This window comes from Theropithecus gelada, chromosome 3 (genome assembly GCF_003255815.1).
Source record: "Theropithecus gelada isolate Dixy chromosome 3, Tgel_1.0, whole genome shotgun sequence".
Taxonomy (NCBI): Eukaryota; Metazoa; Chordata; class Mammalia; order Primates; family Cercopithecidae; genus Theropithecus; species Theropithecus gelada.
The window spans coordinates 104985754-105201792 of NC_037670.1; the positions used below are offsets into that span (position 1 = coordinate 104985754).

The 216039-nt window shown below is 37.5% G+C and overlaps 1 protein-coding gene, 1 long non-coding RNA gene and 3 pseudogenes across 3 annotated transcripts; 2 read left to right on the forward strand and 3 right to left on the reverse strand.

Moving 5' to 3' along the window:
• Positions 1-12588: 12588 nt before the first annotated feature.
• On the reverse strand, positions 12589-143682 carry GLCCI1 (glucocorticoid induced 1). Its single transcript, XM_025378612.1, has 9 exons — positions 143573-143682; positions 142704-143192; positions 105082-105233; positions 86594-86680; positions 47809-47925; positions 41101-41253; positions 30133-30343; positions 16652-16772; positions 12589-15461 (listed from the first exon to the last, which is right to left on the reverse strand). Exons 2-9 carry the CDS (start codon positions 143149-143151, stop codon positions 15116-15118), a joined length of 1635 nt encoding a protein of 544 aa, XP_025234397.1. The 5' UTR covers positions 143152-143192; positions 143573-143682; the 3' UTR covers positions 12589-15115.
• On the reverse strand, positions 129992-131851 carry LOC112620271 (annotated as a pseudogene).
• Positions 143683-143742: 60 nt separating the features above from the next.
• LOC112620276 lies at positions 143743-161627 on the forward strand. Its single transcript, XR_003118504.1, has 5 exons — positions 143743-143952; positions 153913-154011; positions 156487-156642; positions 160786-160823; positions 160976-161627. It is a non-coding gene; the product is annotated as an uncharacterized LOC112620276 (long non-coding RNA).
• Positions 161628-201491: 39864 nt separating this feature from the next.
• On the forward strand, positions 201492-202812 carry LOC112621648 (annotated as a pseudogene). Its single transcript, XR_003118757.1, has one exon. The product of XR_003118757.1 is annotated as a G2/mitotic-specific cyclin-B2-like (transcript).
• Positions 202813-205322: 2510 nt separating this feature from the next.
• Positions 205323-205435, reverse strand: LOC112621857 (annotated as a pseudogene).
• Between the last annotated feature and the right edge of the window lie 10604 nt (positions 205436-216039).

Sequence of the window (216039 nt, forward strand, 5' to 3'; positions counted from 1 at the left end):
TTTTTATTGTGTCTATTTGATTCTATTCTATTTGTGTCTTCTCTCTTTTCTTCTTTATTAGTCTGACTAGCAGTCTATCCATTTTGTTGACTTTTTTCAAAAAACCAGCTCCTGGATTCATTGACTTTTTTTTTTGGAAGGGTTTTTCATGTCTCTGTCTCCTCCAATTCTGCTCTGATCTTAGTTATTTCATGCATTCTGCTACCTTTTGGATTTGTTTGCTGTTGCTTCTTTTAATTTTGATGTTAGCGTGTCAGTTTTATATCTTTCCTGCTTTCTCTTGTGGGAATTTAGTGCTATAACTGTCCCTCTAAACACTGCTTTAAAACCTCCCAGAGATTCTGGTATGCTGTGTCTTCATTTTTATTAGTTTCAAAGAACATGTTATTTCTGCCTTCATTTCGTTATTTACCCAGAAGTCATTCAGGAGCAGGTTGTTCAGTTTTCATGGAATTGTGCAGTTTTCAGTGAGCTTCTTAATCCTGAGTTCTAATTTGATTACACTGGTGGTCTGAGAAACTGTTATGATTTCCGTTCTTTTGCATTTGTTAAAGAGTGTTTTACTTCCAATTATGTGGCCAATTTTAGAATAAGTGTGATGAGGTGCTGAGAAGAATGTATTATTTGTTGATTTGGGGAGGAGAGTTCTGTAGATGTCTATTAGGTCCACTCGATCCAGAGCTGAGTTCAAGTCCTGAAAATCCTTGTTAATTTTCTGGTTCATTGATCTGTCTTATATTGACAGTGGGGTGTCAAAATCTCCCAATATTATTGTGTGGGAGTCTAAGTCTCTTTGTAGGTCTCTAAGAACTTGCTTTATGAATCTTGGTGCTCCTGTATTGGGTGCATATATATTTAAAATAGTTAGCTTTTCTTGTTGCATTGATCCCTTTACTATTATGTAATGCTCTTCTTTGTCTCTTTTGATCTTTGTTCTTTTAAAAGCTGTTTTATCAGAGATCAGGATTGCAACTCCTATTTTTTTCTTCTTTCCATTTGCTTGGTGAATATTCCTCCATCCCTTTATTTTGAGTCTATGTGTGTCTTTGCATGTGAGATGCATCTCCTGAGTACAGCACACTGATGGGCCTTGACTCTATCCAGTTTACCAGTCTGTGTGTTTTAACTGGGGCATGTAGTCCATTTACATTTAAGGTTAATATTGCTATGTGTGAATTTGATCCTGTCATTATGACGCTAGCTGGTTGTTTTGTCCATTAGTTAATGCAGTTTCTTCATAGTGTCGATGTTCTTTACAATTTGGCATGTTTTTGCAGTGGCTGGTACTGGTTGTTCCTCTCCATGTTTAGTGCTCCCTTCAGGAGCTCTTGTAAGGCAGGCCTGGTGGTGACAAAATCCCTTCACATTTGTTTGTCTGTAAAGGAGTTTATTTCTTCTCCACTTGTTTAGCTTAGTTTGGCTGGATATAGAATTCTGGGTGAAAAATTCTTTTATTTGAGAATGTTGAATATTGGCCCCCACTCTCTTCTGGCTTGTAGAGTTTCTGCTGAGAGATCCGCTGTTAGTCTGATGGGCTTCCCTTTGTGGGTAACCCAGCCTTTCTCTCTGGCTGCCCTTAACATTTTTTCCTTCATTTCAACCTTGGTAAATCTGATGATTATGTGTCTTGGGGTTGCTCTTCTCGACGAGTATCTTTGTGGTGTTCTCTGTATTTCCTGAATTTGAATGTTGCCCTGTCTTGCAAGGTTAGGGAAGTTCTCCTGGATAGTATCCTGAAGAATGTTTTCCAACTTGGTTTCATTCTCCCTGTCACTTTCAGGTACACCGGTCAAATGTAAATTTGGTCTTTTCACATAGTCCCATATTTCTTGGAGGTTTTGCTCGTTCCTTTTTATTCTTTTTTCTCTAACCTTTTCTTCTCTCTTTATTTCATTAAGTTGATCTTCAATCACTTTTATCCTTTCTTCCACTTGATCAATTTGGCTATTGATACTTGTGTATGCTTCATGAAGTTCTCGTGCTGTGTTTTTCAGCTCCATCAGGTCATTTATGTTCTTCTTTACATCGGTTATTCTAGTTAGCAATTCGACTAACCTTTTTTCAAGGTTCTTAGCTTCCTTGCATTGGATTAGAATATGCTCGTTTAGCTTGGAGGAGTTTGTTATTAACCACCTTCTGAAGTCTACTTCTGTCAGTTCATCACACTCATTCTCTGTCCAGTTTTGTTCCCTTGTTGGCAGGGAGTTTTCAGTCTTTGGAGGAGGAGAGGCCTTCTGGTTTTTAGAATTTTTAGCCTTTTTGGACTGATTTTTCCCCATCTTTGTGGATTTATCTACCTTTGGTCTTTGATGTTGGTGACCTCTGGATGGGGTCTTTGAGTGGACGTGCTAGTCCTGTTTGTTTCTTTTCCTTCTAACAGTCAGGCCCCTCTGCTGCCAGTCTGCTGGAGTTTGCTGGAGGTTCACTCCCCACCCTGTTTGCCTGGGCATCACCAGTAGAGGCTGCAGAGCAGCAATGACTTCTGCCTGTTCTTTCCTCTTGAAGCTTCGACCCAGAGGGGCACCTGCCAGATGCCAGCCAGAGCTCTCCTGTATGAGGTGTCTCCCAGTCAGTATACACGGGGGTCAGGGACCCACTTGAGGAGGCAGTCTGACCCTCAGCAGAGCTCGAACGCTGTGAGGGGAGGTCTGCTGCTGTCTTCAGATACATCAGGCAGTGATGTTTAAGTCTGCTATAAGCCCCTGACTGGGGCTGCTGCCTTTTTCACAGAGATCTCCTGTCCAGAGAGGAGAAATCTGGCAGACTGGCCATAGCAGCCTCGCTGAGCTGCAGTGGGCTCTGCCCAGTTCAAACTTCCCAGCAGCTTTATTTACACTGTAACCTTAAAAACCACCTACTCAAGCCTTCAGCAATGGTGGACGCTCTTAGGTGCACCAAGCTCGAAAGTCCCAGGTGAATCTCAGATTGCCGCTGTGCTGGCAGCGAGAATTTCAAGCCAGTGGATCTTAGTTTCCTGGGTTCTGTGGGGGTGGGACCCACTGAGCCAGACCACTTGGCTCCCTGGCTTCAACACCCCTTTCTAGGGGAGTGAATGGTTCTGTCTCACTGGCATTCCTGGTGCCACTGGGGTATGGAAAGAAAAAAAAAGAGTCCAGGCGCAGTGGCTCATGCCTGTGATCCCAGCACTTTGAAAGGCCAAGGTGGGTGGATCACCTGAGATCAGGAGTTCGAGACCAGCCTGGACAACATGGCAAAACCCCATCTCTACTAAAAATACAAAAATTAGCCAGCTGTGGTAGTGGGCACCTGTAATCCCAGCTGAGGCAGGAGAATCGCTTGAACCCAGGAGGCAGAGGTTGCAGTGAGGTGAGATCGTGCTATTGTACTCCAGCCTTGGCGACAAGAGCAAGACTCCATCTAAAAAAAAAAAAAAAAAAGAGCTCCTGCAGCTAGTTCGGTATCTGCCCAATTGGCTGCCCAGTTTTGTGCTTGAAACCCAGGGCTCTAGTGGTGTGAGCACTGGAGGGGATCTCCTGGTTTGCAGGTTGTGAAGACCTTGGGACAAGCGCAGTATCTGTGCCAGAGTTCCTCAGGCTCAGACCCTCAAGGTTTCCCTTGGCTATGGGAGAAAATTCCCCGACCCCTTCTGCTTCCTAGGTGAGGCGACACCCCACCCTGCTTTGGCTCGCCTTCCGTGGGCTACACCCACTGTCCAACCAGTCCCAATGAGATGGACGGAGTACCTCAGTTGGAAATGCAGAAATCACCCACCTTCTGCATTGATCTTGCTGGGAGCTGCAGACCGGTGCTGTTCCTATTTGGCCATCTTGAATCCGCCCTCAACCAAAAAGACCTTAAGTCTTTTTACTTTCTTGAATATACACCTAGGAATGGAATTGCTTGGTCTATATTTAACCTTTTGCAGAAATGCCAGACTGTTTTCCAAAGCAACTACACCATTTTACACTTCCACCAGAAATGCACGAGGGCTCCAATTCTTCCACATCCTCACCAACACTTGTAATTATCTTTTTGATTATGGCCTTCCTAGGGGGTGTGAAGTGATATCTCATTGTGGTTTTAATTTGCATCTACCTAATGGAAGTAGCCATTTGCTATGGACTAAATTGTTTACCCCACCCACTCCCCACCAAATTCATATGTTGAAGCCATAACCCACCCCCCGCCGCCATGTGATTGTATTTGAAAATAGGGCCTTTGGAAGGTAATTAAGGTACAAGGAAGTCATAAAGTTGGAGTCCTGAAACAAAAGAATTAGTATCTGTGTGGGAGACACCAGAGAGCTTGCTGACTCTTTCCATTTTATTATTCTAATTAAGGAATGGATAATTATCTCCATTTTATAAATGAAGACTCCCATGCTCACAGAGCCACCCCTCACCCTTTTCTGATGCCAACGTCTGGACCATTTCTTCTTATGCCACACTGCCTCTGGGTTCCAGAATGTGGGAGGGACATATGTGTGGCCTGCCAGCTGACCAAAATCACAGATGGCACAGTGCTGAGACCTAGTTCAGTGAATAAGGGGCAGAAACTTGCCAAGAGGGAGAAATAAGTGAATGTCTGAATCCCCAAGTTGCTTTCTGTGCCTATGGCTTATGCCAGCTACAGATGCAAAGATTAATAACAGGGGCCCAAGGTCTTGTACACTGGTAATTCTCAACCAAAGTATCCAGTGCAGCCTGTTCAATGCTGGTATTCCCAATCTTCCTAATACAAATTCTTCCTAAAACAAATTCTAAGGTAACAACCTCTATGACCAAAGGATCAATGTCCATCTCACATGTACCTACTTTAGGCAATCTCTGTAAAACCAGACCAAACAACCTGCAATAAAAAGTGTGCTTAGACATATGAATTACAGTCAAGAACGATCTCTTGGCCATTTTCAGGCTTCTACAGTTTGCTTGGGGCAAGGAGTCCCTTTTAATTTTCTAGATGAGGCAGTTCAAGAAGCATAAATGAGAGGACAGATTTCTGGACTCCCTGGTGCCCACTTCACAAATCCATCTCAACTGAGTGGAAGGCTGTCAGTATGGGCCACACTCCAGAAAATGCTCTGTCCTCTGAACTAAAACTGCAGCCTTTCCCAAAGACTGCATTAGGTAACCCCATTCCAGGCTTACATAATTTAATCCTGCTTACCTTACAGTATGAGGATGTTGGGACCATTTTTTTTTCTGGGAAAGGAGATAAAGCTTGAAATTATGCCATGTTGGGATTCTCCCGCCGAGCCAAAGTTCTCTTTACCATGCCTTCTCTTAAGCCACTTTGATTTTAAGAGATGTCGCTCATTTACATTAAAACGAAATTGTTTTGCCGCCATTTCCTTTTTTTCCCTTCCCTACTTTTTCCCTCCTTTGATATTTAGAGATTAACATGCATTTTCTCTCAAATTACAAGGTTAACAGGTACTACTAGAGAATACTTAGAAAACCAGAAAAGCAAATGTTAAAAAATTATCTACCCAGGATAAGCACTTTTTTAATTTTTTTAATTATACTTTAAGTTCTAGGGTACATGTGCACAACGTGCAGGTTTGTTACATATGTATACATGTGCCATGTTGGTGTGCAGCACCCATTAACTCGTCATTTACATTAGGTATATCTCCTAATGCTATCCCTCCCCCCACCCCCTCCCCACAATAGGACCCAGTGTGTGATGTTCCCCATCCTGTGTCCAAGTGATCTCATTGTTCAGTTCCCACCTATGAGTGAGAACACGTGGTATTTGGTTTTCTGTTCTTGCGATAGTTTGCTGAGAATGATGGTTTCCAGCTGCATCCATGTCCCCACAAAGGACACGCACTCATCCTTTTTTATGGCTGCATAGTATTCTGTGGTGTATATGTGCCACATTTTCTTAATCCAGTCTGTCACTGATGGACATTTGGGTTGATTCCAAGTCTTTGCTATTGTGAATAGTGCCACAATAAACATACGTGTGCATGTGTCTTTATAGCAGCATGACTTATAATCCTTTGGGTATATCCCTGGTAATGGGATGGCTGGGTCAAATGGTATTTCTAGTTCTAGATCCTTGAGGAATCGCCAAACTGTTTTCCACAATGGTTGAACTAGTTTACAATCCCACCAACAGTGTAAAAGTGTTCCTATTTCTCCACATCCTCTGCAGCACCTGTTGTTTCCTAATTTTTTAATGATTGCCATTCTAACTGGTGTGAGATGGTGTCTCATTGTGGTTTTGATTTGCATTTCTCTGATGGTGAGCGATGATGAGCATTTTTTCATGTGTCTGTTGGCCGTATGAATGTCTTCTTTTGAGAAGTGTCTGTTCATATCCTTTGCCCACTTTTTAATGGGGTTGTTTGTTTTTTTTCTTGTAAATTTGATTGAGCTCTTTATAGGTTCTGGATATTGGCCCTTTGTCAGATGAGTAGATTGCAAAAATTTTCTCCCATTCTGTAGGTTGCCTGTTCGCTCTGATGGTAGTTTCTTTTGCTGTGCAGAAGCTCTTTAGTTTAATTAGATCCCATTTGTCAATTTTGACTTTTGTTGCCATTGCTTTTGGTGTTTTAGACATGAAGTCCTTGCCCATGCCTATGTCCTGAATGGTATTGCCTAGGTTTTCTTCTAGGGTTTTTATGGTTTTAGGTCTAACATTTAAGTCTCTAATCCATCTTGAATTCATTTTCGTATAAGGAGTAGGGAAAGGATCCAGTTTCAGCTTTCTACTTATGGCTAGCCAATTTTCCTAGCACCATTTATTAAATAGGGAATCCTTTCCCCATTTCTTTTGTTAGGTTTGTCAAAGATCAGATGGCTGTAGATGTGTAGTATTATTTCTGAGGGCTTGTTCTGTTCCATTGGTCTATATCTCTGTTTTGGTACCAGTACCATGCTGTTTTGGTTACTGTAGCCTTGTAGTATAGTTTGAAGTTAGGTAGCGTGATGCCTCCAGCTTTGTTCTTTTGGCTTAGGATTGCCTTGGCAATGTGGGATCTTTCTTGGTTCCATATGAACTTTAAAGCACTTTTTTCCAATTCTGTGAGGAAACTCATTGGTAGCTTAATGGGGATGGCATTGAATCTATAAATTACCTTGGGCAGTATGGCCATTTTCACAATATTGATTCTTCCTATCCATGCGCATGGTATGTTCTTCCATTTGTTTGTGTCCTCTTTTATTTCACTGAGCAGTGGTTTGTAGTTCTCCTTGAAGAGGTCCTTTACATCTCTTGTAAGTTGGATTCCTAGGTATTTTATTCTCTTTTGTGAATGGGAGTTCAGTCATGATTTGACTGTTTGTCTGTTACTGGTGTATAAGAATGCTTGTGATTTTTGCACATTGATTTTGTATCCTGAGACTTTGCTGAAGTTGCTTATCAGCTTAAGGAGATTTTGTGCTGAGACAGTGGGGTTTTCTAAATATACAATCATGTCATCTGCAAACAGGGACAATTTGACTTCTTCTTTTCCTAACTGAATACCCTTTATTTCTTTCTCTTGCCTGATTGCGCTAGTCAGAACTTCCAACACTATGTTGAATAGGAGTGGGGAGAAATCACCCGTCTTCTGTGTCACTCACGCTGGGAGCTGGAGGCTGGAGCTGTTCCTATTCGGCCATCTTGGGCACGTCCCCCATAATTCTTTTTTTTTTTTTTTTTTTTTTTTGAGACAGGATCTCACTCTGTTACCCAAGCTGGAGTGTAGCCTTAAACTCAGCTCAAGCGGTCCTCCTGCCTCAGCCTCCCAAGTAGCTAGGTCTCCTGGAGTGAGCTACTGCACCTGGCCCATAACCACTACTATTATTTTTGTTTATATTCATCCTTTTTTTTTTTTTTTTTTTTTTTTTTTTACCCACACATATATGTATTTTTACAAAACAAAGGGATCACACTGGTTTGTGACCTGTTGTTTTGCCACTTGGCATAAATGCTGCCCCACTTATTCAGAAAGGATGTGCCAGTGTATCCTTCTAATGGCAGATATGAGTGTATCTCCAGCCTCCTTTAGCACTACTATCCTTCCTTTTTTGTTCTTTGCCAATTTAAAAGCAATAAATTGTTGGTTTTTGTTTGTTTTTTTGAGATGGAGTCTCACTCTGTTGCTCAGGCTGGAGTGCAATGGCATAATCTTGGCTCACTGCAACCTCCGCCTCCCAGGTTCAAGCAGTTCTCCTGCCTAAGCCTCCCGAGTAGCTGGGACTACAGGCGTGAGCCACCACACCCAGCTAATTTTTGTATTTTTAGTAGAGACGGGGTTTCATCACGTTGGCCAGGCTGATCTCGAACTCCTGACCTCAAGTGATTTGCCTGCCTTGGTCTCCCAAAGTGTTGGGATTCCAGGCATGAGCCACTGTGCCCTGCCTAATTGTTTTAATTTGTATTGCTTCAGTTACATTATTTAATGTAATTTAATGTTAAAAATGTTACAGTGCTAAAGGAGGCTGGAGATACACTCTTATATCTGCCATTAGAAGGATACACTGGCACATCCTTTCCAAACATTTGTTCAACATTTTTAACATTAAATTACATTATTTAATGTTAACATTTTTAAACATTTATTTTCATGTTAATCACTTCCTTTGAATTTCACCTTTCTTTTACATTAGTCACATATAAAGCAGTCAGCTAAGTTATATGCACTTTCTGCTGCAAATTGGATGATAAATGGATGGGCAGAGGGTGGAACCAGCAGAGGGAACAGGGGTGTTTACAGTCCTGCAGAATGGTCATGTTGTTTCCTTATCTTTCACCAAACATTACAAAAAGAATACATGCTCATTTTAAGAAAAAAAATCAAATATTTCAAAAGGGTATATGAATATGATGAAAGCTCACCTCAACACTCTCCTTCCCTCACTTACGAGTTCCTATTCCCCAGTGTCACCATCTTCAGCCTTTTCCTCCTACATCCTTATTGTCTTCACAGGACTTGCTTCACTGGCCATGGATTTGGAGGAGCAATCAGGAGAAAGGGTTAGGGATCTGAAAAGGAATAGCTGCTTCATACAAAGCTCCCAGGGCTTGCTGCAGGGTGGTCATTGGGAAGGGAAGCAGAAGAGAGAAACCACACCAGGTGTTTGTCTGAAATCAAATGGGCAGGTGAACAGAGAGTCAGCTAAGATTACCCTGTCTGCCTCAATTACAGTCCACAAGAAAAATGGCAGGCCGTTTGTTGCAGCACATGAGCAGTATCCTTTGTTAAGTCCTGTCCCTTGAGTATAACCTGTTTCCTTTACAAAAAAGTGGAAAAGAAAGCCTAAGAAAAGTTTTGCTTTGCTTTTCCAGCATGAACCCTTCTCCTCACTTGGCAGGTCCTTGTGGAGCCCTATACCCACCTTTATCCATCTTGCTTCCAGACAGTGGTTTGAAATAACATCCATTGCCTGCAGAGTCATGCCCAATTCTGACTAAAGGAATGTCATCAATGTCATGCTTAAAGCAGATGCCAAGACTTGAGTAGAATTTGTGGTGTGTGAAAGGGGATCTACTCCTTGTTATCAGGAAATCTTTTGGAGGAAAAATGATCTAATTGTTCAAATTCTTAGTGTTAAGAAAATGGCTGTTATGAAGGAGAGACCGCATCACCAAACTGATCTAAAGCCTTTGGGAAAAAAAAAATTATTTTTACTCTTCTCTTTGAGAGATACATATGGAATGAGACAGGTCATTTTAGAACCAGTGGGTCACCAGCCTCCTATTAACTAAAAGACATGAGGTGGAGATAGTCCTCATTTTCTTGAGAAATTCTGCCTTTTATTCTTTTCAGCTTTAAAAACTCATCACCTATCCTGCTCCTTCTTGCATCATTTTCCACAAGAAATCCTTTTCTAACATGCAAACTGTTCAAAAAACAAAATTGTATGTGAGAAAACTTTGTCTTAGACCTAGTCCAAAAGGGCTTCATCAAGCAGTGTCCATTCCAAAAGAGCAAGCTTCATTTTCTGGACCCAGAGGAGGACAGACTTATACGGCAAGGCTCTAGGTGATGGTGGAAATAACGGGATATGTATGGGGGAAAGAGAGGGCTGTGGTATTAGTTCTCTAACCCCATGTAACAAATTACCCCAAAACTTATCACCTTAAAATAACAAAAAAATTCTTATTTGACACAGTTTCTGAGGGTCAAGTACCCAGGGGCAGTTTATCTGAGTGGTTTCTGGCTGAAGGTGTCTCATGAGGTTGTAGTCATCTCAAGGCTTGGCTGGAGCTGAAGGATCTGCTTCCTTGTGGTTTTTGGCAGGAGGTCAGGGGCCTCCATAACCTCACCATAGGGTCCCACCATAAACTTTCTCAGTATCCTCCCTACATAGCTTCTCCCAAAGTAAGTGATCCAACAGAACAAGTACCAAGACAAAGCCAGTCTTTTTATAACCTGTTTTTAGAAGTGACTTCCCATTACTTCTGCAGTATTCTGTTCATAAGAAGCAAATCTAGCCCACACTTGAGAGGAAAATTAAGCTCTACCTTTTGAAGGGAGGAGTATAAAATAATCTATGGACAAATTTTTAAAACAACTACATAGGCCAGGTGCGGTGGCTTATGCCTGTAATCCCAGCACTTCGGGAGGCCGAGGCAGGCAGATCAGGAGGTCAGGAGTTCAAGACCAGCCTGGCCAACATGGTGAAACCCTGTCTCTACTAAAAATACAAAAAATTAGCCCGGCATAGTGGCAGGCGTCTGTAATCCCAGCTACTTGGGAGGCTGAGGCAGGAGAATGGCGTGAACCCAGGAGGCGGAGGTTGCAGTGAGCCGAGACTGCACCACTGCACTCTAGCCTGGGCAACAGAGTGAGACTCTGACTAAAACAAAACAAAAAAACAAAGCAAAACAAAAAAACCCCAACTACATATATGATACAAGTTACCTACACCTAGTCTCCAGTCTGCTCTTTGGTGTACAGCAGAGGTCAGCAAAGAACCAGAAAGTAAATATTTGAGGCATCGTGGGCCAGACTCTGTTGCAACTACTGAACAGTGCTATTGTACTGCAAAATAGCTATAGGCAATCCGTAAATAAATGAGTGTGGCTTTGTTCAGCAACACTTTACACAAACAGGCAGCAGGCTGGATTTGGTCCAGGAGCAGTAGTTTGGCCCTGGAAGTCTAGCATACACAGTGACTTTGGTTCCTTGCTATTACAGTCTTGACAGAAATTCATCTAAGATGTCATGGCTCTCTGATCTCCCACCATCATATGTCAGTCACTGCACCTCAAAATTTAGTGGTGAGATAATAGGAAGGCAGAAAAACAAATCTGAGAGATTTAGGTGGAGAAAACCTCAGGACACAGACAGTCCTTATCTCTGGAAATAAGAATGTAAAGGAGAGCTGGCTTGGTCCAACAGGGGGTAAGACTGTGTATTCCACTGAATCACTAAGGTTGAGATAAGGAAAGAAGTCTGAGAGGAGATGTTCTCTAAACAATTGGAACTACAGCAGTGGGATTTTGAATCAACATGTGAATTAGGGGATCCATCTTAATAAGGCTCCTACAGCTCCAAAGAACCATGAGTTCACCAAGAGTGAGTGTACAGGAGGAAATCAAGACTTGTGCCTATCAGAGAACAGGGCAGACGTCAGAAGCTTCCCAGAGAGAGGTAGGGAATATAAAGGGGACGATGAAACTTCAGAGCTAGATGTGACCTTACACTGTGGGATGGGGGATGAGGGATGGGAGTAACCCCTCAGTTTGCAATATTCATAAATAAACTTAGCATAGGGTTACAACATGCAAGTTCTTAGGCCTAATATTCCATTCCTTGTTCCTGAGGTCTGATTTTGCAAATACTGTATTAACTTCTCAGGGCTGTTTATATTACTTATTATATGATTGAGTCAAGAAGACAGGGCTGGGAATTCCACTTTCCTTCACATGAATTCACTTGCAATGGAAATTTAAAATTGTATAAGGTAGATAATTTCCTGCCTAAATAACATATACATAGCTGATACATCCCACCATTTAAAAAGTTATGTTTTATTTTTCTCAGCCAAAACCACAGCTACTGGTCACTTTTAAGTTCAATTTAAAGATCAAATCTTATCTCTTTCAGATGTGCTTTGGAAGTGAATAACACTCTGCTGATAAATTATTTCTCAGAGTGGTTTGTTCTTGTTTTCACGCTACCATATGGCCTACCAGACCATATCCATGTCTGGATAACCGGGTATAATGTCAACACTCTTTTGTTTTGTAAAGCTTTTCTCCATCTTATTATGAATCTAAACAAAAAAGTAAAAAATTAATTTTATTACTGCAGCTTTGCTTGCAAGAAATAGGCAACTTCCTTTGAAATGATTTCATTGAATTTAAACTCATTTATATAAATTCTGAGGTATAAAGTGATGTGAGAACAATGTTTTCTCTATTTAAAGTGATCATACCTGGGAACAGTACAAAGACTTGGAACTTAAGACCTCTAGCTTCTCACCTTGTGATGGAGAGTGTGTAAGTTAAATGCCAAGAGGAAGTCAGGTTGTAGAAATCTGATCCAGTTAGACACCCCACACCTCCAGAGATGCAGGTCAGGAACTCAATGAGTATGGAAAACTGCCATTACCCCGAGCCAAATTTATCTCTGTCGGGTAATGAGCTAACAACCCCATTCTTTCCAAAAACATGTGTGAACTATTCCAGTTTTACTAATAACTTTATTTAAATAAGACACAAGAACTTCTATACTGAAAAAATACAAAACAAAAGCCACACATTTCCTTGTGTAAAGCCATATTGTATGGTAACTCAAATACTGTTCAGCGCAATGGCTAGAATTAAACAGTACAATTATATACAAAATTTAAACAATTCCTGACAAATTTCTACAGCTGGATGTAGGATACATTTGAGCTCAACAACTTCTGGGAAATTTACATGGCAAAGCGTAAGCTTTAACACATTTGGTTCAAAACTTTAATATATGCTAAGAACAAATGTACAACACAATTAATATTTAGTATCTCATGAGAAAATAAAAGCACATCACTATAAATATCGTACATCAGATTTAATCACCAAGAAAGCATATTCAGTCCCTTTTTCTGAAATTGATATTGATACTATTGCATTTTATTTGGACAAAAGCAGAGTGTAAGATCAACATATTATGTAATGCTAAACCAGATATCAGAAGTTAAATGGAGCTCATATTTATCTTACAGAACTAGTAATTTTCTCCCTTTAACCATAATCTACAAAATAGAGTATTTTCATCAAGGCCTGAGATTATTAGGGTTAAAGGTATCTGCTGCTGAAAAGATTGTTTTAAAAGGTTCCCCTGTGAAAATGACAAAAGTAAACTGAGTCCTTTTTTCCATGACAGTCTCCTACAATATAACACTGACTAATTTAAAGGAGCCAGAATGCACCTTCAGGAGAAAATATTACGGCAAACTTTGGTGGAAAGAAGAGAATTGAGATCATGACAAAATAATACACAGAATACACACGCACACACACAAACATATACATATATATATCATTTCTTAAAAAAAAAAATCAATGGTGTTGCTTTCTATAGACTCATCCTTCTTCAACCATCTTAGAAAATAAGCAAAGAAAAACCCAGAAATGAATGAAGGGAACTGAAACGTTCCTTTAACTGTAGGCACATTGTTCCCCTAATTCTTAAGAAAATTGTGCCATACACTTTAGGTGCAGATGAAACAACTCTAGGTTTTATTGAATTGAAAGTAGTGGAATACAAATACAAAAACTTCGCTTTTGGATATTCTTTGTACTGAAGAAAACAATGAAAGTTAGGCTTTCCCACTGACCAATCAGGAATGCCTAGGGCTCTCTTCATACTTTGTGGAGAACTTCCGTCAAAAGTTTGCAAGTTAAAGGCTATTTTCTTGAGTTTCTGCTCTACTTCACATGTCGCAAATTTCAAAACTATTCATGATTATGTATTATGAGAGGCCTAAATGAGATAGCTTCAAACTATTGCTCTTGTAAGTCACCAAAAAACCTGCTTATTTATGTTGCAACAATTCTGAGACCCAAGTATTCTATGTAAATGAAGATCATGCACCTAAACTGCTTGAGGAAAACAATAACCAAAAGTATGTCACTTTTTCACCTGCAAAATAATTTCCAAGGGAGAAACTAAACATAAATATGTCTTTAGATAAAATGGTAACAGTTATGACCCTGATGGCTAACATAAACAAAAAAAAAATCTCAACCATTCAGTCAAACACTTCACTTATTTTGAAATTAACTCTAGACATTCCTGTCTTTAAATTTCATCACAATGCGGAATGTTTATGTACAGTCTAGTACTGAACATTTTATTTGCAACATTGTAACAGTCCTTTACTGAGCAACACCTGAACTTTTAAAAAAGCCACATGTACACACGTTGAAACAGTGAATGCAACAGTTGTTTTACTTGTAACCACATGACATAAGTGATGTCAAACACCACAGATTTTGCTGGTTCTCCTCATGTTCACCCATGTCCAGGATTATCATTCTCCTAGGATTGAATGCACTTCTTATTCTAAGAATGTGGAATGTAATGAGGAAAGGGAAATGCATAAAATAAGGAAAGGCAAAAGAGTGATGTTCCCTCTTTAGCTTTTTAGCTGTGAAATATTTAATATCCCAATATGATATACATTCCAAGTTACCTGAGTTTAGACTTCAACTGAAGTACCTGAAGCTAGGCCATAGGGTGGGCACTGTGCAACTGTTGTGGCCATTTTTTTTTTTTGCATTGTATGTATTACAGAAGTTAGAAACAAACACCTGGATCAATTGTAAACATAATCCTGAAGTACAGTATTTTCCATAGGACAAAACACAGCAAGACATTTTCTATTTAGACAGGCAACTTTTTGATACAGAGCTTATTTATACTGAAGAATCTGGAACAAAACACAGGACACAGTACTAATCTGTCAAACATACTATGAAATGCATAGTCTCCACTTAAAATGCTGAATGACACACACATTTTGCAAGCATTACTGCTTTCCACAAAAACTGCTGAATAGGAGTTCCGTCCCTGCCAAGATCAGTGTTTAAGAGATACTTTATGATGCTGATAAGTATTGGTGGTGGTGGTGGTGTTCAGAAAGTTTGTCACTCCATGCAGATAGATGTCTGAAATCTTGTTCCTAATCCATGGAACATAGGGTGGAGGCCAGCTCCCCCTTTTTTAGATGATCACATAGTTCTGAGCAGAGATGTGGTCCTCACCCTGCAGTTCCTGCAGAAGCTGCTGCTGCTGGGATGGCTGCTGGGCAGAGGCCTCCATGGAGCCCGCTGTGCTGGTGTCATCGGAAAGAGACGTAAATGAAACCCGGGATGAGAGCTGCTCAACGGTCAGAGCTGCCAAAGCTGAGCTCTGGCCAGAGTTAGGAGAGTTCTTGAGCATAAGGTCAGAAGCAGGTAAGAGGGGGCCTAGAAGTTTTACAGGACAGAAAGCTGATCCGGTTGGGATGAAATTAACCTTGTTTTTGTCAGGACATGAAAAGAGAGGGGCCGAGATAGGCTGACGAGACCTAAAACCATAAAACAAAATTAGATTTATAATCACGAACACAGAACAAGTTAAGCATTTTCTGAATTAACTGGAGTTCTCTAAAACAGCTAAAATGTAAATGGCAGGAGATGGGTTAAGTGTATACAGAGGGATAAACATCTTCCATAGCACAAGTCAGTTGGCAGACTATTCATGCACACAGCATGGAAGTGGTATTTGAGACAAAAGGATTTTCAAAAGAACCAGGAAGACAAATAGAGATCATTAGTTTGCTTTTAATCATTTAGGAAGGTAGAAAAAGTCTGCTATATTATAACTGAAGATTATGTAAAGTTAGAATGACCTTTTCTGTTAAGAAAAAGTACACCGGAGGCAGGGGGCATTAGTCCATCATGTATTTAGTTTTAAACACTTCCTCCTTTTTTCTTTCTAGATAGACCTCCACTAGCACAGATGGGGGGTGGAGTGGGGAGGGGAGAGTTTCAGTGGTCTCTCAAAAAGCCAGTCAGTTCAACAGAGGTTGGGTCCACAAGCCCTTCCTCTCCTCCTGTTCCCAGGAGCTAAGCCATCAGCTCCTGCAAGATGGGTCCTTCCAGATTGCAAGAGCACTGCACCCTCCACTAGGCACCTGCACTGGAACAAAGGCATGAGTGCATCCAAGAACCACACAGTCTTCTGAGCTACTCTGCCCAGTGTTTATAGCATGAACCTCTTTTTCTAATTTCATTTCTAACTTACACATATTAAAATTTCATTAAGAAAACCCCTTGTGAACAGAAAGTCTGAATAAGCAAGCTAGATGCGGCTATAGGGCAGCTATAGGGAAGGAGACTAATCTCCTTCCGGCTTGTGGAGTACACTGTCTTTAAGCTAGTCACACATAGATATTAACTTTGCTCCTAAAGTCTCTTTGTTAGCCATCTAAATTAAGAGTTCTCGAAATGACAATTCTTAATGATTAAAAATAGATCTTTCAGGTAGTAAGAATAAGTGTCCAAGTTTCTTTGTATTGGCTTATACATTTCCAACATACAGACTCCAATTCTCCTTCAGTAAGATCTCTCTTGCCTATTCAATTCTCTTTACATAATTTGCTTTTGAAACACATTATCAGCTGGATAGAGTAGTTGATTCATATGTAATCAACTGGTCTCAGTAAAAAGCTTTACAGCTTTGCAGATCCCAGCTGACAGAAAAGACATTACTTACGCCATTTCCTCAAAGACCTTCACTCGCTCACATCCCTCTGGGGGCTCCCGTTTGAACATGTAGCTGTTGTTTGGTTTGGGAGATGAAGCATACTTGGGTAACGGTGAGCTACTCCCACTGTCTGTAAATTTAAAGCAGTTATATTAACTAGTGATTGAAAGCTCTTTTAAATTAAATTTGATTTCCAAACAAACAGCCTTTTGCACAATTTATCCACTACTGCCCCTATGCTTTGACCACAGTCTCCTTTATTGCAAAGCTATTTCTTATACCCTGTGTAGTACATTTCTTCTAAATAAAAACTTCAATGCAACAGTAATCTGCCATACCACAGAACATAAAAAGAAGGACATTTTGGTCCAGAAAACTGCACTTTGAATACAACAGAGCTGTAATCCTGAAAACAAATATGTTATTTATTATGTATTTCAAGAATGCAACTGACGGGGCAATGTGCTTAAGTCATACAGAAGAATAAAACAGATTATAATGATACAGGGTTCTCTACATGCCTTCTCACTGCCCAACCAATTTAACAGAAATGAGTAATATTCATTACAAAAGTTCTTAGCAGAAAAGTTATTTTTGCTAAATATCATGAATAACACGTACGCAGGGGAAAAAACAAGCTTTATAAAATGTCTCTTTTACCTACCCAGCATAAAAAACATAATTTGCTCAGAATTTTACCTTTAAAATGTTTATAATAAAAGGGCTTTTTCAGCAGAATTTATATTTTTGCTACTAGAAGACATGAGAAATCTCCAAACATCTCTACCTAACACGTTTTCCTCATATTTTTGGCCAAAAAGAAAATGGTCTATTCATGAAAAGCCATAAAACCCATAAGCAATTTCTCCCTTTCCTACCTGGCAAGAGATTTTGGAAATTCAAATCCACTAAAATGTGTCATTATTTTTGTAAGATGCCAAGCTGTAAAGTCAGTAACATATTTGTATACAATAGTCCTATTTAAACAAATTCTGACTTAATGCAAACCAATCCCCACTGCTAAAATACTAACCACATGATCTATTGAAATGTATTATTTTCATCTATTTGAAAGACAGCACCAGTATCATAATTATGTTCGTCACAATTTTGGTAAGTTGCTTTAGTGTAGAATACAGGACACAGTCCAATATTCAGAAACTGAGTAATAAGAATGTTTTGTCATCATTAATGAAGTTATAATACACACTTAGGAAGAAGGCCCTTGATGCACACTAATACTTGTTAGTCTTGTGAATGCAGATTTATGCTTATATTTCTGGCTGGGAAACCACTGTCTGCAAAATAATAAGGTTACACTATTGGGAAGCTAGAAAACCACACAGTTTCTCTATCATTATTATGCATGATCCTACAGAGTAGGCACCAAACAGCCTCTTGGAAAAAATTAAGTCTCAAGAATGAAATTTGGTTTCTTCATATACTTCATATATTCAGATTTGAGAATTTTCTTAAGTTTAATATTTATCCTATATCTTGCATGAACAAATGGGAGGGAGGAGGAGGAGGAGGAATAGGATTCTCTCTCTTAGCATGGTACAAAGCATAACTAGCCTGATTGGAGGTCTGAATTTGCTGCTCTATTTAAGCTAGGCTAGACAAGACTGGTCCATGATTAAAAAATAAAAATAAAAAATACCTCAAATTTGGTGTAATATAAAAAAATATGGCTTGACCTTACCTTACTATGCAAACATCAACAAACCAGGCAAAGGAAATATATGAGATCAAAAATACAAGTTAAGTAGGATAGATACCCCATTCTTCACGATGTGTGTATTTCACACTACATACGTGTATCAAAACATCTCATGTACCCCATAAATATATACGCCTACTATGTATCCACAGAAATTTAAAAAATAAAATTAAAAAAATACAAGTAGATATGGCATGAGATGCCTCCATGGAGATTACCGCTGGACATAACTTAGCCTACAGGGCACAAGCAGCATCAGCCTCAAACCATGGGCTTGATGCCATCAGCAGTCATGTCAGCAGTTAAGGATCCACCCGTTATCACGTAAGGAAAGTCATCTTGGCCACAGTTAGTCTTCTGTGTTCTTTTTCTTACTACATCATCAGGCCTATCACTTTCTTTCTCTCACTATTTTACTGATGGTTTCAAAGGACTTTCTCATAACTGAAGGCTAGATGTGAGTTGGATAATCTATCTGCAAAACTGATTATCTTCCTGTTAATCTAGAATGAAGTAATTTTCTTTTTAAAATATTTCTAATTTCAGAGGCTGTAAGTGAATTTTTTAACAGAGTTTTACCCTCTTAAACATATTCTGCTTTTTATATACTGCTATCCTAGACAGACAGTACTCAGTGTTATTATATCTTTCTGCCTTTTCAATAAAAATTGTTTTTTTAAATTATGTATTTAATATTAGGTGGTCTGGAAAGGCAAAGCTTGAAAGAAAAAAATTTTGAGACTATAAACAAATATTTGCTAAATCTGGAGTTTTTCCTTCAGGTTAAGAACGCAATTGGAGAGACTGTAAAGAGGGGTCAGGGAATGCAGACATCTAGTCTGGGGCTTTAGCTCTTGTTGTATAGTTCTATGTTACCTGGAATACAATCACCTCTCCGGATTTCTATATAATTAAAGGAACTGCCATTCATGAACTCTAAAATTCTGTGATTTTTCTTTAATAGTTCTAACATACAAAGATGACATATTTTACATATATATTTTTTCTTGCCTTACAAAGTGGCATGCTTTAAAAATAACCCATATGACCAACCTATGCTACTCATTCCAGACTTGAATGTATAAAATATTACTATTCATTTAAACCTCTGTGTTGAATTTAATAGCCACATTTCAATAACAGAACATTATAAGTATAAATATGCCTGCTCAGGAGATTCAAGATGAGAAGTCTCATGGTAATCTTAATTCGGTCTCTTTTGTTTACCAGTAATGGTAAGTTTTCTCATTCTGGTATCTCAGAGAATAATATAGGATCATAACTAGAAATACAATTGAGATTAGGTTAAATGTTACTTTATTACTTTTAACATCATAGCCAATGTCAATAAAATTAAATGCAGTGAATATATTTACATATTTCTATATTCACGTCTCATTTTTATATATAACAATCACTCAACTCTGAAAATCAAGAATATGGAAAAATGTGATTGCTGTTTTATAACAGATCATACATATGCATTTGCACCACATTTACCATTAAAATACAAGTAGCTTATCAAATACTTTTAAACATTCAATGATAATGAATTAAAGCTTAGAAAAATTAGAGAAGTTATTAAAGTTTGGAATTTCATATAGAAACAATATTCATTAAACTACATGTACTTGTATAGCTTGAGTTTTCTGAATTTCTTCTGACTTATTATATCTGGTATATTGTGGGGCCCACAATTCTTGTACACAAAATTATACATTTGGTCATACCACTGCACTTCAGCCTGGGTGACAGTGAGACCCCATCTCAAAAAAATATATATCACATATATAAAGGTTGATTCATTTATGCAGGTAGTATGTAAAATCTCTGCCATGGTTCTATTCTAGCCCTAAGTCCATAGATGTGCATTATCTCTATCACACTACTTTATCAAATTAAGTAAAATAAATTCTAAAACAAGCAATAATAGAATAGTGGTTCTAACCAGAGTTTCTTTCACATTAGACTTACCAGTTGTTTTAAAAAGATCAATGTCTAGATCTCATTCCTGAAAGATTCTGATTTAATTAGTCTGGGGAGGAGCCAAGCATTGCCTTGGGGTGGGGAGGTGGGGGTAAAGCTCCCAAGTGCACCTGAAGCACAGCCATATCTGAGAACTAATCACGAAATGGTTAAGAACATTAGTTTGGAGTGAGGCCACCTGACTTCTTCCTAGGCCTAGGTGCATGGCATAGGGTAAGTCTGATCCCTCTGTTTTTTGATCTATAAAATAGATAATACCACTGACATGACAGCTGTGAAAATTAGGATAAGGGCTGGGTGAGGTGGCTCACGCCTGTCACCTCAACATTTTAGGGAGGCTGAGGCGGGAGGATCACTTGAGGCCAGGAGTTTGAGACCACCTGGTCAACATGGTGAAACCCTCTCTACAAAAAAAAAAAAAAAAAAAAAAAGAACCCAAAACCAAAAGACAAAAAAGGATTAGGATAGTGCCTGAAACACAGTAAGCTCTGAATATTATTATTATAATAGTAAAAAGTAACACATCATTTCTAATCTGAAAATTTAAAATGAACCATTCGAAAATCAAGTGCCTATTCTGCTCCCTCTTGACAGAGGAGAGTAAAGGAAATGTTTTTAATAGATTTGTGTACTCTACTCAGGTACAAACAGATAAAATTTTGTTTCTGAGAGAGAAGCAGAATAATATCTGGAGTACTAGGTTGTCCAGGTTTATAACTGCCTGGCATGAACTCTGCCAGTTCAAGATGGCATACTTTAGTGTAAAGAGATCTGTCATTCTGAAATTAAAATCAATGCTTAAAGCATGCAGATTCTATAGACTACTATGCAAAGAAAATACTTTTATAGTATATGCAGCAATAATCAGTAGAATGTAATTCTTATTCTATCTTTCCCAGGTAATTAACTGACTAGGAAAGTGAGTACACTTTACTCAATGACATACTAAAGCATAAAATTAGCCAAGAGTTAAATTAGAAATATGATTGACTAAATAGTACTTAAACAAAATTACTACTCTAGTGTTAAAATACACTTATTCTGCTTCAGGAAATGAAATTATCAACTATAATGGGATTTGAAGGCCTAAAGAAATCAGGAGAAACACACAATTGTATATCATTTCTTGGCAATAAACTTTAACAATCAGGTTGTATTACCAATTGTATTAAAAAGCCTGTATTTTCAGTTAACTCCAAGATCAACTTGGAAACTTACAAGTAAGGAGAACAGGCTTTTACAAACAGCCTCTAAGGTTTTTCTAAAATTCCAAGTTAACACCTTGTGAGAATGCTAAAGAATTGTAATGAACAAAGACATCAGTTATACATAAGATCTCCTTTATATCAGCATTCAGCAAAGAGTAAAGGGGAAAAATGACATGAGAACCTTTTGTTTCTTACACTTAGAAACTTCGTTTCAAATCAGATTGATTTTTTAATAACTGGGACTCAACTTACATTCCAAGGCCCATTAATTAAATATTTATTATATGTAGGAGGTATTTTATATTTTGTAATCACTTGTCATTCCATAAGTATTAATTAAATTGATACTAACTTACAAACTAAGCCAAAAAATTACTCTTTAGTTTTTGTGTACTCAAAGTAAGTACAGTGCTTCCTTCCACAACATAATCTTGATATGCAGAACAACAGTGCTAACTATTATTGTTGATAGGCTAACTACTCACTCTAAATCTGATATGACAATTAAAAATGAAAACAAGTCACTTTTAATCTGATATGACAGTTAAAACTAAAAATGGTCCTCAAACCAATTTATAGACTAAAATAATGATTCTTATAAATCTTATTGGTAAAACTAAACAAATTGGATTACACAAAATATTTTGTATCTTGTACAAAGGTAGGTATCTCAAGAAAATCACTATAATACAATCTTAATTTTTATACTGTCAAGTTTATTAAATGGCAAAATTTCCAGGAACATCAATTGTTTAAAAAAAAAAAAAAACTGAAATCACATTGTTCATGTTAATATCCTACAACTGTGGTCTCCCAATAAGAGAGGCATGAAACAATCTGCTGATGTGTAGGGAAAAAAAATCAGTGCAATATACATATTTACCTTTTATCTTTAAAAACAAGTAAACTTTACTAACATTTAGGGAAAAAAGAACATTGGAACTTCTAATAAAATTTTCACTACAATTTTAAATGTTCACTTAAATATTTACTGAGCATTTACTATGTTCAAAAGAGTAGGCAAAGCAAAATGCTATCAATGTTATCAGTGCAATATTAGATAAAATTTAGTATTTCCTCTTTTTAAAAAAAATCTTGCTAAAAGGAAATGATCTTATAATGTCTTTAGGCAGAAACCAACATGGAATCTTAAACATCATTATAGTCACCTTAAAGTCTATTCCATCTCCAATATTTACTACCTTATGGTAATCATTTCCACATCTCCCATGCTGGAACTTCATAAGAACTTTGCTGTTATCCTGATTTCCTCCTCCTCCCTCACCTCATACAGCTAATCAGCCACCAAATGCTGTTGACTTTTCTTCAGCCCCTTTCCTCCAGTTCCTCTGACCTTGCTATGCCTCCTCATCTTTGCCCTATACCTGTGGTCTCCCAATTAAGAAGCATGAAACAATCTGCTGACATGTAGGAAAAAATATCAGCAATTAAATATATTTATTTTTACATTTATACATACTTTTTATCTTTTAAAACAAGTAAACTTTAACAGTTTGTAGAATGAATTATATACATATGTCACCTAGAAATATATAAACTTTATTAGGGGTACAGATTCAAAATTGCTAACAAGGGTATGGAATAAATAAAGTTTGAAAATCACAAGACTAGACTATTAACATGGCTACTTATCTTGTCCTCCTACTGCTTCTACTTCTGTGTCAATGTGAGTTATAGTTCTTAAATGTGAAGCTGGTCATATCCTTTAGCTGACAAAGGATCTTTCCTTGGCTTTTCATTTCTCTTAGCAAAGCTTACAGGGGCCCTTACAAAACAGTGAACTTTCTAACTCTCCAGTCGAACTGTTTTCTACTCTCCACCATTCACCCCATACCCCAACCGTGCAGTATCTTACTGTTCTCTACACACTGGGCCCTTTCACAGCTGAATGCTCATGTAAAGACTATTCCTTCTGCAAAGGCAGCAAGATGTAGTATCAGGTTCCTACAGAATATCTTTGTTGGCAGCTAGATGCCATGGAAGTTAGCTAGGTTACTTAATTTCTCTAACCCTCAGATTCTGGGACCTTTAAATAATGACCGTGTCACCGACCTATAGGACTGTGGTGATACTGTTGGAAATAATACAAATAAAATCATCTGAACACATTTAATCATCATAGCAATTCTATGAGACAGGTATCCCCAATTTATAGGTGAGGAAATTGAGATACAGATAGATTGAGTAGCTTGTCCAAGGGCACATAATTAAGTGGCAGAGCAGGGATTCAACCTGGCTGCCCCAGAGTCAATGTTCATTATTGTTAGGCTACCTGTTTCACTAAGTTTGGATCTATCTCAACTCCAGTGTCTTCATTAGAGATGTGAGGAGATGACCAGATGAATCAAGTTCCTTCCAATCTAACATTCTGTTTCTAATTAAAGGCTTATAGCTCAGCCAAGAGCTTCATTGGGTCTGCCTTCTGTCAGTGTCACAAAGAGATAGTGTAAGGAGTGGTCCCTATGAGTTGATACTTCTCAGAGGAACACAAAAGATAATGGGGGAGGAAAAATCCAACAGATTCCCTTTTCCTTGAACCTAGGTGACACCTATTATTTTCCACCCAGTTACTATCAGAGTTTACTGGTTACCAGCAAGACCAACAGCAAGAAAGGGAAGATGAGACAGTTTTGGCAGTTACTTCCTTTCCCCTTATTTCAACAACAAATTTGAAATTCATGGCCTCTTTCCCACCAAGAGCCTATCACTAAATTTAGCATAATCTTAGTTTAATTACTCTTGGTTTTTATTTTTATGAAGAGTATCACACACTCTTCATGAACATTAAAAGCCTAACATAAAATTTAACAATTCAAAGAAAACACATTTTCAACATAGCTATAAAAATATACCCGTTAAAAAATGGACATATCATGAAGAAAGGTCTTAATACTCAAAAAAAATCTCCATTAAGCACTACACTGTGCTAGGCACTAGTTTATTTACTGACAGTAAAGCAATGACCAAAATATGGTCATTTACTCTTGTTGGAGCTAACATCATGGTAAATAGATAAGCGATTAAATTAAACATATATGCAGGTATGTTAAAATTTTTTGATTTGCTTATATTCTAAACAGCAATAATGGCTAAAACTGAGTTGTATACCTAAGTAGTTTTGAATTATGAATAATAACTCATAGACAGCTATCACAGTATCTGCCATTGGTACAATTGTTAACATTTTCAGAAAGAAGGGACAAGAGCATCTACTGGATACTTATTTTGTGCTGTTAGACACTGGAATGTATGTATCTTAAGATGCTGTCTTGAAAGAAAGATAGGTAAAACGACCTTGGGACATAATTCTAGAATAGATCAATTTTAACCTATAGACTAACTCCTTTGTTGGAATAATATCTTTATACTCTGCAATTTTACCACCAAAAGGTTCCTCTAGGATAATAAGCATCATAGAACCATATCAAGAGAATATTTTGATAAACACATCCAGGTTCAAAAGCAGTGATTTTTCAAGGTGTGGTAGCTCAAAGAAGTGTACCCATCATATCTGGTTTTACAATATAAACCCCCAAAAGAAAACTGCCATAAAATCTTGGCTGATTACCTAAAAAATAGAGGGTTAAAGCATAGTAAGGGCACAGGTCAAAAAAAAGGTCAAGAAATAGAACCCTAGAGATAAATACAAGTATGTTAAAATATATGTATAAAGCAATAGGAAGATGCCAAAAGCAGTCTGTTTCAGAAGTCTGCCTAGGGTCAAGCCTAGACCCTGGAAAGACAAAATAATACTTTTTTTTCTCCTAAGACCAAGGGAGGCTCAGTCCTAACACTAAAAGTTTAGCAATATGAGTATTTACGAGTTAAGTCACAGAATGAGTTAAATAGGCTTATATGCATTGGCTTGGGACACTCTATCCACATAGTGTACACTGTTCCTTCAGGAAAATATAGCTTACATTACAAGTAATCAATTTATGGACTCTTGGAATACAACTCTCAGTAGTTGGCCTGAATAAAATGATTCCATTTATTTCCTGATTATAATAATCAATGTTTCCACAATATCCTGCAAAACTGCAGAATTTTATAACAACTGCATAAGTGAACTGTGCCAAAGATCAATGATAAGTAGCTGACTGAAGTCTACATTTTGTGGCTTGCCCAGCACCAGTTTGGCTACCATCAAGCAATGCTGGCAGAGCTGCTTAAGAAACTAATATTCTGACACTGCCATCTGTATTACATAAATGGCTATTTTTGCTCCTTGCATTTTATTTTGGGTATGATAATGTGGAAGAATGTAAGCTACCTCTGAGGGTACATTCTGATGATGTCAAGATGAGTGCTCTTATTCTGGATCTCTGAATTCTCCGCACAGAGAAGAGCAGTAGTAGTTCCTATGGTTATTAGTTAGCCTGGAAACTTTATACATGTGACCAGTGTGACCAAGTTGCCTTCAATCTTTAGGTTACTGGAAAAATCTAGTAAAAAATCAAAACAAAACACCAAAAACCCATTCACTTGAAACAAGTCTCTCAACAGTTGAAACTTTCTTGACAGAGTGTTTTTGTCCTGGCATTGCAATCCATACAGGCAAAGAAAAAAACCAATGTGCGATGCAACTAAAATTATTTTATAGGTCTCAAATGATACATAATTCATAGCAAATAGATGTTAGGAACACACAAAAATAACGTTAGCAAAGTCAGAAAAAGAATACGTATATAAAACGAATACTAGAAAAATAATCAGCTCACCAGCACATCCCTCATTAGGGCAGCTATTCACTGCAGCTATCCCTCTCCCCTCCATGTCTATCCAGGCTCCTACAGATGTCTGAACTAGTTACTCTACCACAGAACAAATCTCTCTACAGCAACTGCAGAATATGTAGGTACTCCAAATCAAATCAATTCTAGTTAACTTCAAAATTATAGAATTCATTCTGTTTTCATAATGATGAAAAGCTCTAGGAAAGCTATACAGCTTCCTTTTATGTCTCTAATAAACAAAACACCAATTTATGATTTATTGTAGAAAACATACATTATAGGAAAGAATTAGTATCTTTTTTTGAGATGGGAGTCTTGCTCTGTTGCCCAGGCTGGAATGCAGTGATGTGATCTCGGTTTGCTGCAACCTCCACCTCCTAAGTTCAACTGATCCTCTTGTCTCAGCCTCCTGATTAGCTGGGGCTGAAGCTGCATGCCACCACACCTGACTAACTTTTTATATTTTTAGTAGAGATGGGGTTTCACTATGTTGGCCAGGCTGGTCTTTAACTCCTGACCTCAAGTGAGCTGCCTGCCTTGGCCTCCCAAAATGCTGGGATCACAGAAATAGTTAGTATTTTTTAAAAACAGCAAAAGCCAGAGTTTGGGCTTTACATGAAGAAGAAATGAGTCAGAAACTAGCCTACAGTTTGAATGACATAACATATTAGTTCCAGAAATTGTAAAATTTCTGGACAACTCCTTCCTTTATACTTTTAGTATTCTAAACATCATTGTCTAATAGTGTATTATTTGTTTACATTCCTAATTACTTCCTACTAGACTATAAATTCCTTAAAGACAGATACCACATCTTAATCATCTCTATTTCTCCACTCTCTAGTACAATATCTGACATACAATAAATGCTCAACAAGTATTCCTTAAATAAACTACAAGTATAACCTCAGTTGAAATACATAAATCTCAACTCCCAATTCTAAAATACCAATGTGTGCATACTTACATATATAAAAGGGATAGGTGCTATTTTCATTTTCTCTTTATAATATTTGATTTGTTTGAGAACTAGAAACCTTGTATTGCATAACAGAGGGCTACACAGTATTCCAGGGAGTAGTAACATCAACTTGATCTTAATCACAAAATAATGCCTCTCAGCTAAATATGGTAGATATTATGAAACTGATGTCATAGGGCTTTAATTCTCAAACTGAGGTGATCTTGTAGAAAACAGAGAAATGTCTTAAATAATTCTGAAACCCATTCTATATTTACAAGTTCTAAAGAGATTTTTAAAAAATCACTATTAAGCAACATTCATCACCACTAATTGTTTGCCATGTGCCAAAAAGTTGTGCTACGCATTTTGCTATATCTCATGTAACCCCAATAATGATATGAGGTAGGTATTATTACCCTATTTTACTAAGAAATATTTTTTAACTATTAGGAAAAAACCTTAGCTTTAGAGATGATCTGAACCAATGTTCTCATTTTACATATTAAACAAACAAAAGTATAAAGAAGTTAGTGTTATGCAGGCTTATATCTGGTATGTAAGAACAAAAGGACATAGAGGAAAATATACCAACAAAGGCAAACTTAGGAAAAGGTCTAACCTGTCTAAGAAATGGTCAGAATTAATATTATTAGATAATTGACACAAACTAGGCCAGAGAAGGTGATTTTGACTAAGCTGTGGAAGTTAAATAATTGATATTTTTTCCTGAAATGATTAGGGAAACTAACAGGTGATAATAAAGGTGATTATTTTTATAGCAGCAGCTACTATTCATTAAATCCTTGAGAATTAATGCAGGTTTTATGTCCAAACCTTCACAGGATTTTCAAATGCATTCCTATGGTCCCAAAGCCAGTGCTACTCTTAACTTCTATGTTATAACATCTCCTGCAAAAGACCCTGGCAGGAGAATGACATGATTATACCTTCTCATAATAAAATAGATTATATATCTTTAGGAAAAAGAGCTATTATATATTAAAGAACACACACTGTTTGAAACTTATGATGTAAGTGAAGACCTGTGAGCTACAGAAACCACTATTCGCTGGGAGGCCCTGAAGGCAATCTCACAACTAGTTAACCAAAATGGAACTCATCTACCATCTTCTCAATACATTTTCTTTTTGGTTCAGCATCTCTCAATTATCCACAGTATTAAACTGTCTAGCTGTACTACCACCATGATTTCTACTTTTCATTTTTACCCCAGGTACAAGTGTTAAGTAGCAAAAGTGGCCAACCTGAACTGTACTTATCCTTTCTACTGGCATAACAAAGAATATGAGTTTGGAATCAAGACAGACTGGTTTCTCCATTTACCACCTACACAACCTAAATCAAGTTACTATTATCATTTCCATTTACCTTCAAAACAAACATTCCTACTGGAAGCAAGATGTTTTATTGTGAAACATCCACATTAAAAGGTTGTAAGGAAGTGATTAAAGGTGTTTATTCTCACAGGATGCTTCAGTGAAATGAAAGTTTCCTAGTCTGACATTTTAAGACATGGAGGCTTCCCACGTGAAGCCAAGAGATATCTGGTACTATATTCAATATATCCTTAATGAAGGAAGGGGGTCCACAAGGCCTTCAATAATGAAAGAGTCAACAAGAAAGGGGAGAACTGTTAAGATCTACCCACATATAAAAGCAGAGGACAAAATCCAAAGTAGCTTCCATTTAACATCTAAGAAGAGTTATATATAATAAGTAAAAGACGTTAGACACAAAGAATATATACCTCATTATTCAATTTGTATGAAGTCTAGTAACAGGGGAAACTAAATTATAGTGATGGAAGTCAGCAAAGTGGTTACTTTCAAGTGGAGAGAGGAAGGATGCTATTGGGGAAGAGGCGCAAGGAGCCTTGTGGGATAATAAAAATCTTCTATATCTATACGTGACCTAGGTAGTGGTTTCATGAGCACACACATGTAAAAATTCATTTGGCTGAGCACTTATGATCTGGGCATTTTACATACAACAACATATCAATCATAGGGGATGGGGTCAATTCAGAACAAGGACCGTAAAACTCCTAAGATTTTATAACCATGTAACTTTGTATAGTTTTACATTTTTGTTGCCATTGACCTATTTCTCTATGGTGACAAGCAGTAAATTTGTTATAAACATAAGTTCAGTGTTTCTTTGCAAGTAGGTAGGAAGGTAGAAGCTGGGCAGTCTACATGGCCTTCTGTAGCTAGGTCTTAGGGGGCTAGAAACAGAAAGAACCCAGGGAGTGTTGGCAGACAAGTGGTGGTAGACACAATGATAGAAGAACATGGAGAGATAGTTGGGCTTGATAGGAAATAAGAATCCCAGAGGGTCTCAACAGTTAATAATTTATCTACATACTATAATATAATCCCTGATGTCCTGTAGGTACTCACTGAGCTTTATAAACTTGGTTAAAAATACACTCTTTTCCAACAGAATTTTTAGAAATGATTTCCTCGCAAATCAATCTGATTATAAAATCTAACTTTAAGCTTGAGAAACATAAACTTTACCATAACCATCATCCGCTCTGGACAATACCAAGGAAAAGACCTATGTATTATATGAAGTTGTACACACTCCATTTTATGGCTTTCATTAGCTGTTAGAACCATGCGCTGTGCTTCTCTGACACATTTATGGAAGATGTTTGTTAGAGTCACAAAGAAGGGGGTATGTGAAACCAATGAACAAACAAACCTAGATTAACCAATCTTTGACAATGTCACCACTCAACAAAAGAAAAAAAAAGGATGTAATGGTCTAAGACAAGGTATAATGAGCAAGGCCCCATAACAAACCCTCTAAGTGGACGATTCCATTCTTACCTTTATCACGATCATAGAGCAAATCTTCTGTTGAGCAAGGGCTACCATCCTGGGATTCCGGGGGACAAAAAGGGGAGACACAGGGTGAATGACTGCTGCAGCTACTGCTGCGCTCCTGGACAGAAGGAGTCTGAGTGTCAATGCTGCGAGTACTACTGCTCCGGTAATGAGCAGGGAGTGGAGCTCTTCGACCATCTGGTATGTCCAACGGCTGTAAGAGGAACACCATTAAACATCCAAATGCTGGTGCATACATTCATCTACATAGAAAGCGCATAGTATTTCCTTTGATTTCCTATTCCACCACTACTGACCCAATTTATTCTTCAAAGGCTAAAGACCAAGCTTGTATCTTAAGCTAATTTCTATATATGTTAACTTTATTGAACTAAACATTTCTTCTCAAACAAACTGTTGGCCTTAAAAATTCCATAGCTCACTGTATGTACCTGTAGGTCAGCACATTCCACAAAACTCTTCAAGGACAGCAGGAGTCCTGTGCCTGGTACTACTCCTGGCACATGGCAGATATTCAGTAAACATTTGCTGAATGAATTAACAAAGCTAAAAAAAAATCACTTTGACTTGCTTGTAAGAAAAAGTGAAATCTCATATTCACAGGTACAGATTTTTCTGTTTGTTCTTCCTTCCTATTTTAATTTTTTAGAGGCCATGAACAGAACCATAGTTTCTATTTCCTTTGCAAATGATCCAAAATTTCTAATAAAGAGGTTTATTCTATTAGTAATCAATAGAGGTTATTAATGTAACTCAGAAGAATTTTAATATTAGAAGAATTTGGATATCAAATTCTACTAATTTGGTATCCAACTAAGTAGGACTACTCGTAATTTTCCTTAGTTTGAATACCTTGTTCTCAGTAGCAGAAAGAGAAAAAAGGAAACCATCATCATAGAGCCATATATTTTAGGCCTGAGGGTACCTCAGAGCTCACTGGTCCATTGTTTTGTTTTCACAAATGAGGAACCTATAGTTCAGTGACACAGCTAATTAAGTGGCATCAGAGATGCTGCTGCAGTAGACTCTTTCTACTTAACTACTCTGCTTCTGTAAAAATACATCTTACTCCATATTCTTCATTTGTGTGCTAACAAAGTGAGGTTAACAAGTAAAATTCTCTATATTAAGTTACTATATAATTGAAAATATTTGCTGTTATTAAACACACAGGATTGCAATGCTAGGGAAAAGAACCAATATGCTGTTAATTTATTTATAACTTATTTTCACTATTTATTGTGTCTACTGCTCTTACTCTGATCATTGTCATTTCAGAGATTTTAGAAACACTGTTGAGAGGGGAAATGAAGGAAGGTAAAATCAGGTGAGATTCAAAATGTATCAATATTTTCTATACCAAACAAGTGAAGGCTGAAATCCGAAACTTTGCAAATGAGAACTTCATTTAGAGTTCTGCCCCTGCTGCCCCTGGACTGGAGAAGAAACAAAGAGGCTGAGGGCTTTACTTACACTACTAGCATGACATACTCACCATACAGAGAGGAGCCCATCTCCTCCCTGTGAGCCCTCAGCACCCCACCTTTCATCTGGTGGGGCTCCTGGCTCAGGCCAGCAGCACAGCTGCCCCACCCCCTGGCTGAACATCCTGGTAGCAGCGGATCTGTGTTTCTGAAGCGGAGGTCCCAGACGCAACCAAAAGACCCTCTGCCATTACCACTGCAGTGGTACTCCCCTTGCTACCCTTGGACTAGGAAAGGAGCAAAGACCCTGAGTGCTTTAACCACACCTCCAGCAAGCTGCCACTGCCCTAAGAAGAGGTCAATCTGTCTCCCCCAGGATCCCCCCAGCTTGAGCCCACAATGCAGCTGTCCTACTCCAAGCCAATCACACTGACTGGCAGCAGTTTTGCATTTCTCTGGGGTGGACCCCAGAGACGAGTGAAAGGCCCTCTGCCATAGCCACTGCCAAGTTCCCTTCCCGTGCTGCCTCCAAGCTCGGAGAGAACATAAAGCCTTAGCTCACCCCAGGGCTGAAGCCTGGGAGTGCCAAGCCGAGATCTGCAGCCAGCACTTGAGTGGGAGAGGAGCCCACACTTTCAGAGCACTGAGAGGGAGCACAGTTGCAATCATGAGGAAATACAGAAGAGCCACGTGGCTGAGCAAGAGCTTACCTACTGGCCATTACGCTTAAGGGCCATCAAACTTCAATCACAGTGCAAACTTCAATACAAAAAATACTTTGCTAATAAACCCTCCTGTGAAACTAAAGACAATAACTCAGCTACAAATAAAAGCCTTGTACAATGCCTCAGACTCTAAAAACATCCAGAAAAGTCAACCAACTGTACAAATTATGCCACGGTTGAAGGAACACCAGCCCACACAGGTGAGAAAGAACCAGTGCAAGAACTCTGGCAACTCAGAAAGCCACAGTGTCTTCTTTCCTCCCAATGACCACATTAGTTCCCCAACAAAGGTTCTTAAACAGGTTGGAATGGCTGAAATGACAGAAAGATAGAATTCAGAATATAGAAATGAAGGTCATCAAGATTCAGAAGAAAGCCAAAACACAATCCAAGGAATCTAATGATTACCATAAAATAATACAGGAGCTGTTTGATGAAATGGCCATTATAAGAAGGAACCAAACTGATCAGAGAGTTGAAAAGCACACTACAAGACCTTCATAATGCAATCCCAAATATTAATAGCAGAATAGACCAAGCTGAGGAAAGAATCTCAGAGCTTAAAGACTGGTTCTCTGAACTAAGTCAGATGAAATTTTTTTTCCTTTTTTTTTTTTTGAGATGGAGTTTTGCTCTTGTTGCCAGGCTGGAGTGCAATGGCACAATTTTGGCTCACTACAACCTCCACCTCCTGGGTTCAAGAGATTCTCCTCCCTCAGCCTCCTGAGTAGCTGGGATTATAGGTGCCCACCACCATGCCTGGCTAATGTTTTGTAATTTTGGCACAGATGGGGTTTCACCACGTTGGTCAGCCTGGTCTTGAACTTCTGACCTCAGGAGATCCACCTGCCTTGGCATCCCAAAGTGCTGGGATCACAGGCATAAGCTACCATGCCTGGCCAAAAAAATTTTTTTTAATGAATAACAGAGAATGAACAAAGCCTCTGAGAAATATTGTACTATGTAAAGAGACTAAATCCACGATGCACTGGCATCCCTAAAAGCGATGAGGAGAAAGCAAGCAACTTAGAAACCATATTTCAGGATATTGTCCATAAAAACGTCCCCAACCTCACTAAAGAGGCCAACATTCAAATTCAGGAAATGCAGAGAACCCCTGCAAATACTACACAAGAAGACCATTCCCAAGACACATAATCATCAGATTCTCCAAGGTTGGAATGAAAGAAAAAATGTTAAAGGCAGCTAGAGAGAACAGGCAGGTCACCTACAAAGGGAACCCCATGAGGCCAACAGCAGACCTTTCAGCCAAAATCTTGCATGCCAAAAGAGATTGGGAGCCTATATTCAGCATTATTAAAGAAAAAATTTCCAAGCGAGAAGTGCATATGCAGTCAAACTAAGCACATAAGCAAAGGACAAATAAGATCCTTTTCAGACAAGCAAATGGTAAGAGAATTCATTACTACCAGACCTGCTTTAAAAGAGATCCTGAAAGGAGTGCTAAATCTGGAAAGGAAAGAACATTATCAGCCACTACAAAAACACAATTAAGTACACAGAACAGTGACACTATAAAGCAACTACACAATTAAGTCTGCATAATAACCAGCTCACAACACAATGAAGGATCAAATCTCTACATATCAATATTAACCTTGAATGTAAATGGATTGAATGTCCCAATTAAAAGGCACAAACTGGCAAGCTGCATAAAGAAGCAAGACTAAGAGGTAGGCGTCTTCAAGAGACCAGGCTCACATGCAAAGACACCCATGGGGTCAAAATAAAGGGATGGAGAAAAATCTACCAACCAAATGGAAAACTGAAAAAAGCAAGGTTGCTATTCTAACTTCAGACAAAACAGAATTTATACCAACAAATATCAAAAAAGACAAAGAAGGGCAGTATATAATGGTAAAGGGTTCAATTCAACAGGAAGACCTAACTATCCTAAATATACAGGCACCCAACACAGGAGCACCCAGATTCATAAACCAAGTTCTTACAGACCTACAAAGAGACTTAGATGTCCACAAAATAATAGTGGGAAACTTCAACACCCCACTGCCAGTATTAGCCAGATTGCTGAGGTAGAAAATTAACAGAGATATTTAGGACCTGAACTCAACACTTGACCAAATGAATTGAATAGACATCTACAGAACTCTTCAACCCAAAACAATAGAATATACATTCTTCTCATTACCACATGGCACATAGTATAAAAACAACCACACCAATGGACATAAAACAATCCTCTACAAATTAAAAAAAACTGAAATCATGCCAACCACACTTCTGGACCACAGTACAATAAAAACTGAAATCAATACTAAGAAAATTGCTGACAACTATACAATCACATGGAAATTAAACAATCTGCTTCTGAATGGCATTTGGGTAAACCATGAAATTAAGGCAGAAATCAAGAAAGTCTTTGAAACTATGGGAACAAAGATACAACATACTAGATTCTATGGGACACAGCTAAAGCAGTGTTAAGAGGGAAATTTACAGCTCTCAAAGTCCACATAAAAAAAAAAATCAGATCTCAGATAACAACTTAACATCACATCTAGAGGAACTAGACAAACAAAAGCAAACCAACTCCAAAGCTAGCAGAAGACAAGAAATAACAAAAATCAGAGCTGACCTGAAAGAAACTGAGATGCAAAAAATCATAAAAAAGATTAACGAATCCCTGCGTTAATTCTTTGAAAGAATAAGTGAGAGAGACTGCTAGCTAGACTAATAAAGAAAAAAAGATCCAAATAAACAAAATCAGAAATGACAAAGGGGACAGTACCATTGACTCCACAGAAATATAAAAAACCCTCAGAGACTACCATGAACACCTCTATGCATACAAGCTGGAAAACACAGAAAAAACAGGTAAATTCCTGGAAACATACAAACTCCCAAGACTGAACCAGGAAGAGAGAATCCCTGAACAGAACAATAATGAGTTCTGAAATTGAGTCAGTAATAAAAAGCCTACCAACCAGAAAGAGCTCTGAACCACATGGATCCACAGCCAAATTCTACCAGATGTATAAAGAAGAGCTAGTACCATTCCTACTGAAACTATTCAAAAAACTTGAGGGGGAGGGACTTCTCCTTAACTAATTCTATAAGGACAACATCATCCTGATACCAAATTTGGCAGAGACACAACAATGACAACGAAAACTTCAGGTGAATATCCTTGATAAAAACAGATGAAAAAATCCTCAACAAAATACTAGTAAACCAAATCCAGCAGCAGATCAAAAAGTGAATCCACCATGACCAAGCAGACTTTATCCCTGGGATGCAATGTTGGTTCAACATATGCATATCAATAAATGTGATTCATCAAATAGAACTAAAAACGGAAACCACATAATTATCTTAATACATGCAGAAATGGCTTTCAATAAAATCCAACATCCCTTCATGTTAAAAACCTCCAACAATCTAGGCACTGAAGGAACATACTTCAAGATAATAAGAACCATCTAAGAAAAACCCACAGCCAATGTCACACCGAATGGGCAAAAGCTGGAAGCATTCCCTTGAAAACTGTAATGAAACAAGAATGCCCTTTCTCACCACATAGTACTGGAAGTCCTGGCCGGAGCAATCAGGCAAGAGAAAGAAAGAAAAGACAGCCAAACAGGAAGAGTAAAGGCACACGATCCCTGGTTGCAGACAATATGATTCTATACTTAGAAAATCCCATAATCTCTGCCCCAAAGCTCCTTGATCCGATAAACAACTTCAGCAAAGTATTTATTAAGAAACAAAACATACAAAAATCAGTAGCATTTCTACATACTAACAATATCAAAGCTGACAGCCAAATGAAGAACACAATCTCATTCACAATAGCCATAAAAAGAATAAACTACCTAGGAATACAGCTATCTAGGGAAGGGAAAAATCTCTAGAATGAGAATTACAAACCACTGCTCAATGAAATTAGAAATGACAATATCAGATGGAAAAACATTCCATGCTCATGAATAGGAAGTATAAATATTGTTAAAATGGCCATACTAGCGGGGTGGCTCATGCTCGTAATCCTAGCATTTTGGGGGGCTGATGTGGGCAGATCACGCAGTCAGGAGATCAAGGCCATCCTGGTCAACACAATGAAACCCCGTCTCTACTAAAATATAAAATAATAATAATAATTATCTGGGCATGGTGGCACACGCTTGCAGTCCCAGCTGCTCAGGAGGCTGAGGCAGGGGAATTGTTGGAACCTGGGAGGTGGAGGTTGCAGTGAGCCAAGATCATGCCACTGCACTTCAGCCTGGAGACCGAGCAGCAAGACTGTCTCCAAAACAAAAAACAAAAAACAAAACCCCAAAAAGCCATACTGTCCAAAGCAATTTCCAGATTCAATGCTGTTCCTATCAAATTTCCAATGATGTTCCTCACAGAATTAGAAAAATCTATTTTAAAATTCATATAGAACCAAAAAGGAGCTTGAATAGCCAAAGTAGTCCTAGGCAAGAAGAACACAGCTGCAGGCATTACATGACCTGACTTCATACTATACTACAAGGATATAGTAACCAAAACATGGTACTGGTACAAAAGCAGACATATAGACCAATGGAACAGAAGAGAGAGCCCAGAAATAATACTGCACACCTATAACCATCTGTTCTTTGACAAAGTCGAGAAAAATAAGCAAGGGGAAAGGACTCCCTATTCAATAAATGGTACTGGGATAATTGGCTAGCCATATGCAGAAGACTGAAACTGGATACCTTCCTTACACCATATACAAAAATCAACTCAAGATGGATCAAAGATTTAAATATAAAACCTGAAACTATGAAAACACTGGAAGATAACCTAGGAATTACCATTCTGGACACAGGACCTGGCAAAGATTTCTTAAGAAAGATGCCAAAAGCAACTGCAACAAAACCAAAAATTGACAAATGGGACCTAATTAAACTAAAGAGCTTCTGCACAACAAGAGTTTTCAACAACAGAGTACACAGGCAACCTACATAATGGGAGAAAATGTTTCAAACTATGCATCTGACAAAGGGCTAATATCCAGAATCTAAGAAATGAAAACAAATGAACAGCAAAAAACAATCCCATTAAAAAGTGGGCAAATGGTCAGGTGTGATGGCTCATGTCTGTAATTATAATCCCAGCACTTTGGGAGGCCAAGGCAAGAGGATTCTTGAGCTCTGGAGTTTGAGGCAAGCCTGGACAAATTAGCAAGACCTTGCCTGTACTAAAAAAAAAAAAAAAATCAGCTGGTTGTGATGGGACGTGCCTGTAGTCCTAGCTATTCAGGAGGCTGAGGTGGAAGGATCATTTGGGCCTGAGGGATTGAGGCCACAATAAGTCATGATTGTGCCACTATACTCCAGCCTGGGCAATGGAGCAAGACCCTGTCTCAAAAAAAAAAGAAAAAGAAAAAAATGGTGGGCAAATCACATGGACAGACACTTTTCAAAAGGATATACACATGGCCAACAAGCATATGAAAAAATGCTCCACGTGACTAATTATTACAAAATTGCAAGTCAAAACCATAATGAGATACCATCTCACATCAGTTAGAATGGCTATTATTAAAAAGTCAAAAAACAGGCTGGGTGCGGTGGCTCACGCCTGTAATCCCAGCACGTTGGGAGGCCGAGGCAGGCAGATTGCCTGAACTCAGGAGTTCGAGACCATTCTGGGCAACATGGTGAAACCCTGTCTCCACTAAAAAAAAAAAAAAAAAAAAAAAAAATTAGTCGGGCGTGGCAGCATGCACCTGCAGTCCCAGCCATTTGGGAGGCTGAGGCAGGAGAATCGCTTGAACCCAGGAGGCAGAAGTTGCAGTGAGTCAAGACTGCGCCATTGCATGCCAACCTGGGCAACACAGCGAGACTCCGTCACCAAAAAAACCAAAACTAAACAAAAAAGCCAAAAAAACAGATGTTGGCAAGTTTGTGGAGAAAAGGGAATGCTTTCACACCGCTGGTGGGAATGTAAATAAGTTTAGCCACTGTGGAAAGCACTGTGGTGATTTCTCAAAGAACTCAAAGCAGAATTACCATTCAACTTAGCAATCCCATTATTGAGTATATACCCAAAGAAATATAAATTGCTCTACCATAAAGACACAAGAATGCACATGTTCATCACAGCACTGTTTACAATAACAAACATACAGAATCAACCTAAATGCCCATCAGTGGTAGACTGGATAAAGAAAATGTGGTACATATATACTATGAAATGCTATGCAGCCATAAAAAGAATAAGATCATGTCCTTTGCAGCAACATGGATGGTGCTAAAGGCCATTATCCTAAGTAAACTAACACAGGAACAGAAAACCAAATACTATACATATTCTTACTTACAAATGTGAACTACACATTGAGTACATATAGATACAAAGAAGGGAACAACAGATATCAGGGCCTACTTGAGGCTAGAGGATGGGAGTAGGGTGAGGATTGAAAAACTACCTCATCAGGTAGTATGCTTATTACCCGGGTGGTGAAATAATCTGTGCACCAAATTCCCATGACATACAATTTACCTATATTACAAACCTGCACATGTACGTTTGAACCTAAAAAGTTGAAAACTTCATTTGTCTACAGTATGCTGCTAAACAAAAACTATACCAACTTCATACAACAATAACTATTTTACTCTAAAGATAATTTTTAATTATTTACATACCAGTTCATTTTATAAACAAAACAATGTGAACAAGTTGTCTGGTTAACTATGTTGGAATACTGACATAGTTAACCAGACAATTTTCCTTTTTTGGCTACTGGCCAGTTCATGGTGATATTTTGATTAATTAAAACTTTGAGGTACACTTAATCATAAATCTAAAACTTTTAAAAATTATAAGTTTGTAGGTTATCCCAGAATAATTCTGATATGGCTACAATTGAAGTATGGCTTATTTAAAAGCAGAAGTACTTTACCAAGTTTTTTATTTTAGTACAGTTTTGCTTTTTAAGGATGTTTTTAAGGAATCAGCAAATATGTGAATTATCTCATCCTCTAAAAATTAGACCAAAAGTTTACATCCTTACATTACTGTTCTTAAACTTTACTTAATGTGTAAAGAAAACAGTTTAATGGGCTGGGCACAGTGGCTCATGCCTGTAATCCAAGGACTTTGGGAGGCCAAGGTGGGCGGATCATTTGAGGTGAGGAGTTCGAGACCAGCCTGGCTAACATGGTAAAACCCTGTCTCTACTAAAAATACAAAAATTAGCTGAGCATGGTGGTGTGCGCCTGTAATCCCAGCTATTCAGGAGGCTGAGGTGGGAGAATCACTTGAACCTGGGAGGCAGAGGTTGCAGTGAGCCGAGATTGTGCCACTGCACTCCAGTCTGGGCAACAGAATGAGACCCTGTCTCAAAAACAAAAAACAAAAAACAAGAGTTCAATGGTAAACAGGGATGCCATGATGTCCGAAGAATTCCTTGATGTTGTAATATATATAAAATTATAAACTTAACATGAAATTTTGAAGGAGAGTAAAACAGTATAACCTTTTGGGAGGGTAATTCTGACAATATTCAAGATTTTAAATGTACAAATGCTACAACCTAGCAATTTCACTGCCAATTTTAAAATAGGGAAAAAGATTTAAAAAAAACATTTCTCCAATGAGAATATACAAATGACCACTAAAGCCCGGGTGCTGTGGCTCATGCCTGTAATCCTAGCACTTTGGGAGGCCGAGGCGGGTGGATGATGAGGTCAGGAGATCCAGACCATCCTGGCTAACATGGTGAAACCCCGTCTCTACTAAAAATACAAAAAAATTAGCTGGGTGTGGTGGCGGGCACCTGTAGTCCCAGCTACTCGGGAGGCTGAGGCAGAAGAATGGTGGGAACCCGGGAGGCGGAGCTTGCGGTGGGCTGAGATCATGCCACTGCACTCCAGCCTGGGGGAAAGAGAGAGACTCCATCTCAAAACAAAACAAAACAAAACAAAAAAACCACTAGCACATGAAAAGATGCTTAACATCTTCAGCCACTAGGAAATGCAAATTAATACCACAATGATGTATCATTTCACATCCACTAATATTGCTATAATTAAAAAAGGACAGATAATTACAAGTGTTGGTGAGGATGCAGAGAAATTGGAATTCTTATACATTGGTAGGAATGGACAATAATGAAGACACTTTGGAAAAGAGTCTGGTAGTTCCTCAAAAGGTTAAACAGAGTCACCATAACAGCAATTCCAACCCTAGGTATATACCCAAGAGAAATGCAAACAGTATATTCACACAAAAACTTGTATACAAATGTTTATAGAAGCATTATTCACAATAGCCAAAAAGTAAAACAATCCAAATTTCCATTAACTGATAACTGAATAAATAAAATCCATATAACTGATTAATATTTGGCCATAAAAAGAAAGTCACCGATAACAGGCTAAACATGGGTGAACCTTAAAAACACTACACTAAGTTAAAAAAAAAATTCAGTTGCAAAAGGCCACGTTGTATGATTCCATTGATATGAAGTGTCTAGAATCACCACCAAAAAATCCGTAAGCAGATTAGTGGCTGCCTAGGGCCAAGAGTATTACAGGGAAATGAGAGTCCACTGTGAAAGGATAAAATGTTTCTTTTTGGGATGATGAAAATGCTGTAAAATTGATTGTAGTGATGGTTGTATAACTCTGAATCTCTTAAAAACCACTGAATTGTACACTAAATGAGTATAAACTGGATGGCATGTGAATTGTATCTTAATAAAGCCGTTACTAAAAAAGTACTTTTCAGACAGGTCGTTACATCAAAGAAAAAAAGGATTCAAATATCCCATGTAACCTTACCTTGGATACTTCTTCCTTCCCATTATTTTCTTTAATGAATACCTTTTCTAATTCAGGGCTTATTCCTTCTACATTGCAGGGCACACGTGAAACAGATGATTTTGGCACTGATATATTTGACAGTGGCATAGGAACTGACCTTGATCCAGTAGCCTATGAGATAAGATAAAGGTGGTATCAAATTATTTATGGTCAAAGCAATTAAGAACTAAGGAGTACGGTAAATATTAAAATTGAAACTCAATGAACAGAGTTATTTCTGACCTTCCAAATACAATAAAAATTCAGGTGCACATAGAGAAATTTAGGTTCTGTACTAAGAAAGTAAAATGAAAATTACATAGTCAAAATAATCATTTCAAATCCCTTTATGTAAGTATAAAGGCATAGCTGTATAATGTATATACTTGTTCAGTAGAATGGCAGAATCTTCTGCATTATTTACATTGTTTTCCTTTTTCTATTTCACGGGAACAGCATAGTTGAAGTCACGTAACTTAAATATATCACGTAAGTCCACTGCATAGCTCTGTATGAGTATGTTTAAAAGATGTTTGTTTTCTGTATAGTGACAATTACCTTCTAGTATCTTCCATTTCCATCTAAGAAAATCTGTTGGATTATTAAGTCATGTGGCAACAGTATTATGCTAAGCTCAACAACTCACTTGACAATTTAAAGGCTGTTTTCAAAAGTCCTTGGCAGGAGTTCTCAAAAATTAACTACCACTAATAGTTGTTAAGTAAAAAGTGTAAGACAAGACTTTTGATGCTTAAGGATTTATACAACAGGAAAGAATAAGAAAAATAAAGATTAATAAGGTAAAAATTAAAACAACAAATGACCTCTATCTTACACTGAATCAAGTTGACATACACGATCTGTGATAAGGTAGACTGCTAATCATGGGTTAGCACACTAATAATATTTCCCATACAATGGTGTATTCTTGCCAACTGTGAGTTGCTGCTCATCAATGTCTTTTGTCTCTTATTGATGCATGAACTTTTTTCATATTGAAGTTTTCACTCTTTTTCATATATTACTATCAAGTATTTTTTCAAATACTGTTGACTCTTGAACAACATGGGTTTGACCTGTGCAGGTCGACTTACATACAGATTTTCTTCCACCTCTGCCACCCCGAGACAGCAAGACCAACCTCTCCTCTTTTTTCTCCTCCTCAGCTTACTCAACGTGAAGACAATGGGGAGGAAGACCTTTATGATGATTCATTTCCACTTAATGAACACTGAACATATTTTTTCTTTCTTATGATTTTATTAATGATTTCTTTTCCCTAGCTTACTTTATTAAAGAATATAGTATATAATACATGAAACATACAAAATATGTTAAGCGACTATTTTATGTTATCAGTAAGGCTTCTGTGCAGCAGTAGGCTGTTAGTAGGTTAAGTTTTTGGGAACCCAAAAGTTACAAACAAATTTTCAACTGCATGAAGGTCGATGCCCCAATCCCCATTGTTGTTGAAGGGTTAACTGTATTTTATCAAATAGGTAATCAACTTTAATCAAATATTTTTCTTTCTGGATTTTTATGGTTTTTCATATTTAAATACTTAATCTATCATGATTTATTTTTGTGTATGGTGTAAAGTCTTAGTATTCTTTTCCCCACACAGTAATCCAACTGCCCCGACATTTCTTTATGGATTCTGTATTTGATTTCCTGGAGCTACTATCTGATAATCCCTAGACAGAGTGCCACTTAATTGCTATAATTTTATATTATATTTTCATATCTTGTAGGAAAAGTCCTTTCAAATTTTCTTTTCTATTAATGGGCACTGGTTTTTCATTGACCCTTGAAGACAACTTTTCAAGTAATAAAAACAATTCATTTAAAATTTGCACTGGAACTCAAAACAATTTCAGGTAAATTGCTATTTGAAAAATACTGAATCTTCCCATCTATTAATGTGTTAAGACTTATATTTCATGTTCTCAAAGATGTATGGTTTACATATTTCTTGTAAGTTTGATTCCAGGTATTTTATATTTTTATCATATTTTCAAACATGTTATTACTAATACAAGAGAAAACTGAATTTGTGTTATGTTTATATTTTATCTAGTCATCTAGTTTCAGTTTTCCCCTTTTCATTATGGAAAATTCCAATCACAAACATAATTCAATAGAGAAACAAAATAAACCCCCTGGTACACATAATCCAACCTCAAAAATTATCAACATTTACCAATTTGTTTCATGTGAACAACCCTTTTTGGTTTTTAGAATACTTTAAAGTGCATTCCAGACTTCATATTCCACCTACAAATATTTCAGTATGTATAGCAAAGGATAATAATTTTTAAGAATAATCACATGGCAAAAATTCAATGTAAAATTGAACAATTGTGTAAGTCTTCTTTGTTAAGTCAATGAGTCAACTGATCTAGTGTAAGTGCATTGGTATCCTAGAGAAAAACTGCTTGAAACACAAACAATATGTTAATTCTATCAGATTAAGAAGAAAAAGGAAGGCATAAAAGAATTTTCACTTCAAATGTCTCAGGCTTGCCAGTTTGTTTTATAGCTTTAATGAGGTATAATCGGCATACAATAAAATTCTCCCATTTTAAGTATGCAATTTGTTGAGCTTTGTTAGTATAGTCACATTTAGAACCTTCTATCATCCAAAAAGTTTCCCTAGGGCCTCTCTGTGGTCAATCCACATCCCTAAAACTTTGTTTTGATAATGTTGCCTTTTTGAGAATTTAACATAACAAATCATATAGTATGTAGCCTTTTGCTCCTGATTTCTTTCACTTAGCATGATGTTTTTGAGATTCAGTCATGTTATTCCGTATATCAGTAGTTCCTTCCATTCTACTGCCTAACAGTATTGCATGGATGCAGGGTTTATGAAGTGTTTATCCACTCATGACTTGATGTTTGTCTATTTCCACTTTCTTTTTTTTTTTTTTTATTATACTTTAAGTTCTAGGGTACATGTGCACAACATGCAGGTTTGTTACATATGTATACATGTGCCATGTTGGTGTGCTGCACCCATTAACTCGTCATTTACATTAGGTATATCTCCTGATGCTATCCCTCCCCCATTCCCCCTCCCCACAATAGGACCCGGTGTGTGATGATCCCCTTCCTGCGTCCAAGTGATCTCATTGTTCAATTTCCACCTATGAGTGAGAACATGTGGTATTTGGTTTTCTGTTTTTGCGATAGTTTGCTGAGAATGATGGTTTCCAGCTGCATCCATGTCTCTACAAAGGACATGCACTCATCCTTTTTTATGGCTGCATAGTATTCTGTGGTGTATATGTGCCACATTTTCTTAATCCAGTCTGTCACTGATGGACATCTGGGTTGATTCCAAGTCTTTGCTATTGTGCAACAGTGCCGCAATAAACATACACGTACATGTGTCTTTATAGCAGCATGACTTATAATCCTTTGGGTATATCCCCAATAATGGGATGGCTGGGTCAAACGGTATTTCTAGTTCTAGATCCTTGAGGAATCGCCACAGTGTCTTCCACAATGGTCGAACTAGCTTACAGTCCCACCAACAGTGTAACAGTGTTCCTATTTCTCCACATCCTCTGCAGCACCTGTTGTTTCCTGATTTTTTAATGATTGCCATTCTAACTGGTGTGAAATGGTATCTCATTGTGGTTTTGATTTGCATTTCTCTGATGGCCAGTGATGATGAGCATTTTTTCATGTGTCTGTTGGCCGTATGAATGTCTTCTTTTGAGAAGTGTCTGTTCATATCCTTTGCCCAGTTTTTGATGGGGTTGTTTGCTTTTTTCTTGTAAATTTGATTGAGTTCTTTATAGGTTCTGGATATTAGCCCTTTGTCAGATGAATAGATTGCAAAAATTTTCTCCCATTCTGTAGGTTTACTGTTCACTCTGATGGCAGTTTCTTTTGCTGCACAGAAGCTGTTTAGTTTAATTAGATCCCATTTGTCAATTTTGGCTTTTGTTGCTGTTGCTTTTGGTGTTTTAGACACGAAGTCCTTGCCCATGCCTATATCTTGAATGGTATTACCTAGGTTTTCTTCTAGGGTTTTTATGGTTTTAGGTCTAACATTTAAGTCTCTAATCCATCTTGAATTAATTTTCGTATAAGGAGTAAGGAAAGGATCCAGTTTCAGCTTTCTACTTATGGCTAGCCAATTTTCCCAGCACCATTTATTAAACAGGGAATCCTTTCCTCATTTCTTGTTTTTGTCAGGTTTGTCAAAGATCAGATGGCTGTAGATTGCTCTGTTCTGTTCCATTGGTCTATATCTCTGTTTTGGTACCAGTACCATGCTGTTTTGGTTAATGTAGCCTTGTAGTACAGTTTGAAGTCAGGTAGCATGATGCCTCCAGCTTTGTTCTTTTGGCTTAGGATTTTGGCAATGCGGGGTCTTTTTTGGTTCCATATGAACTTTAAAGCACTTTTTTCCAATTCTGTGAAGAAAGTCATTGGTAGCTTAATGGGAATGGCACTGATTCTATACATTACCTTGGGCAGTATGGCCATTTTCACAATATTGATTTTTCCTATCCATGAGCATGGTATGTTCTTCCATTTGTTTGTGTCCTCTTTTATTTCACTGAGCAGTGGTTTGTAGTTCTCCTTGAAGAGGTCCTTTACATCTCTTGTAAGTTGGATTCCTAGGTATTTTATTCTCTTTGAAGCTATTGTGAATGGGAATTCATTCATGATTTGGCTCTCTGTTTGTCTGTTACTAGTGTATAAGAATGCTTGTGATTTTTGCATATTGATTTTGTATCCTGAGACTTTGCTAAAGTTGCTTACCAGCTTAAGGAGATTTTGGGCTGAGACAATGGGGTTTTCTAAATATACAATCATGTCATCTGCAAACAGGGACAATTTGACTTCTTCTTTTCCTAACTGAATACCCTTTATTTCTTTCTCTTGCCTGATTGCCCTAGCCAGAACTTCCAACGCTATGTTGAACAGGAGTGGTGAGAGAGCCATTTTTTTTAGTATTATGAATAATGCCTCTGAGAAGATTCATGTACAAGTCTTTGTGTGGACATATGCTTTTATTTCTCATGAATTGATACCAAAGGGTAAAAATTCTAGGTTGAATGGTCAGCATAGGTTTAACTTCTTAAGAAAATGGCAAAATGTTTGCCAAATAGCTGTACCTTTTTGTGTTCCCACCAGCAATGTATGGCTGTTCTGGTTGTTCCACATCCTCATCAACACTTGGTATTGTCAGTATTTTTCATTTTAGCTATCCTATAATTTGTTTTAATAGTCTAGTTAATTCACTTTGATTTTCTAAATATATAATATCCTATGTAAGTAGTAATAATTCTTTTTCTTACTGCCCTGTTCTAGAACCTCTAAACCACTAGAAAATAATATCAATAATTACAGACATCCTTGACTTGATTTTTTAACAATTACGCTACTAATATTTTATTGTTAGGATCTTACTGTATTTGCAGTTAGTCACATTAGGAAATAGCCTATTTTTAGTAAGAGAGTTTTTTTTTTAATCACATGATACTGAGTTTTTATCAAGTGTAATTCAGCATCTAAAAAATCAAATGTTTTTTCTACTTTGGTTTCCTGATGCAATGAACTAAATTAATACATTTCCTAATGTTGAATCATCCTTATCTTTGTGAAACAAACTCTAATCGGGGTTTGTTTTGATATACGGCGTGGGTTTCTTCTGTTACATGACTATTTGGTTCCATGGGATATGTTAGTAATTATTTCTAGGGGAAAATAAAAATGTTAATCCTCAATTTCTTCATATGTAAAATAGGGATAAAATACATAGAGATACAGAGAAAGATGGGTAAAGGAACTGTTAGGAAGATTGAATGAGATAATGCCCATAGCTGCTCAATAAGTGAAGGAAGTAAAGGTTTCAATCCAGGTCAGTATCATCCTTGAGACCACTATCCTCTGTTTTATCTGTTATTAAGAGAAGGCTATCCATTGAGATGGACTCTCGCTCTGTCAGCCAGCCTGGAATGCAGTTGCATGATCTCGGCTCACTGCAACCTCTGCCTCTCAGGTTCAAGTGAGTCTCCTGCCTCAGCCTCCTGAGTGGCTGGGATTACAGGAACCCACCACCAGTCTGGCTAATTTTTTGTATTTTTAGTAGATATGGGGTTTCATTATGTTGGCCAGGCTGGTTTGAAACTCCTGAGCTCAAGTGATCCGCCTGCCTCGGCCTCCTAATGTGCTAGGATTATAGGCGTGAGCCACCATGCCCGGCTGCTTTTTTTTTTTTTTTTTTTTGAGACGGAGTCTCACTGCTGCCCCGGCTGGAGTACAGTGGCATGATCTTGGCTCACTGCAAGCTCCGCCTCCCGGGTTCACGCCATTCTGCTGCCTCAGCCTCCCAAGTAGCTGGGACTACAGGTGCTTGCCACCACGGCTAACTTGTGTTTGTATTTTTTTAGTAGAGACAGGGTTTCACCATGTTAGCCAGGATGGTCTCGATCTCCTGACCTCATGATCTACCCGCCTTGGCCTCCCAAAGTGCTGGAATTATAGGCGTGAGCCACCAAGTCCGGCCGCCTGACTGCTTTTTAACAATCTTTTTATAACAATTTAACAAACTAGTAATTTAGTAAAGCTAAAGATTTATGGTTTTTTAATGCTGAAATGATGAATTCTCCTCCTTAAAGAATGAAAAGTAATTATTCAAATCTGGACAAGAAGAAGTTAGCCTACCTGAGTATGACTGATTGTTATATGGTTGCCATGAAGAGGTGACTGGCGATCTTTCTCCTTACTGTGACGACTACTCTGTTTACTGCGTTGTAGCTGCTGTCTCAGTTTGGCAATCTGCTTTGGGGGCAGGGAAAGAGAAGCAAGAAGAGAATAAAAGTGAATACCAAATTTTTATATTTATTTCTTCAGTTTTGGGGTATTGATTAAAAAAATTTCAAGTTTCTAAGAAGAGACAGTATTTCACCACAATGATTTACCCTTGAAAGTTTTTAGGATTAAGATTATTAAAAATGAGAAATAAATATATACTACAAATGCTTCACTTGTACAAATTTTAATAGTGTTATTGGTAAATATGCTAACTACATTTACCCAGATTATTTCAGATTTTACCTTTGTAACACCAGAAATATCTTCCTATTTGAAAACCTTTTATAAGATGAAAAATAGTATTTCAAATGCCTACTGATTAAAATTAAACCTGAATTCTAAACATAGGCACATTAGTTTCTAAGTTCCTGTCTTACATAAACAAAATGGATCTGGTTTATCAATTACTAAACACTTTAAAATTGTAAATCCCATGATGTTGTGGAGAATCAAAGCTATTTAGTATTAGTAAATTATTAATATATTACTATATATATTGCTCTTCAATCACAAAACCTATAAAAACAAATATAATTTAGGGTATATTCTCCTAAAAGGAAGGTTCACACTTTCCTGGTTTCACAGAAAAGTCATTACTATAATATGACCTGGAATTCATTAAACTACTTACATATTTTAGGTGATGTAAAAAAATTTCTGAGTATTTTAAAGGAAACCATTAACAATTTGGGGGAAGTCATTTAATATTGGTATTATTTTCCTTGTAGAAAAGATGATGTTAATCAATTAATAATTATTCCCTGAACATCTACGATGAGCCCAGAGAGATACAACAAAGATACAATGTATTACAAAATTATCTAAATACTTACCTTGAATAACCATGGCAATATAAAGCACAATAGAAAATTACTATTAAAGCCTATAAATGCTCAAGGGTAAAAGTATATAGGTTGCTGAGAAAACTAATGTTTACCTGTGGTTAACAGTAGAAGAGAAAACAATATAGAAGAAAATGAAGCACCCAAACAAGGAAGAATTTATATCCTTTCTTTTATGCTGAGATCTTTAGATCCCTTTAAGTTTTTTAAAGCTCTATGTAGCTTATGGATCTCTCATAAAATGTGCTTGCAAAAGATGTACAAATAAGATTATGTTAATATTTGTGTTCCTTCCTCTCTGTTGAACTGACATAATTTTCTTGCAGAGAACATTAATTTTCATAAGAAAATGATCAAAATTTGTAGGTAATTGATATAAATCAAGACCGATAATTCTCTATGATAAAAAAGAAATAGGATTTCAAATTATACAATTCATTTAATTAGGACAGAGGTATAAAAGCAAAACCAGAAAAGCTTTTATGAAAGAGCTCAGAATGCCTAGAGATTAATAATATAATTTGTACTTGCTCATTTAAAAAATATTTAAAAACCTTAAAATTGATAAATATTAGTCAACCTATTTTTTCAAGGCTTCTGAGATGTCAAAATAAGCCAGAAAAGTTTTGTTCTAAGCCGACTTAACAAACCCTTGAAGATGAAGCCTACATCATGCTACAAACCTTACTTCACTTAGATTACCAACCTAAATAATACAATCCTATAGCTTTTCACAGGTACTGTGAATTCCAAAGACAGACCTTCTTTGGGACATAACATAGTTATGCTCGTGTTTACAATTCAGTGGGAATTAGGATAAAAGTCCATCTTCCTAAATATATATTATATACTTGGCATATTTCAAATTCTAGTCAAGAAGTATGTGAGAAGCCTTCTTTCAACTTGAAACAGGTCCCAATTACACTAGCTCCAAGGTTTTAAAAAGTTAGGGAATAAGTCAGCTGGGTGCAGTGGCTCACACCTGTAATCCCAGCACTCTGAGAGGCCAAGGTGGGTGGATCAGGAGTTCAAGACCAGCCTGGCCAACATGGTGAAATCCTGTCTCTGCTAAAAAAAAAAAATACAAAAATTAGCCAGACGTGGTGGTGTGGGCCTGTAATCCCAGCTACTTGGGAGACTGAAGCAAAAAAATTGCTTGAACCTGGGAGGGGGAGGTTGCAGTGAGCCAAGATCCCACCACTGCACTCCAACCTGGCCAACAGTGCGAGACTCTGTCTCAAAAAAAAAAAAAAAAAAAACACCATGAAAAAGTTAGGAAACACGTGATCCTGGGTCACAAGGAATAAATAATAACTATATAGAGAGAAATTAGCATAGTCACAAAGAAAAGATTAAAGCATTTATGAAATTAAATGAAGAAAAACCAGAAACTGGCCTTACTTAACATCTGAGAACCAGAAACACATTTTTTGAAAACTTAGTAACATCAGCTCTGTTTACTTGCTACTTTTGTCCTGTTTATTTCCCCCACTACTGTTAACATTTTAAAAAATAAATAAATAAAAAATGCAAAACCAAAACCCTCATCCTCAAAAGACTGGTTGAGCACTTTTGCCTCAAGGACTGAAGAAGACAGAAATCTTTCTCAGAAAGAATTATATTCCACCATAGAGCAGGGAAATGGGAAATCTTAACTTAAAAGGATTAAGTGATGGCAGTGAGAAAGGAAGCAGGATTTGGGGGCTTTGGGAAGAGAAGAAAAAAAGAAGGGAGCTAGCCTAAAACCAGGAAAAATGTTATAGGTTATCACTAGCAAGAGACCTGGTGTCCTCAGTTCATCCTTCTTATCCACAGGTACCACTGCACCATGATACCAGCACAACCATCATAGGTAGCTGGAAAGAGAAGTAATCCTTATTTCTAGTGTTAGGACAATGTGGGAAGTATGCCACTGCTACCCTAAGACAGACCACTAAACAATATTTGCTATAGAAAGACCACCCATTACATACAGTGGTTAAGGTCTCTCTATCGCACTACTATAGGTTGGTTTATAAACCAAGATTCCACAGAACAGTGTTTCAGTGGGAAAAACACATCCTGGGTGTGAGACATCTAACTGATAACCAAACTTTTAAGACATAACCAACTCAAAACTAGGAAATTAATCTTGGAAGTTAGCTCCCCACAACTTAAGAACAACCTTTTGAAAAGAAAAAATCCAATACATAAACTATAATAATTTGTATTCAATAGTTAGAAACTCTGAATATTTAAAGATAACCTGCCCTAGGGTGCCATCTTTGGTTTGCGGTTTGAGTGTTAAGCAAGCATTAAGGCACCAGACTGAGGGGTAAATTCAGGCCAGACCAAGCTCTACTTAGCAAGCTGTAGCCTTAGCAGAATACTCAGGCTACCTGAGAGAAGACTTTTCCTTCACTAAAAGACACTGCCCTTTAAAAAAAAAAAAATCTTATGCTAGTGGGGCTGCATCTACTTAGAGGGAGTGTTTTTATCTAATTCACACAAAGGTGACCTATAGAGTAGCACCTGTCCAGAACATGGTGACTAAAGCTAAAATCCTATTTAACAGGAACCAAAAGTAATAACTAAAATTCTTTTCATCTTTGAAAACGAAGGCAGAGAGACCATTAGAATAAAAAGGCAGACCATATACTGGGAAAAGATATTTACAACATATATATCCAATGAAGAATTCATATCCACAGTATGTAAAGAACACCTACAAAGCAATAAGAAAAAGTCTAAGAGTAGGCAAAAGACTTGAACAGGTACTTAGCCAAAGAGAATATCCAAATGGTCAGTATGCATAAAAATGGTGCTCAACATCATTCTAATGAGGGAAATATAAATTAACACCCATCATAATGTCGAAACTTAAAAGATGACAAAACCAAAAAATGACAAAGACATCAAACAACTGGAACTCTCCTTCCATTGCTGGCGGTGAAGGGTGTTCTTTTATTTTAACATAGTAGCCTTGACCACAGAAGATTTTCTGGGGAAGTGCTTATATCCTCAATACTAGGTCACTCAAGGTAATAGCTCAAGAGCAGAAAGCAGAGACCTGACTCAAATTAGGCAAAAATTCTTAGTTCAGTTACCTGGATGGAGAAATGAATGACATGTCCAAGGCTGTAATTAGGTTCTAAGGTTCTTAGTAGGAAACAGTACTAACAGAAGAGAGAATCACGCTGATTACTGAAGAGGGCTGGGGAGCTATGCTTCCTGCCTTGCATGGCAAAGAGGAATGAGCTACCGGAAAATAGAAGACCTCTGCAAACATACAACTATGATGTCTATTTCTGTTAATGACATTTCTAACAATTAACAGACATTAGAACACACCCTCTTCATGTAAAGGGATATTCCTATAATAGAAATTCATCCTTTGCCAAATGCAGGTAATACAATTTTAAACAAATTATAATTCAACATGCTGAAAATGCTCTGATGATGCACTTCTGCGTAATAACATATTCTTTCTAGCAATTATTAAGAGTAATTATAGGCCAGTTTGTCTGATGACTGTGTCAATTAACAATAGAAAAGCATCATTAAAATTTTCCTATCTAATTATTTATTGAGTACCAGCATTGTAGAAGGCACTCTGCTACTTGCTTTTATGTGAATGATCTCATTTATTTTTCAACAAAAGCACATGAGCTAGGTACTATTGAGGTGAAGAAATACAGGTAGAAAGGTTAAAAAAATCTTGCTAAAAGTCACACTATTAAGTGGTAAACAAGTGTTTGGACTCAGTAAGTGGAATTCCAGAGTCTGCTCTCTTCCTCACCATTCTATACTGACTGGAGAATGAAGTTAACAACTCACAAGGAGATAAAGCTTTACAAAAATTACAGACAAATGGGAATGGAAAAGGTGACAAAGGCTGAACTGAGATAACTCCTTCCCCAAAACAATCACTGAAGATATTAACTCAAGTAATTTTTATGAAAATATAATTTGAAAAATCATGAATCTCAAGCTGTTATTCTCTTCTTTATAAAATGGGAAATATATGACAAACTTTAATGCTTTTAAAGATCACGTATCCCAAAAGAAAGGTCTATAGACTAGTTAAAAGCAAATTTTATATATTATATCCCTCAACACATAAATTTTATGTACTATATCCTGCAACAAAAATCTCAAATTTCTAAAAATAAAAATTTTAAACTTCTTCTGCCTTCTTATAAGTATGAATAATCAGTGTTGTTTTCCTGTTTTTCTTTAAAGTGTCAGTAAGTAAACCCTGATGAACAAAATGCTCTTCATTCGACACATGCATACAAACATGTACAAAGAAAATTCATACGTGAAAGCACAATATATATACACAGGGAGGGGTCATCTGTAAGCACATCAACCCCTATACATCCATTCACAAACAGACATGCTTGCCCACATGCAGACTTCACATAAACCCACTGATCCAGGAACAGAGATTCCACATACCACGCACCCCTGAACTCCCAGATTCACCTCTACAGATATAGCTGGCTTTGGGAGAATTTGTATACACATAAGTTTTAATATGGAAACGTATTTACAACTATTAATAAACCATATTTGTCAACAGAGACATTTTAACAATACCAGACGAAAATTTAAAAACATTGTTCACAAACTCATCTGATGCCTCAAATTTATAATATTGCAGATGAGAAAAATTCAAAAACGAAGTATCTTCCCAAGGTGAAACAGCTAAAAAATGGCAAATCCAGTTCTATATCCTTCATTTGTAACCTCTATTACCTAGCAATGCTACTGAATACTGTGTGAATGTTCAACTGTAAATAACTACCAATAAATAACTATTGGCTGATAATTTAAACCACTGCATAACTTTCTTTTTTAATGCTGGAGATATTACAAGCTGTGAAACTGAAATAATAATGAACGAAAATTTAATGAAGCGATTAAATGACTGTATACTAACTTACTGGTAAGTTTCTATATTTTTTGATAAACAATTTGTGTGACCTTCAAAATTGTTCCTATTGGGTCTGGTTTTTAAAATATAATAAAAGGATTATAAAATATATTTACAATTCAATTAATTTAGACAGAGACTTTACTGGATATATGTATTTTAAAAGGTTTATAAAATAATTCCTTTGATTTCAAAGAGATAATACAAAATATTCAGACTATTATCTTGTAGGTCCAGAGAAACCATTATTGCAATTGTTTTTCCCTAATATCATTACAAATATGTACTGAAAATACCAAGAATGAACAGAATGTTAAGGCAGACTGTACCCTCTCAGTAAAACTATAGTTTTATTCAAGTATAAGGAAAGTCTTACTTTAAAAGGGAGACCCTATCAATAATACTCATTAATCAATTTTGACTGGAAGCGAGAAACATCCCTAATCATTTATTTTACTCGTTCAGATGGTTCCATCAAAAAAAATATAACCTACTAATGAGAGTGCTTACTGGTGAAATAAAGAAGCAACATGTGATTTTATTCTTCTTTCCACTGAATGCCTTAAAGAATAGTAAATCTATCTTTTTCAATTTTTGCTTATAAACATCAGAATAGCAAAAAAAAAAAAAAAAAAGAAAGAAGAAAACAACAATATAACAGTTTTACTTATGTTCCCTCTGGGACAAAGAGCAAATGTGCTTACTGCTTGTCATAAAAGCAGTGGACTACCCAAGCTCAGTGTTCCTCTTCTATAATATGATCTACTGTATGTAAGGATCCATCTGAGTCTTCCTAATTTCCCCATGGGACTTGAGGTCCAGGAGAATTGACAATAATTTGATGTTCTTGATACTTGCTGTGCTGTGAATAATAAAGTCACCTGTCTCTAAATCAGGAGTCTTATGTCTTCTGCCAGTATTCATAAAAGAGTAACAGCTTACCTTATTAGGTTCCAAGTAGGATAAAATCAAATCTAATACCTAAGACAGTATACTTCCTCCTTTACCTCAAATGAAAAGAGAGGAGTTTTAATGGAACAACTTGGAAAGACTGATGTATGTTCCCCATAAGTAAGGGGACTGGTATTTGATTCATACTCTGCACACTGAAAAGAGTGAGGTAGGATGATACAGATTTACTACTGCATTAGAATAAATCTAATCTCCCTGTATTAACCAGACCCCCCCCACACCCCCCCAAAAAATTGGTGAGAGTTTCTCAGGAGCCATTTTGGAAATCTGAGTATGAGCCATCATGAAGGATTGTCTTAGGTCCTTCTTAAGAGGGCCACCAAGAAAGGGAAATAGAGCTCAGCAGCTGAGAAGCTGAAGGTTATTTCTAGAATTCTAGAGGCTAAGGAGAGAGTAAAAGATACGCTAACCCAGAAAGAACTGTAGGTAAGAGATGTGCAGAAGAGGGGATCTCCAAAGACCCATGAAAATATAAGAGAAGTTGACTTTAAAAATCTGTTAAGAAAAAGTAAAAGCTCTTATGACAGTAGCAGTCAAGTAGGAACGTTTCTATTCCATTTCCTTTTCCCTCATTTTTCCAAGCTCCAACTCCACAGAGGTCAGAAATAGAGACTGCGGAGTTAGGGAAAAAATGAGCAAGAAAGAGAAAAGAAGCCCCTGGGATCCCTTCACCCATGATAAGTCACCCAGCAGCAGTACGCTCTGGGAGAAGGGAAGTAGCTATAAACATAAAAAGAGATGTAAGATTTGATCATCATAAGAGATAAGAAAGCATTTACTCACTTAAAGGGAACACAGGAGTTTAGGAGTGATCAGATTCTAATTTTCTATCATGGGCAGAAGAACTTCTGTCACTGAATAAAGGTAGTGGGAACTAATAATAAAGTCCTTTTGTGATTATCACTTAAAAGTCTTAGTTGTGTTGTCTAATATGTAATTAAGCTCTTTAAGAAGTAGACTGTATCTAAAGCTTCTTTTGAAATGGTAGATGCTTTACACAATACTGAGCATACAGTCTTACTCATTTGATGTTAATCAGATTTGACACTACATAAACTAATGCAGTGTCACAAAAGGCTGATAATGAATGCTAAAAAGTTATCTTAAGCATCTACTTTTCTTAGTTTTTACCTCAACTAAATGTGTGCGAATTAGCTGTTGTAAAAAGTGGTAAGTATTCATTAAATCCTTATTTCCTTAGCGGACATCTTCAACCCTACTTATGCTTTATACATTAATTTTAAATTATTGTGTTATTTCAGCAAGGAAACACAAATCTAAACAATGGAAAAGTATATGTACACAATTGTTCAGAAATTAAACAAGTGTATAATCTAAATAAAGGCTGGGTTAGCAAATCTCCAGTAAATACAATGCACTGGAGAAAAATCAATCTTTTCATAAAGGGAAATGATGTTTCACTTGGATTCATTTCCTTAACATGGTCACAACTTCATTGTATACGAGCATTAACTGTGATTTCTAATAAATGCGTTGATAGCCTGGTTGCCATTTCTTTGTAAGTAATATACTTTTCCCTAATTGCTAGAATGTGTGTGTGTGTGTATTCTTGATCTACAGTTCCTTTATGCTATACTTAGAGGTGTTTTTTGTTTGTTTTTCCCTCCCTATTTCTCCTCATTGAAACTGGTAGCTTTTTCAATCTGAAGACACACATCTTTCTCCAAATCTAACAAATTTTCAGCCTTGGAAAATTTCTCTTCCCTGACACTATTCTTACATTCTGGAATTCCTCAGTTATCTTTGTCAACCAAAAAAGTCAAACTCTGTATTTGAAGGTATTTATTCTGAGCCAAATATGAGTGACCATGGCCCATGTCACAGCCCTGAGGAGAACATGTGGCCAATGTAGCTGGGGCACAGCTTGGTTTTATACATTTTATGGGGACATGAGACATCAATCAAATACATTTAAGATATACATTGGTTCAGCCCACAAAGGCAGGACAACTAGAGGCAGGGGCTTCTGGGTTATAGGTAGATTTAAAATTTTTCTGATTGGCAATTGGCTGAGTTATTATCAATAGAAAGGAATGTCTGGATTCCGATAAGAAGTTACGGAAACCAAACTTTTATTGTGCAGAAGAAGCCTCCAGGTAGCAGGCTTCAGAGAGAATAGATTGTCAATGTTTCTTATCAAACTTAAGGTCTGTGTTGATGTTAAATGCTGGTCAGCTTTTCCCAAATTCCAAAAGGGAGGAGGGTGTAAAGAGGTAAATCCACCCCTGCTTCCCATAATGACCTGAAACAGTCTTTCAGGTTAACTTTCGGTTCCTGGCTGAGAGGAGGGAGTCCACTCAGATGGTTGAGGGAGGGCTCTGAATTTTATTTTTGGTTTATGTCTTCCATGTCTCTTCTCTTTCACGTTTTAAACCTCTTTCCCTCTTTGTTCTACGTTCTAGGTGACTTGATTCATCCTAAGTTTCAATTTCAATTCCCAGTTGATAGTTCTGATTCACGAATTCTCTCTTCTGTTATGCCAACTTGACTTTAATCCACCCAACAGTTTATTTTTAATTTTATCAATTTTTTTTACAAGATTTGCAAGTGGCCCCTTTTCATTCCACCTGTTCTTATTTACTTCTTCTCTCATAGTGAATTATGACTTCATTTGAAAATCTTAAACATTTATAAGGTTTTTTTTTTTTTTTGGAATTGTGGTTCTTACTCTCATTTCCTCAGATGTAAATGATCCTACTTAATATGTCTGATATCTCTTATGGCAATATATTTCCTTATGTTTCCTAAGATATTTGTTTGCAAGTTCATTTTATGTGGAAGTTTTATCCTCTGTGAACTCCTGCCTGCTGTGCGGTTGCATGGTTACTCACGCTCTCTGGAGATACACAGCTCCAGAGCAGGTCTAACATTAAGAAGACTGGAACTTTGGTCCTTCATAAGTAGAGCTCTAATCCAGGTGCTACCTCTACATATATTATAGGATTACACTCCTATTTTTGCCTAACTGCCTCATTGAGTCACAGGAAAACACCAACAGTGTCAGGCAGAATTATTTCAGGTATAGTATTTCAGGTATAGGTGCACTGCCTAAAACACGGTCCCAGTTCCCTACTTTTATACTGAGAATCCAGTTCCAATCTCCTGCCATTTGCAAAATACTTTTGGTTCTCTTTCCCACGAAGATCACCTAGGTTTCTGTACAATAGGTCCTTTCATTATATTGTTGATTGAAAACAACCAATTCCAGCTGGGGCCACTGTGTGGAGTTTGCAATCTCTCCCCATGTCTGCATGGCTTTTTTTCTGGGTACTCTGGCTTCCTCCCACATCCCTAATATGTTGCCATGTCTAAATGTTCACAGTCTGAGTGAGTGTGGGTGCATCTGTAAGTGTGCCCTGTGATGGAATGGCATCCTGTCCAGGGTTGGTTCTCACCCTGTGCACTAACCTTCCAGGATACACTGTGGCCATTCATGACCTTGCACTGGAACAGTTGGGTAAGTAATTATAATATCTTATTTTTATTACTCTTTCTTAAATTTATGTCCAGTTCACAGTTATTTCAATGTTTAAAGTTTTTTGGTCTTTATCTAGAAGTCTGGTGATGTTTTTATAACCAGAACTATGCCATAAGGACTTAACTCTTGTTTCTGTCCATTAGCCTACTTGGTAAAATTGGTTTCATTATACATCATTTCCTTTAAAGTCAGAGTTTCCAAGAACCTACTGACAACATTGAGGACTTACTGTAAGCATCAACATCCACTCATCACTAAGACTTTCTTTTCTACTTCTATGGTCTGTTGAGATTTTTCTTGTCTTAAATGTAGATAAAATGTATTTACTTATGATTAAATTTTTTCACACTGCATTCTTATAGGCTTGGAGCAAAGTAAAGGCATAGTATATACAAGTGCTTTTGCTGACATTTTAATCAGAAATCCTGAAGCAAATTATCTGATAGGGAGAGTATACATGTGAATTATGGAGAATAGATGTGCCAGGTACAGTGGCCCACATCTGTAATTTTAGCACTTTGGGAGGTAGAGGCTGGACAATCGCTTGAGCCCAAGAGATTGAGACCAGTCTGGGCAACATGCCAAAAACTTGTCTCTACAAAATATACAAAAATTAGCCAGGTGTAGTGGCATATGCCTGTAGTCCCAGATACTCAGGAGACTGAGAGGTAGAAGGATCACTTGAACCCAGGGGGTCAAGGCCTCAGTGAGCCGACATCACACCACTTCACTCCAGTCTGGGTGACGGCAAGACCGTGTCTCAAAAAAAAAAGAACAAAAAGGAATGGATGTAATACTGTTTAATTTGATCCTATGTCAAGGAAGATGATGACACATTATTTCAAAAAGCACTGAACTTTAGTGGTCTGTAACTTTTAATAATATTTAGTACTTTGGTCAGGCACGGTGGCTCACGTCTGTAATCCCAGCACTTTGCGGGGCTGAGGCGGGTGGATCACGAGGTCATGAGATCGAGACCATCCTGGCTAACATGGTGAAATCCCATCTCTACTAAAAATATTTAAAAATTAGCCAGGCGTGGTGGCGGGCACCTATAGTCCCAGCTACTCAGGAGGCTGAGGCAGGAGTATGGCGTGAACCCAGGAGGCAGAGCTTGCAGTGAGCCAAGATTGCACAACTGCACTCCAGCCTGGGCGACAGAGAGAGATTCCGTCTCAAAAAAAAAATAAAATAAAAAATAAATAAATAAATAAATAAATTAGTGCTTCAACAGTAGTTTTGATTTTTCATAATTTTCTCAAATTATAATTATTGCCATCTGTTATAACTATTCTTCCTTTTTCATGTTTAGTCTTCACCCAGGTACTCTCATCATATTTATAGCCCATTATACAGAATTTAGTATCTTCATGAAATACCATGAAAATCACATTAGTCTTTTATATCGATTCCCTTTTTTCAGTTTTATTGAAGTAAAATTTACATTCCATTAACTTCATCCATCGTAATAGTAAAATTCATAAGTGTGCCTTGAGATTTCTAATAAATTTCTCATCAATTTACAGAATTATACAACAAGAATCACAATCCAGTTTTAGGAATTTTTCATCACCCCCCAAATTTCCCTTCATTCTATTTATTGCCAATCACCAGTTTCCTGGTCACAGGCAACCATAATAGGCATTTTTTCCTTTCTATAGATTTGCCTTTTCTGGAATTTTGATAAAACTAGAATTATATAATATGTAGTCTTACTCATCTGACTTCACTTAGCAAGGAATGGCAAGCTATGTTCTGCTGGCTGTATCTAGCCTGTCACATGCTTTTGCAAATAAAGTTTTACTGGAACATAGTCAAACCTACTCTATACTGCCTATGGCTGCTTTCACACTACCACAGCATTGCTGAACGAAGGCATACTTTTGAGATATTGAAGGTTTGATTCCAGACTACCACCACCACAAGAAATAAAAAATATAGCAATGAAGTGAGTCACATGATTTTTTTTGGTTTCCCAGTGCAAATAAAAGTTATGTTTATACTATACTGTAGTCTATTAAGTGTGCAACAGTGGTGTCTAAAAACAATATACATACCTTAATTGTAAAATACTTTATTGCTAAAAAATGTTAATGATCATCTGAGTCTTCAGCAAGTTACAATCTTTTTTATGGTGAAGGAATTCAGATGTTAGCTGACTGATCAGGATGGTGGTTGCTGAAGGCAGAGGCAGTTGTGGTAATTTCTTAAAACAACAGTTAGGTTTGCCGAATTGACTGACTTTTCCTATCATAACAGATGTCTTCATAGCATACGATGCTGTTTGATAGCATTTTACTTACAGGACTTCTTTTAAAATTGGAGTCAATCCTCTCAAACCCTGCTACTCTTTATCAACTAAGTTTATGTAATATTCTAAATCTTTTGTTATCATTTCCACAATGTTCACAGCCTCTTCACCAGGAGTAGATTCTATCTTAAGAAACCACTTACTTTGCTCATCCGTAAGAAGCAGTTCCTCATTCAAGCAAATTTGATCATGAGATTGCAGCAAATCAGTCACATCTCCAGGTTCCACCTCTATTTTTCAAAGAGACAGGGTCTTGCTATGTTGCTCTAGTTTCAAACTCCTGAGCTTAAGTGATCTCAGCCTCAAAGTGTTGGGATCATAGGCATGAGTCACTGCACCCAGTCCAGGTTCCACTTCTAATTCTAGTTCTCTTGCTATTTCTACCACATCTGCAGTGACTTCCTCCACTCCAGTCTTGAACCCCTCAAAGTCATCCATTAAGGTTGGAATCAAGTTCTTGCAAGCTCCTGTTAATGATATTTTGAAATCCTCCAATGAATCACAAACGTTCTTAATGGCATCTAGAATGGTGAATCCTTTCCAGAAGGTTTTCAATTTACTCTGCCCAGATCCATCAGAGGAATCATTATCTATGGTACCTGTAAGCCTTACAAAATGTACTTCTTAAATAATAAAAATTGAAGATTGAAATTACTCCTTGATTCATGGACTGCAGAATGGATGTTGTGTTAGCAGGCATGAAAACATTAATATTTTTTTATATCTCCATCAGAGCTTTTGGGTGACCAGGCAAATTGTCAATAAGCAGTAATATTTTGAAAAGAATCTCTTCCTTTTTTTGAGCAGTATGTCTCCATAGTGGGCTTAAAACATTCAGTAAACCATGCTGCAAACAGATGTGCTATCATCCAGGCTCTGTTGTTCCACTTTGTAAAGTACAAGCACAATAGATACAGCATAATTCTTAAGGTCCCCAGGATTTTCAGAATGGTAAATGAGCACTGGCTTCCATTTAAAGTCATCAGCTGCAGCTGGGTGTGGTGGTTCATACTTGTGATCCCAGCACTTTGGGAGGCCAAGGCAGGAGGATTGCTTGAGCCCAGGAGTTCGAGACCAGCCTGGGCAACATAATGGGACCTTGTCTCTATAAAACTAAAAAATGATTAGCTGGGTGTGGTGGTATATGCCTGTAGTCCCAGCTACTTGGGATGCTGAGGTAGGAAGATTGCTTGAGTTGCAGTGAGCTATGATCATGCCACTGTACTCCAGCCTGGGTGACAGAGCATGACCTTGTCTCAAAAAAAAAAAAAAAAAAAGCTCCTAACAAGAGAGTCAGCCTGTCCTTTAAAGCCAGGCATCATAAACTTCTCTCTAGCTATGAAAGTCCTATAGGACATCTTATTCCACAATAAAGCTGTTTATCTATATTGAAAACCTGTTAGTGTAGTCACCTTCATGAATGATCTCAGCTAGGTATTCCAGTTCACTTGCTGCAGTTTCTACATCACCACTTAGTACTTCTTCACCTTGTACTTTTACATTATAGATATGGCTTCTTTCCTTAAACCTCAGAACCAATGTCTGCTGGCTATAAACTTTACTTCTGCAGCTTCCTCTTCTCTCTCAGCTGTCACAGAATTGAAGAGAATTAGGGCCTTTCTCTGATTAAGCTTTGGCTTAAGGGAATGTTGTGGCTGGTTTGATCTTTTATCTAGTCCACTCAAATTTTCTCCGTATCAGCTATAATGCTGTTTGTTTTGTTATCATTCTTGTGTTTGCTTGAGCAGAAGTTTTATTTCCTTCAAGACCTTACCCTTTGCATCCACAGCTTGGTTATTTGGGTGCAAGAGACGTAGTTTTTGGTCTGTATTGGCTTTTTACATGCCTTTCTCACTAAGCTTAATCATTCCTAGCTTTTGACCGAATGTGAGAGAGGTAAGACTCTCCCATTCATTTGAACACATAAGAGGTCACCGTAGGGATATTAGTTGGCCTATTTCACTATTATTGTGTCTCAGGAAAAAAGGAAGACCAAGAAGAGGGAGAATGATGGGAAAATGGCAGGTCGATGGAACAAAGCACATCCATACATTTACGGATTAAGTTTGAATGATGCTGCTATTAACATTTGTGTATAAGTCTCAATGTAGACATGTATTTTCATTTTTCTTGTACAGACTTTTAAGAATGAAATTGTTGGGTTGTATGCTAAATTTCTGTTTACCTTTTTGAGGAACTAGTAAAGTGTTTTCCAAAGTGGGGTTTTACCACTTTACATTCCTAACAAAGTCTGAGAGTTCCAGGTCCTCCAAATCCTAACCAATGCTTGGAATTAATCCATCTTTTAAATAATAGTCATTGGTGTGTGTGTGTGTTAATTATATCTCACTATGGTTTTTAATTTTTTTTTTTTTTTTTGAGTCAGGGTCTTGCTCTGCTACCCAGGCTGGAGTGCAGTGGCATGATCACGGATAGCCCACTGAAGTCTCAAACTCCTGGACTCAAGCAATCCACCTGTCTCAACATCCTGAGTAGCTGGGACCACAGGCATGCACCACCATGCCTAGCTAACTTTTGTATTTTTTTGTAGAGATGACATCTTACTATGTTGCTCAGGCTGGTCTTGAACTCATGAGCTCAAGAGATCCTTCCATCTCAGCCTCCCTAAGTGCTGGGATTATAGGTGTGCACCACCACACCTCCTTCATTGTGGTTTTAATATTCATTTTCATAATGACTAATGAATGACGTTGAGCACCTTTTTCATGTGGTCATCTGCCATTCAATGTATGAATTACTCTTTGATGAAATACTTTTTTATTATTTATTTTTATAGATTTAGGGGGTAACGTGCAGTTTTGTTACATGGACATATTGTGTAGGGAAGCCTGGGCTTTTTTTTTTTTTTCCCCCCCAAGACAGAGTCTTGCTCTGTCGCCCAGGCTGGAGTGCAGTGGCTCGATCTTGGCTCACTGCAACCTCTGCCTCCTGGGTGTAAGCGATTCTCCTGCCTCAACGCCCAAGTAACTAGGATTGCAGGAGCCCACTACCATGCCCAGCTAATTTTTGTGTTTTTAGTAGAGATGGGGTTTCACCATGTTGGCCAGGTTGGTCTCAAACTTCTGACCTCAAGTGATCCACCCTGCTTGGCCTCCCAAAGTACTGGAATTACAGGTGTAGGGGACTGTGCCCGGCTGAAGTCTGGGCTTTTAGTGGAACCATCACCTAAATATTGTAACCATTAGGTGATTTTTCATCCCTCACCCCACTCCAACCCTTCCAAGTCTCCAACATCTATTATTCCACCATGTCCATGTATACATATTTTTTAGCTTCCACTTATGAGTAAGAACATGTAATATTTCACTGCTTCTGAGTTATTTCATTTAAGATAATGCCCTCCAGTTCCATCGATGTTGCTACGAAAGACATGATTTCATTCTTTATGAAATAATAGTATTCCATTGTGTGTATATATACATATACACACACACAGACACACCACATTTTCTTTATCTGATCAGCCATTGACACTTAATTCCTTATCTTTACTACTCTGAATAGTGTTGTGATAAACATTTGAGTGGAGGTGTCTCTTTGATACAATTTCCTTTATTTTGGGTAGATATCCAGTAGTGGGATTACTGGATCAAATGGCAGTTCTGTTTTTAGTTCTGTGAGAAATCTCCATATTTTTGCATAGAGGTTATAGTAATTTACATTCTCACTAACAGTGTATAAAGCATTCCCTTTTCCTCACCAACATTTATTATTTTTTTGACTTTTTAATAGTCATTCTGACTGGTATAAGGTGCTATCTTATTTTGATTTTATTTTACATTTCTCTGATAATTAGTGATACTGGGCATTTTTCATCTCCTTGTTGGCTATATGCATGTTTTCTTTTGAAAAATGTCTGTTCATGTCCTTTGTCCACTTTTTAACAGGGTTATGTACTTTTTTTTTCTTGTTGCATTGACTTCCTTGTAGATTCTGCATATTAGTCCTTTGTCAGATACATAGTTTGCAAATATTTTCTTGCATTCTGTAGGTAATCTATTTTTTCTGTTATTTATTTTGCTATGTAGAGGTTTTTTAGTTTAATTAACTCCCATGTGCCTATTTTTGTTGCATTTGCTTTTGAGGTCTTACTCATAAATATTTTGCTTAGGCCAATGTTCAAGTTTGTCCTAGGTTTTTTAGGTTTGTCCTAGGTTTCCTCCAAAATGTTTATAGATTCAGGTCTTACATTTAAGTCTCTAATCCATCTTGAGTTAATTTTTGTATATGGTGAGAGATATGGGTTCAGTTTCATTCTTCTACACATGGCTACACAATTTTCCCAGAACCGTTTATTCAATAGAGTATCCTTTCCCAAGCATATGTTTTGTCAGCTTTGTCAAAAATCAGTTGGCTTTATTTCTGGGTTCTCTATTCTGTTCCATTGATTTATGTGTTTGCTATCCTACCAGTAGCATTCTGCTTTGGTTACTATAGCCTTGTAGTATACTTTGAAGGCAGGTAATGTGATGCAATAAACTTTTCTTCTTTTTTTGCTTAAGACTGCTTTCACCATTTGGGCTTTCTACGAATTTTCAGATTCTTTTTTCTAATTCCATGAAAAATGACCTTGGTATTTTGATAAGAATTATACTAAATATGTAGGTGGCAATTTTAACCATATTAATTTAAGCTCTTACAATCCAAGAGCTTAGAATGTTTTTCCATTTGTTTTTGTCGTCAGTGATTTCATTGGTGTTCTGTTCCATGCATTAATGAGAAGAATGTATATTACATGGCTGTTGTGAATGTTCTGTAAATGTCTGCTAGGTCCATTTGATCTAGAGTCCAATTTAAGTTCAGTGTTTCTTTTGTTGATTTTCTGTCTTGATGACCTGCTTAGTGCTGTCAGTGTGGGGGCTGAAGTCCCCAACCCACTATTATTGTATTACTATCTGTTTTCTTAAGTATAGCAGTATCTGTTTTATGAATCTGGGTGGCCTAGTATTGAGTGCATATATATTTAGAATTGCTATATCTTCTTGTTGAATTGATTCCTTTATCATTATTAATGACCTTATCTTTTTTTTCCTGTTGATTTAAAATCTGTTTTATCTGATGGAAGTATGACTACTCCTGCTCACATTTGCTTTCCATTTGCATGGAATGTCTTTTTCCACCCCTTTACCTTGAGTCTTTAAGTGTCTTTAGCAGTTAGATGGATTTCTTGTAAGCAGGATATGGTTAGATCCTGCTTTTTAATCAATTCTGCTAAGCTACATCTTTTAAGTGGAGCATTTAACCCATTTATGTTCAAAATTAATATTGGTATGTGAGGTTTTGTTCCTATCATAATGTTAACTTACCTACTTGCTTTGCAGTTTCAGTCATGGAACTGTTTTGTAAGACCTGTGAGTTTTATCCTTTCATGTGTTTTTATGATGGTGAGTGTAAACCTTTAATTTCCATGTTTAGAAATCCCTTGAGCATTTCTTGTAGGACCGGTCTTGTGGTGATGAAGTGATGAATTCTTTCAGCATTCACGTGTCTGGGAAATACTATTTCCCCTTCACTTACCAAGCTTAGTTTACCAGCATACAAAATTCGTGGTTGACAGTTTTCTTTTTCTTTTAAGAAGTCTGAAATTAGGCACCCAACCTCTTTTGGCTTATAGGGTTTCTGCTGAGCATTCTGCTGTAAGTCTGTTGGAGTTTCCTTTATAGGAGATTAAATGCTTTTCTCTTGCTGATTTTAGGATTTCTTTCCTTCATATTGACTTTAGATAGTCTGAAGACTATATATCTTGGTAAAGTCATCTTGCAATATATCTTTTGGATTTCCTGGAGCCTCTTCTATTTCAACATCTAAATCTCTAGTGAGATGAGAGAATTATTCCTCAATTATCTCCTCACATAGATTTTCCAAACTTTTTACTTTTCTTCTCCCTAAGGAAGAAACCTTCTCCCCATGAGTAAGTTTGGAGGTTTTACATAATCTCATACTTCTCAAAGGCTTTGTTCATTTTTCAAAATTCTGTTTTCTTTTTCTAGCTGGATTAACTTGCAGGACCTGTCTTCATGCTCTGATATTCTTTCTTCTCATTAGTCTAGTCTACTTGTTAAAACTTTCAACTATATTTTGTAATTCATTCAATGAATTTTTCATTTCTAAAAGTTCTGGTGGATTTAAAAAAGTATCTCCTAATACATTTTTCATTCACATCTTGAATTGTTTTTCCAATTTCTTTGTATTGTTTTTCAACTTTCTCTTGGATATCACTGAACTTTAAATATCACTATTTTGAATTCTTTATCTGGTATTTAAAAGATTTCACTTTCATTAGGATCTATTGCTGGAGAGTTAGTATGATCCTTTGGAGGTGTTGTAATACTCTGTTTTTTCATACTTCCAGAATTGTTTCTCTGGTTCCTTCTCATCTGGATAAAGTATCTCTTCTTATTTTTGAATTTACTTTTGTTTGGACATGATTTTTTTCCCCATCTACTAAAATATACATTGTGTAAGGCCTTTTGGCTTTCAATCTGGGTACTTTCCACTGAAAGGAAAGTTTCTATGAGTTACTTGATTACAGACATGCTTTGTGTGATGGCTTCTCAAATACTAGTTGTAGAAGTGATGTACTGGGCATGTGAACAAACTCACTGTCTCTTGGGCCAGGATGGTGGAGGTCTCAGGAAGTTTATCTCATTACCCAGAACTGTGCACCTGTGTTAGCAGATTTTGTACTGGGTTGTGCAATTTAACCTACAGACCAATAGGTGGTGCTTACGTGTAAAGGCCAGCTGCAGTAGAAGCAGACAGGTATATGCTTGATCTTTGTTTACTGGAAGGATCTCTCTGTTGCCTCAAATTGGCCAGACTGTGTAATGCACAGTAGCTTAAGATCCCTGTTCAGTCCCTGATGGGGACAAAGCTGGGTAGAGCTAAACCACCAAGCCTGCTCTTCAATATTCCAATGGTGGACACAAGCACTAGCCCTGCAGCGGATGGTGAGAGGAGCTCCTCATAGAATGTGACAAGCTCTCTGTGTAGGGGAGAGAACTGCCCCAGCTCCATACCTAGGCAGGCAGGAACATGATTTGCCTCCCTGTCACACCCCTGTTTGGCACTCGGGACACTCTGATGGGACAGACCACACTGTCTATATCCAGGCTGCAATGTAGCCAAGAGCTGTGAAACATGCCTGTCCCACAGCTTGCTGCCAAAATGTCTTTGGTGTAGAACCTGTCTTTGGCCTAAAACATACACCTTTGTGGCTCTCCTGATTTCTGCTGCAGGAACACAACAACTCCACATATAAAGGGGGAGGTGCCCCACCTTTCACACAAGGCTGGGCCGGGCTTGAATAAATTCTTTTCTTATTTTTTAGATTTTCATTGTGGACACAGCCATACCTAATTGCCCTAGAATGGCTGTCTTCTGATATTCCTGTACCAACCTCCCACAGGAGAAGCCATGCCTGTGTCCGCAGCAGTGGACAAGCTGCAAAGGAGAGATATCCATTCTCCACATCTGTGCTTGAGCACTGAGACCACTGGCTGCTGGGATGGAACCCTGTTCCTCCCCTGAAGAGCCAAGCACAGTGCCCATTTCTGCACTGGAAGTGGCAGCCACTCTCAGCCAAGTGGGGAGTTCTTGGGCAAAGGACAGCACACACTCTGGCCACCTTGTCATAAGGGGGTACTCCTTTTGTGCACTGCACTTTCCCTTCCCTTAGGAGCAGCACTCCCTGAAGGATAGACCACTGAGAATCCTGCAGCTCCCCTGGGTCCAGCCAGCCCTATATGGCTGCTACAATCTGAGTGAGTGCCAGGGAATGTCTATATGGGATCCAGTGATGTGGAGACACAAGGGCTGAGGTTCCTTGGGCAGGACTCAGTCCCTCAACAGGTATGTCCCAAATACTGGATCTGCCATCACAGCTTGGGTCCTCGGGGAGGGTAAGCAACCCAGCACGAGGTGGTAGTCTGGGGTAATGCCCTTAGTAAGTCCCCAAATCACCACCCACACCAGTGTTTGGATTCATAAGGGCAGAGGAACTCTCAAATACCAGCAGTTTGCTGAGAGGGGAAGGTGAGCCAAAAACACTCCCACCTACCCTTTCAACGAAACAGCAAGTCCCTTGGGCTTCCTAGCCAATCTCTGCCAGCCTCTTTTTCCTTCTTTTTCTATGTCCTAGCTTCTTCCTGTGAGTTCTCCACTGGACTCCAGCACTCTCCCCTTAATACTCTATTCAAGTAATGATTATTCACTTGTAACCATGGTTCTTCTTTCTGAGACCTGGTGTCTGATGTCTCTTATCAGCCATCCTCTTCTCTGGTGAAATACTTCTATTCAAGTGTCTTACCCATTTTTAAAGTAGATTATTTATCTTCTTACTGATTTGTAAGAATTCTTTATATGTTCTACATAGAAGCCCTTTATCAAATACATGATTTGCTAATATTTCTTCCAGTCTGTGGCTTGTCTTTTTATTCTCTTAGCGGTGTATTTTGAAGTATAAACGTTAATTTTAATGAAGATCCAATTATCTTTTTTTCTTTTATGGCTTTTACTCTTGAGATTGTATCTAAGAATGCCTAATTAAGATACTCCAGAAGTTTTAGAATTTTAGAGGTTACATTTAGGATTATGATTCACTGAAAGCTGATTTTTCTTTATGGTGAGGGCTAGGACTTAAGGGTATTTTGTACATACAAATATTCAATTATTCTAACAGCGATTGTTGAAAAGACTGTCTTTTTCAATTAAATTATGTTGGCATCTTTGGCTAAAATAAACTGACCACAAATATAAGGGTTTATTTCTAGACTCACAAATGTTGTTCCATTTACCTATAAATCTTTATGTGTGCCAGTACTATACTAACTATATTAATGTGGGTTCAAAGGAACCATTGAAACTGTGTAATATAATTCTACCAAATTTTTTGTTTTCAAAATTATTCAGACTTTTCTAGATCTTTTGTATTTCCATACCTACTTTAGGATTAGTTTGTCCATTCCTAGTAAAAAACAAACTAAAAAACAAAAGCCCTGGTATTTTCACAGAAATTGCATTAAATCTATACATCAATTTGAGAATTACCATCTTAATATTGATTCTTCCAATCCATGAACAAGTTAAGTCTTTCCATTTATTTAAATCCTTATTAATTTCATCCAGTAATGTTTTCATTATATAAATTCTGGAGTGCTCTGTTAAATTATTTCTAAACACTTTTATCTTTTTTGATGCAACTGTGAATACATTATTTTCTCATTTTTTAATTATTCATAGCTACTACCCAGAAATATAATTGATCTCTGTATGTTGATCTCATATCATGTAACCTTGGTAAACTTGTTTATTAGTTATAATAATATATCTGTACATTCCATAGGAGTTTTTACATATAGGATTATGTCTTCTGTGAATAAAGAAGTTGCACTGCTCCCTTTATAATCCGAATGTCTTTTTGTTTTCTTGCCTGACTGCACTCGCTAGAATCTCCTGTACAGTAATGAATAAAAGTGGTGACAAGATGACAGTGGACATCCTTGCCTTGTTCCTTAGGAGAAAAGCATTCTGTTATATCACTGAATATGAATAATCTATAGTTTTCTCATAAACGCATTTTATCAGATGAAGAAAGTTTTTTTCTGTTCCCAGTTTGTTGAGATTTTTAAAAAAAAATCATGAATGAGTGCTGAATATTGTCAAAATTTTCATCTGACTCTACTTAGGTGATTATGTAATTTATGTCCTTTATTCTATTAATATAATGCACGCCATTAACTGATTTTCTGATGGTAAACCATCACTGCATTCTTCGGACAAATCCCACTTACTCAGGGTATATAATGCTTCTTATTTATTGCTGGATTTGATTTGCTCATATTTTATTAATAATTTCTATATTTATATTCAAGATGGATAGTCATCTTGTTTTATTTTCTTGAGATGTCTTTGCCTGACTTTGAAAGGAGAGTACTTATGACCTGAAAAAATAAATTGGAGAGTATTCCTTCCTTTTCTATTTTTTAGAAAAAGAGTTTGTAAAGAATTAACATTATTTTTTCCTTAAATATTTGATCGAATTCATCAAATGTGACCCTGGGGTAGTCTCTGTGGGAAGAATTTAAATTATTTATTCAGCTTCTTTACTTGTTATAAGTTTCTTCACATTTTCTGTTTGTTCCTAAGTCAGCTTTGGCACTTTATACCTTTCAACTAATTTGTGTCTTTTAGGAATTTGTCCATTTCATCTCAGTTTTCTAAGTTGATGGCATAAAGTTCATAATATTATTTCATAGTATTTTTTAAGTTTGTACAGTTGGTAGTAATGTCACCTCTTTCACTTCTGAAGTTGGTAATTTGGGTCTTCTTTTTTTCCAGTCAGTATAGCTAAATGTTTGTCAACTTTAGTGATCTTTGCAAACTTTTAGTTACATTGATTTTTCTGTAACACTTTTCTGTTTCATTGGTTTTGCTTATTCTTCATTTTCTCATTCCTCTGCTTGTTTTTGCTCTGATTTGCTTTTCTTTTTCCAGTTTCTTAAGATGGAAACTTAAGTAATAAATGAGAAACTTTTCTCTTTTTCTGATATGTGGATTTAAAAGTGCAAATTTTCCTTGAAGCACTGCTTTAGCTGCATACATAAATTCTCAGTTGTGTTTTCATTTTCACTCAGCTGAAAATATTTAAAAATATCCTTGGGTTATTAGGAAAGTGTTGCTTAATTGCCAAATATTTAGGGTTTTCTAAGGTTTCTTTCTGTTATTCCGCAGTGACTGGGTGTTTTCCATCTATGCATGTCAGTTAGGTCAAGTTGACTGATAATATTGTTAACGTTTTCTATCACCTTGCTGATTCTCTAATTGGTTTCTGAATAATGGGATGCTGTCATATCATTTCTCATTTTACATTTTTTGCTTAATGTATTTTGAAAAGCAGATGTTAGATGCATATACCCTTATGATTGTTTTAAGTTCTTTTTGCACTAACCTTTTTATTATATGAAATGTTCCTATTTGTCTTCAGTAATCCTTCTTGTATTAAAGTCTACATTACCTGATATTAATGTATCTACTCCAGCTCTCTTATTGTTACTGTTTTATCTTTTCCCATCTTTTTGCTTTCAGTCTGTTTGGTTTTTAAAATATATATATATTTTTAAATTTTTTAAAATTTTTAATTATTGTGGGTACATAGTAGGTATATATATTTATGGGGTACATGAGATATTTTGGCACAGGCATGCAATGCATAATAATCACATGAGAGTAAATTGGGTATCTATCCCCTCGAGCATTTATTCTTTATGTTACTAACAACCCACTTATACTCTTGTAGGTACTTTTAAATGTACAATGAATTACTACTGACTATAGTCCCACTGCTGTACTATCAAATACCAGGTCTTACTTATTCTTTCCAACTTTTTTCCCCATTAACCATTCCCAACTCCCCACGGCTCCCCACCCAACACTTCCCAACCTGTAGTAACCATCCTTCTATACTCTAGTTCCAAGAGTTCTATTGTTTTGATTTTTGTATCACATTAAATGACTGAGAATATGCAATGTTTGTCTTTCTGTGCCTGGCTTATTTCACTTAACATAATGACGTCCATGTTGTTGGATGAAACTGGATGTCATTATGATAGGATCTCATTCTTTTCATGGCTGAATACTACTGCTTTGTCTGTAAGTACCACATTTTCTTTATCCATTGATCTGTTGATGACACTTAGGCTGCTTCCAAATCTTGGCTACTGTGAACAGTGCTACAACAAACATGGGAGCGCAGATATCTCTTCAATATACTGATTCTCTTTCCGTTGGGTATGGATCCAGCAGTGGGACTGCTGGATCATATGGTAGCTCTATTTTTAAGTTTTTTAAAGAAACCTCCAAACTGTTCTCCATAGTGCTTGTACTAATTTATATACCCATCAACAGAGTACAGAGGATTCCCATTTCTCCACATTCTCAACAGCATTTGTTATTGCCTGACTTTTGGATAAAAGTCATCTTAACTGGAGTGAGATGATATCTCATTGCAGTTTTGATTTGCATTTCTCTAATAATCAGTGATGCTGAGCATCTTTTCATATGCCTGTTTGCCATTTCTATGTCATCTTTTGAGAAATGTCTAATCAAATCTATTGCCCATTTTAAAAATCATACTATTAGGTTTATTCATACAGAGTCCTTTGAGCTCCTTACATATTCTCATTATTAATGCCTTGTTAGGTGAGTAGTTTGCAAATATTTTCTCCCATTCTGTAGGATGTCTCTTCACATTGTTGATTGTTTGCTGTGCAGAAGCTTTCTAACTTGATGTTATCCCATTTTTCCATTTTTGCTTTGGTTGTCTGTGCTTGTGTGGTATTAGTCAAGAAATGTTTGCCCTGACCAATGTCCTGGAGAATTTCCCCAATGTTTTCTTGTAGTAGTTTCACAGTTTGAGGTCTTAGATTTAAGTCTTTAATATACCTGGATTTTATTTTTGTATAAGGTGAGAAAAAGGAGAGAGACTTCTTTCTCTGCATAGGGATATCCAGTTTTCCCAGCACCATGGATTGAAGTCTTTTTCCCAATGTATGTTCTTGGCACCGTTGTCAAAAATGAGCTCATTTTAGGTGTGTGAATTTGTTTCTGGATTCTCTACTCTGTTCCATTGGTCTATGGGTCTGCTTTTATGCCAGTGCCATGCTGTTTTGGTTACTATAGCTCTTCACTAGAATTTAAAGTCAGGTCATGTCATTCCTCCAGTTTTGTTCTTTTGACTTAGGACAGCTTTGGCTATTCTGGGTCTTTTGTGATTCCATACAAATTTTAGTTTTTTCATTTCTGTGAAGAATTTCTTTGGTATTTTGATAGGAATTGCACTGAATCTGAGATTGCTTTGGGTAGAATAGACATTTGAACAATATTGATTCTTCCAATTAATGAACATAAAGTATCCTTCCATTTTTCGGTGTCCTCTTCAATTTCTTTCATCAGTGTTTCAAACTTTTCATTGTAAAGATCTTTCACTTATTTGAATAATTCCAAGGTATTTAATTTTATCTGTGTCTATTGTAAATGGGATTACTTTTTATTTCTCTTTATATTGTTCACTTTTAGAATACAGAAACACTACTGATTTTTGTATGTTGATTTTGTATTCTGCAACTTAACTGATTTTGTTTATGAGTTTTAATAGCTTTTTGATGGAGTCTTTGTTTGGGTTTTTCCAAATATAAGATTACATCATCCAAAACAAGGATAATTTGACTTTTTCCTTCCAATTTAAATACCCTTTAATTCTCTTTTCTGATAACTCTACCTAAGACTTCCAGTACTATGTTGAATAACACTGGTGAAAGTGAACATCCTTCTTCTTTTTTTTTTTTTTCCCATTCAGCACGATAATAGCTGTGGTTCTGTGATATATAGCTTTTATTATGTTGAGGTATGTTCTTTCTACAGCCAGTTTTTTGAGGGTTTTTAAAACGAAGGGATGCTGTAAACAAATTTTTTTTAGCATCAATTGAAATGATCATATGGCTTTTGTTCATTTTGTTGATATGATGTATCACATTAATTTGAGTTTGCTAAACCATTCTTGCATCCCTGGGATAATTCCAACTTAGACATGATGACATGATATTTGTAATGCATTGCTGAATTTGGTTTGCTAGTTATTTTGTGGAGGATATTTGCATCAATACTAATCAGATAAATTGCCCTATTGTTTTTACTTTTTTGATGTGTCTTTGTCTGTTTTTGGTGTCTGGGTAATACTAGTCTTGTAGAGTGAGTCTGAAAGTATTCCATCTCCCTCCAGTTTTTGGAAAAGCTTTAGTAGGTTTGATACTGGGTGTTATTTTTTTTCTGAAATAATTTTTTTATTATTATTATACTTTAAGTTCTAGGGTACATGTGCACAATGTGCAGGTTTGTCACATAGGTATACATGTGCCATGATTGTGTGCTGCACCCAATAACTTGTCATTTACATTAGGTATATCTCCTAATGCTATCCCTCCCCACTCCCCCCACCCCACGACAGGTCCTGGTGTGTGATGTTCCCCTTCCTGTGTCCAACTGTTCTCACTGTTCAATTCCCACCTATGAGTGAGAACATGCTGTTTGGTTTTTTGTCCTTGTGATAGTTTGCTGAGAATGATGGATTCCAGCTTCATCCATGTCCCTGCAAAGGACATGAAGTCATCCTTTTTTATGGCTGCATAGTATTCCATGGTATATATGTGCCACATTTTCTTAATCCAGTCTATCATTGATGGACATTTGGGTTGGTTCCAAGTCTTTGCTATTGTGAACAGTGCCGCAATAAACATACGTGTGCATGTGTCTTTATAGTAGCATGATTTATAATCCTTTGGGTAAATACCCAGTAATGGGATGGGCTGGGTCAAATGGTATTTCTAGTTCTAGATCCTTGAGCTATCGCCACACTGTCTTCCACAATGGTTGAACTAGTTTACAGTCCCACCAACAGTGTAAAAGTGTTCCTATTTCTCCACATCCTCTCCAGCACCTGTTGTTTCCTGACTTTTTAATGATTGCCATTCTAACTGGTGTGAGATAGCATCTCATTGTGGTTTTCATTCGCATTTCTCTGACGGCCAGTGATGATTAGCATTTTTTCACGTGTCTGTTGGCTGCATAAATGTGTTCTTTTGACAAGTATCTGTTCATATCCTTTGCCTACTTTTTGATGGGGTTGTTTGTCTTATTCTTGTAAATTTGTTTGAGTTCTTTGTAGATTCTGGATATTAGCCCTTTGTCAGATGAGTAGATTGCAAAAATTTTCTCCCATTCTGTAGGTTGCCTGTTTACTCTGATGGTAGTTTCTTTTGCTGTGCAGAAGCTCTTTAGTATAATTAGATCCCACTTGTCAATATTGACTTTTGTTGCCATTGCTTTTGGTGTTTTAGACATGAAGTCTTTGTCCATGCCTATGTCCTGAATGGTATTCCCCATAAAAAGCATTTTTATGGTTTCAGGTCTAACATTTAAGTCTCTAATCCATCTTGAATTAATTTTTGTATAAGGAGTAAGGAAAGGATCCAGTTTCAGCTTTCTACATATGGCTAGCTAGTTTCCCCAGCACCATTTGTTAAGTAGGGAATCCTTTCCCCATTTCTTGTTTTTGTCAGGTTTGTCAAAGATCAGATGGTTGTAGATGTGTGGTATTATTTTTGAGGGCTCTGTTCTGTTCCATTGGTCTATATTTCTGTTTTGGTACCAGTACCATGCTGTTTTGGTTAATGTAGCCTTGTAGTATAGTTTGAAGTCAGGTAGCATGATGCCTCCAGCTTTGTTCTTTTGGCTTAGGATTGTCTTGGCAATGCGGGGCTCTTTTTCGGTTCCATATGAACTTTAAAGTAGTTTTTTTCCAATTCTGTGAAGAAAGTCATTGGTAGCTTGATGGGGATGGCATTTAATCTATAAATTACCCTGGGTAATATGGCCATTTTCATGATATTGATTCTTCCTATCCATGAGCATGGAATGTTTTCCCATTTGTTTGTGTCCTCTTTTATTTCCTTAAGCAGTGGTTTGTAGTTCTCCTTGAAGAGGTCCTTCACATCCCTTGTAAGTTGGATTCCTAGGTATTTTATTCTCTTTGAAGCAATTGTGAATGGGAGTTCATTCATGATTTGTCTCTCTGTCTGTTATTGGTGTATAAGAATGCTTGTGATTTTTGCACATTGATTTTGTATCCTGAGACTTTGCTGAAGTTGCTTACCAGCTTAAGGAGATTTGGGGCTGAGACAATGGGGTTTTCTAAATATACAATCATGTCATCTGCAAACAGGGACAATTTGACGACTTCTTTTTCTAACTGAATACCCTGTATTTCTTTCTCCTGCCTGATTGCCCTGGCCAGAACTTCCAACACTATGTTGAATAGGAGTCGTGAGAGAGGGCATCTTGTTTTGTGCCAGTTTTCAAGGGGAATGCTTCCAGTTGTTGCCCATTCAGTATGATATTGGCTGTTGGTTTGTCATAAATAGCTCTTAGTATTTTGAGATACATCCCATCAATACCAAATTCATTGAGAGTTTTTAGCATGAAGGGCTGTTGAATTTTGTCAAAGGCCTTTTCTGCATGTATTAAGATAATCATGTAGTTTTTGTCTTTTGTTCTGTTTATATGCTGGATTACATTTACTGATTTGCATATGTTGAACTAGCCTTGCATCCCAGGGATGAAGCCCACTTGATCATGGTGGATAAGCTTTTTGATGTGCTGCTGGATTCGGTTCGCCAGTATTTTATTGAGGATTTTATGAATCTGAGTGTTCCTGTATTGGGTGCATATATATTTAGGATAGTTAGCTCTTCTTGTTGAACTGATCCCTTTACCATTATGTAATGGCCTTGTCTCTTTTGATCTTTGTTGGTTTAAAGCCTGTTTTATCAGAGACTAGGATAGCAAATCCTGTCTTTTTTTGCTTTCCATTTGCTTGGCAGATCTTCCTCCACCCCTGTATTTTGAGCCTATGTGTGTCTCTGCATGTAAGATGGGGGTCTTCTGAATACAGCACAATGATGGGTCTTGACTCTTTATCCAATTTGCCAGTCTGTGTCTTTTAATTGGAGCATTTAGCCCATTTATATTTAAGGTCAATATTGTTATGTGTGAATTTGATCCTGTCATTATAGTGTTAGTTGGTTATTTTGCTCGTTAGTTGATGCAGTTTCTTCCTAGCATCGATGGTCTTTACAATTTGGCATGTTTTTGCAGTGGCTGGTACTGGTTGCCCCTTTCCATGTTTAGTGCTTCCTTCAGGAGCTCTTGTAGGGCAGGCCTGGTGGTGACAATATCTCTCAGCTTGTTGAGAGATGTTGGCATATAGTTCTTGTGCCATGGTTTTCCGCTCCACCAGGTTATTTAAGGACTTCTCTACACTGGTTATTCTAGGTAGCCATTTCATCTAATCTTTTTTCAAGGTTTTTAGCTTCTTTGCGATGGGTTCAAACTTCCTCCAATATCTCTTGCTTGTCTGTAAAGGATTTTATTTCTCCTTCACTTATGAAGCTTAGTTTGGCTGGATATGAAATTCTGGGTTGAAAAACCTTTTCTTTAAGAATGCTGAATATTGGCCCCCACTCTCTTCTGGCTTGTAGAGTTTCTGCCAAGAGATTCACTGTTAGTCTGATGGGCTTCCCTTTGTGGGTAACCCGACCTTTCTCTCTGGCTGCCCTTAACATTTTTTCCTTCATTTCAACTTTGGTGAATCTGACAATTATGTGTCTTGGAGTTGCTCTTCTTGAGGAGTATCTTTGTGGCTTTTCTGTATTTCCTGAATTTGAATGTTGGCTTGCCTTGCTAGGTTGGGGAAATCCTCCTGCATAATATCCTGCAGAGTGTTTTCCAACTTGGTTCCATTCTCCCTGTCATTTTCAGGTACACCAATCAGATATAGATCTGGTCTTTTCACATAGTACCACATTTCTTGGAGGCTCTGTTCGTTTCTTTTTACTCTTTTTCCTTTAAACTTCTCTTCTCGCTTCATTTCATTCATCTGATCTTCAATCACTGATACCCTTTCTTCCAGTTGATCTAATTGGCTACTGAAGCTTGTGCATTTATCACGTAGTTCTCGTGCCATGGTTTTTAGCTCCATCAGGTCATTTAAGGTCTTCTCTACACTGGTTATTCTAGGTAGCCATTCGTCTAATCTTTTTTCAAGATTTTTAGCTTCTTTGCAATGGGTTCAAACTTCCTCCTTTAGCTTGGAGACGTATGATTGTCTGAAGCTTTCTTCTCTCAACTCGTCAAAGTCATTCTCTGTCCAGCTTTATTCTGTTGCTGGTGAGGAGCTGCGTTCCTTTGGAGGGGGAGAGGCGGTCTGATTTTTAGAATTTTCAGCTTTTCTGCTCTGTTTTTTCCCCATCTTTGTGGTTTCATCTACCTTTGGTCTTTGATGATGGTGATGTACAGATGCGGTTTTGGTGTGGATGTCCTTTCTGTTAGTTTTCCTTCTAACAGTCAGGACCCTCAGCTGCAGCTCTGTTGGAGTTTGCTTGAGGTCCACTCCAGACCCTGTTTGCCTGGGTATCAGCAGCGGAAGCTGCAGAACAGCGAATACTGCTGAACAGCAAATGTTGCTGCCTGATCACTTCTCTGGAAGCTTCATCTCAGAGGGGTACCCGGCCGTGTGTGGTGTCAGTCTGCCCCTACTGGGGGGTGCCTCCCAGTTAGGCTACTGGGGGGGGGGGGTCAGGGACCCACATGAGGAGGCAGTCTGTCCATTCTCGGATCTCAAACTCCATCCTGGGAAAACCACTGCTCTCTTCAAAGCTGTCAGGGACATTTAAGTCTGCAGAGGTTTCTGCTGCCTTTTGTTCGGCTATGCTCTGCCCCCAGAGGTGGAGTCTACAGAGGCAGTCAGGTCTCCTTGAGCTGCGGTGGACTCCACCCAGTTTGAGCTTCCCAGTCACTTTGTTTACCCACTCAAGCCTCAGCAATGGCAGGCGCCCCTCCCCTAGCCTCACTGCCACCTTGCAGTTCAATCTCAGACTGCTATGCTAGCAATGAGCATGGGCACGGGATCCTCTAAGCCAGGCGTGGGATGTACTCTCCTGGTGTGCCATTTGCTAAGACCGTTGAAAACGCACAGTATTAGGGTGGGAGTGACCTGATTTTCCAGGTGCCGTCCGTCACAGCTTGCGCTTCCCAGGAAAGGGAATTCCCTGACTCCTTGCGCTTCCCAGGTGAGGTGATACCTCGCCCTGCTTCAGGTCACGCTCAGTGGGCTACACCCACTGTCCTGCACCCACTGTCCGACAAGCCCCAGTGAGATGAACCTGGCACCTCAGCTGGAAATGCAGAAATCATCTGTCTTCTGCTTCATTCATGCTGGAAGCTGTAGACTGGAGCTATTCCTATTCGGCCATCTTGGAATCGCGCTGTTACTAGGTGTTCCTTAAACGTTTGGTAGAATTCAGCAGTGTAGCCATTGGGTCCCAGGCTTTTCTTTACTGGGAGACTTTTTAATCTGGGTTCAATCTCTTTACTTGTTATTGGTCTGTTTGGGCTTTGGATTTCTTCATGAGTCTGTCTTGGTAGGTTATACGTGTCTGGGAATTTATTCATTTCTTATAGATACTCCAATTTATTGGCATATAGTTGCTCAAAGTAGCCACTAACGATCTTCTGAATTTCTGTGGTATCAGCTGTAAAGTCGTCTTTTTCACCTCTGATTTATTTGGGTATTCTTTTTTTTCTTGGTTATCTTGGCTAAATGTCTGTCAATTTTATCTTTTCAAAAAACTAACTTTTAATTTCAATGGTCTTTGTAGTGCTTTCTTCATTTCAAATCCATTTTATTTCAGCTCTGATCTTTATTATTTCTTTTCTTATACTAATTTTCAGTTTGATTTGCTCTTGCTTTTGCTGCGTCTTAAGATGCATTGTTAGGTTATTTATTTGAAGTTTTTCTTCTTTTTTGATGTAGGCACTTAGAGCTATAAATTTCCCTCTTAGTGCTCTTTTTGCTATATCCCATAGATTTTGGTATGTTGTGTTTCCATTATCATTTGTTTCAAGAAGTTTTTCAATTTCCTCCTTCATTTCTTCATTGACTCACTGGTCATTCAGGAGCCTATTGTTTAATTTCCATGTGCCTGTACAGTTTCCAAAATTCTCCTTGTTATTGATTTGTAGTTTTATTCCACTGTGGTCAGAGTGGATTCCTGGTATTATTTCAATTTTTTTTGAATGTTTTAAGATATCTTTTATGACCTAATATGTGGTCTGTCTTTGAGAATGATCCATGTGATGAGGAGGAAAATTTGTGTTCTGAGGCTGTTGGATGAAATGTTCTGTAAATATCTAGTAGGTCCATTTGTTCTACAGTGCAGATTAAGCCCAATGTTTCCTTGCTGATTTTCTGTCTAGGAGATCTGTCTAACACTGAAAGTAGGGTGTTGAAGTCTCCAGCTATTATTGTACTGGGGTCTATCTTCCTTTTTAGTTCTAATAATATTTGCTTTATATATCTGGGTGCTCCAGTGTTGGGTACATATATACTTACAATCATTATATCCTCTTGCTGAATTGGCCCCTTTATAATGACCTTGTCTTTTCTTACAGTTTTTGACTCTAAATCTATTTTGCCTGATACAAGCATAGCAACTCCTGCTCTTTTTTGGTTTCCACTGGCATGGCATATCTTTCCATCCTTTTAGTTTTAGTCTACGTTTATCTTTATAGGTGAAGTGTGTTTCTTGTAGACAATAGATCATTGGGTCTCTTTTTTCTTTTTTTCATCCATTCAGCTACTCAATATCTTTTGTTTGGAGAGTTTAGTCCATTTACATTCCATTTTATTACAGATAAGTATGAACTTACTCCTGCCATTTTATTATTTGTTTTTTTGGTCTTCACTTCCTTCCTTCTTTCCACCCTTCTTGTCTTCCTTTTGGTCATTTTTTTCTGGTGGTATGCTTTCTTCCTTTTATTTTTGAGACAGGGCTTCACTCTGTTACCCAGGCAGGAGTACAGTGGTGTGATCTTGACTCACTGCAACCTCCACCTCCCAGGCTCAAGAGATTCTTGTGCCTCAGCCTCCCCAGTAGCTGGGACTACAGGTGTGTGCCACCACACCCGGCTAATTTTTGTATTTTTAGTAGAGACAGAGTTTCACTATGTTGGCCAGGCTGATATCAAACTCCTGACCTCAAGGGATCTGCTTGTCTTGGCTTCCCAAGATGCTGGGCTTACAGGCGTGAGTTTCCTCAAAATAGCTACTTTGAATTCTCTCTTAAAGGTTATGTGTCTCTATTTCTCTAGGACTGGTCCCTGGTGCCTGGTTCATTTGGTGAGGTCATGTTTTCCTGGATGGTGCTAATTATTGTAGATGTTCCTCAGTGTCTGGGCATTGAAGAGTTAGGTATTTATTGTAGTCTTCACAGTCTGGGCTTATTTGTGCCTGCCCTTCTTGGGAAGGCTTTCCAAGTATTCAGAGAAACTTGGGCCCCAAGCCCAAAAAAACTGTGTTTTTTGCAGATTTGTAGAGGTATAACTACCACCTTGGAGGTCTTGAAAAAGATCTGGGAGAATTCTTGATTACCAGACAAAGACTGTTGTTCTCTTCCTTTACTTTCTCCTCAGCAAACAGGGGGTGTCTGTCTGTCTGTCTGTCTCTCTCTCTCTCTCTTTAAAGCTTGCCAATAAAAAGTTCTGACTGCTGCAATGGGCGATTCTCCCCTGGCTAAGGTTAGTCCAAATGCTCCCTCCATGCACAGGCACTGGCTGAGGCCAGTATGACTTTATTCTTCACTGTGGTACGACCGTACTGAGTTCAGTGTAAAGTTCCCCAATCGCTGTGCTCTTCTTCCTCAAAGTGCACAGATTCTCTCTGTGCTCCACACAATTGCTGCCAGGGGATGGAGGAGTAACATCAGCAATTCAAGACTGTCTCTCCTGGCCTACTCAATGCCTCTTTTGGTGCTATGAACTTAAAACTCGGTACTGTGATTGCTCACCTGATTTTAGGTTCCTGTGAATGGTGTTTTTCTCTGTGCAGATAGTTGTTAAAATTTGGTACTTCAGTGAGGGGTGGGAGGGATGAACGGTGTAGGCTTCTATTCGTGTGTCACAACTTTGTTTGTTTACTTATTCTTCCTTTCCTGCTTTGTGATATTTTTTAGTATGCTATTTTAATTCCTCTTTTTTTTAATTTAAATTTTTGGAGTTATCTTCTTAATAACTTAGCAACTGCTCTAGGGATTATGTGTCTTAATTTATCACAATCTACATCACAATAATACTTAATTTCAGTCAAATAGAAACTACAATATACGTCCTTTTCCTAACTCCTCCTTTGTGCTATTATTATATATATTTCATGTACATCCTATAAATCCAACAAAACAATGTTGAAAACTCCTTTATATTTACCACATATTTACTATTCCCAGCACTCTTCAATTGTTCCTATGGATACAAATTATTATCTAGTGTTACTTCCTTTCAGTCTGAAGATTTGCTTTAGAATTTCTTATAACACAGTCTGATAGGGAGAAATTATCTCAAGTTTTACCTGGGAATGCCATTTTTTCACCTTCACTTTGGAAGACTAGTTTTGCTGGATATTGAATACCTACCTGGTTGACAGTTTTTGGTTTACTTTTTTTCTTTCAGCACTTTGAATGCATCAGGCCTCATGGTCCCCATCACTTCTGATTTTAAAGTCAGCTGTTAACGCTATTAGTGGTCCCCCATGTCTGATGACTCATTTTCTTTTTCTTATGGTTCCCTTTGTGTTTTCCTAGTTGTGGTTACTTAAACTTCATCAATCTGTAGATTGTTTTTCATCAAATTTGGAAAGTTCTCTGTCAGTATTTCTTTGATTCTTTTTCTCTGCTCTGTCTCTTCTCTCCTTCAATTTTAATCTTTTTTTTCCTTTCCATTCTTCAGAGTATATAAATTCTATTGACTTATCTTCTAATTCATCGATTCTTCTGCCATTGCAAATCTATTGTCAAGCCCATCTAACATTTTTATATTTAGTGACTGCCTTTTTTAACTCTAGAATTTTGTTTCCTTCTTTTTTAGAATGACTATCTCTTTGTGAAAATACTTTTTTTATTTTTTATTATTTTTGAGACGGCATCTCACTCTGTCACCCAGGGTGGAGTGCAGTGGTGCGATCTCGGCTCACTGCAATCTCTGCCTCCCAGGTTCAAGCAAGTCTCCTGCCTCAGTCTCCTGAGTAGCTGGGACTACAGGCGTGTGCCACGGGGTTTCACCGTGTTAGCCAGGATGGCCTCAATCTTCTGACTTCATGATCCACCCACCTTGGCCTCCCAAAGTGCTGGGATTACAGGCGTAAGCCACCATGTCCGGCCTGTGAAAATTCTTTATTCATTGAGTCCTTGTAGTCCTACTTTCCCTTTAATCATTTAATCATGGTTTCCTTTATTTCTTTGATGTCTTTGTCTGCTAAATACATTATAAAAACACATACAGTTTCTATTGACTGCTCTATTTTCCTGAGTATGTGCCATACTTTATTATAAAAACACACATAGTTTCTACTGACTGCTTTATTTTCCTATGTGCCATACTTTTTTGTTTCTTTGTATATCTCAAAACTTTTTGCTGAATGCTGGATATTTCAGATAATATAGCAACTCCAGATTCTGATTTTCTCCCGAGAGTTGTTGTCTACTTGCTGTTTCTTAATGGTCTACAAGTCTGTTTCTCCCGCAATGTGTGACTGCTTATGTCTCTATTATTTTTTGCCTGACTTCTTAAGACCTTTTAAAGCAGGTCTCCAGTGTTCACCATAGTGTTTGGCCAAAGACTGTACATTCTGTTCAAACATCTCAAGCCAATAAGGGTTCTATTTCCTACTGATAGGATTTGTTTGTGGACAAAGGACAGCATTTGAAATTCAGGTTTTTTACAAGTCTTCCCTAGTTTTATTTCCAGTAGCCCACTTGAATTTCCTCTGCACCTGTTCCTAGGCTGTTCTGGCCAGGAACACATCAGTGGCCTGGGCCCACTCTGTTCTCTGCTGTGCATGTCCACAGCCTCCAGTCAACCTGGGATATGTGGGGAATTTATCAAGCTCCCACTACTGTCTTACCTCTCAAAACTCTCTATTAAACTCAAGTAGTCCATGAGCCTACTGCTGGCCTCAAACTGGACTACAATCTTAGACTAATAAAGTTGTTGGCCCTCTCTGTTTACTTGCCACAAAGATCACCATTTTAACCTACAATGCTCCAAAACAAGCGATTTCTCTACAACAGTGGAAGCAAAGCTGCTGGTTTTCATCCTGATTGAAATGCTATGCAACAGAGCTAAGGAGAAGGAAAAGGAGAAAAGGAGTAGCACCAGATCACGAATTTGTGCTATTCCTACCCTATGTTCATTAGTTTTCATGAATAAAGCTTCTTAGTTTGTTTGGTAAAGTACTCAAACAGTTATTTTGACAGTTTTGTCCAGCTTTATGGTTGCCTTCTGTGGAAAACAAATGTTCTCACTGAATCAGTCATTCCTTTTTAATAGTGTATGTCATCTATTACTGAAATCCAGTTATCGTTCAATTAAAAATCCAACAAAAGAGTCATTAAAAACTCTTTCATATTTACCCACATATTTACTATTCCCAGCACTCTTCAATTCTTCCTATGGATACAAATTAATATCTGGCATTACTTCCATTCAGTCTAATGATTAGTAAATCTTGGTGATAACACTAAGATTGTATTTAACTCTGAGATAAAAATACAAGTTCACTTTTTTGTTATTCATATGCTATACAGAGATATGTAATTACAGTAAGCTAGAGATATTAGACTTAGTTTCATTTATTTTTTGTTGCTGCTGCAGAAAACTGATTTTTTGCATACATGTACGGTAGGCAGAAGGAGCTGAGTAGGTCTCTACATCCATACTATAAAGAAGCTGCTAAAATGTAATACAATCATAAGTAAAATCATGCTAATAAACTATATCTATGCAGTTGAGACACCATAGTATGTAAGGGATACTGATAACCTATAGTATATAAAAATTATACAAAGAGGCCTGGAAACTGGTATATGAAAAAAATTTTGAGAGAAATGTAAATGTTTACTCTGGAGGAAAAAAATGACTTACTGTTGGCCTTTAAAAGACTTAGACTTACTCAATATTGATCCAGAGGGCAAAGTCAAAACTAAGTTATCTAATTCTAAGTTCAATATATAAGAGAACATATTTAACAACTTAAAACAATTAAACTGGCTCTTTTTATAAAGTAATGAGTTTCCCTCACTAAGAATGATCATGGCCTGGTGTGGTGGCTCATGCTTGTAGTCCCAGCACGTTGGGAGGCCGAGGTGGGCGGATCGCTTGAGGTCAGGAGTTTGAGACTAGCCTGGCCAATATGGCAAAACCCCGTCTCTACTAAAAATGCAAAAATTAGCTGGGCATGGTGGCACATATCTGTAATCCCAGCTACTCGGGTGGCTGAGGCAGGAGAATCACTTGAACCTGGGAGGCAGAAGCTGCAGTGAGCCAAGACTGTGCCACTGTACTCCAGCCTGGGTGACAGAGTAAGATTCCACCTTGAAACAAAAAAAAAAAGAATAACAGAGATTCGACGACCATCTTTTAAGGAGCATTTATGTAGAAGATAGACTAGATGACCTTTCAATTCTAAGTTTCTGTAATTTATAAAAACAAATAGAAAAGAATTTAGATGGATAAAACTATCAGGAAAAATAATCCAAAATATACATAAAGATATGACACCTCAGGTTATTCATAATAAATAAGGAAATGGGTCATAGAAACTAAGTTTCTAAGAAGCATGGATTACTGTTGGGTTCCAAAGGGCAACAATATATTGGATGTCATTAAAAAGCTATTAGATCGCGCCTGTAATCCCAGCACTTTGGGAGGCCGAGGAGGGCGGATCACGAGGTCAGAAGATCACGACCATCCTGGCTATCATGGTGAAACCCCGTCTCTACTAAAAATACAAAAAATTAGCCAGGTGTGGTGGTGGGTGCCTATAGTCCCAGCTACTTGCAAGGCTGAGGCAAGAGAATGGCATGAACCTGCGAGGTGGAGCTTGCAGTAAGCCGAGATGGCGCCACTGCATTCCAGCCTGGGCGACTAAGCAAGACTCTGTCTCAAAAAAAAAAAAAAAAGCTATTAGAAACAGAAAACACTGTCCTACCATTGTACAAAGCTATATAGCCTATAGCTCTGGTTGCTACAACTCAAAAACAAGCAAGCTGAAGAGAGAACAAAAGATAACTAAAATGAACAAGATAGAGAGTATTACATAAAATTAGACTTCACTCTGGAAAGGCTAAAGCTGACTGAGAGCATAACAAATATTTAGAAATGACACAAAATACACAAATAAGGTAAATTTAGACTTGTTCACCAAAATGTAGAATGCAACCTACCTAACTAGAATTTGTACTAACCTTACAAATACCTTAGAATTTATCCTAACCTTACCCTAGAATTTGTCCTAACCTTACTGAAAGAGGTAAGGTTAGGATAAATTTTAAAAGTGTCATTACATTCAGGAAATACTAAGGTAATCTCCTAGGACCAAAACAGGTTACAGACGGAAAACAAAAATAACTTACCTCTTTTAGTTGATCAGCACTCCCCCATGACGCAGAACGCTGATGTGACCTCTTTTCTGCACCCTCTTCTGCCCAACAGCTAGGTGTCTTTAAAAAAATATATATATAAATATATATATATATGAAATTTTATCTCTACTTCCTAATCTCAAGCAACTGAACATATTTCACATTCTTAGCACATACCAGTTAGAGAACTATACTGAAATCCTTTAAATGCTAAGAGTTTCGTGACCCTGTGAAATGTTTAAAATATTCTGCCATATTCTGAATTATATATGCTCAAAGATGTCTCTGAGTCATCTTAATTAAAACGTTTGATATCTTCACATCAATAACATTAATAACTTAATTATAAAATTCAAAGGGAATTGTAAAGATACGTGTATTGGTGTTTTTAAAGAGAACAGCCAAACTAAATATGAAATGGTATTTCCACTAAATTTGATAGAGGTAAAATGAATGAAAGTATCTCAAAAACAGTAGTATTAAGAATGACCTATATTCAAATATTTAGCTAGAGGGCTGACTGTACTACTTTTTCTGTACTTGGGGAAGAGTAAGTATTAGTATTTTTTTTGAAAAATATCAGGCATCTTTATATAAAAAACAAAGTTATTATAAAGGTGAAAAAGATTAAAAATAGTAAAATATAAGCTAAATAAACAGAATATAAACTAAAGTAATACATCTTCTAAAAAACCTGAACTGTATGTCAGAAAACATAATCATTTTTATCTAAAATATGATTTTCAGTTATTTAGCCATTAATATATACCTCAAATGTAAGACAAACCACTAAATCCCAAATAATGCCATACAGTGGTAAGACCATTTAATAGTCGTATTAAAAAATTAAACAATAGGCTGGGCACGGCGGCTCACACCTGTAATCCCAACATTTCGGAGGCCAAGGCGGGTGGATCACCTGAGGTCAGGAGTTTGAGACCAGCCTGACCAACATGGTGAAACCCCATCTCTAAAAAATTAGTTGGGCCTGGTGGCGGGCGCCTATAATCTCAGCTACTTGGGAGGCTGAGACAGGAGAATCACTTGAACCCGGGAGGCAGAGGCTGCAGTGAGCCAAGATGACACCATTGCACTCCAGCCCAGGTGACAAGAGTGAAACTCCGTCTCAAAAAAAAAAAATTAAACAATATTAAAATATCATCTTTAATATATGAGAAGACTCTTGTGTAATGTAAATTAGAAAGGATTAAAAACCACTACTTAAAGGGCAATGATTGTCACAGTAACTATATACAGCTTTAAAAATTATTTTTCATTACATGCTTTTTCATTACATGCTGAAAAAGGTATCATTTATATTAAGGCTATACTTGTGACTACATAATATATAAGTTCTTATGAAGAAGTCATCAGTTCTATTTTATACAGTTCAAAATGCTTGTGGAAAACTTTTAAAATAATCACACGTCTTAAAAGTGATGATATTCAAAAACCACTGACAAATGAATGCTAGCTGAATAAATACAAAAATAAATTGCTTGGGCAGTTCACAAGTAAAATGAAGCTGTTAAGTCAATTGACAGAGTAAAATATTTTATTCAATCAGCAAGTCCATGGATAAGAGGTATCAATATATTAAATAAGTTGCTTATAAAACACTTACTTACTAGAATTTCCTATGTTCCGTCCTAGATGACCTACTCTGAAAATAATTCAGCCTCCAAATAATTGTATCCTTAATAATAAATTTATTCCAAAATTATTCAATTGTTTAGTCACTTTTATTTTGATAATTTATATAACTTAATGTTTTTACCTGTCTACCAACTGAGCATTACTCTTATCAAAAATGAAAAGATTAAGGATCATAATCTTTATAACTCAAAGTACATTCACAGAAAATGAGTCAAATTTTTAGCATTTCCTATAATTATTCAAAATCAACATTTATAATGTGAATTACATTCATTTTGTACAGCTCTTTTTTCAAAGGACATTTACATATACTGTATCTCCAACTTACAGATACATTAATAGCCACAAAAATTCTGCAACTGCTTCAATACTGGCAAGCATGTCAATGGCAAAAGGAACTAAATCTGAGTTATCTCACAGATTATCTTCTTTTTTCCTATTATACTTTTCTTAAAAATGAATGTGAAAACCTATTCAATTATTTCAGAGTGTACTATTATTTACACAAAAGAATTACCTACAAAAGAAGTTAGTAGTATATGTACAGTTATGTGAACATAACAATGTTTTGGTCAATGATGGATGGCATACATAACAGTGGTCCCAAAAAATTATAATGAAGCTGAAAAATTCCTATTACCTAGCGATGTCTTGATGATCCTCATCTTGTGGGGGCCTAGGCTACTGTGTATATTTGTCTAAGCTTTTTTAAAAAAGTCTAAAAAGCAAAAAAACAACAAAAACAAAAAAATTAATAAAAGCTTATGAGTAAGAATAGTTTGGTATGGTTGTACAATATGTTTGTGTTTTAAGCTAAGCGTTATTATGAAAAGATCAAAAAGCTAAAAAAATTAAGTTTATAAAGTAAAAATGTTATGGTAAGCTAAGGTTAACATTATTGAAGGAAGAAAAATATTTGTTATAAACTTAGTGTAACCCAAATGTGCAGTGCTTAGAAAGTCTATAGTAGTTTACGGTAATACCCTAAGCCTTCACATTCACTCACGACTTATTGACCCAATCAGAGTAGGTTCCAGTCCTGCAAACTCCATGCCATAGTATATGCCCTATACAGGTATACCATCTTCTACCTTTATATATTTGTACTGTACCTTTTCTATGTTTAGATATTCAAATACCACTATGTAACAACTGCCTACAGTCTGCAGTACAGTAACATGTTGTATAGTTTTGTAGGCTAGGAGCAATGGGCTATGCTGCATAGTCTGTGTGTAGTAGGCTACACCATCTAGGTTTGTGTAAGTACACCCTATGATGTTTGCACAGCGATGAATGCCTAATGATGCATTTCTCAGAACATATTTCCTCCTTTAAGTGAAAATGACTATAGTTTTTAAAAGAGAAAAATGACTGAGTTCTCTCAATCATGTGACTATAGAATGCATATAATTTAAGTATAGTCATCAGGGTCTTAACTTTCCAAAAATATCCCCCAAAGAGTAGTTTTAATTCCATCAATTTAAAAGTATGAAAAATACTCTATTCTACAAATATATTCTATAGATTGCATTGTCCAATACAACAGCTACTAGCCACATGTGCCTATTTAGATTTAAATTAATGAGGACTTAAAAAAACTAAAGTTCCTTAGTCACACTTAGCACATTTTAAAAGCTCAATAACCATCTGTGGCTACTGGCTGTCATATAGGACAACACAGATATGGAACATTCCCAATACTGAAGAAAGTTCAATTGGAGAGTTGTGTTCTATACACTGATCACCGATTTTTAATGAGTTATTTTAGCCAAAACAAAACCAAAAGATGGCTACCAAAATCAAATCTATTTAAAGCTGATGGTTAAGAAGTCACAGAAGGTGAACTAACTTGAATCCAATTTATTAAACCTGTGTATTTGAGAAATGTTTTACCATTTCAATCAGGAAAATAACACAAAGTAGCAAAAGTTCTTTCCTTTCATATCAGTAAGCAGCCCCTTCCAACTGGTCTGTTATTCTGTCTCTTAATCTAGACTAGAATTTTTTAAATAGTGCTACATATAACCACGCCCTTGGTGTTAACAAGAGTAGACAAAAAGGGTACCACAGTCAAATAAATTTAGGAAAAATTTTAATATCATACCATCATTTAAAAGAAATGAAACTTCTGTACACTTGAACAATGCAGAACTAAAACCCATCCGTAAGACTGTTAACAAAAAAAGGTAGTTTAAAAAAAAAAAAAAAAGCCTCTATGTGAAAAGGATACCTATAGGTAGAAGGGGTCCTTTTTTATTCTCACTCCCTAGAAGTCACCAAAGTCCAGACCATGAAATTTCTTTCCAGACTCTAGGGCCATCCTCCCTTCCAACCTGTGTGAGAACCACTTTTTCTCTAAGTAAAATACAAAGAGAACAATCCCACTGCACAGGACTAAGGAGGCTTCAAACTGAATACCATTAGAAAAATTATTTTTGGTAGATCAACCAAGAAGCTTAAATATTGGGTGCTTTTGTTATATATATCTTTATTCACTAACTAGCAAGGGCCAATATGCTTTTAGTTTTATCAACTTCAAACCAGCTCAAACTAACTCCTAGCAAAAAACATTCTGTGTCAACGTGCAAAAGTCTAAAGCCATTTCAAAAAAAGAAATCCATAAACAAAAACATCACAAAATTCTTTAATCTTGTTTAAATGTTTAAAAAATCTATTTTTATGTGGTTCATCACTGGTCTTAAATTTTATTGTAGTTTATAATCGATTACAGAAATATGAGTACTGACTGCTAATTATTTTATAGTACTTAGAGCAATGATAAACCTAGTAAGAAATGAAATGGAATTAGCTGAAAAATCAATGATACTTAAATTAAGAATTAATTATGACCACAGACTAATCTTAAATTATAAAAAACGTTTAGAATAGGTAGTGACAAACCCTTCATTATTTACAAGTATTTGTTTTTGTTTACAAAAATGTTTTTCTTTTGACTAATAAATAACTTTTAACTTCTTTTAAAACTTTTTAAAAAATATTATTTTGAAAAGTCTATCCTGATGAAGTATTACAAAGCAGCACAAAAGACTGTGGTTCTAGTATAATTATCCTTTGCCTTTCTAGGAACAGTGGTAACCAGATATAGTAAATAGCTGCCTTGGTTAGCAAAGAGTATAGAAAAAGGCAGAATTCAGCTCAAGCAAAACACTGTGAAAGTTAAGACTGCATTTTTATTTTATGTAAAGTTGGAGGTTTTTGTTTAAGCTTTGGGAACTCAGTAATAGCAGCATTTATATATTCAAATTTTTTTTATCAAGCTCCAACTCTATGCTAAGTTTTGTGCTCATTTTGTTAGACCAGTTTCAAAGTGCAGTCCCCAGATAAGGAGCAGCATCATCACATGTTAGAAAAGCAAATTATCAGGCTCAGCCTCAGACTACTAGATCTGGAACTCTTAGATAAGGCCCAGAAATATACTTCTTACTTTTTAAGCAAGCTTTTCAGATGATTCTGATGGATTCTAAAGTTTGAAAACCAGTGTTAGACTAAAAAATTGAAATCAATAAGATACGGATTCTGCACTCAAGATGTCATGTTGACCATATACCCACTCATTTTTGTTGCTACCTTTGAACATGTTATTGTTTCAAAATCTCTTACATCTGACAGAAAATCAGCAACACAGGTGATTACTACATACCACCAAAAATATTTTTCACACCATTCTAAAAAACACCCACTGAAGTCATAAAAACTAATAGTGCTAAGATGATGACATGAATATCACCAATAGGATAACTAAGTAATGGAGGAGGGAGTGGTTTTCATAAGAATGTAAATACACTCTCCTGCACCTGAACCTATAGATTTGAAGCACCATTTCATATTTGTAAGACAGCAAACACAAAATAACTACTTCTGACTGAATGAATCCTAACCTACCAGGGATTGTTTATTGAATTTTAGAGCCCTCACATGCTCTGGGGTCATTTGTGTCATTTCTATGCCATTTCCTACCAGTCCAGACTTAATGTTCATAATTGTATAATCAATAGTTGATACTAGTAATAATGACTTTTCCTGTCCACTTAATTCAATATTATTATATTTAAACCTGGTAACAGTAAAATACTATCTATTCTAATCAAAGGCAACTAATATGTATCAGTGTCTATTATGTCATAGATACTGTGCTAGAAGCTTAACATGGATTATTTCATATAATCCTCATTGCAATAGGCTATGTTAATAATAATAGTTATCCCCCAAAAGCTGTTAGAATTCTAATAGGATGGAAAAGTTTTCCCTTGGTTTATAATGGTTCCTAACAATATGGTATCTCCCATATCAATCATTCACTTATTCATTCATTTATACAAAATAGTATACCTTGAGAGGTATATTGTTTTCTCATACCATACCATAAACTATGACCTAATTTTAAACTATGATAATTCTATGATCTTAATTTTTTTTTTTTGAGATGGAGTCCTTGCTCTGTCACCCAGGCTGGAGTGTAGTGGCGCGATCTCGACTCACTGCAAGCTCTGCCTTCCGGGTTCACGCCATTCTCCTGCCTCAGCCTCCCGAATAGCTGGGACTACATGAGTCTGCCACTACATCCGGCTAATTTTTTTTTCTTGTATTTTTCGTAGAGACAGGGTTTCACCATGTTAGCCAGGATAGTCTCAATCTCCTGACCTCGTGATCTGCCCGCCTCAGCCTCCCAAAGTGCTAGGATTACAGGCATGAGCCACCGCACCTAGCCAATCTTAATTGTTAAGGCATAATGTCTCTAACATAAAAATGTCTTTCTCAGTAAATTCTGTTTAATAATATCAGACGAATTTTTCATAGAAAATTGATACAAGTTATAACAGGTTGAGAACCAATGTATAGGTCAATGTACAGAACCAACACAGGTCAGGGGACCAGAGTAAGAGTGTTATTCCTAATAAATACAACCTATTTCACAATTTTACCTAGAGGGGCAAAGGCATGAGAAAGCAATGAAGAAAAACAGTTAATTTTGTTTCCAGCTAAATGCTTCTTATAAAGAGAAGAAAACTGAGTATTGGGGTAATGGGGGTATGGGAAAGGCCTTTCACGATATACTTTCTACTTTCGAAACAAATGAACACATAACCTATTAAAATTAATAAGTACAATTTTGACTTTGGTGATTTTAGAGATGATTTGAAACTAATGAATAAAATGTTCAACATTTTAGTTATGAGTTAAAATCTTTCATCAATATAGCTGAGTATATTCCTTCAGCAACCAAACAAATTACTCCCCAAACCAGGAACATGACTAATTTCGTGTGAACTATTCAACTCTAGGATTCTACAATCCTCTGTCTCATAATTAGATGATGGCTGAGAGAAAAAGTAAAGGTGATCTCAACAGCCGTCAGCTCCACAAAAATAATTTAGACCCCTAGAATGCAATCTAAGAGGCAAAAACAGTTAAATCTTCAGGCTTGCTTCCATTTCATGAAGAAGTCCCCCAGTCCCTAAAATGTTTCAGCAACTGCTGTTTCTTAAATACATTTCAACAGCAAGCCCTTGACAAGGGCACAGGAAATTCAGACAGCTGTATAAAGTGTGACTTTTGGTCAGGAAATGAATTTCTGATCAGAGAGAAAAAACAAAGTTTTTTTTTATATCAGTAAGTATTTGAGGTACATCACCTATTCCTTTGACTAAAGTCCTCTCCAACCAAGCTCCTTTCAGGAATGGAGGAAAAGGCTAGGTACTTTAAATATGACATCAACAGAAAAGAATATATATGTTTTAGTTCAGAGTTAGTTAACTTTATCGAATGTTGCCTAAAGCCAAACGCTGAGTACTTAGTCTGGATCTGTTTCTTAAGAACAAATAAAAACAAATAGATTTCTAGGGAAAGATGCTGGCACAGAGGCAGGATCATAAAACTCCATACACTGAAGTCTAATGAGATTAAGAGAAACTGCTTTATGTGCTTTTGGCATGTCTCATGTTTCACAGTTTAACTTTTAAAAATTAATTTTAAACAATAAAATACCAAATATAATAACAACATCACCTGGAGAAAGGGAAGTACCAGTATACATAATTTTATTTAAGATCTAACCACCTCATCTCTCACCCCTCAAAGAATACAAGTTTTGAAATCTCTCCCTGATACCAACCAAGAGACCAAGTGCCGTGGAAGAAATTAAGAAAATTTTCTAAAGTGCTACAAACCAAAAACATACTAGGCTAGTAAGTTACTTAGGTAAAATCCTTTCAGACCCAAGTGACAGATAATTCAGATGATATTTATACTGTGTTATGCTAGAGCACAGAGGAAGGAAATCTTGCAAAACCTTTTTATGAAGCAAGTGTGAAAATACTTTAAGGCTCATGAAAAAAAAGTAAGAACTCATTGCTGAATAATAAACAAATATAAAATTAACAAACATATTCACTGATGAAATGGCATTTTCTACATAAAGAATTATTCCTGATTAAAACAAGAAAAACCATTAGTAAAATAAGCATGCATACTCTACGTGTAAAAAGCACACATGCCTCACAGCAAATGTCAGTATACCTTGTCCAGTGAGTAAACTAGATACATTACTATTAGAGTCAAGAAAGAGGCCAAGGCAGCCGGGTCCAGTGGCTCACACCTGTAATCTCAGCACTTTGGGAGGCCGAGACGGGTGGATCACCTGAGGTCAGGAATTTGAGACCAGCCTGATCAACATGGTAAAACCCCGTCTCTACTAAAAAATTAAAAAATTAGCTGGGCATGGTGGCGGGCACCTGTAATTCCAGCTACTCAGGAGGCTGAGGCAGGAGAATCACTTGAACTCAGAAGGTGGAGGCTGCAGTGAGCCAAGATAATGCCATTGCACTCCAGCCTGGGTGACAGAGCAAGCCTCCGTCCCCCCGCCAAAAAAAGAGTCAAGGCATTCAGTACCATAACTCAGTTTACCTGGTTCTGGGAGTGATAACAAATTCAACTCCAAAAGAGGACGCACACCAAGAAATAAATAATGAAAAGGATGTAGAATTACTATTTGGATGATTGTATACCTGAAAAACCAAAGAAAATTACCTAAAAAATTACTAGAAACAAGAAAAGTCAAGTTGAAGATGTCCCGTACATAAATTAGATATTAAATATCCTAATTACAACAGCAACCAAAGAAGACAAAATATTTAGATATAAGTTTAACAAGAAATGTGTTGTTCCACTAATTAGTTGTAAAATATTCTGAAGGGCAAACATAACACTTGAATGAATAAAAAGATATACCCCTTTCTTGGGTAAGATTCAATATGGTAATAAATTCCGCTGAATTCATATTTAATTGTAATATAAAACATTTTGAGGAATTTGACAAATTACAAAATTAACTGAGAAAAATATGTAAGACTAGCCACACAATTAAAAGTAATTATAAGCAATACAATTAAAATCATTCAGTATTTAAAAAGATATTAATGGTATACAGTATAGCATAGAGATCCAAATAAGAATGGAAATTTATGATATAACAATGGTATCTCAAATCAGCAGGGAAAAGATAAACTCTTGAAAAATAAATAAAGCTGGATATCACCTCATGCCTTCCATCAAAATAAACTCAGAAATATCAAAGATACAAATATTTTAAAAGAAACATAAAACTATTAAAAGAAAATATAGTTTAAATGAAATTTCTTAACTTAGAGTGGAAAAAAATCTTTCCCAATTATGGTGTAACACAAAAAGCCACAAGGCACAGACCACTGTAATAAACACAGCAGCCAGAAATAAACCCTCGCATATATGGTCAATTGATTTTTGACAAGGGTGTCAAGGCCGTTCAATGGGAAAAGGACAGCCTTTTCAACAAGTGGTGCTGCAAGAACTGGATACTCACATCCAAAAGGACAAAGTTGGACTCTTACCTTATACAAAAATGGACTCAAATGGATCAAAGACCTAAACTTAAAGGCTAAAATTCTTAGAAGCAAAGAAGAAGAAAGCTTTCTGACACTGGATTTGGCAATGATTTCTTGAATATGCCAACAAAAGTAGAGGCAACAAATGGAAAAATAGATAAACTGGACTTTATCAAAATTTAAAACTAGTACACTATCAAAATAATAAAAAGGAAACTGGCTGGGCGTGGTGGCTCACACCTGTAATCCCAGTACTTTGGGAGGCTGAGGCAGGTGGATCACGAGGTCAGGAGATCAAGACCATCCTGGCTAACACAGTGAAACCCCGTCTCTACTACAAAATACAAAAAATTAGTCAAGCGTGGTGGCAGGTGCCTGTAGTCTCAGCTACTAGGGAGGCTGAGGCAGGAGAATGGCATGAACCCGGGAGGTGGAGCTTGCAGTGAGCCAAGATCGCACCACTGCACTCCAGCCTGGGCAACAGAGTGAGACTCTATCTCCAAAAAAAAAAAAAAAAAAAGAGAGAATAAAAAGGCAACCCACAGAATGGGAGAAAATATTTGCAAACCATGTATCTGATAAGAGATTGGTATCTGGTATATATAAAGAACTCCTAAGACTCAACAACAAAAAAACCCAATTCAAAAATGGACAAAGGATATGAATAGACATTTCTCCAAAAAAGAAATGTAGATGGCCAAAAAGCAGATGAAGTGATGCTCAGCATCATTAATCATTTAGGAAACACAAATCAAAAATCACAGTAAGATACCAGGTGTCAATTATTTTTTAAAAAGGGAAAAAAGAAAATAACTATTGGCAAAGATGCAGAAAAACTGGGCCCCTGGTTGGGCGTGGTGACTCACGCCTGTAATCTCAGCACTTTGGGAGGCCGAGGCGGGCAGATCACAAGGTCAGGAGATTGAGACCATCCTGGCTAACACGGTGAAACCCCATCTCTACTAAAAGTACAAAAAATTAGCCACGCGTGGCAGTGTGCGCCTGTAGTCCCAGCTGCTGGGGAGGCTAAGGCAGGAGAATGGTGTGAACCCAGGAGGCAGAGCTTGCAATGCGCTGAGATCATGCCACTGCACTCCAGCCTGGGCAAAACAGCAAGACTCTGTCTCCAAAAAACAAAAACAAAAACAAAACAAAACAAAACAAAAAAAACTGGGACCCCTGTGTGTTGCCGACGGGAGTATAAAATAGTACAGCCATAGTGGAAAACAGTATGTCAGTTCATCAAAAATTTAAACACAGAATTACCCTATGATCTAGTAGTTCTACTTCTGGATATATATATAAAAGAACGGAAAGCAGAGACTCAAAAAGATATCCATACACTAATGTTGCTAGCAGCATTATTTACAACTGTCAAAAAGCAGAAACAACCTAAATGTCCACAGATGAATGGATAAAGAAAATGTGATTTTTCTTTTACAAGATACATATAAAAAGCATTAAATCCATCATTTTATTAAAATATGTATTTCTAAAGGACTATTACTCTGCCTTAAAAAGGAAGGAAATTTTGACACATGGCTACATGAAGTCATTATACTAAGTAAAATAAACCAGACAAAAAAGGAAAATACTGTATGATTTTTCTCATATGAGGTTCCTAGAGTATATTCACAGAGACAGAAAGTAGAATGATGGCTACCAGAGGCTGGGGTGTGGTGGGGAGGATGGAGAGCTAGTATTTAATAAATACAGAGCTTCAGCTGGAAAAAGTGAAAAAGTATTAGACATGCATGGTGGTAATGGTTGTACAATAACATGAATGCACTTAATGCTATGGAACCGTACATTTTAAAAAACGGTTAATTCATCTTCATTTATGGTAAATTTCTTTTTTCTTTTCTTTTTTTTTTTTTTTTTTTGTGCGGGGAGACAGAGTCTCACTCTGTTGCCCAGGCTGGAGTGTAGTGACGTGATCTTGGCTCACTGCAACCTCTGCCTCCCGGGTTCAAGCGATTCTCTTGCCTCAGCCTCCTGGGTAGCTGGGATTACAGGCACAGGCCACCATGCCTGGCTAGCATGTTATATATATTTTACCATAACTTAAAAAATAGAAAAAAAAAATGAAGTAGGGATTTACATTTTATAAGGAGAGACGCCCATGATCCATCAAATGGAAAAAGCAAGTCAGTAACATGATATAAAGTATGATTTCATCTCTATGTGTATATGTTTAAACAATATATTTCTATAGGTACAGAAAATTTCTCAAAATATGTACCCCCCCAAAAACACCTGTTAATAATACTTAAAGTAGTAGGTCTAGGGAGTTAGTGACTACTATTCATGTCCTTCTATATTACATGGATTATTTTACCATCAGAAAGCATTATTTTTAAAACAAAATTAGACAAAACCCAAAAATACATAACCTGAAATATTTCTTTCTTTTAATTTAGCTGAATTAAAAACATTCTGGGATAATTACAGAATGTCTATAAATGTATCACTAAGCATCCCTGCAAGAACTGAGAAGCACAGAGATTTTATAAGACATTATGATAGGATGTTGACCTTGGCAGGGAGCAGATTCCTAAAGTGGAAATTCTATGTTGAGGCAAGTGACTTTTTTCTTTTACAAGTTACATATAAAAAGCATTAAATCCATCATTTTATTAAAATATAAATAGAATCAGAAGCATTTTAAATCCTCATTTAAAAAGAAGGCGGCGGCAGTGGTGGTTTCTCCTCTTAAGACTGAATACATTCACTTGCAGAAAGCTTGTTAATGAAAATCAGCTCTGTAGATTAACACCATCATGTCTTCTAGTTTAATGGACATTTCAAGAGAGGTGACATTTTGAGGCTGAGGTAGCTTGCTTCCAGGGGCTGTTTTGGATGGACTACTCATACAAAGAAAATTGCATCTAATTGTATCAGAAAAAGTTTTAAGGTCCAGAAAACTCCAAGAAAGGTATAACAGGAAAATAAACTATTAAGATAAATTTTTTTTAATGTTTAAATAAGATTAAGAAAACAACTTAATTAAGCAAATGGCAAAACTCTAAGAAAAAAACACTTCTAGCGCTCACTTTTTTTTCATTCTATTTTGATACTGATTTTATGCCCACAATGAATCTTTTGAAAAGCTTTTAATTAAGAAAAATAACACACTATGCTCTGAAAGGCCTACAAAAATTTCTTTAAAAGGGTTATACATTGCATAGTCAGTAAAGACTAGATTATAGGATAGTAACCACACAATCTCCAAATCCAAATGACTTAAAACAGCAAATGTTAATTTATTGCTCATACTACATGTATGGATCATTAAGAAGGCTATGCTTGTCACTGTCAGTGACCCAGATGGACACAGTAGGAGTGAACAGTTACTTCCCCGTTAGAGAGAATGCACCAGTTCTTTAAAGCTTCTTCCCAAATCAAGTCTCATGGCCACACTTAACTTCAAGTGGGCAGAGAAGCAGAATCCTACCATGTGTCCAGGAGAGAGAATGCCAATATCTATGAACAGCTCTAATCACTACTATACCTGGGAAGTTGTAGGAAATACCTCTGATTATTACTGTATATTTTATTTTTATTACTTGGCCACTTTACAAAGAATATATATTACTTTCACGTTTAAAAACACACTCAAACACAGAATTTAAAATTTGTCCAGAGACTATACCTAAACTATGGGGTGAAGACTGAGGAACAATTACTTTCTTATTACAGTAACCTTAATTGCAAGTTCAATTTTAAGAGTTGGTAATACATTTTTTGTTTTAAAAAGGTTGTATCTGCAAGGCTACAGTAATAAAATATTAAATTTCACAAATGGATTTTAGTTTTTCTTTCTACAAGGCTAAACAGATGACTCTAAATAACTGGCAGTGATCCATTTCTTCAGAGGCCTTAAAAATGTAAAGCTGTATCTTTTAATCCTCAGAATAAATGTGTGAATGTGCACATCGGGTATTAGTAACTTCAATTTACAGGAAAGAAAGCTTAAGACTGGGTCACAAAGCAGTTAAGTCAGTGGGCCATGAATTTTTTTTAGCATTTTACTAATAAAAATTTCAAACAGAACAGTTAAAAAAAAAAAAAAAAAAAACACTGTCCAGTGAAGGCCCATAAAGCCAATATTCAGCTTCTCTAAATAACATTTTGCTCTATTTGCTCCACTAGGTATCTCTCTAGGTATCCACCCATCAATTGATCTTATTTTTTATTCATTTCAAAGTTGCAGACGGCAGTATACTTCATCTCTAAACATCTGAGTTCAGTATTTGTTTTCTGTTCATATTCTGTATTTTTAAAGTTAAAGTTATACAGCAAAATGCACAAGTGTACACTTGGGTAAGTTCCGATAAATGAATTCACCAACATAACTCAAACTTCTATTAAGACATATAACACTGGACAGGCATGGTGGTTCCGGCCTGTAATCTCAACACTCTGGGAGGCCAACGCTAGTGGATCACTTGAGGCCAGGAGTTCAAGACCAGCCTCTACTGGCGAAACCCCACCTCTACTAAAAATACGAACATTAGCTGGCCGTGGTAGCGGGGGCATGTAGTCCCAGCTACTGCCCAGCTACTTGGGAGGCTGAGACCTGAGAATTGCTTGAATCTGAGAGGCAGAGGTTGAAGGGAGCCGAGATCATACCACTGCACTCCAACCTGGACAACAGAACAAGACCCTGTCTCAAAAAAAAAAAAAAGATATACAACATTTAACTTACAGAAATAGAGAGTAGAATAGTGGTTATCAGAGGCTAGGGGTCCTTGGGAGATGCTGGTCAAAGGACACAAAATTTCACTTATGAGAAACAGCTTCAAGCGATCCACTGTATATCTTGACGACTACAGTGAAATATATTGTATATTTGAAAATTGCTGAGAGTAGATTTTAAGTGTTCTCACCACACATAAAAAAATGTATATGTTAAATAGACTGATGTAATCATTTCAAATGTGTGTGTGTCTATCAAAGCATCGTGTTGTACACCATTAATATATAATTTTTACTTAATTAAAATTAACTAATTTTTAAATTAAATTAACATTTCCATTATCCCAGAAAGTTCCCTCACTAGGCCTTGATTTGAATACATGATCTGCTTCCAAAGTCTACAATCTTTTCACAACACTATGCTACTTCTTTTTAATATATAAACATACTAAACATATTAAATTTTTTATGTCAAGCTCTCAATAATTAAGGGAGCTGAAACATAGAAATATAAAAGGAAGAACACCCTGGAGACACCCTCCACCAAGGCCAAACAACCCAGGTGTTTAATGTCTGTAGCAAGTTGAGTATACCACCTTCCTTCCATCAATGTCCACTACATAATTCCACTACATAAATAAAACTACTTCTTCCCACCCTGAGTTCAACAGTTAATCCAGGAGGAACGGATGACGCCATAAAAAGTCTCATATGTTCATCTCTTGTATCTCCAATTAAACTAACAGATGGTTAGGGCAAGACCATTTCTTATGCTTGTGAGGCAAGAAGTAGGTTAGTGGTTAGCGGTTGCCATAAAAGGCAACAGACAGCTGAAGAAAAAAAGGAAACACTTCAGAATCAGCCAGGTCTGGGTTCACTGTCCTCACACTTAATATGTACTACGATGTACATATTACGTAACGATGTAATATATAATATGTATGTTACATCGTTACGTAATATGTACATAGCACATATTAATGTACAGCTATGTAATGATGTATAAATTACTTAACTTCTCTAAGTCTCAGGTTCCTCATCTGTAAAATGAGCCCTATATTTTACCTTCTTTTCAATGTCAAGCTTCTCAAATAAATGACCTACATCCAGATAGATGCAAGCCAGACAAGCCCTTATCCTGGACCTCAAAATTTAGGGGAAATTACTCTGGCCTTCTAGCAGCCATGCCCCTCCCCATGGGATAAGAGACCTTGGGAGCAAAAAGCATGGACATTATGAGCCCATCCTGGCTGTAGACTGTACTCCAGGTAATCTAAAACCAGGAATTTCCTGACCAAACAGCAGTAGGCCTGGCTTCTAAGGTCTGCAGACCCATTCCCTGGTTCTTGCTTCTTGAGGATGGCACTTGAATGTGAGGACTGGTGGGTCCAAGTATATGTGTAAAGCCAGCTTGAAGTATAGAATAGATTGTAGGGTAGGAAGAGAATGGGACTTAGGCTCAGACGAGGTGGGCCCAGTGGGCCTGGTGGGCCTGGCCCATGTGGACATACACCGGCACGTAACTCTGAAGAATCCGAGAATTCTTAGTTTAAACCTCATCCTCCAGGTCCATATGAAGATTATTTGTCATTGGTGGGGGGGAGGACAAAGTATATTTTACTCAATAATTTGTTAATTTAACTTACATACATATAGTATACTGGCCTTTATATTTGCTGCGGACCCTGCAAATGTTATAAGTGGGCATGTCTACACATACTACTCATAACTTAAATGTGTATATAGTGTTTGCCAAATTTGCCTTCAATAGTATCATACTTAATCACATAGTAATATCATAGGTTAGGTTTTATTAACCCCACTGCACAGATAAAAAACCAGACATGTGTAACAAACATATCCAGTGTTCTTTTCTTCTATCTCCACATCACTCTCTTAACTCCCAAATATCTGGGTCTCCTACTCTACCATTATCTCCAATACTGCACTCTCCAAGATAATGTGCTTCTGATCCCCAAATCTGGTCCTTAATCACCATGACCTCTCTTTAGCATCTGATACTGTCAACAATTTTTCCTTTCTTAGAATAGCTTTCTCTCTGATTTCTAAGCCTTCACTATTTCAGTTTTTCACTTAGCCTTTCGATCTTTCTCTGGCTTCTCTTCTTTTTTCAGAGTTTTTGTGAAGAGCGAGTAAGACAGTGTTTCTGGGTCCGGCGCAGTGGCACATGCCTGTAATCTCAGCACTTTAGGAGGCTAAGATGGGTGGGTCACCTGAGGTCAGGAGTTCGAGACCAGCTTGACTAACATGGTGAAACCCTGTCTCTACTAAATACAAAAACTTAGCTGGGCATGGTGGCGGGCACCTGTAATCCCAGCTACTCGGGAAGCTGAGGTAGGAGAATCACTTGAACCTGGGAGGCGGAGGGTGCAGTGAGCCAAGATCATGATGGGCATGATCCAGCCTGGACAACAAGAGTGAAACTCTGTCTCAAAAAAAAAAAAAACCAATATGTTTCCCTCTGGACACCGTCAGCACATAGCTACATTTCATATGTTGGTTTTTTTGTGAGTGTTTTTGGCAATCTAAAAAGAATAGCTACCATTTTTTAGTGCAATGTCACAGCACTAGGTACATATATACATAACATACATATATATGTCTGTATTATCCTATAATCCTATTTTAATAAAAATGGAGCTTATATTGGTTAATAGATTAGCCTGTGTTAGAAATCTGACTCCAACACTTTCTAGCGTTATACTCCCAGATAAATCATTTAAGTTCCCTGAGTGACTGCTTTTCCATCTGTGTAATGTTGCCATGGTCTTGTGAGAATTAAATGAAACAAGTTATAAAACAAATAGTACACCATACATAGTTAATAAATATTAACTACCTCCTCCTCTTGCTGCTTTCAGATGAATACATTAGTTTTTTTGTGTGTGCATATACCTTTCCAAAAACTAAGTCCTCTATCACTTGACCACCTTCCTTCATACTCTATAACCACATTTTAAAAATTTTTTTTTCTTTTTTTAATTATTATTTTTAAATTTTATTTTCTATACCTACATTTTATCATATTTGTGAATCTAACTCCTCTGGAAGGATGGTTCTGAATTAATTATCTGTGTCCAGATCTCTAATTGTCCAAGCCCACACCTCTAAGTTTTGCTAGTTATTTCTATTTGGAAATTCCACTGCCTGCCATATTAAACTTATGACCTTCCTCACTAAATGAAGAATGGAAAGCAAAAGAGTAGGGCAGCATAAAATATTACAAGGACAAAAATGATGAGATAGATAATAAAGAAGCAGCCAATTTCACAGCTTCAAGCTTGCCTGAGAAAGAAAATGACAAAAACTGAGAAGCAGAGTTTTATAGATCATGTCCAAAACTTTCTTTTTCCTCAGTCTTCAGACATGAAACTCTAATTATTCTATTTCCCTAACCTACAAAGCCCAAAATGTTCTTTCCTTTGAATGCCCTCACATTTACATACTCTATTCATCTAACATCTAATTATATACTGTCTTCTTTTACCAATTTTTATAAATGTGTATCTTATCTACCTAACTGTGCTCCAGGTTTTTTAAAGCCAATGACTAACTCTTATATTTTTAGTATTCTTCTTTATGCCAATAAATGCTGATTGACTACAGTTATGAAGGTATGGTCAAGAACTCAGATAATCATGAATAAAGATGTTTTCAGATTTTTTTCTGACATGGAGGAAAAGCTTTTCAAATCAAAAGCTCGGAGATCCTTCCAAAAATAGGGAAAATGTGAGAGTTAATTTATATTTCCCTCTGAAGGCTTTTAGTCTTGGTTTTAAACAGAAAAAAATAAATTCTCCAACAAGATTTCATTAGGCATGTGTTACTACTTTATAAATTATTTTCAAGAACTGTGCAAACTCTTTTTAAAAAAATTATATTTTTCTAAAATGATTACTAGTCATTTTAATTGCTATTGCAAAGCAATTCTTAAAATTAATGTCTATTAATTTTAGACATTAACAAATGTAAATGTCTAAAACCATGTAATATAGACTGATGTGCTATTTAAGTATTAAAGAATTTCAAAACTTCTAAAACCCAGATGACAAAAAACAATTCTTGCAAAGTTTATTTAAAACAATGGATTTTTCCTTTCTTCCTTGGTTGGATTTATTTCAAATTTGGGAAAATTTGATTATATTACATTTTCTTTACTGTGATCAAAACAGAAGAAGTGCAGGGTAATAAACTGATTTTGATTTGTTTTTTTTTTTTTTTTACCTGAGTAGCTTTGTCTTTCATGCATGAAGGGTAGTGAACATGAGGATCCCGTGGCCACTGTCCTGTGAGGTAAGGTCCTGTTATTGTATCCAAAGAGGAGGTTCGCCTTATTGTACTAGAGGTTCGAACTTGCTGAGATTTTGCCCTGTCCGCTACAAAAAGTGAAGAAAAAAAAAAAAAGAGTAGTCATTAGTGAAGAAAATAAAATTTAAAGTTCTTTAACTTCATAGTTTGTAGAATGTCATCCTGTCAGTTTTCCCCATTATATGTATATTTACACTAATAGCCCTGTTGTATGATCAGATGAAATGTATGAACCATGTCCCAAGGAAAATACATTCATGTTAAATCTTACATACATTTCCAGGGCTTCCACAGGCCCTATGAAGCCTATCCATTTTATATAAATCTGCATATCATCTCATTGCCATTATTTTAATTAAGACTCTCATTCATGTCTCACCTGAACTGCCAGTTTTCTAACTGCTATCCCTGTATCCATTTCAACTAAATTTTACAGTGTCATGCCCAAATAGAAAACATTTCCATGGTTAGTCATTGTCTTTAATTTAAAACCCGTATTATTTAGTATGACATAATAAGCTTTCACGATTTGGGTGCCATATGCCTCAATGTTTAATATTTTGCTATTCCATAATCCCATGCTAAGCATCACATGAATGGCCTGTGTTTTTCCAAAGGTAAAATACACTCTTTCTGCCTCTGTACATTCTACTTCCTAAGCCTAGAACTCTCTTTCTTGTTTACTTGACAAATCCATTTATCTTCAAGACCAGCTCAGATGTCACACTGACTCTGTGAAAATTTCCCCAATGCCCTTTCCTCTCCCCTTCCAAGATATACTTGCCTATCTCTGCTTTCAGGGTACCCTAAACCTGTTTCTCTCCCCCATCAGAGCATAAGTTTAAACCCTACAGACTAAATAGGAGTCAACATTCAGTACTCACTTAATAAATATATTCACAGCTATACAATAATAACATGCATAAATAACTTTATATTTTAATCCAACTTCCTCATTCACAGACGAAGAATTTGAGGCCTAGAGGGACACTGAACAAGAGACGCAAACAAGGGACAGAGGTAAAAAGAACCCAAAATCTCTAGACATTATACACAGTTCAATCAATCTGCCATAACTTCTCCTTTCCACAGGGGTATCACAAGTATCTCTGTTAAAAATTAATCACACTGAATACCGAATCTATAAGGAAACTATAGAGGACTTTCCATATATCCATCCTAAATAATGTACTACTAATGTGCATTCTATGATAGATCCAGCAGATTTACAAGTTCCCAAGGCTAAGAGTCTTTTCAGAGTCATATCTCACATCAAAAATGCCTTCCTCTTTACAGAGGGTGAAGAAACATTTATTATTGAATGCTGTCCTTTACCTTCCTGAAATCAGAATAGTTAGTTTACCAGAAAAACAGAACAAAATGCATGTTATCATATTATGCAGGTAATAGCTTAGAACTACAGTTTTTATTTTTTCCTTTGACCCAAGAATTGTAAGAAAAGATCTGAAAATTACCAGAGTTCCTCTTTATCTGTATTACTTTAGCTCCAATTGTATTGTACTGAAGGCAGAGAATCCAGTGGAACCCATTTCTACTCTTTGGAATTACCTGAAATTTTCCCTGTGACCAAAAACATGGTAATTTCTTATAAACATTTCATAAATCAAAGAGAAGGTATTTTATTTTCAGAATATATAGGTCCTTGTCTTATATATCAATTGAATTAAATTATAGAATATAGGAATAATTATCAGTTTTATCTGTTACAGACTTAGAAGAGTATTCTAAAATCTTTAAACTACTATTGAGTTCTAAAAATTCTCTTTATTCTTTGCACGTTTTTGACCTTTATATTTTAGTTCTATATTATTTATCACATATAGATTCTTTTTTTTTCTTCTTTTATTATACTTTAAGTTTTAGGGTACATATGCACAATGTGCAGGTTTGTTACATAGGTATACATGTGCCATGTTGGTTTACTGCACCCATTAACTCGTCATTTACATTAAGTATTTCTCCTAATGCTCTCTCTCCCCCTGTTCCCCCAACCCTACGACAGGCCCCGGTGTGTGATGTTCCCTGCTCTGTGTCCAAGTGTTCTCATTGTTCAATTCCCACCTAGGAGTGAGAACACGCAGTGTTTTCTGTCCTTGTGATAGTTTGCTGAGAATGATGGTTTCCAGCTGCATCCATGTCCCTACAAAGGACATGAACTCATCCTTTTTATGGCTGCATAGTATTCCATGGTGTATATGTGCCACATTTTCTTAATCCAGTCTATTATTGATGGACATTTGGGTTGGTTCCAAGTCTTTGCTATTGTGAATAGTGCCACAGTAAACATACGTGTGCATGTGTCTTTACAGTAGCATGATTTATAATCCTTTGGGTATACACCCAGTAATGGGATCGCTGGGTCAAATGATATTTCTAGCTGTAGATACTTGAGGAATTGCCACACTGTCTTCCACAATAGTTTAACTAGTTTACACTCCCACCAACAGTGTAAAAGCGTTCCCATTTCTCCACATCCTCTCCAGCATCTGTTGTTTCCTGACTTTTTAATGATCGCCATTCTAACTGGTGTGAGATGGTATCTCGTTGTGGTTTTGATTTGCAGCCAGAAGAGAGTGGGGGCCAATATTCAACATTCTTAAAGAAATTTCAACCCAGAATTTCATATTCAGCCAAACTAAGCTTCATAAGTGAAGAAGAAATAAAATTCTTTACAGACAAGCAAATGCTGAGAGATGCTGTCACCACCAGGCCTGTCTTATAAGAGCTCCTGAAGGAAGCACTAAACATGGAAAGGAACAACCAGTACCAGCCACTGCAAAAACATGCCAAATTGTAAAGATCATCGATGCTAGGAAGAAACTGCATCAAATAACGGGCAAAATAACCAGCTAACATCATGTCAGGATCAAATTCACACATAACAATATTAACCTTAAATGTAAATGGGCTAAATACCCCAATTAGAAGACACAGCCTGGCAAATTGAATTAAGATTCAAGACCCATCAGTGTGCTGTATTCAGGAGACCCATCTCATGTGCAGAGACACACATAGGCTCAAAATAAAGGGATGGAGGAAGATCTACCAAGCAAATGGAAAGCGAAAAAAAAGCAGGGGTTGCAATCCTAGTCTCTGATAAAACAGACTTTAAACCAACAAAGATCAAAAGAGACAAAGAAGGCCATTACGTAATGGCAAACGGTACATATAGATTATTGACATCAACATTACAGCTTATATGCATCACTATTATAATTTGTCGCATTAATTATTTTTTAAATTTTATCATACTATTATGACCCCTTTCTGCTTTCTTTCTGTTAATTTGCATGGTATGCCCACCCTTTCATTTACAAGCTCTTAAAAGATTTTTTATGTGTATCATAAAACAAAGTATGTTTTTATACCTTTTGAAAAAAACATTGCAGCAAGCCTTCTGATTGTACAAGGTGAGCTTATCCCACTTATATTTATTGTTATAACAAATCTGGTTTAACTTGTCATGTAATTTTTTCCTATTTTGGAATGTTTCCTTGCTACATGCTTTCTGTTTTATTGTTTGTTTCTTCTCCTTTTATCTTTACCTCCTCCCCAAATCATAGGTAACTTGGAAGACACACAAACTCTTTCTAGTTCTATTAACACGACTAGAAGTTATTTATATTAATTTTTAAAATATTTTTCCTGGTGATAAATACCTACTAATTTTAGCAACACTGGGAAACAGAAAAGTAACATCTCCCATTATCCAATTTATAATAATTTGTTTAAAATTTTAAAGTTTACTTTAAATTCCTTCCATCATGAAGAAACAAAAGACAACAAACTGTTGAGAGGCAAAGCCAACATTTATCAGTTGACCTCTAAATTTAAAAGGCCTATATAAAGGTCAGCTATAACCAGATAAGGAAACACCATTCTAACTGAATAACTTGCGCCTCTACTTAAATTGCTCCAAACAATTTGAAAAGTTGTATGTAGTCCATTTAATTATTAAAACTCCTTTTAGTTTAGTAAATAAACAATAGGAACCATTTTTAATGGTTTTTTTGAGGGGGTGGTGTTAAATTTATTTTATTTGTGTTTTCTACAGATGGTCTCGTTCTGTCACCCAAGGCTAGAGGACAGTGGCATGATCGCAGTTCACTGCAGCCTCAAACTCCCAGACTTAAGTGATCCTCCTGCCTCAGTCTCTTGAGTAGCTGGGACCACAGGTGCGCATCACTACACCCAGCTAATTTTTTAAACTTATAGAGATGAGGTCTCACTATATTAACGAGGCTGGTCTCAAACTCCTGGGCTCAAGCGATCCTCCCACCTTGGCCTCCCAAAATGCTAGGAATACAGGTATAAGTCACCACTCCCAGCCTTGTTCTTTTTAGACACAGGGTATTGCTCCGTCGCCTGCCCAGGCTGGAGTGTACCGGTGTGATCATAGCTCACTGTAGCCTGGAACTCCTGGGTCTACAGTAGTTAGGACTACAAGTGTGCACCACCACATAGGGCTAATTTTTAAATTTTTTGTGGGGATGGGGGTCTCGTTGTGTTGCTCAAGATGATTTCAAACTCCTGGCCTCAAGCAATCCTTTCCCCTTAGGCTCCCAAAGCACTGCGATTACAGGTATGAGTCACAATACTCAGCCCATTTTAATGTTTTATAATGAGTTAAATACATAAATAATCTATAAATGAGTCCCTTGGTCTGTATAATAATACTCTAATCTATATTTACTTTCACTTATTTACTCTATATTTACTTAATTTTTCTTTTATTTTACATATATATATTTATATATATATATATATATATATATATTTTTTTTTTTTTTTTTTTTGAGACGGACTGTCGCCCAGGCTGGAGCGCAGTGGCACGATCTCGACTCACTGCGAGCTCTGCCTCCCGGGTTCACGCCATTCTCCTCCCTCAGCCTCCCGTGTAGCTGGGACTACAGGTGCCCACCACCATGTCCAGCTAATTTTTTATATTTTTAGTAGAGATGGGGTTTCACCGTGTTAGCCAGAATGGTCTCGATCTCCTGATCTCGTGATCTGCCCGTCTCGGCCTCCCAAAGTGCTGGGATTACAGGCATGAGCCACCGCGCCCGGCCTATTATATTTTTAATCATTGAATCTTTACCTATCTCTTTAAAAAGATCACACACTCTACCCTTAGTGTTCACTTTCTATAACTACTCTGTCCGAACTGTGGTCTTCAAATTATTTTGACTAGGTGTTCCTATTGGTAAATATATAGGCATGCAGTAATGTGTAGCTGCTTCTTTATGAACTGGATATCTATGATATTGCTAATATGTTATATATTATAAAACAGAAAAATATAAATGTATATGTAGGAAATAAAAAATAAAAATACAGAAATATTTTCTTTCTGTACCTCAAAAAATAAATTTTGGGGGGCAATAACCTATTTAGAGACATTAAAAGTTTGACTATACACTCTAGAAAATATCCTGCTGCAAAAAAGTCAACCAATTCTTTGGAATCTGTGACTAGCAGCCAAACTTTTCGATGTAATAAATTTAAACATGCAGACAGCTCCTTCAAAAGGTCATTATCTATTAATAAATTAAGTTTTGGCCATGGCAATCAGAACCTTAAAACCTAAATACAAAACACTCTAAGGTAGAATGCTTAGGAACACTAGAAACTAAGAAAGATAAAGTACAGTATAGCTTCTTCGGAAAAAGACCCAACCACACAAACAAGGCATTTTGCATGCAAATAAAAGTTGAAAGTAGTTACAATAAAAGCTACCTCCTGAGCCAGCACAGTGGCTCACGCCTGTAATCCCAGCACTTTGGGAGGCTGAGGTGGGCGGATCACCTGAGGTCAGGAGTTTGAGACCAGCCTGGCCAAAATGGCAAAATCCCGTCTCTACTAAAAGTACAAAAATTAGCCGGGCATGGTGGTGGGCGCCTGTAATCCCAGCTACTCAGGAGGCTGAGACAGATGAATCGCTTGAACCCAAGAGGCAGAGGTTGCAGTGAGCCGAGATCACGCCATTGCACTCCAGCCTGCGCGACAAGAGCGAGACTCTGTCTCAAAAAAAAATAAAAATAAAAATAAAAATAAAAAAAATTTTAAAAACTGAAACCAAAAAAACTACCTCCTCAAAAATGTAAGTCTGAAAAAAACAAAGTAGGCTCTCTTACAAAACGAAAGTGCCAGAGTAAAAGCAAACCAGGCTGCTCTAATATATAAGTGAAATTTAGATTTTAATAATTAATTTCATTAAATAATTTAACCCTGAGTCTGAAAATTTTATAAACTAGCTATAATATTCTATAGCTACTTTATTTATTTATTTATTTGAGACAGAGTCTCACTCTGTCACCCAGGCTGGAGTGCAGTGGTGTGATCTTGGCTCACTGTAATCTCTGCCTCCCAGGATCAAGTGATTCTCATGTCTCAGCCTCCCGAGTAGCTGGGATTACAAGTATGAAACAACATGTCTGGCTAGTTTTTATATTTTTTGTAGAGACAGGGTTTCACTATGTTGGTCAGGCTGGTCTTGAATTCGTGGCCTCAAGTGATCTGCCCGCCTCGGCCTCCCAAAGTGCTGGGATTACAGGTGTGAGCCACCACACGCAGCCTCTATAGCTACTTTATAAAATCTTTATCTTTAACAGGTAGTCAGTGAGGTTTTCATGATGTTTAACTTCACTTATTCATATTAATTCAATCTTTATTGAAATCAAAATACCAAATTCATCAAGAACAGACTGAATACAAGACATTAAGTTGCTTTTCTTCAACTTTAAAATATCTGGAAATGATATAGTTCTTAATCTACCTAAGATCAAAAATAGCCAATAAATAAATACAGGTGGGGAAATTTCCTGTTATTGGTTCACTAAGGCTAAGCATAAATTTGCTAAAGCTCAATTTTATTAATAGAAATTTACTTCATTAATTCTGTAATGAGAAGTAATACCTTGAAAGCTATAGTTTTTAATGTATTATCACCACTAACATTAATTTTCTCCTTGTCTTGCAGTTATAGAGAATGATTTTCAAAATAAATTTCAAAAAAAAAAAGGTAACAAAATAACTGAGAATACAAGATGTGGAAAGGTGACTGGTATGTTTTTCTACTGGTATGTTTTTCTACCCAATCTGTACCCAATATGTACATTAATATTTATCATCCAATAGAATTATTACTAGATTTCGTTTTCCTAAATTAGCATAATCTAAGCACTTCAACAGCTATTAACAGTCTTCCTTCTTGGCATATAGAATGATGAAACATTAGCCACATACATGGGCCACATAAATAAAATCACCACATAAAATAAAATCACCAAATTCAAATGAACTTCACATAAGTGACAGAAAGGATACTAGTTGTGAATATGCTATCTGAAATAAAACTAAAGAGCAAAACTGAAGTTTTCTCAGTGTGGGCACTAATCAACCAAACCTGGAACCCTGCCACACACGCAATCTAGAAAACATGCAGAAATGACCATATGGCTGCCCTGCAGAATCTGGAAAGAAACCAATCAAGAAGCTGACAAGAAAAACAAACATGCTTCTGACCAAATGAGGCCTGACAAAACTCTGTAACTTGAGGTCCATCAGGAATAACAAACCAAAAAATGTAGTCAGGCAGCTATTTAGGCATGATTCTCTAAGTTATAGCTCACCCAATAAACTTATGTCAAATGACACACAAGTTAAGACATTTAGAAGGAGGTCTTCAATCTATTTTCAAAGAAAACTCAAGCGAGTATCTTTGCATCAAGGTTGAAAAGAAAACTTCACTAATATGGCTAAAAGAAGCCTGGTAACAAGCACTGAAAAAGTACACAACAAATTAAGATGGAGCTCTGATATTTGGAATACATTTTTTAAAATTACATATATGGCAAAAGATATTTTTTAAGTTCATTTTCTTGGGGGGGGTGGCAGAATGATAGTCCTTTAAGGAACTTTAGCAAAGTAGTAATTAGTAGAAGGAGATTCATCAGCCTTATAAATTTCAAATGAATTCTGTTAATTCCAAACATCTAAAATCCACTGTGACTACTGAGTTCATATACTAAAGTAATCACAAAGTATTAGCAACTACAAAAACAATTAAAATAACTGCCCAAAGGTGGAAAGTCATATTGTAAGCAAAAGGAACACAAATATTCCTAATCAGAAAACAACATTTCACAAAATTCTGTGAATTTCAATAGCAAAGACTTGGAATCAACCCAAATGTCCATCAGTGACAGATTGGATTAAGAAAATGTGGCACATATACACCATGGAATACTATGCAGTCATAAAAAAGGATGAGTTTGTGTCCTTTGTAGGGACATGGATGCAGCTGGAAACCATCATTCTTAGCAAACTATCACAAGAACAGAAAACCAAACACCGCATGTTCTCACTCATAGGTGGGAACTGAACAATGAGATCACTTGGACTCAGGAAGGGGAACATCACACACCGGGGCCTATCATGGGGAAGGGGGAGGGGGGAGGGATTGCACTGGGAGTTATACCTGATGTAAATGACGAGTTGATGGGTGCAGCACACCAACATGGCACAAGTATACATATGTAACAAACCTGCACGTTATGCACATGTACCCTACAACTTAAAGTATAATAATAAAAAAAAAAAAAATAGCCTCACAGGTAGGCCAGTTATTTAATTCAAAAAAAAAAAAAAAATTCTGTGAATTTAACTTCTAGTTAAAGCACCGAAGTTTGGAAAATTTTTTATCAAACGAGACAGACTCACTATTACATCTCAACTTATAAAGAAAAACTGTTTTTAACAAAAGCACAACAATAAAGGTTATAAAATGGGCTCTCTCTCCTTTTTTCTGGAGACAGAATCTTGCCCTGTCACCCAGGGTGGAGTGCAGTAGCACGATCTCGGCTCACTGCAGCCTTGATCTCCTAGGCTCAGATGAACCTCCTGCCTTAGCTTCCTGAGTATTTGGGGCTACGGGCAATTGCTACCACGCCCAGCTAATTTTTTTTGTATTTTTTGTAGAGAACAGGGTTTTGCCATATTGCCCAGGACAGTCTGGAACTCTTGGGCTCAAGTGATTTGCCTACCTCGGCCTCCCAAAGTGCTAACTAATATTACTGGTCACACACCTTGATAATTAAGTAGGGAATAATTTCCTCAATATATGACATACAGGAAAAAGCATTTTCCCTCAAAATTTGCTTTTTATTTAATGAGAAATAGAGGTAACGAACAGAAAAATATTAACTCTTCTAGTACAGGATACTACTAAAATTTTTCACCTGCTTTTACTTGGGATTGATGTCCATACATACAGAAATACACAGACATACATAAAACACAAACACACATACTCACATACTCTCCATATTTGTTCACGTAACAGTTTCACTTCAAACACCAATACAGAAACACAAACACTGTTAGTGTTTGAAGTGAAACCATTACCTTGACAAATATGAAGAGTGTGTATGTGTGTGTTTGTGTGTATCTTTATGTATATCTATGCAATATATGTAGTATTTTCTGTCCATTAAAGAGTAGTAAGTCAATATTCAAGACAGTTCCTTACATAAAAGTTTTGTCAAAGTATTCCAACAATATGAAGATGCTGACAGAATAGATTTTAACGACAGACAGACAGCAATGAAGAAAGCTGCTACACTTGAATGTCCCCTCCAAAACTCATGATGAAATTTAATTACCACTCTAAGAGGTGGGACCATTAAGGGGCAATTAGGCCATGAGGGCTCTGCCTTCACAAATGCATTAATGTTATGACAAGAGCAGGTTGTTATAAGAGCTAGGTCAACCCTCTATTGCTCTCTTGCCTTTCTACCTCTGTCATGGGATGACATAGTATGAAGGCCCTCACCAAATGCCAGTACCTTGATACGGTACTTCCCAGTCTCCGGAACTGTGAAAAATGAATTTCTTTTTTGTGAAAGTGCCAGAGTAAAATTAAATCAGACTGCTCTAATATATAAGTGAAATTTGGATTTTAATAATTTAATTTCATTAAATAATTTAACCCTGAGTCTGAAAATTTTATAAACTAGCTATAATATTCTATAGCTACTTTATTTATTTATTTATTTGAGACAGAGTCTCACTCTGTCACCCAGGCTGGAGTGCAGTGGTGTGATCTCGGCTCACTGTAATCTCTGCCTCCCAGGTTCAAGTGATTCTCATGTCTCAGCCTCCCGAGTAGCTGGGATTACAAGTATGAACCAACATGTCTGGCTAATTTTTGTACTTTTTGTAGAGACAGGGTTTCACCATGTTGCCTAGGCTGGTCTGTGACACTCTGTTATAGCTATGCAAAACAGATTAAGACAACAGCCAAACAAAAGTTCAAGGACAATACAGATGGTTCCACATTTACGATATTTCAACTTAGAATTTTTTGACTTTCTGATGTGTTTATCAGGATATAACCCCATAGTACCTAAGTCAAGAAGCATTTGGACTTATGATAGTTTGATTCACAATTTTTTGACTTTACAATGGATTTACAGGGGTATTAAATGCATATTTGACTTAAAATATTTTTTTTCAGGATGTAACCCCATTGTAAGTCAAGGAGTATTGCCATCTACAACATAATAATGTCACAAAATATCTCCATAAAAGACCAAATATAAGTGAGTTGGGAGAAAGCATAAAAAAGTATTGGGCCATAGTGGTATCAGCATCTGTGTGAGAGACAGCAAAGGAATGTACCCAGGCTTCTGACGGTTCAGAGAACAAATTCACTAATAGGTAAATGTAAAGGGCCAATCTAGAATAGTAGCTAAATTAGGAGGAGATTCCACACAATCTGATTTGCAAGTGAAGGCAAGAGGACATCAACTCAATAAAGTCTGAGATACTACAGCAATATGACTATGCTCATATCTAACAAAAAAGAACTGCTTCCAACATGGAATCCAACAGTGAAGAGAAATTACTGGGAGTCTAATCAAAATTGAGCAGACAGAAGCAAAGAAAAGAGAAGGTTGAGAAAAAGTTGCACAATGGAGTCAGGGAGACAGCAGAATCGAGAATTTATTTAAAGTCATTTTACAAAAACAATAAAAGTGGGAGCACTACAGCCTTGAAGACAGAAACGGTATCATGAACTATCCACCCTATTAAAAAGTACAAAAAAAAATCATTTTACTTAAAAGAAATGAACAATAGAAAAGAATAGCAGATTCTTCCTAAAGTTATCATAAGGGAATAAAAGCATACAAAGAATAAAAGATGTCCCTATGAATAATTAAAGCATGCCAGAAAGACATACCCATATAAGATGAATATTGTGACCTAACATTTCAAAGTAAGCTACAAATCCTTTTTTAAATGACAACAGTGATGAAAAACCTCAGTACTTAAAAAATATTCAGAAATGATGTGTTTGACAGCAAGGAAGATATGAAAACAGAGGTGATCAAACTCAGCAAAAACTTAGAAAAGATATCAAAACTTATTTTAGGGATGAAGTCTAAGTTACAAGAAACACAAGAATGAATAAACACAATGGGTAATGCCTTAACAGAAATAGGAAATGGTAAGAAAAAAACTATAGAATTAAAAAAATGAGGAGGCAAGATTTCAAGAGAAATTAATATGTAACACAGGCAAAGAAGGTCCAACAAATGTGTACAACAGGAGTCCCTCAAGAAATGACCAAAGGAACAAAACAAAAAATACTAAAAACTATAATTTTAAAAACTCTCCTAAAATAAAAGATAACTTGAAAGACATACTGAAAGGACATACTTATACCTGGGGAAAATAATCAACATACCAAATATATTTGATAAAGCTAAAGTAATCTTCAAGTATAAAGGTCACAGATTAAAAAACCTATATCTGAGTTCTTGCTATAGAACTAGCAAGGACTTATGGAATATTATTCCTATAAGTCTTTCCTGAAAATCTATTAAGGAATGCTCTTCAGTCAAAAGCCTGGAAAGGAATTAACCTAAGAACTGGTGGAAGGTGTGAATCATTCAGTTAGCACCTTTGACAGAGAAGAGAGCAGTAGTATGTTCAGTATCTCTATGGGCAAGTCTTCCACCACTAAATGGAAGAAATGACCATAAAAGGATAGTAAAATTATACTGTTTCCCTCTCAACACATTTGAATTTAAGACTATAGATTTCCAGAATGTTTGATAACTAAATGTGAGTTATTAAATTCTTTCTAGAGTCAGATATATATATATATATATATACATATATATGAGAGAGAGAGACAGAGAGAGAGAGAGAGAGAGAAAATAGATAAATTTTCATATTCCTCCAATGTTGTTGAATTGGCTAACCTTAGAGAGAGAAGTTTTCTACCTAAGTAACCTAGTAAAGAAATCAGTTCCCACTCAATCTAGAGGGGAAAGTAACTAAAATTGGAGGATTCACACTAAAACCATCAATAGATTTTTGCCTATTCTCTCCCTCCAAGCCTGACACTCACAAAGTTCCAAGTGCATCCTATGGAAGTCTATAGCAAGAACCAGGAAGGGATTAAGAAATAGTAGTTCCTTTTATGGAGAAAGATACTTACCACGAGAAATGCTGGGATGATGGGCTAAAGGGGTTGAAGAAAGGGCCATATAGAAAAGATAAAAGCCTTCAGGAAGATCTTCTCCTTGCAATGGGGTAAATCTAGAAGGGCCTCTTAAGGAACAAAGAGAATAACCAGGCTCCTTCCACACCACCTTACCCTCTACTGGACATGTCAATAAAGAATAAAGCATCCCTAAAATTATTTTCAAGGCCAAGAAAAAGCTGATTATGACTATTAATATTATGGAATCTCTACAAAAGGACAATCTAATTATGCCATGTAAAATAATGTATTTAGATAGCTATATGCCTATAATTTCTCTAATTCTGAAAAGTAACATTCAGAATTAGAATGTTACTTTTCTAATTGGAAAATTATCAGCATTGTTATCTCCTATTTGAATAAAGAGCAACAGCTAAATATAATACAGAAAACACAACAGTCTCCTAGACAAGTGAATAGCCCTTCTCATGATATCTAAACTGAAAAGTTGTAGAATTCCAAATCCAAATATATTTTAACACACAATTTATAAACAAAAGATTCAAGCACTTAAACACTTTGCTTATGTAATAATTACAAATTAGCTCGTAACTGCCTAGTAATTGGGTGAAGAGTTAAATCCATGGTTAAATGTAGAAGAGATTAAGGGGAAAGGCTTAGGAAAAAGAATAACTACTTAACCTAAGGTATGATTGCCAGTCAAGCTAATCTACTGCTGCAAAGCAAATGATAAATAGAAATCTGTACTGAAATATGTCTGGATACCACTGATTTGCTTAATGCAAAATAATCTAGTAAATTAAATATAGCCTACAAGCTGTATTCTCCCCACGCCCACATTGTGTCCCCAAATCCAGCAATGGTGAATATGTTGTTTACTAGGAAACACAACTAGCTACACTTTTCTAGAGTAAACCCAGAATAACTAGACTCAACAGAATGAAGGCTTCAGAAATACAGAAACACAGATGTTTATTCTACCATTTACTTTCATATATATTGACACCAAAGAATCAAATATGTAGCTGTGAAGCAGTAGTTTATCCAAAATTAAATGCTTCATAAAGTTGGAAATGGCCAAAAGCTGCAGAAAATATCCTGAAGGAAAATGTCTTACACAAATCACAGTATTGCAGAGTTCACGAGTAAAACAGAACACAGTAAAACACCAGTCTATGTCTGCATACACAGAACACCTTCCACCTCAACAATTCTACAAATATTGTGTGTAAAAGATTGCCAGAAAGTGTTGCCAAGGACTGAGAGCAACTGAAGAAATAGAACAACCAGCAGCATAAATAAGTGTAGAACAAAGTGCCATAAAATATTGGAGGATAGCATTATGCTTTATTTCTCTAAAATAGCCACAAAACTGGGCATTATTATCTTAGTCAAAAAGAGTCAATTGATATTACCGATTGAATTGTGCTTCAGTCAAAATGGCACTGTCCAGGAGATACAAACAGATTACAGTCGCAAAGTTTGAGTGTTTACTGTATTTAAATTTTTCTCCTCAACGAACAATTAAAGAGTACTATTCACCCTAAGCGCCCAAGAAATGAGTGAATTAATCTCAGATGATAGTTTTAGATACAGCCTGAATCATTAACAATACCTAGAATACCTGGGGCATTTGGAATACAAAACCGAATAATACCTCCAGATGTACTGGACTCATCTCAAAGTAGGAGGAAAAGAAAACCACACCAAGCCAGATAGCTACAGTGGATTTTTTCCTCTCCTCTCTCTCTCCCTTCACTTCTGATTACATTTTTAAAATCCTTTCAATGTGTGTAGTATTACCAGGTGACAAGAACTGGACTATGCATGTTAGGAGCATTATAAATAATGTAGCTCACTTATTTCTCATGGAAATGTCCCATCACACACTTGTATCTCTCTCTTTTCACCTATATCTCAGCTATTTTACTTTCACTTTAGAATGAGAGAGAAGAGGAAAAAAACTAACATTCAAAATCTGTTTACTTTGCACTTAAATGATTAATGCAAGACTTATCTACCAGGAGGTATGTTCCTAAAAAGCAAGAATGTTGTCATATTTTCATTTATCTGACACCTAGTATATCTACTTACAAAACATTTGTTAAACTTGTGGATATCACAAGTGGTCTCCTTAGCCTTTACTATGAAATAAATATTCAAAAATTTAAAATCGCCTATTCTGGACCTCTATGCCGAAGCAGACTTTTGGGAAGAGCCTCAAGTAGAATAGCTCCATATTTCTCGTTAATATTCTTTATGTGAGACTCATCTAAAATCACTGTGAATAAAGTACAAGACAGTGAAAAAAACAACTTGAATTCAGGTCCAATTGTCATTCTATTTTCCTCATTTATATAAAAGACTACGATTTCTATGCTCTGACATTTTACAAACACAAACATAGAATGGGTTGATGGAGTGTCTCTTGTACTGACAGAGGCACTGCCAACACAAAATTAACCATACTTGTCAATGTGACAGATTAGATAAGGAAAGACAGGAACTCCCAAGGTTAATTTTCAAAGTGGCTCCAATAGCAGCAGCTAGTGAACTACCTTCTTCAAACTCTAAAGTACAGTAAGGGTGGTAATGCTAGCAGCTACAATTTAAAATTATAGCTTTATTTTTATAAAAAGTTAGTGCCTTATCACAATAAAAGCCCAATATGCATTTTATGACCGAGAGATTGCTTTTCACATGATCATTTAGGAATTCAGACTTCATTCATCTTATGGCTTCACCATTCCATTAGGGCCTTGGTCAGAGTCCTTTGCTAGATTCTCTGCATCCAGTTGGCAGATGAGGGAAAAGAAAGAATGAGGAGGACCAAATGAGAATTTTTAAATTGAACAAGAATGAAAGTGTTCTTTATCATTTAGCCTTATCTAACTGCAGCAGAGGTCAGCAAAGAAAAAAATACATAACTGCGAAGGGGGCCAGAAATTACAGCCTAGAAGTAGGCTCAAGACGGAGAGAAAAGAGGATTAGGTGAACAAATAGCAGTTTACTATAGAAGACTTTTTGTATTATTAATAACTCTATTTGTCTAAATTACTCTTGGAGACAGTCTGAACCAAATTTTAAAGTGACTCCCATTGCATAACCATCATAATCTGTCACCATAAATAAGAAAATCTAACTTAATCACCTACCTTACTCTCCACATTAGGTTCTTAATGACATTTGGTTATTTTCAAAAGTCGCATCTACCCCTAAAAGACAGATTCACTCCAACAGTATTCTAAATGAAATTCTCCAAAGACATTTAAAAAAAAAAAAAAAAAAAAGGACTTCAAAAAGACTAGAAAACATATATAATTCCCCAAGGTGATCTCTTGGAATAGGTTTGAAGAGCAGTGCACTGTTTTTCATAAAGGATGGTCAGGACTCTGATAACTTATTTAAAAGTTCTTAAGATTTGTCAAAGCAAGGTGGTATGTAATTTCAAACTGATGATAGTAAGTGTGCATTAATAACAATACACCTGATAGAAAAAAAAAACTCTTTGCTCATCAACATTAAAATATATAACACCAGTTGAACTTTCTGGATCCTTTTAACATTATAAATACAAAAACCTTATTGTAAACTGTAAACTCTTGTCAACAGAGACTCCAGTGCTGCCTTAGTTCTAAGTTTTGGGATTTGGGGCCAAATGGAGATGAAAGACTATATTCTCATATACCAAACATCATCTTACTGAAAGACTACTACTTTCTCTCCAAAAAGCATTATGTCTATCATTTTCATCTCATCTCCAAGAAGACTCTCATTCTCTTGGTACTGTTGTTCCCAATTTAATATCATGAGGAAAATAATCTAATTGAAACAATTCATACAAAGATAATGAGTTTCAAGGATGTCTTTTCAGAGATATGCATTTTAAAAAATAAAATGGTGGCTCACTCCTGCTACCCCAGCTCTTTGAAAGGCCAAAGCGGAAGGATCACTTGAGGCCGGGAGTTTAAGAACAGCCTGAACAACATAGTGGAACCCCATTTCTTAAAAAAAAAAAAAAAATTAGCCAGGCATGGCAGTATGCACCTGTAGCCTTAGCTACTCGGGAGGCTGAAGTGGAAGGATTGCCTGAGCCCAGGAGTCTGAGGTTACAGTGAACTATGATTATGCCATTACACTCCAGTCTGGGCAACAAAGCGAGACTCTGTAATCAATCAATAAATGACTGTCAATTCAAAAGGATCTCTAAGTAGTAAAATGTCAGGCAATGTGTTAGAGTGAAATAGAAACATTCAAGTAGAGAAATATATTTGGTGGGCAATGAGATCCCAAACAGTCCAGAATTCCTTCCCTCAAGAAACCAACATTTCAGATGAGATGACAAGTGTCTTAAATAGTGACAGTACAATGTAAAGGTGTAAATATAGTGCTTTGAATATTCAAAGAAAGTCACACTTGTCTTTACCTGGAAACGTTAGGAATATTTTGCAGAAAAGCATGATATTTGAAAGCTGTTTGCAAAGAACAGTTAGGGGTTTTCAGGCAAAAAGCATGTATATTAGAGGCACAAGTATTCCTGACAGGAAAAATATACCCAAAGAAAGTGAGTTCAGTTTGGCAGGAACACAAGGTACACAGTGGAGGTTAGTGAGATGAGTCTTTTACCCCCAATTCACCAAGGAACCAACAGAAATCTTTCATCAAAATCAGTGTGTGTGCGTGTTTTTTGAAGAAAAACTGTGCTTATAGCAGTATAATGATTACATTAAAGATGCAAGACAACTGGCATGGGAAAAGACTTAAGAGGTGACAATTCCAAAAGTCCAAGCAAGTAGTAATAATTAGGACACAGAAAGAATGAAAAAAAAAAAACACCATGTTCAGGAAATAATTCTGAGGAGGTAAGACAAGATATAGTGACCACAAGGATGGGAGAAATGAGGGAGGAGAAAAAGTCAAAGATTATGCTAGTAGGAAGTAAGAACTCAATCCAATGACATTCTAGGTCTGAATATCTCTTAACCATAAAGAATGTGTTCCATCGTGCCAACAAAAGAAGAAACCAACTCCATTTCTGTACCACGTCTCTGAGTGTAAATTTAAGTCATTCAATACTCTTATCTTGATAACTATGCTTCTAATCATATCTTATTACATATGAATCTTTAAAACACATGACTCAAACTTGCAATTATATAGAGTAAAATCTGTTGAATTTTATTAGTTTTATTCTCAGTAACACAGAAAAATGCACTAGGTCACTTTTTCTTTTTTCCTTTTTTTGAGACGGAGTCTCGCACTGTCACCCAGGCTGGAGGGTAGTGGTGTGATCTCGGCTCACTGCAAGCTCCGCCTCCCGGGTTCACGCCATTCTCCTGCCTCAGCGTCCCAAGTAGCTGGGACTACAGGTGCCCGCCACCCCACCCAGCTAATTTTTTGTGTTTTTAGTAGAGACAGGGTTTCACTGTGTTAGCCATGATGGTCTTAATCTTCTGACCTCGTGATCCGCCAGTCTCAGCCTCCCAAAGTGCTGGGATTACAGGAGTGAGCCACTGCGCCCGGCCACACTAGGTCACTTTTTCAAAGCATGTAAATTGAATACGAATTCCTGTACTAAGAGGATATGATATATTCTGTTTTGTGAAAAATAGGTTGAATACACTTTAAAACTTTTTATGCAGATGGTAACAGGATAAAGAAGAAGATAAAAACCATGAGCAAAACATCTAAAGACAGTTATAATAATACTTTAAAAAATTCAGATTTGTAAACTTGTAGAATGTGTAAGGATCATGTCTGTTTTAACTTGCCATACAGAGGTATCAATTATAAAAATACCCATTTCCAGCCAATAGAAATGCAGTAATTACACTTTTCAATGCCTGTTTCAAGTTTGAATTTAAATACCAACATAATCTTCCACTCAAAAATTATAAAGCCAACCCCAGCAGAGAAAATTATGATGTATTTCTTAAGAAAATTAAACTGCAGATAACAGGATTGCTATTCTAAAATTATATGATTCAGAAGAAAGGATTTACATCTAAACTGATTTATTTTTCTCCAAATCCACACACAACAAACTTATATCTTACCAAATAACTCTGAGGTAAACAGTTTAATCAAGGTGTTCGGCATTGCTTCCAGGAAGGAAATACAACACTATAAATAGTAAACTTCCCTTGAATCACAAGGAAGACATTCAGGAATATGTCTAGTTGGGTGTTCACTGGTTTTTTTTAATTCAAAGTTTCAGGATAGATGTGCAGGAAGGACGTGCAGGTTTGTTACACAGGTAAATGTGTGCCCGTCATTGGTTTTATCTTATACAAAGTGAGCAAATCCTAAGTCACTAACCCTCAGTATATTAAAATTACCTAAAGTATTATGCAAACGTGATAATGAACCTCTACTCTGTATGGAGAAAATGTCAGGAGCCAGGGATTATCCAGTGATTGCTGAAAAAGGAATGTGAACTTTAGGGTGCGCATGCTATTGCTCTCTTTCTCTTTCTCCCTCTCCTTCCTTCCCTGTCTATATCTCTCATACACATACATACACCATTTCTCTTGGTCCTTAAGTATACACAGAAACAATAAATTAAAACCAGCCTGTAGAAATATACAATTATACATAAAATCATGATCTACAGCACTAATCATATTTGTAGTCTAATTATGCTTATTGCTCTGTACCCCGACAGTGACAAGAGTAGAATGTTTTGTCAAAGTTTTTCTTGGAAGGAGAGAAATATGAAGCTGGTTAGGAATAATTTCCTAGGGAATTATAACTGAAGTAATACTATTTTTTTTAATAAGGACAAAATATTCCAGAAAAAGTCTTGGAATATTTATCCAATATAAGCATATCTTTTCAGAGAAATGTGAGAAAATCATTAGTATATATGAGTTATTTCCCTTTTAGGGGTTATTTGAATACCACATTCCTCAGAATTGTAAAACTCAAGACTAGAAAGGGAATGGAAAAGATGTATTCATGTTCATTTATAATAGCTTCTTAGGATATTAATTTTGCTAAATTTCAGTAGAACATTTTATTCAGCAATGAGAAATTACACTATTCAGTTAATATGTTTTTACAACCTCAGATGAACCTCAACCTTGTATAACTGACTTCCTAAAAAGTTTGTATAAATAACATTTTGTAAATTGGATCATTTTACTTGCATATAAGTTATATACTGTGTAGAGCAAATAACCACCTCAAAATCTGCTTTACAGTTTAAAGTTTTGACATTACGATGAAGTTCAAATTAATATATAATTCACATTCTCCTTACTTGGAGCTCAGTATTACCACAGTCTTTAGGAGGGATTATAAAAACATCAGAATTTTTAATTTGAAGAGCCCACCAAATTTTGGGCATGGATGGTTTAGTTTCTCTAAGTATAACAGACTCAGGGTCAGCAGTGGTGGCTCTCTATTACCAGCAGTTAGGAAGCCCAAGGTGAGAGGATTCCTTGAGCCCAGGAGTTCAAGACCAGTCTGGGCAACATAGGGAGACCCATCTCTACAAACACTAAAAAAGTAGCCAGGCGTAGTGGTACACGCTTGTGGTCCTGGATGCTCAGGAGGCTAAAATGGGAGGACTGCTGGAGCCCAGGAGGCTGAGGCTGCAGTGAGCCATGACTGCACCACCGCAATCAGCCTGGGTAAGTGAAACCCTGTCTCAAAGAAACAAACAAAAATTCAGAAGCTGATTCCATGGAGCCTCACTAAATCAAAATTCACTTAATAGAACTTTAAATGTCACTTAGAAACTCACTCTGTGGAAAACTACCTTCTATCTTTTACAATGTGGACTATGCTGACATCACCCATCTTTATCCTACCTATCTCTACCAGCAAGAGCACCCAGCTCCTTCTATTTTGTGTGAAAGTCTAAATCAGTGTTTTTCCACCACCATCACTGAATAACAGGCCTTAAATGAACATAAAAACCATCAATTACCTAAATTATTAGGCATTTTTACAAAATGGACAACACAAATATACTCTATTAATTTTAACCTCTGTCAGATATTCACAGGACTTGCATGCCCTGACAATCATTGTTCACGTAGCTGGGTTCAAATCACTGATGTGAACATATATAGCTAAACAGAAATCTCTATATAAACGCTATGTAAGGATTTAACAAATATTCACTGCAAGCCTGGCTTTCTAAACACCAGAAACCATGGTAGATGCCGGAATACTAAAAATGACATGGTATTATCTGGTGAAGCACAGATATGCACCAAAATTACCTTGAATACAGAGTTATAGAAACATTAAGATAAATGAAAAATCATAACTAAACTATTAAAGCCTCTAGAATCACTACATTAACTATGGAATAACACAGGGGGTCAAACAATCAAAGATTCAGCTACTGCACTATATATTTTATATTTTGAGGCACTTAATTCAATAATGGAATAATATTTTAAAATTATTGGTAAGTCCTTAGAGACTAGACTTCATAATGGGAGACTTTTAACAACCCACTGTCAACATTAGACAGATCAATGAGACAGAAAGTTAATAAGGATATCCAGGAATTGAACTCAACTCTGCACCAAGTAGACCTAACAGACATCTACAGAATTCTCCACCCCAAATCAACAGAATATACATTCTTCTCAGCGCCACATCGCACTTATTCCAAAATTGACCACATAGTTCGAAGTAAAGCACTTCTCAGCCAAATGTAAAAGAACAGAAATTATAACAAACTGTCTCTCGGACACAGTGCAATCAAACTAGAGCTTAGGATTAAGAAACTCACTCACAACTGCTCAGCCACATGGAAACTGAACAACCTGCTCCTGAATGACTACTGGGTATATAACGAAATGAAGGCAGAAAGATGTTCTTTGAAACCAATGAGAGCAAAGACACAACATACCAGAATCTCTGGGACACATTTAAAGCAATGTGTAGAGGGAAATTTATAGCACTAAAGGCCCACAAGAGAAAGCAGGAAAGATCTAAAATTGACACCATAACATCACAATTAAAAGAATTAGAGAAGCAAGAGCAAACACGTTCAAAAGCTGGCAGAAGGTAAGAAATAACTAAGATCAGAGCAGAACTGAAGGAGATAGAGACACAAAAAACCCTCCAAAAAATCAATGAATCCAGGAGCTGGTTTTTTGACAAGATCAACAAAATTGATAGACTGGTAGCAAGACTAAGAAGAAAAGAGAGAAGAACCAAATAGATGCAATAAAAAATGATAAAGGGGATATCACCACCGATCCCACAGAAATACAAACTACCATCAGAGGATACTATAAACACCTCTACGCAAATAAACTAGAAAATCTAGAAGAAATGGATAAATTCCTGGACATGTACACCCTCCCAAGACTAAACCAGGAAGAAGTTGAATCCCTGAATAGACCAATAACAGACTCTGAAATTGTGGCAATAATTAATGGCCTACCAACCAAAAAAGTTCAGGACCAGACGGATTCACAGCCGAATTCTACCAGAGGTACAAGGAGGAGCTGGTACCATTCCTTCTGAAACTACTCCAATCAATAGAAAAAGAGGGAATCCTCCCTAACTCATTTTATGAGGCCAGCATCACCCTGATACCAAAGTCTGGCAGAGACACAACAAAAAAAGAGAATTTTAGACCAATATCCCTGATGAACATCGATGCAAAAATCCTCAATAAAATACTGGCAAACCAAATCCAGCAGCACATCCAAAAGCTTATAAGAAAATATTCTTTTATTTTTAAAAGAAAATATTCTTTTGCTTATGCAAAAAGAATAAAGCTGGAGGCATCACACTACCTGACTTCAAACTATACTACAAGGCTACAAAACAGCATGGTACTGGTACCAAAACAGAGATATAGACCAATGGAACAGAACAGAGCCCTCAGAAATACCACCACACATCTACAACCATCTGATCTTTGATAAACCTGACAAAAACAAGAAATAGGCAAAGGATTCCCTATTTAAAAGTGTTGGAAAAACTGGCTAGCCATATGTAGAAAGCTAAAACTGGATCCCTTCCTCACACCTTACACAAAAATTAATTCAAGATGGATTAGAGACTCATAAAAACCCTGGAAGAAAACCTAAGCAATACCATTCAGGACATAGGCATGGGCAAGGACTTCATATCTAAAACACCAAAAGCAATGGCAACAAAAGCCAAAATTGACAAATGGGATCTAATTAAACTAAAGAGCTTCTGCACAGCAAAAGAAGTTACCATCAGAGTGAAGAGGCAACCTACACAATGGGAGAAAATTTTTGCTACCTACTCATCTGACAAAGGCCTAATATCCATAACCTATAAAGAACTCAAACAAATTTACAAGAAAAAACAAACATCCCCATCAAAAAGAGGGCAAAGGATATGAACAGAACTTCTCAAAACAAGACATTCATATAGCCAACAGACACATGAAAAAATGTTCATCATCAATGGCCATCAGAGAAATGCAAATCAAAACCACAATGAGATACCATCTCACACCAGTTAGAATGGCGATCATTAAAAAGTCAAGAAACAACAGCTGCTGGAGAGGATGTGGAGAAACAGGAATACTTTTACACTGTTGGTGGGACTGTAAACTAGTTCAACCATTGTGGAAGACAGTGTGGCGATTCCTCAAGGATCTAGAACTAGAAATATCATTTGACCCAGCCCATCCCAATCATGCTGCTATAAAGATACATGCACACGTATGTTTACTGTGGCACTATTCACAATAGCAAAGACTTGGAACCAACCCAAATGTCCATCAATGATAGACTGGATTAAGAAAATGTGGCACATGTACACCATGGAATACTATGAAGCCATAAAAAGGATGACTTCATGTCCTTTGTAGGGACATGGATGCAGCTGGAAACCATCATTCTCAGCAAACTATCACAAGGACAGAAAACCAAACACCGCATGTTCTCACTCCTAGGTGGGAATTGAACAATGAGAACACTTGGACACAGGAAGGGGAACATCACACACCAGGGTCTGTCGTGGGGTGGGGGGAGTGGGGAGGGATAGCATTAGGAGATATACCTAATGTAATGATGAGTTAATGGGTGCAGCACACCAACATGGCACATGTACACATATGTAACAAACCTGCACGTTGTGCACATGTACCCTAGAACATAAAGTATAATAAAAAAATTACAATTCACTGAAGGTTTAAACGATTGTTAGCATTTTATAGCAATAAAGTATTTTAAAAATTAACAAAAAAGAATATTTTAAGATTAACAAAACAAGTATTAATTATAATTAATTTCATTACTTTTCCTAAATCTCCCTATTTCCTAAAATTCCTACATACAATTTTATATGGTTTCTTACATCATTATAGTCAGAGGCCATCAGATTTTCTTCAGTGTTCCATATGCCCATAAAAAAGAAAAGTCACAAAGTATTATTCATTTAACATTGTTTGCTTTACCAAGAAGTTAACTACAACATGTATTTCATTGAACAGGAATATCTGCATAAACACATTATTTTTTGACCACACGTTTAATACAAAGTACAACGGGGCAAGTGTCCTAAAGATTAGCTAACATAACTGAATAGTAATTAAAGGCTATAAGTCTAATATTTTTTATAATTTGATATTATTTTATACAAATGAAGATACTCATAGCACATGATCAAGCACTGTAACTCCTACATAGACAATGTTCACAGCAGCATTGTTTCAACAGCAAAAACAAAAATAAATAAAACTCAAATGTCCATCAACAGAAGCATTCATGTAATACTATACAGCAATAAAAATGAAAGCCACAAAAGTAAACATTATGCCATCTATACAAAACTGAGAAACATACAAAATTAACATTTCATTTAGAGATACCTATGTACAAAGCAAATGATCAACACAAATTTCCAATAATTACTTGAGAGGGACAGGGTTCTTATGGGACGTCTAAAGTGTAGGCAATATTCTAGATCTTAAGCTGGCTGATGAGTACACAGATATTCATATTTGTTATCCCTTTGCCTTATAAGTACATGTTTATGTATTTTGGCAGTACATAATACTTCATTTTTTAAAAAAAAACAGTAAAAATGTGAAAGACTTCAAAAAATGAAGACTACCATTTATGTATAACAATAAAATTATTGTAAAAAAGTATACAAAGAAAATGCTGAGTTCTTCCAGTGCCCTATATAATCAGTATTAATAATTTAAAGGGCGATAATCCCAGTATGAAAAAAATGACAAGCTTTGACACAAAATCTGAACATCTGCTTTCCTGGCACTCTAAGTTAGACAAGGGTGAATATGTTAGCCACTCAATTCTGCCTCTTCATCTTTCATCTGTACTTAGATTTTTCTTTATCTTTGGATTTCTTTGGACTTCTGCCTCAGTCCCTTTTTACTCCTTTCTCTTTCGTAAAGATGTCTGGTATTTGGATTTGTGACTATTACTATAATGGCCATTCCTCTCTCGAGATCAGCTACGACTTCGGTTCTGAGTTCAGTCTCTCTTTTTACTCTTTCATTTCTCCCAACAGCTTTCTTCTTCTTCATAGTGACCAAACTCCAAACTTTCTCTATAATTATCTGGATTAGTATTTTTGATAGTTATGCAGTCTTCATCTTCTTTTTCTTCAGAGCAGTGATGGGTTTTCTTCTTGTGTTTTTTACTTGTAAGTGAGTGACTTGACTTTGAGTCTTCTGCCTGCTCATCTAATACAACAGCATATTTTGCCTCCTGTTTGGGCTTTATCTTTCAGAACCAAATTAGATGGTTTATTCTGTTCCTTTTTATACTCCTTTAAATCACTCTTGTTGTACTTCCCACCTTTTCCTTCCATTTAACCTTTGTAGCAGACTGGCTAAAATCCATGTTTTCTTCTGTCCATTTTTAAGAAGGCTTTCTCACAGTCTTCTTCCTTTTCAAATTCAATAAAAGCATACATCTGTAATCCCAGCACTTTGGGAGGCCGAGGCAGGTGAATCACTTGAGGTCAGGAGTTCAAGACCAGCCCGGCCAACATGGCAAAACCCTGTCACTACTAAAAATACAAAAATTAGCCCGGTGTGGTGGTGCACGCCTGTAGTCCCAGCTACTTGGGAGGCTAGGTGGGGAGAATCACTTGAACCCAGGAGGTAGAGGCTGCAGTGAGCCAAGATCATGCCACTGCACTCCAGCTTAGGCAACAGAGTGAGACTCCATCTCAAAAGAAAGAAAAAAGAAAAGAAAAGAAAAAGACAAGACAAGACAGAAAGAAAGAAAAAGAAAAGCATAACAGAGGGTTTCTCCTGTCTTCCAGTCCCAGATAACTTCACAACTTCTTATTGACCGAAATCTAGAGAGTATTATATCCAGATCCTCATCTGTAGTCACTGGATTCAATTTACAAACACAGCAGATTTTTCTGGAGGTTTAATATCTGCATCAGGTAGGTCTCCTACCATTCTAAAAGTAAAGCCTGAGTTTTAGCTTCTTTTTCTGCCTTTATTTCTTCTACTTCTTCAGCTGACCTTCCTTTGAAATGATCAATTTCTTCATCTGCATCAATTCTACCACTCTTTAATTGTTCCCTTGTAGGTTCTGGTGATAGATCAGGGATTAATAAATGAGGAGTGCCATCAAAACGGATCATCTAAAATCACTGTATAATTTATCCTGATATCCTGATATGGTACAAAGTCCTTGTCAACAAAGGTCTCATTAATTTTCTTAATTATGTCAATGCCTTCTGTCACCTCACCAAATACTGTATGGTACCATCAAGGTAATCTAGATTTTCTCCTGTAGTGATAAGAAACTGAGATCCCTGTTGATCACTGCCATTATTCACCAAGGACATTGTGCCTTTCTTCCTGTGTTTAACTCTTGGGACGTTTTCTGTCTCAAAAAAGCTCGCTTGATCACCATACAATTGGCCAAAAATAGACTCTCCTCCATGACCAGTCCCTACAGGATCAACAGTTTGTATGATAAAATCCCTTTGTACACTGTGAATAAGGCAATAATTGTAATATTTTATTTTGTACAATCTCAAGAAATTAAAGCAGGCGAGTACCTTCTAGATGCTTGGCACTGCCATCACAAATGTCCTTAAACCGTGGTACCTGCTCTCAAAAAGTTCACAGTTGCAAGGCTGCTGCTCAGTGTACAAATCAACAACCACATTGCTCAAAGTAGTCTCCAGTAGAACCACCATGGCACCCACTCCTCCTCGGCTATAAACCCTGGGGAGGTTGCTAATATTTCTTTAAGGCAAAAACAAAAAGTTGATAGAAACTGAAAATAGGTAAAGTCTGATTATAAGAAAGAAAAATAGGGCCAGACCCAGTGGCTCACACTTGTAATCCCAGCATTTTGAGAGGCCGAGGCAGGCGGATCACTTGAGGCCAGGAGTTCGAAAGCCCATCTCTACTAAAAATACAAAAAAATTAGCCAGGTGTGGTAGCACATTCCTGTGGTTCCAGCTATTTGGGAGGCTGAGGCAGAAGAATCACTTGAACCCAGGAGGCAGAGGTTGCAGTGAGCCAAGATCGTGCCACTGTGCTCCAGCCTGGGCAACACAGAGAGACACTGCCAGAAAGACAGACAGAAAGAAAAAGAAAGAAGAAAAGAAAGAAAAATGGGTCACTGTGCATTCAACAACCAAGGTTTCAGGTAAATGGTGACACAACACATGAAAAGTTTGTCACTTCCCATTCTAGCTCAGCAATAGCAGATATTTAGCCAAAGTCAAGTCCTCCTTATCTCAACAGCTTCACAAGGCATCACTGCCCAAGATTACTACACAACATTATTACTACATATTACTACATTACTACACAAGAAGCCACATCCAACAATACAGTTCAGACTTCTGCACTAATGTATATGTGTGCAGAGAAAGAAAGGGCCAGTGACATCATCCAAGGCCAAACTATAGTATAATATTATAATATGTACAGGCAGCAAGATACATTAGATCTAAGCATGTTATGGAAACCATAGAATGAAACGATTAATATTTTAAGCTTCATCTAATGAAAGAAAGATTAATATTTTAAGCTTCATCTAATGCCACAAATAAACAGACTGGCAACTTCAAAACAGAACACCAGAAAAAGCCCAAGCTAACTTAGAAATAAACAATTCATATATAAAATCGAAAGCTCAGTGAGAATAGTATATTTCTGAACAAGGATAATAGTATATTTCTGAACAAGGAAAATCAGCTAAGAATTTGACCCACTTTTTGTCACCCAAAAAGATAAAAAGTGAGCAAATGCAATTCCCTGAATGCGTTTCTTTCTTCTTTTAAAGAAGAGGTCACTCTGGAATGTAAAGTATTAATAAACCTTTAATATATACTTTTTAAGCTATATGATCAAAATATTGCAGAACACTGTAGCTTTTTTCAAGAATCTAATTTCTAAGCACAGTCTAAATCCTCACTTCTGCAATACTAATGAAACTGCATTTAGCAATGTTTGCCAATACCAGTTTAGTTAAGTCCTAGATACTTAAATGATCTGACTTAAAGCAGAAAGAGGACAGCTGATTGATTCTTTTAGGGGCAAAGTGTCAGAGTAACTCCAAGAATACTTTAGAAGAAATAAAATTGCACTTATGGAACTTCAAAAGATATTATAAATATATTTTGTTTATAATGAGCTAATATATAATCCAATCTATATTTTACTATGGTATTTTTGTACCTTCATGGAAAGATCACTTCACAAGTTTGTATGAGGAATAGTAAAGTTTCCATATGGCTAGACTTGATGTAACCCTGAGCCACTGAGTCCTGTTTTTATTATCTTCTAAGATACCAGCATTACACTTCACTAATTCAATGTATAACTGATATATTTAACTAGAAAAGTAAATATAATTACAGAAGAAATGTTATGAGAAACTTTATCCATCACAAAGACTCTATATAATACTTTTAATCTCCTAACAACAAATACAATTTCTAATATTACTTATAAAAGAAAATCATTTCCACATTAACACTATGCAGAACTTACAGAAAGCACAAATGACATTGAAAAAAATGTCAAAACACCCTGGAAGAAATTATGAAAATAGAGATTAAAATTTCTTTTCTATATTGTATCAACAAACCTAAAAGAAGTAAAGAAGTGAAACAGCCAAGTAGATATAAACAAAAATTTTTAAGGTAGTGTGCCTTGCTTTGCCATGACAGTGTTGTATAAAAAGATACTATGTTGAATATTGCTAAAATATCAAAGGATGATAAATGTAGAGAATCATAATGATGGGGCTGAAGGTAGCCATATACTACATTATAAATGGGCAGATTTTTAAAAGTTTACACTGCCAAATATGAATATACAAAAAAGGAGACCTTATTCTACTCAGATTTTGAAATGTCAAGTGAACGGAAGTTTTTAAAAATCAAATGCTAAATTCTGTCTAAAGAAAGTGATAGGTCCTTTAGGGACCAAAGGGAAGGCCCAATGATGGCATACTTACTGGGGATACTTGCAGCTATTTTAAGTTCCATGCACACTAGGGTCTAGTCCCATTTAGCTTTCTCTTCTTCCTTCACCGCCCCAAAGCTATATTTAGCCTTTCTATGACTTAACTGTATAAGCAGTGGGATAATACATTGTGCATACTTTCCTGCCCCATAACTAACTGGGTTCCAACAACAACTTTCAGCTATCTTGAAGTCAGGACTTAGAGCATTACAAGAGCCCTGTGCATGCTGCCTGATCTTGGGCAAATTACTTAACTTCCCAGGACCTCGTTTCCTCATCTGTGAAAAGAGGTTAATAAAAGTACCTTATATTGGATTCTACCAAAGATTAGTAATTGGCATAAAAGCTCAATAAATAAAAACTTTAAGACTCATCTAGCCTAATAAACTTTTTCTTTTCAATAGCAGAATCTTTTCCCTACCCAACCAAAATCTTAAAAAGCCTATTCCCTTCATTTTAAAGACACAGAAGATAAGATGCAGAGTTAGTGGCTTATCATAAGTCAAATGTCAAAACTGAAAAGATAACTCAAGTTTCTTGACTCCAAACCTAGTATTTCTCAGGATACATTTATGTGTCTAAGACATATCTATGGAACCATTTGGAAAATAATTGCTCTGGTCTTTCATTTGATAATTAGTTCTAGAGAAAACAGCCAGGTTATACCATCAAGGACTAGTCCAGTCAAACATGCTTTGCTCCACCTTCATCAGAAAAACAGCAAATAATCCCAAAAGCAAATTTATAGAATCAGTTATAGTGCAACTCTAGTCAGTCAATACTCATTCAGTCTTATTCTCATTATCATCTATAGTAATCATTTTTATGTATATAAGTTATCAATAATAGTTATTAATGAAGCTAATCAAGCCACAAGGAGTTAGTTCCTTTATGTCTTGTTCACTGTGCTTAACAATCAAGTGTGTAATAATGTTAGAAAATGTTTCATCAGAAAGTTAATTTTTTAGTAATGTAAAAGTTAAAATTAGCTACATGAAACTATTCACAAAAGTTTTCTTTATGGCCATACAGAATAAATTAGGAATTATTACTGTCAGTAGTTAATAAGTATTTGATCTTCAGTAACACTAGACAGGAAGTTGTAGCAGTTTTTGCCTTTTCATTACGAAACACATCTAGATGGTTGGTGGATTTCTTAACTTTTTTTTTTTTTTTTTTTTGAGACAGCACCCCATTCTAGTACCCAGGCTGGAGTGCAGTGAGGTGATTTCAGTTCACTGTAACCTCTGCCTCCTGGGCTCAAGTGATCCTCCTGTCTCAGCCTCCTGAGTAGCTGGACTACAGGAGTGTGCCACCATGCCCAGGCTAACTTTTGTATTTAGTGTAGAGGCAAGGTCTTGTTATGTTGCTCAGGTTGGTCTTGAAATCCTGAACTCAAGCCATCTGCCTGCCTCAGCTTCCCAAAGTGCTGGGATTACAGGTGTGAACCACCATGCCCGGCAGGATTTCTTAACAATTCTAATAACCTGGTAGACAATTTTGGACACTGACCTTGCCACACAACCATGGGTTACTAGTTTCATTTCTTTTCTTTTCTTTTTTTTTGAGATACAGTTTCGCTCCTGTTGCCCAAGCTGGAGTGCAACGGCGTGATCTTAGCTCACTGCAACCTCCACTTCCCAGGTTCAAGCGACGTTCATGTCTCAGCCTCCCAAGTAGCTGGGATTATAGGGGCGCACCACCATGCCCAGTTAATTTCTGTATTTTTAGTAGAGACAGGGTTTCACCATGTTGGCCAGGCTGGTCTCGAACTCCTGACCTCAAGTGATCTGCCCACCACAGCCTCCCAAAGTGCTGGGATTACAGGCATGAGACACTGCGCCTGGCCCACTAGCTTCTTTAAATCATCATTATTTTTGGTGAGCCATCATTAAGGTGTACTATGGTGAACTTCATTAAGTTATATATGTACACAGTTCAACCCACAAATTATAGGCTCTTGGAAGCCTGCTGTCTTTTGGGAGGGCTGAATCAACCTAGTGCCAGTTGCTGGGACAATCACCTGAGACCAGTCTCTGTTTAGTGAATCCTGAAGCTTTCATCAGTTTAGCACCATATGTAATTAACTTTTAACATTTATGAAGAGAGAAAAGGGGAGAAAAGCACTTATATTCACTATAAAGTGATTCGAGGACAGTATAGATTCTGATTACATGTAAGAAAGGCCAGATACAATCATGTTCCTATCTTCAGAATCAAGAATTTCTCTCTGTCTGTCTCTCTCAGGAACAAGAATTTCTCTCTCTCACACACACACACACATTCTCTCTGCCTCTCTCTCTTTATGCAAGAAAGAAATGGAGAAAAATGGCCAATCCATCTATATTTTATTTTAGTTACATTCAACAAACTAGGTCTCACATTTTTAGACATTCTGAAAATGTCAGATCATATCCCAGCACAGCGTAATAGTGCCATGGAAACAAAAGAAAACCAATTCCTTTGTCATTCTTTTAGCTCAGAAATCACAGCTGATCATCAACATCAGAGTCTTTTTTAGTTAGGAGCAACAGGATAGTTTTATGGAATGAACACTGGATCTGGAATGAGAAGATCCACATCCTAAATCCTTGCTGAATCAAAGTATACATTGCTTAGTATATAGTTAGCACACAAATACATGTTTTCTTCCTTCCTACCTGCAACTAGAGACACAGCATAGTATAGGTGAAGTCACTGAGGTATTCATGAACTTGCCTCTTGGTATGTACCTCAGTAATATTCACTTGGAATAAACAACACTGCTTAAAGGTATCTGCCATGTTTGTTCATGCTACAGTAAAATACTTTTCCACAATTTGTTCATAATATAAGTAAAATCCTTAGACTTTTCAGAATTATTGCTAATCCATTATAATTTGTTTTTCAGAATAAGCACAAAAATTCTTCTAGAATAGCTACATGACGGGTCAACTTATGGGCACTTTCAAGGGTCCAGATGAAGAGTAGCGGGAAACACAGGTAGCATCTGCTCTTCCATCAGTCCCCTAGGCTTTCTATATCAATATATGAGTACTTGTATTCTCTTTCCTCCACTTACTTTTGGCAGAGACCAGAAGTTACATAAATTCAACCTCTTGTTAAAATAATTAAACAGTATGTAGCACAAAAAGAGTGTCAGTGATTTAGCTTCTCAGACACTTAATAAAAGAATAAATTATATACTGAAGACAAAAAACAGTGTCAGACACAGACTAGGACAGGGGCTGCCAAAAAGTCTATCTTGGTGGTGTCTGGAAATGTTAACTTCTGGAGAAAAGACCAAACTAAAATTAAGAAGAACTAAGTCATTAGAATATACTCTTTAGTGGATTATTAACTACCTGTGAATGTTTTAATAAAACAGACTTCTAGAATTTTTTAAAATTTCAGACTAAGGAAAACCCTCTCCAACTAGCCATTTGTTGAACACTGTCATTTATTTCCATTCTATTCACTGCTGTGGAGCCCAGTTACTCCTTTCTTTTCTTTTTTTTTTTTTTTTGAGACGGAGTCTCGCTCTGTCGCCCAGGCTGGAGTGCAGTGGCCGGATCTCAGCTCACTGCAAGCTCCGCCTCCCGGGTTCCCGCCATTCTCCTGCCTCAGCCTCCCGAGTAGCTGGGACTACAGGCGCCCACAACCACGCCCGGCTAATTTTTTGTATTTTTAGTAGAGACGAGGTTTCACCGTGGTCTCGATCTCCTGACCTTGTGATCCGCCCGCCTCGGCCTCCCAAAGTGCTGGGATTACAGGCGTGAGCCACCGCGCCCGGCCTACTCCTTTATTTTCTTATTCACATGTAGTCTGACTTATCACAAGTAAAATAAAAATCACAAAGATGCCATTATCCTTCAACATTTCCCCAAAGTACAAATGCTAATTTGCATTAAGTCCTTGCAGAAATGTACAATGCAGTTCTTCAGTAAAAAGTACTGTAATTAATAAAATGATTTCCAGTTCAATATATACACACAGAACTTTACATAAGTTAAAAACTGATTAAGGTGATTCACACATGCTAGGTATTCAATATTCAATACAGTTAGAATAACAGTTATTTGAGAGGAATATAATCTTTGAATATAAGACAGATTTTGATTAAATAACTATAAATTCATTGATCTATTTTGCTATTCACTCATTGATCTAGAAATTTTAGGCACCATGAGATAACTGATGGAAAAAATTAGTTCTGTAAATAATGAACACCGCTGCTCTCTAGTATAGTTTTCTGAGAATGAAAACCTTTCCCAAAAGTCAGTATGTGAAACCTGTTTATTTAGAAAAAGCTAAAACGTTAATGTATTTTCACTCTAGTAGAAGAAAGCTTTGAAACAAGTTTCTATAAGCACTCTAGGAAAATTAATTAATTTTAAAATGGAAAGGGAGGATCTTAATTTCCAAGAATATCAGCCTGAGAATAAACTTTATAGAAAGAGAGTATCTGAGTATCTCTTTTAAAAGAGAAAAAGTTATTAAAATGTTTTGTATTCCACTGAGAACAGTATAAAAATGACTTAAAAAGATACATTTAAGGAAAAGATAAAAACTGAAAGCAAATGAATTAACAGGCAAACATATTACATGCAGTTAACATTATATTTGTATTATCTCAGAATAGAATCATAACTTCTTTATGTATAAAACAATGTGGCTCTCAAGATGCTCATGAAAAAGTCTAATTAAATTTCACTCTAGAGTTAGCAATCTGGTAGCATATTAGGCCTAAATAAACCTGATATGTTAAATCAGGAACCAACACATGCTATTTTTCATAACAGGAGTTATATAAATTACAAGCTCTTCCATGTTTTTATTAGATTTGGTATGCTTAAAAATAAGCTGTATTCTCCATCCAGAGTACTCTAAATATGACTGTTATTACATCTTTTAGAACTTATAATCCATCCTAATGCTCTATCTTTACAAAACACACACACACACACACACACACACACACAAAGATTTGCATTTCCTACTTACTATCTTGGACAGTAAAACTATATTTGTTCTATGTTTAAATCCATGGGTTCTGCTCTGTGAGGTTTCAAAAAGAAGCAACTTTATTATATTTTCCTTTGGTTGTTACTAATGATTTTAGCTTAAAGATCATTAATTTTAACACTAACATCCTGCTTTTTCTCATTTGAGTTGCTCTGTTTATCTCAAAGGTAGACTTTATGTATTACCATTACAAAAAAATAACTATTTGCATAATACTTTATGATTTTACATCTATTACAAACACATCACAGGGAGCCTGAGGATTCATTCAGCAGCCTGTCATTCACCACTGCAAGACCCTTCAGAACCAAACAAGGGGGAGGATGACATTTTACTAATGGCAAAAGTACAGAAACGAATGTAAATAACAAGCCTTGAAGTTTTAAAAATACAAAAGAAAAAAAGAAAACAAGCAAAAAGAGGATGATCCATGAGCACAAACAAAACAGTTTCAATTTGTAAAACTCCATGTCCTCTATATATACAGCAAGGTGTTTGGCAATTTATGTATTTCTATTATGGTAACCATTTAAATTATTTAAAACTATGCTACAAAAATAAAAGAAATTACCATTTTTTCCTGGGTTGTATAAATTAATATTATAATAATATCAAAATTGACTATTCCTATTTATAGAATTCAGCTTTTCCTCAGCCTTGTGAAACAATCTGATATCAATTCTCTGTGACTCTAGCCTCAGCCCTACAAATATTCACATTAAGAATGCTTAAGACGCAGATAATGACATAATGTATTTAGAAATTGTGTTGTTTCATAATTTTTTGGTAAAAGAATCATAAAAAAAATTTTAAGCTTCCCTATTTTCTCCTATAATCATCACTCCAGATGAAATGCATGAAATACTGAATGCTCAGTTATGTCACCTTTAGTCCAAATGCCCATAGCACTTGCGGTTTTTCATAAACAATATGCCTTTATACTATATACCTACCCCTTGAGCCATCAACTACTTAATGTTTTAAAATGTAGTTTCAAACGCAGTTTTAACACCCTCTTGCGTGCACACACACACCCCCACATACACTGAAGTGTGCAGAAAAAGGAGGAGGTGGAGAGCAGAGGAAGAAATGGAGCACGTTGTTGTTTTTCATTCATGCAGTATAGTGATGTCAGTGTCTGCAGCAGCAGTGGCAGCGGCAGGAGCCTTGACCAGTGGAGGCTAAAATCCACTCAAGTCAGAACCTTACAGCATTCAAAAGAAAGTGAGAAGACAATCATTCTAAAAATTAAATCAACTGTTCAGATCATGGATTTTAAATGGCTAAGGAAACAGATTAGTAGGACAGTTTTAATTTGGGTAGCGGGGGTAAAAGGCGGGACATGGAGAAGTAACATAGGAGTAATATAATCACGGAACTGGGGGTACAGAAGCCCGCATTCAAAAATCACTTCAATGTAAAAAGCTGACAAAACCACCTGGTGTTTAAAACAGTAGAAAAACATCTCTAGCAAAGAAAGCCCTTGCATTCCCAACACAAGCTCTCTGACACTGCAAATCTCTCTGCTGCACAACCAGACTCAGAAAAGTGTTTTCATCATGATTGCATTAAAATCGCATTAAACTCGGATGTGCCATACTACAACAAAGAGAATAGTTTAAGCCAGATCACAAATTTCATTAAAACTGCTTGATGATGGAGCATGTAATTCCTAAGCAATTAAGCCTTTTCAAGGATGCAGAAAAACAAGTTGTACTATTATCTGTTGTAAGATGTTAGTGTTTATATACAAAAGGGGAGAAGGGTACTAGATGACCATTATGTTGTTGCAGCAATTGCTGAAACTTCTCTTACTCACATCCACAAGACCCACAATCTGCAATGCTTATTTTATGCCTCTTAGTACCTACAAGAAAATCCCAAAACTCAATTTGTGCACTGTTGAAGCAAAATCACTAAAAAATTTATGTAACTGTTTTCCGTTCATTCTCTTATTTCTCATTTCATACAGTTCTAGAAAATGTGCAAGAGTTGCATATGGCATTAATCTGTTAGAAAATGGTGGCCTTTTCTATAAAATACAGCCAAAGATGTGTGTTCAGTTGTGGTCATTATTAGGGCGATCACGTTGTTTTCATTCATTCATTTAGGATTTGCTGGAGGATGTCAGTTTCTGCAGCAGCTGGCTTGACCTGGGGGAGGAGTGGAGGAGCATATTCCTCCCAGTGCATACAGATTACAGGATGTATTTCTTGGTGCTCATGTACTCATCCCACTGCACTACATCCTACACTGGTTCAACATCAAGTGGTCAGAAAACAAGTGCGTTAGCAACATGCTAATTACAGGTCTGAAATATTAAAACAAAAACACCAAGACTGCAATGTATCATAACGCAGACAACCACTTTCTCCAACTCTAACACCTTCAAGAAAACTCCATTAAAAAAACAAAAATTCCACATACCACATAAACAATGTACAGACTTTGACAGTGTTTCCCTTCCAAGCAGAGATTTTTCCACCCAGCATGATCTGTTCCCTCCACAATGCAGCAGCAGCATCTGTAGCTCTAGGCTGGTATCTAATAATATTAGCTATTCCACTCTCCCTTATGAGCTTTAAGTCTCTGTTTTGGCTAATCTTCCTTTTCTCCCCCAGGGCTCAACTAGATCATGCACTGTGTCCCTAGACATAAACAAAACCAAAGCAAAACAGAAAACACTAAGGGTAACCCACAGCATCCACCAGCTCACCATTACCTTTGACACCTAACAAAAAAGAAACTTGAGATCCTTCAACAGCTCAACTGAACTGTTAAGTGTACTTAAAAATGGAAGGAAAAAGCGAACACGTTCCACAAATAAGTTTTCAGAAATTTACCATGAAAATCTCCAGTTGAGCATAAACTGTTTCCAGTGCAGGAGTGCTCTGATGCATGAATATATAAAGGGGAGGGGGAGAGAGAGAGGGAGAGAGAGAGGGAGAGAGAGAGGGAGAGGGGGGTGGAGGAGGGGAGAGAGGGAGGGAGAGAGGGAAGAACTGAGGGAAAAAACCGTATACACTTCAATTGCACATTCAAAACTGTCCCCTCTAGCAGATATCATTACATCCAGCCGATATCCTTACATCATAACTAATGCCACCATCCCTCTAAAAAATAAAAAAATTATCCCGGTAGTTATAGGTACGTTAGGAACTTTGCAGGAAAGCACAAAGAGACTGTAGAGATTACAACCACCACCTTATCCGCTGCTGAAGAGTTTGTGTGCGTGTTTAAGTGTTTCGCCCAGCTCCTCTTTCCCCGGCTACAAACAGCAAACACACGAATGAGCTAGCCAGCTCTTAAACTGAAAAACCTCTCGAAGCAGGCGAGTGATGGAAGAGAAAATCTGAGGGGCGGCATGAGGGTCAAATAAAAGTTGCTTTTCAGTTCGCTCCTCCAAGCCCCGCAGCGACCGCAGGGGGGTGAGATTCCCAAAGCCACTTTCACACCTTCGATAATGCACTAGCAAAGAGAAGCCCGAAGAGGCTGAAGTTTCCACGGAGGGCACCGTCGGGGAGACGCAGCCCGGGAGGACGGGAGGGTTGGGCTCGCTACCTCTGCACACGGGCGAGCCGGGGCTCCGTCTCTCAGGTGAGCTGCTCCTCCGGTGGCTCTCTGGGGACCGTCTCGGGCGGCCCTTGGCCCGCGGCGCCTGCTCGGCCGGGGCTGCGGCCGGCGGCGGCGTCGGGCTGGACGGGCTGGGGCCGCGGGCCGCGCCGGGCCCCGGAAGGCTGCCCAGCGAGGCGGCAGCAGCGGCGGCGGGCGGGCGCGTGGGACTGTGCTGGCTGCCCCGCAGGAGCTGGTAGGGCACCGTAGCGCGGATGGGCTGCAGCAGCCGGCCGGCTCCCGCAGCCGGGGCGCAGCTCACGCCGCCGCCCGCACCGTTCCCGCTCCCGGCTGCGGCGACGGCGGGCGGGGACCCCGCGGCGCTGCGCCTCATCCTCTGCGGCGGGGGATGAGGGGTCTGAGAGGAACTGGAGGAGGATGAGGAGGCAGTGGACATGGTGGCTCTGCGGGCCCTGGACGCCGCCGGCCGACACGGAGGCGCGGGGCGGGAGGCGCGCGAGCGTGTGGGAGCCGGCGCGATAGTGCGTGCGAGTGTGTAAGGGGGAGGGGCAGGGGTATCGCTGTAGGGGAGGAGTCTCGGGGCTCCCCCTCCCCAACGCACACCCCCGCCGCCTCGGCGAGGGGGGAGGGGAAGGCTCCGAAAACAAACGTCCAACGGCCCCAACCGCCCGGCTGGGCTCGGCGTGGCGGTCACGGCCGGGGCCGCAAGGAGCCCGGAGCCGCCGCCGAAGCCACTGCTCCAGGCATCGCGCTGACAGGGCAACCGCCCGGTTTACGCAGCCCCGAGGGCCACTCGCAGCCTTCTCCTCAGCCCTCGCGGGGCTGTACGCACGGGAGAACCCGTCAGCTGCAGGGAGGGCCGGGACCCCTGCTTCTGGGGACTAGGGTAGAGAGAAAGGGCCTCGAGGTGCTGGCGCTCCTCGGAGTCCGCGCCGCCGCCGCCGCCGCCGCCGCTTCTACCCACTCCTCACTCGAATGGCAACTAATTCGCCCCAGCCGCACCCCGCCCCCGGCACCGCCTCCCAGCGCTCAGGACCCGGCAGCTGCCGCAACGAGCATTTCCATTGGCTTAGGGGCTCCCCACCAGAACTCGAGTGATTGGTTCTGGAATAGGAGTGAGAGAAGGAGTGTCCAATGACAATGGTGTCTCCTACTTTGAAGGTGGGGCGTGAGGGGGTGGCAGCGTGAGGTGGGGGTTGTGCGCGCAGTGGGGAGCGAAAAAGTTGACAGCCTTGAGGTAAGAGCGAGACTAGGAAAGTTGGATTGTGTGTGTCCTGCGCGTGTCCCGACACCCCCAGACACGCAAACGCCGCGCTAGGCAGGTTGCAGGGGCTCCACCCTCCTGGGCCGTCTGTATGACTTGAGACGGGACTCATGAGGCAAACTTTAATTTGCAAGTACACCTGCATCCGGTGGGATGTTTTAGTTAGAACCAGAAAACTGGATCTCTTCCCCTCTAATTTTAGTAAGCTGAGTTTTCGTGACCAGTAGCCTTATTAATCAAAAGAACTTCTGGTGAGCAGGCAAAATGTCTGGAACCTGGATTGAACAAAGTAAAATACTTTTACAGCCTAACATTTGTAATTATGCAGTGAAAAGAGATTATCAAATTCTGTGTTCCAAGACAATAACCCTGAATAGCAGGGGTCAACAAGGAATTTTACGTCATTACACCAGCAGCTAGATATATTAATGAAGGGCGCCCCTGCCTTTTCCGAAGCAGATAGCTTCTTGAGAGGAATAAATACCAGATGTAATGTAATAGTCCATTGTGGTAAATTTGTTTTTTATTCCGCAATGAAACTGAAAGGGTACAAAAATTTTGGATGACTATCAAAAACCTAAATTTATCCCACAGTAAACCAAGGTTTTAAACCTTAATCAGAAGCAATTAATGTAAGGATCTTCATCGGATAACTTTCATTAATTGTCAAGAGGTTAAAAGAGAAGCAGAATGTCAGATTGGTCTACTAGTGCTGTCTGCCCACACTGACAAACTTCCTCTTATTTCAGGCACTATATGCAGGGGTCACTTTCACGTATAGGAGCCATCCTTCTTTGCTTCCTTGTGTGTTCAGAAAGCATACCGTGTTCAGTAAAAAAAAAAATTGATGAAACTCAATAAAAATACAAAAATTTCATGCAGTACTTCATAGTTCCTCACTTTACCACATATTAGAATAATAGCTAATGTTTATTCACCATGTGCCAGCCGCTATTCTAAGAACATGATGTGTGTTAATTTATTCAGTCCTCATATAATCCACAAGGTAGATACAATTATTATCCTTACTGTGGTCTCAGTTGTGGCATAAATAAGCTGTCTTGCCTGAGATCACACAGTTAGTATATGGGAAGCTAAAAATTTCAAGACTGGCTCAAGAGTCTGAGGAAGCCCTCTGCTATAGTGCCTGGCAGCTCAAAGCTGTGGGGTACATAATTTGTAGAGTATGTATTTACAGTGGCCCACAAATCTCATCTGTGAGGTAAGTTTCCATCAGTTTAAAGGAAATTCTACAAATGAAGACAGACCACTACTTTTTTTTTGTTCTCCAGAATAACATATTTTAATTATGAATAAAAACTTTATACTCTTCCAAATTTTATATAATTGGCCTACCTCATTAATTTAAAAACTGCATTATATTGTGTGTGAAAAGAATGATAAATGATTTCTTTTCAGTGAGTTTTTTAGAATAGCAAGAACAAAAAATCTGACAGATTAAAAATATGTAAAGCTGGCCAGGTGCGGTGACTCATGCCTGTAATCCCAGCACCTTGGGAGGCCAGGGGCAGGGGATCACTTGAGCTCAGGAGTTTGAAACCAGCTTGGGCAACATGGCAAAACCCCACTCTACTAAAAATACAAGAATACTAGCCGGGCGCAGTTAGGGAGGCTGAGGTAGGAGGATCACCTGAGCCCAAAAGGTCAGGAGATCAAAGCTGCAGTGAGTCTTGATCACACCACTGCACTCCAGCTTGGGTGACAGAATGACACCCTGTCTCAAAAAAAAAAAAATTAAGGTTTTTATTTTACATGCAGGTAGATTTCTGAGTTGTTGCTTTGATTACAGCATAGTTGCATTATAGAAATGTCATCTCTAGCTACTCCTAAATATATTTATGGAACGACCTCAACATATTAGGTTACAATAATTCTAAATTTATACTCGGTCACAATCACAATGATCAATTGGATCTAATTTGGATCTAAAACAACATATCTAGTCATATTTTAAGGACTTTCTGTGTTTCTTCAAATCTACCACAGCTGACTTAGACATCTAAAGCAAATCTAAATAATCCACACAGAGAAACAGAATTAGTATGATCTTAAAACACTATTATCAGTTACTGGTAAGTCATTATGACCAATCTAGAAGTTCAGTCACTTCTCTTTGCTATGGAAACCTTAGTTGTCTCTTAAACCTTTATTCTCATGAAGTAAGTACCGATCTTCATATTTAAGGAATATAGGCTTCAAACAAATCAAAGGTGGCCTAAAATAAATTAAACTCAGTGCCTGCTTTCAAATGTCCATTTGTTGGGTTCTTGATAATACTTTATTCTTATTGAGAATGATAGTAAGCTCCAAGGATATATAGAAGCTTTAGGAAAATGTTCTTAGTAAACTGGAAACCCCCTAGAATGAGATGTGGATTGCTAGGCTAGAAGAGCATTGTTATGCTATTATGCTAGCTATGGGGTAGTTAGGCCTAGTGCCAATTTTCCATACTGGTTGAATGTAAGTGTAACAATCTCTGAAAATCCTATGTAAGGCTTAAGGTTAACATTGACCTCTTACTATGTTGTCCTGTGTAAAGACAAAATTGAAGGCACAATTTGGTGGCATGAGAAATACTTCGGTTTCAGTAACCCCATGCCGTGGCTATCTGTGGGACAAGGATCTACCATTAGCTAATCTGAGGTAGAATCCTGTTATATTTACTTCTTAGTGCAAATATGGTAATAGACTACATTTTAGGTTAAATTAAAACTTGGAATCATTGGTTACATATGATTTATATGCAGCCCCATGTGGAGAGATCATAAGACGGAGAAGCCACAGAGCCCACAGAGCTACCAAAACCCTCCACTTCTAGCTCCATCTGGGTTTGCCTGGCTGAGCATCCAAGGCCCATCCAAATCTGAGAGGCAGTCCAGGCTGTCAGTATTTGCAATGAGGTCATGGCTGGGAGAGAACACTAAACAGATCTGCACTGATGTTCATCTTAAGCTGATTAAACTCTCTTGTAGATTGATTCCTAATAGCAACAACCACAAAAAAGCCTTGACTGAATTTTCGTCCCTGGCAGATGCTTAAATTAAACTCCTCACTGCTTGTGACAGCCTACGTGCACCTTCGCACAAGGTGTTCCCTCTGCCTGAAAGGTTCTTGTCCAGATATCCACACGGCTTGCTGACTCATTTCCATCAGGTCTTTACTCAAATGTCACCACCTTCATGATGAGAGCTTTCCTGAACACTTTTTTAAAAATCGTAAGCTCCCCTAGGCTTTTCCTGCTCTTTATCCTACTCTTTTTCCGGAGTACTTATCAGCATCCAAACCATAATATATTATAATTATTTTTTGCTTTGTCTGTCTAGAATAGAACAGCCTTGAAGACTTTTTATCAGTTTTGTAACTGCTGAATCTCCACAACAGTGCTTAGTATATGGTAGATGATCAATAAATATTTGTTTAATGTTGTTAAGAGTGGCAAATTTTAACCAGTGTTTGTCTTATGAACTAAAACTTGTGCTTTTCCTCAGGGAAAAAAAAATGTAACAGGTGTATCTCTGCTACAAAAGCACAGTTGCAGAGTAGAAAAATATCTGATGTGGTTACTGTAAACCACACAGATATTTGTATTGAAGCTGCCATTCAAAAAGACAGAATACCTTGTATTATGGTTGTTAGACCTACTGGCTCCTGGAGGCTCATCAGAGGTTGAAAATGGAAAATGGGGGCCAGGTGTAGTCCCAACTACTGGCAAGGCTGAGGCAGAGGACTGCTTGAGCCCAGTGGTTTGAGGTTACAGTGAGCTATGATCACGCCACTGCACTCCAGCCTGGGTGACAGAGTGGGAACCTATCTCCAAGAAAAAGGAAAATAGAATTGGCAATGGAGAAAAGGCAGTTGAAAAAAAGGATAACTGAAATAAACAAACTGAAGAGGATCACTTAAGGAGTGACATCTGCTGATTGGTATTTAGTTCTAGCTCACTATTAAGAAGAGCTATTCTCAAGAGGCCTATGTAAAGGAACTGAAAATAAATGATAATTAAGTAGGCAAGACTATTATATGTAAATAATGAAAACTTTGTTTCTAAAAGAAGTTCAGAAGAAGCAATAGTAATAGATATTTTATTTTTAACTGGCAAGGTCATCAAGAATAAGTGTACAGTTATTTCTCAAAAATAGAAAACAGTAATGAAAACCCCTGGTTTTTCAGTTTTCATCTCCACAGCAGCTCCAATTGCCAACTATGATGCCAGTGGCACCTCCTATGCATCTTAAGCTGCTGCATAATACTCTCACCATTTAACTAAAATACTATATTGTATAAAGTCAGCACATTCACAGGTAAAACTTGGGGGCCAAAGAACTATAAATATTATCTTTCCATGCTGTGACATTCTATTTGTTTTAGTCCCAAACAGAGTGTTCATAATACATGAAAGCAATAGTAATCCTATGAAGGGAATATGTTTGATTATCATAATGTTATTTTTTAATGAAAGTTTCAAGTCATTAAAGTATGTCATAAGTGTCTTCCTATGTGGCCAAATCTTATTTTTTGCCACATGAGTAAGTGTGTTGAGGGACTGTTGTTAGGGTGCCATCAATTCATCAGCAGTGCTGGACTAGAGAAGTTTCTTTTACTTATTTTAAACTTTTTGAAACACAATTTTCAGAGTGCCCTACTCAGCATCTTATTGAAAAGGTCCATATTAATGCCCCTAATAAGCCTAATTGGGGGCTTAGTAGCAACAATACTAGCATCAAGCCATAGCAACTCCTTATCAGGTTACTTATTGAATGTTTGTGAAGTGTCAGACACTGTTTTACACTCTGTTGGGTTTACCTGTTCTCACACTTTGGTAAATAGGAGTAAAAAGATATGCCGACAAAGCGAAAGCCATATCTACAGATTTGCCTTGCATAAAAAAAGATGTAAATAGAGTATTATGGAAGTGAGGGAAGGGAAAGCTCACTTGAGAAAAGGCTTCAGGAAGAAGAGTATGAAGAAGTCATGTAGGTAGGAATGCATAAAACCAGGCAGAAGATGATTGGACAGTCTGTCTTTGGCTGATGGTTAATGGAAGATAAGTCTTGGCCTGTTCATGACAGGTCATGGAGGCCTTTGGTTGCCAGGTAAGGCTTGCACTTTATTGGATATGCAGTGAAGAGCTGTTGAAGATTCTTGAATGGGTGGAGAGAACATGAGTGGAGCTGTGTTTTATGAAGATTAATTCAAGAATAGCTTACAACATGAATTAGAGATTGATGGTTGGAAGATGATGTAGAAGGTTTAGAGAATACTCCACATTAGTTTAGGTGACATGAGTTAGGGGAATGACAAAGGACATGGAGAGGGAAATAAGGTGAAAGTCATGTTCCTTCTCAGCTGATGATCATGTGGACTTTGAAAGGAGAACCCCAGACAGTTCTGAAGATTCAAGCTTGGATGCCTGAGAAGACAGTCATGGCTTTAACACAAACAGGGCAGCTATGGGAAGGAGGAGGTTTGGTGAAAAGATAATGAGTTCAGCTATAAATAAAATAACCAGAGAATATTCAAATGGAGACAGCTGTTAAATGACAGTGAAATTGAGAAAACAAGAGATATAGATTTGGGGGCTATCCATGTCCATGTGGTAGTTGAAGCCATGATCACAAACGAACTTGGCAAAGGAGAAAAGCATAGAAATAAAAAGAGGGTGAAAAACAGAATTGTGAAAATTTATACATGAGTCATGGAAGGAAAAGTAAAAAAAAAAAAAAAAAAAAAAAAACCGAAAGAAAACAATACTAGAAAAGAAGGCAGGGCAGAAGTACTCCTTAACAAAACGGAGTTCAGAGTCTCAGAAAATAAGTTTGGTAGATGCTTCATGGGGCATCTGACAAACTAATATCCCTCTTCTCTGAGAACCAATCCTCCCCCAACACATAGAGGGTTTGGGCCTGACAGCTATGTATGTACCAAATCCTCTGGCCATGGTTGATTTCACCTGAGTTCAACAACTGACTAAAGCTGGGCCAATTAAATTTTCTCCTTTGGGAATTTGAAATGAAGAAATAAAATGTTTTTCTATAAAGACTTGTGCATGGAGTGGCCATTTTCTGTCACGGGAACACAGAAGCAGAGGAAACCTGCCTTCTGAGAGAAAAGAATGAAGTGAGTTACAGAAAGAAGGAGAAATCAGACCAGGTGACCAGAAAGAGGGAGACAGTCTGAGAGGAAGTTCACTTTCCCATGATGATTATTTTGTTTCTTATGCATTTTATTCAATCCTCCAAAACCACCCCAACTCCAGCCCCATTCCTGCTGATACATCTCCACTATAGTCCCACCATCAAATCTATGATTTTTTCAACATTTGGATCCATTTCTTTTTCCTTTCTGTACAGGTAATACATGTTCTCCTTTCCTATCGAAAGCCATCTTCTCCACTTCTGATTTAAATTCTGTCCCTCTTGTCTCTCAGGGACTTCATTTCTGCAGTTATTATCTCCATCTTCTTCATCATCAAATTATTGATTTTTCCCGGTAATGTTTGAACATGCTGTTATGCCAACATTTATTTTAAAAGGCAAAACAAAGATTCTTCTGCCATCCCTTTCCATCTACGGTCCAAATTCTTTGATCTTGTCCCAGCAACACTTCTTGACAGAGATGTCTACATGTTACTTCTGATTTCCTATTTAATCCTATTAATCTACTATTTTCCTATTTAGTCTATTCCAATCTGGCTTCATGCCACTGAAAACTGCTAATCAACATCAACTGCCTCCATACTGCCAGACCCAGTGGATATTTCTGGGACCTCTTCCTATTCCAGCTTTTAGCAGTTTTCCACATAGCTGGTCAGGCTCAGTTCTTTAAAAAAAAAATATCTTCTATAGGAGTCTAGGACACTGTACTCACCTGTTCTCTTTCCTACTTCTCTAACCACTACTGCTCAGTGCTCTTCAGGTTCTTCCTCCTCTAGTCCCCTCTAAAAATTGGGCTCTATTCTCTGCTTGCTTCTCTGTAAACTCATCTTCTTGGTAATCTTAGACATTCCCATGGCTTTAAATACTACAAAATGCTGGCAACTCCTAAATGAAACTCTCCAAGATTCATATTTGTATATCTAGTTGTCTGTTTGATATGTCAAGTCCCCATGAATACTTGAAGTGAATGTGTCTAAAATGGAACTAAAATCTTAATTTCCATATTCCTGCTTTCTCTTAACCTCTGAGAAAATTGTCCCCATTTTTTCCGCATTTCAGTAAATGGTTTCACCATCTATCCAGTTATTCCAAACAAGAAACCTAGACAATACTTTTGATTTCTCATTTTTCTCTCCACCATCACCCCCTCCAACCCATCAGCTAGTCCTCTCATTTGTTCTTAATAAATAGATGTCTAATCCATCCACTTCTCTCCATCTCTTCTGCTGTTACATTAAGTCAAACTACTGTCATCTCTTACCTAATCTATTGCTGCAGCTACTCAACTTGTCTCCCAGCTTCTACTCTTGCCTTCTTTCATTTAGTTTCTACTTATCAGTCAGGGTAAACTTGGAAATATGTTGAGCCACGTTTCCTGCTTAAAAATGTTCAGTGTCGGCCAGATGCGGTGGCTCATGCCTGTAATCCCAACACTTTGGGAGGCCAAGGCAGGTGGATCACGAGGTCAAGAGATCAAGACCATCCTGGTCAACATGGTGAAACCCCGTCAATACTAAAAATACAAACATTAGCTGGGCATGGTGGCACGTGCCTGTAGTCTAGCTACTCGGGAGGCTGAGGCAGGAGAATCACTTGAATCAGGGAGGTGGAGGTTGCAGTGAGCCGAGATCGTGCCACTTCCCTCCAGCCTGGCAACAGAGTGAGACTCCGTCTCAAAAAAAAAAAAAAAGAAAAGAAAAGAAAAAAGGGTTCAGTGTCTTCCAATAACGTTGCAATGAAATCCAAAGTCCTTAAAATACCTGACTACTTTTGCTCTACTCTCCTCCTCCCCTTTTCAGTTCCAGCCACAATGCCTACTTTCACTTCCCCTGAAACACTCCTGCCTGGCCTGCATACAGGTGTATCCTCTGCCTAAATCACTTCTTCTACCTCCCTGCTCCTCAATTCCCTTGAAATGCCACGTCTTAGAATGTCCTTCCTGAGTCCTCACCCATCACTAATAACCTATAATAATATATCATTAAGTCAGTTTTTTTCCATCTATTTTGCTCATTAAAAGTTGTCAATAGACATTTGTTTACCTCCTAATGGCAAGTCTTTCCTACTAGATTGTAAAGTCTCTGGAGGTAGCGACCTTGTTTGTCTCTTCTGTTCACTGCTTGATCACTTAACACCTATGGAGTTCCTAGGATATACCACGTGTTCAATAATTACTTGTTATAACTTTACTTGTTGCTGATGGCTTCATCGTTCATTATTCCAGTCCTTGTACAGTCCTACTATACTTTCTCTGGAGAGTTTCCTATAGTCTTTTTTTTTTTTTTTTTTTTTGAGATGGAGTCTCGCTCTGTCGCCCAGGCTGGAGTGCAGTGGCCGGATCTCAGCTCACTGGAGTTTCCTATAGTCTTATACTCAGATCCCTTTTGTCATTTCAATAATTTGAGTAGGTTTCTGCTCTTATATCAAATGACCACTAATTGATGCAGCTTTGGAAAGGATAAGGTGGTCAGTAATGTCACATGCTGTTGAATGGGAAAGCAGTTTAAGAGCTAAGCAAAAAGCACTGGATCTCATCACTGATCATCTTCAAGCCAATAGTGTTCATAAAATATGGCCCAATTGAAGCCAGGTTACAACTAAGTTAACAAGATGGGTAAGAAGGTAGATGCATCAATGCAGAATATTCCTTTTAAGAAGTTTAACAGTTAAAATAAGGCATGATATAAAATGGGATCTTGGGGTTCAGCAGAACCAAAGAAAGTACATGTTAGTTTGGTTTAAAAGAAAAGAGAGGCCAGGCGTGGGGCTCACGCCTGTAATCCCAGCACTTTGGGAGGCCAAGGCGGGCAGATCATCTGAGGTTGGGAGTTCAAGACCAGCCTGACCAACATGGAGAAACCCAATCTGTACTAAAAATACAAAATTAGCCAGGCGTGGTGGCGCATGCCTGTAATCCCAGTTACTCGGGAGGCTGAGTCAGGAGAATTGCTTGAACCCAGGAGGCGGAGGTTGCGGTTAGCCAAGATCATGCCATTGCACTCCAGCCTGGGCAACAAGAGTGAAATTTTGTCTCAAAAAAAAAAAAAAAAAGAAAAAAAGAAAAGAGAAAAAAATGTCTATGGATATACCCATAAGCCAAAGAAGCCAAAGGAGAAAAAAATCAAGAAGTGTTTGAATGGGCAAGAAGATTAATAGATTTAGTTTCTATTAGCATTAGAGGATTTGATCAAGAGCACAACATTGACAAAAAGGCACAATGTTTCCCCTTCTACTACAGGAAGGAAGGAGGATAAGAGGTCAAAAGTAAGACAAAGTTTTGGATAGAGCAAAGGGAGGTTGAGTGTGGCCACTTCAGAAGGTAGCAAAGTCATCTACAAACCAATTGTCAAGGAGAAGATCAGAATCTCTTGAAAGACTTTTCTGAACCATACTTCCAACCCTTCATTCTATCCCTTACCTCCCTGCCCAAGACTTGCTTTCCACTACCACCATAGCAGACACTCACTGCTACAAAAGGCCATAGTGGCTGATTAAGTGTGCCTTACTTCTTAGATGGTGCTATGGTTTGAATATTCGTCCTTTCCAAAACTCATGTTGAATTTTTTTTCTTTCTTTCTGCCCCCACCCCCTCATGTTGAAATTTAATTGCCATTGTAATAGTATTAAGAGGTGGCACATTTAAGTGGTGATTAGGTAATAAGGACTCTGCCCTTATGAATGGATTATTGCCATTATCATGGGAGTGGGTTCACCCCTTTTATTCATTCTCTCTCTCTCTCTCTTTTTGCTCTTCCAGCATGTGACACCTTCTGCCATGGGATGATGCCACAAGAAGAACCTCACCAACTGCTGGCACCTTGATAGTGGACTTCACAGCCTCCAGAACTGTGAGCCAGTAAGTTTCTGTTCATTATAAATTACCCAGTGTGTGGTATCATTATAAATTGCCCAGACTGTGGTATTCTGTTACAGCAGCACAAAACAAATTAATACAGGAAGGGTGGAGTAGAAAACAGTACAATCAGTGAAGAGTAAGATAGTCAGAAGCGAATATAGGGTTGAAGAGCTCTGGCATCATGAGGAATATGACAAGGAAACAAAACTGTGTTTTCCAAACATGTGAGACCATCAGGCATATCTGGGTCCCTTGCTAAAAACACAGATTTCAGTCCCCTTTCCTGGAGAGTCTAATTCAGCTAGTCTGCTGATTGGAGGGTTAGGATTATATAATTTTTAACAAGTTTCTCAGGTGATCTTTATGATCAGGCAAATTTGCAAAACAGTAGATTCGAAATAAATAAAAGTTTACCAAGTATAATTGCAGGACCAAAATATTATCTCCATTTTCAGCCAAATACATAGAAACATTGATACCTGACATCAATTCATGGAAATTACCAAAAGAAAACAGCTTTTAAAATTCTACCTGTAGAATTTAAAAAAAAAAAAAATCTAAGAGTTCTATTCATTTTACATGATTTGTATCTAATTCTATGGTTCCAAATAATTTACAGTGGTATTTGAAAATATGAGACTGGGTTATAGATTTTTTTAATTATAGCAAATTTCACTGAGGAAAAGGGAAATGGACCTGACTGGCTAACAGTTATTATTTATAATAATGAGTCAGATATTTTAAAGCCTGTTCTGCTTCTAGTTGCTTAACTCTCAGATTAATAAACTAAACATAGTAAAATCTAAGATTTTTAAATAAAATCTTGAGCACACTAGCAGTACAGCAGCTGAGAATAGATTCGGGTCCTTGAAAAATTTCTTTCCATTTCCTCCTAGAAAAACTGATTTGTATTGATACACAATAGTCGCAGCCCATTGTGGGACTGCTTTCTGGGACCACAGAGCCCCTCTAATTTGTACCAGTTTTTCTCCATTCTAGTTGATCCTGACCATCAGGTATAAATTAGTGCTAAACCAATATTAGCTGATACTTCCCCAGGTGTGGGAAGTGAGGAAACCTGATCACACGAACAAACACAACCCTTCCTGGCTACATTTAAAATAAGACGGCTATTATTATACCGTGTGGGAAAAAGAATTTTTTTTGTTGTTTGTTTTTTAATCAATCTTATGCCACCTAAATTTGTATTAACTTGACATGGTGATATCAGTCATCAGTTAGAATCCATTTTTAGTTATAGATTCCCTATCAACCTTCACACTTTTTTCATTCTTTCATGGGGTCTCCTTTTGCCCTTCCAACTTCTTCTCACCCCCAGCCATGCCATGTGCCTTGCCCCACACCCTTTTTCATTTCTAGCACTACTCAAGAGGTTGCATGGAGGAGCCCAGGGGAGTAGGTTTACATACCTGCTTTAATTGCTCACCTTGGGTGGAGCAGTGTCCTAAATAAACTTTAGTTTTGCCACAGCACCATTACTCAACAAAGTATTTTTACAAGTGTCACTTAATAATACAAAAATAAATAAGGCACTTAAACTTGTTATTGAGGAAAGAAGCTTTAGTTGCCCACTTTCTGTACTCAGGGTCCAATCTCGCTTCACTTGTGCTTAGAAAACTCTTCAGGAGTTTTCTTTAAAGAAAATCAGTTAGAGCATAAGTGCTGTGAGCCAAGTCTAAGTACTTTTACCCTTGAAAGGATTAGTTCCGTTATTAATTATCAATAACAAGGAATTTTGTCATTTTTCTCAATACTTTCCAGTCATAACTATTCATAGTGTAACTATGTACTCAATGGTTTCATAAATATCAAAAACATATATATGTAGTACTTAGCTATAGATGGGAAGAGAAACAAATGTTCAAAATTCCAAGGAAATGATGTGACTCTGCATGATTTTTTCCCTACTTCCTGGGTTTTATAGAAACTTCACAGAACTTTTATATGCACTTTCAGATCTATGACTTTTTTGTATCACGGCAACAATTCTGTGACGTTAGAACATGTATGCTGTCTCCATTTGGCAGATGGGGAAATGGAGGCCCACAACCTTGGCTGGGGTCACAGATAGCACATGAGAGACTACAAGCAGAAGTCAGGTCTTCTGATTCTTTCACTATAAAAATTGGGTGACTTTTTTCCCCAGTGTTTTTTCTTCACTATAAAAATTGCCTCTGTAGCAAGAGCCAGGGATGTAATTGAGAGGCATGGATCTTTTCCACCTTGGTCTTTGAAAGACCTGTGAGCTAATAGTATATGCAAGAGAGGACACTTACTGCCTAAGAGATTGATTACCTACATTCAGGGCAACCCGATGATGCACCCTGATAAGAGAAGGGCCTGTGTAAAGGTCCTAATTTGTTTTAAATATCCAGAGTTCCTGATAGGGAGGCAGGGTGTGGTAATTATATATCTAACGTTTGGCTAATTGTCTCCATATCCTCACCTTCACAGATGTCTTTCAAACATTGATAATTACAGGTTTCAGACCCAAAGCCTACAAATTCATAATCCACACAGATGACATACTAAAATATACTCAAACTTGTAAGTCTGAAGACAATTTCAGCACTATTGGACTTACATTAAGAGAAAACTGCTTAAAAAGAGGTACCCTTTATTTCTATGTCATAGCTATACTTTACCACATAGATGTGTCATGGTTTCACCGTGATCTGAGGAAGTGCACATAAATTCATTTGCCTCTAAATGTAATCAAAATTAACAAAACAAGTAATAAAAAAGAAAGAGTGTGTAGATAACCCTATAGGAGTAAAACTGACTCAAATTAATGAAACCAACTTGAAACAATGAAGGAGCTGCTTCTAAGTAAGATAAAGAATGAGAACCAAGAAATAAGTACAGCACAGAAAAGCAGTCATCCTTGTCATGATGGGCTACAAGTACAACCCGAGTTAATTACATTATAAGTTCTTTTTAAGAATTCAAGCCAAGCATTATGGCTCACACTTGTAATCCCAACAGCTTGGGAGGCTGAGGCAGGAGGGATTGCTTGAGACAAGAAGTTTGAGACCAGCCTGGGCAACATAATAAGACTCCATCTCTAAAAAAAAAATTTAAAAATTTGCCAAGCGTAGTGGTGCATGGCTATAGTCCCAGCTATTTGGGAGCCTGAGGCAGAATCATCACTTGAGTCCAGGAGTTTGAGGCTGCAGTGAGCTATGATAGTGCCACTGCACTCCAGCCTGAGTGAGATCCCATGTCTGTTAAAAAAAAAAAAAAAATTAAAAGAAAAGAAGGAAAGGAAAGGAGAAAGAAATAGAGAGAGAAAGAAAGAAAGAAAAAGAGAGAAAGAAAGAAATTAAAATAAGAATCCAGCAAGTTCTTGCTATAGTGGCGTCAACATAACAATAAATAAGGTACTCTTACACCTTACACCACAATCTCTATCACCACCCAGAGCAATTATAATAAATCCTGCCTAATTTGGGGTCCCACAATTTAGGATGGTCTTACATTTAATAAAGAATTATGAATGTAGACTCTAGAAAAAGTCAAATGATTTAGCTTTATTTAGTTTGCAGAAGAAGTTCAAGGAGGGGTTAGTCATGGCCTTCAGGTATATTTAGTGCCATAGATGTTGGTGTTTGGGGATTTTTCATCATAGAAAGAATGTAAGGAAATTAGTTAAAGATTTAAGAGGAACAGGGTAAATAAAAGCATATGTTCAGCATTCACACTGCTATGTACTCCATGTATACTATCTCATGGAATCTTCACAGATACCCTGCAAGACTGATAGAAACCAAGAGTGAGGAGGTAGAAAAGTCAAGGTTAAAGTCAAAGGTCAAAGTCCTTTACCTCGTATTTGGTCTTAGGGTCTGTTTACTTCCAGAGTCTGTGCTACAGGACCAACTCACTGTAATGCTACATTGGGCAGTGTTATGAAACTTTCTGCTATCATTAAATTCAAGAATAGTTTCTAGAGACATATATCTAGGATAGTGATACAGTCCTGTCTGAAAATAGAAAAATGGACTATATTCTTCCGAGGCCACCTTCAGCCCTGCAATTTTAGATTAAAATTCAGATCAATAGAGCTTTAGTCCAAGGCTTTTACCACATTTTTTTAATCATTGAAGATCTGAGGCCTATAGCATGAGTAAGACTTTAGCTATTTATATTTAAAGTTTCCTCCGCCTACTTAAATATCCAACATTGAGAAATTAGTCTAATAAATTAGAGTATATCCATATAATGAAATTTTGTGTTATTGTTAGAATTATGTGGAAGAAATTTTAATGACATAAGAAAATGTCGATGACATATTATCAAGTGAATTTAAAAAACCAGAAAAACCAAACTCAACTGTAAAGTATGTTTCTAATTGAATTTAAATATATATTTACATATGCATATATAAAAACAACTGAGAGAACATATGCCAAAACATTAATAGTAGTTCCCTGTGGTTAATGGGATAAAGGATGACTTGTATTTTCATCTCTGGGCTTCTTTACATTTTTCTAAACTGAACATGTCCTACATATATTACTAGAAAGAATGCTTTGCACATACCACACACACACGTAAAATGATTTTCTGCAAAGGTTTTAAAATTTAGAATAGAATAACATTGTATTAGGAATGGAATTTTGTATAGGGTGAGGAAGAATTTATTAAATAGCATAGAGCCCATTGTTAGCAGCAAACTGTCACTCTGTCCAACACTAGAAATAAAATCAGCTTTTCATATAATTTCTTTCTTTTTTTTGAGATAGGGTCTCACTCTGTTGCCCAGGCTGGAGTGCAGTGTCACAATCATGGCTCATTGCAACCTCTGTCTCCCAGGCTCACGTGACCTCTCACCTCAGCCACCTGAGTAGCTGGGACAACAGGCATGCACGACAACACCTGGCTAACTTTTGTATTTGTTGTAGAGATGGGGTTTTGCCATGTTGCCCAAGCTGGCCTTGAACTCCTGACCTCAAGCAATCCGCCTGCCTAAACCTCCCAAAGTGCTGGGATTACAGGTGTGAGCCACTGCATCTGGCCATAATTTCTTATTATGCTAAACTATCATATATAACTATCAGAATTCTTTTAGCCCTTGCCTAAAACCCTCTACTCAGAAGGCACACAGAAGACACACAGCTAAGCACATGATACTATGTGTATAAAATGAAGATAATAATCATACCTAGCTCATGGGGTTCTTACAGCTTAAGATGTAAATAAAATCATACTTTTAAAGCTAGGCCTAGTTCAGTGCCTAGAATATAGTAAGCACTCAATAAATGTTATCTTGTTAGTTATGTTCTTATTGTTAGCTAAAGAACAGAAAAATTCTGCAAAAAAATGGTTGTCGATCTAAGAATTTCCTATCAGCCACCTGGCACACATACTTAGTTTTAAAATAGTCTTGCAGTTAATGTAGATGGCATCTAAAGGAAACTTTGACACATTGTAATTATATAGCTCATTTCATTCTCCATACTTATCAAGGTTTTAATGAGTAATGAAAACAGGAAATGAAGTCATAATATAATTCAATTTTTAAAATCTTTTTTTCTGTTTATATTACCAAAAATGTTTGCAATATCAATAACATGTTAGAACTTTGTAATTACAATGTTATTTGAATTTTTATTTTAATGTAATTATTTATTATATTTGTCTCTCTGGAGATAATTTTTAGTTTTATTTGTGATTAAAAGCAGCTTTGAATTTAGCTATGTCCTTTACTATAATACAAAGAAAAAGCACATCTAAGTTCTTTGCAAATATCATTGTCCATTTGGGCACACACACACACCACAGACTTGTCTCAATATATTTTATTTTCTATTTTTTTGAGACAGTCTCACTCTGTCACCTAGGCTGAAATGCATTGGCATGATCTTTGCTCTCTGCCATTTCTGCCTCCCAGGCTCAGGTGATCCTCCCATCTCAGCCTCCCTAGTAGCTGGGACCACAGATGCACACCACCACACTTGGCTAATTTTTTGTATTTTTGGTAGAGATGGGGTTTTACTATGTTGCCCAGGCTGGTCTCAAACTCCTTAGCTCAAGTGATCTGTCTGCCTCAGCCTTCCAAAGTGTTGGGATTACAGTCATGAGCCACAGCACCTGACCTCAATATTGTTCTGGGTTATGTCAAGCCTTGCCCAGCTACTCAGAAGGCTGAGACAGGAGAATCTCTTAAATTCAGGAGGCAGAGGTTGCAGTGAGCCAGGATCGCACCATTGCACTTCAGGTTGGGTGACAAGAGCAAAACTCCATCTCGAAAAAAAAAAAAGTGTGTGGCATCTCCCCACTATATCTCTCTTCCTTCTGCTCTGGCCATGTGAAGTGCTTGTTTGCCCTTTGCTTTCTGCCATGACTGTAAGTTTCCTGAGGCCTCTCCAGAAGTTGAGCAGATGCCAGCATCATGCTCCGTATAGCCGGTGAAACTGTGAGCCAATTAAACCTCTTTTCTTTATAAATTACCCAGTCTTCGGTTCTTTATAGCAATGCAAGAATGGACTAATACACTCATCTAGCTTGTTTTCCAGCTAACAGGTTTATTTTTGGCCCAAGGAAGCAGGACACTGGGGAAGACGGGGAGGTGCTCAGAGGTGGCTCAATAAACCATAATCATTTAGGACACAGCTGGATAAACTGATTCCACCAATGATGATAGGGTACCATACTTTCTTGCATAGGCTCAGTGTGATTCTTTAACTTAATCAAAATTTCACATTTTAAACATTTATTTTATGTTTCTTTCTGTTTCTATCACATGCTTTACAGATAATCCATTTTAAAGCAAGAAAGCAAGATAATTCAAGGTAAAAATTCAAAGGGGGAAAGGATGGGAGTCTATGAGAGTTTGTTCCCTTACCTTCTCCCACTTACAGCTAATTTATATTTGACGAAGTAGTGGTTGTATGTATATATTACTCTTGTGGATAAATAGGGGATATCTATTTCTCTTCCCTAGGGAAAAATGTATGACTGCAAATTTGGAAACTAGACAGGATCTGCCAATACAGGGCAGAATGTTAAAAAGAGGATGAATTTTGATTTCAGAAAATTTAGAAGAAAATGGATTTCTCAGGCAACTGAAAGAACATATTTGGATCTGTTAAGACTAAGGGAGGCTTCAAGAGAACAGGACTTTGTGTTGGACAGACTATCTGTGACAGGGAAAAAACCCCTTCTCAATGATTAGGGACGAATCAGTTAACTGGCTTGAGTTTCACATTCTTCATCTGTAAAATCTGGTGATTAGACTGGCCCAGCAAAAGATATAATACATATAAATTGGAATGAATCTGCATTTTCCAAGCCTGATGAATTTATTAAAACTGAATTAAGTCACTAACTGGCAGCCTGAAGATGCAAGGAAAGAACTGAGTCATGCTTCTTAAGGTAAAAGGGCAGTCTAACTGAGAATTTTGTTATCTCTGAGGACAAATTACAAGGAGATAAAGATACTCAAGATCACATGGAAGGCTTCTGCTCCCACTTAGAGACTGCAATGTAAGGTATGGAAACAGAATATTCTCTATAGAAACATAAATGTTAAAATATGAACATTTTTGTTCTTATTTCAATCCAAAAATAAATAAATGAATTAAATGTCAAAGATAGCCATTCTAATTTGGAACTTCTCTGTTCATAACCTATTACGTAGTGGGTACTAAAAATCTGTTCATGGTATATGACTACTGTCTATGAAATGTGTAGGTGTTAAATAAATGCCATGGTTTATTTATTATAAGAAACTTTTTACATTTTAACATCTCTGAAATGTGGATAAAATTTTATTTTATTTTATTTTATTTATTTTTGAGATGGAGTTTCACACTTGTTACCCAGGCTAGAGTGCAATGGCACAATCTCGGCTCATTGCAACCTCCACCTCCCCGATTCAAGCGATTCTCCTGCCTCAGCCTCTCCAGCAGCTGGGATTACAGGCCCCTGCCACCACGCCCACCTAATTTTTGTATTTTTAGTAGAGACAGGGTTTTACCATGTCGGCCAGGCTGGTCTCGAACTCCTGACCTTAGGTGATCCACCCACCTCGGCCTCCCAAAGTGCTGGGATTACAGGTGTGAGCCATTGCACCCGGCCCTGAAATTTGGATAAAATTTTAAATGAATGGCTTGTTGTTGTTTAATTGGCAGCATCGTTTTTCTTGGCACCACTTAAAGCTTAAAGTTCCTCCTGACAATGCTTTTCCTTTTTGCTCGCAAGACCAGACATTCTCATGAATGTTTCTTTAGCATTTTCCAGCTTATCCTAAGATAATTCACAAATATTAAAACATCTATGATGTCCCTATTGAAGACAGTTCATCCAATACCTCATGATTTGATTAAATACTTCATCAAATCTAAGATACCATCATAAATTGTGCCATTATTTTAAGTGGTGCCAAGAAAAAAATCCCTTTGTATTGTGCTAGAATTCAATGATACACTGCAACCCCTGGAAAAGATTCATTTACCTTAATAATGTCCATAATAACAGATACAATACGTTTTCCAGGCATTATATTTATCCATGGTTTGACTGTAAAAGGTCTTGTACTTTTAAAAGATCTATAACCTCGTAAGATTCATGTAAAGTAAGTGTATTTTTTAAAACATAACTAAAGCATTTTTGTCACCCTATTTATATCAGCCCAAAACAGCATCAGTTCTTCAATAAGGGCTTCAGAGAGCTTAAGTTAAAGGAACAAAGTAGTCAATTAGTTAGTACTATGGCAGATTTAAACCCAAAACTTATTGTTTTAAAAAGATGAATATATATGCACACACACATATCATATACAGGTATGTAGATAAGGCTTGGAAGGGTGTGTCACAAGTTGTTATTTTGGAATGGAAAGTATCTGAGTTTGTTTTTTCCTCATCTCTGTTTCTAAATTTTGCCATAGTAAGCATGTATTGCATTTGCAGTAATTTTAAAAAGCAATAAGTATGATAGCATTTCCCCTTCCCCCCTTTTTTTCACAGTTAAACAGTGGGTACTGTAAAGTACAGCTGGCATAGTTAAGGATGTATCTTCAAAGATGCATTGGCTTAATTTTTTTCCTACAAAGTTACAGGCACCATCCAGTCCAGCCACAAAGCCCAATTTAGAGTTAGCCCTACATGAGACAGTGGGGGCCCACAAGCTAATGTAGAAGAAATAATCTTCCCTCCCTATTGATAGACATGGTGACTTCTACACATTTCTATGTGTTGACAATATATGCATACACTTGCAATTTGCCTTCTCTGGCCAGGCCACAGAAGAGGGCAATTCACTTAAATGCATAATTTTCTTTTTCTTCTTTGTTTTGCATACAAATATATGTAACAGTTTTATTTACAATACCCCAGAACTGGAAAGAAGCCAAATGTCCATTAACATGTGAATGTATAAACAAATTGTGTACTATCCATACAATAAAATACTACTCAGCAATAAAAAGGAATGGACTACTGGTACAGGTAACAACAAAATGCATAATTTTCTTGACCTGGGTTTTTTTCAGAATGCTGGAGCTGAAGAGTCATTTATTTATTTGATGTCACTTTAGTTTGTTAAAGGATAAAACCCTTTTAGTACAGGCTTTTCTCCTACCATAACCACATTTATGCCAAATTTAAAATATTGGTAAGCCTCTTTGAAAATCAGTTGTAGAATAAATAAAATGTCTTTTGTTTAGCTATTAACACGATTTTAGGATGCTGTGCCTTCTTTACCACCATGTATTTGTAGAAAATTATATTTCTGCTTTTTATATTATTCATAAATAAAAGTCAGTATTTTTCAGTTCTTTGCTTCTTCAAATCATGTTATTAACATTTATTGAAATACAGCTTTCTTCTTTCATCTTAGGTGTATAATCTCATCAGCTTTGCAGGAAAAACAGATACCCTTAGGGTCTGAATTGGCATTTGAATAGATAAGCTCACTTTTAGTCCATGCCTAATAATATTACATTATTGTTTAGGAAGAGATAGCAAGCTATGTCATATAAATTTTTATATACTCTTTCTGTCATCGAATAACAACTGAATTATCCTACTGTTAATAGGATTCATATAAAACTGTGGATGATGTCTAGCTACTCTATTTTTGCCAAAAGGAGAACACAGATAAACATTATGCCATGGCCATCATTTCAGTGACTTTAGGAACTTATATGCAGTTAGTGCCTCTTCACATACTGCTCACAAAGCATGTTCTCCAGTGATTTCAGAGAGATGACAAGAGGGACTCCAAAGGAGAATTTACTGAATGTTTGTGAAATTTGGGGCAATAGAGCCTCTCTAAGTCTCAGTATCCTCCCTGGTGAAAGAAAGATGATAATTCCTTCCTCACAGGATGGTTGTGACTACTAAATGGGATGATGCAGTTAGACAAAAACAGTTTGTGAAGCACTATGTTGGTATTATTATTATTGCATAAATATGAACAATGAGCACAGTAGGCCAGACCTTATTAAAGTCAGTACTTTAGATGGTGTACAAGCACACAGAGTAGCCAGGGAGTAGGCTCTGGAGAGGGGTACAGACGGGACAGGCTGAACACTATTGACCCTGGAATTACAAAACCCACTGCCAGAATATCCTGGTTTGCAGTACCAATCATGTTCATTCAAGGTAAAGGGCACACTCTGCCTCTCTCATAACAAAGGAATTCCTCCTCTGACAAAGATGCTGATGTCACACAATTTAGTATCAGTAAACATGGGCGTATTAATGGAAAGGAGGAGGTTAGCATTCTCTTGAGGGAGTTCAAGGAAGCTTTTCCAACTGGGAATTGAGGTTGGTGGGGAAATATGACTTAAACAGCTAATGGGCATTAACTAAATACACCACAACAAAGGCTGGCCAGATAAAATATAGATGAACTATCCCTGTCTCCACATGCACACCTAACACCTGTTAACATAGCAATTGTGCACCCCAAGTAAGAGAGTTAAAGATAACTGATTAGATGATTCCATTGTCCTCAATAGGAAGATACCTGGTAGCTGAAAAGCTCTGCTCTATTTTCTGTTAGCAGAGATTCTACTACCGTCATCTTCTTGTTTTGCAGCAACGGAGACAAAGGGGATTTTCCTGAGCAGCGTCAGTAACAAAGAAATGAGGCAAATTATTAAGAAACTGATGGGCATTCATTGAAGAGCAACAAATATGATTTATAAGTCTGAAGGGACTGCCTTCAGAGGGAAGACGAAAGAGACAAGTCTCCCAGCATTACCACGTGGCTCTAACGGGACTGGCTCATCGGTCACAAGTACTTGAAGGGTGTAAATAGCGGGCACAGAGAGAAATTATTTAGTGTCCAAGGGGACAGCAGGAGGAGTGATGGAAATGAAAGTCAAAACAAAGATGATTTAGGCAGCTGAACGAATCACATGCCCTAATGGAGGGATCTATTATAGGCTGTATGGCATCATCCCTTGGGAAGGGTGGAAACCCCATCACTTGCGCCATTTACAATTGGAAAAGGCATTAAAAAGTAGATCGGCATGTCGGAGAGGGAAAAAACACCACAGGTCCTCAGAGAATCAGTGGGATGACTTAATAGGTCTTCTCCATCTCAAATTACTGTGATGTAGTTTGTATGCTTGGGGACCTGAGGTGCTAGAATAATTTTTCCATCATTTGGGCTTCTTTACTATTACTACAAGTCCTCCTTGAAGAAATGATAACGGGTCATGGAATGCAGTTTCTGCATTGTAAGTGGAAGCCCACAGTGTACTGATGCTTTAGCATGAAGGCAGAACTGACTACGATAAGTTTTGCATTGTGACGTCAGTGTAAATAAATACAAACATAATACCAATGAAGTCCCAAAACAACATACATATATTGATTGAGACCAAAGGCAGAGGGAAAGGACCTTTGTCACAGATGGTGGCTGACTAAATGAAAATTCAAGTCGTTTATTCTCTCATCTAGAAAAATACATGTCTAAATACTTAAAGTCTATCTTTACAAAAAAAGAAAAAAAAATGGCCTTAAAACTATCAAGAAACATTTACTGTGTAGGAACTTTAGGACCCATATTTTGAATGTGTGCTGTATTTCTGTCCACAGCTGCAGTTGTAATTAGCAACTGACACATTCTGAAACCCATGGTGGCCCAGAAGAGCACATATGTGCACGGGCTGTGCCAACCTGGGGCAATAACTGCAACTGAAAGGAACGGGCACAGCTTGGTCAGATGGAAACTGGGGCAGGCAGAGAAGGGCTGGTGTTACTGTGATTACTAGAAGGAGCACAGCTGTGACCATCTCAACCCTTCTCAGCCAGAGGATGACACGGAAGCAGGGGACAAAAATGGCAAGAGAGTGACAGGAGGGAGAGGCAGCAAGAAAGAAAGCAAAAGAATCCAGAGAGGGAAACCCACAGATGCAAGCTCTTCGCAGGTGGAGGATATCACAGATCCTGATAAAAATAGTGTATGTGGTTGAGCACAAGTGAAACTTGGCGTTCTAGAAGACTGAAGTTTGCAACAAACAAATTCAGGGTTTGACCTACACCTGACAGATATAGGTCAACCCTCATCCTGCTGCTCTCAGCAGCTGTAGCCAATAGGAGACAGTGCTGCCCAGCATGCCGGTTTAAGCTGCTGCTAATAGAGGGAAATCAACCTAACCCCATATTTCCTGCTTCTGCAGTCCTCACTTGTCTATTCATGGCCAACTCAGGCACAGGCAGAGCTCCTGGCTTGCTGTAACTGCTGGATGATTGATAAGTGGAATCTGGTGCTAGCATATATAGTCCCACCTCATCTAGCTAAAAAATCTGTTGAAAAGCCTTTTAAGGAAGGACCATTAAAATTCAATATTCCCTCATTAACCTAAATGTTTTCTTAAATTCGTATAACCAGAAGAGACTTACTAATTCTTCACACCAACAGAACTTTAGAGATGTTTAGAGAGAGGAAATTCCGTGACAAAGGCCTATTTTTGAAAGGATACAGCAGAAGTTAAGTGACTTATCCCATGTTACTTAGAGGAACCAGTTAAGGCAGAAAGAGAACTGACGGAGTGGTCTAAGTGAGGAAATTATGAAATTAAATCTGAAGAAAGAACATCATCACCAAATCACATTGGGTTAAATATCTATTGGCAATCCCAGTTCAGTAACACACATTCCTTTATCCTACATGTTCAGACTAGTGTTAAAAGCCGGGCGCGGTGGCTCAAGCCTGTAATCCCAGCACTTTGGGAGGCCGAGACGGGCGGATCACGAGGTCAGGAGATTGAGACCATCCTGGCTAACACGGTGAAACCCCGTCTCTACTAAAAAAATACAAAAAACTAGCCGGGCGAGGTGGCGGGCGCCTGTAGTCCCAGCTACTTGGGAGGCTGAGGCAGGAGAGTGGCGTGAACCCGGGAGGCGGAGCTTGCAGTGAGCTGAGATCCGGCCACTGCACTCCAGCCTAGGCGACAGAGCAAGACTCCGTCTCAAAAAAAAAAAAAAAAAAAAAAAAGTGACTTCAGATATTTCCTATGCTCATGTTTTTTTAAAAAATGTCCAACCATTCTCCTGAATGAACATGACATTAAATCAAGCTAAGTCCAGTCATAGGGCCTCAACTTTACTCACTAAAGCTAGCAGGCAAGGGCCTAGTGAGTTGAATTAGAGGTTTAATTAGAAGAACAAGCAATAAATGCTAAATGTCCTGTTGCAACTATGTAACTTTCTGTGGGATTTTATGCCTTGTATCTTTTTTTTCCTGAATTCCAGGCCAATGGCGCTGCACTAGAACCCCAGAAGCAGAGAATTCCATAACTCAGACTCTTTGATTCAGTATTTTTCTTTTCATCACCTTGAGAGAGCAAATAAATCCCCCAAACTACTTTTCCCACCTTTAAGCTTCTAGAGGATATTTTTGACTGGAATTTGTCCATGTTCTGAAATAACAGGTTACTTCACGTTCTTTGTGTTTAAATAAATGTAATTAGGCCTGTTTTTAAAAACTATGGAAAATATTAGAAAATAAAATAAAAATCATCTATAAACTTACCACTCAGTGGCAGCCACATGAACGTTTGTGTTTCCTTCTTATTTCTACACATATGTATACTTTCCAAAATTTGTCATAAATGTTCTAAAGGTGTTTCGTATATTGCCAAATTGCCCTCCAGAAAAGTTAAACCAATTTATAATCCATTTTCAGTGAATGGTGTAATTTTTAAAAGCCAGCTTTAAATTTGAGTTGAAAAATGATGCCTCACAGCTGTCTTTATTTTCTTCTATATCCCTCACTCCGAAAGTTGACCATTTCTTTCCTGTGGTTATGGCCAATTACAGTGGACATTGTGTTTCACTCCTCAACAACCATGTAGTTTCTGGAATTGACCCCAGCTCTAGAAATGAGTCCTGATTACTATTGAACCAAGCATAGTAATACAATCTCTTTTGCTAGTGAAAGGTTCAAAATCAAAACATGGCATTCCTCTGACAGGAGATTTAATCCAGGTTGGTCCTAATCTGAGTCAATAAGGCTGAGAAGAAGCACTTGTATTTCGTTGCTAGAAAACAGATTCTAAGGCCGGGCGTGGTGGCTCACACCTGTAATCCCAGCACTTTGGGAGGCTGAGGTGGGTGGATCATTTGAGGTCAGGAGCTCGAGACCAGCCTGGCCAACATGGTGAAACGCTGTCTCTACCTAAAATACAAAAATTAGCCGAGCGTGGTGGCAGATGCCTGTAGTTCCAGCTACTCGGGAGGCTGAGGCAGGAGAATCGCTTGAACCAAGGAGGTGGAGGTTGCAGTAAGCCAAGGAAAAAAAAAAAAGAGAGATCCTATTTCTCCTCTGATGAATGTGAACAGGAAAGCATATTGTCCCCAAATGCTGCTGGGTGTTATCTTGTGATCCTCAGAGAAGTCAACCTGACTTTCTGGTTACATGCAAAAATATATTATTTCCTTACTGTTTAGGTTAGTTTGATTTGGGGTTCCAATATTTACAGTGAGAAGCTGTCAGAACCCTTTTTCTTTATGGGATTTTCTGGAGTTTTTTATTTTGTTTTTGCCAATTCCTATTAGGCATTATCAATATTTTTATTATTGATGTGGTAAGAACTCTACTGAGGATATAATCTTTTTTGTCTGTATATTATGACTGTATCTCCAAGTTTATCATTTGTTCATTATGTACTATGTACTCTTATTTAGTGCAGAGAAGAATATAGTCTTAATGTAATTAAATATACCAGTATTTTTCTTTGTGATATATTCCATTGCTTTTACTGTTATTCATTCACTAATGAGTGTGTGTGTGTGTGTGTGTGTGTGTGTGTAGCAACCACAAGTTTCCAAGCTATAATACACAAGTGAGCCAAAAAAAAGATACAGTCCCTGTCTTATATCCTAGTTTATATCTTAGTGGGGAGATTGAGGGTAAGGCAGACATTAAACTGAAAAGTCACACAAAAATGAGTGTGAGATGCCGGTGGATAGATCCTAGAAAGAGAACGTACACAACATATGAGAGCTCTAATAGGAAAATTAGGCCGAACTAAGGAAACCAGGGGAAGCTTCCCTGGGGAAATGGTGAATGAATGATGAATGATGAAAAGGAGTTAGGTAGCTGGATAAGGGCATTACAGGTAGTGGAAATCACAGGTGCAAAGGTCCTGCTCAGGAACAAGCACAGAAATATGAGGGATGAAAGAAGTAAATGTCACCAGATCCTGAGAGAGGCTTGGTATAAGATGAAGCTGGAAAGGTTGAGAGGTTGGGGGATGAAGCTGGGAGAAGCTGAATATGCAGGGTTAATAAGTCCATGTTAAAGAGTTCTGCCTCCTTCCTAAAATCTATGGTGTCATCTTTGACAACCATATTACCTTTACCCCCAATATCCAATTCTATCAAACCCCCAAATCCTATCAATTTTGGTTTCTACATATCTCTTTAATCTATCCACTTTAATCTGTCAATTTCTCTTCATATTTACCAACAGTGCTTTAGTCCATTCTATCATCATTTCTGCTTGCACTAATGGAACAGGCTCCTCATTTATCTATTAGCTCCTACTCTTGCCCCAGTTCAATCCATTCCATGGTAATGAGAATTCAGACTGACATTGATAGCATTTGATGACATAAGATAACATTAGAAGATCTAATGTATAACAGGAGGGCTCCATGAAATAATATTGTACTGTACTTGAGATTTTCCCTAAAAGAGTAGATTTTAGGTGCCACATACAAAAAACGAGTAATTTTGTGAGATAATGGATGTTAATTTGCTTGACTATAGTAACCTTTTTACTTTCTATATGTGTATCAAAACATCATGTTGTACACCTTAAATAGATACAATAAAATTTTTAAAATAAGAAATGCAAGAAAATAAACTTGCTAACAAAAAGAAAGAAAACACTGACAAAGGACCAGTTTGGATTTTTATTAGTTTGTCTTTTGAGAGGAGAGGGTATGCAGTGGGCAGTTCATGAGCTCAGTTTTGGACCCATTGAATTTGAAATGCTCTTGGGATGTCCTGGAGAAGAAGCCAGGTAGGAGGTGAATACTAGGTGGATATCTTCTGCTTTCCCTCATAGAGCCACTCTCCACCCTTCTCTATTCTGCTGTATCCAGAGAGACTGACCTGTATGAAATGAATCAACATCCCATGTATCCTCAGCACCTGGTTCCCATATTCTCTGGCTTCTAGTTAGGTTCAGCCAATGGGAGGTAGAAGCAGAAGACTGAAGAAAGAGTGTTGAGGCTGATTATTTATTCCATATTATCTCCATACTGCATTCTCTCTTCCCCTTCCTTCTCCTGCCCTTCTTCCCCACCTTCTCCTACTTTCATCACTCCTTTGCCACCTCCTCCTCTCTCTCACTCTCATTCAGTAATCATTTCCACCTCCTTCCTTGTTTAGGCTTAAAGCAGTAATGTTCCCTGGGATACTGTATCATTATCTTTTGTTGCTTTCCCTAAACCCTTTGTAAATGATCTCTTAACTAAAGTCTTCTTAATTACCCATTTTGAATGTGCCATACATTTCCTGCATGGATCCTGACTAATACTGAAAAGTTAGAAATGGCTAGGCTGGAGTTTGAGAGTTACCTGACAGGAGGTGGTAACTACAGCCATGGGCATAATGAGAATCCTTGGGAGACGGTGTACAGAAGGAATGGGTCCAGAGGAACTCAAACATATAATGGTCTCCGGGGGAGGATAATCCTGCAAAGTCACTGGAGAAGTAGTGGCCAAAGTGGTAAGAGAAAAATTAGGGAAGTGTTGTGAAAGCCAAAGGAAGCAAAGGGAATTAAAAAAGGGTTTGCAGTCAAGACTATCAACTGGTGCTACAGTCATTGGATTTAGTGACTTACCACAACCTGAATCTGTTACATATTTTCTGTGTTCCCTTGTAGTTTATAATGCTTTTAATTTTTTTTATTTCTTTAACTTATCTAGAATTTATTTCGGAATACAGTTTAAGGTGAAAATTTATCCTTCTTTAGCCATTATTCCAACATCATTTACTAAATGATTCATCACTTTCTCTGTTACAATTACTTCATCATATACTATTTTTAAAAGTACAAAGAGATGCCTAAGCACTTTCTATTCGATGTTTAAGAGCTTCCTATTTAACTATCATTGTGGAAAGGGTTGTCACTTTCATACATTTCAATATCCTTTTGAGCAAGTCTAACTTCTTATTTCTTAATTTTCAGAATTCTATTATTAATAGTCCCATTTATTCTTCCAGATGAACCTCAGAACCATTTTATCAATTAAAAAATCCACTGGGATTTTGTTTGGGATTGTTTTAATCCTACAAATTAAATTGGGAGGAGTTTAACTTTATTATATTTAGCCAGAAACTTCACACACACACACACACACACACACACACACACACACACACACACCTACTTATCATCAAGTCTTTTTTTAGCCGTAAGAAAAGAATAAGGAGCATATTTTGTGAAGGTCATTGCCAAATATTTTATATTTACATTCTTCTGTCTGATTTTTCTTAGACATTCTTTGTTATTCTTTCTCTGACATGGTTTTGATATAACAGTAATAATGTCTGTGGTAGAAAACTAAGAGAAATTAAGAAAGTAAATTGAATATAATCCTAACATCAACCCCCAGATCCCAACATTGTTAACTTTTTGTTGTACCTACTAAATACTTTTTTTTTCCTGAGACAGGGTCTCAGTCTGTTGCCCAGGCTGCAGTGTAGTGGCACAATCATAGTTAACTGCAGCCTTGAACTCCCATCCTCAAGCCATCCTCCCTCCTTGACCTCCCAAGATGCTGGGATTATAGGCGTCACTTCTTATACTCTTATCTATGTGTATTTTTATATGTTCCTTATACAAATGAGATACCATGTTGTTCTGTAACCTTCTTCTTTCACCTGCTGTACCAGGAATATCTTTCCTATCAGTATGTATATTTTTAACACATCATCCGTCATTGCTGCATGCTCTTCCATTGTATAGATGTACCTTAATTTATTTAACCAGTTTCTTATGTGACCTTTGCTGTTTCCCAATTTCCAGCACGAAATAATGCCGTGATAAACATCTCTCATCTCCTCAACTCCAGAGATTTTTGGAATTTTATTTTTATTAAATATTTAATATATACAAAAATATTTATAAAACGAATGTTTAAGTGTTTTTAAAAACAATACAGTGATCACTTATGTAGCCACTATCCTAAGAAACACCACATCTAATCCCCTATGTGTCCCTCTCCAATCTCATCCTTCTTTATTCATCATTCCCTTTATTTTGTTTCTGTTTTGCCACATGCACATTTTTCCATATATGCCAAATGTCCCCCAAATGCCAAAGGAGCCAAGAAACCAAAGAAGGAGGCAAATAAATACAACTTGTCAGTATTGGTTGATTTATTGAGAGAACTTACAGACAGAAGCATGGTCTTGGGTGGCCACAAGACAAGCAGATCTCCGCATTGTTAATCTTCAGAACCAGGGCTTTATACCACAGGGAAAAGGTATACGTGCTCCAGCAAGACAATGAAAGGCAACCCTCCAGAACAGGTGAGAATGCTATGTGCGTCACAGCCTATAATTTGTGCGATAAACATCAAGGTTGCTTTGATCTAAAAGTAGGAGTACATGTTCGTACACTAAGGACAGTAACTAAAACAGAAATCAGGAGGCATTCATGGGACTGGGGCTAATCAGAAGTCAATATGGTTGATTAGCATCCAAGATGGAGTCACTTTTGTCTCCATATGCACATATGCCTTAACATATATAATATGCGATTTTGCATGGTTTTGAACTATATAAATTGAAATTTTAATGCATAGATCTTTCTGTGACTTGCTTTTTCCACTCAATGTATTCCTGAGATGCATCCATGTTGTTGTGCATAGCTACAATGTGTGCATTTTTACTGTTATATAGTATTCAATTATATGAATATGCCATATTTTTAATCTATTCTCCTGTTAATGAATAGATTTTGGTATTACAAGTAGTGCTACTATGAACATCCTTGTACCTGTGTCACAGTACACGTGTATAAGAATTTCTCTTGGCAAAATATCAAGAGCGAAATTACTGGATCAAAGGCATGCACATTTTCAACCTTTTAGATAATGGCAAATTTTCTTCCAAAATGGTTGAAATAATTCACAGTCTCACTAACAGTGTATAAGAACTCAGTGGTTCCACATATTTTCTCATTCTTGTTATTTGACATTTTAAAACTTTTGTCAAACTAATGGGATTGAAATAATATGCCATTGTGGTTTTAATCTGCATTTCCCTGATTACAAATGAAGTTGAGCATATTTTCATATGTTTATTCACCATTTGTGTTCTCCCTTCAGTGAAGTACCCATTTAAATTCTTTTCCCACTTAAAATAAATTAGGCTTTTTTTTTTTTATGGGCTTACAGTTTTCATGTAGGCTGGATGCTAATTATTTATCACAAAGGTACAGCAAATCCCCTCTCCCAGTTTGTGGCTCATCTTTTTCTCTCTTTAGTATCTCTTGATGTACAGAAGTTCTTAACTTTAATGTGGTTGACTTTAATAATTTCCTTTACTACCTGTGCTTTTCAGTATAGCTTCAGAAACCCTTCCCTTCCTTTAATTGAAAAGGGCATTCTCTTATATTATCTTTCAAAAGTTTTAAAGCTCTACCTAAAGTTAAGTCTCTAATCCATCTAGAATTGATTTTTTGGCATGTGGTGTGAGATAGGGGTTCAAACTGAGTTTTCCTATAGGAATAACCAGTTGTTTCAGGATCATGTATTTAAAGCCTGTGCTTTTCCCAGCTGATTTTCAGCTCTGATCAGCCAGCTCTGATACATTTGACAAGCAACCTGCCAAGTTCCACTATCCACTCTTCAACCCTTCCTCCTTCAAAAAACCAAACCAAAACAAAACAAAACCTCGAAAAGAAAAACAAAACAAAACAAAAAACCCCATCTTGTTGGGATTTGAGTGTAACTGAATTAAATATATGGGCCAATTACAACAACAGTGAAAACTTTACAATATTGAATCTTCCTATCCATAAACATAGTATTTCCTTCTACTTGTTTAAACCACCTTTATGATTTTTTGTGTACAGATGTTATACATATTTTGTTAAATTTATCCCTAGGTATTTAATATGTTTATAGTATTGTAAATGTTATCTGTTTTTATTTATAGCTATAAAGAAATTCATTTTTAAATTATTAACCTTATAAGTAGCAATTTTGCTAAAATGGCTTAATTCTAATTTTTATGTAGATTCTTTTGTATTTTCTGTGTAAAAAAATCATCATCTGCAAATGATGACTATGTAACTTTTCTGCGCATCTAATCCTTACAAATTGTATATAAATTTTGTATCATCTTTCTAGTACCTGACCAAAGTTTTTTGTGGGTAATATTCAGAAGCTTGTTATTTTTGTTGGGTGTCATTCATGGTGGTTTTGTTTCTTAACTGTGGATTCATATTTCTATGGGAATTCTTTGAAGCCTAGATTGAAGGGAGTTCATTTAAAGAGGATTTGCATTTGTTTCTGCCAGATGCCCACGGGTACTACTGAAGGAGGCCACTTTAAACTAAATTCTCAGCTTGAAGTTTTTCCAGACCACCCAGGTAGTGAAACTCAGGCAGCAAAACTCACACATAAGAGCTGGCTTGTACTTATAAACTTTCGGGGAGATTTTCCTTCTCCTTTACCCAGTGCCAAGTTTTAAGATAAGCAGATTTTCTTGTTGTCTGCTGTGGGGGCAATTTTGTTTCTGGTATACCCTTTCGAACTTTATGCAGGATGTTGTCTTTTAGACTACCTTCTTTGGGCTGGACCTGGGCTTTGTGACCTATTGTCCACATCTCAGAAGCTGTGAACCCTGGAGCTCAAGATCCCCTGGATCTGTCAAAACTGCTCAGTACCGAAGCCAGCATTAGCACCTCTGTCATCTTGCTAGGGCCTTGCTTTGAATTTGTTTTGGCCTTACTTTATTACGAGTTCATGGATGCATTTTAAAACATATTTCTATATTTTATTCATTGTTTTTAATTATTATCAATAGGAGGGTTGGTAAGGGTATCTAGTTTGCCAGTGGTCCTCCATCCACCCCACTTCAGCTACCCTTTCTCATACCCTAGAGCTTTTCATTTCCAAAATCTGTTTCACCTCCTAAATTTCAACTCTCTACCCTATGGCCAACATCTCTTGTCTGAGTGCCTCTAATTTATCAGTTCTATGTTAAGAGTTATTCAACCCCATTAAGACTGCCAACCCATTCATCCCCATATGTTCATGTTTACTGTCCACCTTCTCAAATTCATCTTAAAATTATTATTATTATTATTATTATTATCATCATCATCATCATTATCATCATTATTTGAGACAGGGTCTTGCTCTGTCACCCAGGCTGGAGTGCAGTGCTACAGTTATAGCTCACTGCAACCTCAACTTCCTGGGCTCAAGTGATCCTCCTGCCTGTAGCCTCCTGAGTAGCTGGGACTGTAGATGTGCACCACCACACCTGGCTAAGTTTTTTATTTTTTGTGGAGACGAGGTCTCACTATGTTTCCCAAGCTGGTCTTGAACTTCTGAGCACAAGTGATTCTCCCGCCTCCCAAAGTGCTGGGATTACAAGCCTGAGCCACTGCGCCCAGCCTCAAATTCATTTTTATCCAGATTAGAATCTATGCAGGGTAACTGTGTTGCAAAATACAATGTGCCTTCTGCACTTGTGCCATGCTGGGGTACTGATCCTGTGTTCCATCATCATAATCACTCCCTTACACACACCTTTCATATCCTTATTCCTTTCCCCTTCTAATATTGAATCTGGCAACAACTACTGATTAAACCGAAATCTACCCACCTACTCTGTACCTAGTTCTGGAAGATAACAAGCAACTATGCTGACTGATTTCCTTCAAAATGTATGTGGCTTCAGTATGCTCAACAATCCTACTATATTTCTCTAGTCAGTTCACTCTATCACCTTTCAAAGCAACTGATTCACACCTTCCTCTCTGCAAATCCCTAGCCTTCCCTGAGCCTCTCCTTTCTCAATTGGTGGACTCTCTTCTATTCTGCTGGGGACAATAGAATCTAACAGTGGAGAACTTTCTCATTCACCCGCCACCAAATCCACTAAACTCACTGAATCTAAGTACTGTATATTCTTAGCTTTCCTTCTTGTAACTTTGATGAACTGTCAAAAAAGTGACAAATGCAAAAGTGAAAAATGCTTGAGTGCATGAATCCCATTTTTCCCCTCTACCTATCATTATATATATCTCTCTGTCATTCTGTTTGTCTTTTTGGTCTGAGAATGAGCATGTGCTGTCGAATATACATTTTTTTTTCTTAAAACAGGAGACTTCTGCTTCTGGGAAGATGTAATAGACATACTTTCCCCTATTCCTTCAGCTAAATCAAATGAAAACCTCTTGGCATTACATGTAAAAGGAATATCAAAACATTGAAAGGTGGAGAGAAGAAGGCAGACCGGATGGGGGGTTTGGAACCTGAGGAACAATATAGTAATAGTTATCTGTGGTTTTTATTTGTTTGCCTTATATATCCCAGGCTTTGAGCTGAATAAGCTGGTAAGCCACAAACACCAACAGGCACAAACCAAAAAAAAAAAAAAAAAGCCTCAACAAAAGCAGGATCTGTCAAGCCAAAGAACCAGTAAAGTGTCTGCCTAGTAAAACAGAAAATTTTTAGACAATAACTACTCCTAAAATGACAAAACACAAACAAACAAACAAACAAAACTGTGGCCCTATTCCCATCCCTGCTAACCAAGTCCTACTAGGAAGCCTAGACTATAACCCTCTGCTAGGCTACACTGAGACACCCCCCAACATGCTGTCCAAGGTGCTGTGAAAGAATGCTGCGTAGGGAGCGCCAGGCAGTAATGACACACACTTTCCTCCACCATCCCCCTCCCCAGTAGAGACCACATAAGGAGTTTGGACTTCCACCCCCACCCCGCACTGGGGAGCCATTAGAAGAGGCCTGGTAGAGCTTTAGTGTTTTCACCATGACCCAGTGGAAATGAGGCCACCTCCTCACCCAGGTATCAGTGGAGGCCTCATGTAGAGCAGTTATGAGGCACTTCTACCCCTCCCTGCCAGGAAGGTATCAGTGGAGGCCCAGTGGGAAGCAGAATTCCAGCCCTGCCTGGCAGTAATGAGGAGCTGTCAAAGAGCATGGACTTTGCCTGCCTGGGTCATCTTTGCAACCTTAGTGCCTGGACACTGCTTGGCATATGACAGGGGCTAGTTGCACAATCTTGCTCCGGTCACTCATTCCTTCTGTACATCAATTTCCTCCTCAGAGGAAAATGAGAATGAACATAATAGTATCTACCTATAGGTTGTTGTGTGGAGTAAATGAATTTTTACTCAATAAATCAATAAATGGGGAGTAAATAAAATGAATACATGTAAAGTTCCAAGTGTCCAAAACGTGAAGTGTCAGCCATTGCCGCTGCTGGTGTTGTCATTTATTCATTCCTCATTGGTTTACATGCCACCTAAATCTAACTTGTGTCACATCTCATGACTTTTGTAGTGTCTTCATTCTTATTTTCTATACATTCTGTAATTGCAATCTTATTTCCTCTTTATGCCCAAGAGATATGGAGAAGTGCATTTTTTTATTTCCAAGTGGGCGGGAAATTTTGTTGAAATGTTTGTTACTGATTTGTAGTTTTATTATTCTGTGGTCAGAGAATATGTCTGTGAACTTCGTGTTTTAAGAGATTTATTGATGTTCTCTTTATAGTCTAGTACGTAAGCTTTTTTTTAATAAATAATTTCTTCAATTAAAATAATTTCTCCCTTTTTCCTCATTGTGAAGGCTTTTATGCTAGGGATATATCCCATAAACATACTTTCCAACACACCAAACTAGACAGTTAAATGAAATAAAAGCTTCAATCATGTTGGGTTAAAATGCTATATTCCTATTCGAATTGCAGTAAGCACAGATTGCAAAGTTCCCTAGAGGGAGAGAAATGGGAGTAGGTACACCCAGCCTGCAGGTATGATTTGTTATTGTTCTTCTGCCTCTTTTCTCCCTCCAGTTTTCTTCTTGCAAAGAATTCCTTTAATTCCTAATTGTAGCAAACTGTAAAGTAGTCACAGTAATATTTCTGGTCTCACATGCTCTTCTAGGAACTTGCTACTTCTCATCAAGAAGTGGCGTCTATTCCTTTGTACTAGGGTGGACCTTTATGATTGCCTCAACAAAAAAAGGAATAGAGTGGAAGTCATGCTGTGTGACTTCCAAGATGGGTCAACTAGCAGACATGTGAATGAGCTTTCAAATAATCCCAGTCTTCAGCCTTGAAGTGAAGACCAGGGCCAAGCCAGTGCTACAGTGTCCTGTGTGAAATCTCTGATGCACAGACTCAGCGAGCGTACTAAATGGTTGTGTTACATCATTGAGTTATGGGGTAATTTATTACTCAGCTACAGTAGCCAGGTCACTAAGGACCCCAACTTATCAGAGGATTTCATGTAGAAGGAGGGTGTTATGATGAGAAAACATTAGACTAGGACCTGAGAGACTTGGGTTGTAAGCTGGATTAGCTCATAACTGGCTATGGGTCCTTGACTAAATCATGTAACCTTTCTGGGTCTTAATATCCACATCTGTCAAAGAAGGCATCTGAACTTTTTAGGCTTCTTCAACTTCTACCATTAAACATCTCAATATAGAATATTTAATATTATAAATGTTCTTATATTGGAAATATTCTGTTTCTTGAGATGCTGAATATCTATTTTTCATCAATGCTAGCCTTGATTTTACAGGGCAATCTTATTTCTCTCATTTCCACATTATTGGAAATAATTTTCCAAAATATTGGCAGTAGAGAATAGAATCATTTTTATCAGCCCAAATTTAGCATAAATTAAGTTAGAAAGCTGGGTAGGCATTTGATGGAGAACAGAGGGTTCCCCAGTCTCAGTCCACGGTAATACATTAACCACTACTCTGATTTTTATATTGTTCAGTGATTTCTGCCTACTATTTTGGGTGTTCTTTGTTAGTTACCATGTAACAAGCTGCCAGAATATGTTCACTGAGATTTTACTGTCTCTGTCTAGATCTAGCAGTTGGAGAATTTTAAGTATACCTTCCAAAGCTAAATCTGCTACGAGATAAGTAAGGCTGGTTTGTCATCAGTTGTAATTCTCTGAAAGTTGCATTGTTAGGAGGAGTCAGCTATTATTCCATGTACTGTATTCCAGAAGCAGCTATAGCAAGTGCTTAATACGTGCTTTCCAACACACAATACTCCAAGGTCCCTAGAGTGGGATGACTTGGTACAGCTGCCCCAAGTCAATATTCAGGGGACCTAGTCGTTCTGGCAGCTTGTCAGTGACTCAAGGAGCACCAGCTGTTGCCTGTAACATGCTTGTACCACCCTTGCCGAAAACAGTCTTAACCTGCCTCCCCTTCCTGGACTCACCAGAATTAGTAAGTCTCTATTCCCTTTGTATCGTAATGCTCCCTGACACAGAACAAAATCAGTAGGCTACTTACTCTCTGATATGAATTATGTGCTCCCTGAGAAGCAGTTGTTATTTCCTAAATCTGTTGATGACAGTTGTATTTTATTATAATAATGATGTGATTTCATTAAATATTATATATATCAATAAAATATGAAAACAAAAGAGCTGTTTCTATGAATACAAGTTGAAAGCATCACAAAATGTGAGTAATAAAGCTGCAAAAGATTGTGGAAAAAAATCTAGAAGGATACTGTGCTCAGATCTCTTCCCATTTCTCTATAAGCTCTCACTCTCCTTTAAAGAAATCCATACTTTAAATCTTAGTTAATATGTAAGAGGTGTGCTTTATTCAAGAGTGATGTCCTGCGATGTCCTGTGCTCAAAGAAAAGGCCTTGCTGGCCAGGCCTGGTAACTCAGGCCTGTAATTCCAGCACTCTGGGAGGGTGAAGCAAGAAAATCACTTAATCCCAGGAGTTTGAGGCCAGTCTGGGCAATATAATGAGCCTCTCTCTACAAAAAAATTTAAAAATTAGCCAGATGTGGTGGCATGTGCCTGTAGTCCCAGCTACTTGGGGGGCTAAGTGGGAGGGTTGTTTGAGTCCTGGAGGTCAAGGCTGCAGACAACTATGATCACACCATTGCACTCCAGCCTGGGTGATAGAGCAAGATCCTGTCCCTGTCTCAATTTAAAAAAAAGAAAAGAAAAAGGCCTTGCCCCTATGTCAAATGTTTGGAAAATTGATGACATATTTTTTTTCCAGTTAAAATGTTTGTGGAAAATTGCATTTTTGGACTTGTTGCTTTAACCTGCTTTTTAACAGACCAATTCCTGGTCCCACTCCTGAGGGATAAGTTGGCTTGAACTATACATAAATTTGGCTCATCTCTATTTGCTGTTTCACCATAACAAATAAAGAGCTGCAGGGATGGCCCTTTCCTGCAGCCAAGCTACACACTGCCTCTTTGTGACTTTGTTTCCATATTGAGCTTACTCTTGACATGAGCTTTGGCCTCATCTCCGCAACCCATTCCCCCCTTCACCTCTCAAATTAATTCTTGAGGAATGTGATTTATTCCAGGTTCCATAAACCTCAATGGGATAGCTCCCTATAAGCTGATTTACCTTGGGAATTCTCTACTATCTACCCAAATCTAGGAAAGATCCTCTGCTTCTTGCTCCAAGCAATCCTCCAGTACAGCAGCTGGTACCTTTCCTTCCTTGATTTAAACAAGATGTGTTGGACACCTACCACGTGTCAGGCTCAGCACCAGGTACTGGGTATGTAGTGGTGACTACAGTGGGCTAATTTCTATTGTCAACAACAGCTATAAGTTTATTATCGACAGAAGAGCAAAGTCTTTTTGTCTTTTTTGTTGATAAATTGGTAAACTGACTAGAGAGAATTTCCATAGCACCTTTGCCTTGGGAAACAGATTCTTTATTTGGTTTATGTGCTTATGCATGCATTTATATACATGTGTACTTATTTGGGTTTCCTGGGGGAAATTAAATGGGCAAGGGCATGTAATATTTTAGCTTAATCCAGAGATTGGCAAACTTTTTCTATAAAGAGCCATAGAGTAAACATTTTTGTTTTGTGGGCCATAGGTCTCTGTCACAACTATTAAACTATGCCCTTGTAGCACAAAAGCAGTCATAGACAATACATAATTGAATGAGAGTGGCTGTCTTCTAATTTTCCTTACAAAAATAGACAGGAGCCCTAGTTTGCACACCCCTAGAATCTATCGAAATACCTTAATGGCTCCCCCACTTGCAATTAAACTTGCTCAAGTCCCTCCCCTAAATAAAAATCAAAGAAGCCCACATCACTGCAAAAAGTTGTTTTGTACTCACCATCTCTCTTTCTCCACTGCTCATTTACCTTCAACTCTAGACAATCCAACTTCTGTGCTCACCACCCACTAAAATTGTCCTTATCAAGGTCACTGACGATCTCCACGTTGCTAAATCCCTCAGAGACTCCAGTCTTTTCTTTCTTACTCAATCTCTACACAGCTTTCAACACAGCCAGCCACTCCCTCCTCCTTCTGGAAATACTCTCCACTCAGCTTCTGAAACCTTCCAAGACTGATTTCCTTCCTTCATCAGGAATACTTGTCAATCATCAAAGACTCCTTCTCCTCTTCACAAACTACATGATGGAGTTGCTCAGGACTCTGTCCCAGGTTCTATTGCTTCTCTCCCTAGGGGACTTCATCTATTCTGTAGCTTTAAATGATATCTTTATGCTGGAAGCTCCCAAATTTACTTTGTCAGCCCAGATCATTCCCCCAGTTCCTTACTCATATATCCAATTGCCCACTTAATATTGCAAATCTCTCAGATAGATGTCTTAAATATAAAGTGCTGAGCAAATGTGATTGAATAAATACATACATGAGTTTACCTGGTTTCCCAAGCAGAAACCAGAGCCTAATCATTAACTCCTCCCTTTGGCATTCTTTCGCATTACCAAAACGTAAGCCTTCTGTTTCCTAATCATCTCCTGGATCTTTCCCTGGCTCTCTATACCTAATTCTTAGGCTGGTATAGCAGCAGCTGTTGCTAAAATACTGAAATACTTCCATATTCGTTTTAAAGAACTGCTGGCCTAAGCTCTTGTTGTGCTGGTTCCACCTCTGGGGTCCACCTGCCCCATCCAGCCTGGTCTAGCAGATGCCTGAAGACTCTGCTCTAGTGCTAAGACTTGCATCCATTCTGATTCATCAATGTTTATGCCAAAATAGCTAAGTATTTGAATATTATCCCTGCCTAATACCACAGTGACTAAAATATTCTAGCATTAGGAAATTATCTTTCACCCAGATTTCTGGAGAAGCTATCTGATATAGTTTGGATGTTTGTCCCCTCCAAATCTCATGCTGAAATGTGATCTCCAATGTTGAAGCTGGGTGTAGTGAAAGGTGTTTGGATCATGGGAGTAGATCCTGTATGAATGGCTTTATGCTGTCCTCACCATAGCGGGTGAGTTTTCACACTGTGAGTTCACATGGGATTTGGCTGTTTAAAAGAGCCTGGCACCTCCGCGTTCTCTCTCTTGCTCAGTCTCTCACTATGTGATATGCCGGCTTCCCCCTTGCCTTCCACCATGATTGTAAGCTTCCTGTGGCCTCACAAGAAGCTGAACAGATGCTGGCATCATGCCTGTACAGCCTGCAGAACTGTGAGTCAAATAAACCTTGTTTCTTTACTAATCACCCAGTCTCAGGCATTCGTTCATAGCAATGAAACAGACAAATACACCATCCAACTTGTTTCCCTACCTCCTGCCTTATTCATCTCCAGACTCTGCAGCCAAGGTGATTTGTGTAAAATGCAAATTGATGACATCTCTTCCCTGCTTAAAATCTTTAAACATGGGTAACTCTCAAGATAAATCCATAGCTCCTTAATAAGGTTCCCCAGACTTTTATGATCTGACTCCTTCTCATTCTTCAAATCTCACCTCCTCAGAGACATCATCCTAATCCCATTTAAAGTAAGTTCTTGCTATTCTCTCTTAGCAACTTGTTTGTTTTCTTCATTGCATTCATTACAATTTGACATTATTATGGTGATTATTTTTATGTTTCCCCAACTAAACAGTAAGCTCCCTGAGAGAAGATACCATGTCTATCTTGCACATTGATATTTCCCTAGCTCCTGAATATGGTTAAGTGAATAAATCTGGACCCCTGAATACCTTCTAGCTTCATCTCTTGCTGTATTTTTTCTTGAGCTGTATGCAGTCAACATTTATTCAACAATTATTTGATAATGACTATTCTCGGTTCCCTAAACATTCCGCATAGAATACTGCCCTTTGCCTGGAATAGTTCTGTTTGCACCCTCATGCCCTTTCACCTGGCAAACTCCTGCTTACCTTCCAGGTATCAACACTGTCCTTGCACCTGGATGCCTTGCTTGTTAGTTCCTCCATGATAAAATCTTTATCCTATAATTTAAATGTCTGTTTCTCTTTCTGCTTTTCTTACTAGATGGTAAGGCAATGGCAATTAAGGCAACTACTATGTTTGTCATTTTTCACTGTTGCCTCTGAAGCATCTTGCTCAGTGCCTGGCACTCCATAAATAATATTTAGCAGAAAAATTCAATCCTAAAACAGACATCCCAAAGTTCTGAGAGGGGACCAGTGAACTCATATCCATTGGATGGCAAGATTTTTTTTTTTTTGTAAGTGGCTACAAAGAAAAAGGCGTTTTTTTTTTTTTTTTTGGTTTTTTTCCCCCAAGAATACATTTCCTTTAGCTGTGTGCTTCTGCTATATGCAGTGACTCCACCTGTAACTCATTGTTTGGCTTTAAGGGCAGAAACTTGCTCATAAATTGCTAAATTTCCTTATAGCCTAAGTGCAAAGTGCAAAGTGTAGATGACAAAAAAAGATCTATGATGAGAACGGGTTTTGTAATGTCCCAAAAGGACACAACACAATAGCAAGATCCCTTCCTTAAAATAATTTTTTAAAAATGTATTCATTATGAATTCACGTAATTTAGTTAAAAACAGAACCTCTTTCCTGTACTCATTAACGGCAGTTTTATGGTTTCATTCTGCTGGGCACATAAATATGTTATAATATAAACAAGCCAGTGGTGTAATGAATCATTTCAGTCTTATTGTGCATATGTTTTTACTACAAATCTTGGGGAAAAAAGCTATTCACGCTCTGCATTTTTAAATTATGCTAATGTGATTAGCCATTATGGTCCTACTTATTCTTTATGATGGATGCAAGATGTTTAAGCCTCTCATAGTACTTGTGAGGGGCCTGATTAATGCTTGAGACCCAATCAAGAAGCTGTTGATGAAGTTCAAATAACATATTAAAAAGTTATATACAACAGAAGAGTTGATCCTTGCTCATATAAGATTACACAAACTAATAAAATAAGTGTAAACTGTATTAATGTACATTTTTATTCTTCTACTAAAATTTTAGCTGCTACCATAACCATTCAATGTATTTTGCCAGGATCTGTCCAGGCCACTGTTTTTGAAACAAAAATGTAAAAATGACAGAGAAATCTGCTATTAAATATAAAAATGCACACACATCCACACCAGTAAACAAGTGTTTTCAAAACCTAGACTTCAAAACAGTTCACCCATTCTTGCATTTTGATGTTGTCATGATCAAGCAAAATGAAAAACAGAAGAGACATATTCTTGTTGGTTATTATGCTGCCAAATCAGATTGTTCCTGTTATTGTTTTACATAAATCCCAAGCTCAGAGGGAGAAGTGGGGAGCCAGCAGAAGAATATGGATATGTGTGTGAAGAGAGCAAAAGAACAATTTTAGAATTTTAAACAAGTCCAATAAATTGAAGACCTGATTAACAATCTGACAAATAAATTTCAGGAGAAATAAATGTAATATATACTTTATATTCAGTGTTTTTAAAACTTTTTAATAAGTAGAACCCCTTTCCAAAGGAAATCTTACAAATAATCACAACCCATATACGATGGTGTGTAAGGCTGTTCTCGCGTTGAAATAAAGAAAGGCCTGAGGCTAGGTGATTTATAAAGAAAAGAGATGTAATTAGCTCATGATTCTGCAAACTGTACTGGAGGCATGGTGACGGCACCTGCCTGGCTTCTGAGGGGGCCTCAGGGAGCTTTTACTCAAAGCAGAAGGCAAATTGGGAGCAGGCGTGTCACATGGTGAAAGCAGGAGCAGAGAGGGAATGGGCCCGGAAAGAACACGCTCACTACCATACAGACAGCGCCAAGCCATGAGGGATGTGCCCCCATGACCCAGACAGCTCCCACCAGGCCCCACCTCCAACATTGGGGATTACATTTCAACATGAGATTTGGGCAGCAACAAATATCCAAACTATTAATATATCAGCTAGAATATGAGAAATAAATAAGAATATTTCGTAAACATTTCATTAGTTTAAATTTATTGTATTTATGCATATCAATGAATTGGAAAAGTAAGACTGTTTTGATATTTCTGTGATTTCTTGCTAGTTGCATAGTATTGAGATTTTCTTGATAACAAAAATAAGCTTTTGGAAATGGTAAAAATATGAGTTTTTAAACAAGTTGCCTTGTAATATCAGGACACTATTCCATTTATAAGTAATGAGAGGGAACTTCATTTGTTCTGAGAGCCACATTCTAGGTTAGTCTGAGACGAGTTGGCATGTTGTTGGTCTCTATTGTAATAACATTCAGGACATGGCAGGCTTGAATGTGCCTGTTTTTTTTTTTTTTTTTTTTGGAGACGGTGTCTCGCTCTGTCACCGAGGCTGGAGTGCAGTGGCACAAGCTCGGCTCACTGCAACCACCACCTTCCAGGTTCAAGTGATTCTCTCACCTCAGCCTCCCAAATAGCTGGGATTATAGGTGCTTGCCACCACGCCCGGCTGATTTTTGTATTTTTAGTAGAGACGGGGTTTTGCCATGTTGGCCAGGCTGGTCTCAAACTCCTGACCTCAGGTGATCCACCTGCCTCGGCCTCCCAAAGTGCTGGGATTACAGGCGTGAGCCACCGCGCCCGGCCGAATGTGCCTGTTTTTAAAAAAAAGCATTTTGTGCTCCGGAGCAGTGGCCCATGCCTGTAATCCTGGCACTTTGGGAGACTGAGGTGGGCAGATCACCTGATGTCGGGAGTTCGAGACCAGCCTGATCAACATGGAGAAACCCCATCTCTACTAAAAATACAAAATTAGCCATGTGTGGTGGTGCATGCCTGTAATCCCAGCTACTCGGGAGGCTGAGGCAGGAGAATTGCTTGAACCTGGGAGGCAGAGGTTGCAGTGAGCCGAGATCACACCATTGTACTCTAGCCTGGGTGGGCAACAAGAGCGAAACTCCATCTCAACATAAACAAACAAATAAATAAATAAATAAAATAGCATTTTGTAATAGATAAAAATTAGCAAAATTCCAATCAAATATTTGACTCATGAGTCTCCTCAAGGACACAATAGGGTGGGGCAGGGTGAGAACATCGTTCTGGCTGGTTCTCTCCAAGCTGCAGTCTCCTCCACTACACAGGGAGGATTTTAACAACCTATCTGCTAGCCTTCCCTGCACACCACCCCCCATACTGCCCTGCTGTAGACATAAATGATGTATTCCTTTCACAGTGTTCTTTATTTAAGTTAATGGTATCATGATCTTAGGAGCTGGAAACCCCTTCGACTTTTCCCTTTCCTCACTCCTAACATTTAATAGCTCACAAAGGTCTACTCATACCATCTCCAAACTATCTATGGAATCTGATCTCTCATCTCCCCTTTGCCCCTGCTGCAACTGCCTCCTGACTGCTACCTGCGGACTTCAGCCTCATCCTTCCCCTCCATGCCAAAGCTTCTGTTCTGAGACACACGTTCGATTGGGTCATTCCCTTGTTTTAAAGCTGGTAACGCTGTCTTGAACCTGCTCGTTAAAGCTAAACCCCTCAGCAACTACAAAAGGCCCTCCATAGCCTAACTCCAGCAACCTCCAAACTCCTCTCCTGCTGACTCCTTCGACCCAGGCAACCCTGAACTGATCACACTGCATGCACCTTATCCTTTGCATCTGTCTTCTCTGTGCCTGAAGAACTCCTATTCATCCTCCAGGACCCAACTCAAACACTACCCCTTTTTCAAAGCATTTCTTGATTTTCCCAGGCAAAGCAAGTTGCAGCTCTTGAACTTCCTTTGTATTACATATCCTTGTAGCATCTGCTCCAATGTTTTGACTGCAATCATCCTCTTGTATGTCTCTCTTTTCTCCCAAATACTATGAACTTTTAGAGCACAGATATTGTATCTCATCCACCTTTTTAATCCCAAGCATGTATCATCGTGCTTGACATATGCCTGAAACATGGTACACTTTCAGTGAATATTTTTGAACTCTTTGTTACAGCATTTCATGTGGAGTTTGTTCTTGATTCTTACAGTAATACATAAACAGAAACCACAATGGCATCCTGTAGGCTCCCTGTTGCAAAGAGCACACAGTTAATTGTCAGTTTCTTTTCTCCTTACTCTAATTTCTCCATTACATTGGGCACTTAAATCCTTTATCTTCCTTTGAGTTCATTAACATATTTCAGAATTGAATTTTGAAACATCTCTTCTTTATGGTGCTTTCTTTCCAAAATTTACTTATCCTGTCCCCTCTCAGGTTATATGAAACTTTTCTGATGTTTAGAACCTCAAACAGAACTAATTTCTCTTCCTAATTTCAGGTCAGATTTTGGGGAATGTGCTCAGTTATCATGCTCCAAGATAGAGACTTCCTTTCATTGCTTTTTCCTACTACACTTTCCTTCCCCAAAGAGGTCATATTCAAGTGATTTGCAAATCTTAGGTCCTCTGCCCCCATAGCCCTTGAACCCGGAAGATGCTAAAGTAAAGCTGGAATTTTAATTACTTTTGTGCATTAATGCTACATGCTACATTCAATAAAAATCATGAGTAAATTTTTACTGAATCGTGGGATAGATTCAATCAAAATCTATCCCATGATATTATTACTTCTTTACAAACTCAGTTGTTTATTATTCCTGACCATTTGGATATTTTACAGATTTTGTCATCATTTATTTGATCCATGACTTTACTTGAAGAGAATTTAATAACACTTACTAGGATGATTGTTCTTCCTCATCCATTCAACCATTCCCACCCCTTTTCAAGGCATAACATTTCCTATTTCCAATCCTCCTCGGGTTTATAAAAAAATTGCTTGGCAATGGTTCACTAAGAATTGCAATTTAATCCTTTGGAATAACAGGCTTTTCATCTGTGCTCCCTGCAATGATCCGACGACAATCAGTTCCTTAGAAAAGAACAATGCAACTCAAAAGAAAAGAAAGTGCTGGCAACATGGTAAAGAACATGAGGCCTGTTATAAAATTTGTAAATATAAATTAACCTTGGGAGTAAATGGCATCAAAATATGAATTATTGCTCCCTTTCAAAAGAAGAATTAGGACATTTTTGGCAGCAAATGCAAATGAACCTGAGTGTCTGTGCTTTTGATCCGGACTGTGTAAATACAGGCTCATAACTAGGTAGTTTAGTGTTTATATTGGTGGAGTCTCTAAAGTTATGCTTACCGACCCAGGAACAATGCAACATTCAAGAAAGAGCAAACACAACCTTAATTCTTACCTCCCATGGCCCTTGACCTAAGGAGTGTTTATCTAAGTTGTTCTGCATCTTGAATTTTATGGAGTTGGTTATTATTAAAAATATACAGATACAGTCCTATATATCTAAAATGCTACACACACATTTATTTAAGTGCGATTAGTCTGTTATAAAATATCCCCCTTTTAAGACAATTATAGGCCATCAACAATCTGCATAGTAATTTATCACCTCGTTTTCAGTCATTATCACTGTTAGTCAACCATGTGTTCCACAGCCTAAACATCACTGAGAGTTCACTGGAATTAGTTAGGTGTTTTAAGAGTCATTATCATCACCATTATTACTACAAATCACACCATTTATTTAGCACCAACAATCTGCTGAAGAAAGCAAGTTGGCACAATTTACAGTGGATAAGAAATAGGTGCCACCTACAAAAGGAACATGGGAGTGCGCTCCAGCAAGAATGAGTGAGGGAAGATGACTTAGTACGATCTTTAGGAAAATGTGTGGGGTTATATATTTTCATATCTAGAATGCAGTCTCCCAGAAAGACAAATATTTTGTAAAAATCCTTATGTTTCTCCAATGGCCTGATCAATAGAGAACTCAGAGAAGTGACCAGAAGATATATTTAAAATGACAGAATTTAGAAAAACTGCCCATGTCTATGGTACAAAATGAATTTTTTTCTGCAAAGCCCATTGAGACTATTACTCTCTCAAGTCAGTCTGAGCCTAAAGTTGGCGTGTGAGTCCCCTTTTCTACCAGGATAGGCTATTTATGTAACACCCAGAGGAGTGAGCCATCTAGTCAACCAAAGCAGGGTACAGAGAGGTTGGCAGTCTGAGCTCAGCCAACAGATTACCACATAATAAGAAAGGATGCATTTCCTTCTGATCATTACGAGAAATTTAAGGCTCTACTATGCCGTATTTGGAACCTACCAGAAACCAACTTGAATACTCCTTTTTCTCTCTATAAAATGTAAACATTAAAAGTCAAGTGACTTTAATGTGATTATAAACTTCAACTTGGAAACTAAGTTTTAAGGACAAAGCAGAGACAGTGTTTATTTTTTATTTTTTTGGGCTTTCATAGAATTGGCCAAAATTTTGAACAAAGCTTAAAGGTGAAAGGAGCCATCTGGTGAAAATGTCTGTGTTCCTGCTTTATATTTTTTATTTAAGGATTGTGAAAATTTGGAGTAAAGCAATAATTCATATCAATAAAAGTTTAATTTATTTTATGTTTATTGAGAAGGAATTAAGTTCAAAATCATCTTAAATTTGGTGGCTAGTGACATCTGAATAATTAATGAAATTAGTTTTCATGAAAATCACATATTTTCTTTATATGAGATGTGATACGATTTTTGACATTTTAAAAGAGTTATAGGATAAATAACCTATTATTATTGGGGTCAGATTTGTACACATGATAAATATCTGACCTTTTATATATCTTTAGGACTTCTGGTTACAACAATGCTTAATAAAGGTTAAGGGCACTTCATATTTTAACAAGCCCAGATTTTCTATAATGTGATTTTACCCCAATTAGCATCTGTACACATAAATAGAACTGAGCAAAAAAGAAAAACATTTCCACCTGAATATTTCAGTTTGGTGTTCTGGGTCTGAGACAAGTACATATTACAGAAAATGATTGCAAGAGAAAAAAAAAAGGCAGTGGCTGAGAGGATATAGAGTCCAGGAATTCTTAAGTATCTGGGAAGGTTTTAAAAGTAAATACAAAAAAGAAATTTTGGTGGGCTTTTCCAGAAAAGTAAGCCAATACATTTTATTACATATTTATGGCTTTGGAAAATTTTTGTTTTCTACAAACCTACACCAGCTAGAAAAATAATTGCCAACCCTTCCCACAATGACTGATGCTGTCCGTGACGTTGCTACTGGCAGAAAGATTTTCTCAGAAGACTTAAAAAAAATAAAGTATAAATATTATGGTTTTTTATTGTCTTTATGAAAAACTATTTTTTGGCCCTTGGACCTGAGAGATAATTTACATAGCTGATTATAAAAGCTCTCACAGAATGACTGCACACCTGCATTGGGTGAAATCGAAAGAAAAACTCTCTTGTTCAGTAACACACCATATGCAAATTGGGGGAATAAAAGGAGCACAACAGCTGGCATGAAAAGAATATTTTACAGATTCTTAGGGAGCACTGGTCTGGAGGCATTCAGAAGTGCCATCATGCTGGCAAAAGTGCACTATGCAACTAGGGTAACCTTCAGTATGAAAAAAAAAAAAACAGCTTTTAAAGAAATAGATAAATGTTATTATGATCAAAGTCCAAAGCTCACTGGCATTGATAACCGAGCATTGAGCAAAATGGAAAGAGCCATTAACAAATTCATTAAGAGCCTCTTTACATTCCCACCATCAACTGAAAACATATGTTTAATCTGTACTCTCTGTATTTCAATTATTATTGGTAGAAAAAAGGTAACCTGCTTGAATATCATAAAGATATGTCAATGACATACTTCTTATATCTCCAGGTCAGGTTGTGCACACCTTCAGTCAACATTTATATAAAATGACAGCAACCTTTGAAGGCCTAGTTCTTCCTTGAGCAAAGAAGTGATTATTCATCACAAAGGGATAACCAACAGGATCTTAAGAGGCAATGTTGCCTATGGAAAGAGCTCTGGACCATTCATAAGTTCAACTCACTCATCTATTAAATGGGGCTAATAATACCTGTCCTGCGCATTTGCACTTACTGTGAACATCAAACGAAATCGTAACAGGTGAAAGCATTTTGTGATGTGTAAGATGACAAATAAATGTAAAGGACTGTGATTCATAAGTGAATTCAATAATAGCTATTCTTAGTTTATAGATATGAGAAAAGTCTCAAATCCCCAAAGAGTTTAATGCAATTGTAATTATTTGATCCTTATATTTATTTTGATTAATAATCACATGCATCTCTTATTCAGCAAGAAAGCTGTATTTCCTTTTCAGGCCACCCTCTGCCAGTATTTAAGCTTGCTTTTTATGTGTTTGTGAAACTCACTGAACTCAGCCAAGATTTTAACAGGGAAGTCCCAGTGTTGATCAAAATGGCCTATTTTGGCACTTATGTCCTAAATCTAATCACCAATGACAAGATAAAACAAAACAAACAAAACCAATGTCCCATTCCATGCAATCCCAGAACACTAAGCTGCTCTCATTCTTGGTCTACTGACCAAAAGACTACCATTTTAGGCAAGAAATTACACAGATCATTGCTCTTCTATGTAAACTTTATAATAACACAGTCATAATACACTAGGAAGCATCATCAAAAATATTCAAGGTTCAATTGTGCTTACAGAGTACATTTTGCTATTGTAGCTTTTATTTCTTTCTTTCTGTTAACCATGCAAGTCAGCTTTGAGGTTAGAGGTGGATAAGCCCTGGGATAGAACTTATTTGCCTCAAGTTTTACATGCTTATCATTTGGTAACTAATTTTTCTTTATGTGTGTAGGTGAGTGTGTATGTGTGTGTGCATGTGTGTGTGTGTGCTGTCTTTTCCTTTTGAGGGAAGAGGCCCAAGAATTGGTGGGCTTTTTTACAATAAATCTGGATAATATTAACGACCATGTAGAATGCTTTTCCCCTTTTCTGTGGCCACTAGCCTTCAAGTCCTGGGAGTCCCTGACCCCCACTCTGTGTTGCCTTTAGGTAAACGGGTTTTCTCACTTTGCAAGCTTAAGGCAAAAGGCCTGGCTGGGCCACTTTAGAGACAATTTTTTCATTTGTAAAATAAGCCCTCTTGAGTTAAGCCTTTCAAGGTCCCCTTCAGCTCTGAAACACTCATGGCTTGTTAAGCAACATCTCCAAAGATGACCCAATGTATTCAGTGTATGAGCTTAATAAACTTGCTCACAAATTTTGAGACCTACTTCCAAAATCTATCATAAAAAGTTTTCCTATCTTCTTTATTGACTTGAGTTTTCATTTCTATTTCTACAACTGACAACCATCTAACAACAACAAAAAGCCACAACTAAAATAAAATTTTTGCAAAAGGACATTCAAGTCAATCTTATTGGAGCTAATTGTCTACTCCATGGGAATGAATATGGAGTATTTTACTGTGAACAGTTACACTTCGAATGACAAATATTTGCTGAGATGATCACTGGAATACCTTTTGGTGTCAGAGCAGCAATGCTAATTATTAGCTGGCCACTTAAGCTGGCTAGTATCTACTCTAAACTGCTACTAACTGGCCTAGAATGAACTTCAATTTCCCTATCTGTAAAGTGGGAATTGGGCCACCGATATAGCTCTTGAAAAGTGCTTGTAATCATTTTAAGTCTCAGAGGGTAAATGACCACCTTTGAACATCTGAGACTTTGGGGGATGCATTTACTTTTGGGGCCATTAGAGAAACCATTTAGTACTGCAGCAATGATTTACTACTCTTGCCCCAAGGGCCCCAAAGAGTTAATGCACTTCCCATAAAGCTCCTGCCTTCTCTGTACATCAACCAATTTATCAGATGGTGCTTTTGACAAATCAATCTGCTTGACACAGGTGGGCATTTTACTTCCAACATCTATTATAGAGAGAGTATGTTGACTCTTCCTGGCTCAAAGGAATCAGGGGCCAAACCCCAACAGGCATCTACACAGTACTCTGCATCACAGAGTAGTTTGAAATTATTTATGAAACAGAGTTGTTAACTGCTGGGGCCTTTCACTGCCATTATTGTAGTCTCCGATCTTTAGGAGAACAATGCCAAATGGTGGTAGCAGTTACTTGATAGAGTTGTGATTTTAACATTTCATTATTAATGATAGCTGTAGGATGTGAGCATCCATCCACCACCTGTTCTTACCTTCTTCCATCTGGACTCAGACAAAGAGGGACATTAAAGAAAGTGAATCCTTCTTATGTTCTGGATCTGTTCTTCTTGTCTCTTTAAGCAGCATTTTGATCAAATATTACTACTCTCTACTGAGTCATCAATTTTTTTTTTTTGCTACATTTTTCTTCTAAGCCATGTGAAAAACTCCAATCTTAAATAAATCATGTACTACCTGGATTTTATGGCCCTCTTTGCTCTCTCCATCTCTTTCTTTTCTTTCCTTGCTATGTCTGGGAAAGAGAAGTTCACACTTACTGTCTTGGCTTCATCAGTCATTCACTCCATGGCCCCTGTAGCCTTCTCTGAATGTGGTTCTATCTGTTTTGTTTGTTTTATTTTGAGACGGAGTCTTGCTCTATTGCCCAGGCTGTAGTGCATTGGTGCGATCTCGGCTCACTGCAGGTTCTGCCTCCTGGGTTCAAGAGATTCTCCAGACAGCCTCCCCAGTAGCTGGAGTTACAGGCAGCCCCCACCACGCCTGGCTAATTTTTTGTATTTTTAGTAGAGACAGAGTTTCACCATTTTGACCAGACTGGTCTCAAACTCCTGACTTCAAGTGATCTGCCCACCTCGGCCTCCCAAAGTGCTGGGATTAAAGGCATAAGCCACCGTGCCCAGCCTGAATATGGTCACTATTGAGGACAGCCTAGGTCCTCTACATTTTCAAGAACCTACAAAATGTTTGAGATCTAAAGAAAAATTGACTGACTCAAATACAGAAGAAAATAGAACATTTTAATTTGTAATAATTTCAAAGGGAAAAAGGTTAATGTCCTAATTTTTATAACATAAATTTAATATGGAATTAGGTGCATTTTAATGTTTGCTGCAATATGTGGTTGGATCTTCAGAAACCAGCATGTTCAGGATCTAGAAGAGTTTTAAATGACCCTGATAAAAGATCTAATTGCCAAATCCACTGGGCCATTTTTAATCCTTATTAAAAAATGAAGCAGCATCGGATAATGTTGACCATGCCCTCCTTTTTTCTCCCTTGGTTTCTGTCATATCATCATCTCCTAGTTTTTAACCAACCTCTTTGAATACTCCTGCTCAGTCTTCTCTGGAATTTTCTTCTACACCCAGAATTCCATCTTGGTTGTCTTTTCTTGTTATATGTTTTCCTTGACGATCTCATCCACATCCAGGTTCCATGCCCATTTATATTCTGAGCTCCATCACCATCTGCACTGGCAGTTCAACTTCAACTGTCCCTGAAAGTCTGTTCCTCCTTTCATAGATCCTGAGTAAATGGCACACTATTAATTCAATGGCTTAATCCAGAAATCTGGGAGTCATTTTACATTCTTTTTTTCCCCTCTCCTCTTATAGTCAATCAATCACCAATTCCTGTCAATTTGATTCCTGCAATCTCTTACATCTGTCCACTTCTCTTCATCTCTTAACAGCACAACTCTGGGCCAAGCATGGTGGCTCACATCTGTAATTCTTACACTCTGGAAGGTCAAGGCAGGAGGATTGCTTGAGCTCAGGAGTTCAAGACCAGCCTGAGCAAAACAGCAAGACATCATCTCTCCAAAAAAATTTAAAAATTAGCCAAGTGCAGTGGCACGCACCTGTAGTCCCAGCTACTTAGATGGCTGATGCGGGAGGACTGCTTGAGTCCAGGAGGTCAAGGCTACAGAGAGCTTTAATCATGCCAATGCCCTCTAGCATGGGTGGCAGAGAGAGATCCTGTGTCAAAAACAAAAAAATTCACAACTCTGATTTTGTCATTCCCATGCTTAATCTCTTCAGTGGCTCTCAATGGCCCTGGAACAAAGTCCAAAATCTGACCCTGACCCTCTCCATGAGCTGGCTGCTGCCTCCTCTCCAGCCTCATTTCCACCCATTCTTCCACTAGAGAGTACTTCTTTGAATCTCCAGATCATTTCCACGGCATACCACCACCTGCCACCATTACATTGTCTTTGCACTATGGGCCTCATCTTCTGCAATTCCCCATCACACTTTTAATTACTTGCTTAAGGTCCATTTTCCCCAGTAAAAAGAGTGCTTAATATTTGTTGGGTACTTTCTATGTGCCAGGAAGTTTTACATACATTATCTCATTTTAATCACAATAGTAACTATGAGGTAGGTTCTATTATTACTCCAATTTTAAAGATAAGGAAACTGAAGCATTGAGAAATTGAAGGCCACACAGCTAGTATAGAGTAAATTAAAACCGAAACCCAGGCAGTCTACATCCAGGGCCCATATCCTATCCACAATTAATATGGCTTCAGTGGCCAGGTGCCAAGGCTCATGCCTGTAATCCCAGCATTTTGGGAGGCCGAGGTGGGCAGATCACCTGAGGTTGGGAGTTCAAGACCAGCCTGACCAACATGGAGAAACCTTGTCTCTACTAAAAATACAAAATTAGCCTGGCATGGTGGTGCATGCCTGTAATCCCAGCTACTTGGGAGGGTGAGGCAGGATAATCACTTGAACCGGGGAGGCAGAGGTTGTGGTGAGCCAAGATGGCACCATTGCACTCCAGCCTTGGTAAAAAGAGCAAAACTCTGTCTAAAAAAAAAAAATATATATATATATATATATATATGTATGTATATATATGTGTGTGTGTATATATATGTGTATACATATATATATAGCTTCAGTGAAACAGTAAGGTCTACAAGGGGAGGGGCTGAATCTTGTGCCTCCAGAGCCTAACACAGGATTGGCACAGAATGGGGGCCAACATGAAATTGCTGAAATAATAAATACAATTCAATCCTTAGATTGGCATATAGGGTCCTCCACAATCTTACCCTGACCTACCTCTCCAGGCTCATATCCCAGTACACCTGTCCCTCCTTCCCCATGCCCTATCTTCTAGCCATATATGCAGTTCCAAGAATAGGCCATAGTGGTTCACACCTCTGACTTTTGTATATTCATAATTCACTCACTCACTCATCCATGTGTTCATTCACTCACTCATTATTCATTCATTTGCTAGACACCTACTGAATGCTAGGCGGACAGAAAAGTCCTATGATAGATAGATGCTATAGGAACACAGAATAGGGACATTTAAGGGGTTTGTACTAAGGAGTCAAGAACATCTCCCGGGAGAATTAACATTAAAAGTGAGCTTCATTTCCCTGGCATGTGCAAACCCTTATTCATCTTTTGGACTTCACTCAAATGTCTCTTCCAGGGCTCTCTCCATGGCAGAACTTGCAGACATTGTGTTGCGTGTGACCTCCCCCATCAGACTACCAGATTGTCTTAGCCTCTTGGTGTGTATCATGTCAGTACAGTGTGTTCCTGGCACAGAGGAGGTACCCAATAAAGAACTGATGAATGACCAAATAAAATAATGCTCCTTTTTGTGAAAACACTCCATTTTAACTCATTGTACATATCTTTGCACTTACCCAAAACCATGGAATTGGGGCTTCTGTTCATGTACAGAATAGATAAATTTTTAACATATAAATGAGAGAGATTAGGGAACACCTAGCACTACTATATCATTTTATTTTAGACATGGATATATAAATTATGTAAAATAGCAATGTAAACATATACTCACACACTCATATACTTTTGTCAATTCAGTGACTAATAACTTGAAGAAATAAGAATTCCCACAATAAGGCACATTCTCCTGAAAGCTTTGGGAACTATGGAGAATACTACATAACAGAATGCTAGTATATTTTCTGAAAGACAAGATGATCCTGATGACTTCCTCATCAATGAAAAATAACTTTTTCACTATTAGAAATGAGCCCCAAAGGTTAGGCTGCTAATGTGCTTTTGTATACGTGTGCAAATAAATGCCACAAATAACACTGTAGGCTAACATCAAAGCACACTTCTGTCTCACTGCTCTTCTTTTTGGGGTTGACATTTGAAGAAGTTCTTTGAAAATTATAATGAGATACAAACTTACTCCAACGTCCCCTTCTCTACTAATACGTGAAGGGCTGCTGTGACTGGCTTTCAGTGGACCAAAGGTCTTATAGGAGTTGCTTAGGGAGAAGCCTCACATTCTGCAATACTGCTTCTGTTTGAATGTGTAAACCTGAGCTACCTCTCCCTCCATTCTCTCCTGCCCTCCCCAACTCTCTCCCTCTAGATAGGTTTCTAATCTGTACAGTGAGTAGCTGGAACTATAGCAGGAGTCAGTAAACTTTTTTGGTAAAGGTCAAGATAGTAAATATTTTCAGCTTTGGACCACATGGTCTGTGTTGCAACTACTTAACTCTGTTATTATAGTGTGAAAGCAGCCACACAGAATATGTAAACAACGGGTACGGCTGTTTCCCAATAAAAATGGGCATGTCTATTTTTCAATAAAAATTTATTTACGAAAACAGGTGGTGGGCCAGATTTGGCCAGTAGATCATAGTTACAGACTCCTGGACTAGAAATATTCTAGGATCCCTGTTAGCTTTTCTCTGCCTTAGTATTCAATTTTCATGAGCCTGTGAGAGTTCACAATTGGCAGACAGCTGGAAAAAAAGAGAAGCAGACTTTGAAGAATCATTGGCTGTGTGAAATTACTATATTTGACTTATCTTTTCACTTGGAGTCTTTTAACTTTGTAGCATAATGCCCCTATTATATTTAGCAATTAGAGTGCCATCACAAAGTAAAATGTAAAACCATTATTCCCTGAAAAGAGAAAAGGCTGTGGTATGAAATGATGCATGTGAGGAGTGTGGGTGATAATTTACGCATATAATCATTTCTATTTCAGTTCTATGGCAAGTATTTCTGGAGATGCTCAGATGGCAAGGAGATCTTTAAGATGTGCATGCCATAATTAACCTTTTTATGTGCTCTGATAGAAATATCAATAGTCTTTTCTCCTTTAGCACTTTTAACTTTACTTATGGTCTACAGAAATGATTTGAAGAATAATCATTATAAGGGAAATAAGTCTTTATATCTTGGGTTTAAAACAAAATATGTATATTCTTCCTATTATTTTTACTTTATGGCTAAGTTCTAGACACTGAACATCTGCATTTCTTTTTCCCTCCTTGCAAAGGGAACTAGACCAGCCAGTGCTTCTGTAGAGTGTAGATCCATGATGTATGAAGTGTAGTCTCTGGACTAGCAGCATCAGTATTTGCATCAGCATCTACTGGAAACTTCTTAAAGATGCAAATTCTCCAGTGCCATCCCAGACCTACTAAATAAGAAACTCTAGGAGTGGGCCCAGCAGTCTGTTTTAGCAAGCCCTCCAGGTGATTCTAATGCCCACTAGAGGTTAAGAACCACTGGTATAGATTACATTTTTACCTCATAGAAGCACAAGTTAAAGGGAAGACCTGGCCTCATATAAACAGCAGAATAACTGTACAGCCTGGACATTCAGAAGGCACAGAATATAGGCAATAAGCCTATAACTACATTATAATCAGAAAAAGGGGCTGAGAAAGAAAAACAATGGGAAGAAGGGAGACATAGAACTTGAACGAGTAGGAGCAACTGGAAAACCCAGGGTTCCATTTGCAGCTGTGGCTACAACCCTCTATGATTTAATGGGTGAAGACTGTGCTAGGTGAAGGGAAACAGAAATGAAGAGAACAGTCTCTCCATCCGCAGAGAATTCACAGTATTAGGGTGGAAAAGGAAAAAAAATGGCTCCCTTGAGAATTTACAATAGACCTAATATTTTAAGTCAAAGGAGGCTGGGCGCTGTGGCTCATTCCTGTAACCACAGCATTTTGGGAGGCCAAGACAGGAGAGTCACTTGAGCCTAGAGGAGTTCTGGACCAGCCTGGGCAACAGGGCAAAACAATGTCTCTAAAAAAAAAATACAAAAATTAGCTGGTCTTGGTGGTGTATGCCTGTGGTCCCAGCTGCTTGGGAGGCTGAGGTGGGAGGACAGCTTGAGTGCAGCAGGTTGAGGTTGCAGTGAGCCATCATGTCGCCACTGCACTCCAGCCTGGGAGACACAGTAAGACCCTGACTCAAAAGAAAAAAGGATCCAAAAGAGAGAGGTTGGACATCAGGAGTCATAGAGGCAAGATGAAGAGAACAAAGAAAATAGAGGATATGAGGATAAACAGAGTGAGTATTAAAAATTTTATTTGTACTAGAACATAGAACATTTAGGAAATTTGTTCTTTTAATTCCTCCAATTACTAAAAGGTGAGCTCTGCTTTGATTTGGAGATAAAAATCCCTGACTTTCTTTATTCTTTTATTGCTTCACTGGACAGAACCACAGGAGAATTGCAACCAAAAGCCTTTCATTTCCTCATGATGCTTATCGCTAGCAAATAGCCATAGTAACACACTGACATAAACCATTAAGCTATGTATGGGTTGGTGCTATTTAAAGAATGTTTGCTTCCCCACCCAACCCCATTCTTATGTTGAAATCCTAACCCACAATGTGATGGTATTAGGAGACATGGCCTTTGAGAGGTGATTAGGCTATGAGGGTAAGAGCCCTCATGAGGGGGATTAGTGTCCTTATAAATAAGAGACCCCAGATAATTCATTTGCCCCTTCCACCATGTAAGGGTGAGAATACAGCCATCTATAAACCAGGGAACAGGCCCTCACCAGACACTGAATCTGCTGGTGCCTTGATGTTGGCCTTCCCAGCCTCCAGAACTGTAAGAAATAAATTTCTGTTGTTTTTAAGCCACCCAGTGTATGGTATTCTGTTATAGCAGCCTTAATGAACTGGAAAAAAAAAAGAAGAAGAAAAAACAAAACAAAACAGGAACAACGTGTTCTTATGGTAACACAACCTGGTCATTTTTCAAGTCCTACCACAGAATATCAATCTTGGAGCCTCATCATAAAATCATTTTTGGGTTCCTAAGGAGAATGTTATAGGTAAGACCATGCTACTAAAAAAATAACACCAAATCAAAGATCATAGTGTTTTCTGGAAGATTTTTAGAAGTCATCTTTTCAAAACAGTCTCAAATGTTTTACAAAATGACTTCACTGTTTTAGTAAAACATATATATATGTGTGTGTGTATATATATATATATTTTTAAATTCAAACAATACAGAAAAGCACAAAGAAACAAGTAAATAATTTCCCAAAGTAAAGATTACTAACATTTGGTGAATAGAATCCACAAATACAAATAGAAAGCTAGACAATGAGGAACGGTTTCACAGAGAGAGATCATATGGTACATGCTACTTTTTAAAACAAAATTTTTATTTTTGAATAATTTTAGGTTTATGGAAAGGTTGCAAAGATAACACAGAGTGTTCTATACCCTTCAACTGACTTCCTCTATTGCTAACGTCTTACATTACTATGGTACATTCATTACAACTAAGAAACCAATACTGGTACATTACTATTAACTAAATTCCAGACTCTTTTTAAATTTCACCAGTTTTTCTACTAATGTCCTCTTTCTGTCCCAAGATCCACATTGCATTTAGTTGTCAGGTATTCTATTAGGGCTCTCCAAAGAGACAGAACCAATAGGATAAATGGGTATATGCATAGAGAGAGAGCAGAGACAGGAGTTAATTCTAAACCTAAAAGTCATGCGACTATTAGGCATACCATTTTAGAAGAAATTGGAAATAGAGTTACAACCAGAGCAGCACAAGTAGTTAAGAAAGCTCAGAACACCAAAGTACCAGTTCAGCCCAGGAAAACAACAAATGTCAACAAACAACTGAAACCTACTGCTTCTGTGAAACAGTACAGATGGAAATGTTGGTTCCAAACGGTCCTTCTCCCGTACCTGAGGATGCCTCCATGAAAGAAGAGAACATCTGCCAAGCTTTTTCTGATGCCTTGGTCTGCAAAATTGAGGATATTGATAATGAAGATTGGAATAACCCTCAGCTCTGCAGTGACTACGTTAAGGATATCTATCAGTACCTCAGGCAGCTGGAGATTTTGCAGTTCATAAATCCACATTTCTTAGATGGATGAGATATAAATGGACATAAGCGTACCATCCTGGTAGACTGGCTGGTGCAAATCCCCTCCAAGTTTAGGCTTCTTCAGGAGACTCTGTATGTGTGTGTTGCCACGATGGATTGCTTTTTACTGGTTCAGCCAGTTTCCCATAGGAAGCTTCAACTAGTTTGGATTACTGCTCTGTTCTTGGCTTCCAAGTATGAGGAGATGTTTTCTCCAAATATTGAAGGCTTTGTTTACATCACAGACAATGCTTATACTATTTCCCAAATCCAAGAAATGGAAACTAATTTTGAAAGAACCGAAATTTGAGTTGGGTGGACCCTTGCCACTTCTTAAGGCAAGCATCACAAGCCGGAAAGGCTGATGTTGAACAGAACACTTTAGCCAAATATTTGATGGAGCTGACTCTCATTGACTACGATATGATGCATTATCATCCTTCTAAGGCAGCAGCAGCTGCTTCCTGCTTGTCTCAGAAGGTTCTGGGCCAAGGAAAATGGAACTTAAAGCAGCAGTGTTATACAGGATACACAGAGAATGAAGGATTGGAAGTCATGCAGCACATGGCCAAAAATGTGCTGCAAGTAAATGAAAACTTAACTAAATTCATCGCCATCAGGAATAAGTATGCAAACAGCAAATTCCTGAAGATCAGCACAATCTCTCAACTGAACTCAAAAACCATCAAAGACCTTGCCTCCCCTCTGATGGGAGGGTCCTAGGCTGCAGTGGCCCCTGGGGATGTGTGCTTTATTTGTGCGCTTTTTCTTACTGGTTTAGAACTCTTCATTTTATACATAGTTCTCTGGGCTGTTTCATGAAACCTCTTCTCAGACCAATTTTCTAAATGTATATTGAGGAAAAATAAAGCTACTGGTTTTTCTTAAGGTAAAAAAAAAAAAAAGAAGAAAACAGAATATACCCATTTATCCTACTAGAGAGATCCTAAAAGAGATTTATTATAAGGAATTGGCTCATGCAATTATGGAGGCCGAGAAATCCCAAGATCTGCAGTTGGCAGGCTGGAGACCCAGGGAAGTTGACATGTATTTCCAATCTGAAATTTAGCAGGCCGGAGACTAAAAAAACAGCCAATGTTTCAGTTTCAAGTCCAAAAGCCAGAAAGGAACTGGTGTCCCATCTCAAAGCAGTCAGGCGGGAGGAGTTCCCCCTTAGTGAGTCTTTTTGTTTTATTCATGTTGTCTTCAAAGGATAGGATGAGGCCCACCCATATTATGGAAGGCAGTTTGCTTTACTCAGTCTACCTATTCAAATATTAACCTCATCAAGAAACATTGTCACAGACACAGAAGATTAATGTTTAACCAAATGTCTGGGTACCCCATGGCCTAGCTAAACTGACAAAAAATTAACCATCCCAAGTGTACATGCTATTTTCAATCTGTTATGTTAATATAATATCTGATTTGCCAGATCATGCCGTGTCACCCTCCACTTTAAATGTGCAAGCAGATAGCTCTCTAGATGCCCTATACTTCTGTCTCCACCAGTTCAGCTGGAAGCTTTCCAAGAGTCAATTTGGATGTTTGAACCCAAACTTTTTTTAATTATATAATTTAAATAAATGTTAAGAAAACTGACAAAATATAAATGCAAAAAGAACACATTTTTGTTTCCATAAAAACTAGGTTGAGTATGTTAGAAAAACTGGATAAATATAGAGTGATTAAAAATTTGCTTTCAGGGTGGGTGCAGTGACTCATGCCTGTAATCCCAGCATTTTGGGAGGCCAAGGCAGGAGGACTGCTTGAGCCCAGAAGTTTGAGATCAGCCTGGGCAACACAGCGAGACTCCTCAATTTTTTTTTTTTTTTTTTTTAAGTTTGCTTTCAAAATAGGTGTTAGCATGAAACATAGGGGGCCGGGGGAATCTAGGAGGATTCTACACTCAGTTCCTTTCCAAGTGTCTTTCAATTCTTGTTTTGTTTTTTAAAAATTGAAACTGAAAATCTTAGAGCGTGGTAATTCATGCAAAAAAGATGGTGAGGGGGAATTCCAATCAGGGGACCACTCTCAAAGAAAAGATCTTGGCCCCAAATTAAGAGACTGGCAAATGGCAAATGACTATATATAATTTATGTTAAATATGCCATTGGGGAATATATTACTCTGTTTTCACATTGCTAATAAAGACATAGCCAAGACTGGGTAATTTACAAAGGAAAGAGGTTTAATTGACTCACAGTTTCACATGACTGGGGAGGCATCACAATCATGGTGGAAGGCAAAGGAGGAGCTAAATCGTGTCTTACACAGCAGCAGACAAGAAAGCTTGTGCAGGGGAACTCTCATTTATAAAACCATCAGATCTCGTGAGACTTATTCACTACCATGAGAACAGTGTGAGGGAACAGCTCCCATGATTCAATTATCTCCACCTGGCCCCACCCTTGACACATGGGGATTATTACAATTCAAGGTGAGATTTGGGTGGGGGACACAGCCAAACCATATCAGGGAAGATGAAAAAGTTCTGGCGATGGAAAGTGGTGATGATTGCACAACAATGTGAATGTAAGTAACCCCATGGAACTGTATACTTTAAAATGGTTAAAATGGTAAATTGTGTGTTACACATATATTATCACAATAAAAATATGCAAAGTAACTGTATTTTTTCATATTCCTTGTTTCAACAAATACTTTATTAATGAAAATTTTTGCATTCACTAAGCAGGCTTATTCTGTAGTAAGTTTATTTTTTATTTTAGTTTAATAGAAGAAAAGGACACCAACATGAAGCTGAATGAATTTCAGGTAAATGATTCCCTTTTGAGATTTTAAGAGATTTTAATTCTCTAACATTGCTCTAAATTTAATAGGAAAGACATGAAAACCTGTAAGAGGTTACAGCAGTGGTTCTCAATCTATGGCTGTGCCAGTTCCCTAGGGTGCATCTAGAAATGCATGGACATGTTTTTGATTGTCACAATTATGAGGATCCTGGCATTCTCCAGAGACGTCAAACATCTTATTACGTACCTGACAGACCTGACATCAAAACATACCCAACCCAAATGTCAATAGCTCCCCCAGTGACAAACATTGGGGAAGACTCAATGTATGTTTTATTTTTATTTTTTTCTAATAAAATCCAATCTGGAATTCAAAAGTTTATTAGAATAAAAATACATGTACATTACAATTATTTCACATAATTTGTAAATTTTACCACCATTCATTTTTAAATGATTTTAAAGTTCGTACTGTAAATATCTGCACATTTGTAAGCAAATCTTAAATTACCAAATTTGCAATGTATCTATTAGATATTGAATATGAAAATTTAGGATTGGCAACTGATAGTTATATCCTACTGTGCTTACTATTTCTATGACATTTTAGAGGGGAAAAAGATTAATTCATTTTAAGTGAAAAATATATAATATTTCACAAATTTGTGTATCATCCTGTGTGTGCAGGAGCTATACTAGTCTTCTCTGTATCATTCCAATTTTAGTATATATGCTGCAAAACCAATCAACATATTTTAAAAATTATATTTCAAATTTTTATAATATCTGACAACTTCCTTATGAAAATTAATAAAAGAGACATCATTTCACTTTATTCCTCCTCTCACCCTCTTCCAAATGCATTTTGTTACTTATATTATTCTCCATAATGTCTGAGTTTTTAACATTTTCATGTTGTTCTGAAACCGTAATTCAAACCACTGTTTACTCTTCATTTCTATTTTAAATAATTTGGTGCCCATCATCTAACTTTTCTGTGCCTGGCTTCTCCATTTCTATACTCTTTGATTCATCTACTTAGTTGCCTAGATTTTATTAATAAGAGTTTTAAATTTACTTATTTTTATTCTATAAAAGGCTCATGGATTCTTATTTCTTTACATTCTTTCATGCTTACTATCCATCTGTTGCATTTATCCTTAGGAGGATAATTTGGGCTTAAAATTTTAAAGTCATTCACTGTCTTCCTCAGAACGTTGTAGATACTGCTGCATTGTCTTTGGCTTGGAAGAGGGTGTGGAGACGTCAGGGGTCAATCTTATTTTCTCTTTCATAAGTGACTTGTTTTTTGCTAGTATATACCCATATTATTAGTATTTTAAAGCATTTTATTTTACTATATCAAATGTAATATATTTGATACCTACACATAATTAAATATAAAATATGTAAATTATAATCAAAATAAGATTTAAGCTTTTAAATAATCATTCAATTGAAGAACTAAAAGAATCTCCAATAGCATTGCATCTACCTATGGATTCCTCCTCTGTCCCATGTGCCTCTTCGCCCGTGAGACAGCAACTTTCCTGTATGGTTATCCTTCCTTTCAATATTCATAATGGTTTTGTCATGTAAGTATGTATCCCTAAACAATATACAATATTATTTCATTTTACTTATTTTTAAGTTATATAATAATACTATACATTGTCTTTTGGAACTTTTTTCATTCAACTTACTATTTAAATTTGTAAAGACTCATGTTGCAGTGTGTTACTATACTCATTTTTAATAGCATTGTTGATACATAATTTGCATCATCAAGTTCACCTGTTTCAAGTATATATTCTACTGGCTTTCAGTGTATTTACAGAGTTGTATACCCATCATTATCTTGTAACTTCAGAGTATTTTCATCACCCCCAAAAGAAATCTTGTGCCAATTGGCGGTCATTCCCAGTCTCCCTCTCCCCTGCTTCCCTATCCCCTGGCCTGACTTTCTGTCTTTATTGATTTGCTTCTTTTTAGGCATTTCATATAAATGGAAACATTCAATATGTGGTTTTCTTTCATTTAAAATAACATTTTTGGCTGGGCGCGGTGGCTCACGCCTGTAATCCCAGCACTTTGGGAGGCCAAGGCGGGCGGATCACAAGATCAGGAGATCGAGATCATCCTGGCTAACACAGTGAAACTGCGTCTCAACTAAAAACAGAAAAATTAGCCGGGCATGGTGATGGGCGCCTGTAGTCCCAGCTACTGGGGAGGCTGAGTCAGGAGAATGGCGTGAACCCGGGAGGCGGAGTTTGTAGTGAGCCGAGATCGTGCCACTGCACTCCAGTCTGGGTGACAGAGACAGACCCCCATCTCAAAAATAAATAAATAAATAAATAAACATAAAATAACATTTTTGAGTTTCTTGCATGTTGTTGTATGTATCAGTACAATCATGCATCACTTAAGAACAAGGATATGTGCTGGGAAATAAATTGTTAGGCAATTTTGTTGTTGTGCAAGTATCATAGAGTATACTTACAAAAACCTAGATGGTATAGCCTACTACACATGTAGGCTATACGGTATAGCCTAAGCTACAAACCGGTATAGCATATTACTGTACTGAATACCATAGGCAACTGTAACACAATGGTAAATATTTCTGTATCTAAACATAGAAAAAGTACAGCAAAAGTATGGCACTATAATCCTACCGGATCACTGTTGCATATGCAGTCCATTGTGACAGAAACGTCATTATGTAGCACATGACTGTACTTCATTAGTTTTTGTTGCTGAATATGATTCTATTGTATGGCTATACCACATTTTGCTTACCCATTCATCAAAAACATTCATTTTCACTACTGTATAATATTCTACCAAGTAAATATTCTAATTTATTTATTTTGTCTCCTATCAAAGGATGGATATTTTGGTCTTTCCAGTTTTTTTTTTTTTTTTTTTTTTTCTTTTGTGAATTGTGCTGCTCTGAACAAGTTCCTAGGTAACCATGGGAAAGAGTTTCTCTAGGATATATATCCAGGAGTAAGTTACATTCATTCTCGAATTTATTGGATAATGCCAAATTGTTTTTCGAAGCAATTACACAAGTTTACATTCCCAACAAAGGTATATAAGAGATCTTGTTAACCCCAATCCTTTCCAACATTTGACATTGTCCAATTTCTTAATTTTTGCCAATTCTGGGTATAAAAAATGGTGTTTCACATCAGTTTTATTTGTATTTCCTTTATTACTATTCAGAATGAGCATCCTTTTATATACCGTTCATTCACTTTTCTCCTTTGATATGCCTGTTACTGTGTTTTGATCATTTTCTATTTGTTTTTCTCAATTGATATGTACATTTTTGTTGTAACTATAAACTGTACCTTTTTTATATTACATTTTAAAACTGTTCATGACCACTGTTTAGAAAAGCAGTTGGGGAATGCACCTTCATTTTACACTGAAGGTTGCATCTCCTTAGTTTGCAAACTGTTCACTGGAATATAGTCTCTTTCTTCCACATTCCTTTTCAGAGAACTCTTGTGCAGGGGCTGTATCTCATATACAATGGGGACAGCATGTTACAGACTAATACTTATATTATGATATAGTTTCTATAAAGTATAGAAAAATGCAAAACATTGCAATTAGTATAGCAATGTTTTGTTGTTTAGCAATGTACATCTCTGTAGCAGAATTTTGTAGAAAGTCTTGGCAATTAGAAGTATCAGTGTAATGTAGGGGTTACTTCTGGGAAGGGAAGGGGAAGTGGTATCAGGGAAGTGGGATCAGGTATATATAGGGGGATACAATGGTATCTTTAATATTTTATTCCTTAAACTGGATGATGTTATGAGTGTTGGTTATATTTCTCCTTCTATATTTTCTCTCTTTTTTTTTGAGATAGAGTCTCACTTTGTCGCCCAGACTGGAGTGCAGTGGCACGATCTCGGCTCACTGCGACCTCCGCCTCCCAGTTTCAAGCGATTCTCCTGCCTCAGCTTTCCGAGTGACTGGGATTACAGGTATGTGACATCATGACTGGCTAATTTTTGTATTTTCAGTAGAGACAGGGTTCGCCATGTTGGCCAGGCTGGTCTTGAACTCCTGACCTAAGATGATCTGCCCGCCTCGACCTCCCAAAGTGCTGGAATTACAGGCAGGAGCCACCATGCCCAGCCTGTATTTTCATTTAGCCAACATGTTGTCTAACATTTTTCTGAAGGGCAGAGATCATTGTCAACTCTTGTCTATCACTCCCACATCCAGTCAGTCACTCTACAAATTTTGTCTCTTAAGTAGTCCTTAGGACTGTCCCCTCCACTCCATCTCTGCAGCCCCTTAGGGTGGGCCTTCATCATCTTTACTTGGACTATAGCAACCACCTCCTACTTCCAGCCTGAGCCCCTTCAAATCCAGCCTCTACACTATTGCTGAAGTAGTCTAACTAAAATGCAAACTGTCACTGTCACATACCTCCCTGCTTAAAACCTTTCAACAGCTTGCCGCTGCCTGGAGAACAAGGTACAAGTTCCTTTAATATGGAACACCAGGCCCTTTGTGATCTGGTCCCTGCTTTTCTCCCCAATCTTGTCTGCCACCACTTCCTGCCCTGCATTTTAAGTTGCACTGACACTGGACTACTTACAGTTCTCCCAGAGAGTAACCAGCTCCTCCTCGTTTGTGCAGGACTTTTCTGGTCTTAGCACTGACAGTCCTGCATCGTGGGAGCCCCTCAGTCCCAGGCAAACTGGGACAGTCATGGTATTGAACCTGAAAGTCCTGCATCCTAGGAAACCATCAGTACCAAGCAAGCTGGGAGAAGTTTCCCAGCTTCTGTGCTGTTTCTGCAGATGTCTCAGCAACTTAGTATGTCTCCCTAACCTCCTGCTTCCTACTTATTCTGAAACTATTACCCAAAGCAAACAGGAAACAAAATATAAAATAAAACATAACACACACACAAAAAAGGCAACTAATTTCTGTATATGGGTTTTAGGGCCTGACACCTTACTAAGTTAATTACTATCACATTGTTTTTAGATTCTTTGTGATTTTCTTTGTATATTATCACATTATCTGCAAATACTTATGGGTTTGTTTGTTCCTTTCTCTTTTTTCTTAAAACAAACTTGGAATAGAACAAATGTTTGCACCTTTCTAATCATAATGCCTTTATTTATTTTCCTCATGTTATTATCTGGCTAGAAACTTCGGTTTTAATGGTGATTAAAAACATGATAGTGAGCAAACGTGTCCCATTTGTGATTTTACATGGAATGTTTTTACATTTTCATCAAGAATGATGTTTACTGAAGTTTTCGCTGATAACTTCATTCATGTAAAGATAATTCTCTTTTATTTATACTTTGCTAAGACTTTTCATACTAAATCAGTGGTTAACTTTATCCAAAGTTTTTCCTATTCCTATTGAGATTATATGTGGGTTTTCCCTTTTAATCTATTATGTAGATCATAATTCTAGATGTCTAAATGTTAAACTACCCTTGCATTCCTGGGATAGAGCCAAGTTGGTCATGACAAATACACTTTTTTTTTTTTTTTAACTCCACTGGATTCCATTTGGTATAATTTATTTAGGCTCTTGAGTGAGACTGACGTATAATTTATTTTCTCAAACTGTATTTGCCTATTTTTGGTGTCCAGGTTATATGGAATGATTTAGAGAGTATTTATTCTTTTCCATTTTGCTGTATAAGTTTGTAAAAGACAGAAATTAACTCTTGAATGCTTAGTAATTTCACCTATAAAATTAAATGGCTTGGTCTTTCCTGTAGGAAATTTTGAACTACTAATTCAGTTGCTTTAATAGTTATAGAATGGGTCGGGGGTAGTGGCTCATGCCTGTAATCCCAGCACTTTGGGAGGCCGAGCCGGGTGGATCACGAGGTCAAGAGTTCGAGACCAGTCTGACCAACATGGTGAAACCCCGTCTCTACTAAAAATAAAAAACTAGCTGGGCATGGTGGCATGCATCTGTAATCCCAACTACTCAGGAGGCTGAGGCAGAAGAATCGCTTGAACCCAGGAGGCAGAGGTTGCAGTGAGCTGAAATTGTGCCACTGCACTCTAGCCTGGGCGACAGAGTGAGATTCTGTCTCAAAAAAAAAAAAAAAAAAGTTACAGAATCATTAAAGCTTCTTAATTCCAAATTCAGCTTTGGTAAGTTCTAAGTTCTATTTTTCTAAAGATTATTTCACTTCACCTTCAATTTATTGGCCTAACATTGCCCATAGTATTTTCTTTTTAATCTGTGCTATAGCTACATTTATATTCTCTTTTAATCCTTATATTATGTGTACTCTTTTCTCAGTCTTCTCAAAAGACTGTCTATTTTATGAGTCTTTTCAAAAAGCTAACTTTTATCTTCATAGTTTTTTCTTTTGTAATATTGTTTTCAACTAATCGGATTCTGCTTCTTTTTATTTTCTTTTATTCTTTTCCAAATACTTATGATGGTGCTTAGTTCATTTTCAGACTTCTTTCTTTCTAATGTAAGTATTTATGGTTGATAGACTGCCCTCAAAAATACTGGTTTTGACATGTTACATTTTCATTACAATTTGGCTTTAAATATTTTTAAAAATTCATTATGATTTCTTAATTGAGCAATGAATAATTAAGTATTCTATTTCCAAAGATGTGAGGATTGTAAAAATATAATTTTGCTATTGACTTTTACCTTGACTGAATTTTTGTCAAAAATATCATATTTCTTTTTATTTTATATTTTTTGAGGTGGAGTCTCGCTCTTATTGCCCAGACGGGAGTGCAGTGGTGCGATCTCAACTCACTGCAACCTCCACCTCCTGAGTTCAAGATATTCTCCTGCCTCAGCCTCCCAAGTAGCTGGGATTACAGGCACATGCTACCACACCTGGCTAATTTTTGTGTTTTTAGTAGAGAGAGGGTTTCATCATGTTGGCCAGACTGGTCTCGAACTTCTGACCTCAAGTGATCCACCCACCTCAGCCTCCCAAAGTGCTGGAATTACAGGCGTGAGCCACTGTGCGCAGCTCCAAAATACCATCTTTCTAAGGAATAACCTTTAGTGTGTGATATGGTTTGGCTTGTCCTCATCCAAATCTCACCTTGAATTGTAGCTCCCATAATTCTTACATGTCATGGGAGGGACCTGGTGGGAGATAATTGAATCATGGGGGCAGATCGTTCTGTGCTTTTCTCATGATAGTGAATAAGTCTCACAAGATCTGATGGTTTTATAAAGGCAGTTCCCCTGCACACATCCTCTTGACTGCCACTATGTGAGACATGCCTTTGCTCTTCCTTCGCCTTCTGCCATGATGGTGAGGCCTCCCCACCCGTGTGGAACTGCAAGTCCATGAAACCTATTTTTCTTTATAGAATACTCAGTCTCAGGTATGTCTTTATTAGCAGCATCAGAACAGACTATTAATACAGTGTGAGTCTACTGATGATAAATTCTCAATTTCCGTTTAACGGCAAATGCCTTTTACTCTCATGATTGTTTACTCTCATGATTGATAGATAATAGCTATTTGCTCTCAACACTTTATTATTCCACTGCTTTCTGTTTTCTGGTATCACTGTTGGGCACTCAGCTGCCAATGAAATGATCATTTCTTGGTATGTGATGTGTCTTTACTTTCTGGCTTTTAAAAAATTTTTTGCCTTGTTTCTCTAGAGAGCCACCACTACGCTAGCCATTGGTTTTCTTTTTTATCTTGTTTGGAAATACTGTCCTTTATGAACTGGGGATTCATAGCTTTCAGCATTTCTGAACATTTCTCCTTGATTAATTGTATTATCACTTCTTGGTTGACTTATTCTTTTCTTCTGTGACTCTGATTTGACTTATGTTAGACCTTCTCATTTTATCCTCAACATTTTAAATTATTCTAACATCTTTTGGCTCTTTCCCTTTCAAGATTATATTCTGGTTAATTTATTCACTTCAACCTACAAGTTCATTAATTCTCTTTCATCTGTGGCTAATCTGCTTTTTAACATGTCTTGTGTTTTCATTCAATGTTTACATATTTTATGTAGACATTCCGTTGGGTTATTTGTAAGAATTGCCTGATTATTCCTGATAATTTTCTGTTGCTTGCTCACTATTTTGATCCTATATTTTACTTTTTAAGTACTTCATAAACAGCATTTCTGTGTTGAACAGTTCTACTATAGATGCCTTACTTCCTCTTGTCGCTTTGTGTCTTTGGTTGTGAACTAATACTTATCTGATTATACATTGTGGGACTCTGATGAGATATTCTTAAAATTCTTTCCTATGGTGATTTGGTGTGTTTCTGCAAGTAGGTGGGAGGACTACTAACCTGGGGCCATTTACTACTCTTTGAGGGACCTGGGTTGATGCAAAATCTCAGATTCAGTTCCTTTTCCTTGCTGTTGACCCCAGGCTCAGATCCCGGTTGCAATTTACAGTGCTTCTATTGTCATTTTCCCTCAGCATAACCACAGTTTCTCTCCCTTGCTTCTTGCTCAGGACATTTATCTGTTCATGGCTCTAAGCTCCAACATTGGCTCAGCTTGTTCCTTTTTATTTTTTGGAGGGGAGGAGAGGTTGGACTTACAGATGGTTTTACCCACTTCCAGGAAGTCCAGCAGCAAACCAAAATGTTTTATTTAGGATATACTTGGTTTCAAGTACAGAGTGTCTTGTCTGCCATTGCTGCTGTAAGTGAACGTGCTATTCTTAATCTGTGAAATTCAAGAAATAAAATACATGTGCTGACCATTCTGCCTGTTTTCTCAGCACATTATCATTTAAAGGGTCAAGTATCTACAATTATTTTTGTATTTTCAATTTAAAAATAAGTAAACTGGGGCCCAAATTGGCTAAATGACTCACTCATTTCATAACAAAGGAAGACTAGAAACCATGTTTTATGTCCAATCTGGTAGTCTTCTCAACAAATCTTTCTAATAATCTTTAGACCTGATTTTAAAAGACATGTTATGTTAAATTCCATCTGTAATTGTTTAAGTTATGACAGGGTCTATAATTTTATTTTTAAGTCTATGCATTCCCAAGTCTAGATATATATATCCATGTACAATCATATACATACATAAACTCAAGCCTATATAGAAACATTATAGATATAATTTAATATATAGATAAGTATGACTATAAAGAAGATACTTTGAAAGCACTAAGGGAAACTACAGAATCCTAACCTTCTCTTTTTCTACTAAGCATGGCCTTTAAGATCAAAATAATTGTACACAACACAGAACATTTGTTTTCAATTATGCACAAGAGCAAATAACTTCTGGTAAAGATTATGAGAACCTGGATTAGCTATATACTATGTCTCAAGTAGTCTTTTAAATAATCTCTGCATTGAATTAACTCATGGGTTAGAATTATAAATTACACAAATACATCAGTGAAAAGGAAAAGTGAGATTTCTTGTGGGCAGTATTCATTAGCAGTTCTCTAGAAAATCTGTCAACATACACAGTCACTAACATAGCACAAAGTTAATATAGTTCAGGGAGAACAAGGGGGAAAACTAGAGGCAATCAGTAAAGCAGTCATTTCAATTTAGAGAATTTTGCTATCAGAGAACCTGAGAGGAAAGGATTACAAACACACCATCGGATATGCCAGCATTCCATGAAGTTATAAATAGCTGCTAGTAGCGACCTTGGGTTTTCTTAAATACTATCTGGTAATTTCTATTTTATTAGCTTTGCTTAGATATATTTTATTTTGGTTATTTATTTTAACAGACAAAAATTATATAAATTTATCATGTACAATATAATGTTCTGAAATACATATATACTGTGAATTGGCTGCATGGAGCTAAATAACATATGTATTACCTTACATACTTACCATTTTTTTGTGGTGAGAACACTTAAACTTTACAGCTTAAATCTAGGAAATGTATTTTTAACTTAATTGGGTTTATGTCCTAAAATTAATTTTAGATATTTTGAGGGTTGAGGGTGGAGATAGATATTTCTTAAAGTTCTTTTCAGGTGACTTGGCCATATGTACCCCTTCTTAAAAGTTTTCATAGATATTTCCCCCCCGGGGAGGAAATTCTCCAAGAATATTTCAGTGTCTTTGTTGTTTCCACGTTAACATGCAAGGGAAGATAATGTAGTTACTTTTTTTTTCCTCCTTTGATTTTCTCTCCTGTTCACTTTTCATTCTCCATCCCTTTCACCCCAACCTCTACCCCCAAAAAACTTCCAGCATGTAGCTCCACTTCTCAAAAGCAGATAATGTTTTAGTCTAATGTAACATTAGTTTGAATATAGTTGTGCTTAGGCATTTGTGAACCTTTAACAAATCTGTATTGCTGAGATTATTACAGCATGGTCCACATATGTTACGATTCTTGAAAACCACTAACAGATGAAGCTGTTTAGGAATTTTACGGGCGAGGGTCAAAGTGAGCTTTGAGTGGCAGAACCTGTATCACCCTGTGAAGGGTGGAAGACACTAAGATATGTCAATCTGAGTGGAGGGTAACATGGACGAGGGTGGTTTCAACAAGCCAAGCCTGTACAATGGCATTCCCAAATCAACTTCTAATTTTTCGATAAATGATTATGCACTAAAGATATTGCTCAGGACCTTTGCTTTTTCTAACTTTTAGCTTTTATATGATAATGTGTCACATTATACACAATGAATAAGTAAATTACTTATATTACACATACCTGCAAATCTACTATACAATTTAAAAGTGAAATTATTGATATTTCATAGGCCCTAGGTGACCTCTGAAATTTTCAACAAACCCACCCCCTCAGAGACTACTCCCCATATGTGGGTGTAAATGGATACTTCATCATGTTTGCCCTTATGGAGGGTCTTAAAATATGCATCATCAACTTAAACACCCTCTGTACTCCACAGTGCCTTGCTTTGCTATTATGTTTTAATAACAATGATAGTTTTACTTAATAGGGAAATTGGCCAATTCTGAGTGATTTGACCATAAGAGATGTTGGTGTTTAACAACACAATAGAGTGTTTCTTTTTCTTTTTCGGGTTTTTTTTTTTTTTTTTTTTTTTGAGACAGAGTTTCACTCTTATCGCCCAGGCTGGAGTGCAGTGATGCGATCTCGGCTCACTGCAACCTCTGCCTCCCAGGTTCAAGTGATTCTCCTGCCTCAGCCTCCCAAGTAACTGGAACTACAGGTGCGCAGCTCCATGCCCCCCTAACTTTTTGTATTTTTAGTAGAGATGAAGTTTCACCATATTGGCTAGGCTGGTCTCGAACTCCTGACCTCAGGTGATCCACCCGCTTCGGCCTTGCAAAGTGTTAGGATTACAGGTGTGAGCCACCGCATCCGGCCCTTTTTTTTTTTTTTTTTTTTTTTTTTTTTTTTT

Coding starts and splice junctions, on each gene's coding strand:
- GLCCI1 (XM_025378612.1), bottom strand. CDS start 143,151: ATGTCCACTGCCTCCTCATCCTCCTCCAGTTCCTCTCAGACCCCTCAT. Junction 105,234..142,703: donor CGGCTCGCCCGTGTGCAGAG/GTAGCGAGCCCA, acceptor CACTTTTTGTAG/CGGACAGGGCAAAATCTCAG. Junction 15,462..16,651: donor AAGGTCTTTGAGGAAATGGC/GTAAGTAATGTC, acceptor TTATGGTTTTAG/GTCTCGTCAGCCTATCTCGG.